Source organism: Patiria miniata, unplaced genomic scaffold (genome assembly GCF_015706575.1).
Source record: "Patiria miniata isolate m_02_andy unplaced genomic scaffold, ASM1570657v1 HiC_scaffold_6, whole genome shotgun sequence".
In the NCBI taxonomy this organism is placed as follows: Eukaryota; Metazoa; Echinodermata; class Asteroidea; order Valvatida; family Asterinidae; genus Patiria; species Patiria miniata.
In genome coordinates, this window is record NW_024037073.1 from 21,361,972 (window position 1) to 21,645,790 (window position 283,819).

Below are 283,819 nucleotides of genomic sequence, written 5' to 3' on the forward strand. Positions count from 1 at the left end.
TCATTTGAATCAAAGCAAGGAATAAAACAACAAGACAAACAAATCCAGAGTTAACCTTGTAACAATCACTGAAACAATGCAATGATTTTCTAAAACCAGAGCGTGAATTTTGACACCAATATTAGTTAGACAAAATGAAACAATGTTGAAAAACTTGTACTGTCACATGCAGTTCAAATTTCCTTTCGTAACTTTGAGTGAACATACTTGTACATACTCTGAGCAGATCTATTTATATTAAAGAGGGCAAACGGTTTTGCAATTAATAAATCAGACGTACGGCAAGTTTGTTTAAATAGATTTCTCGTCGACTTGTATTTTTGAAGTCGAGTTTAAGAGTGCATGTTGGATCAATAAACTGCAGGCTTGTGATAGATATGGTAGACATTTTTGAAAAAGCAAGTCAACAATATAAACTTTGAGTACTGACCAAAAAAATGAATATATCTCCAAAGCTTTGAACATGGATTTTTATCAGTGAGAAATAACGGATAATTTGAACAAAAAATTGACATAATTTTTCAATTTTCTTTTCATTTTGTGGAGAAAAACATGTTTAGCATTCAAATGTTTTTGTTTTAGACAGTTACACACCCAGTTGAAAGGAAAGAAAGATACTTGAAGTGATACATGGTAATATTTGTAAAATACATGCAGCTTAATGAGAAATGAAAGTAACTATTCAGCACTTGATTTCAAATACATGTTATTGAGAATATTTTAGAAGGAATTTCTTAAGAAAACATGATAAATTTCTTCAGAAAACATGATAAAGTTCAAAGAAAGGACTGTTGTTTTAGAGAAATCATCTTTTGGGAAAATTTTATTAAAAATGTATTCTATTTTAATTCTGGCAAAAATTTAGATTTAGCATTAAACTTGCAGGACACTTGCCTGAGGCCCAAAAAATATAAGTCTTCGGTTTCTGGTATGGAGCTCACCCAAAAATTGGTGCGGCGACGCGACATTTAAATTTTTTTTTTTTTTTTCTTCAAATGTCGGGTGATGACTGAAAATGGTGCCCGACTAAATTTAGTGCAAAATATACATGTATGTGAGCCCAGAGAGGCAACATAAAGCTTATGCTCGATAGTAACCCCATCTAAAAACACGTTAAAATTGTGCAGCAGCAGGATTCCAGTCAAACCAGTGAGTTTGGCGGTTTTGAGACATATCTTACAATGACAAAAACTTTTCAAGTTTGCTGACGCGCATGGCTACGGTGACGCACGCGCATACCAGAAACTGGAGCCTTTTGGGGGGCCTAAAGTACTTGAGGCCAAATTCCAACACGATTTCTGGTTAGATATTCCATCCAACAGATTATCGCGTCAAAAATGTTGGGGAAATCGCGGTCACAAAAGATAACATTTTTTTCAAATCAATAAACCAGTAATTTTTGCTCAAATCTTAATAATAATGGTATTTTGAACATTGATTGAAACTCATCTTACATCGTGGGGCATTTTCGAGTCATTTGGAGGCAAGTCCTGTTTTGGCCAAATTTCATAAAAAATGTAAGGTTAACCCCCTTGCAATTTGTTATGAGTTTTGGTGAAAAAAAACCCCCAAAATTACTTGAAACTAAAAGAGCGAACTGTGAAAAAAGTTTAAAACTGCACCTTGAAGAAATACCTTACAATACAATGGCAAAATTATCTCCAGGAATTAAATCTTAGGGCATACAATCAAACCCCCCCCCCCCTTTTGATCAACCTAGCCCCACCCCTAATTAATCTTGATTTCCCACACCAAATAAGCAATGCTTAGAATCAGGAATTGAAGGCGACATGTTGACACATCTATGGCGTGCATCATTTTATGAAGCGTGGGTAGAAGCAGACGTCCCTGATATGCATGTGGTTTAGGATCCAGGTCAAGAATCGTTCCAGTCCGAGACCGTAGCTTCCATGAGGACAGGTACCGTACTTCCTCTGTGGAGGGAAGAAATACAAGAAATATTCAGTACGCACAAATTTGGCTAAACTGGAGGCCATTAGATGGAACCAGGTTCAATCAAGGACCATAGTATACAAATATTGAATGCTTGGAGTTGTGTAGTAAACCTAGCCGCCTCAGGTGATCCATGGACATTCTATTTTCCTGAGGGGAAGCAAAGGGAAAATTGAATGCTCCATGGATCATCGACGGAGGCTAGTTTTACTTCACCACGAGATAAAGCATTCAATATTTGTTTCATAACACTTCAGCCATACATTCTACTAGGTTTTTAATAGCTTAAATTACATAAATCTGAACACAGTTAAAATGAACTTCTATTTTAAATACAAAATTGGTGGGAACTCCTCCAAACCACCCCTTCACAAAACGTTTGAATCCACCTTTGTGGCGCGCTCTCTTGTAAACAATAAGCGCTACGGGCACGCCAGCATGCATTTGCACACAAAAACCGCACCATGGGCATAGTACTTTGGTTGCTAGTGGTATACTACTTTGGTTGCTACGGGTATAGTACTTTAAGTACCATGTGACTCGCTCTTGGCCAATCAAGACACAGAATCTGTGGGTGAGGTGTTATAATTAATTATAGTTTGACTAACTCTGATGGAATGCATGCTAGTTGAAGATGGTTGGACTAGTCTAGTCGACTATTCAGGACCAGCCTACCGCGGCTGGTCGCACCATGATTTATAGCTGGTTATCAATAGCAATTTGTCATAACATTGGGCAGAGGGGATCAACTACGATATCGAACAAAACGGCAGAAAAACAAAAACTGTGAATACTAAATTCCACTTTCATGGCATAGTTTTTCTTTGTTAGTTTAGGATTCTGTCACTATTGTCACCATTGTACAATAATAATGGTGATTATGTAAAGTGTCCTAAACTACGCAATCAATATTTCAATATTAGGCTTTGCCCATCACCGACAGTATAAACACTGTATACTCAGTGTGTTACCCCCTCCTCCCCCCCCCCCCCCGAAATCTGCAAGCGCATCTCAATTTAGTCACATTGGAAAATGACTCGGACTCGGACTCGACCATGACTCCTCGAACTCGAGCTTGGTGACTCATGACTTGAGTCACGTAATTTCATCAAAAGAAAAAACCTAACGCAGGGATGGGAAAGGATCATTGAGGAATAATGTTTGGATGATAAAACATGGAGGGAAGGGATGGAGGAAAATTTTTAGGGATGGGAATTAAAAGGAAAACACATTTTGGGTCTAAACAACATGTACTCACACAACTATATACACTGGGATTTATATAAAAGACAGAATGGATGATTGAAAAATAATTTTAAAAAAAATGATTAGTTTGGTGTACAACTAAGAATAAGTGACTCGTGACTCGGACTCGGACTCGAGGCTTGTGACTCGAGACTTGGTCTCGGACTCGTGGCTTGTGACTCGGGACTCGGACTCGACGTTGGTGACCCGACTTCAACACTGGTACTTGGTCACGGAGTCCACCGTACCTACCAGGTCATTCTGAGTTGACCACCCCAGGGTAGACAGGCAAAGGCACCCATGAGGTGACGACATGAAGCTTGTCCCTCAGCTCAGGATGGGCCTTCATCTGTAAGGCCAGGGTGTTGGAGTCGATGCCTGTACCGTCTGCTGTCTTATTAAGGATCATCTGGATGGACTTCAGATGGGAACCTGGGCAGGAATAAAAAAAATTGTACCAGATGGAAATTATCCTTTTTTTTTTTACATATTTTGTAAACACTGCACACTTAGTGTTGTCCGAAGGCTTAGGTGGGACTCAAACTAATGACCTCCTACACAAACAAAGTTGGGTTACGCCCTGCTACATCAGACTCCAAACCACCAGCTTGCCACAGCAAGCTCAGTGGTCGAGTGGTTAATGCGTCTGCACTAGGAAGCAGAAGATTGTGGGTTCGTGTCCAACCCGAAGTAAGCTTGTGGTTTTTTTTCTTGCAAGCCCTCAGACAACACTCAAGTGTGCAGTGTTTGTAAAATACTTCAGCAAAGGTCAACAAAAAATGTACATATATGAAAAACAATATCAATAATTATATGGATGAAATCCAAAACCAATTGTACTAAAGTTGATTCCTACTTTCTGATTCACGATTTCAAATTTCACAATTATCCACATAGAATTGAGATGAGGACCAATGCAAATGAGTCTTCACAGATGTTTGTCTTACCTGACTGGATAATTTCACAAAAGAAACTGGCCTTGTTCTCCTATCTTTTTGAGTTCTCGATGGGTAATCCCGAATCCACTCAGTGAATGGGCGTCGTTGTAGGCCCAAACAGATCCACGTAGGTCATCAAACACTTAATATCTATCACTGAAATATCATCAATACAATTATGATTAGCATTGGAACAATTACATAGTATCAGGTGCGGGGGTGGGGGGGGGGGGGAGAGGAGGGGGGGGGGATGTCAGGGGAAGAAAGGGGGTTGGGGATTACATTCCCCCCCCCCCCAAAAATTTGACAAACACACTTTCCCCTTCCCAATTGTCACATTTGTGGAAGACAGTGTTCTAGTGAAGGTTTGCAGTTTGCAGTAACACCATGTAGCAGACCCGCTGGAACCAATTTTTGACGGGGGGTGCTGAAATTTGTTTAAGACAATCGGCAAGTGCGAAGCGCGAAGCACAAAGCCATTTTGGCGTGGGGTTCAGGGCCCGCTTAAGGGCCCCGAAAGCTCTGGGGTCCTAGATTCTCTGTGGTGTTATCTCAGCCACTTTTTGACTCTATTACATCTTTTGTTTTGGGGTGGAGGGAGAAAGTTTACACCAGAATGAACCATGTATATATTTAAAACTAAAAACAAAAAACAAAACAAAGCAATAATAATCATTGTTTCCATAATGCTGTTTTTGCCGATATTTTATTAACTGACCTAATGCATCGGGCTTCAAAACTGTAGCAAGACTATAAAGTGCTGTTGAAATAAATGATTTAGACAAGGGCATCAAGCGCTTCACAAAAGTGGGGGAGGTGGACATACCTTGATCAGAACATGGAATACAAAGTAATGCGAGCACAAAGCGACAAGTCCTAACGGTGTGGGGTTCGGGGCCCTCTTAATGGTTGGTTACAATGACTGAACTCTAAGCAGAAGGTTCTGGGTTAACATCCAGACCAAGTAGTTAGCTCTTGGAGTCCTACATTATGTACGCTACTGATTATCAGCACCACTCCATGTACATGGATATCTGCAGCAATTTGCTGTTCAACAAGATTCCAATCAGCCAGCTGACTCCAGCAAGCTTGGTGGTGGAGTTGGTTAAGATGCCTGCAGTCTAAGCTGAAGGTTCGTGGTTCACATCCAGACCACATAGTAAGCTCTTGGAGTCCTACATTATGTACGCTACTGATTATCAGGACCACTCCATGTACATGGATATCTGCAGCAATTTGCTGTTCAACAAGATTCCAATCAGCCAGCTGACTCCAGCAAGCTTGGTGGTGGAGTTGGTTAAGATGCCTGCACTCTAAGCAGAAGGCTCTGGGTTCACATTCAGACCAAGTAGTTAGCCCTTGCAAATTGTCTTGCAAAGATGTTCCATCAACAAAACTGAGAATATGACAGCGTCAACTTGATTATCAGGCAAGGCAGAGACTGATTTCAAATGACAACCCCAGAAAGTGAGAAAAAAAATTATCAGATGACAACCAACATTCGCCCAGAAAAAAAAAAGCAACAGATGAACAGAAATCAAATTGTAATTTGTGAATAAAAACTTCTATTTAACTTCATTCCTTATAAGATCAAATTGAATATCAAACAGAAGGGAAGTACAGAATTGTTGTATGGGTAAATAAATCAACATCCAAGGGAAGAACACAATTCATTTTGGGGAAAAAGACAGCAAGGATTGATAGAAAAGAAAATCTCCTCTTTGTTGCTGTTGTCTACATCTACATGTATATATACCTTTGTACATGTACAAAGTAAAATTAGTGCTTAAAGATGTTTTGAGTGAATGTTACTTTCCGTCTTCAGTAACATGACCAAACTTAAACCAACTACCTGCTCCTCCGTCCAATCACATCCATACTGTCATTATCCCCAAAGCCATATTCAGGATGTATTCATCAAGTTTATTCCCACGTGACCGGTTGAACCAACTACAGGATGAGTCAAAAAGAAAGTGACCGAATTTGAAAAAAATGTTTCAAATATTTGGCTCATTACTACGTTAATAAAAAACTACGTACATCTTATTGACTATTAACTGTGAAAATTTCACTTAAATTGCATACTCTATTCCCAATTCATGTCCATTTCTATAAAATGATCACAAAACTTGGCTGTCCACCACTTATCAATTACCGTGCTGTGAACTGATAATACATGTACCCATTGAGGACAATAAAACATCCATCGTTTTCCCACCTCCATGAATGAATGAGAACTTGCAAAGGAAAAGATACAAAAATCACCTTCGATATTTTGAAGGAAAAAAAACAGAGTTGACTTGTCTCTCATATTCAAAACACAATCTGATAGTAAAAATTGTCTTGATTTCAATCATTACAATTTCATTTGTATTTGAATACTTGTGTGTAATCTGTAATTCTCACCTAGGTCATTTAGCTTCCAATATTATCGCATTCCTTGGACAGCTACACAAATGGGTTCTTTTTAGTAAAACATGCATAACTTTGGATGGCATGATCAAGGATAAGGAAAACGGTGACTCAGACCCATTCAGAGACGCCCTTTCTTATACCCGTAAATATGTATGGGTTTGGGTGTTTTCGTCTTTGTGTTTATTTCCACTGAGTCAGGTTTGACAGGATTGGGTTGGGAAATTAAACATATGTTTTTCGGGGCACCAATATAATGGGTTTATCCTTTGGTGTGAAAGATTGTTATGGACATTAGGAAAATATTGCAAGTTGATTACTATAGTAAATTGAAAAAATGTTGACCTCCACTTCCGTTCATTGGGTGAATTCAGACACGGGAGTCTGTGGCTAGACTAGTCAGTGTTTGGTACCAAGATGTTCACATGAAAAGTGAATGTGAACTGGCGAGACTTGCATGCTCTATAATTGTACATAATCTGTGTAGCACCACTAGTCTATTGTATTACATTATGAGCCCATATCTGTATGATGTTTAAATGCAAAGCAATATTCTAATATATCTTTGAGATGGACTCAACGGTACTTCAAATTTGGGAAATTGAAAAATCAATGCTGTAAAATATGAATGTCGTTGTAAAGTTCGCATCATACAAGATGTATCTTAATTTGCACAGTATCCGAGGAATTGCTGTTTTTTATATGTTCATTAAAGCTGCGATTTCCTTGTGTAATTTAAAACTCTAAACACAAATAATACAGAAATGTACTATCACCAAATCGTTGTTTGAGCTCTTACGTCTTTCTGGTACTAGTAATATTTGAAGAAAAAAAATTGCAGGGCAAACCATGTTTCTAAAAGTCACATACTTTTTATAGGACAAAAAACAAATTTGTCTGTAAAAGCAAGATCAGTGATAAAATAAATAAAAGTGTACACTAGCAACATTCAAACAAACAGTGATTTTCCTGAATTTTGTATTTAAAACCTAATTCCTGCTTGTAGAAATGTAATTGTTGAAAAATCCCTATTGAGTAAAAGAGCTTGCTGATCAATGTTGAAAGTACAAACATATACCCTCAATATTCATGCCACAAAAGTAAGCCAACATATTGGTTAGCAAAGGGGATGACATGGGTTTAAGTCTTTTGTGGCTTGTTTCTTTCTTTTCAATATTTAATTCCTGACAGACATATTAGACAATGCACAATATGTACACCTGTCTATCTTTCTGTGTGTTGCATTCTGATTGGTTGGAATTGATCAGCATTAGCTACTAATAGGCCACGCCCCTCGACAGCCGATCCAATCAAACATAAAAGCTGATCTATGTCTTTGCAGAAAGGAAACATCAGAGAAAATACTTACTTTTGTAAGCACCAAGCCGGAAACCAACAGTGTTATCTGTCAATGAAAATAATAAGACATGAAACTGAACCGTTTGCACAATTTATCCAGGGCCAAGTTTCATGAAGACCCGACAAGAAATTAGGGGAATAACTGAGAAAAAAAATCCTGAAACTTTCTGTTGCGGTGTTCATAACAGGTTCATTGTATGAAAATTGTATGTCCATTCCAGGCAATGTGCACTTTTAACTTAATAATGATGTAGTGCCTTGAACACCAATACTGGTGGATAGGTGTGCTCTATCTTAAAAAAAAAAAAAAAAAAAAACCAAGTAAAGAAACGCTTCGATGTCAAATTTGACTTTCATTTAAGAGTGTCTTGGGTTACTCTTTGATTCTCTCAGAACTAATTCAACTTCTTTGTAAAGCCATGTTGACAGGATTCAACAAGCAGCATTTTTCCCTAACACATGATGATGCCATTGCCCATGCCCCACCACTGGTCAAAACATGGGAGGGGGTAGGGATAAATCCCCCACCCCTGGTGTTCATGCCATGAGACCCAGTTTGCCAGTAAGTCCAGGGACAGTTGGTTTCAATCTGCCCCTGAATGAGAGAGTTTCTATAAGCAGGGGCTTGGGGTTCACATCCCACCAATGACAGAAATCATCAAATCCAAAGGATCTAGAACAAACATGAAAAGATTGGATATAAATAAAAATGAATGTCAGTTTAACTCACCGATGCCATCTACACTCTTGCCCATGGTAAACTCACACTTGTTGCGTATAATACTGGCTGTGAGCGGGGACACAACAATGAAAATGAAGGAACAAATGCAGCCTGACTTTTATTCAGTTCTCATGTGGTTGACTGTTTCCCACCCCTATCAGAATATACAATGACCAGGAACCAGTCTACTCAGCAGGCGGGTCTCATAGTGTGCAAATATACAACCAAAAAGGCCTTTTCAAGTTCAGACCGTTGCGTGCAGATGACTAAAATAGCAAAATAAGTGCCAGTAGGTTTTCCCTTCAAATAAAACATACATGTAGTAGTTGAAAAATTCATCAGTACAAAAAGAAACACAAAATTGTTGAGGACAGGCAGCACTGACTTTTAAAAATGAAAATTGTCTTTTTGTTGTTATCTACCGTTCAAAGGTTCGCATACATGAACAATGTGAACTTAATGATTGAAGAAGTTTTAAGTGAATTCTACTTTCCATAATCAGTAACATGAACAAATTTAAACCAACTGATACACAATTGCAGACACGTACAATGTGGAGCATAGGCCTACAATAAAAAACTGAAAATGAAACTAATTATCAGAACTCGAGTTGATGCCAGTAACGAAACTGAGTTGTCTGCTTTAGTTACAGCTACTGCTGTCACAAGATATGTCATGTGTATTACAATACCAGTATATCTGAGAAAAATGCGGGGAAAAAGGCAAAAATATGAAGAACCTTCAGTTTCAACTACACATTTCTTGGTGTGTTAGTATAAAACTGGAGTGTTCTTGAAACAGGGCAGAACACTCTTTACTGCATCTGAATAAAATGTTGGACGTGGAGATCAATGCTACACTGTACATGAACTATGGGTGATGGCTACCAAAACAGCTCCACTCCATCAAATGAATGGACAATTGAACTTGGAAAGCTTCTTGAGAACTATTACAAACGTGCAGACAGAATTGATCAAATATCATCGTTAGGTACTGAAATCATCGCACCAATCGGCCTCCTCATCAACTTTGTCTTTCTCTTCACAGTCATTCGAGTGAAGTCCATGCGTACAATCATCAACATCTACTTATTCAATCTGGCTGTGGCTGACTCGCTCTACCTAATGATTGTTTTTGTAGTTGTACTGTTTTTACCCATAGAGTACAACGTCTTTGTTCAAATAGCAATCTATAGTGCCCAAAACATACTTTGTGCCGCTTCTAATTTCTTTGTGGTTGCCATAGCAGCTGAGAGATTCTATGCGGTGCGTAATCCTCTGACATTCAAGGTAAAAGCCTCTAAATCTCGAGCAGCAAAGATATCAGCAGGACTCTGGGTGCCAACAATTATTGTTGGTGTGATTCTGATATTCTTACCAAACACTCTCTTCCATGACATTATGTTTTGGATTTCTTCCATCATCGACATTGTCTGTTTTATAGCAACTCTTGCTTTGTACATCTATGTAGTAGTGAAAGTCCGAAAGCAATCAGCCCTGTTGCCAAACCGTCCCAAGCGAGCAGGCAAGGTCCTCTGTATGGTTGTCGTCAATACTGCTGTTTTCTTCGTTCTGAACTCACTGGACACTGCAGCTGTGATCATTGTCATTGTGGCAGGGACTTATTCTACAACTGTGCCTTCCCAGGCTGTTGACATTTTAAAACTTGGAGAAAAGCTTGATATTCTAGCTCTTTGTGCAGACCTCTTTCGACTTATCAATAGCTCAATCAATTCCTTAGTCTACAGTGCCACCAATGCTGAATATCGCGCTGCTGTAGTCAAGGCTTTCTCATTCCTGAAACTGTGCTGTCACTGCTGCCCAAGACGGAATCCCAGCCGACCATCGCAGCCAGGGAAGCAGATTGAGCTTTGTGTGATACCACAGGCAGAAAATGACCAAGAGCACCGTGCTGCTAGGCCAAGCAGCAGCAAGCCACCAAGCCATGGGGATGCACAACGCACAGAGAGTCAGCAGCCACTGGACAGCTGTCAAGAACAATGTTCCAGGCAAAGCAGCAGCAAGGCATCCATGCACAGTCAGCAGCATGTTCAAGTGCATGTTGAGGTACATGCAGAACCAGCAGGGACCCCAGCGCTTGCAAGTTCTCATCAGGAGCAATGATCTAGTCTGACTGACTGCAAGCCATCCATGCAAGGGGAACAGTGTGTACATCCAGAACCAGCAGAGAGCCAGCAGTCACTTGCAAGTACTCAGGAACAATGTCCTGGGCTGACTGGCACTGAGCCATCAGCACAAGGGCAGCAGTATGCACATCCAGAACCAGAAGGGCGTCAATCGTTGGAAAGCTGTCAAGAACAATGTTCTCTGGTAACTGATGAGTGCAAGCCATCCATGTAAGGGCAGCAGTGTGTACAGTCTGCAGATAGTCAGCAGTGTTTTCCAAGTTAGTGTACAGCTATAAAGTGTTGTATGTATAATTTTCAAACTCTACATGTAGTTGGTACATAAGGTTTTTCACAGTAATATACACCATCTTGCCAGTGGGGCAATTTCACATGCGTTGCTGTGTATGCATCGTCATTGGAAAGCTTTGGCACTTCCACGTCATCGTGCGTTCATTCTAAAATGTGCCCGCATCTAGCAACGGATGTTTTTTTGGCCCTGCAAACAAGATGGTGAGTCCCACCTGAGTGATGTTTTTCCAACTTTCACTTGGGAGGTATTACTGAGTATACAGTGTATATATACGTCGGTGAAGGGCAAAACCTAATTTGATTTTGATCACCCCAACGCATAAATTCCATCTTATGATTGGCGCATATTACTGTGAAACACCTTATTGGTGACGAGAAACATTCACAGCATATTATCAAGAATTGAAACGTATTTTACTTTAATTAAGTAGGGAATTGTCAATACTTCCTGTGTCATCAGTAATGTGCAGGCCCAGAACAGATTGCCACCTACTATCAGCTACATGCACATAAAAAACTTGCATGCAAGTGGTTCAGAAATACTTGTAAATGATGGTCTAGGCAAATGGATTACAAAATTGCATACTCAAAAAATAATACTTCTGCTTCTGGTTACCCGACCGACCCTATTTTTAGGCTGCGACCCTAAAAATGTCATCGGCAATTCAAAAAAAAAATGATAATAATGATTGAATAAACAAAAATAAAAACCTGTTGTCTTTTCTGTCTTCACAAAATACCTCTCAACAACCCTTTTCTGTCAAAAACATGCTTGTATTTGTTTGTTTTCTTACTTACATTCGCTATTTTTTTCAAAAAAACCTCCGCTATTTTTACAAATTCCCTTCGCGATATAACTACTTCGCAATTCGAAGTCACGGTGACTATAATCATGTGTGTAAACCGAGCTCAATGCAGTGACGACTGGTTCCCTGCCGCGCCGTGCAGGGGCCAATTTATAAGACATGATGAAAATGCGGTAACCAGTCTGTCATGGCTATGCGATCGATAGCGCTAGCATGGCTATGCATTGCAGGCACGTGCACTGTCAACTGGTCGTATTTGACATCGTAAAAATGCCAAGAAAACACCGATGGAGAAAGAACATTTTTGAAAGTTAATTCACAGAATTGATCTAGCTTGTCTGTGTATGCATTTTCCGTGTTCAAGAGTTCATTTTGAGATCGCACTACTCGTATTTGACGTGATACAATACAGCGTGTTTCCCGAAATTTTCGACCATAAAAACGAGGTCTGTTGGCCGTGCGCCACACATGCACACAGTACATCACACACTTCAGAGTTTTGGCCAGCTTCCCGTCTTGACTAGCGTTGTGCATATGGTGCGAACAACCTGAATTTTCCATTTTTTTACGAATTATCGAATGTAAATATACACATGTATTGACAATAATTAAGGTAGGTTTTATTCACTTTCTGTTGCCATTTCGTGTATAGCTTTCGTAGTGCAATGGAAATAGTTCAGGTTAAAACTTCGCATATAATTGAATACCCCTTTCAATCTGCAAAAAAAAAAATTGGCAAAAAAAAAAAATTCCGACCGACCGACCGACCCTATTTTTGAAAGGCATGTAATCGAAAGCAGAATTATTGTTTTTTGGCCTGATGTACATATTAACTGTTACTTGAATGAGGTTTTTGTGTGCCTTTAAATGAGCAAGTTTGTTTTTAAACTTTGTCTGTGTGAAAATCTACATGAATTGGCACAAACATCTACATTTGTACATGTATAACCCTACATTTTCCACTGCAGATACTTAAGTGCGTTTGAAACAGATCTTGAGGTTTTTAGTTGATGAAGGGTTACGATGCTCCAGGCTTTAAAATATTTTTAAGAAAGTGCCAAGTTCCATATTCATGAGCAATGCAGTGATGTCATGAGCTGGAACTTCAGTGTCACTGCTGTTTAAGGACGGAAAGTTACAAAGTGTTTTGGTTGAGGTTGATGTGACTGTTTGTTCATTGTGCACGAGGCACAGGCAGTCAGTCAGATACTTTAACAACAAACGGCTACGTGTACATGTACATTTTCAATGCAATGAATTTTAGTTTCACAAGTTACACAGAAAATCACAAAGCTGTAAATGTGAAATACCTAAAGCGATATCACAGCAACAGTAGAAACAACTATTAAAGCGTACAGGCATTGTAAAAAGTGCAATGGAAAAAAAACTTTCTACATGCAGTTTACCATTACTTTCATATTGACATGAGGCTAGGATATTTCCAGGTTTTAGTGAAATTCATCCAATGGCCTTTAAATTCTGTAAACAAAATTACAAAAAGACCCTGAGAAATCTTCACCATGGAGAACATTGACATGAACTCTTAATAGAGCACAAACTGCATTATCATTATCGAGAGTTGAATGCTTAGAGAGCAAACTCACCGCAAATCCAAAATGTCTTGGGAGGTTTTGGATCTCAATCTTGAAGATCTCTGAGGTGAAGTGCTGTTGCGTCAGATAGTGATAAGGATCTGTTATTGTAGCGCCAGTCACCGACACATCACGGGTGCTGGTGGAATGGTTATCTTGTGGGTCAAGACCTGATAGACAAAAACGAACAAATTAAAAGACCAACTCCAATTAGAGAAAATAAATTTACTTTGATTTTTTTTAAGCATGAGATATTTGTAAGTTTAATTATGAGTTTTCAAGCTAGACATTACACAACAAAATCAGTTCACAATAACAAACATATCAATAAATTTCAAATTTCGAATAAGAAGCATTCCAAAGTTGAATAGTCTTAATTAATATAGATTTACAACAAATGTACACTGTTACTGAAAAAATCAATGCTTTAAAATATGAACCTCTTTGTGAAGTTAGAGATCAACCTGTACAAATATCTTAATTTGGACGGTTTCCAAAAATGACCAATTTCTACAGTACATATTTTTTGTGTGCGCGATTAAAAACTACCAAACACAAATAATGCTATGTACTATCACCATTCTGGTATTTGAGCTAGTATGGTTTTCTGATGCTTAATACATTGTTGATGCCTCATATTATTTTGATATTTTCATTTGCCTTTTTTAATGGGCTTTTTATTAATCAACAAAAGAATGAATCAAATTAGGTTTCGCCCTGCACCGACGTATAAACACTGTACACTCAGTGTGTTACCTCCTGAGTGAAAGTTAGAAAAAATCACTCGGGTGGGACTCAAACCCACGACCTCCTTCTTTCTAGTGCAGATGTCTTACCACTTGACCACCGAGCTAACGGGATCGGTTGGCTGGTTCAAATCTGATGTACACAGCAGGGGGTAGTGCATTAACTATTCATAAGATGGATAGTCTGTGAAGGGCAAAACCTAATTTGATTTACATCACCCCGACGCAAAATTCCATCTTATAAAAGAATGAATGTTTTAAGATATGAATGGCTTTGTAAACTTTGCATTCATTCGTCAGAAATCAACAAGTTTGACAGCTGAACAAAGGTGCAATTTTTTTTATAAAATTGAACCCTCGATCCCCCAAATAAGAAAAAAACAACCTGGAAAACAAGGAAACTGTTTTGCAGCAAAATGAATTCCACTGGGTTAAAGTATTAAGTTTCCAATAAGCAAGAATGGACAAAATCACATGAATGAGATTACACTTAGCTGACCTGGCAAAGGGGCAAACGTCTTCACCAAGTAAAAGAATAACAAGTCACCTTTGGATTTGTCCTCCTTATCTTCATTGGGAATAGCATCCATAGTGATGGCCACATCTGTTGGCATCTTGACAACATCACCCTCCGTAACTGTGGTTGACGTTACCTCCCCAGTTGGGACATCATCAGAAGTTGCTCCCTGCTTCTCATCCATTTTGGTGTTATTACGTTGGACCAAAAACACACTGGAAATATAAAGAAACTGCACATAAAGCAGTTGCAAACTATTGGAAGCCATGACCAGTGGGATATCTACCGGTAGGGGGAGGGGTCGAAATTTGAAATCACAACGCGCACCTAAAACTAGTATGGTAACCATATTGTGTTCATGTCTCTATGCAGCATGATGTACCATACCAGTTTTAGATGCGCGCTGGCGACAGTTCTATCTGAAAAGCCACCAAAATCATCATTTCCCCCCCATCTTTTAGTCGGTGTATTTCTGTTTCAAGCCAATCCTTTGCTCTGTGATGAGTTCTGCATTGTATTAGGTGAGTTTAATCTCAATTAGGTTTGGATAATGGGGGGAAAAAGACAATTTCAGTTGAGGCAATTTTTCATGGCCTCCGCCATTTTCTGACTGCTGGGGAAAAAAACAGTTGGGGAAGAATTCCATACATATTGCATCGACATCACTAATATTACCCCACAGTGACCTATCAGCCATCAGAAAGGGATAACGTGTTTAAAAGTCAAATTTAGCAGGAAAAATATTAAAGTTATTACTGAGAATACACTTCAAATTTATCAGACCAGTCTCATAGGGTTTGTGCACCGGGTGTCAAGTGATGTCCAGGTACGGAACTCTTTCCAATAGTTGTTCCCCCAGCTCTAGCTTGAGAAACTCTATTCCAAAAATTTGGAACTCTCAATACTGTCTATGAGAGTCCCAAAAATTAAGGTTTTGAAAACTTGCCATACAAGATGGAGATGAGAAAGTCCAGCTCCAATGCTCATCCCGAATTTGACATGTAGAGCTGGAGGCACATCTAGTTTTTGTCCAGCAGTTGGAAAATGGCGGATGCCGTGAAATTTGGCCTATACTAAACTTTACCTTTTCCCCTATTATCCAAACCCAGATGAGATTAAACTTACTTCACGCCATGCAGCAATCATTTACGAAGCAAATGGTCGACTTGAAACAGAACAATGCTTAGTACTAGCTTGAGTAACTCCAGCTCCAATGCTCATCAGGAATTCGACATATAGAGCTGCATGGAGCTAAAAGTATGTTGTAGATTCTAAGATGCCCTGAAAAACAGGGCTCTCTGTATCTGTATCACAATCTGGGTTGGGATTAATTAATAGAGGGGAAAAGGACCATTTTTGTGATACAGACCTATACAGAGAGTCCCGTTTTTAGGGCCTCTTAGAATCTAGTATCAATTTCAAACACATGAATTTCCTCTTCATGACAGAAAAGAAAAATAATATTTATAGTATTAAAATATAAAGGTCTCTTGAGGTGGCAAAACCTTGAAAGCATAAGATTCCCATGTTCCCATATATCCCTGTGTCTGCACAACACAGTTTTAGCGCTAAATGTCGAATTCCTGATGAGCATTGGAGCTGGAGTTACTCACCACACTACAGGTACCCACAATTTTGTTTTGCTCTGCCCCCAATTGTATTACCCATTTATTCTCTCCCTTTCTACAGATATGAGTGACACCATTTGCACTTTCCAACAGCTCAGAAAGGCAAAGGAAAAGGCCTTACGCTTTTCCTACCATCAGGATAACTACAGTTTTTACTCCCTCTCTCGATTTATCCCCAAAGGTTTGCAACTGTCTCACACTCCCTGCTTAGGAAACCTCCCACCACACCTTCAAAGGAGATGGAATCAAGTTATACATGGTGCCTCTATTAAACTCATCAATATTCTCTCTCAGCAGTGTCAATTTACACGTGAGGACCTCCATCAGAATATTTCCCACCTTGACTCCCAACTCAAATCCAGTTGTTCTGACTCCACGTACAGGAATTTCCATGATGAAATTGAAAGGGGTTTGTCTAACCTTGACTCTGTCCTACTCAACAGGAGAAACAAGAAGATTGGTGGCTTGCTTGCCAAGCAACAGCAACGCAGACACAGACGTTTCAGACGTCCTAGGTCCCCATCTACCACGCCTACGCCAGAACCCCCTGTCAATACTGTAGTTAATCTTTCTTCCTCATCAATATCTGACGCAGAGCACAAACTTCTCTCCAAGGGTCTCAATTTTTGTCCCGCTCCCCGCTCTGTGAACCAGGTTCAGCTCAGCCAAGATCTCACGGAATACTACCGTAGAATCCGTCTGCGTGAGTTTTTCCTGGACAGTGAACCTTGTGAGCCAGAGCCTTTTCGAGTCAAGAGTTCATGGGTACCCCCCAAGAATCGTGTGCCAGCCATAGAGACATGCGTTCAAGTTATCAATTCCCAAGTCACTAACCCGGACAACTTCCCCCACAGGACTCATGATAATCTCCCCAGAGAGGAGCGCCTGGCTCTCAACTCCTTGCGCTCTCGCACCGACATCATCATCAAGCCAGCAGATAAAGGTTCAGCTGTGGTCATCATGGATCGTCAGCAGTACATTGATGAGGCCCACCGCCAGTTGGATAATCGCACTAACTATACCCGCCTTGACTCTGACCCCACAGGTACTTTCTGTCAAGATATACAACAGGTACTTGACGATATGCGATCACGTGACCAGTTGTCCAAGAAAGCTCACAAATTTCTTTCTCCCTGTGATTGTAGGACTGCCAGATTTTACCTTCTACCCAAGATTCACAAGGCTGGCAACCCCGGTAGACCCATCATCTCCGGTAATGGCTCACCCACGGAACGCATCTCCCTGTTCATTGACAGTTTTCTCAAACCCCTTGTCCCACAGATTTCGTCATACATTCACGACACCCCAGACTTCCTACGCAAGCTTGAAGGAATCAAGGACCAGATTCCCAGCACAGCCATCATTGGGACTTTCGACGTCTCATCTCTGTACACCAACATCCCACATGAGGAGGGTGTTCGTGCTTGCTCCTTGGCTCTGGCCAAGGCAGGACACACGACTCCTCCCATCAGTGATGTTGGCACCCTCATGAGACTTATACTAACGAAGAACAATTTTTCCTTCCTTGGTGAACACTATCTACAGGTACACGGCACTGCAATGGGCACTCGCATGGCTCCGTCGATGGCTTGCCTCTTCATGGGTGACCTCGAAGAACGCATTCTTGCCTCGGCCCCATGTCGCCCTTGGATCTGGTGGAGATATATTGATGATGTTTTTTTCATCTGGACCAGTGATAAGGACAGTCTCTTGACCTTCACTAACCACATCAATTCCTTCCACAGAACCATCAAATTCACATCGGAGTTCTCGGCTCACCAAATCCACTTTCTGGATGTCACCGTCCGCAAGCAAGGCAACTCACTAACCACTGACCTGTATTCCAAACCCACAGACACCCACCAGTACCTCCACTCCTCCAGCTGTCACCCCAGACACTGCAAAACCGGCATAGCGTTTAGCCAGGCACTCAGACTCAGAAGAATTTGTTCTAATGATTCCGATTTCTCCCGCCATACACAGATACTGAGGAACAACTTGGTGGCCAGGGGTCACAGCTCTCGCCAAGTTCATCGTGCCATTGCCAGAGCTAAAGCTATCCCCAGAAATCTAGCTCTCACGGGAAAGGCCCCTGATGCCATGGCCAAACCCATGATTCCCTTGGTTACCACGTTTCACCCCAATCTCCCTCCCCTTCGCAAAATCACTAATGACAATCATCATATCCTCCATACTTCAGATCGCCTTGCCCGCGCCATCCCCAACGGCCCCACATTGGCTTACAGGCGTCCTCGAAATCTACGGGACTTGATTGTTCGAGCTGAAGTCCCATCCTTAGATGCATCCCCTCCCACCCAGCATGGTACTTTCAAGTGCAGTTCCAGATGTGTTGTCTGCCAGATTCATATCCAGGAGTCTGACTCCTTTTCTGGCCACTCTTCTGTCACTACCCACAGAACCATTGGTAACATCACTTGTAACACCTCTAATGTCATATATCTCATTTCTTGCAGGGTCTGTGGAGTGCAGTATGTAGGTGAGACTAAGAATACGCTCAAGAAGCGTTTCTATGCCCACCGGTCAACGGTCAACACCAAGAAACTAGACACCCCTGTTGGTCATCACTTCAACCTGCCTAACCACTCCATTTCTGATATGATTTTGCAGGGCATTGAATCTCTTGGCCATCGCAAGGACTCAGTTCGCCTCAGCAGAGAGAAAGTGTGGATGAATCGTCTTCGAACTATTCAACCACATGGTCTCAACATTCAACTTGGAAATGATTAATCCTTTTTTTCCTCCATTGTCTTCTGTTACAGATAATCCATCTGGTCTTCCTTGTTTGTGTTTACCCATCTTCCCCCATCTTTCATCCCTTTCCACCTCCATACTGTCCCCCCCCCCCCCCCCCCCGCATCATCCCTTCACTCTCACACTCTTTTGTCCGTTCCCACTCCCTGTGACCTTTGATCCTTCCCCTTTCTGGTCCCTCCCCTGTTCACACCAGACCCCTTGTGGTTTGCCATCTCCCTTTGTTTCTTTGTTCTCTCATCCACCCTCCCCTGCATCTTTCTACACCTTTCCCACTTAATCCTCCTTTTGTGTTTCTTCTTTCAGCCCTGCATGTTTGTGTGCACCCCCATGTTAATGTATGTACCTCTGTCATTTCTGTTTTAGCCTCTGAAGAAGAACTTGCTAAGTTCGCAACGTCAGGCCACATTAATTTAAGATTTAGTTTTATTAAACTAAAATATGAAAAAAAAACCAGATTTCAATGGCTTTTCCGAGGCCATTTTTTACAGCCTTTGCCATATTTTGGTTGCTGGACAAAAACCAGATGTGTGCCTCAAGCTTTAGTCCGAGTAACTTGGACCCAACTTATCGCCCTTTTAACATTCGGACATGGTCTGGTGACCTACTTGCCAGACCATGTCTGAATGTTGAAAAAGCGATAAGTTACTTGGACTACCACCAGCTCATATAATGTTGAATTCCCGATGAGCATTGGAGCTGGGGTTGGAAAGATTCCCGTATCTGACCATCGCTTTTCACCCTGAGCTCAAACCGTATGAGACTGGTCTGAAAATGTCTGTGTTTTCTCAATTTCAAATACAGGCCTACTTCAACATTTCCCTGCAAAATCTGACTGTTTAGGACACAGGCCTATTATCACTTTCTGATGGCTGATAGGTCACTGAAGGGAACAAATAGGGCAATCATGTAGTGTAGGGCCCCTGTTTTGTTTTTATCAAATTAGAATCAAGAATCAAGAATGTTTTTTATTTCTAAAAAATGACATTGTCAACTTAAACAGACTTCTCTCAATGTTTTGACACATTTTTGGCAATTTTTGAACAGTTTTCTTGGGGTAGAAATTACGATTGTCCTACGCGGTTTACAGGCCAGTTGGTGTCGTGCAGCGCGACTTGTGTGCTCATGGTACACATGGTCCATCGCGCGGTGATCGCCATCTTTATTTTCGTGTTGCGCTTTGTCGTTGTCGTCGTCATTTTACCCCCAAATTTTCTTCATATATTAAAAACACTGCCCTTTATCTATGACATGGGGAATCCTTACATTTAGGACCCATTCCTATATTTGAAAGACTCATCAAAACAGCCGACTAAATGACACTAAAAAGTGACATTCTGATATTTCTTGACACATCTGAACAGGTGGTTATGACACCTTCTTTATTATCAAAACTTTAATTTTGTGGAAAGAGGGCAGGGCTTTGATTTATGAGGGAAATTAAGGGGTAGAACTAAAAGACGACGACAACCAGAAAACAGACTCAAAAACCAAGATGGCAAATGTGAAAGCTAGATGCAATGTAAAAGCTCACTGCTGATTGGCTGATAAAAAAAAATATATTTTACTTATTTTTTTTTAACAGCCAATCAGCATTGGGCTTTCATTGTTTTGGGCTTTCACTCGTGTTGTGAGAAATACAATGGGCACATCTCACGTTTTACTCCTAGAACTATGAGGCTCCACGTAGGCTCCACGAGGTTCCACGTAGATGAAGAACCCCGCAAAATTGTTTGCAGCACAAAACACTAATTAAGTACAAAAACGTCCATCAAAATGCAGACATTTCCCACAGAACCACTGCACAGTTTGCCCCTAAACTCCGTACTACACCTCATGACATACGTAATATACGCAGAACAAACATCGCTGGATTTTGTCGGTTTTTGGCTAAAATGATGAAAAATATGCCCTTTCCGCACTGAGCCAACCTGACACTTTAAACGTGCTCGCATATGATCCAGCGATGATTTTTCGGATCACTCGGAGCCAGGCGCGGTTCTAGAACCAATATTTTTGGAAGGCTAGCACGGTGGATCCAGAATTTTTTCAGGGAGGCGTGCTGAAATGTTGACCGGTATTTTTTTCCAGACACTTAGGCCTCCGAAAATCAATAGGGGGGGGGGGGGGGGGGGGAGGGCCTCATGCCATATTTTCAACGGGGAGCACCAATAAAATCCTAAAATCATTCACACTGTCACGCCCCAACTATCGCATCGGTCCCAACTATAGTTGGGCCTGTCCCAACTGTAGTTCCACAGTTGGGCTGGCCCAACTATAGTTGGGACGGTCCCAACTGTAAGTTCCACTGTTGGGCTGGCCCATCTATAGTTGGGCCACTCCGATCTTTTTATTTTGCGGTGTCCCAACTATAGTTTACATTGATGTACAACTGTAAAACGTTCCCTACAGCTCTGATACACGTCTGACTTTACTGGGGACCACTGAAATTAGCTATTGATGGGGCGAATCTATAGTTGGGCCACTCCAATCTTTTTATTTTGCGGTCCCAACTATAGTGTACATTGTTGTACGATTATAAAACATTCCCTACAACTCTAATACACATCTGACTTTACTTGGGACCAATGAAATTATCTATGGGTGGGGACCATCTGTAGTTGGGCCACCGCAATATTTTTATTTGGCGGTCCCAACTATAGTTTACATTGATTTACGACGACTATAAAACATTCCCTACAGCTCTGTTACATACTGTCCGACTTCACTTGGGACCTTTGACATTAGCTATGGGTGGGGCCCATCTATAGATGGCCGGCCATGGCAATCTTTGAATTTTGCAAAATGTTGCTGGACAATCAACCCAGCAGCTGGACAACTCATCCAACTAGGCAGTATACCACGTGACCGGTCAGCCTTGGCCTTGCGGCATGCATGCACGACGAATACACGGTGCCAGCGCCGCGGAACATTTAATCCAACAAGATCTATCAAGCATGAAGCATCCGGCGCAACTCCAGTCCTAACTATAGTTGGGCCGACCCAACTGCCGCACTATAGTTGGGACAGTCCCAACTATAGTTGGGACCGATGCGATAGTTGGGGCGTGACAGCACTAATGCATCCTTGTCACTGCTGTTTCTTCTTTAGGGGGAGACCGTTCACATGTTCATCACAATCCTTCTTTTTGCTAATGCAATTTTTTTTTTACGAAATTAATTTGGGGGGGGGGGGGGGGGGCTAGACAAAATTTTGGCTGGGCTCCAGCCCCCCCTTTTTTTTCCAGCATCTCAAACTCTTCACCAACATCCATTAGATACAATGATACAACGCTATTGTCAATAGCGTTGTAAACGCAGTGCCAGTGCGTCTACGGGAGTGCGGCCATGACGGCTACTTCTGCACGACGTTTCACTAAATAAAATAATGCAGATTCACCAATAGCTATTAAAAACAACCAAATTAATGTTACCTTTAATTAAAACAAACTTGTAGTACTGATACTGACGTAATAAGAAAGTTTTCAGCCACTCGGAAGAATACGGCGTAGCGCCAGATTTTCAAGAGTCGCGTGTTTATGTTGTAATGTTGTTGAATGCTGCCCTCATGTGTCCCTCACATGCAAGCTGTTTCGAAACCTCGGCCTTCGGCGCAGGTTCGCAGCTTCATCATTGAACTGGCATCCTTCTTTTTTTAACGCGATGCCCGCGTCTCCCGTAACGGAAGCCCAATAATACCTATTTGTCTCTTCTTATTTGACACCCCACGCTTTCTGAGTAGCTGTGTGGAAATTACATGATTCTTCTTCTTCAAATTGGTTTAATAGAACAAGCCGCACTGGGAATTAATCGAATTTTGGAAAAAGCTTTAAACCCACATTTTTTCTTTTTTTTCTGGAGGGCGCTGTTTACGCTGAACACTAGTTTTTCCCCTGGCCTTGATATTTTCCCCCAGAATTTATTTATGTGATTATTCAAGGCAAAGGAGTTGTTGAATATGGATATTCATGTGGTAGGTACCCAAGATATTCTGAAAAATTATTTACATTTTTAAGTTGGACACCTCGTCGTATGACTTTTTTAAACAAAAAGCAAAATGTGAAATCGCCCAGTTTCCGGACACTTCACGATATTGAATGCCTGCTATGCTGCTCGCTATCCCTATGGCTAGTTATAGTCGGACTCCCTCCGTATAGTATTATCGCGGCATGGGAAATTTCGCTTTTTGTGTTGCCTAAACTCCTTGAAGTGGCGATTTCTATCCAGTTCACCAGGCATTAAGGACTTTCTGCCGAGTTGTATACAAAGGACGATTAAAAAATGTTGTATCTTTCGGGACTTTTAGCGATTTTTAATAAATATTCACGTTTTCCAAAACCTGCAAATTTCCCTCACCGTGTCTGCTAAAAGGTACCGTCTATATTTTAACATAAATCTTTATTGGTGCTCTGTCCATGAAATTGAAAGTTCCATTGTCTGGTTCCCCTTCTACAGCTGCAAACACAAAATGAAGTCGAAAGGAGATATTTCCACCGCGAAATCATAAAAACTTTTAAGGGATCAAAATAAGGACAGCGCGTAAGAAAAAATAAAACGGCACACCGTGTAAAGTGAATGGCGCCCCCAATCGCCAATCATTAGACTTGTCTCAGTGATTTTTGTTTTCCTTTCGGGGAAAGGCAGGGTTTTAAGAAATCATCCTGCAGGGTAGCCCGACTGCGTCTGGCCGTACAGTACTATCGCAAGCTCTGTAGTACTACAGAGCTTGCGATAGTACTGTACGGCCAGACGCAGTCGGGCTACCTGCAGGGATATAGTCTTTAATCAACTTGAACGTTACAGGGAAAATATCATACTTTATTCAGGGGATGTTTTGGTAAAACATTAACTATGAAAAAAAAAGTTGAGATCTTTATAAAAACCACTTCCCGCATACCGCGATAATAGGGAGTCCACCTACGTTCGCACACTCCGTGCATGTCTATTTTCACAGGCATCGTACACGGAATAAACCACACCGCTGTCGGATTTTTTTATATCAATTTGAAAAGGAAGAGTTAAATACTACACAAAAGACAGGACAATTCGGGAAGGTTAGTGGGCAATCTTTATTCCGAAAGAGAAACATGATAAGTACCGCGATAATACGGCGTTCCATCCTACTAGTACTAGTAGGACTTTTTCGGAAAGATTCCCATATCTGGCCATCAATAATGTTTTCCTTCATCGACCTATCAGCCATCAGAAAGTATGTCAAATTTAGCAGGGAATTTATTGGGGTATTTACTGAGAAAACACTTAGAAATTTTCAGACCAGTCTCATTGTAGTTTGTACACAGATGACAAGTGATGGCCAGATGTGGGAATCTTTCCAAAAAGAATATGCTTAGGGTCCTGCTTTTTGAAAAAAAAAGGAAGCGGGAGACCCTTCTTTTTTTTTTGTCCTCCCCAATGGTCGCCCGACCGGGCTATTTTTCAAGATGGCTGCCATTTCTTTTTTTAAATGTCCGCAATTGGACTCAGCAAATTACATACCAGCTTTATTTTGAAATGTGTTTATAGCTCCATGATGCAACAGATACAATGTAAGATGCCAAACTAATGTCACTATTGAAACTTAAAAAAAAATTGGTTTAAAAAAAAAAAAATATAAGGAGGCAGCCTCCAAAAAGGAAGCAGGCGGGGACGCTAGACATGTTTTTGTTTTTTTATTTGGCCTAATTTGTTTCCCCCTCTCCACTTTGAAAACTTCTGTGAAGATTTAATTGGTGTTGCCGTTTCATACATTTACATTTTTTTTTTTTACATCATACATGTAAACTTGACGGTTGTCTCATTTTTTTTTGCAACTGTAGGCGCATCCATCAGTGCAAATGAAAGGCGCTGAGGCAGACTGGACGCCCATACAATGCACAGACGGGGAGTGTAGCCACTCCTTGATGAAGGCTCCGCATCTGCACTGTCCATTCTGCTCCCAGGACAGTCTCTTCACTGATGAGATTCTCCTCAAGGCGCACTACAGGGTCAAGCACGTGGATAAAGGCATCAACTTTGGGGGTGAGTTTGCATTTGGGAACAAGACCAAGCTCTCGCATACTTGTGACTGGATCCCAAGAAATAAGTTTTAGGTTAAGGACAATGTTTTCACTTTCTCTTCATGAGTCATGCTACAAGATGACTTGTGGTTCGTGTTCGTGAAAAGCTTTGTGAGTTGAATTAAGATAAGTTGAAGGTAGTGGACAGCAGGACAAGGTAGTGGCATTTGTGGAAGTTTTATGAAATTGACAGATACCTGGGCTGGTTATTCTTAGCAGATATCAGTGTTTGATAGACTCAATTGTCATAGGCCATGCCCAAGTGCCAGCTGTGTCTGGGTAAAACTTTGCATGCCTTCCTGAACAAGAGTCCTAACTCAGGTCAATAGCTTACTTGTGCCTGTTACAGCAAGAGAACCATGTAAAAAGATCCATAGTTCATGTTTTGTCAAAGTGCATATGGCTGTCAGCTGTTGTCATGATTGTCAAACCAATCCTCTACTATATCCCTCCCCAGGTCTTAAAATATTGCGGTGTTGTAGATCCTGCATCGTCCACGGCATCATTCACGGCCTACGTCCCCTGCTGGGATGGCGAGTGCGAAGATCTACTTTGCGCCCATGAAGAAGCAACGACCAACGAAGACAGGTATAAAGCAGCCAATGATCTTTTCGGTAGGCTCTATGAGAAATGAAGGCAGAGATGGACAGAGACTGTGGAATCGATGGATTTGACCCATTCCAGCTGTCGGGCATGGCAAACCATCAACAAGCTCACAGGTAGGTCCACAACCCCAACACAATGTCCAATTGCTTCAAATTCCATCGCGTATCAGCTGTTGAGCAACGGTTGCTTCCCCAACGCGAACAAGAACTTTACTAGAATCACGTCGGCGAGAGTCAAGGAGCTGCACCATGCGCAGGGGTGTGATCCCAACCTTTCTGGCGACTTCACGGCACACAAACTCCAGTTGGCCATCCAACAGCTAGAGACCGGCAAGGCTCCAAGCTGTTTGCCACGCATGCCCACAGGCTGCTCACGACATCGGCAGACGTCTCTAAGGCCGCCTGGGTAAAAACCAGCTGGAGAGTCCGGTGGACCTCAGCAGAACCATCATAAATGACCCTAAGGATGTGTGCGGTCAAGACCTCCCACGAAAGCAGTGGACGACCCTCAACCATCTGAGGACTGGAGTCGGACGCTATGGTACATCCATGAAAAGCTGGGGATTGGCAGACAGCACTTCCTGCGACTGCAGAGAACCAATCCAGACAGTAGACCACATCATCACCGCCTGCCCAAAACACCGGCCGCCTGATCAACCTGGAGGATGACACACTGGCCTGGCTCACCTCGACAGAGCTGCAAGTCTAAGGACATACATGTACAACAGAAGAAGAAGTCCTAAATTACCAACGCAATCTTCAGGTGCGTCTTGCACGACATCACGCAGTACGTGCGAATGCGCGCGCCAATCTCCATAAAAGGAGTTGTGTACATCTTACTCGCGAGCTAGACACTCCATTATTTAGGTATAGAGGGGTGTTTAAAAAACATGAAGTGAACTTGTTGAACAAAATCGGGGGTTTTTGACCAAAAAGTTTTGATTTCTTTTACCCAAAAAGTATTTATGAATGGGAATAAATATGTGCTTGGTCGGTATTAATCACTCTGTTTAAAAACTGGTTGGAGTATGGGTGCTGATAATTACCCTCACCTTCGGCTCGGATTAAAACCGACCAAGCACACATTTATTCCTTTTAAACTGCATCAACAGTAATAAGCTGATCAATGTTTGCACATGTGGTTAAACTACCATGGTTCACTCAGAAAATGTTGTAAATTCCTGATGCTTGAATTCCTAAACTCATTGGACTTATTTATAGCTTTAACCATAACAGAACTCAACCCATCAAACCCCAACGGCATGTTTTGTTGGAATCTGTCAGGATGGGTACAGTACCCCTAAACTGACAGTCTTTTACATTGGGTTGGCACACCTCCAGAACCAAAGTCAGAAATATGTGTGTGCGCAGTTTCCCTTATGGTGTTGGAATTTGCCAGGATGGGTATGGTTCCTAGTAAATCATGCTAGGGATTTAGGGTCAAAAGACTCTCTGAAATAAATTTCGCAATCAAACATTTGACTCAAGTATCCATTCTTTTGAGAATGATTAGACACACCTTTTCGGCTAAAAATGTTTGAAAATGCACTTATTTTTAGCCTTCACAGTTTCAGTGCTGCTTCAAGACAACTGAGTATGCCGTTGCTGTAATGTAATGGTCCCCTTGAATCTGCATGGAAAAAAACAACCATGAAATAAATTTAATCAGTTGAAATTTATGTACCTTGTGAGCAGGTATGGTAGTTCTACAAGGATTTCGGTGGATTATATCAAATTTTGATACAAGGAAGAACTCTTCCCCCAACCCCTCCCCCCACTTTGTTTTCAATTGATATATCATGAATCCATACAGAAGAAGGGAATGGGTAGACAACAGTATGTTTAAAACAGTTGTCTTCACTCCTGCACTTCTTTGGTCAATAATATAAATAAAACAACAACCAAAAATTCAGCAATTTTTTGTTTAGGGGGTTGGGGTGGGTGAGGGCCAATATTGATTTTACAAATTGAAATTACGAGGTGCAAAGGGTGCACCACTGGTGTTGATTAAGTTGATTGAATTTTGGAAGATTCGAGAAGGTTCTAAGCAAAAAAAATATAATAAGTCGGGGTGGCAATAAATTTTGAAAGTGGACTTTAACAGTCAATTTATCATTGCAATTTGTCCTTCACCTTGCCCACCTAATGTTAGGAGTAAGGTTTGAAAAAGTGAGTGATTGCTTGCACCCAGTTACAAGGAATGACGTGTTCTTGACACGCAGTGCATCTCTTGGGACTTCCTTGCCTGTATGCTGTTTTTACCGCTACAGATTATCTGTCCCATTGAAGCGCAACATACATGTCAACATTTCCACTCCATAAACTCCTGTCTTTCCCCTCTGTGTAGCCCTCACCCGGAGTGGCCTGAGGGACTTTCTATAATACAGGAATTAGTATCCACGATAATTGCTCAACCTTTCCCTCGACCATTCTGTCCTCTCGTAAACAGTTGTTCTTATTGAGATACCAGACGAGGGAAGCAAAGGGGATTTGGAGGACGAGACTTGCTACACAACTTGTCGCTGCTGCTGCAGAAGAAGGAACGTCTGGAGAAGACTCTTGAGGAGGAGCGGACCACGTGGGCCCAGACAGAGCACAGGATGAAAGGCAATATAGAAAGGCTTCGTACAAAGGTGAGTGGGCATTCCATCTGGTCTTGGTCTAAGAATGAGTTTGGATCTTGTTCCCTGAATGCAACAGGTATCAAAGGCGTCAATCGCTTCTCAAAAGTGGGAGGGGGGACAAACCTTGATCAGAACTAATGCAGGCACACTAATGCGACTGCATTCTTTCAGTGGTCAGATTTCTGTCAGGATGCCAGCTGTGGGCGATCATGGTGTGCACTGTTGTTGTCATTGTTCTACATTTTCTACACGTTCTACGTTGTTCTATGCGCTGATGCTGCATATCATATATGCAGACAAACCGTTCCACACATTTTGTACACAAGCTCAGATGTGTCGTTTATCCTTGTGTAGAAGATCCGTGGTTGCACTCATACTCTAGTTGCACTAAATAACTGGGCAACAACACATGTGCCTTCTTAAGCATTCATGCTCCAACTGCACACATCATAAAGTAAGTGTATAAATGTAGGACTTTGGTGTGCGCTGTCATGGTTGTGATTGGTTACACATCATGGGGCAGAGCCTAATGGATTGATCTATTAAAATTCCATCTGTAAACAAATAATTTCTCTGCCCATCCTTCTTGCCCTCCAGGTTGAGTATTTGTCCAACACAAACACATCACTCAAGCAGCAGCTGTCCATGATGCACACGTCCAGTTTGAAACGTCTGACCAAGGACAGCGAAAACCAGTTCATTTTGCAAGAGTTACTGCAACACATGTCTGAGGAGCACACCCAGCTGCTGCACCACAATCTAGCACAGCTGCGGCTGTACGCTCAGGCCTGCGCATTATCCAAATCAGCCCCCGAGGAATCTGCAGCTGAATCTACAGTCTTGGTACCAGACCTGGCTGACCAATCACAGGACATCTCACACATGGCCATGATGTCGTCCTCGGAGGGCACCCTTGGGAACATGAAGCAGACAGTCGTCATGATGATAACGTCTGAGGAGGATTCGGAGCCGCTCGGCAACATCGTGGATAACCCCAGAGATACTGTGGGACATGACTCCTTGACTTTGGATAAGGACGTTCACTTGTCACCAAATGACATTCTGTACCAACTGACAAGCGAGGGACTGTCACCAAGACATGCCACCTCTGAGTCGGGTCACGTTTATCAATCAGGTAGAACTCATCCACATCACAACACAGGCTGTGATGTCACACAACAGGATTTTCACAAGAACAAAAGTTGAAAATTGGAGACAACATGTCAAATGAGGGACCACTATTAAAACGTGGGAGAACTAACAGCCTGAAAGCCACTTAACTAAATAAAACCGGACATATTTTGTAAACAGTGTACACTCAGTGTTGTCCGAGGGCTTAGTTGGGGGGGGGGACTTGAACTAATGAGTTGAGTCTTCATGGAGTTTGTCTTACCTGAATGAAAAATTTTACCAAAGAAACTGGCCTTGGTCTCTCCTATCTTTTCGAGTTCTCGATCGGTAATCCCGAATCCGCTCAGTGAATGGGCGTCGTCGTAGGCCCAAACAGATCCATGTAGGTCCTCAAACACTTTATATCTATTACTGAAACATAAACGATGCAATTATGATTAACATTGAAACATTCGGTCGTATGTATAAAAACTAGCATTTGCTCTTTTTTTTAACTACGTATTTTTCAGCATAACTTTTATTTGCATGAATAAAAATGAGAGCAAATGCTTTCACTATTTGCTTCAAGCTAAAAGTATTTGCTTTTTTACTTTTTGGCTTTTGCTAGACTAGAAGTGTGGACTGGTTTGAAAGTTGAAAAAAATATAAAGTTTCAATTGACCTCAAATTAATAAAATTTTAAAATCTAAAACTCTAACTGTGGGACATGAACCAGCAACCTTCAGCAGTTCAGATTTAGGGTCATCAGTCCGTATTACTTGATTAAGCACAACTTCACACTATTTTGTGGTTACAAAATTAACTGTAAAGTTTCAATTGACCTAAAAAGTAATAAAATTTTGAAATTCCCAGCATGGGAATGAACCTGCAACCTTAAGATTTAGAGTCGGCAGTCTGTACCACTCGACCAAGCATCAATTCATCCTTTTTTAGTGGTTACGGAATTAACTATAAAGTTTCAGTTTTCCCAAAAAGAAATAAAATTTTAAAATCTACAATTCCAACCCTGGATTTGAACCCGCAACCTTGAGATTTAAAGTCAGCAGTCCATATCATTGGACTAAGCATAATTTCATGCTTTTGACTGGTTACGAAATTGACTATAAAGTTTCAATTTACCCAAAAAGAAATAAATTTTAAAATGTAAAATTCCCGCCCTGGATTTGAACCTGCAACCTCCAGATTTAGAGTCGGCAGTCCATACCATTGGACTAAGCATGATTTCATGCTTTTGACTGGTTACGAAATTGACTATAAAGTTTCAATTTACCCAAAAAGAAATAAAATTTTAAAATGTAAAATTCCCGCCCTGGATTTGAACCTGCAACCTTCAAATTTAGAGTCAGCAGTCTGAACCACTGCATTAAGCATAATTTCACACTTTTTAGTGGTTACAAAATTTACTATCAAGTTTCAATTTACCCAAAAAGAAATAAAATTTTAAAATGTAAAATTCCCACCCTGAATTTGAACCCGCAACCTCCAGATTTAGAGTCAGCAGTCCGTACCACTGCACTAAGCATCATTTCACACTTTTTAGTGGTTAAGAAATTTACTATCAGGTTTCAATTAACCCAAAAAGAATAAAATTTTAAAATGTTAAATTCCCACCCTGAATTTGAACCCGCAACCTCCAGATTTAGAGTCAGCAGTGCGTAGCATGGGACTAAGCATAATTTCACACTTTTTAGTGGTTAAGAAATTTACTATCAAGTTTCAATTTACCCAAAAAGAAATAAAATGTTAAAATGTAAAATTCCCACCCTGAATTTGAACCCTCAACCTCCAGATTTAGAGTCAGCAGTCCGTACCACTGCACTAAGCATAATTTCACACTTTTGAGTGGTTACGAAATTGACTATAAAGTTTCAATTGACCCAAAAAGAAATAAGATTTTAATATCTAAAATTCCCACCGTGGATTTGAACCTGCAACCTTCAGATTTAGAGTCAGCAGTCTGAACCACTGCACTAAGCATAATTTCATGATTTTCAAGGGTTACGAAATTAACTACAAAGTTTCAATTGACCCAAAAAGAAATAAAATTTTAAAATGTTAAATTCCCACCCTGAATTTGAACCCGCAACCTCCAGATTTAGAGTCAGCAGTGCGTAGCATGGGACTAAGCATAATTTCATGATTTTCAAGGGTTACGAAATTAACTATAAAGTTTCAATTTACCCCCCAAAAAATAAAATTTTAAAATTGAAAATTCCCACCCTGGATTTGAACCTGCAACCTACAGATTTAGAGTTGGCAGTCCATACCATTGGACTAAGCATAATTTCACACTTTGAGTGGTTACGAAATTGACTATAAAGTTTTAATTTACCCAAAAAGAAATAAAATTTTAAAATGTAAAATTACAACCCTGGATTTGAACCTGCAACCCTCAAATTTAGAGTAAGCAGTCTGAACCACTGCACTAAGCATAATTTCACACTTCTTAGTGGTTAAGAAATTTACTATCAAGTTTCAATTTACCCCAAAAGAATTAAAATTTTAAAATGTAAAATTCCCACCCTGAATTTGAACCCGCAACCTCCAGATTTAGAGTCGGCAGTCCATACCATTGGACTAAGCATAATTTCATGCTTTTGAGTGGTTAAGAAATTTACTATCAGGTTTCAATTAACCCAAAAAGAATAAAATTTTAAAATTTAAAATTCCCACCCTGGATTTGAACCCGCAACCTCCAGATTTAGAGTCAGCAGTCCATACCATTGGACTAAGCATGATTTCATGCTTTTGAGAGGTTACGAAATTGACTATAAAGTTTCAATTTACCCAAAAAGAAATAAAATTTTAAAATGTAATATTCCCACCCTGGATTTGAACCCGCAACCCCCAGATTTAGAGTCAGCAGTCCGTACCATGGGACTAAGCATAATTTCACACTTTTTAGTGGTTAAGAAATTTACTATAAAGTTTCAATTTACCCAAAAAGAAATAAAATGTTTAAAATGTAAAATTCCCACCCTGAATTTGAACACTCAACCTCCAGATTTAGAGCCAGCAGTCCGTACCACTGCACTAAGCATAATTTCATGATTTTCAAGGGTTACGAAATTAACTATAAAGTTTCAATTTACCCCCCAAAAAATAAAATTTTTAAATTGAAAATTCCCACCCTGGATTTGAACCTGCAACCTCCAGATTTAGAGTTGGCAGTCCATACCATTGGACTAAGCATAATTTCACACTTTGAGTGGTTAAAAAATTGACTATAAAGTTTCAATTTACCCAAAAAGAAATAAAATTTTAAAATGTAAAATTACAACCCTGGATTTGAACCTGCAAGCTTCAAATTTAGAGTAAGCAGTCTGAACCACTGCACTAAGCATAATTTCACACTTTTTAGTGGTTAAGAAATTTACTATCAAGTTTCAATTTACCCCAAAAGAAATAAAATTTTAAAATGTAAAATTCCCACCCTGAATTTGAACCCGCAACCTCCAGATTTAGAGTCAGCAGTCCATACCATTGGACTAAGCATAATTTCATGCTTTTGAGTGGTTACGAAATTGACTATAAAGTTTCAATTGACCCCCCAAAAAATAAAATTTTAAAATTTAAAATTCCCACCCTGGATTTGAACCCGCAACCTCCAGATTTAGAGTCAGCAGTCCATACCATTGGACTAAGCATGATTTCATGCTTTTGAGAGGTTACGAAATTGACTATAAAGTTTCAATTTACCCAAAAAGAAATAAAATTTTAAAATGTAATATTCCCACCCTGGATTTAAACCCGCATCCCCCAGATTTAGAGTCAGCAGTCCATACCACTGCACTAAGCATAATTTCATGATTTTCAAGGGTTACGAAATTAACTATAAAGTTTCAATTTACCCCCCCCCCAAAAAATAAAATTTTAAAATTGAAAATTCCCACCCTGGATTTGAACCCGCAACCTCCAGATTTAGAGTCGGCAGTCAATACCATTGGACTAAGCATAATTTCACACTTTTGAGTGGTTACGAAATTGACTATAAAGTTTCAATTGACCCAAAAAGAAATAAGATTTTAATATCTAAAATTCCCACCCTGGATTTGAACCCGCAACCTCCAGATTTAGAGTCAGCAGTGTGTAGCATGGGACTAAGCATAATTTCACAATTTTTAGAGGTTACGAAATTAACTATAAAGTTTCAATTTACCCAAAAAGAAATAAAATTTTAAAATGTAAAATTCCCACCCTGAATTTGAACCCGCAACCTCCAGATTTAGAGTCAGCAGTGCGTAGCATGGGACTAAGCATAATTTCACACTTTTTAGTGGTTACGAAATTAACTATCAAGTTTCAATTTACCCAAAAAGAAATCAAATTTTAAAATGTAAAATTCCCACCCTGAATTTGAACCCGCAACCTCCAGATTTAGAGTCAGCAGTGTGTAGCATGGGACTAAGCATAATTTCACAATTTTTAGAGGTTACGAAATTAACTATAAAGTTTCAATTTACCCAAAAAGAAATAAAATTTTAAAATGTAAAATTCCCACCCTGGACTTGAACCCGCAACCTCCAGATTTAGAGTCAGCAGTCCATACCATTGGACTAAGCATAATTTCACACTTTTGAGTGGTTACGAGATTGATTATAAAGTTTCAATTGACCCAAAAAGAAATAAGATTTTAATATCTAAAATTCCCACCCTGGATTTGAACCTGCAACCTTCAGATTTAGAGTCAGCAGTCTGAACCACTGCACTAAGCATAATTTCACACTTTTGGTGGTTACGAAATTAACTATAAAGTTTCAATTTACCCAAAAAGAAATAAAATTATAAAATGTAAAATTCCCATCTTGGATTTGAAACCACAACCCCCAGATTTAGAATAGGCAGTCCGTACCATTGGACTTAGCATAATTTCATGATTTTCAAGGGTTACGAAATTAACTATAAAGTTTCAATTTACCCAAAAAGAAATAAAATTTTAAAATGTAACATTCCCACGCCGGATTTGAACTTGCAACCTTCAGATTAAGAGACAGCAGTCTGAACCACTGCACTAAGCATAATTTCACACTTTTGGTGGTTACGAAATTAACTATGAAGTTTCAATTTACCCAAAAAGAATAAAATTTTTAAATGTAAAATTCCCACCCTGCATTTGAACCCGCAACCTTCAGATTGAAAGTCAGCAGTCCATTCCATTGGACTAAGCATAATTTCACACTTTTTAGTGGTTACAAAATTAACAATAAAGTTTCAATTTACCCCAAAAGAAATAAAATTTTAAATTTTTAAAATTCCCACCCTGGATTTGAACCTGCAACCTTCAGATTTAGAGTCAGCAGTCTGAACCACTGCACTAAGCATAATTTCACACTTTTGGTGGTTACGAAATTAACTATAAAGTTTCAATTTACCCAAAAAGAAATAAAATTATAAAATGTAAAATTCCCATCTTGGATTTGAAACCACAACCCCCAGATTTAGAATAGGCAGTCCGTACCATTGGACTTAGCATAATTTCATGATTTTCAAGGGTTACGAAATTAACTATAAAGTTTCAATTTACCCAAAAAGAAATAAAATTTTAAAATGTAACATTCCCACGCCGGATTTGAACTTGCAACCTTCAGATTTAGAGTCAGCAGTCTGAACCACTGCACTAAGCATAATTTCACACTTTTGGTGGTTACGAAATTAACTATGAAGTTTCAATTTACCCAAAAAGAATAAAATTTTAAAATGTAAAATTCCCACCCTGCATTTGAACCCGCAACCTTCAGATTGAGAGTCAGCAGTCCATTCCATTGGACTAAGCATAATTTCACACTTTTTAGTGGTTACAAAATTAACTATAAAGTTTCAATTTACCCCAAAAGAAATTAAATTTTAAATTTTTAAAATTCCCACCCTGGATTTGAACCTGCAACCTTCAGATTTAGAGTCAGCAGTCTGAACCACTGCACTAAGCATAATTTCACACTTTTGGTGGTTACGAAATTAACTATAAAGTTTCAATTTACCCAAAAAGAAATAAAATTATAAAATGTAAAATTCCCATCTTGGATTTGAAACCACAACCCCCAGATTTAGAATAGGCAGTCCGTACCATTGGACTTAGCATAATTTCATGATTTTCAAGGGTTACGAAATTAACTATAAAGTTTCAATTTGCCCAAAAAGAAATAAAATTTTAAAATGTAACATTCCCACGCCGGATTTGAACTTGCAACCTTCAGATTTAGAGTCAGCAGTCTGAACCACTGCACTAAGCATAATTTCACACTTTTGGTGGTTACGAAATTAACTATGAAGTTTCAATTTACCCAAAAAGAATAAAATTTTAAAATGTAAAATTCCCACCCTGCATTTGAACCCGCAACCTTCAGATTGAGAGTCAGCAGTCCATTCCATTGGACTAAGCATAATTTCACACTTTTTAGTGGTTACAAAATTAACTATAAAGTTTCAATTTACCCCAAAAGAAATTAAATTTTAAATTTTTAAAATTCCCACCCTGGATTTGAACCTGCAACCTTCAGATTTAGGGTCAGCAGTCTGAACCACTGCACTAAGCATGATTTCATGCTTTTTGTGGTGACGAAATTATTGATAAAATTTCAATTGACCCAAAAAGAAATAAAATGTTAAAATATAAAATTCCCACCCTGGATTTGAACCAGCAACCTCCAGATTTAGAGTCGGCAGTCCATACCATTGGACTAAGCATAATTTCACACTTTAGAGTGGTTACGAAATTGACTATAAAGTTTCAATTGACCCAAAAAGAAATAAGATTTTAATATCTAAAATTTCCACCCTGGATTTGAACTTGCAACCTTCAGATTAAGAGTCAGCAGTCTGAACCACTGCACTAAGCATAATTTCACACTTTTGGTGGTTACGAAATTAACTATGAAGTGTCAATTTACCCAAAAAGAATAAAATTTTAAAATGTAAAATTCCCACCCTGCATTTGAACCCGCAACCTTCAGATTTAGAGTCAGTAGTCCGTACCATTGGACTAAGCATAATTTCACACTTTTTAGTGGTTACGAAATTAACTATAAAGTTTCAATTTACCCAAAAAGAAATGAAATTTTAAAATGTAAAATTCCCACCCTGGATTAGAACCCAATACCTTCAGATTTAGAGCCAGCAGTGCGTACCATTGGACTAAGCATAATTTCACACTTTGTAGTGGTTACGAAATTAACTATAAAGTTTCAATTTACCCAAAAAGAAATACAATTTTAAAATCTAAAATTCCCACCCTGGATTTGAAACCGCAACCTGCAGATTTAGAGTCAGCAGTCCATACCATTGCACTAAGCATAATTTCACACTTTTTAGTGATTACAAACTTAACTATAAAGTTTCAATTTACCCAAAAAGAAATAAAATTTTAAAATCTAAAATTCCCTCCCCCCCCCCGACTTGAACCCACAACCTTCAGATTTAGAGTCAGCAGTCTGAACCACTGCACTGAGCATAATTTCATGCTTTTAAGTGGTTATGAAATTAACTATAAAGTTTCAATTTACCCCAAAAGAAATAAAATTTTAAAATGTAAAATTCCCACTCTGGATTTGAACCCGCAACCCCCAGATTTAGAGTCGGCAGTCCGTACCATTGGACTAAGCACAATTTCACACTTTTTAGTGGTTACGAAATTTACTATCAAGTTTTACTTTACCCAAAAAGAAATAAAATGTTACTATCTAAAATTTCCACCCTGGATTTGAACCCACAACCTTCAGATTTAGAGTCCGCAGTCCGTACCATTGGACTAAGCATAATTTCACACTTTTAGTGGTTACAAAATTAACTATAAAGTTTTAATTTACCCAAAAAGAAATAAAATTTAAAATCTAAAATCCCCCCCGCAGCATCGAACATGCAACCTTCAGATTTAAAGTCACCAGTCCGTACCTAGGACAAAGTACAATTTTACACTATTTAGTGATCTGATTTGTGTTGTTACAGTTAATGATTTTTCCATTAAAAATTGGAGCATTCATGTTTGCTTTTACAAATAATTTACAAACTTTTCAGATTATTTTTATCTAATTAATTTCGTATGTTTAATGTATGTAATTTCTCTTGGCACAATTTACTTAGCTGTTCAAGAAACTGCGCAAGGTGGGAATTTGTACTTAATTTTAAACCAGGGTTTTTGGGTGTAACGTCTGGTGTGGCAAACTCCGCAATGAGACAGACATCCTCAGCCGGCCCAACTTAAGTCCACCATTGACCAGTCGGATTGTCAGACAGGTCACAAATGCCCGAGAAAATGTAGGGATGCCATTTGTAAATTTGGCTGCACGCAGGTTTGGCATTACCCTTGCTCGATGCTAAACAGAGTGTGGCTTTGTACATTGCCGCATTTTGGGGTCCTGGCCATACCCTATGTAATGCGTCATTTATGCCGCTCCCTCTCAACCATGTCAACGAGTACCGCCGGTACGTGGTGCATGCACTGGTGACTCATGTAGTGAATAAGAAGAGTTCCAACGTTGGTGACACCTACCGTGTCATAAGGGCCCCGCCTCCTTGTTGAACCTCCGAAAATCAGGAAAACATTATACTGTAACGGACAGTCTATGCAGTACTTTTAATGTCATTGCTTTCTAGCACTAGTGCTCTGGCGGAGGGGCTCCGGCGGCGCGCACCTGACCTGGTTTTGAGTCTGGCTAGTGTGCGCTCCGGAAATAGACTCTATAAATAGGTTGCTTAAGTGGGTTTCTTTTGTTGGGGGACATGGGGAAAGGTTTGGCAAGATGCCGGGTCATTGCAAGTTGTTACAATTGTATACATTTGTTCAGACTGTGTGTATTTCTATGCTGGGAATCAGCAGTTGTGGTACTGGTAGCAGTGTGGCAGGTTGACCACAGAGTTGTTGTTGTTGTTGGGGGCAGATCCAGACTGCAATTTGCCAGGGGGGGGGGGGGGCTAGAAATGTAATGAAGGGTGCAGGACCTGCGAGTGCCGAGCGTGAAGCCCTTACGGCATGGGGTCCGGGGCCCGCTTGAAAAAAATTGGATTTAAGATGCTCTGTGGTGCAATCTGAGGCGATTCCTGGCCACTTTTCACCTTTTAGAAAACATTTTAAACATCGAAAATTCCATTTAAATTTGTTATTTTTTGTGCCTATAAGGTTAGTTATGTTCTCAAAGTTGAGAACCATGCTCCATCTCCGTATTTTTTCACAAATGTTAGTTTGGAAAGGGATTTTAGGCCACTGGTAGTCCGACCCTCAGCCATTTGCTGCTGAAGGTACAAAAAAGGTGGGGCACCGCTGAGGTGAAATTATAGCATAGAAGAAATTTCAATATTTCATTACAGTGGATGCATATTTGGGGGGTGTGACAAACTGGCATAAAACGTATGAGAAAAAATATTTGAACAGAATCTGAAGTGGCCATTGTTTCATTTTGTTGAGTAACCGAGCTCGGAGCGAGAAAACGGTTTGACCTTCATACGCATCGTACGCAGCAGTTGTCCGCGTGCAGTCTCATGGACGTATGACGTGCGAAAAAAATACACGAAATGAGACTCCACTACAGTTTATTTTACCTTGATTTTATCCGCGTATCGTGCGGCCATCATGCGCATAAAGTCTTAGGAGGTGCATGAAAATTGCCATGCCTTTTGAACAATTGTTCTTCCTAAAACTCAAAACGCGTGGCCCGTTGGATCACCGTCCATTTTTCACCGATACTAACCATTTTAAAATACTTGCGGGGGGGGGGGGGGGGGGGGGGGGGGGGTGCGCCCCCTGCACCCCCCGCTAGATCCGCCGATGGGGGGTTTCGGAACTACAAAAATGAGATGTTTTCATGAATTAAAAGCCTAACAATTTTAGGGTACAAATTTATTTAACCCTGAAACTCGATAAAAAAACCCACCAAAATGGCCAATTCGTCACTTTGTATTGTAGTGCGCATAGAACAGACGTTTATTTTCCTGTGTTACGAAGTACAGCAGGAAAAATATGTCTGTATGTTACTCACGTGATCATGATAAAGCATAGGGTTAATTTGAATAGAATGTCATTGAGGACGTTATCGAGTAAAGGGCGTGTGTGGCCATAGTGTGGCCATTCTAGCCTGTGTTCACCACGTCGCTAGGTCAGTAATTTTCATAACGACTACAATACATCGTATATTTAATTTAAAAGAAGAGGAGACACTCGGAGTATGTCAGTATTCAAGTTAATGTATAAGGGATCGGCCACAAGGTTTTCCAGAGTTTTTACCTCATAGAGTTTTACCTCTGGTTTTTTACCCTAGGCAATTGACAAGTAATAGAATGAAATCATAGATCTATACGAAGTCAGTATTAATTAAAATTTTAATTTACAGCAAACATAATTGAAAGCAGAGGCGGTTCTGGGGGGGGGGGGGCAAAAATTTGGCTAGACCCCCCCCCCAAAAAAATGTCCATCAAAAAAAAATAATGCACAATGATGGCTTGCCCAAATAATTTTATGTTTAATTTTGGGATCTTTAGGCCCAGACTAGATATCTTCCTAAAGTGTATCATAGATCTTTTGCCAATAATATCTTGCCAACTTCCCAACACAGAAGTGTGATAACTTTGCTTGAAAAAGCTGGGGATCAGCTTAATCCTCAGAAAGAAAGACTGATTTCGTTACTTAACGTAGATTACAAGATTGTCTCTAAAGCTATTTGCCTTTGCCTGGGCTAAGTTATTCCTTTTCGTCCAGACCTGCAGGATCAAAGGCAGAAGTATTCAAGACAATGCCAGACTTCTGAGAGATTTGATAGGTTCCAAGGGTCTGAATTCCTTGATCATTTCATATCAATTTGTAAGCGCTCCTTTTCAAGCGCCCACACAGTCCCTGATTTTCCGCTATGGGAATTGCCATCAAAAACTGTGCCTCGATGTCTCTTTTTATACACCATTGAAAAATGGAACAACAGTTTGACTTCTTAAAAGAATACAAGACAGACAATATTATTCTACATCATACTTATATAAAATATTGAATTTATATTAACAAGAAAGCCCGTACTTTTCAGGATTTACATTGTTGCTTTAGCAGAATTTAACACAATTATGTCTAAATCGAGGTTTTCAGTAAACCCGAACCGCTTCAACTCGGCGTAAATATAAACAGCGCCACCGTATGGCCTTCTTAAAAAAAGAGTTGTTAGGGAAGGTTCTGGTCCAACTAATTATCTAAAATGTATTCTGATTGGACCTCGTTAAGACCCGTACTTTTAGGATTGAAGAAGATGATCGCCAATCAAAACCCCGCTTACATACGTCGTGGGCATTGCGTTGTGTGTGTGCGTGCTTGCTATTCGATAATCAGGTCCAAAGATATAGCGCACAAAGTACGTTCACTTCCACACACACACGCGCGTATGCGCATTTGTATTACATTTTGTTAAAATTGTGACACACGCAAAATTGAGTTGAATCAAATAAGATAAATAGGAGCGCGGTTTCGATCATAAACAAACTGATATGCCTTATTCATAAAAAACTTGTGATAGGGTTAACTAGAATTTTTATTTTAAAGCTTTGGAACCTGTTTCGGCCCTGTTTTTATTCATTATATTAAGGGTTTTAATTAATGGTTTTATGTCCGATGCCTTTCAATTTTCATAGGTGCTAAGCAGGGGTGTCCATTATCCCCACTTTTGTTGAGAATTGAGATTTGAAGTTGTTGCTGATATTTTAAACTGATAGTTACAGTAGTGTCTTTTTATACTGTGGGAAAAGCAAATAAAAGTACCCACACATATTGCGTTCTACTTTAAGTTGCGTTTTATCAGATATTAAAACCAGTGATTTATTTCATTACAATTCTTCTTTTTGAATTGTTTGAATTACGAGTTCATAACTTAGAAATATACCAAGTTTAGTTAGCGATATTGTTTTCCACCTTCCTAGTGATTCGGAGTACTGCATAAGTTGACGTACATGTATAAAGTTTGACCAACTGATAATCTTTTTATGACTTAATAATAATTGTAAATAATGCAAGTGGAAGAAGTAGACTTGCAAATTAAATGGTACATAATAGCATGTACATAGAACTGAACTTGTCCAATATTTGGTGTTTGTATTCTGATCGTCTTAATCTTTCCAAGCTCCACTGATGTGCTACTCTTTTAGTGGCATTCATGCAGAGACAAAACAGATCAACCTAAAATCATCATATCATGCCCAGCTGTATGGACAGGCAATTATGACAAGCTCACTGCACCCCATCTGCAAGTAATCCAGGGTATCTACGTGACATGGTATCATCACCCTGTTCCTCATTAGTGTTTGTCAGCAAAATACATTGTAAACTTCACCAAGACCTCATATGGGCTGCAATTATGATTGATATAGTGTCCCTGCTTAAGAGGGCTACACACATAGTTATCATGTTGCTATACAAGAAAGTATTCATTTCAAAGAATTAGGCCTATATTTTCAGGTTCAGCAAAAAACAAATACTGGCAATGTAGAGCAAAAATAAGCATTCTACACACAATACAAAATTGGTGAAAACTTATCAAAATAACACATCATTGTTGGCATAATGGTGCAGTGTCCCCTTTTGTTTCCTGTGGGGATACATGTGTTGGCCCTGTCACGATTAATTCCATGATAAGAATTATCATTGCCTGTATTACAGTTGTATAACAGGCAAAATGTGTCTAATCGGTTGAGGAATGAATTCTGGGAGGCGGTGTTACGTAAGGATAGGAAGGGTGTGTCAAATTTGCATACGCAAGAACGTGCATAGAACGTACATAGAACGCACAAGGCGTGGTGGGATCATTCTAGCTTGCGATTTCAGTTCAGTTGAGGACAAACTGAGAATGGATCAGCTTTAAAAATAGCTTTGTGTAAACATTCGAAATGTTTTGTTTTGCTGGCAACCACAAGGTTTTCCCAGAGTTTTTGCTCATGGAGTTTTATCTTTGGTTTTTAATCCAGTGGGTTTCTTCGGGAGTTTGTTGCGGTGTTTAAACAATTAAATTACATTGAATATCTGTATAGTTATTGTTTGTACTTAATCAATTAAAGAACCAGCTCCAACTGGTTGACTGCCCCTCGGCAAGCCATACCCTAAATGGTGATATATGTTGTATATTAATTTGGTGTTGTGTTCATAGGAAAGGATGTATCATTAGAGTAGACTGGCAAGAGCAGTCTTATCTGCTCAAAAAACAGGAGATATATGATTATAGCCATCATCAAAGCAAGTTTTACCCTGTCCAGATTTTGTATCAGAGGCTTTGTTGAAGTTAAGGACAGCAAAGAAAATACAAGAGGCAATGTGAAAGATATCATAAAGGGTTCAACTGCACTTCCTCGGAATCAGAATATGAACCAGCCAAGAATATATCTAGAAGGGTGTCTGCTAATAGCTCAATGTAATTAGCTTTCACGATGGTCAAGTAGACAAGATTTCTTTGGCCAAGAGTACACTTACAGTTTACCATGGAATCGTTCATATATTTAAGACTATTTCAGTACCTGTTAGTACCTATTACGCGAACGACCTTAACTATTGCAAGGGACAATATTCAACGGATAAGAAAGGAAAGGTAAAGGATTGAATGATGAAGACCTGTTTTATGATTTGGATAGTTTTTCATTGTGGGTATATGTACATGTATATGTACACCAGTGCTTTTTCTAAGAGCTTGGTAGGAAAACAAATCACAAGCTTGCTCAGCTGGGAGTGAACCCATGACCTCCTGTTTACATTCAAATATAATTAGCTCAAATAATTAGGAAATTTGGTTTGTCCCAAGAATGTTAATATTTACAGTCACTTGACACAAAAGTTCATCCAGGAAAACAGCATCAGCTGACTAATTTTGTATCAAAGAAAATGACAGAATTTTATGCATTCCTTCCTGGTCATATTTTTAAATAAAAGTTAATTCTATCAGCACTTGTACTACATTGTGTATTTTGTAATCAATGAAAAATTAATCAATAAAACCATGGAGTGCACAGGTGGTTTCAGGCGCTACAGTGATTAGGCATGGCAGTTTTGGACACTACAGTGATTAGGCATGGCAGTTTTGGACACTACAGTGACTTAGGCGTGACAGTTTTGGACACTACAGTGCCTATTTAAGGGTTGGGTAATAAATTTTTTAAGTAATGAAGGCTAATCCCTCTTATGGATGTACATGTCAAGTTACATGTACATCCATAAGAAGGATTAGCCTTCATTACTTAAAGAATTTTTATTGTAAACCCCATTCACACTTTATCAATAAAATGCTAGACTGTAGAAAACTAACATTAACTTTAAAAGCCCTTGAACTCATTACTGTAACGAGTGAGGTACACAGTCAGAAAAAATATGGCTTTACTTTGCCTTCAAATAAAGTACCGGTACATGTATAGCTTTAATAAGCAACAGATGAAAAGCATGAGTTTAATGAAGAGTAAAAACAGTCATATCATGTAACAAGAGGCTCCAAAACCGAAGTGTAGGGTCATCGACGCCTTCACCGACAGCTGGAGATACCCCCAGTGCCACCCTGATGTTGGGTTATTCCGAGGATTGGGCGCCTATTCCTTATTTCTACATACCACACAAAATGTTGCAGAAAATGGCATCATATTCATGGAAAGCACATTCACAGGCAACACAAACCACATTGGCATGATGAACTTTCATGTTCAATTCCATGAGCCATGACTTTATGTGCCTGTACTTATATAAAAAAAATCACTATGACTTTATGTCTTTCTGTGTGCTTCCTAGATGGTTTGTAGCCCACACATTTTAGTGGCCTTGGTTTTATGGCTGGCTATACAACAAACCAGCACCTCTGCTTGCATTTGCCACTAAAACTAAAAGGAATGCTTAGCCCAAAATTAGAAAAAAAGATTGGTTGTAATCAAACATGAATCTCAGGTACATGTAAGTTGGCAGGCACAAGTGAATGAAATTAATTAATACACAAATTAGTGTACATGTATGAATGTAATCATAGCATTGCTTTTTGTGGCGGGGGGGGGGGGGGTGTCTGAAGCATCTTAAAAGTTCTTAAAAAGACTGTTGTTTTATGAGACCATCAAATGCTTCCAGGGGCCTCCCCCACCACCATCGAGCTAAATATACTGTACTTTTTATGCCCTTTTTATGCATCAAATTAGTTTCTACAAAGGCATTTGGTCTGAACACCTACATGTATTTAAGCCAATATTTCACTGGATTTTGCCCTCCACTGCCGTAATCAGTGAAGGGCAAATTCTGGCAAAACCCAACATTTAACCCTCCTTTGCAAACATACATTCTGTTTAAAGTTGTCCTTTCAGTCTAATTCTCACAAGTGACTGGTTTCAATCCAGCCTCCCAGCCCACATAAAGCAGGGTTAACTGGCTATGACTGTTTATATAACTTGATACAGCTATGCTTTGACTGTAGATGATTGATAAGACAGCTCTGCCTACTTCCTGCCTGCTGTTGCCTGATGACTGAGTTTGACTAGTCACATGCTAGCTTGCTTGAAATATGATCTGACTGTTGGTGACTAGCTTGTGTAAAAAGCATGGCAGAGGAAGAGGATTATTTTTTTACTGTCTGTGACTGTTGAAACAGCAGGAGGGTTAAAATTGAGAAATCATGTCATTGTGAAAAACCTTACATATACACCAACCTGACGCAATTTCCATCAAAAGTCACCACTACATAAAGTATCAATTAAAAAGAATTCATCAATGAAAAGTAACCACATAAGTATACAATTGCTAAAATTATAACAGCTTTTAAATGCTGATTCATAAAGCATAAAAACAGCAATACATTTGAATGTTGCTGGATCAAATATTAAACTGTCACTTTTAAGAATCTAAGTTTTTTGTTTTAATAAAACAACCGATGAATTATGCATATATCATGTGATACTTCAGTCTCAAATGACAGTATGGATTACGCCTTCACCGACAGCCAGATACTGTTACCCTACTGTCACCCTGATGTTGGGTTATTCCAAGGATCAGGCACCTCCTCTTTTAAACTCTGTGCTAATTACAAGCATCTCGCCTTTATGCCAAGTGTCACTGCATTGTTTAAGGGTCTCGATCCAGCCGAGTCTCTGTAATGCTGAAGAGTTCATCTGAAAATATCACCATCAGAGCTGAATCCTTGATCATCTATGCCAAGTCCTGCTGCAAAGTTTCAGCCTCGGCCGATTTCTGAAGAGTGACCCAGACCCACAGCTCAAATGAACCTAGGACATGCACAAAGCTGCTGTATCAGATGTCCCGCTGCAATACTTGAGGATAATGAGCCAAAACACTGCCTTCACCGACAGCCAGATACTGATACCCCACTGTCACCCTGATGTTGGGTTATTCCAAGGATCAGGCACCTCCTCTTTTAAACTCTGTGCTAATTACAAGCATCTCGCCTTTATGCCAAAAGCCACTGCATTGTTTAAGGGTCTCGATCTAGCTGAGTCTCTGTAATGCCGAAGAGCTCATCAGAAAGTATCACTATCACAGCTGAATCCTTGATCATCTATGCCAAGTCCTGCTGCAAAGTTTCAGGTTCAGCGGATTTCTGCAGAGTGACCCACAGCTCAAACTAACCCAGGACATACACAAAGCTGCTGTATTAGATGTCCCGCTGCAATACTTGAGGATAATGAGCCGAGTCACTGCCATGCAAACGAGCTCAGAAAACATCAGAACAAAATCATCGACATGCAGGTATTCCATGTTCTGCTGCAAAGTTTCCAGTTTTAAGCAGAGTCTCTGCAACATCTCTACAGCTCAAGAAAACATGTCCACGTACAGTTTTTATTGAGCTACTTCAATGGCAGAATCTCTGATGTACAAGCACAGCTCCGATTTATATCATCTCTGGCTTTGAAGTACATGTATCCTAGGATACAGACATCTTTAAACGGCCAACTAGATGCTTATCTGTTACACCGTTAGTGGAGGTTCGGCAGGATTACCGATGTGACAACTCGGGGAAAAACAACCATCTCACTAGGCGTATGTACAGTTAGGCCTACCCAATTAGCTGTAAGCAAGGGGCAGCTTGTACTACTTGCAATCATTTCAGGCCTAGTTGAGTCTGCAGGTGTTTATGCCAAGTTTCTTGCATATCATCCAGCATGTCCAGTAAGGCTTATCCTGGATTTCTAATACTGCAGGTGTTCTGCTGCATAATACGGGTAAAAGTCGACCAGGATCTGATGAGCTATCACTGTCATTTCCCTGCTAACTTAAACTGTACGTGAAGAGCTCTGCCGTGTTTCTTTAGAGACAAATATTCCACCGTGCATCAATGCCTCGTGTTGATCAGTGATGGCGTAAAGTTCACCTATGATTGTTTCCACTGCATGTACTGTAAACTTGTCACCCTGAGATCGAGACCCTTTTTATTATCAGGTACTAGCGACTGAGTCAGTTGGACCTGGGGATTGGCACGGGAAGGGTCCAAACCTTCTGAAGAAGCAATTGCAATGACACAGCTGCATTCACTGCTTATTAAATTACTCTTTAGAATCCTTGCCGGTCATACATGTTCACATTTGCATTTATTTATAAATCTGATAAATTTGGCTTTAACCAAGGGTAAAGTTTTTACTTTACATCGAAATAAATGCACCGTAATATCATGTCTTGGCACCAAGATGCAGGAAGTAGTGGCTTACTTTTGGCACAAAAGCCATCTTGCCAATAAATAAATAAATGTACAGCATTGCACATCAATAATGTGTAATAATTGTATCTTGCACACACCAAGGAGGTCACCCTCTTTAATAAGACTTGCGTGCCAATGCTATCTCACTTTTATTTTCAGTGTACATGTACCCTGCATTGATCACGGTATAACGTGTACAAGCAGTGAATGGGCAGATGGCCTCTGGTACAAAATTGGATCAATATTGTAAGACTCCAGTGGTGTGGGGCGTGGTGTTTTACCAAGACCAAGTGCTCCATGGTACCTTCAGCTTTGTGTTTGAGTGCCATGCATCTTGAGCAATAAATGCCCCACATGAGTAAATACACAGTATGGCATTGACATGCTGAGCTATATAACTGGTCAACATACAGTTTGAACAATTTCCCTATTTTTAGACATATTTGTAAAAGCAGACTACTGTATGTTAGCATACTTTTCATTGAAGAGTTTTGTCATTACATTGTACTTTTTGTCCTGTAAAACTGACACCAGGAATTCTGGTGCAATCCACTTCTAACATTCTAACTGCAACATACCCAAGGGCTGTTACAATTACAAGACCATACTCTTACACCAAGCCACTACAATTGCAAACATGTGGGCTCTCTTTCCATTCATCATTAGAAAAATTACACTTTGTCAGTATGTGACTTTTGATGGAATTTGCATCAGGATAATTTATATTTTACAAATAATGAATGTTTCACGTTCCTGCAATGGTAAGAATAATTCCATTCGGTGACAGATGAAATGTTCCATTCCACTCAGATTCGCCTCGTGGAATGGAACATTTCATCTGTCACCTCATGAAATTATTCTTACCATTGCACTCACAAACATTCATTATTTGTATACTATAATTACTGGCTCTGTATAATCAGTGCTTTTCAACAGAAATTAAAACCAAAAGCAAAAGCTATCTTGAAAGGCCAATAGTATCATTTGCAATTACAGAAATGTAAATAAAATGGTTGACTTTTCAGCTCAAGTGTCATGTATCTTTTAAAGATCATGAACACAATTTGTGCTTTTATTTAACAGGTTATTTCAAAAGGCAAATTTTTGAGTACTTGCAAATGATCTTGTCAAGCCATGTTACTTCCAACCTACATGTAAGCCAATGAGGCCTTTACTTTTAATAGATATGCCAGGCCTGTACAGAGGATTTTCAAATGAGTGTCATGTATCGTTTCTATCAGGGAGTGTCCATATAAAGTAGCAAAGACTATTCATAAGATAGAATTTGCATCAATATTAGGTTTTGTCCTTCATCGACGTACAAACACTGTATACTCAGTGTGTTCAACCTGAGTGAAAGTCAGCAAAAGCACTCGGGTGGGAATCGAACCCACAACCTTCTGCTTTGTTGAGCAGACGTCTTACCACTCGACCACCAAGCACGTGTGATTGTTTAAGTTTCACTCGGGGGTAACACACCGAGTAGACAGTGGTTATATGTCGATGAAGGGCAAAACCTAATTATTGAAAATTGTAAAGACTTACATTGTGCAAGCAAAATGTATGCAAGCCATAAATCACACAACAAAAATATAATTTAGCTGTTCAAATGACACTTTTCAAAGGTACTTGTATTAACACCCATCCCTGGTGCAGGCCTGCATATTTTATTTTAACTTTATAGTCACTGTAGCGCCCAAACCAACCCTGCCTGTTTCTCACTGTAGCACCAAAACTGCCCTAGCACTCTTAGGGTACGTTCGAGTACAATGTACATGTAGCTCACCCGGATCGACGTCTCAGGTTAGCCCCTTGCCGCTCAATTCGCTCCAACGTCTCGAGTCAGCCACCACAGAAACTGCTCAAGGAGCAAACTCAGTGGTGGAAACAGGTCACATGCATGCACGTGTTGTTCATTTCAAGAAACGAACAAATTTGGCAGCTGGACAGTGAAAATCTCGAGTGGACCCAAAAATCAACTTATTTCAAGTAAAAGGGTCATTATTTATTTAGTTAATTTTAACTGTAGGGGCTATAATTCCAACCCAACATTTTACTTTTGCAACTCTCTAAAAAGCACTAAATCTCAAACTTAACACCCAGTCTGAAATGGGCATTTTGTACGGACATCACGTGAGGATCGTGATGGCCCACGGTTGAATGTTTGATTAGTCCGGCTGTCATAGCTAACGTCTCCCTTTACAGAGTCGATCCCAGTGAGCTACTTAAAGGCACCCTATGATTAATTTTTTCAGTGAATAAATACACTGTAATAAAATACAGACCAAGATGCTAATGGGGTAATTATATTGAATGACAGATATAAAAATCATCAGTTAAAAAAATATTGCTCAGCTAATCGGAAGAACATAAATTGCAATTGGTCTCAAATTAAAGCTTATGGTCAAATGAATTACACACTACCAAAGCTTATATCATCATAGTTCCTTGATTGTTTTTTTAAGCACAGTTTTTTGTAACTGATGCATTGTTTGATGCACACCCTGTGTAACAGCTATTTAAAGTGCTTTTGGGCAGCCAGGGGAGAGTAGGATTCTCAAAGGGAAGAAAATGGCGTATATCGCATTTTGGAAATACACTCTTCATATGTTCATACACCACACAACAAACATTTCATATTACAGCTTTAGCTAGAAAAATATTCTCACTAATAGGAAATTAGATCTTCATCATTCAATCCTAACTATGAGGTGTTTTACGTGAAAAATAGGGAGGGGGACTTCCACAAATTCTTTTATCAAGTGGCACTAACTTTTCTTTCTATTTGTTTTTAAGTTGTGCACCATGTTACACAATTGTTAAAAACCTGATAAAAAACTCTTTTCTTTTTACATTCTTGCAATGGTTGACATGTACATAGAACTCTCTGAGAAGTTGCAGTTGTATAAAAGAGAAGAGATATAAGCCACAGAAAAATCACTATCTGATAATGCTTGTCCAGTAACTTTACAGAAAACATTGTTGCTGACCAAGATTTGGTCAGTGACGGATGACATAGTTTGGTTTAATTAGCATTTTAAAGAGATTTTACACTTCAGATCAAACGTTTGTTTGAAAGTGATATTTATGGGAGTATGCACTCTGTATGCCTAACAGCAACAGTGCCACCTTCCCTTGAATATGGCCACATTTGGTCATTTTGTCAGGCAACACAACCTACATAATGACACACTAGCAGGGCAAATTCATCAAGGCAACAGAAAGGGACACAGGGGAAAAAAAAGTGGCCTGAGTGAATCAAAGAGGACCAAGCTCTCGGTAAAAAATTGATTCAAACAGGAAAGAGGTACAAGCATATAAGGGCAGCCAGCTTCCAGACTGGACAAAGTGCTGGGTGGAAAGGTACATAGTTTACGATGGAAAAAATATCATGTTTTTACTGTTTACATGCCAACTTAGTTGGCAGGAAAATGAACGAACATAGATATTGACTAGATGCATATTGTGATTTGCAATGTTTCAAAGTCACGACAAGTAATCCACAGGACCAAGACAATTAATCCACAGGAAAAAAACAACTTTACATGAGGGCATTCAAAAGTAGAGGCCAACAAGCATTGTGTTATTCAGATAAGTTTTCACCATGGGAATTACACATTTTCTTTTGAGATATTTTCTTTTAAGAATGATTAAAAAGTATGGCACAGTCTTACCTAGCAACTGCAATTGGGACAAGCTCGTGTTTCCATGACTCCTGGTCTCCATTCTGTGCATCATCAGTGACAGGAGATGCTAATGAGACGAGAGAAGCTGGTGCTATCCTTGAGGGCTGGATGACTCCTGACTCCTTGGCTATGGAGATGCTCCTCACAGAGTACAGCCAATCATTACTGCTCCTCCAGTGAAGGTAAACGAAGCAGGTCTATTGTCCCTGGGCCCAGCACAGGAGTAAGATGCCATGGGTATAGAAGACCCGTAGGCTTGCTAAAGTGGGGACACATTGCTATGGGTGCCGAGTCCTTGAGTATAGGTGACCCATCGGACTGTCCAGTGAGGATGGGCCAAAACAGGGATCTTTATTCATCGAGTCTCGCATTGCACCTCACCACATTCGCAGCAGATTCTCTCAAGGTCTGCACTTCAGGTCCTGCTTGTCCTTGTGGGATTGTAAAACACTGTGAATACTGATTAGTGTGCCCTTATAAAATAGCATAGCAAACCACCAAACAACTGGCCAGTGGTAAAGTGGTCTTTCAACTGACATTCAATGTGGCACTATGCAGAAGTTTCATTGGAGTCAACATTGATTTGAATTTGTTGACTCTCAAGCAATTTGATCGTCAGAGAAAGCAAATCCCAACTTAAGTGTCCTACATGTATATATTAAGACCTGTTCTGTATACCAATACTCTAATATAGTAAAATGCCATTTTTAATATATTTTCAAAGAGTATGGTGGCATATTGATCTCATTTAATCAATGTTCGCAGTAGCGTTAATCCTTCATCATTGCCTTCAGTATTATTCCCATGCAATATTCACATGCAACTAAACTTACAAAGTTAAGCTGATGAGTATAACGTATTGACTCAGACATATTCAAGTTGACTATGAAAGGACAATAAATATTACCATATTATGCTATGAATTATCAATAACATATATGCGTACGAGTAATAACTTGAGTACTATATTGTTCAAACATTTCCCGAGTTTTCTAATTTAAAAGAATAATTTCACATTTTACTGGTATTTTCAATGGTTTTTGATAGTCGGTAATTGAAGAAAGTAAAATATTTATGGTTAGAAAGTTGGCACATGATCCATATGTGAGAAGAATTAGATTAACATTTTTATTTGTCAAGGTAGGTCTATATCGTGTTTAAATGAAATAATCAGAGAACAGTTTCCAAATTATATTTCGATGAAACACTGAGGCACACAGAGTATGGTGGCATTAATGTTAAATCTATTTTTGCAGTAACATTACCCCCCCCCCTTCATTGCCAAAGGAATTATTCCAACGAAATAGTCACATCCTTTTTTTTTTATTTGCAAAGTTAAGCTGGTGAGTATACAGTATACATGTAGATTCCGACATATTAGAGTTGACAACTATAAAGCATGTGAAGTGCTGCTATGAAGCGCGTCACCTTTTCAGTTTGGTAGCGTACGATCATTGAGGGCGTACTTGTGGGAAAAAGAGGCGTTGCGCATTAGTCTGTTGCTAGCCAGGGAACAGAGTGCTGCATAGACTCAAATCGGGGTAATAGCACACCAGGCCCGTCATTTTTAATCCTTGTTCTGTTCTTTCAGTATATTTTACTTTTTTAAGAATGTGGTGATTTTGTGATGTGAACATGTTTTTTTTTTCTTGTTTTGTTTTGTCTCATAGTGCAATATTGTGGCACATGTAACTTCTGTGCATAATTCTTATAATTTACTATTTCACTGTATTGATGTCCTTTATATTATTATATTGTTATTGTTACGTGTGTGTCACTATTTATAGCTATAGCTTCCTACGGTTGTGAGTCCAAGGGCAGACTAGCGTAGAGTGGATACCTTTGAGATCTGGGCATACAGACGCGTTCTCCGAGTGTCGTGGATGGAGAGGAGGACCAACCGCTGGGTATTGGATAGCACAGGGAGTGAGTTGATGCTGAGACAACAGATGGCTGTGCGGAAGATGCATTTCTTTGGCCACGTCATGCGCCGCGAAGGAATCGACAAAGAAATAATCCAGGGATTGGTCTATGGGAAGAGACGTCCTCCAACAACATCATGGAACCAACGACATAAAGCAGTGGACCAGACAGGGACTTGCAGCAGCATCAAGATCAGCAGTGGATCAAGATTGTTGGCGTAGACTAGTAATGGCCACTGAGCGCAAATTACGCCATCGGACTGAAGAGAGAGGGAGGTACTTGACCGTGATTCATTCATGTGGTATCCCCCATTCAACATGTGGTATCCCCCCTTCGGCCACTACGTTCACTGTTTAACCAAGAAGAATCGTGATTTCATATGGGACGAGTAGTGTGACAGCTCTTTCAACACCCTCAAGACAGGATTGCAGGAGGTCACTATCCTGGGTTACTCTCAACTGGAGGGCCAATACATACTCGATCTGATGCCAGCAGGGATGGGATCAGTCAGTTCTCTCGCAAATTTAGGAAGGGAAAGAAAGAGTTATCACCTATGCAAGTCTGGCATTGTCCGAACCAGGTGCCTACCTATGTTGCCCAATACCTACATGTTCCACAACCCTAACCCTGGAAGCATCTGCATCTGAGACCTTTACTTTTAAAAGATATGCCAGGCCTGTACAGAGGATTTTCAAATGAGTGTCATGTATCGTGTTCATATCAAGTAGCAAAGACTATTCATAAGATAGAATTTGCATCAATATTAGGTTTTGTCCTTCATCGACGTACAAACACTGTATACTCAGTGTGTTCAACCTGAGTGAAAGTCAGCAAAAGCACTCGGGTGGGAATCGAACCCACAACCTTCTGCTTTGTTGAGCAGACGTCTTACCACTCGACCACCAAGCACGTGAGGTTGTTTAACTTTTACTCGGGTGTAACACACCGAGTAGACAGTGGTTATATGTCGGTGAAGGGCAAAACCTAATTATTGCAAATTGTAAAGACTTAAATTGTGGAAGCAAAGTGTCTGCAAGATATAAATCACACAACAAAAATATGATTTAGCTAAATAACACTTTTCAACAGTACATGTATTAGTACCCGTCTCTGGTGCAGGCCTGCAATGGTGATTCATTCATGTGGTATCCCCCATTCAACTACTATAGTGGCATGGTGGCAACGTTGGAAACATTTCCATGCACTTTTCAGCTCATAAAAGGACTGGTCACAACAAACCGCCGACTTTGAGTGCTACATTTGGACTTCCGACCCGGTGCATCATTCACAAACAGGTGAACAGCTAGCCAGCTGATACTACAGCTGCGTAATAACACTAACTTTCAGTTTTTACCAACAAGAGTGTCCTTACCCTTCCAATCACCATGGCCTGTTCACATCGAGCAACAAAACAATGGTGTTTGGACAAGAATGAAACTGTCAACTCCTTCGACATCTGGAAACACAACCTACAATACATATCATTTCAAATATTTCAAGCTTCCTTGTAAAGTTCACATGGAACTCCACCAAGTAAATAAAACCCAATCCCGAGCTTATTTGGCCAAAAACAAAAACAATGAACACGTTATATTCAACCTATCATAAGCTATCCATCTCCACATCAGAGAAAACAGCCCTGAGTAAAGATTTAAACTTTGTTCCCACTCCGGCCAAACCACTACCAAAGACGAATGAGAATTGCATACCTCATGCAAAACAAACCCTTCAAACATACAAAGACCATTCAAACCTTTGTGAGGAACTTTTCAAAGTCTTCTTCCTACTGGAAGAACGAGATACACTCACTACAAGCACGGCCACTACGTTCACTGTTTAACCAAGAAGAATCGTGATTTCATATGGGACGAGTAGTGTGACAGCTCTTTCAACACCCTCAAGACAGGATTGCAGGAGGTCACTATCCTGGGTTACTCTCAACTGGAGGGCCAATACATACTCGATCTGATGCCAGCAGGGATGGGATCAGTCAGTTCTCTCGCAAATTTAGGAAGGGAAAGAAAGAGTTATCACCTATGCAAGTCTGGCATTGTCCGAACCAGGTGCCTACCTATGTTGCCCAATACCTACATGTTCCACAACCCTGACCCTGGAAGCATCTGCATGTAACCCTAAGCATCTAAACCTAAGCATCTAACCCTAAGCATCTAACCCTGAGCATCTAACCCTAAGCATCTAACCCTAACCTAAACCTAAGCATCTAACCCTAAGCATCTAACCCTAACCTAAACCCTAACCATCTAACCCTAACCATCTAAACCTAACCCTAACCCTAAGCCTAACCCTGAGTATTTTGGGGGACATATATAGGTATTGGGGAACAGGTATTGGGGAACATCGGGTAGACCCCGTCCAAACCCAAACCTAATTACTGTGTAACAAGGCGTAAATTGCTAGCTGTTGTCCAGCTTCCTCAAGCATCGAACGCAACACCTCTAGGGCCGAGTCACCAGTAGAAGAAGCCATGCAGGCGGGATCTCTACATGCAGAGCCAATCAAAACATGAAGAGCCAATCAAAACAAGCGAGGCCCAACTAAAGAACGACACCATAACCTGGGTTCTGAAGGAGAAAAACGCAGCAGTCGACCATATCAGAGTGCTGTATCAATAAATGGTCCAGCATCAAAAACTTACTGGTCCAACTGGGACCAGTTCGGGTGAGCTGGTGCCAGACATCGATCTTGAGGAGACATTGAGCTGGACTGCTACCAAGATGACAGAAACGTTCATCGTCACCAAGTTTCAGTCCGGCATAGCAACCAAGATCAGAAAAGGATGTGGATGTTTGACATCATCTTCAATGCCAAGCTTAAGAAGAAATGAACCATTAGGTCCCAAAATTTAGTTTTGTTCCTTTGAGCGACCAGAATGATTCAAGGTGTAACCATCAATGCTTGGAATGTTAAGGTGTGGCTGAATCACATTCCGTTCTTTATATTGTTTCCATTGAGATTTCTCTCCCAGTGTGCATTGATGCGTATTCTGATATAAAAGCGTCACGAAAGCCAAGCCTTTTCATTCAGGCTTAAGCTTCAACGCTGAGTATCTTTGCTAGACCAATGTGCATTACCACTTAATGTTCACGTGAAGTTACATGTGGAAAGATTCTGAGGCCATGTCTACCCAAGAAAACATACCACAAGCGTTAAACGTGAATGCTGAAGTTTTGTTTCAAAAACTTCAAACCTACTTCGATGAGAAGTTTGACAATATATCTAGTTCAAGTTCCAAAAGAGATGAATCCTCGCTGAAAGAACTGAGAAATAAATTGGACGCGCAAGAGTTATCCAGGCCGGGCAACACAGCGCAGTTTGTTTTTTGTGGGGACATCGCAATTGTCTTCGACAACATCAAGCTCGCTTTACTAAAAAAAAAAAAAGCAGACGTACAAAAAGCAATTGACGCAATTCAAAAAGGAGAGGAGCTAATAGCTGCAAGAAAACGACAAATAAAGGGTAGAGACGTCCAATAATTTAAAAGTGTTATTAAAGTGCTCTCAAAATATTCTAAAATCATTCTTAACTTGTTTGGAAAAGGTTCTTAAATGGTTCTTAAATTGTTATGAAAATGTTCTTTAGAGTATTCTCTTAATTAAAACATTAAACTGTAAAACATCTCCAGTACCACAGTTAACAATAGGTAACTTTTCATGTTGGCAAAATTATAATTTTTTATTAATGTAATTTGTGAGTTATTTTGTTAAAGTTTTCAGGTCGGGCCATTGTAATGTAAAATACATCGTTTGGAGTGTTGCTATGAAGCACGTCACGTGATCAGTAGCATAGTGAGCTTTCATTGAGGGCGTACTTGCATGAAGAGGCGCAGCACATCAGTCTGTTGCTAGCCAAGGCATGGAGCACACGACCAGTTTACCCGATGGTAAGTCTACACTACACTAACCTACGAGTCATACGCTGCACTGTGTACAGCTGGAGGTCCAGACTGCACCGCCATATCAGTGTGACGAGCCGACATGCTTATTGGTTGGGCCTGTGAGTACGCATACATCCATTATTTAATGTGTGGCTTGGATGCGCTACATAGTGAGCACTGTATTGACTCAAACTGGGGTAGAAGCACATACTGTGGAGGCATGCAATCGAAGCACGAATCAATTTCCTACCCAGGCTGCTAAGGATTGCATCCATCGTGTTATTAGCATTACGTTACTAATAAATGTGTTGAATCTAGTAACTGCTGTCACTATCTTTTTATTGTATTGTTCACTGACTCATTCAGTTTTCTTGCCTATAGATGGGGATATGTTTTCTCTAAATGGTGAGGATTACTGGTCACCAACTTACAAATACTAGTTTCCTAATTCGTGTAACTGGAGGAACATAGGGAGCAAATTGCTAGTTCAGGAATATTTGTCAAGCAAAATAATCAATTGAAATAAATCATGTTACAGCCTAATATTGTACTGAATCATTTCTAAAAAGTCAAACAAGCCCTTTTGAAATACTGTGTGCCTCAGTGTTTTATCAAAAGATATTTGGAAACTTTTTTCTAAATAATGATTATTCAAATGCTCATGTACGTTTACTGTTTCAGGCATGCAACTGGGACTTTAGGGAAAAAAACAAAACAAGGAAACTCCAAAAGTAACCACACAAGACTTTGTATGGTATTTTCAATTTGTAATAGCATTCACAAAAACTTAAAAACAAGGAAATCAGCAGATCCGAGGAAAACTTGTATGCCTGGGTGTTGACTTCTGTTCAATTTTTTTTTCTTGATTTTTAGTACCAAAATAAAATGGAAGACAAAGTTAAGTAATAAACTGCTGACAATTATTTAAATTCGGCCATTACTGTTAAGTATACTTCAACATTTATCTTTTGTTTGATCAGTCACAGACAGTCAAAATTTCACTTCTTTTCCCCTGCCATGCCTTTTTACTCGGGCTTGTCACCAACAGTCAGATCTTGTTTATAGGCACTGTGACAGTCCATTCCATCAACAGACAAAAGCAGGAGATTGAAAGGTGTTCAAGTCACAGTTGGCTTATCAATATATGACAGTCAAAACATAGCTGTATCAAGTTACATAAACAGTCACAGCCAGTCAATCCTGCTTTATGAAGACAGGGAGCACTAAACTGTTAAAAACAGTCACTTAATCTCATTTGACTGCTGGGCTGGACTTGCTGAAATTGCCCCCCCCCCCCCCCATAGAGGGAGGGTTCACTGAGCATTTGTTTATAAAATATCATGTCATTTTAAAATGTATTTGTTTTTGAAATCAGAAATTATGATTTGTTTTTGACATTTATGCCCTCGCACTTACTACGTGGACAAGCACGAAGTTTCGACTTGTGTACGCCTACTTGAGGCAACACTTACACTCAATTAATAAGCTAGTGAAAACAGCATCAACCTTCTTACATGTAGTTGGGTTTGCCTTCTCTGACCCCAAATTCTTTAGAAAATAAAGAAAAGTCAAATGACACCAACAAAATGCATATCAAAAGTAATTAACAATAAAAAGTAACACAAATTTGAAGTTAAAAGAAAATTGAAAATGTTGAATGTTGAATGTATTTAATAGTAGAATTAATTTTTTTATCAAGTATCAAAGATTTAACAAGTGTTGCCATGCCGAGTCACAAAGTCAAGGTTTAGGATAAGGGGGGGGGGGGGGGTTCAAAGACTTGTTTTTTCTTTTTGTTCCAAACAATTTCTATTTCAAGAGCTCTGGTGAACATGTTTTTCAAAGGAAGTGACAAAATTAAGTGGTTACTCACCATATGCATGCATGTGCATTACTTGTGTAGCCGTTCATATAAAAGACAACTGGTGCTAATGGTTTGGCTTTGCATTATTTACCTAATGTGGGTGATGACCTGCTTGCAACAGCAATACTAGCATCCAGTACAATTAATTTAAATAAAACAACGTAAAGGGCTGTGGCTTTCAGTGTGAACTTTTACCCAATTTTCTTTATGACTAAACAAATTAGCAAGGGATTACTTTGAATTAATCTTGACCTAAAAAAACCTAATGAACTAGACCTTCAATGCAGCCATTGACTTGAAGTTGAAGGCAACTAACTGAGGTAAGAACTAGAATTGTGTGTCTAGAATGGGAGTGTACATGCCTGGCAAGGAGGGTTGATGCATGGCAGCTTTGTTTGGAACAACATTTTGCACGTAGGACAGTATCGGTAAAGAAGGGATGTAATTATGGCAAGTGATGGCAATAGGCCTAGAGACATTAGACAACATGGCAAGAATTATCACTTTAGGCAAGAATTAATTGGCACTTTAGGCGAGAATTGGCACTTGAGGCAAGAGTTAGCACTTTAGGCAAGAGATGGCACTTTAGGCAAGAGATGGCACTTTAGGCAAGAGATGGCACTTGAGGCTAGAGATGGCACTTTAGGCAAGAGATGGCACTTTAGACAAGGATTGGCACTTTTGGTAAGAATTAATTGGCACATTAGGCAAGAATTAATTGGCACTTTAGGCAAAAATTAATTGGCACTTTTGGCAAGAAATAGTTGGCACTTTTGGCAAGAAATAGTTGGCACTTAAGGTAAGAATTAATTGGCACTTTAGGCAAATATTGGCACTTTAGGCAAGAAAGTGGCAGGCAAGACAGGACAATTAACATAAGGCAAGAAAGGGCAATTTTTGTTCACTATAGAATGTCAAGTGAGTACATGTACATGAATGTTACTTACAGAGCTGAGTTTTGAGGACAGACACCCACAGACAAGCTAAAAGGGGAACTATTGGTGGAGTGAGTATTGGAGGCCTGTGGAATATTGAGATGCTAGCACAGCAAAGGACTCCAGATATCACTGATGATGGAACTGATGTCCTGCAGAAAAAATCCTGTGCCAGACATCCAAGGCCTTTCAGACTCGGCAAGGATTGTGGTACTCAATACTTATGATGAGGTGCTACCGATCGGTAAAATGCTGAATTATCAAAAATTTCCTGCAATCTCCCCAAAGAACCATGCGCCTTGTGTTCATGGAGTCCAGCACTAAGATCCTCACCGATGTACCCAATGCAGACCTTTCTGTATTCACAGGTGTTACATCAGGTTAGGTCTCAGAGTCTTACTCATCCTTGTAGGCTATTGCAGATCATGTTAGGCATGGAAAACCTAGATGCCAGTGTCATTCAGGAAGGACTAAATGCAATAAGAGCTGCCTATGAAGGGAAGTGTAATGGACCAGATGAACCTGATGGGTAGACCTTGAGTATACGAAACACTTCAGTCAGTGAAAGACTTCAGATCAAGTGTCTCAACTTGATGTACCCCAAATCGGTTGTGTTGGATTGTTGCCTTGACATAGCAAAGTTGTCGCAGGAGAGGATCGTGGTCAACGATGAAGGATTGCCAGACAAGGGTGCCAATGACTGATGAATAGATCCCAGGGCACTGGACAGATTGATTGTGGAGATGCCTATCAATGTGTGGCTCTCTGATAGACAAAAGGGCTGAGAATACTGCCAGACTGCCTGGAGGCCTCAATATCCAGGAAGAAGATTCGATCCAAGGTGAGCCAGATGCTGCTGTGTGTGAACCAGCTGAAGTGTCTCAGGAACTGCTGGAGGTACTGTGCTGTGTGATAAAATGATGAAAGTGTCATCCACAAACTGAAGATAACTGTTGCTCTCAAATCCACGAAAGCTGTACAGAACTATATGATGATATTGGCCAGAACTGGAGATGGGGTTAATCCTGTGGAAGTTCCAGCTGACTGCTTGAAGAATTGACCTGTCCACTGGATGAAGGACGGCAGGATGTAGATGGGTAGGAGATCACAAACCTAATCCAGAGAGAGGGTTTCACACTCACACAGCTTGTCTTCATGAAGGTTTCCTGACCGAGACCTTGAGACATGCCTCACCCATGGGATTGGTGATGAATACCTGGAGTCTCCACTGAAGCTGCACATGGCTTTGTTGGGATCACAAGTAAAGGTGTTCGCCGCAGCAGCAGCAGCAGCAGCAGCAGCAGCAGCAGCAGCGCAGCGCAGCGCAGTGCAGCAGCAGCAGCATGATGATGATGGTGATGGTGGTGGTGAGGGTGAGGGGGGTGGTGGCGGCCGCCAGTGGGGGTGATGGGGATGGTGAGGGTGATGATCCCAATGACACCATGAGCGCAACCTCACAGTGTTCCCAACGACACCATGGTCAACCCCGATGAAGGCTACCAGATATTCACTGCCATCCCCACAGGCTACTCATGCCTCGGTGCCAAGGGGGACTCCGACTTGACTACGCCCTGCAGAAATATGAAGCCCCACACTCCAAACCAGGTTCATGATCTGCGACCCACCTACATCCTGCTGTCTTTCTTCCAATGAACAGCCAGTTGTCCAAGCAGCCTTCTGGAACTTCCACAGGATCAACTCTATCCCCAGTTTTAGTCAATGCCTTCATATAGGAGTACTGCCTTCGTAGATCTGAGACCAAGAGTTTGTCTTCAGTACATGGATGAGACTCTCATCACTTCATCATACAGCATGGGACCTCCAGCAGTTCCTGAAAGACTTCAACTGGATTTACAGCAGCATCTGGCGCAGTGAGGATCAGGCGCCTTGAATCTCATCCCCGGATGCTAAGGTCTGAAAACAGTCTGACAACACCCTCGACCCCCGAGTCTATTAGAGATGACCGACAGACACTGACTGGCAACATCGACAACCAATCCTTCCTGCACCCGGAAATCCAAACACCGGTCAAAGAGCAACCTTGTCCAGGAAGCCTGCATCGGCAACCACAATCCTGGCCGGCAACAACTTTACCATATCAAGACAGCACTACAACACAACAGATTCAAGGCTCATCCAGTCAAGACGCAAGATCCAAAGTCTTTCACTTACCAAAGGGTCCCCTACACCCAAGGTCGAACCCACTAGGCTCACCCCGCCTATTACACAGCCCAACACAGGCAGTTCTCATCACATCCAGTACTTCCTAAATGACAAAGGTATCCGGGCTTTCCACACCCACAAGATCCACAATATCCCACAGGACAAGCAAGCCTCCAAGACCGAACCTGATGCATCCCCTGCGAATGCAGAAGGTGTACACTGGGTACACCGGCAAGAGAACTCAACGCCAGACAGCACAAACACAGAGCACATGGCAGATGGGGAGAATTACAGGAAATCAGTGAACACCCAGCACTCACCAAAAGGGATCACCATCATCATGAGTATCAAGCAGCTACATCCATGCTCTGTCCGTCTAGCAATGAAGGTCAGCAAACAGACGATAGCTCTGCAAAACTTCAGCATCACCATCAGAGACATCTGTTACCCTCTACATGTACGTAGTAGCTCAAACATCCACAGACCTCCAATTGCCTTCCTCCTCCAATTTCTTAGACCTCCTCCTCCAATGTCTTCTAAGGATGTGACGTTTCATTTTGTAAATGTTTAGCAAACATTTAAAGAACCATCTCAATGTTGAGCCCTTTCACAAAGACCGAGGACTGCCCATTGTGCAGAACAACAAGATCGACACAACAAACAATAAATGAGTAACATAATAAAAAGAGGGCTGTCATTGAAAACAATAAAAAGATGAGCACATAGCCTGAAAGTAATCTAGTACTGTAGTTCTCCTTAGCTTTTAGCAAATTCAATAGGTTTGGATTATTTTAATAGGTTCCTGTTTTTAAAATTTGAGTTTTGTTAAAACTTTTGGCAAAATACGATTTAGAATTTTGTTTATTATTTTAAATGTTTAAATGTGTAAATGTCACATCCATAATTTCCTCACACCACCAATACATAGTTCCCCTTTTGCCTGTGGATTTCAGTTTAATGTTTACACTCAGCCTGCATCAGATTTTATATATTAATTGAATTTGTTAAAAGCACAAGTAAATTAATGTGCACAGTTTAACTAGCTTAATTAAATTTATGATATACATCTTTTGTCAAAGTGGATTTTTGTTAATTTCCACCTACTGCTTCTAATTGTTTCAGCTTCTTTTCAAAAAATTCAATGTACCCACTGACACCCTATAGTGAACATAGTTAAACAGTACAACTGCCAATGCATCAACCTTACGCTAGAATCATTTGTGGGTTTATCTCCATCCTAAATGCTGGATATAGTTTAACATGAATTTCTTCCTGCATGTACACTCCCAGCAAGTTCTTATTAAAAAGGGGCCTATGGGTCATTCTTCAGTATGAAGTGTCTACTTTCATGTCCCGACACTTTAAGGCACTATAATTCGAAAAAAATATAGAATGAAAATTCAATTTTTGAGCAGTGAAATTAACTTAAACACGACTCCTATTATGTGCAGTGTTAAAAACTCTTTAACATAATGGACAAGATGCTCATTCTTTACAATACTCCCTCAAAACCCCCTGAAAATGCATGTCCCAGTGTATTTCTCAATATGTACCTACTGCCATAATTTGTAAAGTAAACAACTTGCAAAGGTAATTATACCTCCAAAAGCCAAGTAATATAATAATTGTCATTTCCGTCACAAAAGGTGTGACGGATATGACTTTTGCATTTTTTTCACAATCAATATTTCTTTGGGCCCTATTGAAATAAAAGGAACCCAGCATTATTTTCTGTAGAAAACTACTTCACATCACCACTCCAATACAATAGAGACTAAAATAACAGAGAGAGAAATGTTGCAAGGATGAATGAAGTCCCTGAAAGCCATCAGCCCTGTTTTGGGTACCTAATAATTATCAATTGTCAGATTGATCTTCGATCAGGCCAATTAAATATGTTGAACACTTTCAAGTGCTTCAACATGGGGGGAAAATGCATATTTTATGACGTACGTGAGTAACCACTACCAGCTTGTCACTTCCTTAACATGCTCAACATCCAACATGTTTAAATTGGATTATGTGAAAATTTTAGATCTGCGGTTTATGCAAAAGATTGGTGCGATTGCAAACCCCGCGCTTTGTGAATGCACATCGCCATGATCGCAACCTTGGTATACGATTCTTTCCATGCTAAATACTCACGACCGGACCATGAACGTCTTGCAGTTTTTCAGGTTTTAAGAAAATCGAGTTGACGACGGACACACTGAACCTCACAAGTTGAAATGCAACACATACCTCGAACAACGAATCTGGAGAAAGTTGCATGACCCAACATGGCAACGACATCATAGGGCAAGGGACACACCAACTTTTGCGAGACGGGCATTGTTACATTTTTGTGCAGCTGCACATGTGCAGCGCACGCAGACAACAAACCACCACGTGTGAATATTATCCATTCATTTTGCACCTGTGTCAGTGTCACCATGGAGGAAGGAATTCACCACCACCTGTGCGCGCCATCACGTGGGCCTACGTCATACCAAGCGCATACCGTGGGATTTTTCGTAAAACATTGGTTTCGTTTGAAAGGCAGCTTTCACTTCCAGTGCGATGTTATTTTGTCACTTTTTGTATATACTGGTAACGGTCCTTATTCTGCATTGAAAACATCGATTGTCAACAGTTCTAATGTTACAGTTGTTATGCTTGCATTAGACTGTTTAATTAGTTGTCGAAATGATTACGTAGCGTAGACAGTCATGACTCTGAGCCGAAGCTAGTCCGAAATTTCAGAAACGCCACTCTCTAAGATTTTCTTAGAGGGCGCTGTACCGGCGGCAGATCCAAGAATCAAGATGGCGTCCCTTGTCACAGACGTTCTACTCGCAAACACCGGTAAAACTCAGCTGTTTCCCAATAATACTAACCTTTCAGACAAAGGTTTTCTCAGTAAAGTTCCAGAGATTATTGTTGGAAAAATAAAAGCTTAGTGCATTTATTTCCTATGTAGGCCTAGTATTTGAAACGCTTTTTGGTTGGTAAATATTCTTGTTGCATCGGTTGCTAGCCCAGGCATGCCAGGCATGCCAGGTGGACTCCCTTTCCTCCCCACGTAACGGAGGGAGTCCAGGGTATAAAGAGCTCAAAACCGGGCGAAAAAATGTATGACCAGTATTTTCGGAGTAATTGCAGAATACCCCGCCACTCGGAAATACACCCCTAAAATCACTGGCTACGAGGTTGGAATCACTGCAAAAGAAACAATTCAAGTCCATGCCAGCTACGCGGATACTGAGACTGAGTGGGGGTCCATTAATTGAGAACGAAGCAACACAAAATGAATGGGAGTTGCTGAAAAAAATTCGAAGTCCAAACCAACCACCCTGTTGGCGGCTACGAGGCTACGGAGTGGGAGTCCCCTTGAATATGCTTGAGAACGAAGCAACACAAAAGGAATGGGAGTTGCTGAAAAAATTCTAAGTCCAAACCAACCACCCTGTTGGCGGCTACGCGGTCACGAAGTGGGAGTGCAATGGAGCATATGACGCATAGTACATACAAGTAGCGCTGAGAATGTTTATTGAGGTCAATCAGCCGTGACCTCGTAGCCGGCTACGAGGTGGATAGATCGAGTGGCGGGGTATTCTGCAATTGTGCCGTATTTTCAATATTTTTACCTTGTTGGAGAAGCAAATTTTTACATCATAGTATTCTATGTAGCCTTATCTATTGGGCCGCTAGTCCGAGTAACTTGGACCCAACTTATCGCCTTTTTTAACATTTGGACATGGTCTGGCGATAGTTGATAGTGGGGTCCAAGCTAATACCGCGACCTGGACAACACCGTCCCAAAAACCAACATTTTCCAACAAAAAACATCAGATTTCACCTTCAAAACGGCCTCCAAATTACTAGATATGCCACCTGAGGTACAAGTAGACATTGATAATTAAGATGGTTGTACTGAAGTTTACTTACGATCCGGAAAAAAAGTGAAATTTTCCGTTCATGTCGGAGAGCTCCCCTCGAGATCTTGAACACGTTAAATTCCCGATCGTGTTTAATGTTTGAACGACGCGATTTCTTCTACATGCCCAGCGTACATTCGATGGTCCCCGTATCCCGAGTGCGATTCCGTTACCGACACGCACGATGCATCGATTATGATAATGAGTCACGTTTGTAAACATATACATGTGCATTTCGAACTGTAAAAGGGAATCGGGAACCAGCTTGAACTGGTATCTGCCATAAAAGCTGTGCTAGTTCCCGACTCCCTATTATTGTTTGAAATGCACATGTGTTTACAAACGTAAACCGCGACCTGGACAACACCGTCTCAAAAACCAACATTTTCCAACAAAAAACATCAGATTTCACCCTCAAAACGGCCTCCAAATTACTAGATATGCCACCTGAGGTATAAGTAGACATCGATGATTAAGATGGTTGTACTGAAGTTTACTTACGATCCGGAAGAAAAGTGAAATTTCCCGTTCAATTTTGAGAGCTCCCCTCGCGATCTTGAACACGTTAAATTTCCCACTCGTGTTAATGTTTGAACGACGCGATTTCTTCTTCATGCAAAGCGTACATTTGATGGACCCCGTATCCCGAGTGCGATTCCGTTACCAAGCGCGCGCGATGCATCGATTATGATAATGAGTAGACTGGATCTCGTTTGTAAACACATGTGCATTTCAAACGATAATAGGGAGTCGGGAACTAGCGCAGCTTTTATGGCGGATACCAGTTCAAGCTGGTTCCCGATTCCCTTTTACATTTCAAAATGCACTTGTGTTTACAAACGTGACTTGGTTTTTGGGACAGTGACAGGATGATGTTGTCCAGCTCGCACTATTAGTTTGGACCTTACTATCGCCAGACCATGTCGGAATGTTAAAAAAGGTGATAAGTTTGGTCCAAGTTACTTGGACTACCCATAAACATGATAAATGTGACACTACAGTAAATACTGGACAAGGCCATGAAGGCCTACCTCCGTATTAACCGTCACAAGTCCACAAGCTTTTTGATGGGATTTTTATATCCTGGAGTTTAAAACTTGCTACAGGCAAAACTTCATTCGAAAATTGGTCCTGCCATTTGGGTTTTGGTGTTTTTTACTCACCCAATATTTTGTAATTCTTTGCCCAGATCTGTTGGAAAAGGAAGACCTGGGGACGCGCATCGGCAAATTATCAACTCACATTGATGAGATCAAGGGTGAAATCTACCATGCCGTACACGAGAAGTATGCCAACTACAGACCCACCAGGGACTCCACCCAGGAGCTACACAACAAGGTGCAGACACTGTCCACTGAGATGCAGACTCTCAGCAATAAGATCAAGGTATGTCATAGTCTTAAGGCCCCAGTCACACATTCACGGTTGGACCTACGAATATCCACGGTTTACCAAGAATCAATTGATCACAATGAACCCTCAAGACTCGTAGAGAAATTGACTTTCTAAGAATGCACTAGGGTTTCAGGACAGATAGCCACAACTGTCGGAGGTTTCTCTACGAATACACCACAGTTTCTTGAACGGATTGTTTATGAATATTGACAGTATTACCAAGGATAATGATGTTAATGCCACAGTTGTCTGCGATTGGGCCACGGATGACCAAGGTTCTCCTGCAAATAAAGCATAGTCATATTCGTAGTACAACCTTAGCAGAATTCTAGCATATCTGGGCATAACCGTAGGACATTTGTAGTGAATTCGTAGAGATTCCACCACGAATGAGCTACAAATCTCCAAGAGTATGCACGAATAGCTACAAATAACACTACGAATTAGTACAGTTGTTCTATGGATGTCCCCGGGTTTCACTGCGCATTGATTTTCATGACGATTCTCCACGGACGTTTGGAACAGTTTAAAAGTTCCGTAGCCCCTCCATGAATACCAAAGGAAGATGAGGGATAACCACGCAGATATTTAGGATGAATACAGTACTCCCACGGTTATCACAATTCTAAACTGTGGATAGCTGTAGCTGCAAACAGTGAATGTATGACTGAGGCTTAAGGGCTAGACATTGTTATGGTTTGATATGCAATAACCTGCTGCAGTGATAAACCCACACCCACTGACTAACCAATATCACCCACGAACCCGTCGGAACAACGTATAGGCCAATTCGTACTGGTTGTGTAATGTGCACGTACCTTTGGCCTAATATATGCAGCGCGCATTAAAAAAAAATTCATAGTAGTTCCCAAGAAAACTTTCAAATGTCTTCAAGTAACGTAAAAGATGCAGCAAGATGTTTGTGCAACTTCACTGGTCAGCACTTTTGTTGTGTGTAGTTTGTGTGGGACTGAAAATGAACAGTAATTGCCTGCGGAAGTAGCGCATGCGCACTTCCCCCATTTTTTTGGGGGGGGGGGGGAGAGGGAGAGATTTTAGGAGTTGGCCTAGACGTTCCAATGGTGGGGGATATTGGTTGGTTTTGATAGCGACCTCTTGCGACCTCTTGCGACGGCGGGTTATCATTGCAGCAGGTAATTGAGTCCGACCATAACATCGTCTAGCTCCTAGACTAGGTATGTGAGGCTGTGTCTGATGAGACAGGCATTGTTGTCTGTGGCAATGGCTTTTGACTTAATGCACCATTGGTAAAAACCTAGCCTATTCTATGGCCACGCACTGGAGTAAATTCCTTGCTAAGGGCCATACAAATGTGAGCACAAAAATTGGTAAAATGATGGTATTTTTTCATGGAAATATTTCGACCTGATACTTGGCGTGGGGGTTCTTTTACCCAAGAATCCCTTTTTTCGCTAAAACTAGGACTTTTTAATGGTTCCTTCGTGTGAAATTCGTCTCTTTATTTGCTGACAGAAGTTGAAGGAATGCACAAAATTTGAGTGCTAAATTAAGAAAACATTTTTACCAAAAGAAACCATTGGAAAGTCCTCAGTTTGGTTAAAAAAAAAAGCAGGACGCTTCACAGACTTTGTGTGTGTGTACAAAAAGCAAAAGGGATTAACGTGTTTAGACGTCACCCGAAGGCAAGTTGTGGCAATTTTGACATCTTAATCTATCAGCCCTGCCTGTGTATAAAACAGCCAGTGGGTGTTATCACGTCATCCGACACGAGCTGGTTAAGATGTTACTTTTTATTGTCAAAAGAAGTCAATTTGGTATCTTTTTTTTTTTTTTTGCATTCAGGGAGACATCAGTTCCCAGCTCAACAGCTCCACGAGTGATCTTCATGACCTCACCAGACAGTTGGAGAAGACTAATGCTATCATTGATGTGCTACAGTCACTATGCAAGGTAATGATCAACCCTGTATGACAAGACAGGTGATTGTGTTCTTGGGCAAGACACTTTACCGCAGTTGTCTCTCTCCAGGTGTACGAATGGTTACCTGTGAGGGTTGAGACCATATGTGATGCGATAAAATGAGTCGTTTGTCGGGAACTTTCATTTGGAGATTCAGGCCAAAATAGGGCAACTTCATCACATCACTTCATCACCTCTCTTGGTGTTCCGACTTCCATAAGTTTTGAACTAAATGTGGTACCAGCATGCGGTTTTCACAGCAGTAATGCTGAGATTGTGCTCTTTTCAAATCTGTAAAAAAAATCATTTATTTTGCTCTATATTTAGTGAGGCACCATTTGCAGACAGTGTTGTAATTTTGTAATTGTGCATCTGGAAGCCAGACTGAGGGAGCAAAGGCCGTGTATCTGAGACCTGTAAACGCTTTTTAATTAGCGCAATGTGTAAGGGACCAGACTAATGACCAGCCTGGCAGCTCATGATGTCAATGTCGCTGTATGGTCTGACGTTACCGTTTTCTCTGATTTTTGTCTTGACTGTCCAAATTTCCCAAAGAATGTTCGTGTCGGTTGAGATCGTGAGTGGTTGCAGAGTTCTGAAGCCTTGTGGCCTTACATAGGTCACCTCAAGCTCCACTCTGAAAGACATTTTTGAGAGTTTAAGGGGGATCGCAGCATCATCTGCATCATCAGCCGACATTTTAAGAAAAAACAAGTTGGGAGGGGAAAAAAAGCGTCGCTGCACGACGGGCAAGCTCCATACCAGAAACCGGAGCCTTTCTGTGGGCCTTAGGTTGCAGAAGTCATTTGGAAATGACCAAAACACTCTTGACTCTAAGGCCCGTTCTGGACTCGGTTCTACTTCTGCGTCGAACTTAATTAAACCGATTGCAGCACTAGCTCGTCTACAACACGGCAGCTACTCTAAATGCCAAACCTAATAGTTGAACCTGAATGAACCTGGAGTAACTGGTCAGGTTAAAGCACTTCAAAGAACATTCAAACTGTTTGCGCCAATTTCACCCAATATGAGCGGACAGGAGAGAGGGTATTGTGAGCGTGTGCATTCCTAAAATGTTTGCCCCAACTTACAGGTCAATGGAGGTCTGCTTGGCAATGGCTCGGCGTTTACAACAGTACCGTGCAGCTGCCACACAGAACGATAACATCGCAGCAGCCCTTTTGAGCCAATAGGATAGTGATGTGCCGAAGTCAATTTGCCGAACCAAATGGTTCTAAACGCCGTGTTATAGCCGGCCCGAATTTAAGAAGTCAAGTATACAGTGTTTAAAAAACGTCGGTGAAGGGCAAAAACCTAATTTGATTTATATCACCCCGACGCAAAATTCCATCTTATAATAGTTTACGCGGTACCCACTGCTATGTACATCAAATTCGAACCGGCCACCCGATCCCGTTAGCTCGGTGGTCGAGTGGTAAGACATCTGCACTAGAAAGCAGGAGGTCGTGGGTTCGAGTCCCACCCGAGTGATTTTTTCCAACTTTCACTCGGGAGGTAACACACTGAGTATACAGTGTTTAAAAACGTCAGTGAAGGGCAAAAACCTAATTTGATCAAATTACTTGAGTTCAGCACGGCAATAGCACTGTGTCCAGAACGGGCCTTACTTGACCTAAACCACAACACAATCACCGTTATAAGCACCACCTTTTTATCTTGCGATTCCATGGTGTAGACTCAATTTAGAGGATGAAATTACTGTCAGACGTAAAAAATCATTATTAACAAATCAGTTTGTTCATCTTAATTTCATTCACCCTCCTCATTTCAAGAAACCACGCTTTCCTGACAATTAATGATTTGTCCGTCCGTTTTGTTTGACAGGTTAACAGTTTACTGACAGACTTTCAGAGCTTCGTCCAGAACAGTGAGTTCCTGCAAGCAGCCAATGCCATCAATGAATTGGTAAAAGACAAATGAAAGTAACTTTCCAATCAATTTAAAATGAGACTTGGTGTACATTTTCCAAATTCAGTTTGTTTGAAAAGGAATGCAAAGTACTTTTCTGTAAGAAGTTTGCTTTTAAAATGACAAATTTCAGGTTGTGATTGTAAACTTTGAATCCATTGTAATCAAATTGTACTTGGCATATGTATTTTGATTCTTTGTTTCCTGTAGAAATCTGATTTGGATGTTCTCATTGAAGACGGATACTGTGAGCTGAAAATTGTCAAGGCTCTAAGGGTAAGGAGCTTATCCGTTGTCTGTTTACTTGTAGCAGGCCAGTGAGGATGCAGAAAGTGAATTGACCTATCTTGTTAGAATGGCATTAGAGTTGTGTCCATTCAGCTTCATTAATTGACGCGGAACTCGCATAAACTGAGACAAACAAAACGTAGCGTACACAAATTCCATAGGGTTGTCTAAAGGGGCGTGGCTAACTCGCAAACGGCGATAGGTCAGTTGGGGTGACGTTGTTAAATTTTGCCAGCCAGAAAGAGACATTGCTGATTTGAGGTTTTTTTTCACCATTTTAGTCTGAGCTGCGAGTGAACCAAGAGACGCTGTTGCATCATCTAGGAGAGGCCTGGTCTGCCATGACTGTCTGGACCATACCCCATGCCAAAGAACCCGTCACCCTGACCAACGTCAGCCAAGTCCAACTCAAACTAGGTAGGTTGACAAAACAGTGGGACGCTATGGCATGTGGTCTGGCCTATCATTTGCAAATTCTGTAGGTTGTGGGTTCGAGTCCAGCCAGGGACTGTGGTGTGTGTGTCGTGTGTATGACATTTTGACACTCACTGCTTTTACACTTTTCTTTACCAGTTCACAGTGAAAATGCTGCAGTGACTGTCAATGCCATGAACCAGGTTGGAATTCTGAAGAGCAAAATGCAAGTTTTCGGTGAGTTTTTTAAATGTTTGTCTTCTCTTTGTAACTGTTTTTGAAAACTGTCCTTTTGATAAACCAAAAGTACATAATAATAATAATAATAATAAAGGACATTTATATTGCGCAAAACCTATATGGATATACTCTTCTGCGCATTACAAAAAACAAACAGAAATGCAGAAAAATACAAAATACTAGAAATACTTAATTGTGAAATAAATGTGTTTTTAACCTGGACTTAAATACATTAAGTGAAGAAGATTGTCTGATACAAGGAGGGAGATTGTTCCATAGTGTAGGAGCAGCGTTCACAAATGCCCGATCACCGAGGGTAGCCTTTGATGTTCTTGAAGGGTAAGCCAACAATGTGTGGTCTTGTGAACTCCTGAGACAATAGGTTGTTCTAGAGAGTGATTTCATGGTTATGAGCTCCTGAATGTACATTGGTGCTATACCATTAATGGCTTTATAAGTTGTTAAGAGAATTTTAAATGCTATTCTTTGTCGAATGGGTAACCAATGTAAATCATGTAACAATGGACTGCATCGAGAATATCTGGAGGAATTACAGATTAATCTAGCACAAGCATTCTGAACCCTTTGCAATTTGTTAATCTGAGTGTCAGGCAAACCAAAGAATAAGCTGTTACAATAATCTAACCTTGATGGAACACATGTATATCGTCACATTTGAAACAGACCTTGCTCATTGTCATCCACAAAATGTCAGTCGCATATCAGAGATGCCACTTTTCCGGTTTTAACCGGAATTCCGGTTTTTAAAAAAAATCTCACAAAATTCCGGTTTTTCCGGCCGTCAAATTAACCAGAAAAAGAGAAGAAAAACTGTGGAAATGCATTGATTTTTACCTCGATTTAGTACATTTAGGCGCACGCATGGCACAACGTTGTTCGTTTAAGTAGTCTTAAAAACCGTCTTTGTGTATGTTGTTGCCGAGCCTGCATGCGATACAAGCAGCCAACGTACTTGCACGCAGTATACAACGGCACCTCGCGCGTGCTTCACCGCGTGCGGGCGTGTTGTGTGCTAAGCACACGTAGCATTCAGCCTGGAAATCAAGTCTATCATTTCAGCTATCGGTGGTTTCCGATCACAGTGATATATGTGAATACAAAAAATGCGGGTACCAACCATGTTTTCGTTGAGCGCATCGCATATGCAAGGATCATGTACACCGACAGCAGTGTTGTGGAATCGTGCATGTTTCGTGTCGAATATTACGTTGGAAATTCGGGTAGGCAGAATAAATATTAGGAATATGGAAAAAGTCAAAGTGATTGAACGAACCGACAGCTTAAAGGCCATAGAAGCAAAATTAAAAAATAAACAGAACTTGGCTTGGCTACAAGATAAAGATGACAACGGGGACATTGTGTTGGACACGGAGTGGCTTAGTTCACACACACAAAAGTTCCGGGTTTTTTTCAAGCAGACCCAGTTCCGTTTTTTTCAAGCAGACCCTGTGGCATCTCTGCATATTGACTGTTATTTTTTAACAAAAAGACTGTCGAATTTTCCATTTTCAGGAAAGAAGCTGATGGAGTACATTCTGAAGCCAGTTGTGTCGCTGTCAAATGTTGCACCAGCAATTAACGCAGCTAAAAAGGTACTGTCATTCTCAATTAAATCTTAACTTGCAGTTGAATTTTGGTTTTTTTCACAAGAACTAGAAGAAATGAATATTATACAAATTGTACAAGTTTATAAGTTAATAAATATACAACTTTTTTTTTTGCAGGGTAAAAACAGTTTATCAGCCACTGTTGGGTGTGGTTTTCTCAGTCGGGTTTTGCCAACAGCTACAGTTGAGAACATTGTGCTAAAAGTATACAATGCTGCTTCATAGCATAGATTTGCTAATGTTTCTTATTATTTCACAAAAATCCTTTTCATCAGTTATAAGCTATTTACTGTGCTGACTGCTAATGATCTTCCTATAATGGACACATCCTCTGTTAGCAGAAAAAAAATGTGTTAAGCACTAATTTCTTGCTGGGAAATTCAGTAGGGAACCGGTCTAAGCCAAATTATAGGACATTTTGGCTGGTAACCTAATAATGTGTATTTATAAAGTGCACATATCCATCAGTATCCAGTTTGTTAGTAAAAACGTCATAGATGCGTGCACACCACTGACAACTAGTGCCCATTGGATAAACACTTGAGGTGCGTTAGCTTCCGGTTCCATTTGTTCTATGCTACACCGTGTGAAGAATGCATGGTTAAAGTGAGATGACGTCACACTAACAAACCGGATTGGTGCTCAAGGCACTACATCATTATTACCCTGCTCATTGGACCAATGAAGCATTCCAAAGACCATCTCAGCTCCCTGGGGAGTATACAGCTTGATGGTTGCCATTTCGGCGCACAGAAGCTAAAATCAATCACAATAACCATCTCTGCCCTGACAGGTACCCATTTACTCCTTGGAGTGCAGCAATAAGTGCCAAGGGCACACATGCACCATAACATTGCATAACCATGGGCTGGAATTGAACCCGCAACCTGCAGTATTACCCACAGACCACAAATTCAATGCTCCAGACCACAAGGCCATGGCCCTCCTAATCAAAACTGTTTTTGTGCGTTTAGTGAATGAATGTGCTAACATCTTCTTTGCAGTCACAGTCAACCACCGTTGGATTCAAGGTGCTACCCAAGAGCTCTGAGGAGCCGTCCAATCCCGTAGCTGTATACAAGAGCACACTGGCAATACTGAAAGCACTGAGCAGGCCGTTACCTAGCCTCAAGACAGAGGGTAAACACGGAGATGAGAACACAACGCTGATGGCTATGCTAGGTAGAGACCATTTCATTGTTTTGTTAAGATTTTTCCCCCCTTTTTGTCTTTCTTTTCCCCATTTTGTCCATATGTTTTGCACATGTTTTCATTCTACAAGTCACTTATAAAGTTGATTCTACTAATCAACTTTATAATAAGGTCTTTCACGGTAATATGCACCACGCCATCTTGTTCATGGGGCAAAAAGAACGCGCGTTGCTAGACGCGGACCATTTTGGAATGACCGCATGATGACTTGGAAGCTCCAAATTTTTCCATCGACGATGCGTACACAGCAGTGCGTGTAAAATTGCCCCGTCAGTAAGATGGCGCATATTACCGTGAAACACCTTATTACAATATTCATTAACCATCATCTGAAGATGTGTGCCAGACACCTTCGTTATCATGCCTTCATCAAGGGTTGTATGGATTCATTGTTAGCATGGCTTATTCTGATCTTTTAGGCAGTTTTAAGTGTCATTTTTGTAAGTAGATGTTTTAAGTGCCAATTTAAGTGTCAGTTTTATGGCTGCTTTTGGAAAATGCAGCGGGTGAAATTATGATGTGACATCGACAGTACACCATATTGTGTCCAAACAGAAACATTTTCAGACAAGTTTTTGTTAACCCTAACCTTCCCAAATCCTTCAAAATCCTCTTTGAAAAATGGAGGATTTTGCAGAATTGAGGATATATGGCAAAAATGTGTGGCTCATTTTGGAGGATGCACTGTGTCAAGGTCTTAGGCCGGACGTTGTGTTGTTTATGCTCAGCCGTGCATAAATTTAGGCCTAGATTTACACCAGAAATCCTCCCTACTGCTCCAGGATGTCGCTGGCTCTGCCTCAACAATTTGACCGTGATTATTGGAGGATTTGGTAGGATTGAGGCAGTGGTCACCCCTCCAAGGACCACATTCAAGAAATAATAGAGGATTTTGCAGGATTGAGGTTGCATCGTAGCAAAAATGCCTAGGGAGTGAATTAATTGTGCTGTTTTCATTTTGTTCGTCTGACACGTAAATTAGGTTTGTAACCAAATGTTTCTTTGATCTTTACAGGAGAACATGTCTGGCCAGAGCTGTCCAAGTGTATCATCACACATTGTCTGGTGCACTCGATACCCACAAGCAGCTCAAAGGTAGCCACACAGCATTACTTTCTTCAAGACAATTGTTTCAAGATTTATGATTAAAAAAAAAATCAACATCGTCATCGTATCGTTATCTCTGAATTAAAGGGATACTGCATCTTGGAACAGCCCAATTGGGCTGAAAAACACACTTTGAACGAAATGATGTTCATCGGAAAGAACATTTTAAAGTAGGATATAAACATCCACACAACTATCTTTTAAAAACTGGGCGTGTTTGTGTTATTCTTGTGTTATGCATGCGAAAACGACTTTCGGGGTCCAATTTTGCGACCCCCAAAAGTCGAGCTGTTTGGGTGCTAGTTGTGATTTCATCCGTAAACTGTTCGCCTTTTGCGGACGTGTAAGAAACCACATTTTGGGCATTGGTGATTGGTCACCGCTGTTCGTGAGCATAGTGCTGTACTGACACACACTGAAAACGACAGGAAAAGTGTATTCGTACTCCGTCGTGTCTGATGTAAACAACCAATTTCTTTTTGTCTATTCTCAGGAACAGTAAGACATTAGGTTGGTTTCCTTTCAACCAGATGTTTGAAATACAGTCAACTCCGGCTAAACCGACATCGTATAAACCGTCATATTGCTTAAATCGGCCGTCTTAGGACAGTCCCGATTGTCTCCAATGTATTTCCATTGTCATTTTCATTTCTAAGTCGGCCTTTGTAAGCCGCCATTTTGCCTATGTCGGCGTGTTACTTTCAGTCCCATTTCCTCAAAACCACAAAAATTCTTCTGTATAAGTCGGCATCGTGCTCTGCGGTTTGCAAGAAGTGTCGAGTGAAAAGTCCCACACACTGCTAACTGACATCTGTTTATCAATGGCACGGCCCGTGATTGATGCATCGGCCAGCACGTGCACACTAATCGCACGTGTACACTGTTTCATGCACAGTCTGTACATTGTGTGCATCGTTCGCTTACACGTGCGCGATTAAAAAGGGGTTTTCCTGATAGCACATCAATACCAGTACCCCCTCTCGACTGCACGCATGCGCTCTGTTCATTGTGGGGGGTCCCCTTATTGTACCAGCACGTACGTGCACAATGTACACTACATGTACATGGACGTACAGTATGCAAGCGATCCGTATATCGTACCACTGTTAACGCTAGCCGACCGCGCCGTCCTTGCTTCGTACGTACGTACATGTACATGCATGACTTTCTGTGATCAATACCACAGCCTGTTTGTGATGATAAGCATTGAGGATATATTTGCTGGAATCAACCATGGATGTAGAAATAAACCAGGGTAAATCAAAGCCTTTGAATTTTAGCCATGAATCTTGTTTGCATGATCCAGATACAGATGCGCATAGGCCATTAATTCCATCTATTTTTTTCACTCCGTGATTCAATTTGTGTATTTGTGTAAGTCGGCAAAATGACGACTTGCAGCAGAAGCCGACATTCGCATAAGTCGTCACAAATTCTCTGGTCCCGAGAGTGCCGTCTTAGCCGGAGTTTACTGTAGGATCAGTAAACAATCCAAAACCTGCAATTTTCGGGGATTTCAGGACCTAGTGCCCCTTTAAAGTTTATTTTATTGGAATATTATTTGAAAATCTTACATGGAAAATTTCGGAAAAAAAAAAATTGTTCTAGAAATTAAAACACTGAAAATCAAACCGGGAGGTTTTCAGTGATGGAATTGTGCCAATTTGGTTGAAACAATAAAATTCACTTGTGGTTTTGTGGTGTATATGAATACAAAAAGAAATCTGCATATTTAATGCTGTGTAGTGAATATTCATGTTTGAAAATGTATTTACAGAAATAGTGTATGATAAAATTTGTTAATTTGTTTATTTTATCATATTCACCATTTTAGCTCAATGAATACAAAGCTGTCATCACGGCTACCGAGGGATTTGAAGCTTCTCTACGGAAAACAGGTCAGTCAGCAGTTACACAGCAAACCAAAACAAATAATCATACAGAATATATTGCACAAGCTATGACAATATTGCACGAGTCGAAGACGAGTGCAATATTGTCATAGCGAGTGCAATATATTCTTGTATCCCCCCCCCCAAAAAAAAAGCCATCCAATATTATTATTATTTATATCAGGCTGACTTGATTCGCAAGAAATACAATTCAAGACACTGTCTTCATTTCTCCTTTTTCGTCAAACTATTTGAAGCTGCCATTGTAATTGTTGACAACAGTGCGCATATATCTGGCCTGCTGCGCGCTGCATGCTTGCTGCGTGGGCGTCTTTGTTCAACGGTACCGCGCACTACGCTCTGTTGAGTGGTTGACAACTGTGAGTTTCCAGCGAAAATGCCTGGATGAGGGCGCACCGGAGAATTTCCAAGTTATTGCTGTCATCTTGGTTCGTTTCACAAAAGCATACAATACGCTGATTTATTTTTTACCTCTGGAAGCCTCATATAAATAATGAAATAAAAATACTGCCTTGAAGCTCAATATTTGAAATAGCAGAGAATTTCTCTTATTCAGGGTTTATTGCAGAAACTGCTTCTCCACTGCTGACCTACGCCAGAGATGTCAATGTCCACTTTGCTAACAAAAAGGTGATTTTTTTTTTTTATATATTAGTTACTTCTCAATATGTTGTTTGAACATTTCTTGAATGGCAACATTTGGTTTGTGTGGTCCCTCCTGAAACTTCGTTTCAGACCCTCCAGCACGAAAACAGTTGGAAATCACTCGGCTGTATTTTGAGATACAGCCTATATAATACATAGAATATTGTTAAAAATATGGGAACTAAAAAAATGTATAACTCCATCCGATTTTGTTGGATTCCTGTATTCTATACATCATTGGAAAGCTCATTCAATGGCCTTTCCAATGAGCACAACATCCTGGTTTCCAAAAATTGGCTGTACTGACTCTGGTTTTGTGCTGGAGACTTTTTGTGACTGGGTTTGTGATTGACCTGTGATTGGGCTTGTGATTGACCTGTGACCGGGCTTGTGACTGGACATGTGATTTACTTGTGACTGGACTTGTGACTGGACTTGTGACTGGACATGTGATTTACTTGTGACTGGACTTGTGACTGGACTTGTGACTGGACTTGTGACTGGACTTGTGACTGGACTTGTGACTGGACTTGTGATGGACTTGTGACTGGACTTGTGACTGGACTTGTGATGGACTTGTGATTTACTTGTGACTGGACTTGTGATTTACTTGTGACTGGACTTGTGATTAGCTTGTGATGTACTCGCCTACACCCCTGACATTTTTTATGTTCGGTTTATTTCGGTTTATTGTATTTTTTGTTCATTTCATGTACCACACTTTTAATTTGGCCTCAGGGCCACGATTGGTGTGAAAATAAATAAATCTAAATCTAAATCTAAATCTAATCAAATTTTGTTTTTGGGAAGTGTCAAGAGCTGATAGTTGAAGCCCGCAAGCTGATGAAGAGAGAGCTGCACAATACAAAGAGAGTCGGTACAATGAAGGTTGACAACAAGGACCTCAAAGATCAAAAACAAGATGCCAAGGTTAGAATTTGTTTGAAATTGTGTGCTTTGAGACTAAAGTGGATTCAATTTTGTCGTTGTAATCTTTCTTCAAGAAGTTCTTGCAGTTTGAAAACGTTTACCCTACCCCTCCTCAATCATCCAAAATCCTCGAGGCGGTTTGGAGGATTTTGGAGGACTGAGGCTGAATGGCAAAAATAGTGTGGGTTGATTTTGCAGAAAGCATTTTGTCAAGTTCATAGGCTGCACCCTGCATTGTTATGTTCATATGCTTGATTTCATCCGCACTGCTTCTGAACGTCATCAGCACTGCCTCAACCCATAACAGTGATTGGTGGAGGATTTTGAAGGATTGAGGCAATGGTCACCCCTCCACTGCAGAAATTCAGGTCATAACCAATGATTTTGGAGGATCAAGGCTGAATGTAATTTTCACATGGTGGCAATGGGAGGATTTTGCAGGATTAAGGATGGTTCCTAGCCAAAAGGGCCTAGGGGGTTAGGGTTAATTGAAATGTGTGTTATCGTATTGAAAATATATATAATATGAAACCATTAAATATGTAATTTCATTAGGACACTTGCAGTGTAAACTGAATAACTTAAGTGCAAAGTAACAACAAAATATTGAGAAAAACTTTAGGTATTCGACAGTGCACTCTGAGAACACCCTTTGATTAAAGTTGACACTGCATGAATGGAGCATACTTTCAAGATGATGTTTTGGACAAAAGATAAATTTGAAATTCTTCTCTTCCTTTTCTTCCTTCAGGACAAGTGCCACGTGAGCGAGGGTATCTTTGCACTGCCTGAGTGTGCAGTCAGTGACAGCATAGAGTGTCTTGTTAATCTAGCCTACCAGACATTACAAGAAGCTGCTAGTAACACACCACAGTGGTGAGTTGGAAAATGTGTCCATTTGGCTTTACGTGTTCTAGAAGGCTTAAATAATAAATAAATGTGGGGAGCTAATCATCCTTACTCGTAGAAGAAGCTGAATTGGTTGGAAGCAGCTACAACGTGGTCGAGCCAAAGGCATGTTATTTACAAGCACCTCAAGCTGCTGGTTTTAGTGGTATGAAACGGCTGAGAAAATGTTTGTTACCCACTGGATGGGATGCCGGATCACAGGTTACTCCCCAGCTAATGCCCGTACCCATTTGTACTCCTGGGCGGAGAGAGGCAAGTGGGGATGAAGTGGCTTACCCAAGGTCAAAACATGGGGCCAGCAGGTGGATTCGAACCCATGACCTTCTGATCATGAGTCACGAACCCTAACCACTTGGCCGCACTTGTCCCAAATCATGTGAAAAAGCAAACGTGCCTTTTGTCCAGGCAAATTGAAATGTGTTGAACATTTTGTAGGTCAGTGTACGCAATATATTCAACATTAACCCACGTAGTGTAAAGCATTTTTGCTAATGTCTTATTGTTATGTTTGCAGTGCCATCCAGCTGTTCTACACAGTGTGAAACATGTTTGAGATATTTTGCGATGTCGTACCCACATACCACAGAGATAGTCTGGTGAGTCAACTTCTAGACATTTTCAAACAGTCATTTGGTACTTCTGAATTTCACTGTCGTCTGCTTGTTGAGCCAAAAAAAAAGATAAAAATGCACAGAAAGCAAATGTTCCCATGTACCTTTAACTGGCATGCAACTGGGAATTTTGAAAAAACGAGGAAATTCTAAACCACACATGACTTTGTACAGTGTTTTTCAATTTGTAATGGCATTCATGAGAAGTAAAAAACGAGGAAATCAGTGGATCCAAGGAAAAATTGCATGCCTGCTTTAACCAGTTTGCGCCAGAAGCCGTGTATACACGCAAAAGTTTTGGGTACTCCGAACCGATGACAGATAAACACGCAGGGAGAGAGGCCAGAAATATCTGTCAGCGGCCCACTCGCAGCGAACGAGGCCGGAAATATGAGTGTGCTGCCCGAGGGTGATGGCTTCAACCCGCCTGGCTTGAGGTTGAGTGAAAATATATCCCGCGCCTCGTTCCGTTCTTGTCAAAATAATCCCAGCATTAACTGGTTAAAGCAAGGATAAAAACAACAAAACAAGGTAATGTTGATATTGTCTTAAAATTTCTTCACAGAAATCTTGACTTTAAAAAAAAAAATTTGTTATTTTTCTTGTGAAACAGCAGAAGCTACCCCAGGTGTACGCTCCTCACCACAACAACTGCATGTACATCGCCCATCACCTGCTGACGCTGGGCCATCAGTATCGTCAATCCTTACCCCCGCCCCTCTGTGACGGCACGTCCACGTTTGTCGACCTCATCCCTGTCTTCAGGAAGCTGGCATCCGAATGTTTCTTGGCTCAAATGGTAAAAAAACAGCAGCCTATATTTTCTCGTGTGTACCGAGTCAACACAGCCTCGATGTGTCGGGTTTCTACCGTACCTCCCGATATTTCAGTGGGACTAAACTTCAGCACTGAGTTGATTTTATTGGTCTAGAACTTTTATCCCGTTGTTAACCCTAGCCCTGTCAGATGCAACACAGTGCATCAGGCGCAAACATCTGTGGGACCTTGCTGCACTGAGCCACCAACACCAGTGCATAAACGGCCAATTCTGAAACATTGAGAGTTAGTCCCATTGAACAATGCCACAGTTGTATCCTGCTGCAGTTGGTGACCACGGTCTCTGAGTCAGTTTAGCATTGAGATTGCCAACCTGATGGATCTTGCTACACTGAGCAGGGTGGTAGACAAGTGTTGCATGTTGCTGCGTTTAGCAGGGTTTCTAGCCACAATACCCTGGAAGGTTAGGGTTAAGGCCAGTGTATCCTTCTTGGCTACGCCAATCCTAAGTTTTGACATGACAACAGGTATTCATCCCACAGATTACAAAAGTTGCAACACATTTCAACTGCAGCAAATTTCGCTTCAATGCGATGTCCAATGTGCATTGCACTCACATTCAAGTGAAATATTAACCCTCCTTATCCTGCATTTGCATTACTGCTTCTTTGTTGCAGAGAATTCAGCGAGATCAATTAGTGGAGAGTCTGTCTGGTGCTGAGGGCTTTGACCAAGTAGCGACTGACGACAACTTCTTGGCATGTGAGAGGGCCATTAAACAAGTAGGTTCAGCAACAATCCAGAATTTTAGGCCAAGTGAAAAAAACCACCAGTTTCTTGCCACGGCCCGCTTCCTTTTTCCTGCTTGCTTCCTTTGTTGTGTTTTGTTATTCATACATTTACAAAATAATTTACAAATGAATTGTCAATGTATTTGTTTCTAATGAAATTGTACCTTTGTAGAAGGGGTCACAGCTCCTTCAGACACAATTTTGTATCAGCAAAAGAGTCAAGAAAATGGATCAATCATTTCACCATCTTGGAAAATCCACCATCTTTGGAGGGGGGGGGGGGAGGAAGTGCCCGCCTCCTTAATTTTTTTCAAAAGGCTCGGACGATAAACTATTTTTGGTTTTTTTTACTCGGCCTTATCTAGGACTTGGATTTCCACATAAGAATATTCAAATATTAAATTTTGTTGATAAAATGAAGTCAAAGTAAAGTTTCACCTCTGCCTTTTTGGTTAGGAATCTTTCTGAAATCCTTTAAAGAAATCCTCCATCTTGCATTTCTGAAAATTACAGCAAAAGCAAATGTTGTATATTAAGCCTTTAACAGGCACGATTTTGTCTGAAATCAGACCTTTTGAATCTGAGAGAAAGACATTACCGGTCTCTCAAGGAATGCATCTTTCAGACCATATATTCATTTTTAAGACCTTTTCTTTTTGAATTGGCAATCTCATCCCTGTCTTTATCCCAATGCAGGTTGTCCATCAGTTGGGTCACCTCCAGCGAGTCTGGACCGACATCCTCCCCAGTAACATCTACACCAAGGCCATGTCTACACTCATCATCACGGTACTCATGCACATCCTGGAGAAAGTCTCGTCACTAGAGGTGCGAAGATCCTTAACATTTATTTGACTGTTTCATGCATGTATGGTGCAAGAACACACAACTTATTGAATTCTGTACAAACTTCTAGCGTCTTGGCATGGGCGTCAAGCACTGCCGGCAGTGCATTAGATTGCCCCTTCCAGTGGTCACCCCGAATCCTCCTTTTGTAACTGTGGAGCTGGCACTTGTGCAAGGAGTCTATGGGCTGCCGAAATTCCTAATTCAACATGTTTTAGTGACTATTTTTAAGCTGTGGCATGTCACTTGGTGGTCGGTCAGTTGGTCTGTCTGTCTGTCTGTCTGTCTGTCTGTCTGTCTGTCTGTCCCATAGACATATACATGTAATAAAACCTAGACACGACATTTTAGAGAAAATTGGTTAGAGAATTTTTTTCTCAACTTCTCAGGACATCTCAGCTGATGATGCGCAGCAGTTACATTCATTACTCTCGGGACTGCAAGACAGAATTCCACACTTGATCAAACCAGGAGAAGTTGAGGTATTTTCTCTCCGACTCATATGTTTTTGCCAAATTTGTTGATCCCACCAAAAACTGACGTATCTGGTATATCGGATGCACCTCATATGTGAGTCGTTCTGGCCAAAAGAGACAGAACTGGGCAGAGGTTGGAATGAGGGTTTGCTGGTATTAGGAATGACAATAAAATTCTCCTAACAATGCTGTTTGTTGCACTTCAATCGGACATTCAGTTGACAAGTTATGGCTGTTTAAAGTTTGCATTTATTGACATGTCAAAAAATTAAAATACTGAGAAAAAAGGCCTTTAAAGTTTTGAGTTTTGCATTCGTGAAAATGAAAAATGCCAATTATTTTTTCCGTTTTTAGTCTGTGATATTTGTACTATTTCTTTAAAACTTATGTAGTAGGCATATCAAAAATAATCAATATCAATAAAGCTAAAAATGGGGCAAAAATCACCCCCCCCTTTTTTTTTCCTCATTTTTTTCCACTTTGGCCTGTGCCCAGTTCCCACTCATTTTTGCCAGAATGCCTCACCAATATTTCATGTACATTTTGTATAATCATCCAAAGAAGTGTCAGATCATTTCATGGCACACAATTATACATTAGTTTTTTAACTGAATACTGTTAAATGAAAACTACAGAAGCATTCTCCAGAGGGGTGTTACATATTCTCATAAGGAGGAATACGCGAGTAAAATACAGGGATGTAGTTCAGTCCAGTCCATCACAAGACCAGTCGTAAGGAAATCGCAAGTCCAGTCACAAGAAACAATAGATGAACAATAACAAGGGAATACCTCTGTCAAAGCTCATTTGAATAACTTGTGAGTTGAATTTGGACCGGAGGACTTGTGATGGACATGTGATGGACTTGCAGGGACTTGTGATAGACTCGACTACATGCCTGGTAATATACTCTCCATAGCATTAAGAAAGATGTGTGTGTCAGTGCCATCTGTGTTGTGCATGATTGATACAAACACCATTGTACATTACTTGAATGCTTCGTTATTTTTTCCAGACAATTAAAAATGTATTCTTTACTGTAAAGATGTTTGACTTTTGGTATTTTGATTGATGCGTAGGAACCAGTTTTGGTACAGAGTACCGTTGATCAGTGGACGTCATTCAGCGAGTTGCTGTTTATGTTAGACGCCAGCATGCAAGATATTGTTGACAGGTGGGCGGAGGGCAAGGTGAGATACGACACAAATAGGATTCAAAATTTTAAAGGGAAAATACAACATTTGCAAACATCAAAAAATAAAACTACCAAATCATTTTGAAATACCTTGCTGGACTGCTAGTGAATGACGGTGTAAAGCATCCTGTAAAATCATGGCACCTGGTATACTGTCATTTTCAAGAAAAGTGGTATTTTTGTATCAATTTCCAACGCTGGTCGGCCGACCAGCGTTGGAAAAAACTGGCTTTTTTTCAAATACTGGCCCCAATTGACTATCGCACTTGTTTGCAATCGATTACACACCTATGAACAGGTACAAGCCAGCTAGACTGGTTCCCTGACCTTACAATTCCCCAATGTATGTAAACTGCTCTGTTTCTTCTTATATGGAGTCAGGGAACCAGACTACAGGAAAATGATTGTTTTTCTTAGTTTTTATAGCATTTTCGAACCCAAAACCTCAAAAAAGTCAGTGTAACTATATTTGCTATATATTTCCAACCCCCAATTCCATCCATTTCTGAAAATTAAAGCAAAAGCAAATGATGTATATTCCCTTTAAGCAGTAAAATTCTGTCAGGTTGAACAAAGAAATTTGACTGAAGCAGGATTTGAACCTGGGACCTCCGGATTGCTGTTCCGTTGCTCTACCAACTGAGCTTTCCAGATCTACAGGGTGAGTCAAAAAAAGTGGAACCCAAACCCCCAAAAATATATTTCATATTTAAAAAAATATATATAACACCAAAAATAATAATGACCGGGAAAGCGAATTTCATAAGCTACTTGTAGATGAAAAGAATTACTGAAATTGCTCAATTTGTTCAAAGAATATCACCATTTAAACGCAATTTTCATAAAACCTGTCTCAAAAGAAAAAGAAAATGACACAGAATTCTGGTTTCAACAACTGTCAACAACATCTTTATTAACAAGCCTGGTTAGGCAAACAATATGATTTATAAAATCCACTTTTTTTAAAAGACGGGCCTTTAAAAGGAATTGGTTGAATATCTTTAATTTTTAAACTGAGGTTTTATCGCTGTTGATGTTTGAAGACAATTGTGACGATGATTCTTGAAATCGCATTTTTGGATGAGACAGGTTTTATGGTCATTGTGATTAAATGGTGATATTTTGTTTATACTTTGAACGGATTGAGCAATTTCAGTAATTAGTTCATCTAAAAGTAGCTAGTGAAATTGGCTTTCCAGTCATTATTATTTTTGGTGCTACATATGTTTTTAAATATGAAATATAATTTTGGGGGTTTGGGTTCAGCTTTTTTTGACTCACCCTGTATGTTGGCAGCTCCCCATTTGTAATGAAAAAAGCTGTATCCTGTCCGAGTGATCCCCGTTTGGTATGTCTAGGTTTGCAGCATTGCTAACGTTGCTAGCATCGTGACTTCGGGTGTGATCCCTGGCTACATGGCATATGTGGGTTTACGGCTTCTGACTAGCACCCCTTGAACAAAGACATTGACAAACCACCAACATTGGGCTGGATAGCTCAGTTGGTAGAGCACCGGAACGGCAATCTGGAGGTCGCAAGTTCAAGCACTGCTCCAGTCAGTTTCTTTGCTCAACTTTAAAATTAAAAACATTGTTTATGTTGGGAACTCCTCTTCTTGTCTAGTTGTTCTTTAAACATTTGAGACTGTGATTCTCTCCGTCATTCCAGGGACCACTCGCTATGGTGTTCAGCGCCAGCGACGTGAAGAGCCTGATACGGGCCATCTTCCAGAACACCGACAGACGAGCCACAGCGCTCGCCAAAATCAGATAGGATCAGCCGGGAAAGTAAGCTGAGTTCAAGGCATATAGGATCATTTGCCATCATTTCATGAACTGGACCAAATTTAAGGGCTAATAATTTATAGCTGACATCATTCCACTGAGCTGTTCAATGTATTGTGTCTCCATTTGTGCTGAAAAATCACGAAAAAAAACCTGTTCTTTTTCAACCCTCAAAGTGCAGTTTGTAGAATCTGTCGTGCATAGAATCCATAGGTCACAGGGTGTGCCAGAGTGCCATCTCTGTCGTGGGAAAGTAATGCACAGATATGCCTAGCATACCCGAGCATATGCATGAAGTCAAAAGCCAACTCACAGCTGTTTAACAGATGTAGTATTTTAGATAACTGTCTGTTCTCAGCGATGGTTGGGGCCGTATGATAGGCAGAGTGTGATATGGACCATGGTATATGAGATATTATCTTCAAATAAACTTGAATCCTCGATCCTGATTGGTGAATCCATGGCAACAAGCCGTGCTACATATAACCATGTAGCACGGCCACGGTCCATACTCCACTCCGCATATTGCACTATTCTAAGATGCGCACGCCATTCCATACGAACATAAACAGCGGCATGTGTGTTTCATCTTACTGTGCCTCAAATTTGCTTAAAGGTAAATTTGTTATCACGCTCACGCTCGTGGAACACGAAAAATGCAGTACGTCTGTGTCCCACATAACACTCAGCCGAATGTGGGACACAGACACACTGCATTATTCCGTGTTCCACTCGCACTCGCGGGATAACTAATAATACCACATTGTTGTCATGGATCAACCAATCAGGATCAATGATTTAAGTTTGATTATAGATAAATTTTCTTATTTGCGTTTCTACTTTTGATTTTACATAACACAGCGGACGTTTATCACAGCCGAATCATCCTGCGTAAACTTATGCCTATCCACACCCTACAGTTGTATGTACAGCATATTAAAGGGACATTACAGCCTGGAATACGCCAAATTGGGCTACTAAACAATATCAAATGGAAAGAGCATTTAAAGTAGATTATAAACATCCACACAAACATCCTTTAAGAACTGTGTATTTTGTGTTTTACTTGCGAGAGCCATGCAAGAACAAATTTCAGAAAGCACAAGATATTATAAAATACAAATTTGAAGGCAAATGAATGCCTAATTTCTACAAACTCATTGTATCAATGGCTTACAGGAGCTTCAATGGGATTCCTTCTTTTTTGGGGGGTGAAATCTACAAGCAGAATGTCTCTCAAAAGATTTGGCAGGCCTTTTCTTTAGGGACCTTGCATCACAACTAAAAACAGGTTAGCACATTTCAAATTGTTTTTATTCTAGACAAGCTCGCAACAACAAATTCCTCATCACTTGCATTAACACCGTGATGCCAGGCACGGCACAGTTACTACAACATAGCACCTGCCTCAGATTGTCTGCTCACCAGAACAACCTGATGACAGCAGCGCCTGTAACTGGTATCCGGCAAGCTGGTGTCCTATCACTCCATTGATTGTCAGTTGTTACTCAACCCACCGCCCACGCACCATCGGTTCATGTCGTGACTGTGACGTCGCCTGCCGTTCAGCCATTGGTCGATGGAAATCAGTTGACTGAGTTTGATATGAGCCGCAGGATGTATGACCAAGTAAGCATTTGGTTTAACCCAAAGCTGTACCGCCCTAAACCGCTTTGCCTGTTACTCCCTGTACTACCCCAAACTGCCCTGCCTGTTACTCCCATGTACTGCCCCAAACTGCCCTGCCTGTTACTCCCATGTACTGCCCCAAACCACCCTGCCTGTTACTCCCTGTACTGCCCCAAACCACCCTGCCTGTTACTCTCTGTACTGCCCCAAACCACCCTGCCTGTTACTCCCTGTACTTCCCCAAACTACCCTGCCTGTTACTCTCTGTACTGCCCCAAACTACCCTGCCTGTTACTCTCTGTACTGCCCCAAACCACCCTGCCTGTTACTCTCTGTACTGCCCCAAACTGCCCTGCCTGTTACTCCCTGTACTTCCCCAAACCACCCTGCCTGTTACTCCCTGTACTACCCCAAACTGCCCTGCCTGTTACTCCCATGTACTGCCCCAAACCACCCTGCCTGTTACTCTCTGTACTGCTCCAAACTGCCCTGCCTTTTAAGCCCGGTTCATACTTCATGCGAAAGCGAATGCAAATCTTTGACGTCATGGCAAGTATTCGTGCTGCAAATTCGCAAAAGTTTAACACATTTCAACTTAGGCAAATTTCGCAGCAAATGTTTCATGATGTCAAATTTGCTTTGCATGAACCGGTATGAACCGGGCTTTACTCCCTGTACTGCCCCAAACTACCCTGCCTGTTGCTCTCTGTACTACCCCAAAACACCCTGCCTGTTACTCCCTGTACTGCCCCAAACTGCCCTGCCTGTTACTCTCTGTACTGCCGCAAACCACCCTGCCTGTTACTCTCTGTACTGCCCCAAACCACCCTGCCTGTTGCTCTTGGTACTACCCCAAATCACCCTGCCTGTTACTCCCTGTACAGCCTCGAACCAGCCTGCCTGTTAATTGCTGTACTGCCCCAAACCACCCTGCCTGTTACTCTCTTTACTGCCCCAAACCACCCTGCCTGTTACTCCCTGTACTGCCCCAAACCAGTCTGCCTGTTAATTGCTGTACTGCCCCAAACCACCCTGCCTGTTAATCCCTGTACTGCCCCAAACCACCTTGCATGTTACTCTCTGTACTACCCCAAACCGCCCTGCCTGTTACTCCCTGTACTGCCCCAAACCAGCCTGCCTGTTACCCCATGTACTACCCCAAATCACCCTGCCTGTTACTCCCTGTACTGCCCCAAACCACCCTGCCTGTTACTCTCTGTACTACCCCAAACCGCCCTGCCTGTTACTCCCTGTACTGCCCCAAACCAGCCTGCCTGTTACCCCATGTACTACCCCAAATCACCCTGCCTGTTACTCCCTGTACTGCCCCAAACCACCCTGCCTGTTGCTCTTGGTACTACCCCAAATCACCCTGCCTGTTACTCCCTGTACAGCCTCGAACCAGCCTGCCTGTTAATTGCTGTACTGCCCCAAACCACCCTGCCTGTTAATCCCTGTACCGGTACCACCCCGGACCAACCTGCCTGTTACTCCCTTGAAACAGCCCTGCCTGTTACTTCCTTGAAACAGCCCTGCCTGTTCTTCCCAAACTGCCCTGTGCGCCTCAAAATTGTTCTCAAGCCATTTGAAAAAACCTGTTTTATTTAACTTTTATAAATTTGTTTTTTATTTCTGTCTAGGTTCCACCATCCCTCCTTCAGTCTTCACTGACTGCAGGTGTCGTCAATTCTTCAGGAGCTATGAAGCCTCCTACGGACATCCAGAAATGCATCTTGCTTCAGCGTCTACGCCTGCAGCTGGAGTTCCTACAGGCTCAGCGACTACAACAAGCGTGCCTCCGCCTAAATGTAAGATGAGGCAGAAACACAGAAAGGGGAGGGCAGGGCATGGATCTAGAGGAGCGGTGATTATCATGAAGAAGCTATGTCACATGCAGGATGCTGAGAAAAGTAAAAAGCACAAGAACAACTCAACGCCAGTCGAGACAAACGCAGCCCAACATTCAAAGTCGACGGGGCTATGAATCATGTGCTGCAATATCCAACCTGGCAATTGTAAACAACAACAACAGTAATAACAAATGTGACGGTGACTCTCAAGTTTGTTTGACCCAGCCCCATGCTCTAAACTCGTTACAGAAACGAAAATCTTCCAAACGACAACGAAAAAGCAGCAGTGGAATTGATGCGTTGCGTGGAATAACAGTCAGTGATTCCGAGCCAGTAGTGGACAACATCGGCCATTGTTTTTGAAGTCGGCAAAGAGTCTGTACCCCTTGACTTGTCCTGCACTCTTATGCCCACCTACAACACGGGGAACATGATTGCCACCAATGCCGCTTTCGAACTGATGACTGGGTTGTGGCAACGGAAACCAGGCGTTGAACATTTTAACATGATAAACCAATTCCAACGTCAAGGATTTGAATTTAGTCAGATCCCAGAGGTAAGGTCCCCAGAGCCCACCTATCTGTTGTACAGTTGCTGTGACGATGAGGCATGGTACCAGTCCTGGCAGTCTGATGAGGTGGATATGCTGCCCAATCAGAGCTCAGCATCTACTGCTGCTGGCCAATCAAACTCCAGCATGAGCTCGCCAATGCAACCGTGGTCATTCTTTGCAAGGCTTGTGCACAGCGAGCAACAGAAGTCCCTATATTAAAATAATATTCACTTTGCAACCCAACGTGCAGTAAATGAGTACCTGTAGTTATAGAAATAAGTGCAAGAGTTCTATTTTTCAAACATAATTTCATTGTTCTAAATTGCCAGATAGTTTCGTTTATTTTGCCCAAGGTAAGCTTCAAAATGACAGTGTATTCCTGAAATCCCTGTACGTTATGTACATTGTATGTACACAACAGCTGATGTGAATTGATGTGATTGTTTACCTTTTATATTCAAATGAAAAGAATCAGATTTGATCTTAGAATGAACATGAGTGTATACTGTTTTACATCTGTGTATGTTGTGTAAAACGTTTCAATACACATGTATCAGAATATATGTATCAGCTGGAATAAATACCCAGAGTACTTAGGCAAACGAATATGAACACTGTTGTGATTCCTGTATTTATCAGGTGTACATACTTGTCGTTTAGAGAAAAGTCAGCGTTTTTTGGGTTTTTTTTTTTTTTGAACATTTAAATATTACTGTAGGCCTAAAGCTGGCTCCTTGATTTTTTTTTCGATTTTGGCAAAAACAAAAACGAAATTGCTTTAAACTTGCAGGGAAGAAGATGCTTAGAGGACCTTTAAACACATTCTAATTGAATTTCTGGACCCATGTGCTTCTCAACCAAACATTGCATCGAAAATTTGGGGGAAAGCGGTTCAAAATGACATTTTTTCTCAATAGATCAGTCAATTTGTCCAAATCTTCAAATTATTTTATTGTTTGACAACCAATGACCCTATTACTTTATTACATTAAATGTTACTTACGATATCGTCTCCACAACGAGTTTGTTGGTTTTATTCAATGTAAGTTGACTCGATTTCGCCTTGCAATTTATTTTTCGCGTTTAACACGCTACATTGTTTCGGTTATGATAATTGTATTGATAAAACGATTCCTCTTGTATTATCTGTCTAGTTTAATTAATAGTCAAAATTTCAATTCAGTGCAGCAGATACTTCTTGAGTTATATTCTGGAAACGAGTGTGTTGTTTTCGTGTTATGAAAATTGACACTAAATTGCCATTTTTTCCGCTGAACACGCTACATTGTTTCGGTTATAATAATTGTATTAATTATTAATTGATTCCCCTCCTAATTCAAAAGATTTGCGTTATCTATCCAGTTTAATCAATGTACGAAATTTCAATTCAATATAAGAGATGTTTCTCGAGTTATTTTCTGGAAACCGAGTGTGTTGCTTTCGTGTCATGAAAGTTGAGTAAACTTCGCCTTGTATTTTTCACGCTTAACTCGCTAAATTGTTCGGGCTATATTATTTTGATTTTTTTGACGATTCTTCTCCAATTTAAAACAGTTTGTGTTACATACGATGACCTATCTCTCAAATTTTTTTACTTCAACACATGACATATTTCTTGAGAAATCGTCTCCACAATGAGTGTGTCGTTTTTGTTCCATGAAAATTGACGTGAATTCGGCTTGTATTGATCGCGCTTAACACGCAACATTGTTTTGGTTATAATCATTTTATTAATTATTGATTCCCCTCCAAATTCAACAGATTTGTGTAATCTATCTAGTTTAATCAATATACGAGATTTGAATTCAATGCAACAGACACTTCTAAAGTTATTCTCTGGAAACCGAGTGTGTTGCTTTCGTGTCATGAAAGTTGAGTAAAATTCACCTTGTATTTTTCACGCTTAACATGCTTAATTTGCTGGTTATATTATTGTTATATTATTTTTAATGTTTGACGATTCTTCTCAAATTTCGAACAGTTTGTGTTACCTATGATGAAAAATCACTCAATAAAATTTTACTTCAATACATATTTCTAGAGATATCTCCACGAGTGTGTCGTTTTTGTTCCATGAAAGTTGACTTGAATTCGGCTTGTATTGATCGCGCTTAAAACACTACAATAATTTCGTTAGTTGATTAATCCTCTTCAAATAAATAGATTTTTTGTTATCTGTCACGTTTAATCAATATACGAGATTTTAATTCAGTGCAGCAAATATTTCTTGAGTTATATTCTGGAAACCGAGTGTGTTATTTTCAAGTCATAAAAGTTGACTCAAAATTGCTTAGTATTTTTCAGGATTATCACGCTAAATTGTTTTTGGTTATATTATTTTTATTGTTTAACTATTCTCCATTTTCGAACACTTTTTGTTACCTACGACGACCAATCACTCAATAAAACTTACTTCAATACATTAATATTGCTTATCGTCTCCACAATGAGTGTGGTGTTTTTGTTCCATGAAAGTTGGACTTTCAAGTCATTTTTGATAAAATTGACTTTCGTGCCATTTTTGATAAGACTGCAAGGCTAATCCCTTAGCGTATTTAATTTTTAATGAAAATTACGTTCGTGCAATCGTTTTTTATAATAATGCAAGGCTAACTAGAGGTACATACGCCCCTATGTACGCACCGCTAGAGGCGACCATCAATAGTCGCCCCTAGAGGTAGGTACCGCTAGAGGCGACAATCAATAGTCGCCCCTAGAGGTAGCTACCGCTAGAGGCGACCATCAATAGTCGCCCCTATAGGTACCCCCCAAAATTACCTCTTTTTTCTCCAAAAGTTAACTATTTTTGCCAAAATCTTCAAAATTATGTGTGTTAGAGTATTGATTGATAGCATCCAGATGAATATCTGCCTTGTTTTGAGAAAATGTCAATTTTTGGCAAATTTTGACTAAAAGGTAAGGCTAACCACTTGCATTTTTTTCTATTTTGGCCAAAAAATGAAATTGCATGAAAGTTGATAGAAAGATGCCTCAAGGGCCATAGAACGCATTCCAAATCGATTGCAGGACAGCTGTGCTATTAAAGGGGAAATTCAGACGAAAACCTAAGGTAAAATCGCGCAAAAATTAACTTGTTTTTTTGCAAAAAATTGATGATTTTTGCCCAAATCTTCACAATTCTGCGTGTTAGAGTATTGTTTGATGTTCTTCTTTCATCCAGATGAATTTCTGCCTTGTTTTGAGAAAAGTCAATTTTTGGGCGATTTTGACTAAAAATGTAAGGCTAACCCCTTGCATTTTTTTCAATTTTGGCCAAAAAATGAAATTGCATGAAAGTTGCTAAAAAGATGCCTTAAGGGCCCTAGAACGCATTCCAAATCGATTGCTGGACAGATGTGCATTGAAGGGGAAATTCCTTCGAAAAATTTAAGATAAAATCGCCCAAGAATTGAATTATTTATCCAAAAATTGATGATTTTTGCCCAAATCTTCCAAATTCTGCGTGTTAGAGTATTAATTGATGTTCTTCTTTCATCCAGATGCATTTCTGCCTTGTTTTGAGAAAAGCAAATTTTTGGGCGATTTTGACTAAAAATGTAAGGCTAACCCCTTGCAATTTTTTCAATTTTGACCAAAAAATGAAATTGCTAGAAAGTTACTAGAAAGATGCCTTAAGGGCCCTAGAACGCATTCCAAATCGATTGCAGGACAGCTGTGCTATTAAAGGGGAAATTCTGACGAAAAATTAAGATAAAATCGCCCAAGAATTGAATTTTTTATCCAAAAATGGATGATTTTTGCCCAAATCTACAAAATTCTGCTTGTTAGAGTATTGATTGATGTTCTTCTTTCATCCAGATGAATGTCTGCCTTGTTTTGAGAAAAGTCAATTTTGGGACGATTTTGAATAAAAATGTAAGGCTAACCCCTTGCATTTTTTTCTATTTTGGCCAAAAAATGAAATTGCATGAAAGTTGATAGAAAGATGCCTCAAGGGCCATAGAACGCATTCCAAATCGATTGCAGGACAGCTGTGCTATTAAAGGGGAAATTCAGACGAAAACCTAAGGTAAAATCGCTCAAAAATTAACTTGTTTTTTTTGCAAAAAATTGATGATTTTTGCCCAAATCTTCACAATTCTGCGTGTTAGAGTATTGTTTGATGTTCTTCTTTCATCCAGATGAATTTCTGCCTTGTTTTGAGAAAAGTCAATTTTTGGGCGATTTTGACTAAAAATGTAAGGCTAACCCCTTGCATTTTTTTCAATTTTGGCCAAAAAATGAAATTGCATGAAAGTTGTTAAAAAGATGCCTTAAGGGCCCTAGAACGCATTCCAAATCGATTGCTGGACAGATGTGCATTGAAGGGGAAATTCCTTCGAAAAATTTAAGATAAAATCGCCCAAGAATTGAATTTTTTATCCAAAAATTGATGATTTTTGCCCAAATCTTCCAAATTCTGCGTGTTAGAGTATTAATTGATGTTCTTCTTTCATCCAGATGAATTTCTGCCTTGTTTTGAGAAAAGTCAATTTTTGGGCGATTTTGACTAAAAATGTAAGGCTAACCCCTTGCATTTTTTCAATTTTGGCCAAAAAATGAAATTGCATGAAAGTTGCTAAAAAGATGCCTTAAGGGCCCAAGAATTGAATTTTTTATCCAAAAATGGATGATTTTTGCCCAAATCTACAAAATTCTGCTTGTTAGAGTATTGATTGATGTTCTTCTTTCATCCAGATGAATTTCTGCCTTGTTTTGAGAAAAGTCAATTTTTGGGCGATTTTGACTAAAAATGTAAGGCTAACCCCTTGCATTTTTTTCAATTTTGAAATTGCATGAAAGTTGCTAAAAAGATGCCTTAAGGGCCCTAGAACGCATTCCAAATCGATTGCTGGACAGATGTGCATTTAAGGGGAAATTCCTTCGAAAAATTTAAGATAAAATCGCCCAAGAATTGAATTTTTTATCCAAAAATTGATGATTTTTGCCCAAATCTTCCAAATTCTGCGTGTTAGAGTATTAATTGATGTTCTTCTTTCATCCAGATGCATTTCTGCCTTGTTTTGAGAAAAGTCAATTTTTGGGCGATTTTGACTAAAAATGTAAGGTTAACCCCCTTGCATTTTTTTTCAATTTTGGCCAAAAAATTAAATTGCTTGAAAGTTGCTAGAAAGATGCCTTAAGGGCCCTGGAACGCATTCCAAATCGATTGCTGGACAGATGTGCTATTAAAGGGGAAATTCGGACGAAAAATAAAGGTAAAATCGCTAAAATCATCAGTTGGTCGCCCCAATTGGTACCGATGCCTTCATACAACCATTAGGCGCGACATCAGTTGGTTTCCCCTGTACAAACAAAGGAAAAGGGAAGAGGAACAAAAGAAAATCCTCGATTGACACCATAAAGAAACGTGCTTGGGTGTGTGTGTGTGTGTGTGTGAGCATGGAGCAAGGGGGGGGGGGGGGGCAAATGATATGTTATTCCCCACTTTAAAAAGTAGGGGTGGGGGCATGTCCCCCGTCCCCCACCGATTGACGCCCACGCACTCGTTGTGTGAATGATAAGAAAAGTCTGTTGTATGAATTGAAGCTTCATTGGTTGTGATATTATAACACAAGTCTGTTGAATATGTGTCAAATAATAAAAGAAAAAAAAGATGTCGTGTGCCAGCGCGAAAAAGAGTCAACTTTCGTGGAAAAAAACAACACGGTCGTTTTACTCGAGTAATACTCGAGTACGGGAACGAGCATTACAACACTGATATTATCTAATTGGGTAGTTTTCGTTTAAAAAAAATGCTATCACATCTTAGAGAGCGAACTCTTTTACTTATAAATTGTGTTTAAATAATAACACTTTGCTTTACAGGGACAGATGGGCCCAACTCATCAAGTCATCATGAAACTAAATGTGAATGAACAAATGAATGAATGAAATAATCAAATTGCAAAATAATTTATCAATTTTGAAATTTATATTCCGCACTTGGAACCATTATACCAAGTGCTCAATTTTTAAATCAAGATATTTCTAAAAGACGTTCACAAGAAGCAAACACCACAAGAATCACTTCAATTTATTTGATAGATATCAAATTTATTTGACATAGCTTACGCAAAAATTGTGAAATCCTTACAGAAACACTGTTTAGAGCTTTAATGAAAAATAGAATGACTGCAGTCGATTTATCCACTGTACTGTACTACTTTCTCACGGACTGCAATATTTAAAAAATAAAATAAAATAAAAACAACATGTTACACAATTGAAACTGAGAAGTGATTTGGGTTTTTTCAATATTGATCATGATTGGCGGGTAAAACGAAAGTTTAAAAACTGTTTTAATTTAATGAACCTCTTTCGTGGTAAAGGCAAATTCTCGATTTGCCAACATCTGCAGCTGAGTCATTGTATACATTTGGGGTCCACTTTTTTTCTGTTCCCTGTTACATCTGACATCTATGATTGATAAATACGGATGCTCTCCGGAATGCAGTCGTCCTCCAAGAGTGATTATCAATAGCACACAATTACCCTACAAAATAAAAAAATAGTTTGAAGTCATTCTTAATGATACTTGAATGGCAAATTACAAAGTACCAAGGTAACAGGGACAGGAACAAAAATGTCATGCTTTTGGACCTGAATTTTGTAGAGTTACCCTGCTGGACATTTTCCGACATGCCAAACTTCGTCAAATACTAATTATTGAGTTCAACGAGTGGAAATCTCCAGACATAGAAAATAAACAACTTCATTTTCTTACATTACGAACTAAACAGCATTACCAAGTTCACTCATTATTTTTGGTGAACCAATGCAAGAAACAAATTAAAAAAAAATATCAAATAAATACAAGACACATCTCAAAACATTACCAACAAGGAAAGAGACCTTACTGTCTTAAACAAAACGTCAGCGTTTTAAAAAGTTTACGATTTGTCCGATTTTTCAACAGCCGAGATATCATCAACCAAACTTCAGGATTGGAATTTAAAGTTGTGTACTGCAGAACCATCTAAATAACAACAGTAATGTGTATATTTCCAACACTACAGCTATCTAAGCAGTCAGTTACTGTACATTTTTTTTCCTTTTTATAATACAAGTCGTTAGCTGTAGGCACAAAATGAAATCATATTTAATGTATACACTAAAACCTTCTGTTGTGAAGATGTCACTAAATCATACACAACCTGCTCAATAGTAAATTGAGCCCAAACTCACAAATAACCTCCATTAAATATTACATTTACAGTAATTTTTCTGTGTTTTTTTTTTAGCAGGGACAAAATTTCATGTTAGCGTGTCACTCTTAAATTATGATACTCGAATGCACCCAATAGACCCTTTGCATGTGATGTCAGATCCAAGGGCACATCTTTGTTCCTTTGTGATACACATGAAGACGCAGTGTACTTTCTTCTGTTACTGAATTTATATTTCAAAATCTGTCTTTAGTAACGGCACACAGTACAAAGGGTCTGTGACCAAGCAGGCATCTCTGCACAAATGCTTTAGCAAATGCACAAGCCTCTCTGGCTGGTAATTTCAGCTACGCCATCACAGCAGACAAACTTACTGCAAGTGACTGTTTTCAAGTTACGGAATCCCCTTTCTTAACTTCACATATCCATGCTTTGACTGGAGGTGATTGATATGCCAGCTGTACCTACCAGTTACCTCTTTTGTCTGTTGATGGGATTTGACTAGTCAGATTGTTTTAACACGAAAGTGATCTGACTGGTTTTTTTTAACTAAACTGTATACAAATGCATGGCAGAGGAAGTGGACTATAAAACGTAAGACAGTCTGAGACTGATCAAGCAAAGGGTTAATTGCATGTACATTAGTATTACAAAAACATTGCTTGAGCAAAGATGAAGTATTAAATATACACGTACAGCATTAATTTGCAAAGCCTCGGTACACTGACAATCAAGATTTAACAATACTGTAATCTGGCGTAGGGGAAGGTTGGGGGTGGGGGTGTTTGGGGTTGGGGAAGGGGGTGGTTGGTGGTCGGGGGAATCCGCAAAAACTGACACAATGCCAAAATGCAACAGCAACTGTGAACTAACATGATTTCGCATAGATTTGAACACTAATGGCCAAATCTGGGACCAAACTACATCGTTAATCATTCATAATATGGATTACAGCGAACTCTTTCCAAAGTTGGTTCAGGAGTGGTGGATTCCACCCAAAGAATCTACATGGGTACAACCTGTGAATTTTTAGGACTGACTGGGCAAAGGGTGCAACCCAAGTCTTGCCCATGAGAGGTGTGAGTCCCCATCCATACTGGGTGCGGGGTGGCGGAGTTGAACAGGAGCCTGCTATAGGTACAAGATTTGGGTACTGACTGGGCTAAGAGTGCAACCTGCATCTCGTCATAAGTGGAATGGCATCCCCACCCATACAAGCCACCAGTGGCCTGCTCTAGGTACAAAATGGGTTTTTGGGTACTGACTGGGCTAAGGGTGCAACCTACATCTAGTCATAAGTGGATTGGGATCCCCACCCATGCTAGGCAACAGGGGCCTGCTCTAGGTACAAAATGGGTTTTTGGGTACCGACTGGGCTAAGGATGCAACCTACATCTGGTCATGAGTGGAGTGGCATCCCCACTCACACTAGGCACAAGGTGCCTGCTCTAGGTACAAAATGGGTTTTTGGGCACCAACTGGGCTAAGGGTGCAACCTAAGTCTCGTCGAAGAGTGGAGTAGCGTCCCCACCCACGCTATGCGCCGGGGTGGTGGAGATGGACATGGGGCTGGGCTCTGGGTACGGGGAGGGTTTGGGGCTGCGATGGGAGTAGCTCTTGGGGCTAGGCTGGGGGTAATTCCTGGGACTGGGATGGTAAGAGGAACGGGATGAGGGGTTGGCGGGGCTGGCCTGGGGGTTCTTGCCCTTGGTCTGGTCCTGTCGTCTGGAGGCCCACTGGGCGGCCTGGCTGGCCCAGTCAACAGACGCGGCGTTGGATCTACAATGAAGGGAATTTAGATACAAGAAACAAAATATTTAAGTTTCTGTAAGGTGGTCAGATTTTATTTCGTAACCTATTCCACCTCACCTGCCATTCAAATCAGAAAATTTTCTCACAAATTTAGGATACAGAATCCCTGAAACGTTACATCTCTCAGATCCTTCAAAGTTTTTAGGTAAAGATAAAGCCGGGCTAAAGAGTATTGATCCTTCAAAATGTTCAGGTTTTGACGTAAAGCCCAGCCACTTTAATTTCATGTAGCGATTGATGCAACACAGAAGTATAAATACAAAAAAAGTTTCAGTTGTATTTTGCAGAGTGCAAATTTTGGAGGATTCAGCAAGGTAGACAGCAAAGAAGCCTGGGGTGTGTGAGGGGTGACTGTTTGGTCTGAGAACCAACATTTTCAGGGTGAAGTTAAGTGTTAGGATATGCCCCTTACCAGCAAAACTTGTAGGTAATGTAAGCTACAGACTTTCTGAGAAACCAAGTTTGAGAATTCATGCAATCGACTGTGTGTTTCAAAACGTACAGAATGCACTGAAATAAGCACCAACCATGAGCTATGTAAACATAAATGTCCAACTTACTACTCATTTTGAAAGAGCAGGCTACATTCTGATTCTTAGCTTTAAATTTGAAACTTAGTCTTCATTTAACCAGTTGAGGTTGGGTTAATTTTGACAAGAACGGACTGAGGCGTGGGATAAATATTCACTTGACCACAATGCCAGGCAGGTCGAAGCCATCACCCGTGGGCTGCAGAGTCATATTTCAGGCCTTGATCGGTGGCTGTGGCTCGCTGATGGATATTTTTCGGCCTCTGTTGTTCAATCTGACTTTTGAAAAACTTATGCATGTAATACATGGCCTCCAGCGCGAACTGGTTAAACCTATTATCCCTAGACCAATATTGAGGGGGGATGAGAAAATTTCTGTTTTTCCAAAAAAAGACCAATACTTGCCTTGGTCCACCAGTTCGTTGTAGCTGCTGCTTCAGTGCGTTGACCACCTGCTGAGCCGTGGCCGAGGCTGAGGCCGATGAGCTGCTGCCCCAACTCTGCTTGGGGGTGGGCTGGTACTGAGGGGTCCGCATCTGGTTGATCTGAGGGGTGGTGGAGCCCGCTGGGGCGTGCTGAGGGGTGCGCATGGGGTTCTGCTGCGGGGTGCGCATGGGGTTGGTGTTGGTCTGTGGGGTGCGCAGGGGGTTGATCTGCGGGGTGCGCATGGGGTTGATCTGCGGGGTGCGAATGGGACCCTGTGAGGGGGTCTGTGGGGGAGAAAAATTAACAAATATAATTTGAATTGAAATAGAATTTTTTCCTGCATCAAATTTTCATGTTGCATCCAGGCTGATTAAAAAAAAGTCAAGTTTAAATTTGGTCACCCAAGATTTGCAAACAATTTTAAACTGAAAAAAAGAGGATTTTGGGCACCTTTTGAAAAATGTTTTCCATTTTTCTTGGTTTAAATCCTGTTGGTTTCGGCAACGCAAGTGGCTTTATTTTTTAAAGAAAACATTGCTAAATTGTACAAGGAAACAAAACCCATCAAAAATCAAAATAATCACTTCGACCCACTTATTTTAATGTTTTAGAAAAACCATCTCCTAACCCTAAAATTAGTTCCGAACACCCCACCCCCCCCAAAACAGAGACAAAACAAAATAGTCCACAAAATTCATGCATGCCTACCTGCATTGCCTGGTATGAGGGTGTCATCAGGGGCGTGGCTAGTGGGTTGTTCTGGGGCGTGGCATAGGATGGAATGTTGGAGTATGTCCCAGAGTAGGCTCCGTAGCGGGCGGCGGCATTGATTTGGGGCGTGGCACCGGGTGTCTGGCGGGGCGTGGCTATGCTCATGCTGGGCGTGGCATAGAGTTGGCTGTAGCCGGCGCCCGATTTCTGGATCATGGGCGTGCCTGTAGGTTGATTGACAGGAGGTGGGAGGCGGGACTTAAGATTTATGTGAAATGACAGTGAGCACACACATTCTGCATTAACCCGAGGCATGCTATCCAGTGAGGATACATCAAGCAAGATTCAAGACATTTGCATAATAACCCTCCTAATTTTCTGCACTTCACATTTTCTGGATCATGGGCGTGCCTGTAGGTTGATAGACAGGAGGCGGGAGGCGGGACTTAAGATTTATGTGAAATGACAGTGAGCACACACATTCTGCATCAACCCTAAGCATGATATCCAGTGAGAATACATCAAGCAAGATTCAAGACGTTTGCACATTAACCCTCCTTGTTTGCTGCACTTCATTACTCTTCAAGATTTGCAAAACCACTTTTGCCCATAGAGTTAACACCCAGACTTCAAATTCCTTTGACTTTATCTTCTGCAGAATATGGATAACACTTCAAAACCCTGCACAATTTGTTGTGTGGTTAAGCTCAGGGCAAGTAAGCAGATTCAGTCACGGTTCACTGCTCTCCACAGTGCTGTGTTTTGGTGTGCAGTGACAATCTGGGGCCAATTTCACGGGGCTGCTCAGCACAAAAATGTGCTTAGCACAAAAAAGTCTGGCTTATAAAAGCAGGTTACCAGCCAAAACTCCATGTGAAGTATATTGCCAGTGATTAGTATTCAGCTATTGTTTGCTTAGCATGAAAATCATATGGAGTTTTGGCTGGTAACCTACTTTTATAAGCCAGACTTTTTTGTGCTAAGCAAATTTTTGTGCTTAGCAGCGCCGTGAAATTGGGCCCTGTATGACACAGTTTAACACTTCATATCCCTTCACCTGAAACTGACCTGCATGCTTTACATATTTCTCTATAAATTGACTTGCCACTAGGAGGGTTAGACTCACCCATGTAGCTGTAGACTGCCGGTGTTCTCTCTGGAGCAGCCACCATGGGAGTGCGATGGATGCTGGCTGGGGTCACACCTACAACAGCAAAATATATCAGTGGGAGTCAAATAAAATGAAACGATCGAGCTGCAGTCTTTGTTTTATTCCTACAGAGTTTACACAACTGTAACTCTATCAGGAATCCCTTAAAAAAATAAACACGGAAAGACTTTTTCCCCAAGGATTTTTTGGGAACCATTTCTGGAGTTTTCTTGTGACCACATTAAACTGATTCCAGAAACGCTGCAAACGATGGAAAAGTCATTCTTCAAGCCATCGAAAAAAATATTTGAATTCTGCATAAACTTTCTGAACTTTCAAAATATTGATAAAAAACCCTAGAATCTAGAACTGCTTTATACAACTTATTACTGCTCATTCAATCTCAGAAGCTGCAGCATTAAAGAAAATACAAATATTGCTGTGTGGACAAGACAAGAAATTTTAAATTCTCTTTAGTTTCCCTTGTTGTGTCAAACACAAGAAGCCCCTAGCTCCTTAGGCATGTTTGCCAACCTTAAGCCTAACCCCCTAGGCCCTTTTAGCTAGGAACCATCCTCAACCCTGCAAAATCCTCCAGTTGCCACCATGTAAAAACTACATTCAGCCTCAATCCTCCAAAATCATCCGTTATTTCTTGAATTTGTTCAGTTGAGGGGTGACAATTGCCTCAAACCTTCAAAATCCTCCAACAAACACTGTTCATGGGTTGAGGCAGTGCCAATGACATTCAGAAGCAGTGCAGATGATATCGAGCGTAATGCAGGGCTCAATTATGCATGGCTGAACATAAACAATGCAGGGTACAGCCTACGAACTTGACATAATGCATCCTTCAATGGATCGATCAACCCTTTTTGCCATTCAGCCTCAATCCTGCAAACCACCTCGAGGATTTTGGAGGATTTTGGAGGGTTAAAACCTCCAAATTTCCTTAGTGGATTTTGAAGAACTTGGTATAAGGAACAAGGTCCAAGAAAATAATATGAGAGTGTTTTGTACTGACCAGGTATAGGGTCCCTGAAGTGTTCCTTGAACCATCGATGTAGGGCGTTGATTGATTGGTGGATCTGCCCCCGGTAGCGATAGCCTTCCGGTGTGATGGTCACGTACTCATGCCTGACCTTGCTACGTGGCTGATAGGACAATAAGAACTTGCCGGGATACTCCTGGGAAAGTAAAATATAAAAAAGGCCAACAGAATATGTCATTTTCGTTTCGGTTTGCGGTAACACCATGTGGTAATAACTACTGTCGCTCAGTGGAAGTTTAGTTCTGATAAGAACTTGTCCTGCTTACTATCAACTTACTATCAACTTATGTAGTTTTGAGTTCTGATAAGAACAGTTCTGCTTAGTTCTTAAAGAACTTGTCTTTGGTCTCATTGAAGATGTCACTAAGAGCATGTGAAAGAGTAACTTGTAATAAAAGGAAATCTACAGTAGAATGTATGAAAATAGTGGGATAAAAGTATTAAGTGCAAAAAGTAGTTTTAAAAAATGCCATGTACAAATTATGTACAAAAAGTCATTTGAAAAATATGTTTATATGTATGGGAAGGAGATTAAACAGGATAAGTGGTTTAGAACTTTTAATGAAGTACAAAAATTGCAAAATCATACGCAAAAATGGCATGAAAATGTTACCTTTAAAAAAAGTTTAATCATGACATGTACAAAAGAAAAAGAACGAACGTAAAACAAGCCAAAAATGACGGCAAAACATGGTGTGCAAAAAAGCATAGAACAGGAGGTTTAATTTTTCATGTTGCTGTTTTTTTTTGAGAGACATCTTTTCTTTTACCGACGGGGCTTACCTTTGAGAAGCTCATGAAGTAGGGGATGCGTGAGGGCTGCTTGCGTTTCTCTGCACTAATCACCTTCTCCATGGCGTCGCGTTTGCCGCCCTCGGTGTCCCGGTAGTACTTATGCTGCATGGTGTCCCTCACGTAGGCCGCCATGGGCTGGACGTGGCGGGCGATGATTTCGTCCAAGTCTTCAAACTCCTTTAGAAATTAACAAGATTAAAGATGCACATGAAGTTCTTGCAGGAACTATGGGCTGTGTGCACAAGTACCCCATCAACGCACGCTGTGTGTCCCGTCCACGGAGCTCTCAACAGAGGTAAAAACGCGCCCTCTTTTGTTGGCGCACGGAGCCCATAGGGCCAAGGAAGAACTCAATGGGTATGCAAAACTTATTTGAGAGTATGACTAGCGCAGAGTGCGCAACGCAATTTTCAGCTTAATGCACAGAGACCCAAAGCAACTTTGTGTAAGAGGAAATGCAACTGAGTAATGGCAACATAACCCTTTAACCCTTACCCTACTTGACCCTCCAATGCATGCCAATATGTGCCTCAAGAAAATCTCCTATGTTTTTTGCATGGCCCTCCAATATCTGCCATGTCATTTCAAGGGTAACTGGACAGGCATTCCAATACATGCCACAGAGAACAATGAGAGTCCTCTGATAACAAAGTGAGTGCCCCCAGCTGGTCAGTATCAGGCACCCTCCAGGGCCTCCAACTCCTGCCAATTGGAGCCTTCACTGCTACATAGAAGTATCCTCCAATAAACTGCAGCTGGAGGGCATTGGCATAACCAACTGACATGCAGTAAACTACCCTCAGAGAGTAAGGGTTAAAGTGCATAAATATTTGCATTATTGCCGATATAGGCGCAGGCTTGTATATAATTTCCACGACATTGTCTATCATACAAGAAAAAGTCCACATTATGAACCAACAACATTCCTTGGTGTTAAACAACATTCCTTGGTGTTAGATTTTCACATACAAAACCTCCGATTTTACTTTCCGTCAATTTCTCAAAGATGTAAAACACCAAAACAGGACTTGAAATATGCCACATACTGGAATTTCTTTGCTACGAACAAGTCAGAGTTGTACTAGTCAAATCTACCACAAATCCCATCTCAAGCTAGGTCACACATAACAGGGGATGAACAATGACAAAAAATGCCCTGATCACAGTTCGTTTCGATAGCTTGTCTAGTGATGTGCAACAAGATAACTAATAATGAATTTGTGACGACTTGTGAGGACTCAACTTAAGCTCTGGAATGAGCAGACAACTACCTCAACAAATACTCTACTCGTCAAAGTTCACAAGGGACACAAAAAGGAAAAGGGAAAAAAAAAGAGAAGATATTTGGGGAATCTGTGTTTTTTGGGAATGAGTTTTCATGACCTTACCTCGCTTCCTATCCAGAGTGACGTGCCAAGACTGAAGGCGTTCTCCTTGCCTTCTTCTCTGACGTCAATGTGGGCATAGATTCCCTCATCCACCTTCCATGTGGTTGTCAGGTGATCTGAACCCTACACAAGGTATTAAAAGAAGGCAATCTAAAATGATTACCAGATTTTACAGCTATTCCAAAATGAGCCAACCAAATTATGGTATAACACATTATGAAAAAAAAACAACATCTATATGGCAAAATAGTTTTAAAACTTTTGATCCGGCTGTGCTCCGCGGTAAGACATGGCATACAATTTTGATTTAATTCATAGTCTGCAATATATTTTTTTTTTTTTTTTTCAAACAACCTTGTAGCTATGTTGAAAGGGTTACGGCTCCTTCGGACACAATTTTGTATCAGCAAAAAAGTCAAGAAAATGGAAGAACCAATCCACCATCTTGGAAAATCCACAATCTTTGGAAAAAAAGAAAATAAAAAGTGCCCACCTCCTTCATTTTTTTTCCAAAAGCACAGACGAGAAATCCTATTTTTTGTTTTACTTGGTCTTGTAATAGTCATTACAACTCAGTATGTCCTGTAAAGTCCCATCATTTAGAGCGTACCTTGCTGCTGGGTCTGATCACCACTTCTCCCAGATCCATGTTGACCAGAAGCTTCTCTGCGTCCTTGAAGGTGATGTTGTGGAAGGAGGGGTGGACAATAACTCGCTTCGTGTATGCTTCAAGAAAATAGAAAAAGTTTTTTTTGAATTGACGGACACAATCCTGTCAACTTCTTTCACCAATATGATTCTTTTCTCACACAAATTGCTTAACACTTGAGATATGTCATCATAGGTTCAGCTTTTTGTAAACCAAGGTGCCTGATATGTGTGTATCTTTCTCATTTGTTTCATTTTACTCAAATTTTCACAAAAAAAGCCTGCTAGAGGTTTAAAGATTCCCGCTTAGTGAACATCAAGCGAAAAAGGTTTCTGAATTGGATTTGAGATAGCATGACAGCTACTGTTTTAATCTGAGAAGGTTAATATTTAGACCACTTCTTGTTTTAACCTTGGTAGCACAAAGTGAAGATGGAATGCTTCTGTACATTTGCAGGACTCGCAATTTAAGAATGTTCTTATAAAGAAAAACAAAAAAGAATACTGCAAAGACCTTAGATGATTTAAGCACCATACAGAAAACGCACTTGGGCAAATCTTGAATTCTTACTGAACACATGACTTTGCGAATGCTCATAGCCCAGTCTAACTAAAAATTGGCTACCTGTTAAAATGTCCAAGCTCACAGTTTTACTGTGGAAGGGCGAGAATTTGCTCACCAAGTTTTGCTCCGCTACCCAACAAAATATGGCACAAATTATGCTGCTTTTGAGTGAAATCACTGCATTACAGTGTGTTTATTCCCTGATCCATAAAACAATACCATGTTGTGGCAGTTTAGGGCAGTACAGGGAGTAACAGGCAGGCAGGCAAATTGGGGCAGTACAGGGACTAACTGGTTGACAAATTTATAATAATAAAAAAATGAACTAAAAAGAAAAAGCTACAAATATCCGTCCAAAAACTTACCTTGAGCTACCTTCTTCTTGCTCTCTTCATCCTTGCGTTGGTCCTTCTCATACAGAGTGTGATCAAAGAACGTGTCCCGCGGCGGGGCAAATTCTCCGCTCTTATCTTGGAGGTCCGAGCTACGGCTGGTCAGGTCCACGCGGAAGTGCTCGATCTCGATCTTGGTGATGCGACAGTGTAATGTCATGCCAACCTATTTGGGAAAGGACATGTTTCAGAAAAATAGTTTATGAGATAATGTTATGTCTTGCTAACCTTTCAGTGAAAAGAAACTACGAAAGGACAAGTTGCTGATGTGACAGGGTGTTACCACTTTAACCTTTTGTCCTGAAGGAAATATTTGAAGGCAATGAAAAAGCATACACAAATTTCCTAAGATGCAGGTACTTTATTGAAATAACAACAGAAAGCTGCTTTTCTGAATACTGTTAAACGAAAGATTTGGCAATTTAACAAATATCCCCTTTGGCAATTACTGAGCATTGGTGGCATAAAATCACTAAAGAATTACCAAACTATCTTTTGTGTTCGCTATAGTGAAGATCTACTGTGCCATAATAAAGCTAGGAGATAAAAGTATCATCAACTAATCATCTTGGTGGGGATTTGAACTTCAGACCATCCAATCACAAGTCATGAACAGTAACAACTAGAACTTGCTCTTCACCTCGACACTCTCCTCGGTGCTATTGACAGGCTTGACACTGATCACCTTAGTAGGACTTGAACCCTGATCTGAGTGAGGATATGAACCCTAGACCATCCGATCACAAGTCATGAATGGCAACTACCAAGCCTTGCTCCTTACCTTGACCCTCTCCTCTGGGCTATTGACTTGCTTGTCGCTGATCATCTTGGTAGGGATGAATCCAGCGATGCCGTTATCTAGGCGGGTTCGGACACCCACGGATCGCCCAGGGCAGTCACCACCGTCAAAATGGCTCCACACCTTTAAGGAAGAAAAAGTTGTGCATTTGAGATTGATTATCTTCTTGTTAATTGTCACATTAGTTTGTTTGAAATTGCTCTCTAGACAATTCTCTTACAGGGCTACTACATAAGCAAGCATGGCAAAAACTAAGAAACTGACTGGAGTGGAACCTAGAACCTTTGGATCACCGTACCAGTGTTCTACCTATTGAGATATCAAGCCCCATGTTGGAAGTTTCTGAATAAGTTAAGGTAAAAAGGGGTGTAAGTCAGAAGTCACACACAATGACATTAGTTGGTTTTCCTCTGTGGTTTATTTACTGACATTGATTAGAAGCTCTGTCCTGTCTGAGGGATCCCAAATGTCATTACCCATGTTTGCAGCATTTGCTAATGTTGCTAGCATTGTGACTTGGAGCTGGTCCATGCCCACATTATGGGTTTATAGGTGTTGGAATGTACTTCCCTGAGCAGAGTATTGCATTCTTGAAATTTTCTTACTCAAAGGGTGCTCATGTTTATAAATAAAGTAACTCACATGAATGCAAGCAACCTGAAATGTGAGGCGTTCGGGCAGAATCAGACAGAACTGAGCCGAGGTTGAAATGAGAGTTTGTGGGTATTAGATAAGAGAATACATTTTTTAACAATAGTATTTGTTCTACTTCAATTGGACATTCAGCTAACAAATTATGGCTGTTTAAAGTTCAAACTTATCGACATGTCAAAAGCGTAAAATAATCGACATGTAAAATACTGACATGTAAAATACAGAGGAAAAGGCATTTGTAGTCGAGAAAATGAAAGATGCCAATTCTTTTCCCTTAAAAACACTTTTATTCAATGATTTTATACTAGTTCTTTAAAAGATGTAAAGTAGACATCAAAGTTTACAAATATCAATAAATCTAAAAATCAGAAGGGAAAAATTCACCCCATTCATTTAAAAATTTTTTTTTTTTTCCACTACAGCCTGTGCCCAGCTCTTTTTTTTGCTAGAATGCCTCACACATTTGGGTTTTGTGTTTTCTTTTGTCATATTCCTCTTCTTTTTGAATCTCCTTTGTGGAATATAGTCAAACAAATACTGATTTGTGGGGAGTCGTTGTTCCCTTTGTGTGAGTACCCCACAAGTACCCTTTTACAAGAACACCCGACGTGATGCAGTTAGTTGTATCCAATTCATTAGTGTGATGTCATCTCAATTCAACCATGCGTACTTCACACGGTGTAGCATAGCATGAATGGAACCGGAAGTTAATGCAACTCCAGCGTTTATCCAATGGCCGCTAGTAATCAGTAGTGCGCGGGCGTGTATGACGTTTTTACTTAAAAACCGGATAAGGAAAAGTGTTTGGGACTTTACCTCACTGAGTTCAGGGAAGTTGTCTTGCTGGCAGAATGGGCACTGCCACAGCCCTGTCTCATCATTCCTGACTGGGTTAGCTTGGTCTAGCTGGTCCTTCTGAGGCCGTCGCCGGGCGATACCGGTCACTGTGCACAAGACCATCTTACCTGAAACACGAAAACAAAAATCATAAAATCATAGAAAATATCGATTTACAGCTGTACCTGCTGTCAGTAGGCCACGGAATAGCTGCTTGAAGACAATCATCTATGATATTCGTGCAGATTCTGGGATAATTTGTGCAAAACAAGACTGTGTCTTGACCTCCAGATTCTGACCATTCAGCGGGCGCCTCCTATCGGCTCTTGCGTAACGTTCGTAGTGCAGTGTGGCTGCACACGTGAATGTCTCATCCTCAGACTAGCTGTCAGGGGTTCAGGCTAGTCTGAACACAGAATCAAAATTATTATTGCAGCCATTTAATAAGGGAATAAGAGTGTGAGGATCAGGTCTTCACTGTGTGATAATGACCACGTTTGGGGAGACCGCTATTAATGGAATGAGATGAAGTTGACGGTGCCATACGTAATATGTGTTGAATCATTTCTTTCTTTCTTTTTTAATTTTCAAAAATCACCCTCCAATTTTAATCAAAAATGGAAGGAAAAAGTAACTTAAGTTTTCCGCACACTATTTGAAGGAAATTTGAGGATAATATCAAAAAGCAATATAAATTAATAACTCAGATCATCTTTAGTGAAAGGCTGCATGTCCATTCATTTGTTGAAATTCTTCTTCAGTGGTTTCAGGTATTTAACAAAAAATCACCATTGGAAAAACTGCTAACGTGACAGTAGCAAAGTGACCCCCTCTATTGTGTTTCTTGTCATATGTTTTGCACAGTATCCGTGCCAATGGACAATGCCTTTGACCATCCACAAGATTTCTGATATTTTAAAAATTTTTTCCAGTAAGAAAGCAGTTTTAATACCTCTGTAGAAGGTGTCTGGTGTCTCTTTAGTCAGCATACTGAAGGTTTCTTCAGCGGAGGCTGGGTGGTAAGGTGTGCGCAGATCCTTGTAGCGATTGTTCAGCTCAGCTCGGATATCATACAGGGTGATACTCTTATTGCCATAACCCTGGAAATAAATAAATTCACAAAATTTGAAACTTCAACTTCAGATAGTTTGCATAATCGAAGAGCAAATTTCTGCACTTCTGAAATTTTTTCCAGCATTGACTCAGATCAGTTCTTGGAAGTAAAGCCATACTAGAAGCTAAATTTCAAATGCTGAAGCAAAGTGTTGAAAAAAAAATTCTGTACAAGGTGACTTTCCTAAAAATGTATTTTGACAAGAATGTTTTTGACAGGGTATGGCTCTGCGCACCAACAGAGAGGGCGCTTGGTGTTTTTAACACTTTCGAGAGTGCTGTGGACAGGTCCAAACGAGTGTGCAAGTACTGGTGCGCGGTTATATATCGCGAAGTACGCAGGACTTGTTTCATTCTGAATGTGCACAAAGCCACATCATCTCTGCATGAGCATCAAGCGCCGTCAGCAAAGGTTTACAATGTCACTCCCAAGCGGTTTCCCTTTACTCTCCCTTTCTTACCGTTGAGGGGGTACTTGTGCACGGAGCCCATAGGCATGTCTGGCTGACAGACAGAAAACTTTCACGTAGAAAACAAGGATTTTTGAATTCTCGTTTTTTTTTCACTCTACCTGTCTTTCCAGCTCCTCGGCGAACGCATCCAGATCCAGATCCTTCAGCTTGTCTGGATTATCCAGGATCTCTTCCAGCGCTTCGGCCGGGTTGGCATCGTCAGCCGATTCGTCGTACTCCAAGGCATCCACGGCCATCTTACGAGCCCACTCGTAGGTCTCGTTGTGGATACGGGTGCTGTCCAGGACCTCAATGTATGAGTCCGAGCTGTTGGTGTGATGAAACAGAATCGGAATGCTAGCTTGATGATTCAAAACTCTTAACAAAATCTTTGAAATGCAGTGAACCTGTGGCGGTGTACATTTAGGAACACATTCGGTTAGAGATTATGGTCTTTTATTGGGGTCATTTCTGTTTGAGAAACTAGGTTTTGCCCTGCACCGACGTATAAACACTTACCTCCCAAGTGAAAATTGGAAAAAATCACTCGGGTGGGACTCGAACCCACGACCTCCTGCTTTCTAGTGCAGACATCTCACCACTCGACCACCGAGCTAACGGGATCGGTTGGCTGGTTCGAATCATAGTTTGAATACAATGCTTACCAAGTAGACAACCTCACCTACCAATGAGTTTCAAACCAGAAATTGCGAAAGCACAAGAAACATTTGGCTCGGGGGTGGGGGGGGGGGGGGGGAACGTTAGGTGAGGCAGGTTAAAACTTCCGTCTCACCTGTCTCCGAGAGAGGCTGTGTCAATCCGGATGAATCCTGCACAGTTGATGAAGACCTTAGGGCCCAGCTTGCAGACTGTCACCAGCTGATTGCGATTCTCTAGACGCTGGTTCTGCTGCTTCAAAGTCTGAGGATAACAAAAAATTACAACAGAATACTTCATATGCACTTGCTTCAAGCTCTTATATCAACTTAAGAATCTTGACTTTGGGTGTGATCACTGACCGTATGGAATTAACAAATTTCCATTCCGGTTCTTAACTGTGTATCATTTCACCCTTAACCATGCCCACTACACATGGAGTAGCACTGGAACCATTAGAACCAGAATAAGTACAAAGTGGCCTTTTTAGTCAATTGGCACTACAGGTGCATGTACATTGTACGTGTATGATGCAGTCACTTACAAACTGGATAACATCACCTTGAAAAATCAGTGTTAGATATGTCCCCGGAGGTTGCAAATTTGATCGGTTGCAGATTTAATCAGTTGCAGATTTGATCGCCAATCCTGTCAGATTTATTAGGGCCTATTTAGGAAGAGGCACCCTTTTCCGTGAGAGGCACACTTATATGAAAGCAATAGTAAACATGTTCACACTTTGAGAAGTAGTATGTTAATTCATGCAATTTATTGAGAGGTTTACAGGGCCACATCACAGTTAGTTCTAAACATCATTGCATATTAATCGGCCAGAATGAACATTCATCAAACAGTCTAATTTTTTCTTGGCAGAATCTTGTTATTTTATAAAGTTTATATGGGTTGTTAAAGAAACCCGTAGGCCTATAAGTCAACGATTTTCCTTTATGGATAATTCAAAATTTATCAAGTTGAAATGTGTAAACTTGTCTAAGCTTTCAATTTCAACTCAGAAACACAGACACTGAACTTTGGTCTGGGATGTCAAATAAACAGATACGATCTCCGCTAAAAGTAACAAAAAACAAAAAGACCTGTCTTACCCTTAAGATGGAGTGTCCTTTACGTGGTCCCAGACCACAGATGAACTGCACCAAGCTTTGAGAGTGTGCATGAGCCATGGCCCTGTTGATATCCACGCCCACCTCGTTGACCCTGTAGATGAACTCTTGATGCAAGGCTTCCTGTAACTCCTCCCTGCTCACTGAGTCCTGGGACAGGGAAAGTGAGGATATTGGTGTGTGCATGATAGCAAAAAAGAAAGCATCCCTTGAGATTTGATTTTTACATTTTAAGGGGAGTCAATTTGGCGTGACGGTACTATCCTCTCCTTCCACCGCTGTGACCCGGGTTCGAATCCCGCCTGGGCCAACATGTGGATTGGGTTTTTAGTCCCTGCCTGATTCCGTGGGTTATCCCTAGAATATTTTTGCACTTGTTTTTCTTTTACGAGTAAAGCTTTTCATTAACACTGAAGGTACAGAGAACATGTATTTTGATAAGGGGCCAACAGAGTACTGGAGCAGTTACAAACGTGTGGTTTAAAACCGGTTAGGGGCCTGGCCGCCAATAATGGCCCGAGCTGAAGGCTAGGGCTCTTATCAGCTATCACTTCTGTGTGGCTCACAATATGGAGGAGTTTTATTCTACCTTTTTAAGTTGTGTCCGGGACGTTTCTATAATGCATGCAGCACACTATATATGGAGATCGTATTAGTAGTTATCAAGCTGGTAGAGCGCACGGTGCGTACTACACGCATGTGGCACAGAGCGCAGGTGCTTGCGACCGGTTTTAAACATCACTGTTTAAACACTGACTGGTGTTTTACTGGCAGTTTAAAACCACCCACGTGCAGGATCTCGACCAATAGGAATGGGTAAACTGTCTCAGGTATTTATGAAAGTACGGTAAAGTGTACCAAGAGTTTCATGCAAGTGGAAACTATTTTTTTTTATTTGGACCACAGGAGTCGTTACCTGCATGGGATGGAATTTGAGACACATGAGATCCTCGTCTGAGTTGCAGAGTCTGGCCAGTTCCACCATGGGATCCTGCAGCCTGCGGGCTACCGAGATGGCCTGACGTAACAGCTGGGGGTACTTCCTGAACTCACTCTGAGGAAGGAATGACAAAATGACATGAGAAATCAGCACGGTTTAATCAAAGGTACCAAGAGTAGATATACAGCATTCACAGAGCTAAAACTTCATCAAATTAGTTTAAGCACCCGCCTTTAGATTTTGAGCATTTTTGCTGCTTCAAATGAAACAAATGCGCAAATGATCTACTCTACCTTTTCTAAAATAAATTGTTACTAAACCATGACTTCGCCACTTTGCCCTGAGAGTTTAAACCTTAATAAACAAATGAAACTTCTCTTTACTTCAGCCATGTTGGTGGCAGAGTACACCTGCGCCACGTTGGAGTCCACTAGCTGGACGCTGATTGGTGCAATCTGCTGCTCTGCTTCTAGGTCTGATACGCACTGCTGGACGTCCTTGATCACACCCAGGGTCACCCTAAATAATAAATCAATTGCACCAAAATAAGTGAAAATATCACATATTGCTGGAATATCTAGCAGATCGGAAATTGATTCTGATGAAGTGGCCCTATTTGGCTGTTTCGGCACTTTTGCCGAAACAGCCTTTGTTTTCGTTAAGATTTTTATTTTTTTCTTCTTTTTTTTTTCTTCTTCTTTTTCAGCCATTCCCCATAGCATTTGTACACGTTTTTACAGTGGAAGGCACTTTGGGCACTAAAATCAATCCGATTGACTTTATACTCGGCACACACATAGACCAGCATCTGAAGTTGTGTGCCGAAGATTGACGTCATGGTCACGTCATCGACTAATTTATTATAGAATTTTGAATATTTAATTTTTCCCATAGACTTTGTACACAGAAATAAAAAAAAAATTTGTCGATTTTCAAAGGGCATTTTTGACTCTTTGCCAGTAATTCATTTGCACCAATATTTGTCCAAGCAAAGACCCTAATTCAAACAACATTGTGTAATGATGACGTCATGATGACGTCATCCGGTGTGTTTTTATAGGCAATTAACCCTTACCCTACTTGACCCTCCAACGCATGCCAATTGTGCCTCAAGAAAATCTCCTATGTTTTTTGCATGGCCCTCCAATATCTGCCATGTCATTTCAAGGGTAACTGGACAGGCACTCCAATACATGCCACAGAGAACAATGAGAGTCCTCTGATAACAAAGTGAGTGCCCCCAGCTGGTCAGTATCAGGCACCCTCCAGGGCCTCCAACTCCTGCCAATTGGAGCCTTCACTGCTAAGACTTGTTATCTGCCAAATAACTGCAGCTGGAGGGCATTGGCATAACCAACTGACATGCAGTAAACTACCCTCAGAGAGTAAGGGTTAAATTGTGACACCTTCAATATTTAAAAATGCATAAGAAATCAACCGTACGCGTCCGCAGCATTCTGTTACCGGCAAGTGGTAGAGTAGGTTGATGTCTTTATTTAATTTAGTGTGCGTGAAATCACGTGACTCTTGCTTCCGGTCGAAAAAGGCCAAAACCGGAAGTGGCTATTTATTTGAAAATGGTAATAGATATGAACTTGCTTTCAACGGTGTTAGTCTCTTGGCTAAAAGTATTCTTCAAATCATCTACCAATGACGTCATGCAATCTTCGAGCGCCCTCTAGCGACAGGTTGACAATTTGCAAAAATGTATTTTGAATAGATGTCTGTAGCGAAGTTTGTTGGAATCGCCTAAATATTGGTGTATATGATGACCTTGACCCACTTAAGACGTGTGCGAAGTTTTAGGCGAATGACGTCATCAGACCGGAATTTATAATAAAAAGACCCTTTTTCATTTGAAAATTCCTGAAAAATTAACCATGGCAGTTTTTATGTTAGTTTTTACTTTAATTGTCGATTTAAGGGTAGGTCTAAAACATTTCAAAGCTTCGAGGCAATAAGCGAACTCGGACATGCCCTGCGCACGCTTAAAACTTCAGGTTGACAATACCTCTGCTCTAAAACATGCACAGAACGTCTATTTGTACATACACGTACGTTACGCACATACATGTACATCGTATGTTAGTCAGCCTGCAGAGCACGTGTTGCCGGGGTCAAATCCTGGCCACATCAGAGTGACCGTTTTAGCCGATTTTCGGCTAACTTTGACAGATTTTATGTTCATGCATGCGCATAGTCAGGGACGTATAATAAAAAATCATAATGCCGAAACTGCCCTACGTTTGTCCACAAACATATGTCTAGTTTGTATTTTGGCCTGTATCTCCAAATAAATGTTTCTGACACACGACTCATTTAGCTTGATCGCATCACATATGTATATCTGAGACTATGGCGAACCTCATTTCTGTATCTATGCTTACTTGTTTCTGAGGCTATGGCTCACCTCTTTTCTAGGACTACGGCTTACCTTGATTCTGAGGCTACGGCTACCACGTGCGGCTTCTTGCTGGACAGGAACTCTTTGAGCGCCTCCATGTCAGCCTGCTTCAGCTCCCGGTCCCGCTGGTAGTAGCTGTTGGTCCGGCGCAGTAAGTGGGGCAGTCTTAAGAAGTCTACCACTTCCCCATCCCCGTCAATCAGGACACAGAATGCAGCATTGTCCCTAGCAAAAGCATATGGTGACGACTTTAATGAACTGATTGTTCAATATCTACTTAGTCCCAAAATCCTCCAAAATCCATAAATTTCTACTTTAAGTTTTTCTCATCATGGATATTTCAGGTTGTGCAAAAGTTAGGGTTTATACATGAACACTGTACGCTTTGGTGACCATTTTTCTCCAGTGTTGTAGTACTCGTACTCAGTACTTGTACTCGAGTACAACTCCAGTACTTTTTAAGAAAACTCGTGCTCGCACTCGAATATCAAAATACTTGGACTCAAATTCACGGGCCTTGTACTCAAGAAGCAAAGTACTTGGACTCGACCATTCGATATCGTACTCCATCATCAAAGTACTCATACTCGTTTAAAAGGACACATGGGATAATCAAGTAATTCATGTTTTGAATGAAAAATTCCTCCTCACTATGCAGTGTGGCAGAATTGGCTTTCAAGAAGTCTTGCTCAAAAGTAGTCCATAACATCCATGTTGCTGTATTGGTGGTTTCAGTTTCCACCCAATACATAAGATTTTGATAGTTTTCACTGGAGTATTCCAGGGCTCGTACTCGAAGGTGTAAGTACTTATACATGTTCTCGAAGGTCCGAGCACTCCGATTTGCCTTTACAAAACTTGTACCTGTACGTCAAAGTACTTGGACTCCGGTACCTGTACTCTTTTTTAAGGGTCAAATTACTCTGATGCGAGTGGTACTCGATAGCTTGGTACTCGGCAGTACTTTGTCAAAAAAAAAAGCAATTGGCAACAACAATGTTTTTCTCATTCTACAATGCTACATGCCAAAGCATGTCTGAAATTAGTCAATCTCTGTGACTATTTTTGAAGATTCTTTAAGCTCTAAACGATCTGAATGAACAGATTATTTCTAGTCTAAAATTTTACGTGTTGATAAACAACAACAGATTGGAAATGCTGGCGAGTCGTGCTTGCTACGAGCATTACAGTTTGACAATTTCTGGATATGATGGGCACGAAAGGTTTAAGTAGTCAAATATGTCATATACAAGCAAGCATGTTTTCTGTGATATAAAAACTGGCCAGATTTTCTGCCAAATTTTAAAGCAACAGGTCTTACATTTCACTGGTGAATGCCAGCCCCATGACGCGTAGCCCCACGTGACCCTGACCATCCAGATAATCATCCTCATCTTCCTCCAGCTGCTGGTCAGCTTGGAATGGCATCACCTTCAGCCAATCAAACATCTTCCGACAACACATCTAGTACGTTACAAGCAACAAGACAAAATCATGTATCTGAGCATGAATATAGAACTCATTGCAAAGAGTCAATTATGTGTTCTGCACCCAATTTCACGAAGTGCTGCTTTGTGTCGCAACTGGACCTGCAACACGCAACACGCCCCGATTGGCACTGCTGAATGATCCATTTCACAAACCGTACAATGCGTTGAATGCGTCGTAAGCTCCTTGACAACGTTTCAAAATGTGTCACAAGTTACGACGTGTCTTTTGGTTATTGCAAAATAAGAAGCGTCTTTTCATAGCCAGTTTTATGACATAAAATTTTAAAAAGGAGACTTTATACCGAAACAATGTGTGTGAAGTTGTGAATGGAATATGCCTTTGAAATAAATATGAATTAGCCTGGAATATTGCAGTTGAAAATTCGATGTGGATAACAGTCCACCATGAGCTTGTTTTCCTTTAAAACTGCATCATACATCCGCCATTTTGTTTTACATTTTAAAAACTTTTTGAGAAGAGATCCGACGACTCTTTGCTGAATATCAGACGACTATTTAATGTGCGTAGAATGAAAATACATACAACAGTCATCGTGTTGTGCTATAAATACACCTACAACGCATTGTACTTATGATGTGTTTTGTGAAATGAACCACCAGCTTCACCAGCCCACAAGTCATAGCCATAAGGCTCTAAATTTGACCTTCAATGGACCTTGATGCCCTAGCCTCCTTCATCAGCTCACAAGCCATAGCCATAAGGCATTTGATTTGACCTTCCACTGACCTTGATGATGCCCTCCTTAGCCTCCTGCACCAGCCTGCTCTTGAGCTCTTTAGCCATCTCAGGGTATAGGATCTTGTAGAGCGCTGTCTCGATGGCGGCGCTGCGCTCCTTGTTCCATTCCTGAACGGTGTGGCTGAACTCGTCTCGGTAGTACAGCTGCTTGATATCCTCAAAGTAGGATTGGCTCTGGTAGCTGCTGTCACTACAAAGATAAAGTCTCATGAATATTTATGAGCCCATGCTCTGATTTCATTGGTCAAATACTTCGGTAATGATAACAAGCTGTATCCCTCTTCTCTGTGCTCTGAAATAACTAGGGGCCTATGCAAGGCCTGCTTGCCAGGGATCAGGACTGGCTGCATTATAGCAGGAAAACAAAATCCAAAATCCAGTCTGGACCAAGACTTCTATCAATTCAAAGGGCGATAAGGGTACCTGCTTTTGTCCAGGTCGATATCCATGGTGATCTTGAGGAGTTTCTCGTCCTCCGCTTGCAGGAGTTTCAAGTATTTATCGCCGAACAGATCCTTGACGGGTTTGTTCTTCAGGTATTTACATCCGTAAGATGGGTGGGTCTCATCAATTTCCTTCAAAGAAAAATGGCAAAACAAATGCAAAAAGAATCGACAGTAGGGAGTACATTTGTAGTTCTGGTTTTAAAGACTTGTTAATACTTGGTGCAAATGTGAACCTAAATTTGGCAAGATTTTATGATGCAAACTTTAAGTAGACCATATTTGTACTCCAGCCTATTTTGCCGCGATTGTGTTGTGATGTCAAAGTTGGCTTTACATTCACATTGGCATGTTTGATCATGAAAAAAAAACAATGTAAAATATGGTGCAGTCAAAATTTTCAGAATTAAGTTACTTAATACTACAAAACAAAATCACTAACTTTAATTTCATGCGCCCTCTTATGATTATGTTCTTGTGAATGCAACAAATTGTCTTTTTTTCCAGTGGATTTGTTATCTCAAGAAGAGTTTTGTGCACATGCGCAGCTGTATGTAACTTCTGATTTGGCTGATTAAGGCTACTTTTAAATTTAATTTTTCTGAGAAAAAAACAACTGAGAATATTTTGGATGAAGTAATTACAAGATTGAGATGTCCAATTTAGACCCCCCAAAACATTAAGGCATGGGGTAATTTAAGTCCAATACCTTCATTCCCTTCTTGGTTGGGCGGATACTGATCTTGGCTCTCTCGTAATAGGTCTGCCGGACACACTGGCGCACCAGGGGATCATGGGCTAGTTGCAAGGCCACCATGTAGCATGCCGCCTTCATCACAGACTCCTCTGACTGGAACTTGCTGAAAATGACAAGAACGGAGAACGTTTTTTGGGAGTCAGGTCAGTGCAGCCGTACTTCCCTCACCGTCTGTCTTCAAAACCTGCCCGGGGCCATGTGTGGCTTGGATTTTCAGGGTTTTCCCTCCCACCTCTAAAACTGGACATTTCTCCTTCTAGATCACAACAGGCTTCCTGGCTACAATGCCTATGCACTTCTGAGTAATAATAATAATAATACCGAAGTCTTATATAGCGCACGTATCTACCAACAATTAGGTACTCAAGGCGCTGAAAATTATGTCTATTATTAGAGACAGGTAAATGAAGTACATGAGAGATATGAGAACCATTATGTAGCACCTTTATAATGGTTTACAAGTAATCCTTGGTTTCATTACAAGAAAGAATTCAAATTAAACAAAGTTTTGTATCACAGTTTTGGACTTTTGTAGACACATGTTGCACATTAATCATGACTGTGACTGGTCAAAATACCCCATTGTTTTGACTTGGCTCTCCCCAGAACCAAATTGTTTGCTCAGTCATGCGAAAATCACTAAAGCGTGGAAAGTGGACCACAAGTTGAAAACCAGATTTTCACTGCCAAGGAGTGATTAAAATCAATGTTGTTGTGTGTAAAGTTTGTTCCTTGAACTTTACTCTATGATGTGAAAATCATGGCCATATTTGAAAACATAAGAAAGTTATTCCTGTTTGTTGATCTGGTCCCAGTTATCAAACTGCAAGCCATTTCACCGCATGACCAAATGGCACTACATACCTCAAATTGTGCATGGATACTTCTGAAGCACTTTTCTCCAACTTGTTTTTTTTTAGCGTTGGTAACACTATGAATAAACTTCACCATTAGAATGGTCCGAAAACACTCTTCAGTTGGTATATGGGTGGCAATACATACCGTACCAATATGCCAGATTGCTGAAAAGCAGTGAACAAATCGGTGCTAAGAGAATTCTGTGTGCGGTTTCCTGGTCGACTAAAGTGGGGTAGTTTCTAGTCGACAAAAGTCGCCCATGGTTAAAAAAACATGTTGGCAGCAACACAGCACGATCTGCTGTTCCTGCTTTAGCAAATTAAGGATATCTTTCTTGGGATTGACCGGTTCGCCTACCTGCCGATGAAGTCCTTAGCCGTTTCAGCTGGCTCCACTGGGTGCTGCTCTGGGTCGTAGCGCTGGTAGTTATCCCGTAGGTTCTCACCAAACTGCTCCGGGGTCAGACCAAACTTCTTGGCCAGGGCATCTGGAGAGAATAAACGCAATTTATTTTCTGTGAGCAACACTTCGTTCCCAGAATACCAGGAACAAGTGACTTCCTGCATTGCCGAAGTTCCTGATTTGGTCTTGTTGACCAAGTAGTTTTAAAAAGGACAAAATTAGGCTTTCCGTGATCAGTTCTTATGCTGTCTTGGCATCTTAGGAGCCCATTTACAATACATTGGCCAGTCATCACACTGAGGCAAGGGACACCACTCCCTTTCAGCCTTCAAGTTTTGACACAAGACCACTGAGCACCCCAAAAGCATTGCAATGGTGCACTGAACATGCAACAAGTATAAAGCATACATGCACACAAAGGAAGCATAGTAAACGGCAATGCAACCTTCAGGACTGCCATAGCCAAATATTAGGCATCATCACGTTTGGGCTGTACAGGAATCCATGACTTTTCCCAGAGTTGTAATGACTCGAGTCAATGACTCGACTCAAGTCCGACTCGAGTGAAATTTTTTGGTGACTCGACTCGACTCGAGTCCCTAAGGGCAAATGACTTCACTCGACTCGAGTCAGTGCGAGCAAATGACTTGACTCGACTCGAGTCCCTCATCAGAATGACTCGACTCGACTCGAGGAAGGCTAATAAGACTCGAGTCCCAAAAAACAAAAGCAAAACTTTGCGTACAACATTTGCAATGATTTACGCCGGTGCCAGGTTTTGTACACGTCACGTAAGAATGTTCGCGAATAATGTACATACATGCGGTGTTTGATCAGTGTCCCCATTAGTTGAATAACGATCAGCTGGCACCCCCTTTTTATTTTCATTAGGAGTCAAATGTGGTGTCACTCACCACATGTAGTACATTGTAGCCTGAATGTAACATTAAAAAAGCCAAAAATGACTTTCTCTGCGTATTTATTGTATAGTCGACTCGACTACACTCTGTGACTCGACTCGACTCGACCTTATCCACCTAATGACTCGACTCGCATCGAGTCACTTCTTTAAAATGACTTGACTCGACCCGAGTCACAAAAATCAGTGACTCGTTACAACTCTGACTTCCCCCCCCCCCTGGAATATCAACTATCCATGACTCCTTGTAAAATAACAAAATTCCAGGACTTTTCCACGACTTCCATGATAGCTTGAAATTCCAGAATTGCTTACCGAGTCCAGCCTCTTGACAGATGGCATACATAGACTTCCTGGTAGCCTGCTTGATCTGATGACTGGTCCCATCCTCTGTCTGCTCATTGCCATCCTCGTCGACTTCTACCTCAACCTCTTCCTCAGTGTCTACCTCCTCCTCGGTCTCAACCTCCTCCTCCTCAGAATCAGATTCCTCATCCTAGTGTGATACAATCAAAAGTGGCATCCCATAAAAGATATGCTCTTTAAAAATTACCTTTTTTTCTCGTAGTGAATTTGAACTAGGAGAGTTTTATTTTAATGCAAACAAAAAAAACTTTTTTTTCCTATTTCGGACATCTGCACGTATTATTGTGATGAACTTGACTAAAAGAAACAACTGAGGCATCACTTGCCTTTTTGGCATCCTCTTCGGTCCAATCTTTGTCATCATCACTGTCATCATCCTCGTTCTCCTTGGGTTTCTTCATCTTTGGTCTCCGGACCATGACCTTGACCATCTTCTTGGCCGGCCGTCGGACCAGCTTGGTCCTCCCGGTCTTCTTCTTGGACTTCTTGAGGGCGTTGTGCATCTTGGGGATGTCCCGGCCGTAGTACAGCAGGAAGTGCATGTAGACGTCCTTCAGCTTGTCCATGGAGTCTACGTCGTTCAGTCTGGGAAAAGACCAGGAAGTTTTGCATAAAAATGACGAACACTTCACGTCAACAAAATCAAAACAGCCCGATAACTATAAAAAGTAGTGATTCACAATGGGCTTTGTACACTAGTAGCCCCTCAACAGTAAGAAAGGGAGAGTTAGGGGAGACCACTGGGAGAGACATCCGAACACATTGGTGACGACGCCTGATGCTCAGGCGAAGACATCAGGCGAAGACATCATGGCTTTGGGCACAATCAAAATAAAATTAGTTGTGTGCACTTCGCGCTACAGGTTAATGAACCAGTACACGCACGCGATGTGTCCCGTCCACAGGGCTCTGGAAAGTGGTAAAAAAGCGACCTCTCTTGTTGGCGAACAGAGCCCATAGAGTATGTGCCCAAGGGACTGCCTTGAAGAGGCCAATTTTTTACTGGACTTCCTTCATATATTGCAGTTACTCATCAGTCCGTCACTGTTTTCATGTAGTAACACACAAACACAAACGCACTGGAAAAATCTTGTAAATAAAACTGGCAATCGGCAGGAAAGATTTCAGCTGTTTGTGCTCTGTGTATGTGGGATGAGCAATTTGTCATTTGCGTGCAATTGGATTTAGGGCCGCATTTCCAAATCCGCAACTCTGACATACCTGTCCAGGTCCGTCTCTGTCAGTGGTCTGACTGAGTCCGGTAGTAGTTCCTCTGTGCTCATCTGATCAAACTGATAGGCCTGCATCTTCTCAAACAGCTTCTTCAGGTTAGCCTTGCGATTCTTCAGCTGACACCACTATAAAAGAAACAAATTCAAAGTGGTGTCTAGCTCTTTCAGTTTTGAGCGTGTGACAGAGTCCAGGGAAACCCGACTGGTTTCAGAGGTTAAAGATATTGAAAAACCTACTTTTTGCACAAGTTGAACTTATACTTTAAGGAAAGCATTGATAATTACAGTCAAATCTCGTTAGTACAAACTCTGTTAATACAAAATTCTGGTTATAACAAACATAAAGCCTTAGTCCCGAATGTGCATTTATGTGCACAATGAATGGGACTGATGTTCCTCTTAATACAAAATTCTGATATAACAAACAATTTGGCTAGGTCCGAACGAGTTTGCATTAACGAGACTCGACTGTATACAGATTGCACAAGCTAGTACTCTAATTTGAAACTGAGGTTAGTATGACAACAAAGGTTAGTCAAAAACTATTTTTCCCCCTATATATTTGTGTCATTGGCAAGGATTTTTAGAACCGGTCACAACTTTTTTGGTTGTAAATCCAAATGTCAAGCATTTGATTTTTTATAGTTCGGGGAAAAAATCTAAAATTTTTCTTTTCTAAACATACTAGAAATCAGTTTGGTTTGGGTTATAAAATAAAAAACTGATTGCGCTTGCAATCTCACCTTCTCATCCCAATGGTACACTCTGTAAAGATCATTGAAGTTCAGCTCAGGTTCCACGTACTCCTTTCTGTAGAAGGCGATGAATGGCACCTGTGGTAAAATGCAAGAACAGAAGTATTATAGCGAGCTGCACATGGGAAACCAATCCCTTCAAGATTAAACAAATTTGTTTTAATTCTTTCTAGTACAAGAAACCAAAGATTCAATAGTGCTAAAGTAACTTGTGACTCAGAAGCCTGAAGAGTCCTAGAAAAGGAGAAGACAATGACAAAACCTTTAGTTTTAGGGCGGGATGAAAACACAAAAGGATACTCAAGGGAAAAGCCACGGAATCGGGTAGGGACTGAAAACCCAATCCACATGTGGACCAGGGAAGGAATTGAACCCTGATCACAGCGGTGCAAGGTGAGGAATGTACCATTGCACCAACCCGACTCCTCTCACAAAAACGGTTTTCTAGAATTTTGTTGGAACAATGACATTGGAACAATGACAATGACTCCAAATTTACTATTATAAAACTTATTTTCATGAATTCATAATTTCCTGAATTTTGAAGCAAAAATTTCGATATAGTTTTTGTTTTAGGATTACCTCGAAGTGCTGATTGCGCATGAAATGCAGAGCCTCTCTGATTCGGTTCTTGGTGCGAGGCGGCTTCCTCTCATAGCCAGAACCATAGCCACTGTCCTGCTCAGAGTATTCCTACAATGAAAGAAACGAAACACAAGTCCCACATGAGATAAGCTGTGTCTATTCTGACAAGATTAGACTCCATTGTTCTTAAATAAAGCAGGTTTTAAGGTAAAATAATAATGTGTATTTTATAAAGTGCACGTATCCACCAGTATTGGTGCTCAAGGCGCTACATCATTATTACCCTGCTCATTGGGCCAATGAAACAGTCCAAAGACAATCTCAGCTCCCTGGGGAGTATACAGCTTGATGCTGCCATTTCGGCGCAAAGCAGCTAAAATCAACCACAATAACCATCTCTTCCCTCACAGGTACCCAATTTACTCCTGGGTGGGGAGAAGCAATGAGTGACAAAGTGCCTTGCCCAAGGGCACACACACCACAACCCCAGGCTGGACTCGAAACCCACAACCTGCAGAATTACCTGCAGACCACGAATTCAATGCTCCAGACCACGAGGCCACAGCACTCCAAAATAGAACCTCAAAACTGTTCTGTTGACCCCTCAACCACGCTGGATTTCAACAACCGGTAACCACAGTGCTACCAAATTCACTTAAATTCCAAAACACTCACACAGAGCAGGGCATATGAACTCAACCATATTAAAGCTAAAACTATAATTTCATTAGAAATAAAAGTTTCAAAATCTATGTTCGAGGGTCTCCATTCTGAATGTTTTTGCAAGAACGTTTTGAATAAATGACTGCTTTAATAGACAACTTACTAATTGACAATCTACATGTACCTTGTACAAAACAAGAATAAAAACTGCAGCAGGCTAGTAAACTGAAGTTGCATTGTGGACAAGTGGACAATTTAAACTGTGATTTCTCAAGAAAACATAGCAGCAAAAGTAGCAAGTACAATAGGCAAGTACAACGTCATGTGGGTTTTGTGAAATGTACGGTGAACTTAACCAGGTTGATAGTTAAAGGAAACAACCCTACCTGATTGGAGACTGGTGGCGTCAGGAAGGCCTGTCTGTAGATCCAATCAGCTTCCTCATCAAGTTCAGCGTCGTCTGCTTTGGTGACTGGTACCCGGCGAAGCTGGGAATAAAAGGGGCATAGTTCACTTTAAACTGCATGCACTCATGCAAAGTAAGTTTTTGGAGAAGTGTTAAGTGTAAATTGAAGTTGAACCAATTATTTTCAGTGACTATATTTATGATTAAAATTATTGAATAAGAAAGTTTTTTGAATTGGTAAACTCGAAACGTTACTGTTCTTATAATATATATTGCGGTGTAAATATCCATTAAGACCCCTCCAAAAAGTTTTAAAAGAGATGATTGAATTAGATGATTAGCAATTAGATTGAACTGTATATCTCCATCAATATTCCATTAAATTCGACGAATATCTCTTAGGTTTATGTATGGTCTACCTGTAGTCTCTCTGGTATGTCAGTTGCCCGGATTTCATTGTCGATGTCGGTAAAGTGACCCCTCTCCAAGTCACTTGGCTCAAACACCTGTAAAAAAAAAAAGATGAGAAACAAGGAGATTAGTATGTTTGGCATTGGGTAAACACCAGACAGGGAACCAGCAGACTAGTAAGTAGAAGGTTGTGGGTTCGAGTCCAACCCAAGTAGTTTGTGAATGCTTTCTCACAATCACTCAGCACAACACTGAGTATGCAGTGTTTTTAAAATTATGTCATTGAAGGGCAAAGCCCAATATTAAATTTACATCACCCCGGCGTAAATCCTATCTTATGAATAGTTTGGTAGCTGTACCCGCTGCTGTATCAGATTCAAATCAGCCAGTCAAACCCGGCAGTCGAGTGGTAAGCAGGTCGTGGGTTCGAGTCCCACCCGAGTGATTTTTTCTCACAATCACATTCGGGACAACACCGAGTATACAGTGTTTTTTCAAAATACGTCGGAGGGCAAAACCCAATATTGAATTAAATCATCCCCACGCGAATTCCATCTTATAAATACTCTCTCAAGGTATTAAAAAGCTGCAGTAGTTTATATAAACAAAACCCCTGATAGCTGAGTTGTGGAGTTCCTGTCAGTTATAAACAAGAATTTGGTCTTTTTAAAATGGTATTTCTAGCAATGTGCGCTCAGTGCTTTCAGGCAGCCTAAAAAAACCCAAAAGCTTCCACTCACACAGCACGAACCCAGGGCCTGCTGCATGCTAAAGCAGAAGTCATGACCCACTAAATCAATGGACTACTGAACTTCCAGAAGTTGGCTAGGCTAGCCAATTGAATTCTGGCTTGTCAACATTTCTTAGGGATGTGTTTTTTGCAAATATCTGGTAACCTCAACCAAATTGCAAAACCGGACACGAAATGACAGTGGGTGATTCAATGCGGATGATAAAATCAGCCTATAAACTTACATCATAGATGCTCTTCTTGGAGGTTCGTTTCTTGCCAGTTTTCCGGACTCTTCTTGGTCCTTCGTCACCCAGGTCAACATCCTCTTCTTCATCCTCATACTACAAAGAAAAGGTTGGATTACATTTCAAATCTGATGAACCATCTCCGGGTGGAAATCAAGGAAAGCTAGATTTCTTGACCAATGACAAGTGGAAATATCAGATAAAACCAATCATCCTGCAGCCCAATGCTAAAACAGTAATATAGTCCAAGTCAAAGGTCGAGGCAAATGTACAAATTTTGACAAGGGTTGACTTCAGTTGCCAGATTTCTATCATTGGTGCTCGTCAGGATCTTCAAAAAAAAAAAAATTCTAATAAAAACCATTAAAATGTGAGTTTTTAAAACTCAATATCTGATGGTTTGAAATTCCATCATGCCTAAAGCTAATTAGTGTGATGTCAGCAAATACCTCACTTTGGCACTTTTAAACCCTGTCGTAAAAAAATTGTAAGCATATTTTTCTCGATATCTGTTTTTGTAACACATTTATTTCTGAAAGAATATTTGCAGGGGGAGTTTACATAAGACGATTTGTCTTGACACAAGAACACTTGTTTTCCAAATATTATAAATTATAATAAAAAGTTCTTTTTTGGAAGATAGACGTACCTCTGAATCTTCCTCCAACGCTTCCTCGTAATCCTCACCATACTGATTGAACTCTTCAAAGTCAAAGTCCAGACCAAAGATGTCTTGGGCTTCTTGTAAGGCTCTGGCCAAAAAAAGAAAGATATGAATGATAACAAGTCAACTGAAGAAATCTTAATGTTGGGACATACTCAGTTTTCCAATTATTAATCTTTCTGCAGAGCTAACCCTGTCTTGTTTGGGGCGGGGGGGGGGGGGGGGTGTGGGGGTGGAGGTGGAAGTCTACTTACGAGTCGGTGTATCTGTGACTTTTGTGACCTTTCTTCTTCCTTCTGGCAATGGGTTGGCCTTCATCATCCACGATAAAATCATCTGGATCTGGTAGTTTAAATGGAAAAAAATGGCAAATCTTGCAGTATGTGTAATTCTAAAATTCAAAATGATTTGACGTAAATTAAAAACTGACATCGTTAGAAGTCCAATGTGGTACATTGATATATTCATAAGAGACTGAATATTCCAACACACTAATATATACAGGTTGAAATATCAAGCACATCTTCAAAACACTGACATTGATTTCACCCATAAAACACAATACTTGATATTTTCTGCAGTATTCTGACTGCACACACTGGTAGACAATGAAAATATACTGGCTACTGTCATCCCAATGACCTTTGAATATTATGTTGATGAAAACAGTGGCAGTTCCCATTTATTTTCTCTGTGCCAGAACAGCCTTTGCAACTCTTATTCATTCAGTACTGGAAAAGACTACATACAACTGAATAGCTCATTAATTTTATAGTGCATATCACAGCATTCAGTGGTGAAATTTGGGGAAAATAAAAAAATATGTACATTTGCAGGGGCGGGTGACAGGTTAAATTGTCAAGCTTTCACCCAGTCTGTGGCGATGGACGTGTGTACACGTCAGTGGTTCCCATTGGTTTTGTACACCCTGTGTGTTGAACTTGAACTTGCCCGGCGCACATGGGCATGTCATCATAGCAAATTTGACTCCGTGGCTGGGCCTCGGAGTGTTGCCAAATACGAAGTTGTGATGAGAAGTATCATACAAATATTGTACAAATGACTCTAAAGAGTCAATATTTGTGTTTGACTTGATTTTAAAATTTGATCGATATATTTTGTCGTTCTGAAAAAAATTGTTTTTTGGCCAAACATAATCCCGACATCAAGTGGTAAAGGGTCACTGAGAGGTCCCCAGGGCAACGAAGGGTCTGTGGTATACGTTGGTATTGGCCAAAAATCACACCTTAAAGGGACAATACAACATTTGCAAGATACAACATTTGCAAGATACAACATTTGCAAACATCAAAAAACGAAATGATCAAATTATCACGAAATACCTCACTGGATTGTTAGGGAATGACAGTCTAAAGCATCCTGTAAAGTTGTGGCTCCTGGTGTGCTCACATTTTCACGAAAAATGGTATTTTTCCAACCCTGGTCAGTCGACCAACATTGGAAAAAACTGACTTTTTCAAAAATTGCTCCTTAATTTTCATATTTAGTTATCCCGCACTTTCTTTGAAATTGATTACACACCTGTGAAGGGGTACAAGCCTGCTAGACTGATTCGCTGACCTTACAATTCCCCAAAGTCTATAAACTGCACCGTTTCATCTGAAGTGGGGTCAGGGAGCCAGACTACGAGAATGTGATTGGTTTTCTTGGTTTTTCCAGCATCTACCAGCCCAAAACGTGAAACAAGTCAGTTTTACAATATTTGTGACCCGCTCTGCAAAAATGAGTCACATGTCTCCCAAGCCACGTTTGAGCTAAAGGTATTTGAAAGAATGTTGCACAGTGTTTAAGCAATTAGAACCCTCAACATTTTAAATTCTACACAATGTCCATTTTCATCAAACCAAACTGTTGAGGATTCCAATTGCTTAAACACTGTGCAACATTCTTTCAAAGACCTTTAGCTCAAAAGTGGCTTTGGAGACATGTGACTCATTTTTGCAGAGCGGGTCACATTTGCTATAACATACCATTCTTCCAAATCCATTTATTTCTGAAAATTGCAGCAAAAGCAAATGTTGTACATTCCCTTTATAACACCCATTTCTTTTGTTCTATATAAACTTCAATAGATTAAAAAAACACCTTTATGGTAAAACCTCAGGAATTCCTGATTTCAAAAGGTATTCCTTAACAATCCTGAAATCAGGAAAAATCCTGTAATGTATGTGTGGCACTGTGCTCGTTAAGGGAATTTCTTGTCCATAAATTTTTCTTTAGGAAATACCAGAACACAGTAACATATTCTTACCTGACTCTTCTTCATCTGACTCAATCTCAGCATACTGGTCATGTTCAGGAGCTGGTTCACGGATCTCTCCTTCTTCCGGCTGTAAATGTGCGACAAAAGCATAGAAAGATGATAATTTTTAAAAAGTCCTGCCAGATGTTTGTGATCAAATGTAGTGCTCACTGAATGTGTCGTAAAAGGAATGCCACAATGTTCTCATTATTATGGCATTTTTTTCAATGAGAAATTAAATCAAATTTGAAACACTCTGTGTTCCAGGCAACTGAGAAATCTTGGTGACTCACTGGTTCGTCATCTTCTCCTTCGATGTCGTCTTGGAAGATCTCCTTGGCGATGGCGTCTCGTTGGGTGGCCTCCGCCTGCGGCCCAGAGATCCCTTCCTCATCCTCGCTGTCCTCCTCATCCGAGATCTGCCTCAAACGACGGAACTTTTTCTGCAAGAGAAGATGACATTCTGTCAAACTGATCACCACAATATCCTCTATGGAAGGGACATTTTCCACACTCAAACTAATCCGGAATTCAGAACTCTAGACAGAATGACTCAAAAGCCGAATCCAAAATTACTTGGCTTTATGGCTTGCATTTACACGCGGGACTATGGAAGCGTCTGAAGCCACTTGCCACATAGGTGGGTGTGTTAAAGCTAGCCGTAGCAAAGACGTGGCCAAAATTGGGTTGTTTCTAAGTTCAAAGGTCACAGTACTTACCCTGTCCACCTTGAATCCTGTGTTCTCTTCAATCAGCTCATAATCATCATCTTCAAGTCTGTCATCAATTTCTGAGGAGGAACAACAACCCAAAGTTGAATGTCTGATCAAATTCAGGAAACTTCCTTTTCATTGATTCCATTTGAAGAATGAAAAAGTTGAATGAAACACAATGTGAACTTTCTACCAATTTACTGAAAGTGTTACGTTTAGGAGTTTGATTATCACAGCCTATAAGATGCGTTCCCAGCGCTATTTTTGAGTTTCACTTAAAGCTATAGTCCATCATTTGCAGCTATCCGAAAAGTAACTGGCGTAATTATTGTTGAAAAGCATACTTAGTTGAAAGATAGTAAGGGGACTAAACTCCCTGTGAAATTATTCTCTCTGGCAAGCTGTCATTTTGAAGTAATCAACGAAAGAAGGCCTTTCCAACGGTGCGTCTTAAGACGCACCGTAGGAAAATTTAAATTAGTAGTTCGTTTTGTTATTCGGCGAAGCACGCGCAAGCATTGGCACGACGCACACGCACCCCCGGTTGCTATAATTCGTCGGATCAGTGCACGACATCGCGTAGCTGCAATCGGCTCAGCGAGAACGTGTCTCGGACGCTGAATTCAGGCGCAATTCAAAACATGATTCAGCAACTTTTGATTTGAAATTAAGATCCTAGAATGCTGTTTTTCTCGGAATATACAGCTGAAGCTGAGCTGAAACTTCATCAGGTTAGTTGTTTAGTACCTTTCTTTAGATTTTGAGCACTTTTGTTGCTTCAAACGAACAAAATGCACAAATTACAAATGATGGACTATATCTTTAACCAAAAACAGGTGTTTTTTTTCAACTGTTGCTTTCTTAGTATAGTAAAAAAAAGTTATTCACTTCAAAATTCTTGGCTGCCAGACAATAATTCTGCTCTTGCAGAGCGACGCATTTGTGCGCAAAATGCTGTCTGCAACACCGAAAATTGGAATAATTGTTTTTGTTTGTTTAAACAAAACACACCCATTACAAGAAAAAAACATCCATTTTTGAAGAGCATGGGTATCCACCTTCAAACCTGTTTCTACGTTTGTCTGTATGGACATAAAGTTACATCAATACACAATGTGTAAGTAGGAAACACAGTAATCATAAACACAATTTGATGTGTGAATTTCTGACCTCTGCGTTTGCGTTTCTTCTTCTTGCCGATCTCTCCCTCCGAGTCTGACCCACGCTGGTCCTCCTCTTCATCCTCGTCATTGATCAGGTCGTCCAGATTCTCATTCTCACCTTTTGTTTTCACGGAAACGGGACAAATTTGGTACAATTATCATTTGCTAAAAGGCAGTATTAATTTTTCTCCGGCAGTTTCTTGTAACACTTAAAGATAGACTTTGTGCACTAGTAACCCCTCAACAGTTGGAAGGGACCACTCAGAGGGACATTCACACGTACTGCTGATGAAACCCGACGCTCACGCAAAGAAGCCACAGGTTTGTGCATATTTTGAACAATTTTGGCCAAAACAAAAATAGTTCTGCTTCCGGTTACCCTACCTACCCTATTTTGACAGCCTCTACCCTAATTTTGGGGGGGGGGTAAAATGAGGAAAAAACCTTAAAACCATCAATTACTGCCAATTACCCTTGGCTACACGCAGACACCTCCATAGGATCATAAACAAAAAATATAATTACCCCCCTCCCCCTCCCCCTAAAAAAAAAAAACTATTTCCCTACCCACCTACCCTATTTTCAAATGCCATGTAATCGGAAGCAGATCTATTTTTTGTTTTGCCTTAGAATTGTGCGTATGTATTTGTTCTACATAATCCCCGAGGACAGACACACAAAGGAAGAACAACAGATCCTTTCAGTCCTCGGGAGTCGGGTCTTTTCTTCAAAACAATCCTCTGTGGTAGGTTTGTGAGCTTAGTCTATGGGAGTGTGTTACATTACAGGGACTAAGGAAAACACGAAGCATTGTCCTTGGGAGTATAGTAAAACAAGAGTGTGTATTGTGGCATATGCGTGCACAAGCATACACACGTGCAGTGTTCCTCTCCAAGTGGTGTTTCAAAAGTCGTCAAAAAGAGCACTCTACTGTTCATGAACAGAGTCCATGCTTATATCAAGAGGATTTCACAACTTTGAATTAGGCTTAATCCTGAAAAGAACAGCGTAATTTGACACCACTAAATTGGTTGCGATCCACTGCCCCACTAGAACTGAAAAACAGAAGGTTAATTTCACGGAAGTAGTGCGAATACTGGTTCCTCAGTACCCAACACCTTGAAACCAGTGATTTTCACTATTTCCCCTTCAATTATTTAACTAGCCCTTTTAAGGGGTCGTACTATTAAGCGTCAACAAGCGTCGACAAAACATCAAAAGTTGTTAAAGGACTTTTTGGCTTAAATGTTATGTTCATAATATTCAATGGGCTTCTAAGATCATTTTCATAATGCTTAAAAGTGCATTTTGAGCTTGTTCACACTTTGATGATGCTGATTGTGTCTGTTGATGCTTGTTGACACTTTTGTTGACGCTAAATAGCACGACCACTTTTAAGATATAGAGGACACAATGGGAAGACGTATTTTAAGTGGGTAACTTTTTGGTATTTACCAAGTACTGCCTTCCTATTCTGTCCACCATAATATGTCTCAAAAAGGCTCAAGTTGGATTTGCATGATAATGTCACCCCCAATCATATACCATCTCCCAACTATAGTTGGGACTATCCCAACTATATTTCGGTTCATTGATATAGTTTGGGCGAAACATTATTTTGCTCCTTCGTTCCATCTTTGATGTGCTCACCTTCGCCTTCCTCTTCATCCTCCTCATCACTGCTCAGCTTGATGTCTTCATCGTCGGACACCTCTGCTTCGCTGTCAAAGAAGTCTGCCATGGCTGGTACTCGTATAGGGATGTCAAGTAATTCTCAGCTTTGCCCTTGAAAAGTAAGATTTAAATTAAAGCACAGAATTCAGTAGGGCCTACAATCCCTTACACACATAATTATGTACTTAAATTAAAAAAATGTTGTGGTCATGTAGCTGGAGTTACCCAGCCCTGAGTTTTATCATTGGGTTGTCTATAAGGGCTGGAGCGAATTTTTCTCGTAACTTGTAGTATTTGCAAAAAATTTTGGAAAATGTTCAATTTTGTCCCCGTTACACACTAATTGCAACTGCAACTCACCCCAAACTTGCCTGGAATAACCATTACACATGTCCTTGAAGTAAAAAACGATCCACGATGAAGATTCAGCCTACAATTGCAGTGAAAACAGGAGGAATAACCGCTAACTTGACAACCTTGCTGGATTGGCCAGGACCGCAATTGGTTTGTGCACAAAAAAAATTGTGTACAATGAATGGCGGTCGATTAACAGGCTAGGCACAGAGAGCGATCGCTGTCAACTACTCGTTTTTGCCGGCTGCGCTGGCTGTTGGCACATGACGTCACGCGGAAGCGTAACACCCGATGACTGTTTTATGCACTATTGGTTGCGGTTCCAGTACCAAAGCTGTGATGCGAGTGGTAAACCTTATATTAGTGCATGAAACAGTCATCGGGTGTTACGCTTCCGCGTGACGTCATGTGCCAACAGCCAGCGCAGCCGGCAAAAACGAGTAGTTGACAGCGATCGCTCTCTGTGCCTAGCCTGTTAATCGACCGCCATTCATTGTACACAATTTTTTTTGTGCACAAACCAATTGCGGTCCTGGCCAATCCAGCAAGGTTGTCAAGTTAGCGGTTATTCCTCCTGTTTTCACTGCAATTGTAGGCTGAATCTTCATCGTGGATCGTTTTTTACTTCAAGGACATGTGTAATGGTTATTCCAGGCAAGTTTGGGGTGAGTTGCAGTTGCAATTAGTGTGTAACGGGGACAAAATTGAACATTTTCCAAAATTTTTTGCAAATACTACAAGTTACGAGAAAAATTCGCTCCAGCCCTTATAGACAACCCAAAGCAATGATAAAACTCAGGGCTGGGTAACTCCAGCTAGTGGTCATGGTGGTTGAATGGATGAGATCAACCAACGCTACATTTGTAATTGTATCTCACTATCTGGACAATGACACTATGGTAACGTAACCACAGACAATGACAGAAGAATGTTCTAAAATACATTGAAGATAAATAACTAAACTAGGCCTCTAAGTAAGTTCAATCGAGTCACAATTCTTTGTCAATTTGGAACTTTTTAAAGGTGGAAACTGAAATTCTGAACAGTCATGACAGTGCTGAATGAAAGCTTAAATTTGAACAAATTTAAGATTATCTTTAATGGAAGCACAACCTAGAATTTGTGGATGTACATTATGTAATCAATTTGGGGTATTTCTTTTGTTATCCATGCCAAACTACGAAATTTGAATTGTTCCTGCCAAATGCAAATCCTCGCATCCAACACATTGTCAATGCATGGCCAATGCAATACGACCTCACTCATTCATGGCAAAACAACCACCCTGATTGCAATTCAAGTTTTTCGGTTTGTTTTAAGATGGATTACGACTCAGACTCGTACCCAGTGGAACTTGATAATCCCCTCTCACATCAGCTGATGCACGTGAGCAAGAATTCAGTTCCAAAACGGGAATTTCCGAGCTGATTTAGACGTGACGGAAGCCCTTTATTCTTGAAAAATGGCGTCACTTGCTATTCGATGGTACTCTGCGTTCGCGTTGACGTATGTACGTGGACACGGGGAAAAGAAATTCACACCGGGTACCAGGCAAAAATGTGATGACAAGTAGTCAATAGAGGGCGCAATAACTTCTTGTCGTCTGCACTGCACATGCTACATGTCTGCGATCCGCTGCAAGAAAGCTGCTGTTTTTCATTGTGGTTTCAGTTTTTCGAAATGGCTTTAAGTCTAGAGGTTCGTTTATATTAACACTATAATAAAACAATTCATTTTATATGCATATTTCTTTCACTTCTTAATATTTCTTATTTTCAGTTAACACTGATTTAGGACATGCAGTATTTTTGCCTTGACCAGTTACAGTATTACAAAGTTTGCTTTTTTTTGGTCACTACAGTGAACTTATAAAAGTTATAGTATTATTATTAGCATGAATTTGGGGTTTTGAAGGGAGCTCAGTACTCATACTAGTTGCTGTATGTATACAAACTCTGTGGATTGACTTGAAATGTTTAATTTATACTAGGCCCTACCTATTTTATTTTTAATTAGGCACAATTATTACTTTAATAAAACAAATTTACCGAGGATTATTTCCATTTATACAAAATTTGTAGGAAGAGATCCGTCGGCAGCGCCAGCAGATGCACATGACAGTATATGCCCAGTGCATTTCCCCTAACGGCAAGTACCTTGTGGCTGGCAACAACTACGGAACCATCGCAGTCTTCAGGTATGCAGCATTGTCACTCATCACAAATCGAGCCTTTGCATTATTGATTAAATCATTAATCAAGTCCTGGGTCGTGCACTTTTGAGCTTTTGATTTTGAATTGACCCAATGATTTAAAAAAGTGTGTATTGATTATGCTAAATAAAAAAACAAAACATGTTTAGCGTCCTTGCCCGCTTCCTTTTTGGAGGCCCTCTCCTTTTTTTTAATCTTTTTTTTTTAGAAATCCCCAAAATGATAAATTTTTAACAGTGACATCATTTTGGCCTCTTTGTCTGTTGCATCTTGCCATAAAGCTGGTATGCCATTTCCTGAGTCCAAGTGGCGACCATTTAAAAAAACCACTGGCAGCCATCTTGAAAAATAGCCGGGTCGGGCGGCCAAAAACAAAAGGGCCTCCTCCTTCCTTTTTTTCAAAAAGGCCTTATTTGGCCTAAATCCCGACCAGTCAGACTGTAACTATTTATCAGACTTGTAATTCACCTGTGTTTGACTCAATACAACTCTGAAATAAGAACTTAAAGTTATGTGTTGAGCTCCTTCATTCAAAGTTTTCTTGAATTTTTTGTGTGCAGTATCACAGCCTCATTGAGTGCAGAGGCGAACAAGGAAACCTGGAAACCGCTTGTCTCCTTCAAAGGTGGGTCCAGAGGGAAATATATGTATATTGACTGGCAGTGAGGGCACTAATGCTCCTCTGTGGCCCTCATTGGACTGTAAGTGACCACAATAGGCCTCGTGTCCTGATGCAAAATGGAAAAATCCACAACAATGGAAAATGCAGGAATTGACGCCATCCGTGCTTGTTTTTGCAGAAGGTGCTTTGCAAGAAATAATGAAACAATTCTACAAGAGTGCTATTAATTACTGTATGCAATAGTCAGTCAAAGAATTGTTCTGTCTTCTTTTTTTTTTCACAGCATATGATGGAGCCATTTATGCATTGGTATCAACTGAAAAATTCTTGATAAGGTATGTGAACATGCCAGCTGTCAAAGTAAATTGTGTGTCATACACTGAGCCACAACAGTCGCTGTGGTCCAATGGTTACGGTGTTCGACTCGTGTGCCGTGGTACACGGGTTCGAATCCTGACCGTGAAAACGTGGTGCTTGTGCTCTTGAGCAAGGCACTTTACCATTATTGCTTCGTCCTTCGGATGGGACGTAAAGCCGTAGGTCCCGTGTGTTGTGTAATGCACTTTAAAGAACCCAGTAACACTTGTCGCTATTAAAGAGAAGGGGTTCGCCCCGGTGTTTCTGGCAGTGGCCGCAGCACCTTGTAAACCCTGGTGCTACATAATGGGTCTCATATCTCTCATGTACTTCATTCATCTAACAATAGACATACTTCCCAGTGCCTTGAGTACCTCAGTACTCCATTGCGCTAATGCCTGAATAGGTTTCTGCAACGTAGCCATACGGATACAGATATAGAGACAGAACAAATTTGCTCTGTTTATCACTTTACTGCTCAAAACTTTTTGGGCAGTGCAGAGAGATGTGCAGGTCTGGTGATGACTCAGTGGGAGTTCAAAAAAATTTATCTACAAAATCTGTTCACAGTGCCTTTAAATCTGAATCTAAAATTGGGATGTATTTTAAAAAAGTGTTTGTTTGTGTCATTTTTTTTGGCACTTAATTAGGGTACAAAACAGACGTTGTGAACTTGTGACCTAGAAGTTTAGCTGATTATAGGGATGTAAGAGTTTGAATGGGATTTTGTAACCCTTATGTTCAGATCTTTGACTGCTGGGCTGTCGCTGCCAACAGATCTTACAGGACTTGAAGATAACACCCTTGCCAGATACGTGTTCTCCTAGTGAGTGTTGGCATGGGGTTGAGCAGCCCAATTGTTAACCTGCATACCAGAGTTGTAATCGAGTACTGTTTACTACTAAATATTGAGCTGTTTGTTGTGAACAAAACGAGAGAAACATTGCCACCAGTACACAGCAAATGAAGTGACCACAATAGGTCTGATGTCCTGATGCAAAATGGAAAACTCCACAGCAATGAAAAATGCAGGAATTCATCCCATCCATTCTTGTTTTTGCAGAAAGTGCTTTGCAAGCAATAATGAAATGATTCTACAAGAGTGCTCAGTTCTCATCAGACAGTCTACCAGAGTTGTAGTCGAGTACTTTGTTTACTACCAAATATTGAGCTGTTTGTTGCGAACAAAACGAGAAACATTGCCAGTACACAGCAGTCATTGTTAGAGAAAAGCCCTTTTAAAATTTTAAAAAAAAATACTTTTTATTTAAACTTTTCGGACAGAAGTACTCTAAAGTACTGGAAAGTACTTTCCAGATGCTTTTGTCTTAAAATGGTAGCTCATATGAGATTCCGATTGTCTAAAGTCTTAAATTTCTTCTGGTTAGTATTTACTGTCCAATTTCAGTATTATGCAGATATGTACTCGTACTAGTACTCGACTTCAACTCTGCTGTATGCCATTGGGCACATGTTTCAAGGTTGGCTACCAGGCGTGCTGACGCTGTCTTGTATGATGGCCACAGGCACTCTGCTCTCACAAACATCCCTTGAATTCCTCCAGGTCTGCTTTATCACATGAAATATATTAGCAGTAAATGCTATTCATATGTTGTTTACTTTCAGTGCGGGTTGTGGCGACATCAAAGGCTGGGCTTGGACAGACGTTTTTCAGAAGGTGAGGCAAAAACATCACATCTGTTTAACAGCTGAGCAACCATCATAATATGACTAAAAAGTGTCTTTGCTTTTAATACACGTGAAGCCTCAATGTTGTTTGTACGTAGCAGTCCCATGTAAAGAGGAAAATGCAGGGCACTGCTCGAGTAGCTTCTCTTTGTTTTACTCGGATATTGGTTCAGTTTTGTGTATATTTTTGTTCTTCAGAATCCTAAGGTTTCCTGGTCCTTGTCACTGCCAGCTTCCAGTAACTTTGGCGCATTTGAGACCAATGCGCTAGCCTACAGTACTAAGGTAATTTCATTTAAAAATCAATCAAGTACATGTATACAAAGCACAATTTTAAAAAGATGGCATGTCAGAAGGGCATTTGAAGGGGAGTTATGGTTAGAAGGTGATTTTACAATGGTAGTGGGGATTCTACTATTTACTCACTTGGCATTATTAATTGAAGATTGAGGTTCCTCACAGAAAAAAAAAATTGCTATCACCCAAAATATAAAACATAAATGACTTTTAGGCTTGCAATCAACATTGATTGTAAATTATTTTTTTCCAGGAATGGTGTCGAATCATTTGACAATTCTGTGATAAGTCAAGACGCTCAGAACTAAATTTGTTAAAATGTCCTTGTTTTAAGGGTGGGCTCTCTCTTTTGCTATCTCTCCGAAATACAGGACAATGTTTTATACTCTGGTGGTGGTGATTGCAAGGTCTACGCCTGGGATCTGGAAAGTGGCACCAAAAAGGTAACTGTACTCTACTTATTATTTGTAATTCATTTGTTTATACAGTCAACTCTCCTTAATACAAACACTGTTAATACAAATTCTGGTTATAACAAACATAAAGCCTTGATCCCGACTGTGCATTTATGTGCACAATGATATGGGCTGGCACTCCTCTTAATACAAGCTTCTGATATAACAAACATTTTGGCTAGGTCCGGCTGAGTTTGTATTAATAAAGTCAACTGTAGTTTTATTGCCTCAGAATTGCAAAAACAGAGGTTAAGAGGGCAAAATATAATTACTCTTGAGAACTTTATAATAATTAATTATGTAAAACGAACACCTCTTAGAATGAATTTGTGTAATTGCTTTGGATGGCATAGGATTCCATGCTATTTTACAGCTTCAATACGTCTGAAATCGTTGTGATAAAATGATTTGTTTTTGCAGGAGACTTTGAGTGGCCACACTGACTATGTCCACTGTGTCTCACTGTACAACCAATCACAGCAATTGGCTTCATCAGCGGAAGATGGGTCCGTAAGGATATGGGGTGAGTCAAAAGTCTCATGTTTTGAGATTTGCAAGAAGTTCAGACAAAGAATTTAATGATTATTCATTACTTTAACAATTGTCTTGCATTTATCATTTCTCACATTTTGTAGACGCAAGAACTTCAGGGGAAGCAGTACACATCATTGAACCACACAAACATGAGGTAATTAAGGTGTTTTTCATGCTTAGGGGGAAATGAGAAGAAAAAAATGGGAAAATTTGATTTTTAGGTGACTGAAAGAAAATTAGGGAAGCAAAAGTTATGTTTTAATCAGGTGAAATTACAGGTCAATATACTAGTTATGTCGCAACAGTGACAAAGGAATATTGTTGTCACAGCTCATTTGAATAGCATTATGGCTTGACTTGAGACTTGGTGACTTGTGATAGACTTGCGATGACTTGTGATGACTTGTGATGACTTGTGTTTGACTTGTGATGACTTGTGATGACTTGTGATGACTTGTGATGACTTGTGACTGACTTGTGATTGACTTGTGACTGACTTGAGATTGACTTGTGACTGACTTGTGACTGACTTGTGACTGAATTGTGATTGACTTGTGACTCACTTGTGACTTACTTGTGACTGACTTGATTTCAACTCTAATCTCAAGCTCTATAAAACTACCTTGGTAGGTTATCATAAGGTTTCTGATCTGATGAGTTTGTTTCCATTTGTTTCAGGAGTGTGCGAGACCTCAGCACGGCAAGTGGGTTGGGTGTGTATCGGTGGATGCTGGTGAGGAATGGCTGGTAAGGATGTACATGAAACTCAGGATTATTGTATTGGAACTTTGGAAGTAACTTTATGCAAAAGTTCTCACCCTTCAACTTTGTAGTTACAAAAGGGCAGAGAATTATTTCTTAACTAAAAACCTATCTGAAATTTTCGGTCCTTTTGTCGATGGAACACACCTTATGCGTTGCAGGTTAGGCAACAAGTATAAAAATAAAAATAAAGTTTGTCATGAGCCAATGTGGCCCATCAGGCCCGCGTTTATCTCCGGTTTCAATAGCATGAAACAACTGAGAATATTTCTACTCCCCCTGGATGGGATGCTAGTCCATCGCAGGTTACTCCCCAGCTAATGCCGGTACCCATTTATACTCCTGGGTGGAGAGAGGCAAGTGGGGGTGAAGTGGCTTGCCCAAGTACACAACAAATGACCAGCAGCTGGGTTCGAACCCCTGACCCTCTGATCGGGAGTCACGAACAGTAACCACTAGGCCACACTCCCCACAACAGGCATACTCGTGCCAAAAATTCCACGTGAAACATTAGTGGGTAATGTTGGGCTCACACTGCAAATGAGATGTAACATTGTTTGATGCTATGATTTAGTGGTGAGAGATCCTAGTCTTGTGGCTGAGTAGTTTAGAAAAGAGGGTTCGAATCCAGTTCGAATCAGACCCAATTGTTATGGGACCACAACGGCTTCGGTCCACAAGCGAGTATTACACATGTCATCGTTTTTCTGAAAAATAATTTCAAAACCAATTGCAACCATTCCGCAGGTCTGCGGCGGAGGCCCCTCGTTGTCCCTCTGGCATCTGAGGTCATTGACCCCCACTGTGACCTTTGACGCCCCAAACTGCTGCCCTCAAGTGGTGACCTTTCATGAAGATTCGGTAAGAAAACACCCCATCCAATGTGCAGTCACTGCACCTTTTATTGTGGTTGTCCAAATTTTCACGTATCTTGGTTTGTGTGTAGACTTTGACCCGTCTAAGCTTTTAAAAGTTACCCTTACATCTGTCTACTCTTGAAGCTTCTGGGTCTTAGAATTACATTGTTCCTGGCTAATTTTTGAAAAGTATTCTTCAAAATTTATTGCGAGCAGTATTTTCTAAAGCAGCTTCTTGATGCGGTTTCAGTATTCCTATAAGAGCGGGGAAAGAAACAGAAATCTCACAATCCAAACTTTACGCAAATTTCACAGAAATCTTCACTTCTCAGAATTTTTTTTTTTAATCACACGAGATAACATCAGCATCAAGGCTCAATTCCAACTTAGGACTTTTCTCTACTTGGTCTCTCGCGTCTCTCCCTGCAGATTATATCGGGAGGCAGCACGCCATTCGTATACCACTGGAATATCAACGGCGATCCCAAGACCAAGGTTCCCTGCACGGCGACGCGTGTGTTCAGTCTGGCCGTCAACACAGAGAGCGAGAGCAACAAGGTAGGACACTCAAATCCTGTGCACACGAAGACCCCCTGAAAAAACAAAAAACATGTAAAGTAAAAGAATATTTCTCTGGCGTCATCTGTTACAATACATACGTGTGAACAGTATTAAAATCACTCAAGCATCCCTTTTGAATTTAATCCTAGGTGTGTCTATTTTTCAACAGTTCATGTGATCAGATTGTTCATGCCATGGAAAGTAATCATATAATTGGTTATGTATGGGAATATTTATCTACATGCCACAAATGTATACGAAAACGGTCATTCAACTCTAGTAAAGTTTTGACACTTTCACACAAAACTAACACCCTAAAAACTATAAGAATCAATCAGTTTGACAATAATCATATCAACCAACCTCTTCTACATCCCTTACATTATCTACTTAATACTTAATTAGAATTCAACTTACCCCTAAAATGAGGGAAAAGTGGGCGACTTTTAGCCAAGAGTTGGATTGGTCTGAGCTTCTTTCACGGCCCGCTCGCAAGAGGACAAACCATGTGAGCGGTAGCGCTCTTACCATAATGCAATGACTACAACCCCTCGTCGCGCATAAAATGTACTCAGAAGGAGTGTTAACTTTGATTACTGACAATGATGATGACATACTGTTACCAAATAATCATCCTCAAGATAGAAATATCAAAGACATAAATGTCGATGAAATCACTCAAGCATCCCTTTTGAATTTAATCCTAGGTATGTATATTGTTCAACAGTTCATGTGAACAGATTGTTCATGCCATGGAAAGTAAACATATAATTGGTTATGTATGGGAATATTTATCTACATGCCACAAAAAAAAATATAAATTTCATGGAATTCATTGTAATTTAATTCAGATTTGAGACATGTCTTGCCCGTGCTATGCATTGCACTTGAAACCATTGCACTCAGAGTCACAGTGTGCCAACCAATAAACGTATTCTAGACCCAAAACCAAACCTGAAATGAAACCGAAGTCTAACTTCTTGTTAACTGATTACGGAGGATATTTGGTAGAAACGTCAAGCAGATGCTGTCCATTGACCTATCACTGATTGCGAGTAAGCCACGCCCCTTAGACAACCCTATGGAGTTTTTGTGCACTCATTTTTGTTTGTCTCAGATTTTGCGCATTCCGCTGCCATATCATGTAATTGGACATTTCACATGCTGCGTTAACGCAATTCTACCCGATAGGTTAATTGGGTACCACACAGCACATTTTAAGTCTTTAGACATTTACAATAGAATGGTGCCTTGTGTTCCTTCTTCAATTTTGTAATTTTTTAGAAAGTGTTCAAATATCAGTGACTCGAATTGACTCGAGCACACATTTGACTTGCTGCGACTCGATTCGAACACACACTGTGACTCAACTCGACCTTCTTGACCTAATGACTCAACTCAACTCACAAAATTCAGTGACTCATTACAGCTCTGACTGGAATGCATTGAGCAGTATAATTCCAAATGGAAATCACATGTCAAATTAGGTTTTGCCCTTCACCGACATTTAAACACTGTATACTCAGTGTGTTACCTCCCGAGTGATTTTTTCCAACTTTCACTCGGGAGGTAACACACTGAGTATACAGTGTTTAAACGTCGGTGAAGGGCAAAATCTAATTTGATATATATCACCCCGATGCAAAATTCCATCTTAAAATAGTTTATGCGGTACCCGCTGCTAGTACATCAGATTCGAACCAGCCAACCGATCCTGTTAGCTCGGTGGTCGAATGGTAAGATATCTGCACTAGAAAGCAGGAGGTTGTGGGTTCGAGTCCCACCCGAGTGATTTTTTCCAACTTTCACTCTGGAGGTAACACACTGAGTATACAGTGTTTAAACGTTGGTGAAGGGCAAAACCTAATTTGATATCACCTCGATGCAAAATTCCATCTTAAAATGGAAATCACATGTATTTCCATTTATCTTAAGACTTACCATTTATAGTCAGTTTGAGTGCAGTTTAAAAGAACTCTCGTCTGCAGATGAAATTTACAAATAACTCAGTCGCGCGTAAATTAAAATGTGTTTTTCAAGCAATGTTCCAATTGTAGCATGCATTTCCAAAAATAAACAGACTGAAAAATCACCGTAAGTGACATACACAAAATAATGTCAAAAAGTGACAAATGTGTTTCAAAATGGATACACACGTATTTATTAGTACTATATTTATTGCATAAAAACTGGTTAGAATATACACAGGACATTAGGCCCCAAAAAAGTCTCCGGTTTCTGGTATGCGTGCTTGCACCGTAGCCATGCGCGTCGGCAAAATGAAAGTTTTTTCAATGTAACATGATGTCTCAAACCGCCAAACTCACTGGTTTGACTGGAATCCTACTGCTGCACAATTTTAACGTGTTTTTAGATGGGGTTACGATCGAGTATAAGCTTAATGTGGCCTCTCTGGGCTCCCATATATTTTGCACAAAATTTAGTCGGGCACCATTTGCAGTCATCAGCCGACATTTGAAGGAAAAAAGGAAAAGAAAAAAAAAAAAAAAATCCGCGTCGCTGCACCACTTTTGTGGCAAGCTCCATACCAGAAACCGGAGACTTTTTTTTTTGGCCTTACAATACTGATGGTAATACTGTTAGAAGGTTGCATCTGCCCCCGTGGTGAAAATGCAAACACCACCTAAAAATAATTAATAAAAAAAGAAGAATTTAACTGAACACAATCAAAAAATATAAGAGTATAATGTTAAACTAATTTTCGTATTTCCTTGCAGGTATTATGCGTGTCAGGAAATAGCAGCCTCATCGATGTCTATACTAACTTTGGGTACAGGGCCTTTTCGCTGGATTTCTGCTGACAAAACGGCTCACGGATACTGTTTGCTGCAAAAAAATCCCAACAGATTTATGCGTTTCCACTGACCAAGGCTGTTGATGGGCTCAGGTTTTTCCCTTCATTTATTTTTGTACACTTCAAAAGTAACTCCATAAACCCAAAAAATTGTTAGCCAATAAATGAATCATCAAAATTTTCTAGTGGGGTTTAGTAGTTTCAACTTGGTTAAAATAACAAAGTTAGCTTAACTATTACCTTAAACTGGTTAACTGTTCTGGATAAACCAGAAAGAGTCCTGGTAAGTTATTGCAACTAATTCAAGTTAAGAAGCCGGTTTATTGTGAACAGCTGGTGATATTTCACCTCCAGGGCATTGATTTCACAATACATGTAAATGTTCTATTCAAATTTAATTGTCTGCTGTCTGTTTTCTCACAATCACTGTTCGCATTATTTTCTTCACATTATAAAAGTGTGGAGTCATGAATAGGATTTTTCCAGAAGACAAAATGTTATGTACAATCGTATAAGGAAAAACTTTTACTTTAAAAAAAAATTGAGCATTAAACCAGTTAAAATACTTTCGAAATAAAATAATGTGTCAACAAAATGCTTTATTAACTTTAACCCTAACTCCCTAGGCCTTTTTGCTAGGATGTAGCCTCAATCCTGCAAAATCCTCCAATTGGCCTCATGGAAAAATAGCATATAGCCTCAATCCTGCAAATTCCTCCGCTATTTCTTGAATATGGTCCATGGAGGGGTGACCACTGCCTGAATCCTGCAAAATCCTCCGGCTATGACAGTCAATAGGCTGAGGCAGTGACATCCTGGAGCAGTGCGGAGGATGTCAAGTATAATCAAGGGCTAAATTTATGCACGGCTGAGCATAAACAACACAAGGTCCGGCCCAAGACCTTGACACAGTGCGTACTCCGAAATCAGCAACGCACTTTTGCCATGTAACCTCAATCCTGCAAATTCCTCCAATTTGCAAAAAGGATTTTGGAGGATTCAGGGCGGTTAGGGTTAATGTCAGCAATTTTTTTCACCTTTTTTGGTTGGGGGGGGGGGGGGGTTGTCAGGGTGGGGGTGAGATTGTTTCTGCATACAATAGGGGACGCTGAACTATAGAAGACAATAGGGTTCCCAAACCTGTACCAAACATATGGGAGGTTGTCCTAAAAAGTTAGTGGTACAAACGAAAGAGACAATAGGGTGTCCCCGATTGAAGGTAAATATACACTTTTGTGTGTTGGGGTGGATTGGGGTGGGAATTGGGGGAGGGGGTTCAAATCACATGTAATCAAAACAGTTTTGTTTATTGTGATAAACATGATTTTGTCATCACGCCACATATCTAGCAATAAAATAGAGAAAAAGTCTCACCCTCCTGAGGACGGACAGAGCACACTGGCCAAAATGTCGAGTTCTACACTCAACCAAGCGGTTCTTTTCAGAACCACACTTCTTCCAAGAAGAGATTTCTTTCCATATGAGTGTTGCCATGCAAAGCTTCAAGTCATATATATATCTAGTAATGTTTATGCTGAATTGAATCTATCGCCACCTCAAATGGTTCACCAGTTAAAAAAGTTTTAAACATAATGAAGTGCTATTTTGTAGTTTGTTTTCCAAGAACAAGCATTTCCAGGTTTTTATTACTCCCGACAAAGCATTATTGAGACGGTGGCAAGAACCAACAGTGTCGCTGCTTGCCAGCCATGACTTGAAGCTGCATTAGATAAACTATCGTCAGAATCTGCAGGGCAAAAAAAAAAGAAAGAGTGGCATCAACTCCCAACATGGCAGTGCATGTGTAAACCCCAAACGTTTGGGTAAAATAAAATTAACGTAAAGAAAGAATAGTCTTTACCTTCCTGGCCAGAAGACACACCTCGTCTGTGACTGTCAACTGCCACAGGCTCTTCCAAAACAAGCTCTTGCGGGTCAGCTACAAAACAAGACAAAACGAGAAGAGGATTGCATTAATCTGTCAAGTTGACATCTTAGGAATAGTTGTCATACAAAAAAAAAAATGCATCATTCTATGACTTGGAGCCCAGGCATTTAATTGCAGTTGACTCTCACTATAACACAATTCTGGTTACAAAGAAAATACAACCCTGGACGAAAAATACCAGAGAACAAAAGAGAACAATATTGTCCATGATTCCCAGCATACGTCCGTGATTGTGGTCGTGTACAAAACATATAAGAGTCTTCCAGTAAAAACATATGGGAGTCTTCCTAAAAAGTTAGAGTACAAACAAAAGAGGGACAATAGGACGTCCACGATTAACGGTGTGAACAGGCTTGTCTGTGTACCTGTTCATCTTTTCAAACCGTGGACGAAAAATACCAGAGAACAAGAGAACAATATCGTCCACAATTCTCAGCATACGTCCACGATTGGGGTCGTGTACAAAACCTACGGGAGTCTTCCTTAAAAAGTTAAGAGTACAAACAAAAGAGGGACAATAGGACGTCCACCATCGACGGTGAACACACGTTTGTGAGTGTATGTATGTGCACAGTCAATGGAACCTGCACTTCTCATCATGCACAGAGGGTCTGCTTGAGTTTACACATTGCTTCATCTGACCGGATCCAGTGGATGACTTCTCACTGACAAATAAAATTTGAGGCATTTTGGCAACATGAGACGGACTAGGCAGAGGTCGAAATGAGGGTTTGCTGGTATTATGAAAGATAAATTCCCCCTACAATACTATTTGTTTTTACTTCAATTGGATATTCCGTTGACAAGTTATAGCTGTTTAAAGTAGGCATTTGTAGTCTGAAAAGGAAAGATATCACTAGTTATTCCTTATAAAAACCTTTTATACCACATTATTCTATTCCTTTCATTAGAGATGACAAACAGCAATAAATCGGAAAATTGAAAAAAAAAATCACCCCCATTCGGTTTATTTTTTTACAAACTGTGCCCGGTTCCGCCTCATTTTGCCAGAACGTGATGCCACCAATCAGCAAAAGTAGGATCTTGATGCGGACTGCTATCCGATGGATGGATGGTTTCATCCGAGATATTATCCACGATACTATGCCAAGCCTGAAGTTAAAATTGAATTCTATGCACCTAGATTACAGTTCAGACCGCTAAACCCTCCGGGGCACACACAGATGACTCCTGACTCCATCTCGACGCAAGTCCCTCCATTTAGGCATGGGTTGATGCTTCCAGAACAGGAGGAAACGTCAAGACTCAAAACAGCTGAGGGGAAAAGAAAGTGAAATGAATAAGAAGACTTGAAGGTTTGCATCCATGCAGCAGCAATAAGTCCAGGTTGGAAGTGACCAAATGTGACAATCAATTTCTTAGTGATCTGTGAGAACTCAACATTTCTACAAGTACTCTCTCTTGTCGGCAAACTCACTGTAGCGCCTGAAACCGTCTTGCCTATATTAGTCCCTGTTGCTTCCGAAACTGTTGGGGCCCGCTTAAGGGCCCCAGAAAATTTTGGATTCTAGATGCTCTGTGGTGCAATCTGAGGCGATTCCTGGCTCCTTTCCGCTGAATTAGTTGAGCAAAAGTTCAACTAAGATTTTAAGGATTTAAAAAAAAAACATCTTACTTTTACATTTTTTAAGTTACTGTGTGCTTGAAAGTCGAAAACCATGTATTTACGTCTTCCTATTTTCTTGCATTTTATTTTGGAAAAGGAATTGTATTCGTTTTGTAAACTGTTGCAACGATGCATGGTGGCATTTGCTCCGAGGACTTATGCGAGGGCGGACTCACGCCTGTCTTACGGCGTGGGTTCCCTTCTTTTTGGACTCCAATTTGACGGGGGGCACATGCCCCCGCGGCCCTACCCTGGATCCGCGCCTGACAACGCCAGGATTGAATCAAGCCCACAACCTGCAGAATTACCCACAAGATCATGAGTTCAATGCACTAGCCCACGTGGACCATGTAAACTCCACTTTGATCTAAGTCCTCATTAGTTTTACAGTCCCCTGTCAAACTTATACTGTGTACATTTATTTTTAAGGATTGGCAATACTGTTTACATTTATTTTTAAGGATTGGCATGACACACTTTTAGGAGCGAAAAAAAAACATGCTTGGTTTTACTACTTACCGTTGCCACAGGTAGGGCCAGAAAACAGTGAGCTGCAGTTGCAGACGGCTTGTGAGTTGACCACTGTGCACAGTGCTCCATTCTGGCAGGGGTCGATGCTCTCATGACATGGGTCCACTGTACACAGAAAAAAGGTTATCAATCACATATTTTGGTACAGTGTTTGCAGTAAAGAATTTTATAACCATTGTTAAAGGGGTACACAACATTTGCTTTTGCTGTAATTTTCAGAAATGGATGGAATTGGGGGGTTAGTATTTTGTAGCAAACATTTGTTACACTGACTTGTTTGTAGTTTTTTGTTTGAAGATGCTGGAACAACCAAGAAAAACAATCATATTCCTGTAGTGCGGTTCCCAATTTATAGACGTCGGTGATTTGTAAGGTCAGGGAAGCAGTCTAGCGGGCTTGATATCGGTTGCAAACAAAATGCAGACTAACTAAATATAGTAAATTGGTGGCAATATTTGAAAAAAGGCAGTTTTTTTTCCAATGTAAATTGATACAAAAACACCACTTTTCTTGAAAATGACAGTACACCAGGTGCCATGATTTTACAGGATGCTTTTGGTATTTCATAATGATTTGATAGTTAAAAAAAAAGATATTTTCAGTTTTATTCACTGAGCTCCTCCAAAATACAAAAAAAAGCATCTAATTTGTAAGGCCAAGAAAAAAAGTCTCCGGTTCCTGGTATACGTGCGCATCGCCGTAGCCATGCGCGTCGGCAAAATGAAGAAGTTTTTTTTCAATGAAAGATGATGTCTCAAAACCGCCAAACTCACTGGTTTGACTGGAATCCTGCTGCTGCACAATTTTAACATGTTTTTAGATGGGGTTATGATCGAGAATAAGCTTTATGTGGCCTCTCTGGTCTCCCATAATATTTGCACTAAGTTTAGTCGGGCACCATTTGCAGCAATATTTGCAGTCATTTTTTGAAGCAAAGAAAAAACAGGTAAAAAAAAAAAAAAAAAGCTGCGTCCCCGCACCACTTTTTGGGCAAGCTCCATACCAGAAACCGGAGCCTTTTTTTTTTTGGCCTAATGTCCGTGACGCTGGAATTTGCCAAAACAAATCGACTTGCATGCTAGTGTGGCTGGATCAGTCTGTATGGTTCTGGAGAGGTCACAGCCACAATTTACAACCAATTAGGAATCCCGGCTAATCTTAGTTGCCCGTTTTACTTCGCCCCGTGACAAATCACCTACTTCTATTCTCGCAGTGTACGCCCTCATAATCATCGGTGCACATGCAGACTGCCGTCCCGTCAACGTCGGTACAACTTGCTCCGTTCAGACATGGGTTGACGCTGGCATGACACGAAGGTGCTGTAAGCAAATTACAAAGAATTATACAAAAGTAGAATTTTGAATGAAAAAAAAGTAGAATTTCACAAAATTGCTTGTGGTAAAATAACTGTGGTTCTTAAGTTAATTTTTTGTTTACCTATTTCGCAGTAAGTTCCAGTGAAGCCGTTCACACACGCACAGACTGCTTGGATGTTTGGAAAGCAGTTACCACCGTTCAGACACGGATTGACGCCCTCAGCACAAGGGTTTACTGAAAAAAAAGGAAACAAAGACACATTCATTGGTATACTTGATCCAGTACGTGTTGTAGTACTCGTACTCGGTACTCTTACACAACTCAAGTACTTTTTTAAGAGTACTCATACTCGTACTCGAACTTGAATGTCAAAGTACTCGTACTCGAAATGGTGGTACTTGTACTCGATCGTCAAAGTACTCAGACCCAGTCATTTCAGTTTGAAATGGTTGATTAGCTTGCAGAGGAATCAAAGTGCACGTCCGGACAAACACATCAACAGTCTATAGCCATGAGTGGGTCTGTATATTGGTCTGACTGCAGGCATGGCCAATTACGTACAATGAACCATTTGCTGTATGGTCGTATTCAGAAATACTCATACTTGGACCACAAGTACTCATACTCGGCAACCTATAGGTACTTGGCAGAACTTGGTACCCAACTAATACAATGTTAAATTTGGGGGCCAAATTGTTATACTCCCGGATGGGTCTTAATGTATATGCAAGGGCGGATCCAGAACACAATTTTTTGGGGGGGGGGCCAAAAAATAAATTTGTGTCTCCCAAAAAGTGGGTAAAAAAATTACGGCGTGGGGTTCGGGGCCCGCTTAAGGGCCCCGACCTTTTTTTGGATTCTCGATGCTCTGTGGTGCGATCTGAGGCAATTTCTGACCACTTTAGCCAATGTTTTTTGAGGAAAAGATGGTGGTGTACTCATTGCCTGCCTTTATTGCGACGTCACATAAAAAACAACAATTGGTTTCGTTTTTTTGGGGGGGGGGGGGGCCATGGCCCCCTTTGGCCCCCCCCCTGGATCCGCCCTTGTGCATATGTACATATGGACAGCCCCAAATGGGGACCAAGTGAGGGAATGTGCTAAAGAAAATAAATGTTTTAAGTAAGCACTTATATTTTGGTTTACCCCGTGAGCAGTTGATGCCAATAAACCCCTCAGCACATTGACAAACGATCCGGGAGTCCATCACTAGACATGTTGCTCCATTCATGCACGGATCCCTGCTTTCATCACACGCTGACACTAAATAAGTGAAATAAAACACATCATACAGTCAGGAGAAAACTGTCAATATCTTGGAAATTGTAATTCCGAAAAAAATACATGTTAAACATGTACTCTCTGCATTATTTACGAGTTTCATGCTGAAATAAAAAAAAAAAAAAATTCATAATAATGTGTCTTTATCAAGTGCACATATCCGCCAGTTAGTTTAATAGACTGGTTCCTGATCCATCCACTGCATATTTTGAACATATTTCGTTGCGTTTGAATGTATTCACGCACCGACAAGTGTACAAAGTAGTCAAAAACGTGAAAAAATGGATCAACTCCAAATGCGATTACCTTGGGATGGCCTTTTTGCAGGATATTGAAGTTTTTGTCACTTCGTGAAAACACCGTCGATATATATCGGACAGAGTGAAGATCCACTTACCATCTTGACAGTTTGCACCGTGAAAACCAAAAGCACACTGACAGACAGCTGTTGAGTTGATCTCCGTGCATGTAGCTCCATTCAGACATGGGTTGATGCTAGCATGACAAAGCGATACTGCAAATACAAAAACACAATTACAGAAAAGCTAGGGCTATAAAACGTGAATAGAGGCTTTGCATTCCATTTGAATGGAGATGAACATAACCAAGAATATCCTGGGAATAGGACTTAGATGGTTTTTGAGACACTAACAAGTTTTTGAGACACTAATGGAGTTGAATCAAATTCAACTTGAGCACAATTATTTAAGTAGAAGCATGCTTTGCAAATTTATTAAGTGAAGTGCTGGTACACATTTTCTTAACGGAACTATATTGTTAGGTCATTGTTTTTCAAGCAAAACATTTTGAAGTCAACCGGTGTTTCTGTATATAGGTTATTTCATAGTTTGTGCAATCCTTCAATTTACACTTTACAAACAAGGGCTGTACATCGGAACCGGGTACCCGAGTACCCGACCGTTAATATCAGGAACCGGTTCCAGATGATGGGATCGAGTACCCATAACCAACTTTGCAAATATTACTTAGTGACTTCTCTGTCAATCAAAAAGAACTGTTTCGAATTGTCAGTGGGAAAATTTCAAAATGAAAAACAGGTTCCTGTTCTACCCGTAAATGCACATCCCGATTACAAACTCTTTGCAATTATAAAATTCTCATTAAAAAAAAATATTAATTGATACGATTTTTTTCTTGTGCCGTTGAATATTGTCAAATAACCAAAGAACTAAAATTGGCTTACCATTCTCGCAGTTGGCACCAACGAAACCGTCAGCGCAATGGCATACTGCTGCTGAATCCACCACTGTACACGTAGCTCCATTGAGGCATGGGTCCACACTAGGGTGACATGGTGGTGCTGTAAGCAAATCACATTCAACAGAAAATTCCAATTCACATGCATCCCTGTGAGAATTGTTTTCGTTTGCTGAAAGAACACTCACCTTTTTTAGTCCTCCGTGGACAGAAATTTAAACTGTCTTTGTGTTCAAAGTTCCATAACCTCAAAAGCACGTGAGTGATTTGAATGATTCTTGTGCTGAAAGAAAGCTTAATAACTGGGCTTTCATGTCCTGGATTTTGTTAGTGCTACAGGCAATATTGATCCTGCCATTTGTGTTTGTTTTTTGTTTTTTTTTTACTCACCCCGTAGCTGCTTAATGAATTTAGTCTTAAAAAGTCACCGTTTACGTGACATTTTTGACAACCACAATAGCACATCATTTGTTGGTACTTTGACAAACACACCTTACACGAGCTGGTTACCAGCAAAATTCTGATTTGTAATGTCCGTGACGCTGGAATTTGCCAAAACAAATCGACTTGCGTGCTAGTGTGGTTGGATCAGTCTGTATGGTTCTGGAGAGGTCAAGTAACAGCCACAATTTACAACCAATTAGGAATCCCGGCTAATCTTAGTTGCCCGTTTTACTTTTCCCTGTGACAAATCACCTACTTCTATTCTCGCAGTGTACGCCCTCATAATCATCGGTGCACATGCAGACTGCCGTCCCGTCAACGTCGACACAACTTGCCCCGTTCAGACATGGGTTGATGCTGGCATGACACGAAGGTGCTGTAAGCAAATTACAAAGAATTATACAAAAGTAGAATTTTGAATGAATAAAAAGTAGAATTTCACAAAATTGCTTGTGGTAAAATAACTGGGGTTCTTAATTTAATTTTTTGTTTACCTATTTCGCAGTAAGTTCCAGTGAAGCCGTTCACACACGCACAGACTGCTTGGATGTTTGGAAAGCAGTTACCACCGTTCAGACACGGATTGACGCCCTCAGCACAAGGGTTTACTGAAAAAAAAGGAAACAAAGACACATTCATTGGTATACTTGATCCAGTGTTGTAGTACTCGTACTCGGTACTCGTACACAACTTGAGTACTTTTTTTAAGAGTACTCATACTCGAACTTGTACATCAAAGTACTCGTACTCAAAATAGCAGTACTCGAAAAAATGGTATAGTTTGACTTTACCACAACCTTATTTTATTGATACTTTCAGTTTGAAATGGTTGATTAGCTTGCGAAGAAATCAAAGTGCACGTCCGGACAAACACATCAACAGTCTATAGCCATGAGTGGGTCTGTATATTGGTCTGACTGCTGGCATGGCCAATTACGTACAATGAACCATTTGCTCGTATGGTCATATTTGGAAATAGAAGTACTCATACTCATACTCGGAATACAAGTACTCGTACTTGCACTTGTACTCGGCAACCTAGGTACTTGGCAGAACTCGGTACTCGGAAAAAAAAGTACTCGACTACAACACTGACTTAATTCTTCTGTCCCCCAACTAATACAATGTTAAATTTGGGGGCTAAATTGTTATACTCCGGGTAGGGTCTGTACATATGGACAGCCCCAAAGGGGGACCGAGTGGGGGGAGGGAATGTGCTAAAGAAAGTAAATGTTTTAAGTAAGCACTTATATTTTGGTTTACCCCGTGCGCAGTTGATGCCAATAAACCCCTCAGCACATTGACAAACGATCCGGGAGTCCATCACTAGACATGTTGCTCCATTCATGCACGGATCCCTGCTTTCATCACACGTTGACACTAAATAAGAGAAATAAAACACATCATACAATCAGGAGAAAACTCTCATTATCTCGGAAATTGTAATTCCAAAAATAAATACATGTAACTTAAACATGTACTCTCTGCATTATTTACGAGTTTCATGCGGAAATAAAAAAAAAAAAGATTTCATAATAATGTGTCTTTATCAAGTGCACATATCCGCCAGTTTCAGTTTAATAGACTGGTTCCTGATCCATCCACTGCATATTTAGAACATATACTTTGTTGAGTTTGAATGTATTCACGCACCGATGATGCCCGACACGTGAGCCAAGACATGGTGGCTATAGCATTTGCACATTCAGGAAGTCGTGCGTACTTCGAGCGTGAGTACGCACAACGCTGTGTGTCCTGTCCAAGGAGCTCTTAAAAAAGATAAAACCGCGCCCTCTTTTGTTGGCACACAGAGCTTATACAGTTCAAGCTGCCATTCTGGTGTAACAATTGTAACAATTTCTCACAACGTTCTATTTTTTTCACGAAGTGACGAAGAGTGTGTACAAAGTAATGGGACAAACACTAGAGGCCTCTGCGTATTGCTGTTTTCGCGAAGTGAAGACTATCTTTCTTAATGAATTACTTGTTTAATTAAGAAAGACTTTGAATAAAAAGCTTTGAATTAGCAAAAAGCAAAGCATCCATTACCTGACAATGCAAAATATTCCCAAATCCATAAGTACAAAGTAGTCAAAAACGTGAAAAAATGGATCAACTCCAAATGCGATTGCCTTGGGATGGCCTTTTTGCAGGATATTGAAGTTTTTGTCACTTCGTGAGAACACCGTCGATACATATCGGACAGGGTGAAGATCCACTTACCATCTTGACAGTTTGCACCGTGAAAACCAAAAGCACACTGACAGACAGCTGTTGAGTTGATCTCTGTGCACGTAGCTCCATTCAGACATGGGTTGACGCTAGCATGACAAGGCGTTACTGCAAAATAAAAAAACACAATTACAGAAAAGCTAGGGCTATAAAACGTGAATAGAGGCTTTGCATTCCATTTGAATGGAGATGAACATAACCAAGAATATCCTGGGAATAGGACTTAGATGGTTTTTGAGACACTAACAAGTTTTTGAGACACTAAATGGAGTTGAATCAAATTCAACTTGAGCACAATTATTAAGTAGAAGCATGCTTTGCAAATTTAAGTGAAGTGCTGGTATACATTTTCTTAATGGAACTATATTGTTAGGTCATCGTTTTTCAAGCGAAACGTTTTGAAGAGAACCGGTGTTTCTGTATATTTTTTGGTTGGTTATTTCATAGTTTGTGCAATCCTTCAATTTACACTTTACAAACTAGGGCTGTACATCGCAACCAGGTACCCGACCGTTAATGTCAGGAACCGGTTCCAGATTATTGAATCGAGTACCGGCATAACCAACTTTGCAAATATTCTCAGTCAATGAAAAAGAACTGTTTCGAATGTCAGTGGGAAAATTTCAAAATAAAAAACAGGATTCACGGAAAACCAAAACCAATTTCACGTGTTATGATGCTTGCGAAAGTTGCAGTTTTCACCACATAGCTAAAGAGCTCACTGTATACACCCTATCTAGCTGTATTGACGCACCGATGTGGTAGTATTATCGTGCGGACCTGTAAGAACAATCTGAACAGCAACCTCCCAGATTTGAATTTCTGGCCTGGGTTTCTTTAACAGGTATCCATGTTTTTTTCAATAGGGTACCCGGTTCCTGTACTACCTGTAAATGCACATCCCTATTACAAACTCTTTGCAATAATACAATTCTCATTTAAAAAAAAATAATATTAATCAATAGGATTTTTTTCTTGTGTCGTTGGATATTGTCAAATAACCAAAGAAATAAAATTGGCTTACCATTCTCGCAGTTGGCACCAACGAAACCGTCAGCGCAATGGCATACTGCTGCTGAATCCACCACGGTACACGTAGCTCCATTGAGGCATGGGTCCACACTAGGGTGACATGGTGGTGCTGCAAGCAAATCACATTCAACAGAAAATTCCAATTCACATGCATCCGTGTGAGAATTGTTTTCATTTGCTAAGGCGAAAAAAAAAAAGTCTCTGGTTTCTGGTATGGAGCTTGCCCAAAAAAGTGGTGCGGCGACGCGGCTTTTTTTTTTTTTTTACCTGTTTTTTTTGCTTCAAATGTTGGCTGATGACTGCAAATGGTGTCCGACTAAACCTGGTGCAAATATATGGGAGTCCGGAGAGGCCACATAAAGCTTATTCTCGATCATAACCCCATCTAAAAACACGTTAAAATTGTGCAGCAGCAGGATTCCAGTCAAACCAGTGAGTTTGGCGGTTTTGAGACATCATCTTTTATTGAAAAAAAAACTTTTTCATTTTGCCGCATGGCTACGGCAACGCGCGCACATACCAGAAACCGGAGACTTTTTTTTTTTGGCCTAAAAGAACACTTACCTTTTTTGTCATCCGTGGACAGAAATTTAAAACTGTGTTTGTGGTCAAAGTTCCATAACTTCAAAAGGACATGAGTGATTTGAATGATTCTTGTGCTAAAAGAAGGCTTAATGACTGGGCTTTCATGTCCTAGATTTTGTAAGTGCTACAGGCAAAACTTTATCAAATATTGGTCCTGCCATTTGTGTTTCGTTTTTTTTTTACTCACCTCGTAGCTACTTAATGAATTTAGTCTTAAAAAGTCACCGTTTACGTGACATTTTTGACAACCACAGTAGCACATCATTCATTGGTACTTTGAACGCACTCCTTACACGAGCCGGTTACCAGCAAAATTCCGTATTCGTCACTATGTCAAATTATGGATTTGTTATTATGACTGATTCGCAACAGGAGGGGCTCCGAACCTCAAAATCCAGAAAAATGGTAAAATCTCAAAATCGCCAAAACGGTTGATTCGCCGGTTTGTCAGCTCTGCGATGATATGATGGGCACACGCTCTGAAATTTCAACTGAAATCTGAAATGGAACCATGTTCATATGATATGCACATGCTCTTAAACTTTTTATCACAATTTTGTTGTTTACCGATTTCACAATGAACTCCCATGAAGCCGTCCACACACACACATGCTGCTTGGATGTTGGGGAGACAGTTTCCACTGTTCAGACACGGATTGACGCCTTCAGCACAAGGATTAACTGAGTAAGAGAAACAAAAACATGGATTCATTTAGTTTAATAGTTTTCGCTTCTTATCATTTGGCGTGTTAATACGGTGGCTGCCATCTTGAATTTTTCGCCAAGCTGCACTCCACATGCACTAGGGCGTTCGTAATCGACAACCCGAGAACACTGTTTGCGGGTCAATCGAGAACAGGGTTTCCAATACACCCCCTGTAACTGGGAGACTTGAGCCGTGTCTGAGTCAGTTGGCTACGACTTGCGATAACTTATGCGCACAAGCGCCCGTCTGTAGCCACTTTTAAGCCCCAGTCATACGTTCACGGTTTGGAGCTACTGATGTCCACGGTTTAAAATTTGCGATGGGAGTAGCATATTCATCTTCAGTACATCCATGGTTTAATATCTGTCATCTTCCAAGTTTGAAACTGCTTATAACTTTCGTGGTGAACCGTCATGAAAATTAATCCGTAGTGCAACCATTGGACATCTGTAGGACAACCGTACTTATTCGTAGTGTTATTCGTGGCTATTCGTGCATATTGTAGCGCAATAGCAGTTTGGTGGTAGCCAGGGGCTATCGTAGCTATAAAATAGATAATGACCTAGACGTCAGCCAGGGCTGATGCGCGTAATGCGCCGCGGCGCCAGTCTATTTGCCGCGTGGGTATGAAAGCGCGAGCGCGCGCTCAGTGCGGCAATTCCTCAGTTCCTCAGTTCCTGAGCAGTTCCAGTCCCGTACCAGAGTGAGACACGGGTGACCAGTAGTGCATCGCAGTTGCTGAGCATGTTTATTCAGTCCCTCGCCCGTGCAGATTAGTGGTAGTAGGCAGCTGTGTCCGTAAGTGAGGCTCTTACTGGGATAAGTTTAGCGGGGGCTTGTTCGGTCAGTTGAAGAGGGGAGGAATTCCGTCCACGGGAATAAGTAGCGAGGCCGTAGTGGTGAGTGGACGTTAACTTAGTGGGGAAGATTTATACCTGTACAGGGAACTTGCACCTGTTTAGGAAACCCGCACCTGTTTAGGGGAGGCACCTGGGAAGGTGACCAACACCTGTTAAGGTCTAGAGACGATTTGCAGTCTGTCTGAGTAGATTATAATAAAGGAATGTCAACCTAAAGAGAAGAGTCCCGTGTTTGATTTAGAGGTGCCCCGTTTCCCTTCCCCTGCCTGGCGCGAGAGCTGCTGGCGTAAGACCCGCCCGCGAATAAAGTTGTTCCCCTGCTGCGCCTGGCGGTAGACTGCCCCAAAACGGGCCTGCTCCCTTAGCCTTCTCAGAATTGACCGCTCGCTGACGTCGGCCGAGGACGACTCGGGGTTGCTGTCGGCACGACCGCCACAATATTCTTGGAGATTCGTAGCTCATTCGTTGTAGAAATCTCTACGAATTTGCTACCAATGTCCTAAGGATATGCCCGGATGTACTAAGGTTGTACTACGAATATCCACACTTTATTCCTAGGAGAACCTTGGTCATCCATGACCCAACTGCAGACACCCGTGGCGTTAACGTCATTATTCTCAGTAATACCATCTATATTCTTCACTGATCCGTCTATATTCTGTAGTGTATTCGTAGAGAAACTGTATGACAGTCCTGGCTATCCGTCTTGAAACCGACGGTTCATCGTGATCGATTAATTCTTGGTAAATTGTGGATATTCGTAGCGCCAACCGTGAATGTGTGACTGGGGCTTTAATGCTAGACACAGCCAAAAGGAATCTGGAGAAAGTCTTGACATGACCTACAGCACAAACAACAAATGACCCTGCCAGGGACAACCAACCTCTTTCGCAGTAAGCCCCGATGTATTCCTCTGGGCACAGACAGGCAGCAACTTTGGAGTTGTGCTGGAGACACGTCGCTCCGTTCCGACATGGGTTGATGCTTTCATGACAGGGGGCCACTGTGCAGAATTACAAACACACAAATACCAAAATGAGTCAATCACTCACATACACACATGCAGTTGTACTTGATCCCAGAAATACATGTGAAAATATTTTGTTTTGTTTAGTGTAATTAAATTATTACCCGGTATACAAGAAATAAAGTCCGGGTTCAGTCCAAAATCACAACTGCTGCTAAGCACAGAATTGTGTTAAGCAATACATTTGCCAAGTAATCCTTTTTTTGCCAAGAAAAGGGCCCAATTTTACAGATCTGCTTACCATGAACGATATCAATCTTAACTAACAAGAAGGAAATTTGCTGGCAAGAAACTTCTGGGCTAATGGTTAGCGCATTGCAGAGGTTAATGGTGAGCTGGCTGGTGTGCATTAGTGAATATGCAATATAAGAAAGATTATGGGCTAATTACAGACATCTTTGCTTGCACTGTTAGCACACAATGGTGATCATAAATGCAGAGTTCAAACATGTCCCTTGCAGTGGCAAAAAATGAGGGAACATGTATAGGGCTTGCTCAATGACGGCCATCTTGGTAGGAGAACTGCAACTGCATGTTTTACGCAATCAAGCATGCATTGTGCAGTGTTAAAAATGTTCCAAACACGCATGCTTGTTGCCCAAAATGTGTTCGAAATACTACGCAGCCGAAGCGCGTCATGCAAGTTGATGCTCAAAATGCTGATGCACGTTGATGGTCTGTAGGAAATGACGTCATTTGAACGAGACCTATTCTTACCATTTTCACATTCTTGTCTGGTTGAACTGTTGACGCATGCACATATCGCCGTGACGCCATCCACAGAGAAGCAGTTACTGCCGTTTGTGCATGGATTGACCCCATCAGCACAAGGATGAACTGTGGAGTAAATAATCAAAATACAATAAGATTTGAAGATTTATAATACAATAGTTAAAACATATTTGTAGATTGCATTACATTTTACAGCTTGTACTTGTAAATTTCCCAAAATAAATCTTTCACTGTTTAAACACTAACCTGTTTCACAGTTATCTCCAACGAAGCCTTCCGCACAGATGCACACTGCTGCTGAATCCCGCTCAACACACAGCGCTCCGTTGACACAGGGGTTGACACTCTCATGGCATGGGGGAACTGTGAAGGAACCAAAAAAGCCAGAAACGTGACAAAATTCCAGCAATGTTAACAACAAAATAAGGGAAAATTATATAAGAGAAAGCCTTTTTTTAAGAAAATACTGACATAAAGACAATAATACGCCGACAATGTCAGGGCAATATAGATTTAACGGTGTCTCGTGACATTGTTGAATTTTCCAAAATTTATATTCATTCGTATATCTGCGTGTTAACAGATAAATACATTCAAAAACTGAGCTACATTGTTAGGATTTTTCTGTACGTTAGTTGTCCGCCATCATTTCAGGGTTTTGTCTCAGTAAATAAAAGATTTTGTTGCAATAATGCTTATCATAATGGTAATAGTGCTTGTGTTCTTGGGCAAGACTCTTTACTACAATTGCCCAGGAGTATGAATGGATAACAATTGTAAAGCACTTTGAAACCTTAGAAAAAGTGATATATAAGGACAACATCAATACAAATATTATCAAACACAAATAGAAGCCTATGACAGGTTTGGAGTATAAGTTGAGTTAAGTGGCCAGACCATTTCCCCTGTGTAAAAAAACTGAATATAAAAATCCCTGAATTTAGAAATCTAAAGTCTAGAAGAACTTTTAAATGATCTTACCCATTTCACAATGTTCACCAGTGTAACCGTCGACACATGAGCACACTGCAGTGATATCGTCCATGGAGAAACAGCTGGCCCCATTCAAGCAAGGATTAACTTCTGCCAAACAAGGGTGAACTGAAAGAAAATTGTATAAGCACGAATCAAATTATTAAATTCTACTGTGAGGAACACTTTTGATCAAATTTTTAGGATAAGCTTGACCAATGAAGTACATTTTGATGAAGATTTCAAACAAGTAAAGCCCCAGTCACACATTCACGGTTTGAAGCTACGGATATCCACGGTTTGAAATTGGTGTTAAACCGTGGAAGTGCCGTATTCATGGTTATCTGTCATCTTTCTTGGGTATTCCTGGAGGGGCTACGGAAGTTTTAAACTGTTCCAAACTTCCGTGGTGAATGGTCGTGAAATCAACCTGTAGTGCAACCGTGGGACATCCGTAGGACAACTGTACTAATTCATAGTGTTATTCGTACATATGCTTCGAGATTCGTAGCTCAGAATCTCTACGAATTTGCTATGAATGTCCAACGGATATGCCCGGATATGCTAAGGTTGTACTACGAATATGTATGTTTTATTTGTAGGAGAACCTTGGTCATCTCTGGCCCAATCGCAGACAACTGTGGCATTCACGTCATTATTCTTATACCATCGATGTACTTCAACAATCCATCCATATTCTTAACAAACTGTGGTTTTTTGTAGAAAAACTGTATTGGACAGTCTTGGCTATTCGTCCTGAAACCGTAGTGCATTCTTAGAAAGTTGATTACTATCAGATAAAACTCTGACAGTTTTGCATAAATTACACAAACTGTCAGGAAATTTTCTTGGCTCTAAAAGAAGGGGAAATTGGGTGGGGAGGAGAGATGAGGTTAAGCCGTTCTATATTTGCACAGAATGCCCGACTTTTCTAAAATAATGCAACATTCTTAAAAGTAATATCCAATATTTGCTTTTGCTATAATTTTCATAAATGGATGGATTTGGGGGTTAATTCATCCAAGAGATACTTGCAAACTACTTTCATTTTAGCATATAGCCTCCACTTTCATCATTTTGCTAGTGATTTTTTTAATACAAAGCTTGAATTTGAAAACATACATGGGGTCTAAAAAAAACCCACGAAAACCAACCTCTGTCGCAGATATCTCCGACGTATCCATCTGCACAGATACATCTGGGTGTGGGGACATCTGGTACACAGGTAGCACCATTAGCGCAGATATTGACGAAAACACTGCATGGGGCAACTGAAAGCAAAAGTACAACCATTCAGGGATATAGTCAAGTCCTTCACACGTCCAGTCACAAGTCCAGTCACAAGTGAATTACAAGTCCAGTCACAAATAAATCACAAGTCATAAGTGAATCACAAGTGAATCACAAGTCCAATCACAAGTAAATCACAAGTCATATAGAATCACAAGTCAATCACAAGTCCAGTCACAAGTAAATCACAAGTCCAGTCACAAATAAATCACAAGTCCAATCACAAGTAAATCACAAGTCCAATCACAAGTAAATCACAAGTCCGAATCACAAGTCAATCACAAGTCCAATCACAAGTAAATCACAAGTCATAAGTGAATCACAAGTCAATCACAAGTCCAGTCACAAGTAAATCCCAAGTCAATCATACGTCATAAGTAAATCACAAGTCCATCACAAGTCCAGTCACAAATAAATCACAAGTCCAGTCACACATTACTCACAAGTCCATTCACAAAATCACAAGTCCAATCACAAGTAAATCGCAAGTCATAAGTGAATCACAAGTCCATCACAAGTCACTCACACATAAGTAAATAACAAGTCCATCACAAGTCCAGTCACAAGTCCAGTCACAAATAAATCACAAGTCCAGTCACAAGTAAATCACAAGTCCAGTCACAAGTCAATCACAAGTCCAGTCACAAGTCCAGTCACAAGTAACCGTGGATGAACAATAACAAAGTTTACTGAGGAAAAATCTTAAATCGTTTGTCAAAGCTCATTTGAGTAGCTTGTGAGTTGAATTGGGACTGGAGGACTTGTGATGGGCTTGCTGAAACTTTAGATGGATCACATCACTGAAACCATATCAAATTTATCTCTCTGTCTTTCCTGTATGAAGGGTTGACTTATAGACCAGGGCCCAATTTCATGGCTCAGCTTCACCATTAGCGAAAAACGCCTGCTAACTGTAGCAGAAAATTCTGTGCTTACGGTTAGCAAATTTTATGGGTTAGCGAGGAATTTTGGCTTCTGCGCATACATACATCCAGTAACTAAGGATCCTGTGCTTAAAAGTTCAGCACAAAATTTGCTTGTGTTGTTAGCACCTAATGAGGATCGTAGGCATATAATTCTTTGGTTATGAGCTATGAAGCTGAGCCCTGCTCATATCATGCAATTCTTATTAGTATTATCAAGAGTGTACTGAGGAAAAATCTTAAATCGTTGTCAAAATCATAAATTGTGGTAATGGAGCAAAGTGCATGGAAGTTTGGACATTAACCCATCTTCTGTATTAAAGTTTCATCCAAATCCAAATAAATAGTTTTTTAGCATTTGATGAATTCTGGACTCTAGAAAATTAAAAAGACTTTTATCATCCAAACAATTATTTAATATTGAGCTTGCCATACACTGATTTTTACATGCACTGTGCAAAGTGCTATCCATGAGTACTGAGAGTAAATTTTCACACAGCTTGCAGAGGTGGGACTCGAACCCACGACCACCTGCTTTCTAGTGCAGACGTCTTACCACTCGACCATCAAGCTTGCCAGGGTCAGCAGGCTGGTTCGAATCCAATATAGCAGCAGATAATGTAATCAACAAATATTGAGGTAAGTTATGTTGAAATATAGGAGTGAACCAACAAAAATTGGTATGTCCAATAAATACAGAATTGCTATTTACCATATTCACAATGCGTTCCGATGAAGGCATCCATGCACGCACACTTTGCCGTCAGATCGTCAATGGAGAAGCAAGTGCCACCATTCACACATGGATTGACCCCGGCTGCACAGGGATGAGCTGTCGGCAAGAAAATGATAGCAAAATGCTGTACAGTACAGTAATCATGGAGAGTTGACTTGAGCGAGACTTGAACCTGCAACCGGCAACTTGCTGTACTTGTGCCCTACAAACAGAAGATACTAATATATAATAATACCGGAGTCTTATATAGCGCCCGTATCTACCACCAATACGGGCGATTCCCAATAGTGCGCCTCCAAGAGTTTGCAACGCGTTGGCCAATCACAATGCGCGAAATCAGTCGACCTTTTCCAAACGCGCATTGGGTCGACAGATTTTGCGCATTGTGATTGGCCAACGCGTTGCAAACTCTTGGAGGCGCACTATTGGGAATCGCCCGTATTAGGTACTCAAAGCGCTGGTAATTATGTCTATTTTTATAGATGGGATGAGCCATTGTTAATTGTGGCAGTATTTCAAAAACCTTTTTTTCTTCTCGCACTGGTCAGGTCCAAACCATCACAGGATGCTTGATCCTATTATTTACTCACAATCAAGTAGGATATTTATAATATTTTGGCAGTTTCGTTTTTGAATGTTTACAATTGGTGTCCACACCTTTCAAGCAAGTTAATTACAATATTGCTAGTCCAAATACATACGTCTTTGGCAGTGATTTCCGACGAAGCCTTCAGCGCAGAAGCAGACTGCTGATGAGTTCTCTTCTACGCAGGTCGCTCCATTCCTACATGGGTTGATGCTATGATAGCACGGAGTGGCTGCAAGAAAAGACACCGAATATTGTAATTTTTTAAGTGCTAAATCAATTGCTTTAAAAACGCTGCATTAAAACTATGCGAAATGAAAGTTGCACCAATGGGCTCCGTGCGCCAAAAAAGAGGGCATGTTTTTACCTCTTTTGACAGCTCCGTGGATGGGACCTACAGCGTGCGCGTACTGCATTGTACTTGTTTGCGCGCGAAGTACGCACAACTTCCTGAATACGCAAAAGTTATAGCCATCACGTCTTTGCATGAGCGTCAGGCGCGTGAATACATTCGAATTCAACTTGCGATGGTCTCCGAGACTAATCCCTGCCTCCAATAACTTTGGATACATTCGAAAGACGCAGTGGATGGATCTGGAACCTGAGTCTAGGTCTCCCCCAACTGTCCTTCTCTGGCCGTTGATGGGGTACTGGTCCAAGGAGCCTATATAAGTTAGTCCTTCCTTGACTTGTTTTTCTACTTCTATCAATTAGCCTAACTGCATTTTTCTACTTCTGTTGCCTAACTGGGCTGTTAACTAGAAGAATGCCAAACCAGTATTGTGATTTAATCAATCACAAGTTAAAGGTAATACAACCTTGTTACTTTTGATGTAATTGTCAGAAATGGGTGAATTTGGTGGTTAGGCAAAAAAAAAAAGTCTCCTGTTTCTGGTATGGAGCTTGCCCAAAAAGTGGTGCGGCGACGCGGCTTTTTTTTTTTTTTACCTGATTTTTTGGCTTCAAATGTCGGCTGATGACTGCAAATGGTGCCCGACTAAACTTAGTGCAAATATATGGGAGTCCAGAGAGGCCACATAAAGCTTATTCTCGACCATAACCCAATCTAAAAACACGTTAAAATTGTGCAGCAGCAGGATTCCAGTCAAACCAGTGAGTTTGGCAGTTTTGAGACATCATCTTTCATTGAAAAAAAACTTTTTCATTTTGCCGACACGCATGGCTACGGCGACACGCGCGCATACCAGAAACTGGAGCCTTTTTTTTTTGGCCTTAGTATGTTAAAGTAAATATTGTTGCACTGACCTGATTAAAGTTTTTAGGCAAATATAGTTCACATTCATGGCTTCTTTAAAAATTGATTCTATAAACAAAGCAGGAACAAGGTTTCAACAATCCCTTGAGTTGTCTCTTTTACCTCTTTCACAGCGCATTCCCATCAGGCCATCCGGGCAAGCGCATTTGGCCGTCACATCGTCAGTGGAGTAGCATTCACCGTCATTCATGCAAGGGTTAGCACCAGCAGCACATGGATGAACTGTCAAAAAACAGTAAAACAACAAAAAATTCAAAACTTTATAAAAGAGAGATGTAACTTAAAGGGAATATACATCATTTGCTTTTGCTGTAATTTTCAGAAATGGATGGAATTGGGGGGTTGGAAATATATAGCAAATATAGTTACACCGACTTTTTTGAGGATTTGGGTTCGAAAATGCTATAAAAAACAAGAAAAACGATCATTTTCCTGTAGTCTGGCTCCCTGACTCCATATAAGAAGAAACAGAGCAGTTTACATACATTGGGGAATTGTAAGGTCAGGGAACCAGTCTAGCTGGCTCGTACCCGTTCATAGGTTTGTAATCGATTGCAAACAAGTGCGATGGTCAATTGGGGCCAGTATTTGAAAAAAAAGCCAGTTGTTTCCAACGCTGATCGGCCGATCAGCGCTGGAAATTGATACAAAAATACCACTTTTCTTGAAAATGACAGTATACCAGGTGCCATGATTTTACAGGATGCTTTACACTGTCATTCATTAACAGTCCAGCAAGGTATTTCAAAATGATTTGGTAGTTTTATTTTTTGATGTTTGCAAATGTTGTATTTTTCCTTTAAGTGAAGTTTAGAAGTGATCAAACCATCACCAGCAGCTGAAGTTTATGGTATTTGGGACAGATGAAACAATAGATAACAATAGTAGAAAATCAAAAATCAAAAAAATCAAAGCCTTTGCAGGAACCCTCCCAGTAGAGTCAACAATAAGCATTACTTCTTTTCCAAAAGTTTTGTTTTCAAATTTTATAATTTTTTTAGATGGCCAGAAACCTAATATTTGATTGTTGACTCCCCCAAACAATTTAAATACAAAAAAAGGTGAGCACACAGATAATAAAGTATTACTTAACAACCAACACAATAACTCTTTTGTTAAGCAGTTTTTTTTAAGCCAAAACAGAAGTCATTTAAAACTAACTTTGGATCACAACATATGGTATGATAATTATGGTAATAAGTACATTACCTCTCTCACAGTTATTGCCAGCAAAACCCTCTGTGCAGACGCAGAACACTTCTACATTATCTTCAATGCAGGTAGCACCGTTCAGACATGGGTTGACGCTGTCATGGCAGGGGGGAACTGTGGATAAAATCAAACAAACAGTCATAAATTACATTTCTGCTGAACTTTATTTCCCGATAATTTTTCGCCTAGTATCATTGTTGGGTGATTGTTTTCATGCTGAACTTTTGTAAGTAGACTGATGTCGTGCTGTGGGAGAGTAATGTTTCAGCACTGTTTTTGCAAATAGTAGATGAAGTATTCATACAAAATCTGAAAATATCCAAAGCAGTGCACAGAAAAATCTCTTGTTTTTTTGCTGACTGTGCCAAGAAAAATGCACTCATTCATGGACAGAAGTGTGGAATACTAATGATTATAACGAGAAAACTCTTTGTCTGACTGAACTAAAACTCGGGTGTGTGGTGAAGCATAAATGTCACTGATATGTCCATACTGAATTTCATTAAAAAAATGTCATTTCATTTCTGTAATTTTTTAGGATTAAACTAGTGCTGTTTTTGAAGTTAATAACTTGCATTGTTTTTACCTGTTTCACAATTGAGCCCGGTGAAGTCGTTGATGCACATGCATTTTGCAGTGAGTTGATCAGTGGAGATGCAGATGCCATTGTTCAAACACGGATCGACCCCAGCAGCACATGGGTGAACTAAAGAAACAAAAAAAAATAATAAAGGAGAGAACAAGTACCATTATGTTAATATATTCATCAAAATGTTAATCTAAGTGGCGGGCCACTGCATCCGCCACCCGTAGCTAGCAGCCCACGACACCATCCTGTGGGAGCCGGCTCAGGGAACTGCCAGGGGGGGGGGTGCAGGCGAGTCACATACATTGACACGCTGCAGCGGGATGTTGGTCCCAATGACACGGGGAAGCTGAAGACCCGAATGCTGGATAGGGAAGAGTAGAGGGTGGCGACCAAGTCCTGAGACGGTGTAGGATAGGCTGCACCCGTGCATTGCATCATCACATCGCATCATGATCATTTCCAACACTATTTCGGCATCTTAGGAGCCTATTTACAATTCGGTGAACAAAATCAGAAGCCGTTTTTGAGGTGGGAATATATACGTGCACATGCCGCAAGCTTTCTTGTAAACAAGAGGCCCGCAAGAGGCACCTCAGAAAATGGCTGTCACTGAATAAGTCTATATACACTGGCCAGTCATCATAATGGAGCCAAGGGACGCTACTCCCATCACAATGATGCATTGAATATGCAATAAAAAGAAAGCCTACATGCAGGAAATATACGTTAACCTGGAATGCAAACTGGGAGACTGTCATAGTCTAATATTGCGCAACATCACACGTGGGTTGTGCAGGATTCCATGACTTTTTCATGACATTGTACTTGGAATAGCAACTTTCTAAAACTCCTTAGGAATAAGCTTTAAGTTCCAGGATTTTTCCACGACGGTGGGAATGCTGAAATCTCTTTTTGTCCCCATTGTGGGGTAGTAAATATGCACCTCTGTAAATAGCACAATCAAAATTGAACCAAAATGAATTTGATACCTCTCTCACAGTTAACTCCTGTGAAGCCTTCAGCACAGATGCAAACTGCTGCTGAATCCTGTTCTACGCACATGGCTCCATTCAGACATGGGTTGATACTGACATGGCATGGCGATGCTGTTAAGATTTACAGGAAAACAGAATTTTTAGTATCAATTTCAGATGTTTAAAGGATACAAAACACGGGTATCTATTAAGTTGGGTGTTGCTTTTTTGTAAATTTGTGTCTTTTACATAAGACATGATCTTTCAAAAAACTTTATTTGAAACAAATATCCGAAATGGTTTGTGCATTTATAACTTGTGATGACGCTTTGTGGGTTAGGCATTAGCGTTATAATTGAAGGCACTCATATGTTTACATGTATATTGCACGGTTAATGCATTGAAAACAAAAACAAACTTTTGGCAAAGAAAAAAAATACTACGTCCACATAATAATACACAATTATTTCTCTTTAATATTTGATTTGTTAGAAATGGAATATGCAAATAAAAAAGCGTGCTAAATGAAAATAATCCAATACTACAATTTTGTAACCATGTCAAGTCCTCTTTAGAAGATAAAAAGAAAAACATTGAGGATATGAAACTAACCTATTTCACAAAACTGTCCAGAAATACCCTTCAAACATGAGCATCTGGCTGTGGCACCATCTTTGGAGAAGCATTTCCCACCGTTCAAGCAAGAGTCCGCTGTAGGAGCGCATGGGTGAACTTCAAAAAAAGAGAGAAAAACAATTGCTTATTATAACACTTTGTTGTTGCATATAGATATTTGAAATACAGACATTGGCAAAGAGATTTCATTGTGGTATACATACCATCACCAGTGTCGAAAGTACATTAATAAGTTTCGACCAGTGTCTGGATTCTGATTGACTCAGGTGCTAGATAATCACTGGACACAATCCAAATGAATATTCACATTTAGGAGAGTTTATCAGATATACGGAAAAGTTGCCGGACTACTTAAGAAAGGTTTTGACTAGTCTGCCGCTGTTTTTACTTGCATTTGGCGAGCGGACTACGGCTGAGGTTGAACCCTGCAAGCATACATTCTGACAAGTATGAAAATGAGTTCTCAATCCTTGGTTTGCAGTCGCGAGTACATTTTTACAAGTATTGGTTTGAAATAAAAACAGCCCGAGTCGAGTATCATGTTCCATACCTCTTTCGCAGTAATCTCCAATGAAGCCTTCAGCACAGATACAGACTGCTGCTGAATCCTCTTCTGCACATGTTGCACCATTCATGCATGGGTTGATGCTGTCATGACATGGGGGAACTGCAATGGAAATGCAAGGAAAAGAACCAACATATTACAATCTCTTGCAAATATTAAGGATTATACAAAGTAAATTCAGAACTATAGCTGTTTCACTGACGAACGGATAATAAAGTATAATGTTCAGTCGTGTAGTCAAAGTCCCCACAGAGTCCCCACAGGTCCACCACAAGTCCATCACAAGTCAATCACAAGTCCATCCCAAGTCCATCCCAAGTCCATCACAAGTCCATCACAAGTCCATCACAAGTCCATCACAAGTCCATCACAAGTCCATCACAAGTCCATCACAGGTCCACCACAAGTCCATCACAAGTCCATCACAAGTCCATCACAAGTCCATCACAAGTCCATCACAAGTCCATCACAAGCCCATCACAAGTCCATCACAAGTCCATCCCAAGTCCATCCCAAGTCCATCACAAGTCCATCACAAGTCCATCACAAGTCTACTACAAGTCCATCACAAGTCCATTACAAGTCAATCACAAGTCCATCCCAAGTCCATCACAAGTCCATCACAAGTCCATCGCAAGTCCATCACAAGTCCATCACAAGTCCACCACAAGTCCACCACAAGTCCACCACAAGTCCATCACAAGTCCACCAAGGGTCCACCACAGGTCCACCACAGGTCCATCACAAGTCCACCACAAGTCCACTACAAGTCCACCAAGGGTCCACCACAAGTCCATCCCAAGTCCATCCCAAATCCACCACAGGTCCATCCCAAGTCCATCCCAAGTCCATCCCAAGTCCATCCCAAGTCCAGCACAAGTCCATCCCAAGTCCATCCCAAGTCCACCACAAGTCCACCACAAGTCCATCCCAAGTCCATCCCAAGTCCACCACAAGTCCACCACAAGTCCATCACAAGTCCACCACAAGTCCACCACAAGTTTATCACAAGCCCATCCCAAGTCCACCACAAGTCCATCACAAGTCTATCACAAGTCCACCACAAGTCCATCCCAAGTCCATCACAACTAAATCACAAGTCCATCACAAGTAAATCACAAGTAAATCACAAGTAAATCACAGGGTCCACCACAAGTCCATCACAAGTCCACCACAAGTCCATCCCAAGTCCATCCCAAGTCCATCCCAAGTCCATCCCAAGTCCATCACAGGTCCACCACAAGTTTATCACAAGTCCATCCGAAGTCCACCACAAGTCCATCACAAGTCTATCACAAGTCCAGTCACAAGTCCATCACAAGTAAATCACGACAAGTCCACCACAAGTAAATCACAAGTCCACCACAAGTCCATCACAAGTCCATCACAACTAAGTCACAAGTCCATCACAAGTAAATCATAAGTAAATCACAGGGTCCACCACAAGTCCATCACAAGTCCACCACAAGTCCATCACAAGTCCATCACAAGTCAATCACAAGTCCACCACAAGTCAATCACAATCTATTCATACGCATTTCTCATTGTTTATACACCGTAACTTGTGACCTCACTTGTGATGAACTTTTGATTTGACTTGTGATGGACTTAAGTGCCACCGTCTGCTTGGAGTCCTGGTTTGGGGGATAAATATAAACCTGTCCCAATCTCAAGAAATCACAAGTAATTTTCATTTGCTCGTGAATATATCTGAGTGTTATGTATGTTAAGAAACATTATAATTTTTTTACTGTTGACCCCCTTGAAACAGACAATTTCAAACACACACACACACAAAATCTGAAAACTTTTATAGAAAATCTGGGTGGCCTGGCTTCCTGCATCTAAAGCCGAATTAATCCATACATCACATCTAAAGGTAGAAAACGAACACTTTATGTGTGCATTGATTATTGTTTACCTTTTTTACACGTTGTGGCACTGGTGCTGTTCGTACACACACACTTTGAAGTGACATCTTGCAGCAGCAAGAATTGACAGGGTTGAGCTGAAAATACAACAGTAAATTCTTTTAGTGAAATACTGTGAAATACTTCTCCTAAAGGTCGATCAGTTCAAACTCAGCGCGAAAGCCAACACGAACGTGAATTTGCGACGTCGCAAAAAGTTTTAATGCTGCAAGGTAGCAAAGATTGAACACGTTAACACTGGCACTGGCTTAAAATTTGTTTTGTATTTGCATGAAGTATTAATCGTCCTTTACACTTAAACAAATAAAAAAGCGTTAAGTTGTTCTAACAGATATTTTTTTGGGCCTAATTATACTAATGATAAGCTTGTTTAAGCCCCGCCCCTCTACAAACCTTCTTGGCAGTCACTCCCACTGGAGTCTTGGGCACACACGCAGACAGCCGTTGAATTCATCTCTATGCAGAGGGACTTATTTACACATGGGTTGATGCTCTCATGGCAAGGTGGTACTGAAAGAACACACAAATTATTATTATTTTATCATTACAATATGTATTATGATTTTTTTCTGCATGGTAGTGAAACCAAGGATTCCTTAATTAAAAAGTGCCTTAGGCACTGTAGCTCGCAAGCCTGACAAAACCTGTCGAGAGGAGACAATGAGAAGAAGTTTTAGAGGTGATAGGAAAACCCCAGAAGAATATTCTGGGGAAAACCCACAGAATCAGGTTGGGACTGAAAACCCAATCCACATGTGGACCAGGGCAGGAATCGAACCTGAACCATAGAGGTGGAAGGCGAGGAAAGAACCACTGCACCGACCTGACTCCTCAAGATTTGAAGGCTTAAATGGAGGTTTTCTTTTCTTTTTCTTATCTTTTTTATGACCTAAAACCCATTAAAAAACTCCATCTTAGTTTGGTTGCGTTATCCACTGTTATTTCAGATTTGAACCAGCCAGCTGACCCCGGCAAGCAAGCTTGATGGTTGAGTGGTGAGACAGCTGCACTAGCAAGCCGGAGGTTGTGGGTTCAAGTCCAATCCAAGTAAGATTGTGAACTTGTTTCTCACATGCTCTTGGAAAGCAGCGAGTATAAAGTGAAAAAGAATACCTTGGAGAAGGGAAACACATCCAATATCATTTTTTTTCTCACATATTAAGATTTAATCCATGGTCTAAGTTACAGTACACTGTGTACTGTCATCTAAAGTCTACACATTTTAAAACTTGTATACAAGTCTTGGAATTAGAAATTGTGCCATATTTTCGGACAGTGTTGTAGTCTAGTCCATCACAAGTCCCTGCAAGTCCATCACAAGTCCTTCAGTCTCAAGTCAAGTCACTAGCTATTCAAATGAACTGTTGCAAAAGCATTCCTTTGTCATTGTTCATCCTGTTACTTGTGAGTGGACTTGTGAAAGGACTTGTGACTGGACTTGTGACTGGACATGTGATGTACTTGTGACTGGACTTGTGACTGGACATGTGATGTACTTGTGACTGGACTTGTGACTGGACATGTGATGTACTTGTGACTGGACTTGTGACTGGACATGTGATGTACTTGTGACTGGACTTGTAACTGGAATTGTGACTGGACTTATGAAAGGACTTACGGAAGGACTGGTGAAAGGACTTGTGACTGGACTTGTGACTGGACTTGGGAATGGACTTGTCAAAGGACTTGTCAAAGGACTTACGGAAGGACTGGTGAAAGGACTTGTGACTGGACTTGTGAAAGGACTTACGGAAGGACTTGTGAAAGGACTTACGGAAGGACTGGTGAAAGGACTTACGGAAGGACTGGTGAAAGGACTTGTGACTGGACTTGTGAAAGGACTTGTGACTGGACTTGTAAAAGGACTTATGGAAGGACTGGTCAAAGGACTTGTGACGGACTGGACTACAACAATGTTTTCAGATAGTTGTGATCTTGGACACTTGTTTTTTCTCCAAGATTATTTAATTTCTGACCATATGTGGTGGGGTATTAAAGCAAAAACCTTTCCAATATCAACAAATTTACTACCTAACTCTTTTCCCCAGGAGATATTTTGGTCGAGTGCAGACTACCAGCGGTCCTTACCTATTTCACAAATTGTTCCCGAGATCCCGCTGGGGCATGCACACTTGGCTGTGATTTCATCAGGCGAGTAGCAGGACCCACCGTTCAGGCAGGGATTGAGCTCAGCTGAACAAGGATCAACTGTTGAGGAAAGAACACAATGAGCAAACCAATCATTTCCATCTCTTCTCTTGGATCCAGAGAATATAGTAGCCACTGTCACTTTGGATTATGAAAAGTAGGGTGCAGTCCGACAAAAACTGTGTAATTTAAGAAATAATTCCACAAGAAAACATACTAAAAATGTTTCACAAACAAAAGTCTGGAAATATTTCAAGAAGTTTGAAATTTCTTGACAGCTGCGTCAAATATTTGCAAAGCTACAAATGGTCAAATTTTCATATGAAACGTGGTTGCAATAAGCCATTTGTGAGTTAAATTTGAATATAATCGGGAATGCTGACTTAATCCAATGCTTTGCACGTTTTAACTTTGCATTCTCCAGACCAAAGAGGCTGTTACTATATGACATGATTCGGGGCAAGCCGTATGCTAGCAACCCACAGCTCCAGCATGGTCTGGTGTCTTTGTGCCATTCTCACCCATTGTGAACAATGTATTGGTGCTGAGCGTCTCTTGCCCCGAATCATGTGATTAGCAACAGTGTCTTTGGTCTGGGGAATTCAAAGTTAAAATGTGCCAAGCATTCTGAGCAAGTCAGTGTACCAGATGTTTTTCAAATGTAAATCCCAAAGGGTGTACGTCACTCGCAAATGGCTTATTTATTGACCCTACCCCAATTGTTGTCAGATGACACATCTCTTTATTTTCCTTACAATTTTGTTTATTAATGCTAAAGTTCTGTATAAGAGAACAAAATGTATAAAGCACATTGTTGTTTTTTTTAAGAAAAAAACCCCGAAAGTACTTACCTGTATCACAGTAATCTCCAACGAAGCCTTCAGCACAGATGCAGACTGTGGCTGAATCCTCTTCCAAGCACGTCGCTCCGTTCAGACATGGGTTGATGGAGGGGTAGCATGGTGGTACTATTGGCAAGAATAGTCACCAATTGTTACTGAGAATTACTAACATGTCATATTTGTTCCTCATTAAATAAACCGGTGATGCCTGTACCACTCCCAAACTGTCATGCCTGTTACTACTACGGACATGTGACCCCCCAATGGTAACATAGACAAAGTTAAATAGAAGGGACCATTTGAACGGTTTGTGCACATAATAAGAATTAAAGGGAATATACAACATTTGCTTTTGCTGCAATTTTCACAACTAAATGGACTTGGAGGATTAGTATGTTATAGAAAATATTGTTAAACTGACTTGTTTCACGTTTTGGGACTGGAGATGCTGGAAAATCTAAGAAAACCAACCATGTTCTTGTAGTCTGGATGAGACGTTGCAATTTATAGAGTTAGAGTAATTGTAAGGTCAGAGAATCAGTCTAACAGACTTGTACCACTTCACAGATGTGGTATCAATTGCAAAGAAAATGTGAAATAACTAAATATGAAAACTTAGGAGCACTTTTTGAAGAAAAAAAAAGCCAGTGTTCTCCAATGATGGTCGGCCGACCAGTGTTGGAAAAATACAAGTTTTTCTTGAAAATGTCAGCACACCAGGAGCCAAGATTTTACAGGATGCTTTATACTGTCATTCACTAACAATCAAGTAGGATATTTTGTTATAATTTGATAATTTCGTTTTTTGATGTTGGCAAATGTTGTATCTTCCCTTTAAATAATTTATACATTTATACTGCGCAAATTGCGCACGATCAACTGCGCATCCCAATTATTATCCCTGTTCATCAGGAATGAGACCCTGCAGCAGCTCAAGATCCGCGCAATATGGTCTCTACCTCCACAGGGAACCCATTTATACTCCTGGGTGGAGAGAGGCAATTGCAGTAAAGTGTCTTGCCCAAGAGCACAAGCACAATTCAAGCACATGTTCTCTGTCAGGATTCGAACCCCTGTACCATGGCCCACAAGTCGAAAACTGTATCCACTGGACTACAGCACCCCTGACAATCCTGAATCCTCCAATTTTGAGATAATTTTTCACTTGTTAATGGTAACTCTTGTGATAGTCAAAAATTAATGTAATTTAGAAATGACTTACCAATTTGGCAGTAATCTCCCGTTAAGCCGTAAGCACAAACACATTTTGTTGTGATACCGTCGGGCGAGAAACATTCAGCAAAGTTCCTACATGGATTCACTGACGCAGTACAGGGGTGAACTATACAAAGAAGAAACACAACATTGAAATATAAATTCTTCTTAATCCTTGTTTTCACCAATTATTTATCTCTAGAATGGAAATCTACCAGTTTTGTTCTCATTAAGAGAAAAAAAATACAAAATAAAAACAAAGTCTCTTCTGGCAGTACCGAAGCCATAGTTTGAAATCAAGTATGAAGTAAGTCTGTTCCAAGCCAACTTGGGTCACCAGGCCGACTTTCATCTCCAGTTTCCTTGGCATGAAACGACCAAGGATACTTCTATTTCCCCTGGATGGGATGCTAGTCCATTGCAGATTACTCCCCAGCTAATGCCGGTACGCGATTTATACTCCTGGGCCGAGAGAGGCAAGTGGGGTGAAGTATGGCTTGCCCAAGGAAACAACATGTAGCCAGCAGCAGAATTCGAAGATCTGATCCTTCTGATCGTTTGATCCTCTGATCATGAGTCGCAAACCCTAACCACAAGGCCACACTTTGTTTAAGCTGGTATTAAAAGTACATACCTCTTTCGCAGTTATCTCCTACGAAGCCTTCCGCACAGATGCAGACGGCTGCCAAATCTTCTTCCAAGCACATCGCTCCGTTTAGACATGGGTTGACGGTGTCATGGCATGGGGGTGCTGGTTTAAAAAATAGATTATTAAGAAAATAAAACGATCAGTGGTGTATCCAGCATGTTGTAATACTAACTGCTACAGTTCAACCCCCCCCCCCCAACCCAAAACCAAGAAATGCTGCTGGAAATAATCATAAACAACAATCAAATATGACCTGTCACCACAAAATGAGCTTTAAGTCAGAAATTGCCGTTATGCAATACAGTGGAGAAAAGCCAAAATTTGAAGGGGTGGTCAATATTTGTTTTCAGGTGAACCATAATCTGCAATTCCTTAGCTACCTTTCTCAAATTGTTTTGTCCTGTCAAGCATCTTTCCAACCTATTTCATCCCTGTTTTTAAGAGTTGACTGTGCATTCACTGTAACACAACTGCAAGATTACTAAATGCCATTTTCTCAAGAATCGGTTTAACCACTTGAAGTAAGTTGGGGAGCTATATTTCCGTAACTGAGCTCAGTACCCTTTAATGATATATATATATCTCAGTTCTTAAAAAGTCTTAGTTTAATGATTACATTTTTAAAGAAATTTAATTTAAAAAAAGTCTATTTTAAAACTATGAAAGGAAAAATAACTTAGAATAGTTACCAATTTCACAACGCAGGCCAGTAAATCCGTCCATGCACACACACTTTGCTGTGACATTGTTGGTGGAAAAGCAATTTCCGCCATTCAAACACTGGTTCTCCTCCAACTCACAGGGGTGGACTGGGGAAAAAAATCCAATAAGTAAAGTTGCTAAAATTGTCGGCATTTGGCATATTTGGTTTGCACATGCTGTATTGGTTCTGGACTGTGGAAGGGAATTTTTTAAGTCGTTTAATCGTCTAAAAGGGCTAATACAATTGATTTACAGGCTTCGTATTTCCATTTGTAAGGGTGTTTCAGGGATGTTGGGTGGTTTTACGATAATGCAAATTTACATTTTTTTACAATCACATTTCTTGACCAAATGGCTGGGTCACCTTAGTCAGAAGCATCTGTGTAACATCAAAACTACTGTTTTGTCCAACTGTTGTGGTTGATTTTTCATTTAGTACATAAAGGCAGTCAATATGCAAACATTATGTACAAATCTTTCCAGTGAGCTACATTATTAGTTATCTTGCGAGTGCGAGTGGAACACGGAATTATGTAGTGCGTCTGTGTCCCACATACCACGAGGCCGAAGGCCGAGTGGTATGTGGGACACAGACGCCACGAGGCCGAAGGCCGAGTGGTATGTGGGACACAGACGCACTACATTTTCCGTGTTCCACGAGCGCGAGCGCGATAACGAATTTATCTTCAAGCAAACTCGACGCACAGTAAAGTTGGAACACGCATGCTGTGTAACCTACGCGCAACTTTTGAATTCCCAGTGAATTGTGCAGCACTATAGTCGCGTCACGTAGGCTTAGAATAGCGCAATACGCGGAGTGCATTATGGACCGTGGCCGTGCGGTATGGTTATATGTAGCACGGCTTGTTGCCATGGATCGACCAATCAGGATCGAGGATTCAAGTTTGCTTGAAGATAATGTGGTTTCATGTTATAGTGCAAATATTTAAGGGGGGTGTGCCAGAAGCGACATAATAGAAAACAGTGCTTTAAGTTGTCATGAAACAGCATGGATAATGTGTGAAAAATTTTCTTAAAAATATAATTGTTATTACAGTTCAAGGGAATGGACATTTGCCCAAAGTGGTTAACAGTGAAAACAATCATTCCATATGGATTCTGCAAACACACAGACCTGTATTGCAGTTATGTCCGATGAAGCCTTCCGCACAGATGCAGACTGCTGCTGACTCCTCCTCTACGCACATGGCTCCGTTGGTACAGGGGTTGATGGTGTCATGGCAAGGTGGTACTTTAAGCAAAACAAACCCCAAAATGTGTTTCATGACTGGAATCAAAATAGCCTGACAAGGATGTACGCCGCCTGAAAATCTTTCTTGCAGTAATTTTTGTTCATCCAATTTTAGGAATTCATTGTAAGTGTCTTTTAGTTTGTTCTGAAAACAGCACTCTATTGGTTATCTCCTACATGCAGAGATGGAAATCATGGTAAAGTAGTCTGCTTGAGGCCCCAAGCACCATATTTCCCTCATATGGGGCAACTTTTGAATTGTTTCAAAATTTGGGATACTTTACAGTATTCAAATGGAAAACTGCCTGTAAAAATGGAAGAATCATATTGTTCCAAAATGAGAAGTTTGCCTTCAGAAATATTGGGCTCATCATGCAAAATTGAAAAAAAAGTCCTGTTATGTAAAAACTGTTTTTAAAGAAAATTCATTTCAAAACTCCTGGTTTAGGCTCACGCCCTAAAGTCACAGAGCAAATTGAGACTCAGAATGTGTGGAATTGAGAAGCCGAGATTTCACCTTCTTGGCAGAGTGTTCCCGTATAGCCATTCACACACGTACATCGAGCCTCCAAACCGTCGTCAGCGACAAAACATGACCCACCATTCATGCACGCTATGAATCCCAGTGCACATGGATGAACTGAAAAAAAAGGAAGAATGCATGAATTTGTTTAGACTTGAGAAATGTCAACTAATGGGCCACTGTGTTGATAGACTTGGAGTTATCCTTACATAAATATACAAAATAATTCACAGTTATAGGCTGGGCCCAATTTCATAGAGCTGCTTTAGCAGAAAATTTGCTTAAGCACGAAAAAACATTGCTTAGTAAAATTAGGTTACCGGCCAAAACTCCATGTGATGTACATTGCTTGTGACTGGTATTTAGCTGTTGTTTACTTAGAGTTTTGGAGTTTTGGCCGGAACCTGATTTTATTAAGGAAGACGTTTTTGTGCTTAAGCAAATTTTGTGCTTAAGCAGCTCTATGAAATTGGCCCCAGGTAACGTTCATGCTCGGCACGAAGTGAATGCAAATTTGAGACGTCAGGGCCAGTTTTCGCGCTGCGAATTTGCAAAAGTTGATTGCATTTCAACTCAAGTGAATTTTGCATCGAATGCTTTGTGACGTCAAATTCGCAAGTACGAACCGGCCTTTACACCACAAATAAAAAAGGGTTAATAGTAACGGCCAAAAAATTATCCAGGTAGGTAGGTAGGTAGGAAAATAATTTATGTTTGTCTAAAGTTCCTTGTACTTATGTTGCTTACTTTAGGTACCTTCAACAGTAATCTGTTTAATTAACCTGTTTAATTGTTCAATGAACCAATAACACACAAAATTGCACATGGGAGAATTTTTCATTTTCAAAATGTAGTTTATTTTCAATTTAACAAGTTAATTGACCTACAAAAACCCAGGTAGGTCTGATTAACGTAAACAGCCATATCTTCTTTTGGCCTCGATTGACAAAACATTCGATGAATGAAAAGTGTCACATTTATGTATTTCTCCAAAAATTTACAACTGATACTTAATGTCACATGGTGTGCTGTCTTCTCGGTTCAACTGCAAGTATACACGTAAGCATACACTGACTTGAAAATCAATCGGTGCACTTAGGCCTAATGTTCACCCAAAATAAATTCTCAGGAATTCATCAGGTTTTTATACTTTGGTAAAAAAGATGAATAGGAACTGTAAGAGACTGAAGTGAAGTTATTGACGAAACAGAAATAAGGATTGGGAATTGCTTTTTGGTTTATCAGAATTTGATTTTGAGGCTATTTCAAAATTGTACATGAACAGAAGAGAACAGAATGTAAAGAACGTCCATGGACATACCTCTTTCGCAGTAATCTCCAATGAAGCCTTCAGCACAGATGCAGATTGCTGCTGAATCCTCTTCCAAGCATGTTGCTCCATTCATGCATGGGTTGATGCTGGCATGACAAAGTGGGGCTAAGTTTGAATTGAAAAAAAATACATCTATAACCTGTTACAAAGTGGCAGTTATTGCTTTATTGTGCAAATGAGTGGACAGGGCCTTTTTGTTTTAAAATGAAGATCAAGCTCCTGACAACATTAAGGGTGATCATGTTTGAGCAGAAACGGACCGTTCCGGATTATGCCATGAATCCCTGTCCTCCTTTGGTCTGCGTATACTTCTAATGGGTTGCAGGCCAGTATAAAATATGACCCAAATTGCCTACATCAACCAAATCATGATGTGTACGCTGTCAATTTGTAAGGTTTGCATAGCCACCATTTCAGTCAAGTTCCCTGTATCCAATAACAGTACTGATTGATAATGTTTTTTTTGTGCAAAAAGGATTTTTCCTTCCAGCCTCGCTTTGGTTACATTGTTTTGAATTGGAAACTAATCCAAATGGTCGCAACGTGATCATGGTCTATAGGCTCCCAGCTCTGAGTTTTTTTTTTTTAAACTTATATTTCAGAGAAATTTGGGATGAAATTGGACATGAACGTTAGAATTTGCAAATGGGTGCAGTCGTTGAGGGATCATTTTTCATAATGACGATGGGCCTTCAGAACTACATTTTAAAATTGATTATCTTGGGAGAGAAGTATAATAAAAAAAAAAATTGTCATCCTCAAAAACTTGAACAAGAAGTTAAAGATGGTACGTCAAGCTTCACCATGATGTGTATCCTGAGGACCTTTGATAGTGGTGACGACTAGCTGATCTTGAGTTTTGGAAGCAAGATCATTTAGAATTGGCATAGACAGCAATTTCTTTACTCTTAAATCTTAAATTACCCAATTCACAGTGCGCTCCAGTGAAACCCATCACGCAGGAACACAGCACTGTCACGTCGTCGGTGGAGTAACAATTGCCGTCATTCAAGCAGGGATTCATTACCTCAGCACAGGGATGAGCTGTGGTCCAAATAACAAATGAAATAAATCATGAAAACATGCACAACTACTTGTGAATTTTACAAGGTTTTATATTCCGTCACAAATTTTGAAAAAGCTTGCTTTTAACCAGTTTCCATCGGATGATGTGTATACGCGCAAAAGTTTTGCGGTATTCGGAACGGATGACTGATAAACACGCAACGAACAAGGCCAGAAATATCTGTCAGCGACCCACTTACAACGAGTGAGGCCGGAAATACCAGGGTGTGCTACCCCCAAATGACGGCCTGAACCTGTCTGGCATCAAGGCTTGTGAAAAAAATCCCGCGCCTGGGTCCCGCGCCTGTTAACTAGAGGAAAGGTTTGAGTTGTTTAACAGATAAAACGTGACAAAAAGCATGACTTGAGAACTTTACAAAACCTTTTCCCATCACAATTTTTTTTCAGGAAAAAATGCTTATTAAAGTAAACAAGTACAGGAAACATTTGAGATTTTTTTTCATGTTTCCAGATTGTCTGGCCATGTTGTTTTGTATTTGAATAACCTTGCTAAGCTTTTAGGAAGAAAAGTGGAGAAACTCGGGCATTAAAGGGAATGTACATCATTGGATTTTGCTGTAATTTTCAGAAATGAACTATTTGAGGGGTTAGTATGATAGATCAAATATTGTTACACTGACATGTTTGAAGTTTTGTGTTCGAAAATGATGGTAAAACCAAGAGAAACAAAAATGCTCAAGTAGTCTGGTTCCATGACTCCACTAAAGATAAAACGGATCAATTTATAGATGCCGGAAAGGTAAGGGAACCAGTCTAGCTGGCCTGCACCCGTTCATGAACATGTTACCAATAGCACACAAAATTGGGACTGAAGAAAATGGTAAATTTGGAGCAATAGTTGAAAAATGGTTTTTCCAACGGTTGGAAATGTACACAAAAATACAATTTTCTTGAAAACGACTTCACACCAGGTGCCATAATTTTACAGGATGCTTTAGACTGTCACTTACCAACAACCTAGTATAGTATTTCATAAAAACGTGGTAGTTTTATTTTTCGATGTTTACAAATGTTGTTTATTCCCTTTAATTCTAACCATGTTTGTAACATAATTTTAAGCAAAAATATGGCTTTATTTCCTACATTGCCAGGGAAGGTTTGTCTGTACCCAGTCAGCATTCTCAACGGAAAAATAGCTGGTGCGGGGAAATATCAGGAAAATATTATGATCACAAGTTCTAAGATGTTATTTTATAAATGGGCACTTGTTTCAGACCATTATAGATGGCACTCTTTCACTGCTAATTTTTAGCAGGGTGGCATACATTTTAGCAGCGAACTGCCATACGCCCAATGATTTGCATTTTCAAAAAGGGCAAAAGTCTTATGCCCAGAGCCCAGATTGAGCTCCTTTGACCCTTAAGCCCTAACTCCTTTTTGTCTTTTATTAATCCGCCAAAATCCATCACTGACCCTGCTTAATAGGACCAAAATCCGCTGAAATCCACCACAAGACCTGCACCACCACTATGGGTGGATTTTGATGGACCTGGTACTCATGGCTTGCCTACCAAAAATTCCCAAATTGGGGGAATGGATTTTGATGGAGTTGGGAAAGTTAAGGTTAATTAAGTCACTGTACTGCCCCAAAGTACCAGCCTGCCTATTACTCAATGTAGTGCCTGAAACCACCAGAGCATATGTTTTTTATAGATCCATCACAACAAACACAATTAATGTACATGTCCAAATGGGTTAACCCTTTACAGACCTCTTTGGCAGTTGTCCCCCACGAAGCCTCTAGGGCATAGGCATACGGCTGTTGAATCCACCAGGATACAAGTTGCACCATTTGCACAAGTGTTGTTGCTGTCTGGGCACTGGGCAACTGAATACAAGACAAAGAATCGAAGCATAATTGTAAATAATTTGTTAATTTTTAAGTAATTTTTCAAAAGCTTTTTTAAGTACAATGTAAGAGTGATGCAATAAAACATACAATTTCAGGGCAACTCTATAACAGACTTCTGCACTATATACATTTATCGGGAGGTCTATCTGAAAATGCACCCAAAAAAAATGTATCCATTTTATTATTTTTTGCAGGATAATACTTGAATGGCAAATTACAAAGTGCTGAGCCAACAGGGATGTACAGCACCCTACATTTATAGTCTAAGGACCCATTTATCAAACTCCTTTTGCAACACTTTCAACGTATCTGAGTCCAAAAATATCCGAGAGTACAGAACCCTACCGGACATTTTTGTGTAAGTTTCAAGGGCACAAAGTCCCATGTAAAGTAATGGTGACTGACTTTTCCTTTTCTAAATCCTGCAACAGCTTCCAAACTTCCCGATAGATTTCAATGGATCCATATAGGAGTGTGAGGGTTGGTAAAATGTCTTACCATTCTCACAGAAAGCACCAACAAAACCATCAGCACACTCGCAGACTGCTTCTGTGTTCGACACGGAACACGTCGCTCCATTCAAGCATGGATTGGCTCCTGCTTTACAAGGGTTTTCTGAAAAAATGCAAAAAGAAAGAGAAAATGACTTCAATTTTGACAGAAACAGCTAGTACTCCAACAGAAAACTCATTCATTTTTCTTGCAAGAAGCTTTGATAAAGTTGTACAAAAGTAAGCAACGATATGAACTCATTAACTTAAAAAAAAAAACACGTTGTAATTGTCTAAAGGCTTCACCAAACACTACCAATGATTGTTCTAAGGCTGATAGATAATCAAGGTCTTTATGAAATAATAAACTGTCACTGGATCTCTTCAAACCATCCAATGTGCGTATTCTTTGTACTTTAACTTTCACGGTGCTTCAAGTGCCATGAATAGGTTTTGACTTCCCAAAGCCTACAATTAACACCTTCAAATTCCTTTAGCTTGCTTTGGAGGATCTTGATGAGGCAGATATCCAATTTAAGATGATCTTAGCATCAAATGCACTCATTATCCAAGTCCTACACGTGGACCCAATTAAGGCTAAAAGCAGGTATGGCCTTGTGGGTAAGGGTTTAGGACTCACGATCAGAGAGTCATGAGTTCAAATCTAGCTGCATGTTGTGTCCTTGGGCAAGACCCTTCACCCCTACTTTCTTCTCTACAACCAGGAGTGTACCAGCTGAGGAGTAACCTGCAATGGACTGCCATCCCATCCAGGAGGAATGGAAAAACTCTCCCAAATTGTTTCATGCTAAGAAAACTAGAGACACTATTTGACACCAGCCTGATGACTCGTTTTGGCCTGGGAAAGACTGGACTTACTCTTGGGCCCAAACCATCTCCAAAATAACCGCATAATGCCTACCTGTTTCACAGTGAATTCCAATGAAGTCTGCCGTGCAAGTGCACACTGCAACGAGGTCGACCATGGAAGGCGAACACAGGGCACCGTTTAAGCAAGGGTTGATTCTGTCTGAACAGGGGTTAACTATCAAAAATGAAGAGAAAAAATACATTAAAAAAAATTAAAAAGACTAGGCAAACCTAATAAAGCTGGGCCCCAACAAATTTGGTCTAAGCGTTCTAGGTAGTAACAATTTTTTTGGCCATAAGTGAGGCTTAACCACTTCGCGCTGGGGTTATCTTTGCCAAAAATTTCAATTTTCTCAAAATGCACAGTTTTCAGCCAACTTCTGATATACAGCCAAACGCCACAAATACTGATTCGCAAGAGACATTTCAACAGTATTTGTACGATATATTTCTTGTAGAAACCTCACATACTCCGGAGTGTGCACTGCAGCGTACATTGTAGAAATTAGGCCGTGCACAACGGCCATCAAGATCCACACACAGTCTGCTTCCACAAACTTCACGGACTTTGTGTGTGTACAAAAGGCACGAGGGATATGCGTGTTTAGACATCACCTGGAGGTGAGTCGAGGCAATCTTGACAGCTTAACTTGTCAGCGGTGCCTGTGTATGAAAACAGCCAGTGCATGTTATCACGTCCTCCGACGCAAGCTGGTTAATTCCCAAGTGACAGACATGAGTCAGTCAGTCAGTCAGTAGGGGAGTCGGTCGGGGGGGGGGGGGGGAGTCAGTCAGTCAGATAGGTGTCCCTCTGGGACCTGCCAAAAGTTCCTATAAAATCTTAAAAACAGCAGAGCAATGTGCCAAAAGATCATGAAACTGAAAGATGTTTTGTCATATTGCAAAACTGCGAAACAAATGTTTCTTTTTTCTCTCTAAAAATATCAGGAAAAAAAAAAGTACTTAAAAATCTATTTTTTAAATGTGTGGAATATGGAGTGGTGAATTTAAATAAAAAACCTTGGCAAAACCACCCGACATCATGTTCTTGCTGTATTTCTTATTGTGAAGCTTGGGGAAGTTCTGGTCAACTTTACCACACATTGAATGTTATATACATGACATACAGATCCTTGTCATTTGATTGGTGGAACTCAGATCAGGTGACATTCGTTATTGCTCCCATTCTCACGCAAGGGCTCAAAAAGTCCCATTCGCCCATGGGGAATGGAAAATACTATTCAACAGTTATTATCATTCTTCCATGACGCAGTATTTGTGTGCAAATGCATGCTGGTGTGCGCATTCAGCGTTGCACGTAGCGCGTATTGTTCCAAAGAGCCAGCCCTACAGAGTTGGCTTCAAACATTTTCGTGAAGGGGTGGTTTTATAGCTCCATGGTTTGGAAGAGAGAAATGCATTTCTCACCAATTTTATGTTGAAATAAAAATTCTAATATCAAATAACAAGGATCTATGTCAGTTCAATTATAAAACAAATATTGAGTGGCTTTAAATTGTGAAATGGGAGGAATAGTATCGCTCGGTAAAATCTGGACTTTTCCATTTCACGAGGCGAAAGAAAAGTCCAGATTTTACCTTGCGGTAAATATTCCTCCCATTTCACTCTGAGCCACTCAATATTTGTGTAATATTTACCATAACTGCAATCATTTCCGACGTAGTCCCCAACGCATCCACACATTGGCGCGACGCCGTCGAGTGAGAAACAAAAGCCTCCATTCATGCAGGGATTGCTGCCATCATCACAGGGATGGTCTGAAAAATTGGACGTCAGAAAACTCTCTGTTAAAGCTAATTACATGTAAAGGGTTCATGAAATGAATTTTACACTGGAGCATATTTGCAGTCGAGTCGAGTACGAGTACTTTTTTCCGAGTACCGAATACTGCCGAGTTCTTAGGCTGCCGAGTACGAGTACGAGTACTTGTACTCCCGAGTACGAGTACCTGTGCTTCCGAGTACGAGTACTTGTACTTCTGAGTACGAGTACGAGTACTTGCATTTCCGAATACGGCCATACGGCAAATGGTTCATTGTGCGTAATTGGCCCAGGCCCAGTCAGACCGATATGCAGACCCACTCACGGCTATAGCACAGTTATTGTGTTTGTCCGGCCGGCACAGAGGGAAATCAGGAAATCTCGATTTATCCACAATCCAATCAACCATTTCAAATTGAAAGTATCGATAAAATAATGCCATTGTAAGTGAAGCTATTATATACCATTTTTCCTGAGTACTGCTGTTCAAGTACGAGTACTTTGCTGCCCGAGTACGAGTACGGTCATTTTGAGTACGAGTGCTTTGACATTCGAGTACGAGTACTCCAAAAAAAGTACTCGAGTAGTACTCGAGTACGAGTACCGAGTACGAGTACTACAACACTGCATATTTGTAGCAAATATCCATTCCTCTGGAATGTACTAATAAAAACGAGGAGACGTCCCTTTATGGTAAATTATTTTTGTGAAGTGCACTTTTTTAAACATATTTAAAATGTTCCATGCTTTTCTTGACAAGTGAGGGCGCTATTGCTTTGATGTCACTTTAGGAACACCTCTTCAGATTAGGGTTTTTCTCTTCAAAACAATTGTTCTGCTGATTGAAAACATTTGTGCACAGTTTTTTCATTGTCTTACTGTCATGTACTGAAGCAACAAAGGAACATTGGAAAGCAGAAAAATAACCACAGCAAACCCCTACAATTCTGGTGATTTTTTTATGCTGAAGAAGTTTCTGCCTTGCATGACATCACAGTTTTGCTCATGAATATAAACATTTCCTTTAGCATAAGAACCAAAAAGTCACCAAAACAACCTTAAAATGGCAATATGAAGATTAAAAATAATGTTAAATGGAAGACAAATTAAGGTACATTTCAAGGATTACATTTACAACTCGAAAGTACTCTGAAAGCACAAACCTCCGGCCGCCAAGGCTAAACAATTCCCTGGCATAGGCCCTATTGTCGGAATACGCCCAAAAGAAATACTCGCATAAATCAATGGTGAAGAGTCCTTAAAAAAAATCATGCATATAGACCCAGATCAGGATCACCTCCAAGATATAACCGATTTGTAAGTTTGTACCAAGGACCACCACTAAAAAAAATCATGGAAATCTGTCCATAACGTTATCCCGTTAATATGTGAACAGACAACCAAGGCCTGCCTAGTACAGTCCCGGGCTCAATTGATTAAGAATTAGGCCTATGGCCATTCACTGGAAATCTTTTCTTGCATTTGGTTTACGTAATGGGCTGGATTTAGCCCTTTACTGGGTAATCCTTTCTAGCATTAACACTACGTTTCTGGATTAATATTAATAAAGCAAATTGAATTGGGAAAAATCCAAACAAACAAACAAACAAACAATTTAAAATTGACTCTCTTCACTTCACCAGTCAACATGCATTGTAGAACGTATATATATACCAGTTGACAAGTCACAAATCAGGCCACGGTACAGCATAGAGAAATGGTACAGCCTGAGATAAATAAGAGTAGAAAGAAGAGCCCTTTTCGTGACGTAACCAATTATAATTATTATGTGAGCATGCAATGTTTAATTTTATGCGATCAAAAAAAATCGGTGCTATCAATCAAGTATGACGATCATCATGCCAGCTGCAGCACCCATGCCATGGGCAAAAATGCCGATCATGTCATAGGCCTACCTCTCATTACCGTTTGTATTGGCTCCATTTTTCGCATGAAACTTCGCTGGCTCATGCACCCCCACCACATGATTTGAAATTCCCCGCGGGTCTGCACGTCACGTTTATTGATAAATGCTTTCAATTTCATATTCATTAATATCATCAAAGATTCCGCACCGTACGCGCACGTACGTGGCGCAGGCCTATCCCCATATCTAAACACTTGGTGGCGCTATTGTGATTTTAGAAGTGGGCGGAGCTGATGCACGTGACCCTACTTTTTAAAACGGGACTTTTCTGGAAGACCGGAAGCCTTTGGCACAATCTTCACAAGTAACACCAATACAGAGGGTGTGGGGGTGTCACCCCCCCCCCCCCCATTACTCAGTTTTGTCGGCAAAATCATGGTGCTGTCAGACTGAAGAATATGCAGTAGGAAGGGGAAAGAAAGTGGGAAGAAAAAGTGGACACCGTTGAACAAAACCCTGCGAAGCTAAAATCTTCATAGACGGCGGTTGACAGCTACAGCTGTGCAAAACACAAGCACGTGCTTGCAGTCGCAGGCAGTTACGAATCGTGAGCTGATTCTCCGAATCAGTAACGACTCAAAATCATGGATCCGAATTAGCTATAAAGAGGGCAAATCTCGAAATACAGTCAAGCTACAGTTTCGATGTGATGTTTGTGATGTAATATATCAACTTTGATGACCCACCCCATCTCCGTAAACACGAGCACATTTTATTCAAAAGTCAGGGGAAAGGGGCCAGGAAATGCCTCAGATTTCAAGTTGCACCACAAAGCATCTAGAATGAAACTTTTCAGCCGGGCCCTAAAGCGGGCACCGGACCCCACGCCTTCAGGGCTTCACGGTCCGTGCTCGCATACCCCCCCCCCCCCCAGTCTGGGAGCAGGGGACGGGCCAGGGTCCTTATTCACAAAGCACCCGTAAATGCTTGCGGGCGCGCAACTTCCCCGCAACCCTCACTTAAGCACTTGCGGGTTATTCACGAAGCCCCCTTAAATCTGCGTGTGCCCGTAAACCACCCGTAAATTTGCGGGACCTCCAGACGTCCCGCAAGCACACCACAACTTGCGTGGATCATCTCGATTGTCACAATGGCGGCCCTCTTGGCATGTATTTTGGATCTACGAACTGATTTGACGTGCCGGTTCATCTTCCGTGACCGGTTGAACCAACTATAGGATGAGTTAAAAAGAAAGTGACCGAATTTGAAAAATGTGTTCAAAATATTTGGCGCGTTCCATTTTCATGGGCGTCAATCGGTGGGGGACAAGTCCTCCCCCCACTTTTTTTTTTTTAAGTGGCGGATATCATATCGTTTGCCCCCCCCCCCCCCCACTTTTTCTATCCCCGAATAAAAATTGTAGCCTACATAATGATTCTATAGTAGCTGATTCAATGACTCCAAACTAAAAAAATGATGTTTAAAAGATGATCTTTTGCTCACAAAAGTGGTTTGAGTGAACAGAAATTGCCTCGGATCGCACCACAGATTAAGCATCTAGAATCCAAAAAAATTTCGGGGCCGTAATAGGTATGTCCTCCACTTTTGGGAAGCGACTGCCGCCCTTTGTTTTTTCATGGGACGAAGTACATCTTATGGGATTTTAAGTGTGAACATTTCACCTAAATTGCACAGTCTAATCCGAAGTTATGCCTATTTCAATAAAACGATCACAAACTTGTTTACCACTCATCACGTGATGCAAACTGAACACCCATTGAGTACAATGAAACGTGGACTTTCCCACCGCCACTGAATGAACAAGAGCATGGGAAAGGATACAAACTTCACCATCAATATTTTAAAAAAAAATAGAGCTAACTTGTTTATTATATATTGAAAGCACACATTCTGACAGTGGTTTCTGTCTTGAGTTCAATTATTAAAGGGAACCTGCAAAAGGATTTGTATGACTTAAATAGATTTAAAACAGCTTTCTTGCCATGTTACTATGACTTTCAATCTTCTTTTGTAGTAGTAAAAGGGAGAAATTTCAACATTTCAATTTTTATGCTATTGAAACTTTCCATATTCATGACCCAAAGCGTGATGTCATTCAAAGCAGAACAGAAGTGTCTCTACAGCTTTGAGTACAAATATATATCACGCTTGTTTCTATTTTCTTGCAGTAAGTTCCACTTTTTACTTGTTTATCATGTTAAACAGCTTGTTTGGACACTAGCAGTCGCCACTAGTTTTTTTCGAAGCTTTTTTGTGGGTAACTTTGAAGGAGTTATGTTTGTACTGTTCATATGCACTTTTGACAAGGAGTTCCTTGTGCGACAAAAGCAAAATAGCGCCCATTACATGCGATTGTTTTGATGAAAGGATTTGCTAACAATTGAAAAACTACCACTCTCTTGTCACTTCCAACGAAAACAAGTATTACGATCTTGTATGTATTGTTGCGACACATAATAATGTGTAAGAGAACAAGATGGGCTGAATTTCCACTGCATGTTTCCTTTAAAGTCTTGTTGGCATTTTAAAGTTTGTCTGTAATATGATTCTCACTATTAACCCAATAGCTTCCAATGACATTCAAGGACAGCTATAAAAATGGGCTACGTTTGTAACACGTGCATAACTTCTAAAAGCATTGGTAAATTTTAGTGATTCATTATTTTCATTAAATGAGTGGAAGAACATGCTCTTAAAGACATGCTTGATTGGTGTTGATTGTTTGCTAAGAAAACAAAGACAAGTTAATCTGAATCTGCCTGTAATTTTTACAACTAGCAAGAACTCTAAAATGGGATAAAATGTCTTGGCATGTTTTTTTAATGTTCAACCAATTAGTTGCGGGTGCCCGCAGCATGCGGGTCCACTAAGGGAACTCTAAGGGTGCTTCGTGAATACCACTTAACGCAAGTCTTACGTGCCCTTAACATCCACTTACGGGTCCCCGCAACGCAAACATTTACGGGTGCTTTGTGAATAAGGACCCTGAACAGTAAGGTATGTGCACAAGTACGTACTGAGCGTTACACGCAGTTTTGCGACGAGCAAATGCCCAAAACTGTTCAATATGATAGGGCACAATTTTGACGATTTACTTTTGGTTAAACTTATCCCACTAAAAAATTAAATCCATTCAAAGCAATCAAAATAAATAACCATTCATAATATTTGTAGAGGAAATTAGAAATGCAGTTAAAGGGATCTTTTTGGGCAGAAATGATCAATTATACCCTCAATTTGCGTGACGGTCTGTCGGCAAATTTCACCGGCGATGGAACCCCCTCCATTCCAAATGCCACGGTCTAGCGAAGCCCATGCCTCAATGTCTTTGGCGTGGCATTCCAAATGCACATTTTTTTAACAGCACTAGGATAGGTAGGGCGAACTCTGTGTGGACGGAAAAATACCCGCCCCAATTGGCCTGTATTCTATTCATTACTTTGTCACTAGAACATTGTTGTGTTTCGTTTAGGGACACCTTTTCTGTTCCTACTCTATATAGGCATCATAAATTAATGGTCATGATGAAAACAAATTATTACGTGCCAGGCTTTTGTATATAAGAAGCTCTTTCATGAGAAATGTTTCAGCATATTCTCTAAGTTACCCGGGATATTTCTATAACACATGGCTATAGAAACAACACTTTCAACGGTGGGGACGATCAAGGTATAATGTCCGCCGTGGGGTACATCACTCATGTACCACGGGGTGTGCCTGACACGTACCGCGTGTTTGTGGCACATCACGTGTTCGGTTCTCGACCAATAAAACAGCATCATCTATTACTGAGGTATAACAAATGCATTTGTACACCATTCAGCAATCAAGAGTCAAGAACCATTGAGTTTCATAAGCCAATGTAAAACATTCCTAGATGTTGGCGGCGCTCAACTAGGCGGACGCAAATTCGCGTGACCTCGGGTCCATGCGATGTCAAAACAAGGCTTGAGCGTATAGCTTTCACGATGAAAGTGCGTTCACCTCGCAATGTTTTCACCTTGCTAGCCGAAAGTGCATGACGCGCAAGTTGCGTCCTCCTGTAGATCGTCAGTTTTCATCGGTTGCCATGTGTAATATACCAATCAGCACTCTAGACTCAAGAACTATTGAGTTTCCAAAGCATATAGGTACGATCTTCGCTCGTATCCCCGCCCTGCAGACAGGGCGCTGCATGGGACACGATGATGAGCTTCACAGAATCTTGTTAAGGAAGTGGGGGTGGCATTCTGGGTAATTTATGACCTATGTATAAAACAATCTGGCTGCAGCTGTTTAAGACCGCAGTTACCCAATGCGCGCAAATGCTATCCGAAAACTTTCTCATAGAAATCCACACATTACATACCAGATGTGATTTCTTTTTCATTGCGGACCATTTGGACAAATTTTGAGCGTCGCATATAATAGGGCCTTTGCAATTTGACCCTTCGTGTATTCGAAATGGAGGATGGGCAAGTGACGGGAATTCAAAATTTACAAAACAGATAAGTTTTACAGATTTTCCTACATTAGGCCTATCACGCTTTCCAACGAAAAAATCATTTATGAATAGGAAAAAAAAAGAGAGTTGTGACTCAGTCTTAACGGCCGTTTAAAACCTTGGGTCGTGATGACTTGCAGGTCACAGGTCACAGGTCAAGCAAAATTTATCCGATCGGAGGGTAAATTCATCAGCCTGTCCCAGCGTCCTGCAGGGGGGGGGGGGGTACCAATGTAAAAAAAAGTCCCGGATGTCCGCGCCCACCTATACAATTTAAGAATGACGGGCACCGAAAAACATACCAAAACTGTCACCCAAGTAAATAGCGTTCTGAGTTTATAACTAATTTTGTATTCAGACGCCACAACATTTGCCTCCTTGCGGAAATGGAACCCTGTGCTTATCTTTAAAAAATAACACTACCTTGTGCGTGACACCCGTACATCAGTAAACCCAGCAGCACAACCACAAGGGGATTCGTCATGTCCATTTATCAGGTTTAGGTCAATCCTCTCCAGACGGATTTCTGATTATCAGATCAAAATATCTTCTGAGATCTATCAACACTACGCCTCAGGCCCTGTCAATACTGGCGTGTTGGCAGTAAAACTGGCATCGGCATTCGAAATACTGTGCGTGCGGTGCGGCCCGCGCCCGGCAGTGAAGGCGGTACTGTTGCCGAGTAGAACCTGGCTTCTTTCCAGAGCTTCACTTTTCAGTAAACTCTCTGGCTGAATTTTGTTCAGCGATCAGTGAGCATCCCTTTTTATTCTGGTCAGTGTAAGGCTTTGAACAATAATAAGAAAGGACCCAGCGGCCGTACGAGACCCATTATGCAGAAGCGTAATTGTAATCCCGAGTGAGGCTCCTTCATCTTAAAGCCATTTGTCTCACGGGCCATGCAGTTTCTCAATGGAATTGAGTTCAGCTACAAGAAAGGGAGATTAATCTTTTGTCCCGAGTCAGAAGTGGTGTCAGTTCGCGCTGGGAATTCAGGAGGAGGGATTGGGTGGGACGGTGGACTGAAAAACGGGTCAATCATCTACAGCACTCGGGGTGTGTATTACTTGGGGTAGGGGACTTGGGGGAGGCGGCGTCAATTCAGGAGGGACACTCAATTGGTTTTTTGATGGGGATTTTTTTTTTTCACTCGCCAAAATCCGTGTGCGGCTCTTAATAGTGACAGATCAACCCACCTTGGAAATTCCTTGTTTTTGAGTAAAATCCATATATCTATTTCATGAAAACCTTGTGGAGACCTATTCATCTATAGAAATTGCCCTGTGGAGACCTTTACAATGTTTTGTTCCCTATTGTGTGCGTGTCTCCACAAGGATACAAATTTGAGCACATGTAGCCTTAACATTTTGTGTACGTTTGTAAAAGGGAACAGATAACTGAATGGAATAGAAGAAGGGGTCGGCCTATTTTGCTCAACCACAAAAAGAAAGTCCCCCCTTCCAATCCTTTTTGTCTAACTCAAAAACTACTGAGCACCTCTCGCTCAATAACAACTACTCAGTAAAGAAATTCCTTAGCAATCCAGCCATACTCTCTATCTGGCCCATAACAGTGCTGATGCGTACGAATGAATGCAATTTATGACAAATGATACCGAAAACAGTTGCACTTTTGTATACGTGCAACTTTTTCCGGTACCATTCGTCATAAATTGCGTAATTTTGTACACATCATCACTGTTTTGGTCCAAACAACGAGTATGGCTGGATTGCTAAGGAATTTCTGTTCTAATCAGTCGTAGTTTGAGCAAGATGTGCCCAGTAGTTTTTGAGTGAGACAAAAAAGTATTGGGGGGGGGATTTCTCTTTTTGGTTGAGTGCATGTATACCCCACCAAAAAAAATCCCCGACCGACCCTCCTGATGTTTTTCATGTGAGGGCAGCACCACCTTTTTTTGGGGGGGGGGGGGCTAATTATTGTCTAGTAACTGCCCCACGATGCAGCGCACCTGCACATTTCCGGTTTAGAGGCTATCCGCAAAAAAAATCCCATGGGTGCCAGCATATGCGACTGGCACGATGAACTGACAGACACACAATGGAGGAAGGAATATACATGCAAGCTATAAATCAAAATTGCACACATTCAATAATCGACCTTAATCAACAGTGAGATTGGACTTCACCTTTTCCATCTTTTGAAAACAGTTTATTTCACACCGATTAATATGCTCAAATCTAATTCCAGAAAATAAAAACGTGCTTCTAAGCTGTCATGTAATCTCCTGAGGAGCTCGACACGCGACGGTGCTGTGCTGACAACCAACTATAAACGAATGTTTGATACTGAGCATCGAACTGAGGTTCCCGTGCTTAAAGCCGTTATATGTATTCAACAAAGGAGAACTTTTCTAATGCTTGCCACAAAAGTGAACGCTGAGGCCCGAGGCTAAATTCGTCCAATTCGAGAAAGTATAGCAAACTCTTGTTTATTATCGGAATGTTTGAGTGTCAACCTCAACAAAAAAGGGGCCTTTTTCTTCCATTAACGATCTCACGCAAGGGTTTATGTTAATTGTTAAATAAAGCATGACCTCACCCACTGAACATAATAGGCCAGAGCAACAAAACGCTTTGGTGAAAAGATGTTATGGTGCACGTTTCTTTCCTCGTACATTGGAGCACTCAACACCCCCCCCCCCTTCATGAAACGTACGTGAGAGCCTGATGATGATGACATCTAGGCTTGCTTGAAATTGAGGCTCCATGCACGTACTGGTAAACCCATCGGCGTAGCCAGGGTTCTCATCCGGGTGGGGGGGGGGGGGGCTTGTGGGGGGGGGGGGGGGGGGCTTGAGGTTACAATGGAGGGGCGACCAAACGTTTCATCTGTGCTGAAAGGTAGACATGTTTTTTTAACGGACACCCGACCTCCGTGGGGCCGGGGGGGGGGGGGGGGGGGGGGTTGCTGGACACCATCTTCCCATGGGGGCGCTGTTCAAAACCTATCATGGTTAATGTTAGACAATAACTACCGCTATTTGCGCTATTTGCTTTCCACGGACGTTAAAATAAACAGCCACTAGCGAAAAAAAAAAGGATTTTGGTGAAAAATCTACACACAATTGCGGAAATGGGACTTTATGTTCTTCCAGCTAATTATGGAAACTCATACGGCTGTGATTTTCTCCGGATGCCAAATTTCCACTAGGGGAGGGAGAGACTTTTATGGGGGGGGGGGGGTGCATCCCCACGCCCCCATACCGCTGGGCAAACTTGCCTGCCTTAATGAATTCTAACGAAATATCTTATAGCCACCTACACAGTGACGATGCCAAAGAATTTATTTTGGCAAAGCAGCTAGGTTGTTTTTAACTGTTATAAGTCGGCGATTTCTTGCTAGGATTTAATAAAGAGCTTTCTATTGCTCCTATACATACTTATTGACCGATTTCAACCAAACTTTGTCACAAGTATCAGTAGTGGAGTAGCCCAGCCTCAATTGTCACGTGACCAAACTGGGATCAAAGGTCATTACGGGGTCATCATTGCTCTCCCCCCCCCCAGATTTTCCCAGGCCGAAGTGCCCAGGCCTCTCGCGGTTAGAAATGTGCCCCCCTTTATATGAAAACAAAACTGCCCCTCACACGCCAACGTATGAAAGCATATGCTCGTGCTATAAATTAAATTGTCTCCTCTCTTGTTATGCAAAACCGCCCCTCAAAAACCACAAGTACCCCTCTCGCACTAACAGTATTGCGCACTTTCTCGAGATGGAAAACTACCCATCGAAAGCACAAATATCCCTCTCGGCCTCTTGAGATGGGAAATTGGCCATCGAAAGCAATAGTGCACCTCTCGCGATAACTTTTCGAGATGGAAAACTGCCCCTCGAATTTGAAGTGTCCCGCTCGCAACATTAAAATTGTGCCCCCTCTCAAGATGAGCTCTTCACGCGAATATATTATAATAGTGCTCTTCACGCGAATAAAATGGTCACTGAATTGGCCATCATAAGCAACAGTGCCCCTCTCGCGATAAAAAAAATGGTCTCTCTACATACCTAGGTAAAAGAAACACAAAGAGCAAGATGGACAACGTATTCATAATCTGTTCCTTGCCATATAGGTTTATAGCGAAATGAACGGGCCATATTCTTTTCCTCCACTTTCACACCGACGGAAGGTGTTCCTTTTTCTGAGGAAGTGCCCCTTTTTGGTGTTCCCCCAGTTTGAAAAGCGTTCCACCGCCCCTGCCAAGATTCTCGTGCTTCAAGCAAGAAAAGGGAGCCTGAGGCCCTACAGACTCCTTTTTGAAATTGGTCAATTTGAAGGATCTGATGTTTTCGTAAATACTCAGGCCATCACACTCTTTATTGTTTATTATCGGCATCTTCGATCAACCTAACAAAAAGAGGGCCACTAGACACTGAAAAAAACCGGGCCACTGTCTTCCCGTTGATGTTCTCACGCAAGGACTCATTCAATTGTTATAAATTACGAATGACTTCACGTGTGGTCTGCACGTGTGGTCTAGCGGTGGAGCACATGATTCATTGTGGTGGGTTCAAGCCCCGCCATTGCCATGCGTGTTGTGCCCTTCGGTAAGGCGTTTTACCTCAATTGCTCCTCTCAACCCAGGTGTTAAGTGGGTACCGGCATTATTTAATGCTGGGAAGGTAACAGACTCGCTGTAGAGGAGGTGTGGCGATTCCCCCACAGCAGCGAATGAGTCTGGCCCAATCGCTAACGAAAGAGAGACGGGCACTCCGTTCCTGTTAGCACAGGTACAGGTTCGCCCCCTTTACCTTAAAAAAATTCATTGAAAAAAAACAAATAAAACAGTTTTCATTATTTGTTTTCTGAATGTTGCACTTTTTTGGCACACTCTGTATATCCGTGTAAGATAGTACTAACATTGCAAAGGCCCCCTTCAATGTCGAAAGTATTGTGCTAGCTATACTGTTTATCAAGTAATCTGTCAGGATGCAGTTGTAGTCAGTGGCCTTACGCATAAAAATGACCTCCCATACGCAATTTCGGGTACACTCTTTGAAACTCTGAGGATCACTGACAGATAGCTCAAGAAGTTCAAAACCACTTGACGCCGCATTTTTTTCTGACCCTTTTACGGGCGGGGCCAGGACTTTACAAAGTGAGTGCATCGTGCGCAAAAAAAATAAAAATTGATCAGATAATTTCACGTTTCTTTTTAGCAATATTGGACAGCTCACCAAAGAGCTACATTACGAGAAAAACAATCCCGAATATTGCCTCTTCGGGGGTGGGGCTAAAAAGAAAAGTGTAAATATCTGAATCATTTTTTTTTGCACACGAAGCACCCCCTATTTTTTAAAGTCATGGCCTCGCCCCAAAAAGGGTAAGAAAAATAGCATCAAGTGGTTTTGAACTCCTTAAGGTATCCACAAGTGATCCTGTGAGTTTCAAAGAATGTACCTAAAAATGCATATGGGTACCGTAAGCCACTGACTATTGCATTCTACAATATTGTAACGGACCTTTGCTGTCCTCCGAGCGGTTAATCATTTACAGGTATTTGTAGTCATATCCCCTTGGAATCAGCACTGGTCTGTCATTGGGTAGCGTGGCGACGGTGCTGATTCCAATCTCTCTTTTTAATAATGCAGCCTAGCCATTATCACTTACACTACATGGATTTGAATTCAACAGCAAGAGAGAGACACGGACGTCTATATCGTTTTAGTTCCAAACCAGTTCTCTTCGTTTATTTAATCAACACTTACTTCATATCTCACCTACAATCAAAGATGCTAACAATTAGTTGTCCTAAACCCCGCCCCTTTAATTGTGATTGGATTGTTCTATCCCTGATTGGCTGCCAGTTTCGTGGAGCGTGGTCACTGCACGGTCGAGTCACGAGAGGGCGCACTCATTTTCCACCTGTGGAAAATGGGCGTGACTCGCACAAAAATACATGCGCGGTAGGAGCTCTCCACGGTGCTTAATGCCAAGACTATTTATAAACAATGATTTCATAAACAAGGGACGACTGCAGGTCGTCACAATCGTGCACAGTGATTTCTCCATTGAAGGTGGCCTCCTCATCTTAGTGTATACGGTGGTCATGTGCCAAGATTTGTCCACAGGGACCCACGGGAACTATAGACAAATCAAAATAGTGTTTGTTCAATCAATCATTCCTGCCCAAATTATAACGACCTTGTGTGCAAATAAAACCAAAAACCTTTTAGTCCATCAACGGGAATGACAGATGTCAGTTTTGGTTTCAGCTTTGATGAAATAATTACCAAATTGACAATGCCAGTGAAGACACACCCTAACTGATGAATTATGCTTACATGTCACAGCATTGACAATTGAAAAAAAAACAACGGATGCCTGATTGTTTTTAATTATACCATGATGGGACATAATACGTGACGTAAATACGCTTGGTGTGCATATAAAGCTTCAACATTGACGGGCGAGTTACCAATTCGTCGCGAAGCACCATGGCGAACACACTGGGTTCTCTTCGAGTTCTGTGTGTCGTGTTGTTCATGTCACCGGCGTGGTTTGATGAAGCTTTGGCTACAGAAAGGCCGTTAGGTAAGTTTAGCGTATGTTACTTATGTACGATAATATTGAATAATGTTCAACATAAAAGGAACTTTCTCTTAAAAAGAATGCCCTCAATTCTTTCCTTCAAAACGTTGTTAATTTGTCTTTTAAAATAGAGCCCGAAATCGAGAGCAACAGGACTGGTGAACATGCGCAGACTGATGAAGGGTTAGCTCCTAAGAATCCAGGTGAGTTGAAAATGTGTTACTTTTGAATTATGTAAATATAAAAAAACTTCCTTTTTTTAACATTTCGCCCTGAGTTTCTTTGTAATTGGTTTATTATTCTTGAAATTGTGTATTTTTTGGTTATCTCACAGTCAATTTTTATGTACAGGGTGAGTAAAAAAACGCGGAACCCAAACACCAAAATGTATATTTCCCATTTAAAAGAACAAAGTAGCAACCAAGCATCATAACGACAGGACAGCCAATTTCATAAGCTACTTTTAGATGTAAAAATTACTGAAATTGCTCAATCTGTTCAAAGAATATCACCATTTCAACACAATGACCTTAAATCTCTTTCGTCCAAAAAGTCCAAGAAAAGTTGTCACAGTTGTCTTCAAACATCACCAGCGATAAAACATCAGTTTAAAAGTTAAAAATATTCACCAAAGTCCTTTTAAAGGCCCGTCTTTAAAAAAAAGTGGATTTTATAAGTCGTATTGCTAACAAAGATATTGTGTACTACGGTACTGTTGTTGACAGTTTTTTGAAACAATTATTCTGTGTCATTTTCTTTGTTGTTCCAAAACGGTCAGAATACACAAAAAAACTGCTTTTTTGGTTGACAAAACAGGTTTTAAGGTCATTGCGTTTAAACTGTGGTATACTTTGAACGGATTGAGCAATTTTAGTATTTTTCATCTCAAAGTAGCTTTTGAAATTCTACTTCCAGTCATTATTACGTTTTGTGCTACATATCATTTTTTTTTTCTAATAAATATATTTCGCTTTTTTTAATCACCCTGTAGGATATATGTATTTTGTTGGGTACGAGGCTGGCTACACATGTTATAGCTCCATAGGCCTAATTATACTAGGTTAATTACTGGATTCTTAACGATATTCGGACGGAGCAGGCAACGCTTTTTTTCTCAAATTGACGAGTGGATTAAATAAACATCAAGAAAAACGACCCCATGTATTAATGGACGCAGCCAACAGGAAGCCCATTAGCACAGTTTCGATACAAACAGCGAAGTGGTTGCACGCACTGACTAATCAAATTTTAATTAACCGTTCTACCTCCTGGTACGGCCTGTTACGTAGATTTAAGTAATGGCTTGGCTTTACGAAAATAGTTGCCGATCGAGGAAGATGCCTGCATGCCGTTATTTTGTTTGCCGAATTAAAACAAATGGGTATAATGGAACTGACGCTCCCCAAAATTGGCCTTGTTTTTTTTCCGTTTGAAAGGAAAATTGGGTCACTACAGGAGGGCTTCATGTAAATATCGCGGTAGAATGTCATGAACGCAGCTTAATATTGTTCAGTTACAGTCATGATATACAAATGGACGCGGAACGCACACAATTTAGGTGCCAAGCAAAACTTAACGAAGAAAATTCCATAGGGTTGTCTAAGGGGCGTGGCTAACTCGCAACCGGCGCGGCGATAGGTCAATTGCTATTAGTATACGCGATCTAAACCCAGTTCCGAATTGTGCAAGGCATTCCTTTCAATGTGTATATCACATCCTTCGTAGCATTGTATTTTATTATAGATTGCATAAATCGGTTTATATGATGTACAGAAAATAAATACACTCAATTGACCGATACAGTTACTGCATGGGTCTTTATGAAAGATCTTTTTAAAAATTAATGAAGGGAATTTTTAATGACACAGTGACCATGAAATGAACAAAATGGCTTTCATTGAAATAATGGTACATTTCATTGGATAGGAGTCTGGGATAACATATACCAAATAAGTGCTAATAAATTCGAAACGCGAGTTTCGATTAACTTGGAATTTTTTTCAGGTGCGATGATAAGCATACAGGGTATAAAGGGTGGTGCAAAAAGAAGGAAAAGAAGGAAAGTCAACTTTTGACAGGAACTAACTTAACTTTAGTTGAACTGGTTTTTTTTATAATGTAGTGAAGTATAGCTCTTCAACCATACATAAAAATCGCAAGAATAGCCTTATTATGCTTCGTCGCCAAAACCACTGTAGTCCACGTGTAAGTCTGTGCAAATCGGATGTTTGGTAGTTCAATTTGTTTTTTTTAAAACCTACAATTTTTAATTCCAGCAAACATTTCCATTGGACATTAGTCACGCGGATGGAATAAAGTGTTATTTCCATGATTTTTTTGTCAGTATTTGAAAGAAAAATCTTTCAGCTTTAATCTGATAATTTTTAATCCAAAATATAAACATCGACCGATCCCTTTTTTATTGGCAAATGTTTTATGTTTGCATTTTGTTTGGACTAAAGCAAAGATAGATATTCAAGTGACAACAAACGCAAGTTCGTTAAACCTTGGACATTTTATTGGAAGCGGGCTTTAATAACCCGATGAAACTGTTCCCCTGTGTTTACCTTTCTCCTTTTTGTACGCAGGCGCAGTCGACGTGACTTTGGGTGAAATTGTCATAGCCATCACACAAGAGGCATCGTGTTGTGGTCGGTGCAACAAAACAGGAACGCTCTACGAACGCAACGGCAGCGCCCCCTGCTACTGCGATGAGCACTGCTTGGTATACACGGACTGCTGTCTGGACTTCGAGTTGTACTGCACTGATCTAGAATCGCGATTGGTCCAACCTGGGGATGGTGGGCTTTGGCAGGCATTTCAGAACTGCTCAGATGGACAGGGGACGAGTCCGACAACAACGATCTGGAGCTTTGCGACTGATAATGGTTTATATAGTGGAGAGTGCTCGGTCTGGCAGGCGATTCAAGATTACTCGGATAGTGCAGCACGGGAGTACGCCTGTAAGTTGGAAGCCCTGTGGGTTCCTGTCATTCTGGCGCGACGCGCAAACAGGCTCCTGGTGCGCGTGGCTGGTGGATACGATTTTGATTATGTCTTGGTTGGGAGCTGCGGGAACAACAGTGCCAAGCAAGAAATGGTCGGTCTGTGTGGAGGAATGGGGTCGGGGTCCTTTGAGACATTGGATGATGTTAAAGGGGTGGTTCCAGTGACGGCCCCGGACGGGTTGCACTACCGTAACGCTTACTGCGCCCAATGCAATGGCTTCTCTGAGGCGGACTTGCAGTTCTGGCAGGTGAAGTTAAACTGCCCGGCCGATGTTGCGGTCACTGGTCTCACAGACAGCTCTATCGGCAGTTGCAGTGTTGGCCGTGTCTCTCCTCCAAACCCGTTCATGTGGAACGCTCCCCAACCGCGAATGGTCTCATTCAAATATGGATGTTTTTGCAGTCTGGGTGCTTGGCCTGCGGTGTGCGGAGTGTACCAACTGAAATCGGGCCAGTGCTGCAGAGGTCAGCACTGCCAACATCAGTGTCGTTGTTTCATCTTGGGAGTAATGTATGTCGATGCAGAAGCCCCCTTCGGTGGTCAGTTTCTTCCAATCAGTGCGCTCTTTGATTTCTCCTCCCATCGGGACTTGCGTTTCTCCCTGGGTGACCAGCCTCAGGAATTGGTCTGCAACCAAGGTACCTACTTTGACGTTGCTCTGAGGTCATGCCGCAGATTCTTTTGTCCTTCCGGTCAGCGACTTGGCGCCCACGGTGAATGCGTGGCAGCAATCACCGATCCCTGTTTATTATCCGATCTGGGAGACCCGCCAGTATGTTTGTTGGACCTTGAGTTTCAGACTAAAACTAGAGAAGTTGATCTAGTGCAATCGCGTTTGATCGAAAGCTTGATGAATGCTACAGCAAACGTTACCCTTACCCCACTGCGCCCCATTGATTGCCCAGATCTTCGTCAGTCACCATATTGTAAGTTCCTTGTCATTGTTGAATCACAGTTTACCTTTGCTGAAACAGCAACCCGCTTCCTTTCTACTTGGAGACACCTCATCGCTCAGTGGCAGTCAGATTCCTACGTCACATTTCAAAAACTGACGCTGATGAATTTCGGCGAACGTAAGTTCTTAATTGACAAATGTGCTCGTCTAGGACAGACACCAGTTCGCTATTCGTTTGGCTCCGACTTCAAGAAATTTGAAATCAACGGCACTTCATTTGTCAACATCAGAGTAGATAACGGGTCGGTGACATGTCCATCCGAGAGAACCTTTAAAGAGGTTGTTTTCACATCGCCAGGTGACGTTGAGGAGTTTGTGCATCTCTGCGAAATGAAGTTGAACTGTTCCCTGGTGGTTCTCAACTCTAGCGATTTCAGTTGGCTGGACAACACGACGGTGGAACTCTCGTCCGGAGGCAATCTGTCGAGTGAAGAAGTTATCAAGATCAGCGACGAAGAAGTCGTAGTGTGTCGTCAGCCTGATGAATGCCCCAACTGTCGCGAATCCTTTTCCGGCATTTTCTCCGTGGTCGGCCTTATAGTCTCGCAGGTTTTCCTGCTCTTAACTCTTCTCAGTTTCTGCGTTTTCCCCGAGCTCTGCACTCTGCCCGGCAAGAACTTGTTCTGCTTCATCGCGGCCCTGTTCCTGACCCAGATGGTATTTCTACTCGGACCCGGGTCACCCCTTGGTAAATTCACAACCGCCAACAACGACACCTGCCTGGCTTTTGCAGTCACGATTCACTACCTGCTGCTGGCGACCTTCTTCTGGAGCAACGTGGTGTCTCTTCACCTGGCTCGGACTTTCGGCTTCAGGCTTCGGATGAGGAGCGAGCGCTTCGGTCGGGCTTTCCTTTGGTACTCCCTGTACGGCTGGGGTGCTCCCGCCTTGATTTCTGCTACCAGCTGCATTCTTCATCACCTCCTTGTAGTTGATGGGAAAAGGGTGATCATATACGGCATCGACTCTTCCATCTGCACCCCTTATATGGATGGTATGTTGTACCTTGTGTCTGTGCCCATTTCTGTCCTCATGTGCTCCAATGCGGTTTTCTTCGTACAGACTGTGGTTGGCATCAGGCGGACAAGAAAATCTACCAGCATGGTTCAGAAGGAGAAGAGAAAACTCGAACGCCTGCAATCTGAGGCCATTCTCTGCATCAAGGTACGTTGTTTCTCCATGCATCTGCCGCCACTACTCCATTATGAAGCTACTGCTACTTTTCAGTATAACGCAAACTCTGTTTTCGAGTTTGTAAATGTTATTTTGAAAATCATTGTAGGTGTTTTTACTCGGCACATAATGCTCCTATATATATATGTATTATGACTAAAAATATAGAGTCCCCTACAGACACGTACTTTGCAAATACCCCTAGAAGTCAATGGCTACTAAATTAAAGACAAACGTACGTATAGTGAACTTACACCCCATCGGTCAAACGTTGCCAACTCTCATGCAACGACCGTTTTCAAATTCAATACTGCGGCTGTCCATTTTGTTGGTGATTGTTTGTAAATGCTATTTGATTTTTCCTCGACTGCTTTTCAATCGTCTGTCAGTTGTGATTCTGATTTTCTGTGACTTTGTCTGACGAGCGGTGTCTGGAGCTGTGCGCGCGTTCCGATGTGTTTTCGTGAATGCTGTCAGAGATAATACTCTTTGCGCGGCCGCGAGGCGATCATGAAGCAAATTCTGTTTTCAAATACCGCAATGTTATCTTTTTTGTCCTACAGATTTTCGTTGCGACTGGCATGACCTGGTTTCTGATCGCCCTGCTGGGGTATTTCAGTGTTGAAGGCTTCTCCTACTTCTTCACCGTGTTGATCTCCTCACAGGGGCCGCTCCTTTTCTTGTCTTTCGCCTTCACCGAGAGAATCCGCGACATGTGGCGGGCGAAGTTCTGCGACCGCGTCAGGTGCACAGGCGTGTACAGCACCAAGGAGACGGCCGTCTCCAGCGTCTCTCGCGCCGTTGGCGCTGGGCTAGCCAGGCACGCCGGGAACAAGATGCACGACTCCTCGGACGATTCGCTGATTAGGATCGATGGCAAGGCCATGCTTCTCGAAGACAAGACTACGGATAACCTTTACGAGCATGTATTTAGTGACAACGAGGTCCTCGAAAACCAGTTCTAGAGTGATAGAGGCGATTGCGTGGACTGCATTTCAGACATTAAAGCGACTTAAAAATTGGAAATTATGAATACAAATCTTATCCATTTAATAGTTTAATTGTTTACCATAATTAAACTTAGACGGATCACAGTTTCTATTTATATCCGAATTTCTGTACTATAGCGCTAAGATGTTAATTTTGAAAGTAAAATGTGCTGCTTAACAGTCAGGGCGACAAAATGTTGCATTCGTTCTTAATGGCTGTTTTATGGGATTCGCATGGAGACTGTAGAGGGCGCTGTCACCAAACTTATAGAAAGAACCCAGCACATGGTTTGGGATATGCAACGAATTCTTAATAATGTGTTAGCGTTTTGCGCCTGAGCTAAACGCACCGTAGGTGCAGTTGTCAAAGTAAACCTTTGTATTCACACTCCATAGGGAGTAGTTAAGGCGCCTGTCACACTGTCACGATGTAGCCTCCCGATCATGATAAGACAGTACCGAGACGCAAGACTCGAAGACATCGTGAAACTCATAACGACATCTGAACTTTATCGGAACGACTTCTTGAGCGTCGTTTCGGCATCCTACAGGTCGTGCATGGTCGGCAGTGGAGCCACGATTAGTTTCAACAGTTTAAAAATATCGTGATGGTCGGCCAAAAAACCCCCCAAAACGGATCAGAGTCTGTTCTCCGTCTGCACTACTACTAATAATAATGGCTTCTTGTATAGCGCTCATGTCTGTCACGAAGTGACGCTCCTCGCGGCTTGACGGGGTTGGTCTTTGGTCTTGGATGTGTGACAGGGGCTTTACGTGCTATTTACCCAGAGTGTAGCATGTATACGGAATTGGCTATTTCTTTAACTTATCGTTTATGTAAATAGTCAATGTTTGTCTTAATTCTGTGGTCTTCAATTTCTAATATTCTTTCTAAGGTCAACCAGTCACCATTTGAAGAAAACTCTCAAAAGGGGAATTTTCACCATCCGTTCTGTTTGGGCACGGATTCGGAAACGTGACAATGATTTTGGTCCTACTTTATAGGCCATATATTGCAAACGCCCAAAAATACCACCAAATTATCATGAATTTCCTTCCTTGACTGTAAATGAATAATAGTCTTAAGCATCCTGTGAAACTGTGGCATGCATCTGGTGTACGTGCCGTCATTTTCAAGAAAAGTGGAATGTTTGTATTAATTAAAATAGCTGATTTGTTTTTCTCGAATACTGCCCAAAATTTAGTAACTCCACATTTGTGAACGGGTTTAAGCCAGCTAATCTGCAGTCACTGGCCTGACAAGTCCGATACGGCTATAAATCGCTCCGTTTCGTCTGAAGTAGGGTCAGGGAACCAGACTGCAAGAACAGCATCTTTTCCTTGGTTCATCCTTTGAGAAAGGATGGTTTATCCAGCTTAGCCTCTATGAACACAAAACTGTGTTTTATATTTGTTATACTTTGGTAGGCCTACTAGCCCCAGATTACAGCAAAATAAAATGCTATATATTACTTTAAAGTTTAGCATCGCAGGGCCGCACAAGAATTCCCCTGACTCCACAATCATAATGGTAGTATAACCCTGCAACATAATGTCACATGTTGCAGTCAAACGTCTACGAGGCTCAGTGAAGCGAGGGGTTAAGGGGAAGCTAACAAAGCGGCTTTGAAACGGAAACGAACATATTTGAAAAGGCGACTGAAAAAGAAATCGTAAACTGAAAGGTGTACTTACATACTAAATATAGTCTCTTTATTTTCTGATTTTATTTTCTGATAAAAAGGAAAACAAAATGTACAATAGCGTGTAAAAATTGAAATAAGGCTTTACGAAGCCTAACTTCAATAAAAGAATTATGTATATATGTATGACTGTAGTATAGGTGTACTTCCCGTTCGTGGATTACCCTCTCTTCTTTCATCAGTTTGAATAAAAATTGACCGAGAATATCTAGTACAAATATCTCGATAGCTGTCTTTTCTTACTTTATATTTGTACAGATTGTAACGAAAAGTGTAAGATTTCCTCTTTTAAACTGAATAAACGAATAGGAAGTCTCGATTACTGTTTAAAACTTTAAACATTTACAGTAAAAACAATTTATATATACACACTACAAGAAGTAACCTGTAGACGGAATTCGTCCTTAAAAAATTAATAGGCCTGATACCTAATGACGTGATGGTTTTGTATGTGCGCTTTCCTATGGAAGCGAAGTCGGGACGCCAGTCGAAGTAGGGACGGTCTACCACAAAGGAAAGCGCACATGTAAACAACGCGTGACGTCATTAGGTCTCAGGCCTATTGAAACATAATATTGAAAACTAAATACCCACTGATACATGAACAATGCATTAACATCAACAAAAGCCACATTCCCAATTAAAATTGTAAGCAAAAGTGACGACGTATTTTGTAAACCTGTAAACGATTTGTGAAAAAAAATTAACCGTGACAAAATGAACTACACAAGAACTGAAGTATATATATATTTAAACAAAAGTATTCTGCCTTGAATACTAATTTTTTTTAAAAACTCACAATGGGCTTTCATGAAACTATACTGCACAAAAAAATAAGGTTCTTATAATTATTCCTCCCAACGTGCCCATTTCTCATCTAGAATTGATTATTTACAACATTCAATAGTAGATCTCAACTTAGTTGGTATTTGGAATCAAATCCTGCCGTTTGTGATCTTCCGAGTTCCCAAGTCACACCTTGAACACATTATTTCAATTTATGCATTTTATTCTTGAAAATGACACATTTTAATTCAGCACTGTACAGAGTGTGCAAACAAAGTGTAACACTAAAAAAACAAATAATTAATCCCGTTTAATGTTTTTTTTCGATGAAATTTTATATTAAATTAAAGCCTGACTATTTCACAATCCACTCCTTTACCCCATTCCATTTGGGTCCCTCGATCCAGAAATACAATCAATTTAGTGAAGGGTGTAAATTTTACTTGGACCATACACTCTCACCTGTGAAGTCACCAACTTCATTGCCTATTCAATGCTTGACCGATATTCAGCATGTCCAATCGAGAGTGGCCCAAGGACAAATTACACCATTTCACTTAACTGATTGTATTTCTGAATCGAGTGATCCAAGTGATATGAGGTAAAAAGAAGTGGATTGAGAAATAGTCAGGCTTTAATGTAATATATAATTTCATTGAAGACAAAATATTAAATAGTTTTAACTATTTGTTTTCTGAATGGTGCACTTTTTGGGGCACTCTATATAATGACTGCTAGTTATCTCCCAACGATTATTGCTGGCTATTTCTTTGAGAACGGTTGTTGTAGAACTACAATGTATTTGTCATGAAAAGTCATGACAAAATTCTACCATGTTGTCCTTGTTCTCTGCCGAGCATTGCAATAGGCTGGTCCCCGTAACGCAGTCTATATATGTCCACCGATTACAACCGCGCACTCGATGCTAGTCCAACCATGGTTTATCCCATGTACCTTTTCAAATCACCATTTCTGATGCCTAATAAAAACTTCCATCTTCTTGCAGTGGCTAGTCTGACGAGGCATGTGAATGTCGATTTGATGCCGGCAAATTATTGTTGTCACACCCCCTCCCCCTGTTAAAATTGGTCAGGCGACGCCTCTGCGTGTACAAATATTTCTGGACCCGCTTTGAGAACCAAACTTTACTTTCCTGATGCAACACTTGAGGGTGCTCTTCAGCCGAGACAGGACGCGGGAATGAGATGAGTTGAAAGACTCGAACATACTTCAAAGGAAAAAAAACACTTAATGTTAGCCTTGAGGGAAGACAACGCTACAGACTTAGCCTTACTGTGACGAGGGTAAGCAGACCGATAAGCGTCATTGCGCATGCGCTCCTGTTGTATATCGATGATGCACTAGAAAACGATTGCCTGGTACCTGAAGAAGAAAAAACAAGGAAAACTCATTACAAGCAAGTTTTGGGGTAATTTCAACATAATAATGGGTAATAACAAATGTTCTTTGATCTACTCGCTTTTGACAGAGATCGGAACGGTTTTTTTTGCTTGATAGTGAGGATGACAAATTTGAATTGTGTATTGATACCCTTTTACTGAACATTCTCATTTTAGTGTTGGATCTACTAGATTAATAACACAGTCATTTTACAGGAGAAAAAAAAAGAGAAATTTGTTTTCAGGCTCAGACCCATATCCTTGGAGACAGTCCCAGTAATTTGGTTGGTCTCGAACAAACTTCCCATCGATGTTAGAATCTCCACTACACTTAACATATTTAAAACTAAAATAAAATGTACCTGTACAACTGCTTATTGTACAAGATTTATCTGTATTACCTTATGGAGCTTTTTTTTTCATTATAGATGTAATATTATTGTATTTAGTACACTATTTAGGCTCAAAATAATTTTAAGTTTTTTTTTTCTCGTGATTTAGTGTTTTGCTTGTCCGAATGTTTTGTCTGTTGCTGTCCGTGCGCAGACGGTTTTGTCTCGTATGGCATCCCCAGCTCAAGCAACCGCTTACCGGGACATGCCTCCAACTTTACCTTTTGTTTCAAGTAACTTCATAATATCCACTTGTTATACACCGTGTTAATCTATATTTACGTGTATTTTATGAAATGTAAAATAAATGTGAATGAATTAAATTGAACATTCTCCAAAGTATAGACTCTCAGAAATTGAAGCATTGAGGACAAAACCGATTTCCATAAAGCCCCGACATTTGATTTTACTTAATTCCAATGTGTGTTTCTTAGAATATCCTTCAGGGATTTCCTCCCACCTCTAACACTGAACATTTCTTCATTCTCTTCTCTTTTTCTCCGTCGTGTCCTTATTCTTTTGAAATACATTGCTTTGTCCACTTTTGATCAAGCCTTCGTTTCATGGCCTGAAAGAAGTTAGTACCAATATAATTTCAATACCAAGACCGAATGAAATACTCACTTATTTCACAGCGAGACCCGTAATAGGTTCCTTTGCACCGACACACGAGCACGTTGTCCAACACTAGGCAGGTCCCGTCGTTTTGACAGGAATCGACTTGACAGCTCACCTTCCCTGTTGTTTCAAAACCGAAGGAGTTCATCATTTTCTAGAGTTCCGATTACACATGTTGTTATGCTAAAGTATACTCTTAAAAGTTTCGTGTCAGATTTCATCCTGACACTTTTCCGGGTCAAAATGACACTGTTTCGAGTCACTTGACTCAAAAAAGTGTCAGTTTGACATGAAGTAGTGTCAGTTTGACCAAAGAGGTGTCATGTACAGTAGCGGTTAAATCTGATATTGACTCTTGCCGTTTAAGCACAACTTAGTTGGCCCCATCAAGCCTGAATATGAAATAAAGTTCCGTAACTCATTTCAAGAAGAAATTTGAAACATTCTCTTGTAAGGTCCTCTTACTTAAAGTACAAATCCACAGACGGACAAGACTTACAATTGAAGCTTTTAATAGGCTCCCATACAAAGTTTGTTACTCTTTGATAAATTATTTAACCGAAAAATTATCAGACAAACTCTTCTGACACTATGTTGAAATCTTTTTTCGTTATTCAAACGTTTTGAAAATCAACCAAGTTGTAGTCAAATACAAAACGAGGACCAATATTCCGGTCATAACAAGACCTTCTTCACAGACAAATGACAGTGGTACGAGAAACAACTTGTTGGGGACACATAACATATACATTTATTATCTTCCAATGAGGCAGGACGGCACATTCTATGACTCAATACGTTGAGGGACATTTCATTCACCGTTCAGGCATCAGACCTCTTTACCTTCCTAAATCCTGCAAAATACTCCAAAACTATTTGGTGGATTTTGACGGATCCAGGAGTGTTAGGCTCTAACCAGGTTTGTTGCACCTGTGCATACTCACTGGTTTGACACTGCGTTCCCGTCCAGCCATCTGCACATTGGCAGAAGTCGTGGTCGTCAGCTGTCACACAGACACCTTCATTTTGACATGGTATCCTTACACATGTCTCTGAAATTAAGAAATAGTCCATTGGTAATCCGTATTAATTCTTTTTTTTTCTTTCTTTTTTTACTTAAGTGATGTTATGAAATGTGCACAAAATAAAATTCACTCTTGCTGTCTCACTGATTGTGACTGTGAGGACAATTTCTCAATAACTGTGACTAAATTGAGAGCACAGCCGAAATCAGGCCACCACGTTCTTCACACAGCAACATGAACAAACATACTTTCTCATTGGTTGAAAACGGCTCTATTTATTTGCATATGCAAATATCTCACTGACATATACCTTGATTACCAAATATAGTCATGGAATCCGGCTACGTAAGGCTGGAACAATGATAGGGGTGAGCCAGTTAGTTGTGTCCAAGAATTTGAAGCGTGCCAAATTGCTAGTCTGTATGTGTACATGTTTATAAAACTAAGGCTAATGAATACTTTACATATACTTGCTTGAGTTTAAAAGCATTTTATCATATACTGATGACAACATGAATTATGTGGAAGAACGAAAACTTCTGTCCACCGTTTTAAAATACAATTCACTTATGTATAGGGTACCTCTTGTAATATTCCTGGATTGAATCAGCACCCTAGGGATGGAAAGGGTTGTATTTATTTTTCGAACAAGAATAATTATTGAATTTCCCCCGTTAGAACACAGCTGAATTACTGTGCGTTTAAAGAGAATCTACATATCTTCTGTTTCTGGAAATACTGTAATTTCTCATTCATGGACATTATCAATTAGGCGTACAGTGGAATCTCCCGTTTGTGTGGAGAAAAACAGTAAAATTTAATGCGAATAAGTACAAACCAAGTGACAAACTATCTAATGGAACATCTATAAAGACATTTTGCGACATCTAATCAAACAAATTTCTCTCGTCAACTGCTCGTTCTCAAAGAGCTGTGAGCCTCATTACTCACCCAGCTCACAGTCGAGACCGGTGTATCCATCTGGGCACGTGCACACGTAGCCGTCCATTTCTTTGCCCGAATAACAACTGCCATTGTTGATACAGGGATTGCTCTCACAATTGTTTGGGACAGCTGTGGGGAGATATCAGAAATAACAAGGAAACATAAAGGCATGACATTCTTATTTATGATCTCAGTTTATCAGGAGAGCAAAAGCAAACTGCTTGGTATTGTCAAATAATTCTACAGGCGAAGTGACTTTCTCGAAAAGAGAAAACACAGGGATGTAGTCGTGTCCATCACATGTCCATCATAAGTCCAACACAAGTACATCACATGTCCATCACATGTCCATCACAAGTCCAGCCACAAATGTATCGCAAGTCTAGTAACAAGTAAATCACAAGTCCATTCACACAAGTCCAGTCACAAGTAACAGTGGATGAACAATCACAAAGGAATGCCTTTTGTCAAAGCTAATTTGAATAGCTTGTGAGCTGAATTGGGACTGGAGGACTTGTGATGAACTCGACTTCATCCCTGACTGTAAAACACAGATGTTCACTTGACATTTCGGGTTTAGTAAGCTCCGACTGTCACTCTAGAGCTGCCTAAACTTTAGAACATCGAGAAGGAGCATAACTTGAAGTAAATGCAGGTTTTTTTTAATATTGCTGTCAGATTTTACTTTATTTTGACTAGGGGAGCCTGGGGACTATTTTGCCTGCCGATTGGAAGAGAGTAAAACTTTCCTGTCAAAGTGATGACAGAACAAACTTGGATGGCAGTCACTTCACAATGGTGTTGGACTATCCGTGAAATTGTTATTGATTGCAAGTTTACATTGAGTTCCGCACAACACTTGAACCAAAGAACGGTGCCTCGCTGATCTAAATTGACTGAGCCGAACGGTTTACGAAATTTCATGCTACGACCATGACGACAGTGCCACGATTTAGCACGGCATTGTTCAGGGCACTTAAAACAGGCCTCATTTGTGTGAAATAATCATTTTGCTGTCTTACGGATGTCACAGTTGATTCCGTAGAAGTTTGCTGAGCACGTGCATATGTGAATGCCGGTAATCAGGTCGCCCTGGCAACGTCCACCGTTCAAACATGGATTGGGATCGCAGGGGTCGTCTGCAACAAAGAAAAAGGTTAAAGGCCAAGCCTTATGTAAAATAGAGAAAATTCATTTCCAGAAAAGGTCATTGGCCTTTATGTTTACATGTATATCGATACAATGGGTCGTATATAAAAAACTTAATGCATGGAAGTTTTAATAAGCAAACAACAAAAGCATAATACTTGGAAGTAAAAGCATTAAAGAAAAAGCGAATGCTTGAATCCATATGAATGAAATTGTGTAATTGAGATATTAAATTTTTAATGATTTTTAATCCGGCACCAATTTCTCTCATGTCACCTGCATAATTTTTGTTTTACTCATGGAGGCCTCGGAGGGGATGATAGAGACTATTGGCAAAGAGGCTCGCGGGGCAGCAATCAGGGGGGAAAATATCACGATATCTAGGCCTACCGTACAAGCCCAAAGGTAAGTAGGGACAGTACAGACAACTTACAAAAAGCTGATAAAACTAACTTAACCCTAACTCCCTAGGGGGTATGCAAAATCTTATTGAAATTGGATGATTCGGGACAGCTAGGGCTCTTAGACAAGCTAACTGAGTGGTAGAGGAAGTAGGAGACATGGAGGCAAATACATGTAGAAGGAATTAGAAAATGAAAATAAGGAAAGCATCAAGAGAAAGGTAAATGCAAGAAGGCGCCATGCTCACCTGGTAGAATCTCACAGTGTTCTCCGGAGTGACCTAGCGGACACAGACAGGCCACCAGGGGGAGCCCTCCTCCCGTATCCATACACGTGGCTCCATTCTGACATGGGTTGACAGATTCATGACACGGGGGTACTGTCAAAATAAAAATGGTTCATAAAATGTATTCGACTTCGTGAAATTCGAGGAAATTGCTTCATCAGAGTGTGGTGAACATGGCAATAAGTAAACGTGTTTCTGTTTTTTTTTTTTACGGATAAGCACTAAAAATAGCTGTGTCCACTTGTACCAAATGGAGCCAAAAAGGATAACAAAGTGCAGTTGTGATAACAATATACAGTGTGTGCAAAAGTCTAACGATTTGAGGGTAAGCTTCAGTATAGCCACTGTAGATGATGGCTATGATTTTACATTACATAGAAAAACTTTAGACTTATAATCTTGTTTTCTCTGAGTCTGACAGGTATCCGTAAGAAACAAAGGTGGCTATTCTTAGGATTCTAACTACGTATTTGATCAAGGAGCTTTGCTGGTATCCAAGCGTTTGAAAGAAAATCAGACTTATACTCCGAGTCTAGTCCAAGTCCTTTTAGAAATGCTGACACATTTTATGGGTCGGTAAGGCTATGGTTCTGTGGGCTGGGCTAGGGTCCAGCTGGGCTGAGCTTGGCTGGGTAGGCCTATGGCTCTGTTGGGTTGGGTTGAATTGGGTGGCGTTTGGCTCTTTCGGATTGAGCTGGGCTAGGCCCTGCAGGGCTGGCTAGACTGGGCTGATTTTGCTTTTGGTGGGTTGCAGTTTTCTCTTTTCATCCCTTATCTTTCGAACGATTCTCGATTCTCGTTATTTTGTACCTTGGTCGCAGTATTCGCCTATGAAGTCCTCTGCGCAGACGCACATCACTGAGGTTGTATCCATCTCTATTAAGCAGGTTGCACCATTTAGGCACGGGTCGATAGTTGCATGGCATGGAGAAACTGTGTGTGGGGGGGGGGGGGGGGGAATGGATGAAGAAGTCATTTTTCCACTCCGGGAATTTAGTTTGAAATATAGGAAATTGAGACCCCCAGCAAACTAGATGCATAGAACAAAACATGTCACTGATTTTTTCATAACATTACATTACTCAGGTAGGCAAACTTGTCACTAGATAATACCTTAAACATTTCTCTTACTTGATGTGACCCGGTGCAGAAATACTCCATGTGATTTTCTTTTATCAAAACATTTTTGGTACACTAATCTTACGTTTTAAGCGTACTATTGCTTTCGAATAAATGGTTATGTATAAATTCCTTCTCATCTTCCTTGTTGACAGTATTTTGTATTTGGACTTCTTGTTTTATCTTATTATTTTTTCAAATTGGGTGAACATTTGAATGAGTAAGTATAAATGAACCCACCTATGTCGCAGTATTGGCCTATAAAGTCCCCTTCACAGACGCACATCGCTGTGGTTGTATCCATCTCTAAGCAGGTCGCACCATTTAGACACGGGTTGATAGTTGCATGGCATGGAGGAACTGTTGGGTAGGGGAATGGATAAAGAAGTCATTTTTTTCCACTCCGGAAATTAAGTTTGAAATATAGGAAATTGAGACCCCCAGCAAACTAGATGTATAGAACAAAACATGTCACTGATTCTTCATAACATTACATTACTCAGGTAGGCAAAGTTGTCACTAAATAATACCTTAAACATTTCTCTTTACTTGATGTGACCTGGTGCAGAAATACTCCATGTGATTTTCTTTTATCAAAACATGTTTGGTACACAAATCTTACGTTTTAAGCGTACTATTGCTTTTGAATAAATGGTTATGTATAAATTCCTTCTCATCCTCCTTGTTGACAGTATTTTGTATTTGGACTTCTTGTTTTATTTTAGTTGTTTTTCAAATTGGGTGAACATTTGAATGAGTAAGTATCAATGAACCCACCTATTTCGCAGTGTTCGCCCTGATATCCGCTCGTACAGATGCACATTGCCGTGGTGGTGTCCGTTTCTACGCAGATACCACTGTTCTGACACGGATTGACGCTCTCGTGACAAGGAGGAACTGTTGGAAAAAGTGGATTGTTTGTGTTGAGTCATCACAAGTCAATCACAAGTCATCAATATACCTTATTCCACGAGATTGCCATTTTTTTTTATCGTGTTCCCTGGATGTTTTTGATAAATTGTAAACTGTTGAATGGGATGGTGCCAGACGATTTTGTGTTTCAAGCCTCGCTTTTAAAGTATCTCCTCCATTTGCATGGAGGAGATACTCTCCTGAAGACGGTCAGAGCATACTGACCGGAACGTCGAGTTTATACCTCTGGTTCTTTTCAGAACCACTCTCTTAGTTGAGATATTACTCGCACATGGTGTTTCCGCAAACCTTTCATTATTTATTCGGTTTAAATTGTTTTTAATGTTCATTAAAACGTTAGCATATGCTTAATCACAAATGTTTATATTGTTCATCAGAGCAGACTGGTATTCATTTATAATTGAATTTATTTCATTTCCTTTATTTCTATTTGCAAGTTCAAAAAATGAAGATGTTACCTCGCTTGCAATTTTAATATGAGCGATTCGTCAAGTCAAGTGACTACAATGTAGATGTTCAAATGAACTGTACCAAAGGCATTGCTCTGTCATTGACCATCGTCTGTTATTTTTTACCTTACCTTTGATTTGACTTGTGATTGATTTACGATTTGTATATTGGTTTGGCTTTTGATTCAGTGACTGGACTTATGCGACTTGTAACTGACCTACGATGGACGATATAGGCCTACTATAATTCTACATATTCGAGCATTTCACGATTCCAATGTTTATCCAAAAGATGTTTGAAAGAAGGGGATTAAAATTCATAGCAATGGGAACCAATACAAAATCAAGACCAGTTAGCATCCTGTTTTTAACACTTCACGATAACAGTTAATTCTCGATCTGAATGTCAGGCAATTGGGCAGGAGCTGGGATATACATTACAAAAAAATACTCAACTTGTTATCTTCTCATTCATCTGTTAGGCGCATGCTGAGACTGAAATTATTTGGAAAATGAGCAATTCAAATAGGAATGGGCTGATATTCGATGCAAGTACACACAAACGTAGATTCGTTGAAGCCCTTCCCACATTTTAGTCATCATCATGGATTTTGTTTTTAAGAAAAAATCCCGAAAAACGTCAATCGGCACCAAAACCTGGAAATGACATTGGACCAAGTTTAAATGTTCGATTTCGGCTTCCAACCAGGCCACAATCTGTATTGCTTGTTGATGTCAGTGTGGCTTTTGTTTCCTTTATTTCCTCACCTGGCGGGTCTATTTGGCAGTACTGCCCTGAGTAGCCATTGATGCACACACAGATAGCTGTGACGTCATTCATGGCAACGCAATCGCCGCCATGTTGACACGGGTTGATGGAGTCATCACACGGATGAACTAGATGAAAGGAATGCATTCAAAATACACATGTAGTAAAACAAGGTTGAGACAATGAGAGACAATATTTTGTGCAAAATGTCTCTCATACAGAATTAGCAACAGCCAACACCTTGACGAAAACCAACTGAAAAAGCTTATGGAAATTCAGAGCAGTTTAGGCCTATGCGTATTTTTTTCTTTTGAACTGCATTAAAAGTGCATTGATTGACTCTTTGTTTGATTAATGTGTGTAGTTATTAATTTAACTTGCTAAACTATGTGTTTGCTCAACTATCAATGTGAGTTTTGCCACAAAACGAACTAATACACCAATTCAGATTTCTTCTTAATTAACATGCAAGCACAGATGCTAGAGACAGTTTGACATAATTTCCCAGTTAATTTGCAGTAAAATTTGCCTGTACAGTAAGTGTTGCCAGAATCCAAAAACCACTACATACGAGCCTGTAGTCAGAAAATTGCTGCATTTCAGCAATAAGTGATAGGTTTGTGGCCAAGCATATCTCTTCTGTGACGAAGTGTGTATCTGAAAGAACGCGGTGAAGTGCGGTTCTTTCAGAACGACACATTTTTTTTTCACAGAAGACTTCTTTTCTGGCACGCTGCACCTCCAAACCTATCACTTATGGCACTTTTCCACCATGAAAAGTTTAAAATCAGCAATTGCAAAAAAAGCACAGACAGAATAGAACGCATGCAGAGAAAAATCAAAAGCTAGGCAAGGGGAAAAACCTCAAAATCCTCTTCGTAGAGTGAAACAGCACTCACAAAGTTTTGCCAAAGCGCTAAAGCTTCACAAGCGGTGCTACACCACTATAACCCAAACTACAAAACCAATAAAATTACGTGACATGCGTGCGTATTTGGCACTACGTGCTCAGTTGCTACAGAAGTTAGTCAATTTTAACACCACTTCTAAAACACCTAGAATACAGGCCAGTTGGCAGCTAGACCTTTAAAAATGGGCAATGCAGTAGCAGATAAGTGCTGTTATTCATCATTATTCCTTTGCAACCAAACTATTTTGTGCCAGCACCAAGACATATTGCAACATGCACCAGCAAACTTTGATTCCATCTGACCTGGCGGTTCAATTTGACAGAACACACCGCTATAACGGTTGAAGCATTCGCAGCGTGCCAGAGTGTCGTTCACGCTGACACACAGGCCGCCGTTCTGACACGGGTCGATCCCATCCTTACAGGGATAGTCTGATGTATAGAGGGTCATTAAAGAGGAAACAACTGAATCATTATAATGCTTTGGTTTTGGAAAATGTGATATGTCATGTCAATGAATCAACAAGAAAGAAAGGACCAACTCCAACGTTGAACAAGAAAGCAAAAAATTACACTTTTAATGATTTTTGTAAACCTATTATTACGCATAAAAAGTATTCAAGCAATCAAATTTTCACTTAGGATGGTTTATTATAGCAATTTGCCAATATCTAAATAAAAAGTCCACCTCACGGCCCAGTCACAAGTCACAGCGGATGAACAATAACCGTAGGAATGCCTTTGTCAAACCTTATTTGAGTAGCTTGTGATTTGAATAAGCCAGTTCGGTATTCCAACTGCGCATGTGCACATCAAGATTCGCCGATTTTTCTTTCGGGAAAAACATTTCATCGTATGCCTGCAAAAGCATAGCGTGGTACCAGCAAAATTGAAGAGATCGTCGTGTTCTGAAGTATAACATTTTTGCAAAAAACCTTTGGACAGCGAAGTGGTTTTAGGTGTCTTGTGTCAAAACTTTTGTGCAAACGAAAGTTCCATCTCTTTTCGATTGCACGAAAAATTGTGCAGAATGCAGATTTGGTTACCACGTCCCCCATAGCCTTGTGTGCATTTATCTGCCGCGGTTATCCCCCCCAAAAATCGTCGAATCTTGTTGTGACTATTTTGAAATACCGAACTCGCTTATTGGGACTGGAGGACTTGTGATGGACTTGCAGGGACTTGTGATGGACTGGACTACATCCCTGTTTGGGATTTTAATTTCTATGACGTATGGCAGGAGGAAAGACATTGTAGCCCTTCCAGGAACTGTCGCAAGGGTGGCAACGAAACTGTGTCACTATGAATATTCAATATGTAAATAAAGCTATGACGACACGGTCTTTTTCCGAAAATAAATGTCCGTTGCCACAGCTTCAGATCTAAACTTTTTTTTCAAATTTGAACAATGATAGGCCTACATTTATTATAAAAGTAGTTTATTTTAAATTATCTTCACGTTACATAACAGTCAAGCGAATATTTTTCTCAGTTGTAGTCGCTTTTAAGATATACACAGAATGGAGTTTTAGTTAAATTTAAATGTACCTGTCTGACACCGATCACCAACAAATCCCTCCGCGCATTGGCACACGGCTGCTGAGTTCATCTCGAGGCACGTGGCTCCGTTCAGACATGGATTGACGCTAAAGTGGCAAGGGCCCACTGTGGTATCAAAACACAACATTAACCATATAAAACGTTCAGTTGATAAATTATGTCTGAATCTAAAGCAAAATGTAGAATTTGTAGGAAACTGCTCTCAGAGTTGCAATTTAATCAATTACATTTCAACCCCAAGTCAATCGAGAGTCAAACCACGTTAGGTTATAAGCATAGGCCCAACTAGGAATTAGCAATAACCAAGTTGAGGTTTGCTTAATTCTGTCACAGCTAATTTGACGTTTTTGTCACTTGACGGCGGACTGCATATTTGTGATTAACTTATGATGTATAACAACCAACTTATGCTGACTAACGATGGCTTCATTATAACAAAAATGGCATAACGCTTCTGAAACGAACCTTGCTCGCAGTAATCTCCGATGAAGTTTTCTGCGCAGATGCAGACTGCTGCTGAGTTCTGCTCGACACACGTAGCTCCATTCAAACATGGGTCGATATTGGCGTGACACGGAGGAACTAAAAATAAAGATGAAAGGAAATGGAGCTGAAGTCGGATATACATGTAATTATGTATCAACTTATATGTATGAATGTAATGTTCGGTGTGATAAGTGATGTTCCTATCTGAATATATGTACATACATGTAGATTACTGTATTTGTAACCTCGATTTCGTCATGAAATGTTTTTGCAGTGACAAAACCGCCCGGAGATCCAAACATTTATAAGCATGTTATTAATTTTGGTCCACATTTCACTGGATTTAGTCCATTCATATTTCATGAAATATGTAGGCCTAGTGCAGAAAAGAACGGTTTGCTTAAACTTTAAGAATGAAATTAGTCAAAGAGTATATTCTGTGCTTATTAAAAAGTCTGTTTAAGATTCATAGTCACGTCACTAGTATAGTGAAGTTACTTGGACATTTAAATTCAACTCATGAAATCAAGGTCCTTTTCAAAGTTTGTTACCTAATTCACAGCGTGTTCCTGTGTAGCCGTTGACGCATGCGCAAATTGCCGTCATGCCGTCACTGGATGAGCACAGGCCGCCATTCTGGCACGGGTTCAGACCCACGTCACAAGGATTAGCTAAAAGAAAACAAAAATCCAACATTTTCTACGTTTACTCTCCTCGCTAATTATGTGTAAAGCCAACACTGCGATGTTGACCCCGTCCTTTGCATTCATCCCAAAACTAACCGAACGATTATCAAAACGTGCACTTGGATTAAAGATCGTACCGGTACGAAAATCCGTGTGAAATTATTTCGTCTGGCTTGCTGTCATTAAATCAAGAAAATGTAGGTGATTTCAAACAACCAGTCAATTAACTGATTTTCGGAAATAAAGAGTGCTTGACCGAGTTTTGTGATCAAAAGGTTGTGCATGGTTTTCACTGTTTACTCGAGATGTGTGATATCCACTGAGCTGAAATTTCAACAGTTTAGGTTAAGGACATTCTTCTTTGAATGCTCAGTGTTGTTCTTATTAGAAACGAGCAAAATGCATGAACAGCAAACGGCCCCCTATGCCTTGAAGTATTCATATTTGATTGGAATTGCCAAGTTGTGAACAGTATTTACGGGTTATGAATGTACTATATTATGTACCGTGCAAGCTTGGTGGATTTGAACTGGAAACAACCTGGTATTAACAAAAGGTGTGCCACCTCTAAAAACACATTTCTAATCAATAAACAGACAATGAAAGCAAGCCGTACTTTTTGAAAACTAACTGAAGAACAATCAACATGTGACGGTGGTTGCCAATATCTTGCCATTTCAACGGGCCGACAGGCAATTTCCATGCTTGCGTGTTGTTAGTGTGTTTGTCACCATAAACCAGTGCAACAGATTTCCCTTACCCAGTAATCAATCATAATGATATATCAAACAGATGTTTTATTCTGTTCAAAGGATTTCTGAGTGGTTTTTTTTTTATTGTTGTTCACAATCCCTTTTTTTTTCAAATACGTAACCCATTGGGTAAAAAGACTACAGGGCGATTAAAAAAAACGCATCCCAAAATGGCAGGATCAACTTTTGAATGAAGTTTTGCCTGTAGGCCTAGCACTTTTTTAAATCTAGGATATGAATGCCCAATCATTAAACTTATTTTTAGTACAAGAATAATTCAGATAACTCATATTTTTCCAGTTTTTGAACACAAACACCGTTTTAAAGTACATTCCACGGACCACAAAAAGGTAAGTGTTCTTTCAGCAAAACGAGAACAATTCACATGCATCTCAATGAGAATTGCTTTCGTTTTGCTGAAAGAACACGTACCTTTTTTGTGATATGTGGAATGAACTATAAAACGGTGTTTGTGTCCAAAATACCGTAACTTGAAAAGTACATAAATGTTTTAAATGATTTCTGTACTAAAAGAAAGCTCATTGATTGGGCTTTCTTATCCTAGATTTTGAAAGTGCTACGGGCAAAACTTCATTCAAAAATTGGTCCTGCCATTTGGGATTTTTTACTCACCCTGTAGTTCGTTGCTGTTTGGAATATTGGCAGATCGTGTTTAGTGAGTTAAGCTATCAAATTAAACGTGTGTTCAAGTATTTGTCATGCGTGCACTACATTTCTAGTCGTATTTTTCTCTCGAAGTGCGTTTTGGTGCCACCGTGTCGGACTCAGTTTCTGACCTGGCTCGAAAAGAGTCGTGTCGAAAGAAGACTACAGACACAACAGTGCACTGTATCATGCAACGTCGGGGTAGATTTGAAATATTTGCACAACCCAAACCCCTAATACATCCAGTGCATAACCTCCAAAACTGCATTTGCATCAAAGAAAACCAGGTGGCTCTGATGCATAATAAACCATAATTTGTTGGTCACTGACGATATCCAAGTTCATTTGGTTGTAACTGACAGCATAGGACTGGTTGTAGTTGCTTTGACCAAACCCATGTAAAAATTGAAGAATTATGGTGCAATGCTAAATTCGAGATACATGCATCTATCAACTACATATTGAATCATTTCTATTGAATCATTTGTCGTGCGTGTGGTACAATTCTTGGTGGTGTGTTTCTCGTCGTAGTGCGTTTTTTTGGTGCCACCGTATCGGACTCAGTTTCTGACCTGGCTCGATTTCACAAAACACCCCCGAGTATCCCTCGGCACACACGCAAATGGTCGTCCGGTTGGTCGTGGTGAAACACGTGGAGCCATTACCACACGGGTTCGACTCCTCGTCACATAAACCCACCGCCATAGACGCTGTTGCCAATTAACCAAAACGAAATCTTCTGGTTTTTTTAAATACTACTATATCTACAACCTATAACGAAGTTGTCCTTTCTCAAACAATGGCTAAATTGTAATAACCAATATCAGTATACATATGCAACTGTAACCTACGTGTAACCTAACTATGTGAAATTTGCAATATACCGTTGTAACGAGTGACACCTTGGTACTCGATACTGGAGATCAATAAGTTATCCATTTTGTGTTTTCTTTAAATGTACGAAGTCTTACATTCGAAGTATGTCCGAGATATTAAACTGACTCAACAACGGGAGCATAACCACAGGTGGGATGTGAGGGAGAGTAAACAGGACTAAAAGAAATGTAATCAAGCCCCCTCCCCCAAAAATAATTTCACTGAGATGCTCACAAAAAGTAACAATTTTTTAGTGACGAATGCCTTTGAAAACCTGTCAAAGATCGGCCTTGGGAAAACGGCTCATTTAAAACTTGAGGTTGGGTGTTTTGTGGGAACACACTTCTTTCGCAATGGGTTGGCATTAAGAATAAGAGGGTAAGGGTTATTGGCAAGTTTACCGAACTCATTGAGGTGGATCTCACACAGTGTAGTATGAAAACCGGGAGGGCAGGGGTAACTGCTCAATAAAAAATATGCACACTCACGTGGTGGAATTTCACATGTGGAGCCGGTATAGCCACCAACACATGCGCAGCTGTATGTCACTCCGCTATATGTGCACCCACCACCATTCATGCAAGGTTGAGGGACACACGGGTCATCTGAAAAGAATTGGAAAAAAGTTTGAAAATAAAGGTTTAAACAATTCGATTAGCTCTCAAGAAATCAGACAAGACATATCGTGTCGTACATATCGTATCCGTACAGTAGCTATGAGATAGGTGGGTTGTCATGAGTGTATCTGCATTCAATAGTGGACCTTGAACAATAGAGGACAATAGGGTCTACGACTTTTTAAGGTCCACTGTCCAATCGTGTAGGTCCAATCGTGTACAAAACTTCCCCCAAACAAGGGATAACCAGTAGAAGAACAATAACAGGTCCGTGGTGGATTGTGTTTTAAAATAAGTGTGTGTTCTACAGTCTGAGGACAGCAAGACAAAGAGAGAACAACAGATTAATTGTTGTCCTCGAACGGAGACACATTGTTGAGAACGGTCCTCACACGTACGTTGTGTGCTTATGGGAGAGTGTTTATTCCAGGAACAACAGAAACACCTTGACTTGCCCTCTGACGAATGGTAAAGTACGACTGTGTGTTTTTATGGGAACTACCTTATGGGGGTAATCACACAAAGGGAACAATGGTACCCAACAAGTCGGCCTTTGTCTAACGGTACCCCATAAGGGCAATTTTAAAGAAGAGGGATAAAGGGAGAACAAATACAAGTATCCCATAAACCCCATCCGTTGAGTGGGTGACTCCCTCAAAATACCTGTTTGTTATACTGAACATCATAGAAGTCTTCGAATGGACTCCAAAGTATTGTGTACATTAAACCGAAACTATCAATTCGTGAGTCTACCTCGGTCGCAGTATTCACCGACGAAGCCTGATGCGCAGATGCAGAGTGCCATTGAATTCTGTTCCATACATGTAGCTCCGTTCCTACACGGGTTGATGCTGACATGACACGGGGGAACTGCAAAAGTATGTCATAATGTAAAAACAAATTCTCAGTAAAAAAAAAAAATCACTCCAGACACTTAAGGTATCCTCGCATACTGAAATTAAGTTATGTATTATAAACACAAGGTTCCAAGTTGAGCAGGTATCTACATATTGAAATATTAGCTTGATTGGGTTTTCCTGTACACGGTACTTTTCTGTACACGTACTTTGGTTCAACATATTTATAGTTTATTGTCCTTACCTTTCAGAACATTTAAAAAAAAAATCATCAAAATCAACATGCTGAGAACATACGAGTTAATAATTCACATTGGCGTCTTTTTAGTAACTATTATGGATTGTTGAAGACGTTTAAACTTAAGTTATCAAACTTCCAGAGTGAACTTTTGTTACCTGTTTCACAGCGTGTTCCTGTGAAGCCATTGACGCATGCGCAAATTGCCGTCATTCCGTCACTGGATGAGCACAGACCGCCATTCAGGCATGGGTTAAGACCCACGTCACAAGGATTAGCTGAAAGAAACCAAACAATTTCCAACGTTACCTCAGCTTCTTTCACGAAGTGTATGTCCCCATATTCCTTTAACTTGGAACACCAAACCGTGTTGCCAAACTTACCTTTGTGTTTCTGTGAATTGCAATTAAATTTCTTGCAGATGATGAAGCCATAAATCATTAGATTTGATATTGTGCAGGTTAGTGCTGAAGAAAAGAGTCGTGTCGAAAGAAGACTACAGACACAACAGTGCACTGTATCATGCAACGTCGGGGTAGATTTGAAATATTTGCACAACCAAAACCTCTAATACATCCAGTGCATAACCTCCAAAACTGCATTTGCATCAAAGAAAACCAGGTGGCTCTGATGCATAATAAACCATATAACGCACTTTTCAATTTGTTGGTCACTGACGATATCCAAGTTCATTTGGTTGTAACTGACAGCATAGGACTGGTTGTATTTGCTTTGACCAAACCCATGTAAAAATTGAAGAATTATGGTGCAATGCTAAATTCGAGATGCATGCATTCGAAACCACGTGCGTTAGGTTATCTATCAACTACATATTAAATCATTTCTATTGAATCATTTGTCGTGCGTGCGGTACAATTCTTGGTGGTGTGTTTCGTCTCGTAGTGCGTTTTTTGGTGCCATCGTATCGGACTCAGTTTCTGACCTGGCTCGAATTCACAAAACACCCCCGAGTATCCCTCGGCACACACGCATATTGTCGTCCGGTTGGTCGTGGTGAAACACGTAGAGCCACTGTGACATGGGTTTGACTCTTCTTCGCAGAAGCTCACCGACAAATGAGCTCTCGCTGATTCAAGAAAATGAGATTTATTTTTGCAATTCGTTTGACATTATGCAAAAGATATATCTGTCGAAATATTTCTCAAACCACGACCTTCGATTCAAGATGGCTATATAGGATCTATATGGCAAATAAGCCTCCGGCATATATCACCCAATTCGAACACGGCCTTAGATTAGGAGGTCCCAAATACCAATTAAGGTTTATTGGAATTATTACAAGCGGAACATAACGTCAAGGCAAATAAAAAAAAATTGGTACCGGAGTGGTTGGAATATGGCTGATATTAAGCCACGATGACATATAAAATACGATGAAATAAAAACACGTTGTTATCTTATGATGATGGGAAGGGAAATGCCCAACCATCAAATTTTTAAACTTACGGGGTGGGATGTCACATCGGGAGCCGGTGTAACCACCAAAGCACGAACACCTGTACGTCACCCCGGTATCTGTGCACACGCCACCGTTACGGCACGGCATAGGAACACAAGGGTCGTCTGAAAAGAGAAAAAAAGTCGAGATAGTAATTTATAAGAGAATCATTAGAAATACCCAGGACGACTAAAAACATAGATATGTATTGCATTGCATAGCTGGTTGATGGTTCAGAGATTGTGGTTTCAGACGACAAACCCTCCTTCTACTACAACCCCCTTAAAAGTTGCTGTATTCAATGACCCTTCCTTGAGAATTTCATGATCGGTTTTGAAACCTAGGTACTATACTCAGAAGATGTCGCCTCTAATTAAACAAAAGTCACACGCGCGAGCTGCCTATTGTGAGGTACCAGTTTAATTGTAGAAAAGTAATTTACTGCATTATGGCTTGTCATCTTTCCATTCCCGTACCAAGCAAAATTTATACCAAAAACACACTGGAAATAATAAAAACTTTTTATTTTTATTTATTTATTTATTTATTTATTATTATTTTTTTTTTTTTGGGGGGGGGGGGGTTCAATGTGGATTGTAGGTTATGTATGTATGGTTTGGAGACACCACCAAAGACATAAAGCGTAGACTTGAGCTAAGTACAGAAAGTATTTGCTAAAAAATAACCCATTGACTAATAGGAGCACGCTATCACTATTCACTAATACAGAGGCCCCTTCAAATGGCAAACGCGTTGTTCCAGCGTTTATACATATAATTCAGCTATGTATTCATATATTCCTGTGATTAGTGGGCCAATTGTGCAATGGTAAATGTCTCCCCTCGTTTACCTCTCTCGCAGTTGGTACCCACGAATCCAAAAGCGCACACGCATGCGTAGTCGGCGTCGTTGGCGATGTTGTAGCAGACTCCACTGTTCAGACATGGGAGGGCGTCGCAAGGTTTCAAATCTAAGGAAATGAAGGGGTGTTTATTAAAATAAAGTAGGAATAAAATCCCAGTGAAAGTCAGCGGAGCTAACTTCGAAAAGCAAGAAGTCAAATCCTTATCATATAGGACTATTCACGAGACTATTGAGGACATACATGTACATGTACATGGTATTAGTTTTAATTACACATCGCCCAATTAATCAAGCATGGTCGGCCAAGTTGGTGTCTGAAGTGCGCTTGCGAACTGGTGAAAGTAAACAAAACCTATGGAACAATGGTAACCAAATCTGTGCAATGCAATTCTTCTACAGTCAGCTGTGGTCGCAAGATATAGGAATGTTGTAACTTACAACCGAACAAAAACCTTTCTTCAAATTTGGTGGCAGAGTTGAATAATCATTGTATTAATCACTAGTTTAATCACAGGCAAGGTCACACAGTCTACCTTTTCTTGCCTTCTTTATTGCCTTCCTTTGTTTGTATTGAAATATATATCTCCAAACTGTTTTCCTTTCTAAATACTGATATTATGATGTATAATTTTCTCTTATGTTGCTCTTTGTTTCTGTTACTATGAGGTCATATGAACAAAAGTGAGAGGGTTTGAATAATGACAGAGGAATGCCTTTGTCTGAAGGACCAGTGATTACTGGACTTGTGAGGACTTTAACAATGTTTTTTTGTTATTTTGCAAGCATACGGCGGACTGTTTACCCCAAAGCAAAATCGGTAAAACCAACGTGCGCACGCGTGGTTGGATCAGAACTGGCTTATCATTGGTCACTGCTTTGATGATATTACAATCCACGCCCACCCAACTCACCTGCTTCGCAGTTGACCCCAGTGTAGTTGGCAGGACAGACGCAGAAGTAACCGTTATCGTCCACGCGGTTGAAGCACGCCCCTCCGTTCTGGCACGGATCGGCGTCGCATGGTTTCAACTCTGATTGACGTGGGAATAGAAAAAAAGGAACGATAGAGATGAAGTTGTGATGAATATTTCTCCAAAAACTCTTCTTAAAGAATAAAAAAATTACAATAAATTAAAAGATTTTACAAGGTTTTTAATAGAATGTTTCTTTTCTAGTGTGTACTTTGGTATATACATGTACATGTATAACAAAACGATTAAAAAATTGTCCATTACAACTTCTGATGTACATGGCGAGTAAAAAAAGGAAACCCAAATGGCATGGCCATTGTTGTATCAAAGCAGTTCTGGATGTAGCACTTTCAAAATCTAGAAAGCCCAATTAGTAAGCTTTCTCGTATTGCAAGAATCATTCAAATCATTTATGCACTTTTCAAGTTACAGAATTTTGAACACAAACACTGTTTTAAAGTTCTGTCCTAGGAGCACAAAAAAGGTAAGTGTTCTTTCAGCAAAACAAAAACAATTCACAAATAGGGATGTAGGCCTACGTGTATGTTTCTAAAGAAATTGAGCTCATCGTGCTCAAACACAATTGGGGTTCGGGATCCTAAATGCTCTCTGAGGTATTAATTTCTGACCACTTTGACCAATTGTTTTGAAGTAAAAAATGGTGGTGTACGCAGTGACTGCCTTTATAGCGACGTCACTAAAAAAAATCGGGTTGGTTTTTTTTATGGGGGGATGGCCCCGTTGCCCCCCCCCCCCGATCTGCCCTTGCTCTCCGATGATGTAAGCTCTTTAAAAAAATACAATTTAAGGCAAAGAGCCTAGGGCCTCTGAAGGTGCGGTATTTTGGCACGATACAGGCAGGCTGGACCTGTCACGTCACCGACCAAAAGTCAGTATATACTAAGAAATTTGGACTGGATGAAATACGGACTGATTGGTTGTACTGCGCATGCTTTGATGAACAGAATTTGGACAGTGACATGTCACGTTTTAGAGTCCAACTTTCACGTGACACCAAAAAAAAAGTCTTACTTATTTGGCAGTTCTTGCCAGTGTGGAGGTTATCACATGCGCAGAAGTAGTCGGTGACGGCAGATTGGCAGACTCCACTATTCAAGCAGGGACTAGACGTGCAGGGGTCAATGAACACTAATGTTGGTCAGAGATGAAGAAAGAAGGAGAGACAAATTACCAAAAAAGTTCCTTGAAAATGAAATGATAGGGATGTTTACGTTTCTACAAGGGACTGTGACTCCGTGTTAATTGTTAAAATACCTGGTATCAATTCTGTTGAGCTTTATGCTGGTCAAAAAGTCCCCACTATAGAGAAGTAATGTTTGCATGCGAATCAACCTTGAAGCTGATTTGAGCCAGTACCTTTCGTTTACTTTGCAAACATTCTGCGCTCAGCGAAGTATGTGTTTAGCAACTATATGCAAACTGTCAAGTGTACTTTGAGTTACTCGTCCTCGTACATGGTGCACGCTCGGGTGAAATATCTAACTACTCTCTTGTTCTTTTCCCCATCTCGGGGGTTTATTATCCAAACCTGCATTGTTGTGCGATTAGTATTTCTCAATACTTAATTGAATCATTTGAAGCCCAAATTGAATCATTTGAAGCCCAAACAATGGCTTTTTTGGCATGTAAATTCTTTTCTTAAAAAAGTCTTTCATGAAAAAGTCTTTCATACCTGTTTGGCATTGAGTTCCTGAGTAGCCAACTGGGCATGCGCATGAGAAAGTAGTTCCGGACTCGCTGCAAACGCCGCCATTTTGACAAGGCTGAGGGAAACACGGATTGTCTGAAAAGTAAAGCGGTTAAATACGATGTCTTAAAAGTTTGTGGCGTACTCTTTCCTCCCATTTAAAGTCAAACGCTGACGATTCTCCTAATACTGCAATTTGATTGGTCGAAAGTTACACTAAAACAAGACTACGCAAGCCTAAGGCTAGTCCCTGTTCAATTTGGTTTAAGAGGTCTAGCTTTTCAAGCCAAGCATGCAGTCATTCTTAGCCATCCAATTAGTCATCCAAGTCAAACTTTACGTCACAAGTTACAGTCAGTTAATAGTCAGGTACAAAGATGACACTAGGCTGGTCCCTCTGGGAACAGCAACCTTTAGCCTTTATTGACTGATCAACATTTGCATAAACATAGTTGAGACATGCATATACATAACTTTCACACGTAGGAAACGAAAAAGCACTCAGAGAGCGCAAACCTCCGCCAAGTCCGAACAATTCCCCGCCATATTGTCAGCACACCCAATGGAAATACTTGCATATCCACCGGACTTCCATAGTTTATTGCACATTCCCCACTCCCCCATAGTATCAAATGGTCGAGTCCATTGACCTGTTGGTTTCAATGGTGTGTGTGTTTTTTGCTCATAGGCTGCACGCTGCGTTTGTACCCACACATTGTGTCCCAATTACATGGTCTCTACACATAGCACATTCGCAAATACAAAATGGTGTAGAACCCTTAAAAAGAATTCCTGGATCCACACCCAGATCCGGATCACTTCCAAAATCTAATCGATTTGTCCTTGCACCAAGGACCACCCCTTAAAATGTTTTCTTGAACATCCGTCCATAACTTTTTGAGTTATCCTGTTCAGACAAACCAGCAAACAAACAAACCAACGCCGATAAAAACATAATCTGAGGGGCGGAGGTAATAATGTGTAATGCACGGCAACATACAAACTTAAGCCAAAACACAGGCCCAATAAGGTCTCTGTGAACTACTCACCCCTCTCGCACTGAGCGCCAGAATAGGCGTCGGAGCAGAGACAGATCGACTGGGTTGGGTCGTTTGCTTGCGTCAGGCAATTGCCGCCGTTCTGGCAGGGGTTGGGAGCGCAAACATCATCTGTTATAGAAACAGGATATTGCATTGTACAAATAAAATCAGTGCAATTTCTGTGAATCTTGGTCATTTTGTTCATCAGTTTCTCCGCTTGTGGAAGTTTATTAAAGTACACGAACGTAATAATTTTACGATCAACCTTATCCGCTCCGTTCACAAGTACCCCCTCACCGGCAAACAAAGTACAGTTGGGGGTGACCGACCGACGCCATCTTGCCTGACTGCAATTTGGCCGCAACGCGCGACCGTACCACTGCATGTACATAGTACAAATCCCCTGGTGTACGTGCGTCACACACAAGGAACGGTGCGCGTCAACCTGCAGTTAAATGTCCCGCCCATGGGACGTCGTTGCTAGGTAAAAGGGCGCCCTCTTTGTTAGCGCACGGAGCTCATACAGCTAGGGTTACCCCAAAAATGCAACCCTAAAACATTTGCCTTAAAAAAAAAGATCGGTGGATTTTTATGTTTTGGGTATCAGATTCAAGCTGAGAGCTTTTTTCCCCTTCAAATACTGAACAAATCATAAAATAAGCACTTTTGGTTGGTGAGAAAATGCCAATTATGTAAAGTAGACGTTGTTCATTCTGTACACAAGTACTTCAAACAGTGAAACATTTCACTGTAAGCTTAGCTTGTCTGCAATTACACTTCATTTGTGCAATTTCTTTAGTATTTTGACATATTTGTGAGCTGAAAGGGTTTAAAATAGGGGGGGGGGGAAATGAGATGCCTGTTCAGGTGGAAAATAAAAGGTATTTCCATCAATCCATTTGTACTCATATTATGTGCCATGTTGTTTGTAAGGATAAGGACATGCACAAATAGGTACAGTGAAATCCCTCAATGTGGTAATGTTTTGTGTGCAGAATGAAAGATGACTACTTTTACAATGGCAAATGTTTTAGGGTTGCATTTTTGGGAGTCACCTTGTTCAGTGTCTGCAATTTAGAGTGTTTTGTACACATCATCCACAAAGCTACAGTGTTGCAGCAAAGGTTCTGGTGATGAATCACATAATGACAAGTCCATCACAAATCATCTAGTCAAAAACCAACTCTCAGGCAATTAAAATGAGCTTTGTTATTGTTAATCCCCTATGAAAAGTGACTGGAGTTTTCAATTGTCCTGTGACCGAACTAGTGAAGCGCTTATGATCTATCACGTGTATCTGTAAAGCAAGGTCGACTAGTTAGTACTTTGTTCGATGGGAGGGTTTCATGCCCAAAGTACTCCCTCTTATGGCCTATCACTGGGAATGTGAAACAGTGTGGAGAATTCTTACTTTGCAGCGGCACACCACAGTCCAGTCCGGTGAATCCTTCCGCGCAAGAGCATCGGTATGTCGTCTCCAGATTGTAACAGATTCCCATGTTATTGCACGGGCTGCCGTAGCAATAATTCACTGAAATCATTAAAGACAAGTGGATAAGGATTATGAATTAAATAGACCCTTTCTGAGACCTAAGTCAGCGTGCGAACGAAGAGGGCCACGTTAAACCCTAAGGAGGCAGGCCAGTATAACAGGCAAAGTGTTTTCTTTATGAGGAATTGTAAACAATGAAGAGTCTGAGTTCTGAATTGGAGCCGACTTTTTAGTTTTTACTTCCGACAACCGAGCTCTCATTCCATGTGCGTTTGGAACATCCTGGAGAGTTGTTCTATAGTATTTTTTCTCGATTTTTGGAAGTAAAGACAATTATTTATTCTGGGCAGTGGCAATTTATTTGCTGGTCTGCACTCATAATAAGGAGATTTGAGACGGCATCGCGAGGAAATTGATCGACATTTTTCTTCCATTTACAACGCGTTCATCTTTAAGTTCAATTAAACTTGTCACACATAATATGAAACCACGCCCACTCATCCTTGGTTGGCTTACCTTCGCCACAGAATTCCCCAGTCCACGCCCCCGAGCAGCTACAATAGAACTGGTTCCCGTTCAGTTGTCTGCATTCTGCGTTGTTGAGGCAAGCTCCGCCCATATTTCCACATTCTTCTATACAAGACAAAAGGAATGATTCTACAAATGACTGTAAAACAAAGTTGACGCTGCTGGTCTCCAAGCACTTTCCCGAGGAGGCCGCCAACCGCAAATAGTTTGAAATTGCGTTCACGCACAAAATGCTGGAAACAAACCCAGTTTGACAGGGCAGCTATTTTTTTTTTACCTTGGCATTTGTATTTCTAGCACAGAATAACGATTCATGTATCGAATTACGGTTACAGCTGCAAACATCAGACTCGCGTTGTATTAGATTGCAAACACTGAAAGACAATTTACGCTGGGCGTTCCACGACATTACAGCACTTTAGAGTGTGTTTGGACTGATGTCTCCAAATAGAAACGTGTGACAGGAAACAAGACTAGTAGGCCAATTCGATGGGAAAAATACTACAATCCGAAAATCCTTCAAGGTTGTGTTAAATTTACGTGATCTTCCAACCATTATAATTCATGGGAAACGCTTTTACGATCTCATCACGGCACATTCCAGTCGAGAGTGGTTATTAAAGTTAAATAATTCCAAAGCAATGACTCACTGGTCGATAGAGGACACTGTCCCTCTTCCATTCTTGATTGATGGCACAAGGCGTGGTCTATGTGTTATAAGTACATGCTTCAGTTTCTTTCCGTATACCGTGCCAAGTTAACCTTAGCTTGCTTAATTATCGAGTTCGACTAATGTTGATTGACAAGATGAGCGCTCACAGTTAGGAAGGTTCTCTGAATATCTAATTTACATGTAAACCTAATTTGAACTAACTGAGAAATTTTGCTTTTTTTTGTAGAGTCCACTATACATAGAGAGTTTGAAGTAATTAGGGCTGTTTCTCCAATAGTGACCTATCAACAGGAGACAAATAAATGCCATCCTAATGACATTTTGAGGTTTTTTTTTATACAAACTAACCCCGAGACATTTCGGTGATTTTTTTTCTGGAAAGCTTGATGATAATATATATTAGACCCTCAATCAGGAAACTCGAGGAAGGGCTGTTTAGTCTTTGTTTTGAAACAAATGGTGTTCGGTCACCCTTTAAGAAGGAACCACATTGGCAGTGTCTAAGTTGTTACTTTGATACTAACCACAATTTTTGGATTACTCTTTTTACGCCCGCACCATTTTTAACATCTCAACTGTTAAAAACAATCTCACACAGAAAACAAATGCGATTAATCATTGCGTCATTCTGCAACCACGCACGTACACAGATGCACCATAATCCGACATGTCTAGTGATAAATCGACGAGCAATTAAGAAGCTTTGCTCAGTCACGAAGAAAATGATATTTTCTACTTATATCAAGGAAGATCGGTTATGCAATTTAAGGAGGAAGTAAATACGACACAATCTTTCCTTATACGTTGGACATACTTCAGAGATATAGGAATATCTTGTAAGCATGGGCGTCGCCAAGATTTTTTTCCGGGGGGGGGGGGCGAAGCAATTTTTTCCCAAAAAATTCCTTAACTTTTTCATTATATTCTCAATTTATCATTTTTCCGAACGTGAGCAGGGGAGCATTTGCCCTAACCCCCCCCCCAGTCAAATTAACAGCAATATGGCTTCGCATCTCTTTTTCCTATTTTCCCCTCTTTTTCCCCCCTGGCGACGCCCATGCTTGTAAGAGAACGTTCGGACATGGTGCACAATACATCTTAAAGATGTACTACCCGTACTAATAATGTTGAGTTTTACCCGAACATTTCAAAAAAATTCAATCGCTATTTTTTTCACTCAGTACCAAAGTTATTTACTTTTGAATGACATATTTCAAAAGGGACAGAATTCCACGCGTGGATATCACAAAATTTCCCCTGCAATGACCTATCAGCCATCAGAAAGCGATAACGTGTCCTAAAAAATCATACTTAGCAGGGAAAATATTGAAGCATTTAAGAGAACACTTCGAATTTTCAGACCAGTCTAATAGGGTTTGTGCACAGGGTGTCAAGTGATGTCCGGCTACATGTATGGAATTCTTTTCCTAAAAGAGAGGGAAATAGGTCCCTGTTTAATTATGGAATAATTACTTCACAAATTTTCGAATTATTTGCGTCCCTTAAACAATCAGTTCTCGCGGGGTAGACTGGTTATCGACTTCTATTAGCATCGATTATACACAGTGCACCAAAAAAGTGCAACATTCAGAAAACAAATTCATGTAAATTAAAACTGTAATGTTTTTTCTTCTTCAATGAAAACATATATTACATTCAAGCCTGACTATTTCTCAATCCACTCCTTTTTCTCCCATCCCTAGATCCAGAAATACAATCAATCATTTTACTTGGGCCACTTTCACCTGGACATGCTGAATCTGGGTTAAGCATTGACTAGGCATTGAAGTTGGTGACATCAAATTTCCATGGATTTTGTCATTGCTGGAAATACGTAAACGTACCAGCCAAGGCCAAAATTGGTTGCAGTGTCAGATGTTAACAAAATGAGTTTTAAATTTTCTCCGTAAATGTACAACATTATGCGAATATCCTTGACCAAGGCCTTTTAAATACATGTATGTTAAGTAACTTAAACAATCAGAGCACTACATTTTGCTATCTGCGATCAAAACGCGCAGGCTTTTATGCGCATCAATCTTTACTTCGTTACCCAACCTTAAAAGGCATGGAGTCGAAACATCTGTAAACAACTGTCAATTCTTATTCATAAATTTTTGTTAATATGACACAACTGTTTTAGGGAATCCTGTTTTAGAACTAGGTCAGAAAAGTATATCGTCTAAAAATAAGCTGAAAGTGAACAGGATGGACTGACTCTGGTGCTAAAGCCAAATTTAGTCGGGTCTCCCAACCACCCCCGCCCTCCCTCCTCTCAAAAAAGGAAAACATATTTTATTATTTAAAATCCCAAATATTCCAAAACCTAGTTTAACTACACTTTTTTATTCAAAACCTCCCAAAGTCTCCCCAAAACTGAAAATCTCACGACGAGGATTTAGTCTGTAATACTTCGTTACTTTGGAGCCAGGTACATTAAAGTTTTTCTATTTTTGTTACCCCGAAGGGTCTTTTTTAACATTACTGTTTGCGACATGCAATTATATCCCTCTGAACTACACGGATGAGGTTGCCTCTTAGACCCCATTCTAAGTTGCCCTGTTAAAGTTATCAAAGTATAAAATAGGGACTACGCACCCTGACGCCACATTTATGATAATCACAGGAAAAAAAACATGCTGATAAATATTTTGGATGTTTCCGCCATCCCTCGAAGGAGGCAGACATAATTATATGGCACGCCCGAATTCCACATATAATGATGGATCGTGACTCACAAGTTGATAAGTAAACCACATCATACCTTGGGCGTTACTGCAACGGAATAAAAGACAGCACATCGCGGCGAAGACCACCACGAAAACCCCGCTCACATTGGGTCTCCGGAGTCCCATCATCATCCCTGCAGTTAGCTATAGTCCCTCCAAAAACAGTGTTGATTATACTCCTTTTTTCCAAAAGAACTCCTGTTACTATACTATCCAGGAAGCAAAGTTGGTAAAAGTCCAAAAGCTCCTCAAAGAAAAATCCGATTCATTTGTGACTGTAACATTTCATAACCAACTCCAAATCTTAGATTACGCATTACGCGACCTTATTCATAAACGCCTGTAGAACCAGCGCAACCCGGAACAGGGTGGTGTTTATACGCAAAGAGAACGACACCGTTTTTATGCATTCATGCTCATTCATGCATTGAAGATGACGTAACTCACAAAAGAACATTTCAAAGTAGGCCTTGGTAGGGTAGGATAAAGCCTTTGGAATGCTAATGCAAACTGGATAATGTCTCTACATGCGGTACACAGGCTAAGGACACGTTTCGTCCCATCACCAAGTGACCATTGTAAACCACGATCTATTGTGAAGGAACCATATTGTTTAATACACTCTCTCTTATGTAGGGCTGTTTTTGAAATGCCGGTCTCGTTCGGGCTTCGTCAGTCTCAGTCTTGGACTTCATATAGGCCTAAGGCTCCGCTAGCATTTTCAAACCTGTTAGTCAGGAAACCAAAAAACTGTCTCTCATATTATGAGATTTGATGTTGTTGTAGCAAAGAGACGGGCCTCAGTCATGTGGAATTGATTATGAAATCGTGAAGCTAAAAACCTGCAGGCGAAGCTGCAGACCACATCGAGTTTTCGGAGATTGCTAGCGAGCCTCGGTAAACTGCCACCAAAGAATCGCTACACCGATTGCCTTGAACCACATTATGAGTGCAACAATAAAGTATTAGGAAACAAACAGGCTTATATGTTTTCTGTTGGATAACATCCTTGATATCGTTCAATCCATTCAATCGGATTATTATGGGTAGGCCCACAAGGCCTTTTCTGCAGGATTTCATTCTGGTGAAGCGAAATATGTCAGGCGTTGTGTCAAAAGCAGACAGTTGTGGGACACCGTTCGAAAACGTTTAAATACTGATCTTTCTTTAAAAAAAAAAACCTTCCTTAGCAAAATAAACCAGTTTTAATGTTCGTAATGTCACTTAAGTGAAAATAGAGAGATGACCCGATAATAAAAGTTTTGAGGTATTCATTACCAAATAATACCTTTACAAATCGTCACAAATAAAAAAAATCACTTTTAGGGGTACAATTATGATCTGAAAATCTTACATTATTAATGGAATTTGCATAACACTGGAAGTAGGAAATTTAGCCCGCATGTCTTTGATCAGATCTCCAACTCGAGTTCCGTTTGGGAATTTCTGGTTTTGACAGAAAGTAAGCCGTGGGCAGCCGTGTTAGTCAGCCAGGAAAAAGAACAAATGTTTGCTGAGTTTTGCATAAGTCAGTGGTTAACTGGATTCACCACTGACTCGTCACCACCAAGGACTTTTAAAGGAATGGAATAAATTACCACCGGAAATACGTGAGTGCCAAGCATCGGAATCTTCATAAAGCTGTTCCTTTCTCTATGGAATCTTCAAGTCAAAACGTTCAAACTCTAAACATTGATGACGTCATCAGCAGCCCACTTTATGTAAATATACTGCTCAGTCACCTCGTACCTGCATATTATATCCCTGCTGATGAGATTATGCAGTATTCCACCAGAACCAGAACCAGAACCAGAACCAAACCAGAACCAAATGAGAACCAGAACCAGAACCAGAACCAGAACCACCTTTGTCTTGACTGTATATAAACCTTGTACTTGTAGCTACGAAAGCTTATGCAAACTTTTATTCTTGTTTTTCATTTTAAGTGCTACCTTTAATACTTTCCCATGGGGTATTGGCATGCAGAATGCGTCATATTTTGAACGCCTGCGTGAATATGGTCTTGGACCTCACGAATAATAATCAGCGCACCACGCACACCTATAAAACCATCGTCGATGATTACGCGAGCAGTGAAAGATGTATCGTCCCTAATCTTACAGACATTTTATTTTTCTTTCCCGACATCCTTTCAACTTGTGTGTTTTATTTGAAGGAAAAAAAGCTTTTTTTCTATTGCCCAAAATAGAAAAAAACAAATTTTTCTGAAACGGACCATTACTTTGTGTTGCTTTTGCGCACAAAAGGTCCACCAACTAGTAGACTGGCTACCTGTCCTTACACATGATCGATTCTGATAAAGGCGGTAACCAGTAGACCCTGTACAAGAACTGATATATTGTCGGGCCGCATATCATTCGAATTAATTTGTGCGTTCGATGTCCCATTTAAAAATGAGCAACTTGTTAGACTGCTAGATAAATAACAATAAAATAAAAAAATTCGGGTCGTGAAATCCGAATATAGCACGGATAGTACATCTTTATAAAGAAGAGGATGCTAACCCTGGGATTTTATATACAACCCCTCTACTTCAATAAATTAAATCATCCAAACCAATTTGGTTTTCACCAATAAAATATCCATCTCAAAAATAATTACAAACCCTTCAACCTATTTCTTTTTCATGATAATTAACAGAACGAAACTTTACGTATTTGCACACAAATATATAGATATATATATTTTTTATTTCACACACACTGAATGACGTCAATTTAATTATAATATTATTTGGTTACGCTTTCCCCTCTATACTACAATATACTGACCAGCTACAAACTATATTGCCACTACACTTTGTACGAAAGAACAATTTAATTGTATCTCTGTTACATTTATCCTACATAATACAGGGTTAGTCAGAATGATCTGGACCCAGGTTCACCATTGTTTTGGTGGCAAATAGAGTATATTGAGAGAAAAACTGAGTGCTTCATATGAATGGTTATTACCTTGTCTTCCACAGGAATTTTGTCTGCACACGGAATTGGTTTTGCCTTTTTTTTTCTTTTTTTTAAATGTGGCAACTTAATTTCAAGTGAGTCAATCACCATGACTAGGTTTGTATTTATTACACTGCTTCACATCGGTACGCGATTTTCAATAAATTTGTTGAACCATGGAACCGTGGTCAGAATGTTTTTAGCGTGTGTTCTTTGCTAGCGCTTTCATTCAAAATGGTACAATGGATATAAATAAAACTTTCGCCAAATATGTCCAAAATACCAGCCTATAACATATCTCATTTGCACTTGTTTTAATAATTGCTTTATACTATTTTTTTTATAAAACTATTTGGGTCCAGGTCATTCTGACTCACCCTGTATACCTGCTATCAACAGAATCTACTGGCACGATATCAGCCACCATTCCGGATACAATAGATATCCACTTTTCTTATGACGACGGTAAAGCCAGTATTACATTTTGAGAAATAACTGTTACATTGTTAGCCTCGAACTCATAACAAAGAAACAATTGTTTTCCTCTTTCTGACTGTATTTTCCCGAAGTGACGCCCACTGTAAGTTAAAAAGCTACGCTTGTTATTTATTAACGAACAGAAGAGAGAGGTGAATTAAACTGGAAGGTGGTATGCAACGTTTGCAAACATAACAAACTACAAACAATGTATGAAATATCTTACTTGACTGTAAGTAAATAACAGTCTCAAGCATCCTGTGAAATCATGGCACCTGGTGTGCTGTCATTTTCGACGACCATCGTTGGAAAAAAAACTGACTTTTTTCAAATATTGCCCCCAATTTACCAAATTTATTTAGTCTACATTTTGTTTGCAATCTGACGTGACACACCCCGACGTCTATAAATTGCTCCATTTTGTAAAGTAGAGTCAGAGTACCAGACTACTAGAACATCATTTTTTTCTTGGTTTTCCCAGCATCTATGAACACAAAACTTCAAACAGGTCAGTGTAACAATATTTGCTATAAAATACTAACCCCCAAATCGATCAATTTCTGAAAATTACAGCAAAAGCAAATGTTGCATATTACCTTTATATAAACCCTGCCAAACAGAAAACATTTTGCACAGGTTCAATATCTAAGCCCACATTTGTTTGGTATTGTTTCACATTTATCTAAACTGAGATACAGGAAAAAACACTGTCATGCCAGAGAGTTTTAAGGGGATTGTTAATAAACACCTACTTGTTAAGTATAATCCTTAAATTAAAGCAATAACCACGATTGTTTTTATAATACACAACGTTACTTATTATTTAACGTTCGTAAACAGTTTTTTTTTTGTGATTCTAATATTAAATACACAGTAAATCTGTTAAACTCCTTTACCCTGTGTAAGATACTTTTATCTTAAAGAAACGAATTTAAAAAGGAAATTGGTTTAACGATAAAATAAAAGCTGCACCTTATAGGTGTGAATAAAACCTTGTTTATAATTTGAAAAGTGAAATAAAAGTTCCGTTAATAAAAACCATAATTGTCATCAAAACACCACTTGATGTGAAGCAATATGTTAATAATGTTATGAAACACCCTCTGGCGGTTTTGTTTGCCAAAACAGTGAAGAACATTTTACTCTTTTTATTTTTTTTACAAAGTAAATTGAAACATTTCGGCCCAACTGACACCTTCAAGAAAACAAATCAAATCAAGGAGGAAGCTTTCATTTTTGTCAAGGTGATGTTTTTAAAACTACATGTGTCATCTTGCTGACAAATGAAATCACAGTGACATTTCTACGGGGCTGCAAGATGCCATGTGAAATTGTTTCCACCAAACCTCGTCCCCAGGATATCGAGCAGTACGCGCCCACCACCACCTGCTCTCTCTCTCACCCTAGTATTGGATCATTTGCATGTCCACAATTTTTGGAAACGTATGCAATTCAGGAATAGTCTGATGCCTGCCTGTGCTTTACGTTAGCGCTTGTGTATGTGGTTTCTGGGGGTAACAACAGCATAAATTCGTCGCGACGTGAGTAAACACTTTTTTTTCAAAGTTTCTGCCTAACTTGTTGCAACATTTTCCAGCCAATATGCAGTATTGAATTTCATATTAATATGTGCAAATTGGAAAGGAAAGAATTTTTTTGGGGAAGGTGTGGAAGTAATAATTAGAATGAACGTGAAAACACGTAATGCTCGTTGGAAATAACACCACAAAGTATCGAGTCAGGATACAGGAAGAAAGTTTCCTATCCAGGGCTTACTATTGGAAACGAGGTTGAAAATAAATTAAGCCTTATGGGGACGAGGTTGGTATCCACCCTAATGTCGGTTAAGCAGTATTATCTAACACCTTCAAAGAACAATGAATTGTAAATCTTATATTATCAGTGCTATATACAATACTATAGACCGGCATAAGTGACTTGAGATGCAAATATTGCCCCCAGGAAACTCAAAATGGCCGCCGCCACCACCACGGCTACTGTGCTATCAAACGCCTGCACGATACTCCCCATGCAGGACGACAGCATGAGCTGGGCCACGAACACCATGCCTTGGACCAGGGCGATGTCGGTACCAAGACCCCTGACCGTGTGTTTGCTAGCTTTGCCACCTGAGGTACCAGACTCACAACGGCTGGAGGGGGATTCGAACTGCGGACAAAAAAATGAGAGAATTGAGAGGAGTGGTTTGTGTGACAGTGTTCAATAATCGAACCGATGGTATCGCCAAAAAAGTTCAGGATGTAAATCAGGCATAAAGTTTCTCGTGAACCTAGGCTAACTACAACTCTAGGCGTATCTGGAAATGGTCATAGTTGGAGCACAAACTTTCTAAGCATAAAGTTTTAGTTACCAATATGACATAAGTTAACAATAATTGTTGACTGCTGTGGTGTGGGATATGCCGTTTTTAACACCCGAGAGAAGCATATCACCCTAGGCGAGAAATAAATTAAAGGGATATTATGTCCTGGGAATGTACCCAATTTGGCTACAAAATGAGTTCTAAAATGATGTTAATTGGAAAGAGCATTTAAAAGTAGGATATACTAATCCACACAAACATCCTTTAAAACTAGGCTTTTTGCTTTATTCTTGCGATGGCGCGCGAGAACGAATTTCGGGGGTCACAATTTTGACTCCAAAAAGTCGAGCTGTTTGGGTGCTAGTCGTGATTCCAGTCGCACACGACTATTTACTGTACGCTGACTAAATACATAAAACAGTCACCGAGTTGTGCTATAAATACACCTACGACGCGTCGCACTTTCGACGTGTTTTGTGAAATGGATCGCAGGACGCGTCGCATCGCTGCGATGCATCGTAAGTTACGAAGAGTTTGATGAAATAGCAACTATTTTCTCTGCTTAGTAAAGTCCAGTGCTTAACATCTCCGTCAATATAGACCTTTCTACGCTTGGTTGGCAAACTGCACATTTTGCCAACCTCGGGTTGCAAAACTATGAAAAGTCCAACATTGCAAAAATGAAGAAGAGTTATTATAGATAACCAAAATATTATTTGATTGTTGGAAATACACCATTGTACAACATAATTCCTAAACATGCCTTATTACTATGTATTGAGGGCGTTATGAGGAATTTTTTTTGGAAAAATATGTTGCCAACCACGGCTTCAATTTATGCGCTTGCGGCAGCCCATACAAAAATTTACAAACAAGAGAAAGGTCTACACTCACCACTTTGCTTGAGTGGTAGTGAGCAAGTATGACGAACGGCAAGGTGAAGAGCGTGGAGTACTGGATGCCGGCACAGGCGGAGAAGAGGAAAGCGGCCCATACAGTCCTGACGTTGGCCAGGATGACCATACTGATGGAATAGATGAGATGGTTACCAATGTAGACCGGTCTGGCACCTGCAGGGAAGTACACAGGGTGTATCAAAAGTGGTTATGAAACAAAAACTGGATTAGTAGGCTCAAATTATTAACTTGAATCCTATCAGTGGGGCTGCATGTGAAAGAATGCATTCTTCTCAGTGGCGCACCCAGTTTTTTTGGGGGTATTTTTTTTGTCCCACGATTTGACCTTGATGATATGTATGTGGCCTATTTTCGAGTAGTGTAATAGGGGCGTAAGTGGCGCCACCAACGTCAAAATAGTCCGCCCCCCATTAAAAACCCATTTTTTTGTGAGCCCCCCCCCCCCTAGCCAAATCCTGGGTGTGCCATTTCTTCTTTCAGATGCAATCACACTGACAGGTTCATGTAAACCATGGTTTACCATGGTTGGGCAGATAAGGGATATGGGAAATTGTCCCTTGATGATACAAGCATGGCATTTGGCACACAGTCAGATATCTTAAGAAAGATATTTGGCCATAGGGCCATCGCAGATTTGTCCTTTGCAAAAAATATAGGTAGAATAACAAGCAATTTCAAACTTGTGAACATGGCTGCCATTGCCTGCTCCCTCAAGGCACATTTTACATCTGCCGTACTAACAGTTTTCCATTCATTATTTTATTTGCACCTCCGCAAATGAATTAGCACATATTGATTTCATAGCAGATTAAAGGTCAAAACCATCTTTTTGCCAAATTGGGCTAATTTTGAGCAGTGAGATGCACTGCTCTTTGGACAGCAGTGAGATGCACAGCACTGCTGTCCAAACAACTATATCCACGCGTCACGATGGGGTGAATGCTCAAAGGGGAGGAACGTACATTCCACGAGGCCTCGAGGATGCGCATTGTATTGCTAGCTCGTGCCACCAATAAAGGTCAACCAAAAGTGGACAAGAAATAGAAAATGAGCTGCTCGAGTTAATCTTCGAGCCTGGGAACCTTTTGGGGCATTGCCAACTGGCGGTAGGAGTCAGCATTTTCCATTTTTTTCTTAATGCATTTAAGTCTGAATTTCGTCTGAGAAAAACCACGTTTGTTAAATGAAAACTAAACTCGGATAGTCGCATGGAGGGTCATCTTGTGACGTCATTGCGTAGTTTCTTATTGCATAAAGCTCCATTTTTATTTTAACAACTACTAAGTGTTTACTAAGCCCAGATGTTCCGAAACAGCGACCAATAAAAGTCTACCCCAAATAATAATACCGGGCGTCTATCCCTCTGATTCCGTACTCGAAAAGCTTGAGTACGAGATAAATTGCCCTTCACACGTCGCCATTCCAGGCCGTCTGCGAGGCGATACTGACGGGTGTCACTAAATTAATGTTAGCGGACGTACGGATTTATAATGATTTAAGAAGCTTTCTGATAATTTACGAGGCTTTATTTATTTATTATCCCGTACAGCTTGGCTCAGTTGCATAAACCGCGTATTGTTTTAATTGTAAGATCCCCTTTACCATAGAAAACTTTTTTTTATTTTTTTTTTAACAATGTCAAGCACGGGACAGATCCAGCCCTCAGAATAATCTGTACCGTGTACACCTTATTGATATTTAATATGCATTAAAAAAATGTCAGCCCAAGCAAGCGAAATATATATCGTAGTTTATACTTCACAGCACTGTCGTGGTGAAATAAAATACGTTCATTAAACAACTGAAAATTTTCGGCTGCCCACTTAAAAAAATGACATTTTGCGAGAAAGAATCGTTCCACGTTGTGTTAGATTGGTGTCAACATTTAATCACGACGTCGGACGCAAACATTAATTGGTACGATAAAAATAATGCTCTTTGGTGATATCGGGAAATTGTATTGGGTTGATTCTACTCTGGTTCTGTCAGGTTAATAAAGCACATAAATCGGCATAATCACGGTGGCAGTTGATGTAAGCTACATTAACAGTTTTGACTTTTGAAGGCCTTTGCCGCGGTGTTGAAATCAGTTTAAGCTGTCAATACTTTTGTATACAATTCATGCCCACTCTGTTATTAACATGAACAACTGGCATTGAAATTGGAGTTTCTCTTTAATTAGGAGATTCTGGCACTGAAACTCACTAAAAAAAGGTTGTGTCTCGTTATTACAACTCTGAGTACTTTACAAGCGTAAATCTTGCATCGTGGCCATGATTGGAATTGATTCGTCCATTGAATTGACAACAGTGCAGTCCTCCCCTTGCGCGCGGACCGGAGGTGTGATTTTCGAGGCAGGTGTCTTTTTCTTGCTGGCCAGACATCGCATTGATTGTGTTGCCGGAGGGGAGGGATGCGTTGGAGATTGTTAATTACGAATCTTGAAGAGGACTCCCCGAATTGACAGTGTAAAGCAAGGTTGTCTCATTAAATTCAAACCACTTTTGTTGGCATTATTATTTTACGACAGCCCGCCCCCCAAAGGGAAGAATTCCATACATAGACATCACTCATTATCCCTGCAGTGACCTATCAGCCATCAGAAAGCGATAACATGTCCTAAAAAGTCAAATTCAGAAGAGGAAATATTGAGGCATTTACTGAGAAAACACTTAGAATTTTGTCAGACCAGTTTCATAGAGTTTGTGCACAGGATGTCAAGTGATGTCCAGGTATGGAACTCTTTCCACCCCCCCCAACCCCCAACCCCCCAAAAAAAAGAAAAAAGAAAAAAAAAAGGCTGCTGTTTCCATATGAATCTCGACTTAAAATTAATTTAGTTCACTGATAATTGAAGTACGTTTTTAGTTGACAGTTTTTTTTTATTAAACAGCAATTCTAATCAGGAATAAAACATGAAGGTAACACTCCAAAGTGTACTTTCCATTTAGTTTATGTAAAACAAAAATATCACATGCCCAAAAGACACCACTGTGCATGAATGTTATTGGCACAATATGTATATACCTGCAACATTCGTGTCCAGTGACATTGGCCTATTTCAATCTTCCTACATACCACAAAATGGACAAATGTCCTGACTGATTTTTAATGTCAAGGGCGGCTTAGAGGAGATGATGTATGAATTCAATTCTTACCTATTTTATTGATGAGCCTGTCTACGTTGTACGAGCACACGGAGCAAGTCAGGGAGTACATGGCCATGGCGAAGGATCCAATCCGCACTCCGTCGGCGTACCTGAGGCTGGCCACGGAGCCCGGCGGGGCCGTGGGGTCGCCCCCGTACACGGCCTGGCCCACAAAGTCTGTGAAGTACAATGAGTAGCAGAGCAGAGACATCCAGCCAAGAAGATGGGTGAGGCAGAGGATGCGGAGCGACCAGGGCATGAAGACGATAGACAGGAGGTAGGTGGACATGGTGATGGTCGGCGGTTCCTCGTCCCAGTCATCAGCCGTAGAGCTCTGGTCTGATTCCGCATCATCTCCGTCCTCGGTAGGATGTTTCTTTTCCTCAGCTCCTGTCTCAACGAGGACCTTGTATTTGCCCGTTTGGATTGAACCGTTTGCGAGGCTAAGGTCCTGGTTTGGGTCAAGGTTGGCATCGACATCCTTGTTGTCGACAAACGTGGTGATTATTTCCGGATTGGGAACATTGGATCCGTAGCTCTTCATCTTCTGCTTCAAGGTTCCCATCTCCATCTTTTCAGTCAATGCCCTGGGATGTCTGCCATCCTGCATCTTCTCGTAGCCTCCCTCCAGACTGCGTCTCTTCTCCATGACTTGGCGTCTTTTCTCCTGAGGATAGAGCTCGTATAGAGTCCTCTCTTTCTCGGCTGTGACGGTCAGAATCACGGCCACCACGAAGATGAAGAGAACAATCCCGAAGACGACACGAACCTGAAGACTGACTGGGTCGTCGTCGGTGGCTGGTCCCCATGGTATGCCGCCGATAGCGTAGCCGATGGCCCCTCCCAGACCGGCCATGAAGCTGAAGGTAGCCAGGCCCTTAGCGTGGTCTGCTGGATCGGTCACATCGATAAGATAAGCCCGGGCTGGCGACTGGGCAGCATCGCAGTTGAAATCCAACATCATGACACCGAGAATTGTAAATGCCATACCGCAGGCCCTGATCGGCGACGGTAGATCCGGAGTGCTCCGGTAGACAGCAGTTACATCTGATGAAGGCTGTGTAGGTATAGGGCTAAAGTACCCCTCATCGGTCACATCTTCAATGTCCCTACTCTCAGATGAATCATTATACACTGGCTTGGATGAAAGTAATTCTTCCAGTGCCTGTATTATAGCATCACGAAGAGGTATGTCAGTTTCCGTGGAAGTCGGCCAAGTAGTTGTCGCATTTTCCCACCGTGGTAAAGTATCCACACCCCTCGTATCCATTGTGCGATAGGCGGAGATTCCACACACCTGTCCCGCCGGCCAGCCGTACGGAACAAGAATGAGTCCTAACACAACCCCAATGGACAGTAGAATGATGAACGGCCGGCGCCGTCCGAGACGGGACTTACAGCGGTCACTAGCAGAGCCCAACAGTGGCATCAGGAACAGGCCCAGGATTGGACTCAGACACCAGATCAGTGTCATGAAGCGCGTCGGGATGCCGATGCGTAGCAGCACGGGGCTTACGAAGGCCGTCTCGGCCGCGTAGCAGAACTCGATGCCGCAGACTGCACCGCTCAGGCGAGCCAGGCGCAGGCGAGATTTGAGCCGTGCAGCCGCGGCCTGTCGCTCTTCCTCAGGGATGATGGGCTCCATGTCGTCCAGGACTCTACGCGGCATGCAGTCCTGGATCAGGGACTTGGTCGAGGTCCAAAACCGCGAGCAGGCCGAGTTTATCCTTCCTGAAACCATCTTGCCGTTTGAACACAAATCCAACCACTCGAGTTGAAACTACAAATCAGGCAAAAGCTACAATCGTACAGCCTAAATCATGGACTCAAGTGGCAAATATTTCACATTCATCTGCGGCAGGGCACCAGAATTTAATTATTTCAAGCCATGAAAGTATCGTGTCAGCTCGTGCGTCTCATTCCATCGTACATCATCGGCACAATACTAGTGAAGGTTGTTCTCGCTGTGGTTACTTAAGCCAGTCTCAGAGCATTGCGGCCTCTAAACGCGCGATATGAAAAATTCTAATAACATTAACAGTCTGTTGTTGGTGATAACAATTTGTCCGACGTGATAAGCTACGAGGAGTGAGCTCCATCTACGTCACACAGGCCGATGGAATCTCGTCATCATTCTGGGGCGAGGAATCACCACCTGCTTCCATTTCCGTTCATCAATGAAGCTTTCGATTGTAGTCTACCCAGTCCAGTCTGGAATCTCTAATCCTCGCCTATGGAAAATGAACGGACATTTTTTTTTGTCATTGTCTGCCTCTGCACATGCTCACACTGCATATGTCTTTCACTACTTCTTTCATAACAAAATCCGGTCAAAGAATTTAGTATGAAAGAGAATCACAGTCGCTGCACATAACTTTCTTCCTTCCTGAAGCAGAGAGAAAGAGAGAGAGAGAGGATAGAACATTTTGAAACAACAATACAAACAGATGTTTTCTGCGAGTCCTTCCCGGGAAAAATCGTTACTGGTTTGACTAGATTTTTATTCGAGGGGATAGCATGCGGATGGCGATCGTAATTAAAGTTTACAAAAGCGCTGGGAGGTATGTTGCGTGATGTTTTGAACGATGTCAATTATGAACAGCGATATTTTTTTAAACTATTTTTGTTAGTCTTACAATTCTGACCAAAAACCGAAAAGTGAAAGCGAAAAGAATTTATCTGAAAAACATATTTTGAGAAGATGCACTGCTAAAGGTGATGGTGCTGTATCATAGTTGTCATTTAACATATTTTACCAAAGAATAAACACTGTTAAGAAGAATTAGAATAATAAAATAAGAAGAGGAATTTTGAAGGCTGTTGTATGATTTTATAGTCACAATTGTTATGAAATCACTGAGCATGTTTTCTGTGACTTTCACGATTCGCTCATGTATAATTAAAACGAATTATTTTTGGAAATGAGTAACACTATAATAGATGCACAGACTGACCGAGAATCTGATTTGGATAAAATGAAACCCTTCAAACTAAACCGGAGAAAAGAATTAAAAGGTTGTTAAAGTAATCTTAAGTTTAACAACATAATTCGGTCACATTAACATTCTTTTGGTATAATTGTACTTGTCAGTCCACATACAATCCACACAAATCTTCAGTCAAATCTAGATGAAAAAAAGTGCGAGTCAAGAAAAACGCTTTTTAAGTCAGAAGGAGCCTAGGTATTTTTGTGACGACCCAACTAAAGAGATGACCCCAACTAAAGAATTGGTCCGCACTAAATAGATGACCCCAACTACAGAAATGGCCCCAACTATAGTTGGAAATGCCCCGACTATAATTATGGCTTGGAACTCCAACCTTTTAATAAATAGGACTGTCCCCGGACTATAGTTGGGCCGACCCTATATTTGGGGCATATAGCGTTATTAATCGCCTGTTTTAGACCAACCGCTTTTATACGAATATTTGTGTTTCCTTTAAAAATCGCTATTACACTGTTAAGATTACCTGTGGCACGCATTGTGATTGGTTCATCGTGTCGATACATGAGCAGCAGGTGCTGATGACAACTCATACTAGAACATTACTAATGTCCCATGATTAGATATCACAGCTTGGAATGAGCACTCCCTGCCAACAATGGCTACGATTAATAGCATGTCAGAACGCCTACACACAATTGAATGAGATTAATAATCGGAGTTTCCCGGCTTCACACCTTCTAGGCTTTCGCAGGGTGCGAAAAACAAAATCGATGTGCCTCGTTTTTGCGAGGGGGATTTCTGTCACTTTGTAGCCTTCGAAGGTCACCGATGTTTAATAAGTGAGAAGGTAAACTGGACTTAAAATTGGATTTCAAGTCCCAAATGTGAGTTACTTGCAGCATCGGTAATTTCTAGTCAACATTTCGGGGCACGGGGACCAGCAGCAGCAGCTTTGGGAGTTCCAAAACATGGGGGGGGGGGGGGGACTGGACATTAGCTGACTAAAGAGGTCGATGTTCACGATACAATGTACATATTGACATTCTTGCCTATCATCTGAAATATAATAAATTTGGTGAAATTTCCGTGAAAAAGTGTCCCGCACAAGCAATATCTTGCAGCTATAACACCATTTGGGAAAAGTAGAGTGCACATTTAGGTACGTTGGCTTAAAATCTATACGCAATGGGATAAATTATTGTTTGGGAATCGCCATTGGCATGGTTATAGTTGGGCTTGGAATAAAAGGGAGACATACGATAGTGCTGATCAGGAGTTTTCCCCAGATTCTACAGTTCCTTCTATGGTGAGGACATCAAAGTGTTTCGCCTAATAACTAAGCATGTAACATAACAATTCATAAAACACAACTTACCTCATCATTGTCAAGTTCAATGTTCATTCAATCCACCGAACAGCACGAAACATCACTGCCGTCCTTGCTCAAATAAAAGGTGTGCGTGTGTTGAACTTTATACCTAGCTGTACAACGTGACGGTCTTGTCAACATGATCCTCACACAACTACTATCATGACATCTCTACCAACACTTGACCGCACCTCGGCAACACGAATAATACACGGGATCAACCATGACCGTGACGAGTAAGTGAACAACTTCAAGTAGACTACCCTCCAAAAAAACCCAGTTGAACTACAAATTGTGATTAACTGTGGAATTATCATTTAATAGTTTGCACCAGACTGATAATCTGAAGGCGAAAAAAGAGGGGAACAGGCAAAACAAGTTTACTTTCTCTCGAATCACTCGACTTATGTCAACTCTCAAGTTTGGGCGTTTCTAGGAGAATCATTTGTTCGTGGATCAATCACAATAATTAGAACACATTTATCATTTAATTAACAAGTTAATAAGTAAGTTATTAAATATAGATTAATCAGAGCAAACACTGTACCACTGTACAACGCTGGACAGGGTGTACACCCGCATGCTGCGGGCCCTCTACGTGTCCTGGCAGGATCACGTGCGAACGTCGACCTGTGTACGCCGGCCTGCCAATGGTGTCTGCCAAAGTCCGTGAGAGAAGAATGGGACTGGCGGGTCACCGCGTCCGACACAAGACTAGACTACGTGGAAGATCTTAGGACGGTCATGATAGACAGAGACGAGTGGATACGTCGGATCTGGGTAGCCCGGGTGGGTGTAGGCTAAGGCCGACACGCCCTGGCATCGCATCGCATCGCAACGCAACACACACGGAGGCTCCATTCAACGGCAAAAGCAATGTGCTAGCTCTTGTTGAAAGCAACTGTTCACATACCGATTATCGGTCTGAACAGTGGTATCCTGCTCGATTTTTTTTCTGCAGCATACCTCGTTTTTAACCAAGCACATCCTGCACTCTGACATGAATGTTTATCGCACTGTGTGGAAGGCACTTAGGTGTTCAGAGTCTTGTTTTCCCTTAAATAGAAAAAATTATCCAAACGATAAATTTGGAGAACTGCAACTGCAAATAGAATGAAACATTTTGAAGGCCAATTTGGCGTTCTATACACGGTCGCTACGGACGGTGTGCTGAAAGGGGTGGAACACACATCCAACGGGCATTAATTTTATTTTGTAGGCATTGTCAACATGCGATACGAGTCGGCAGATTACATTTCAGTTACATTACATTTTTTTGATGCATTAAGTCTTAACTCCTCTTGAGAATAACTACAGTTGTTCAATGAAAAAACATCAAGGGTCACCTTGTGACGTCATGGCGTGTTGTCAACTAATTATGCTTTTGCATAAAAGCTCCATTTTAATTTTAACAGCTACTATCATTACTATGCAAAGATGCTCCCAAACAACGACCAATAGAAGTGTACTCCATACAATAAAGACGTCTATTGCTCAGATTGCGTACGGGAAAAGCTGGAGTACGAGAAAAATTGCCCTTTCACACTTCGCCATTCACGGCCGTCTGCGAGGCGACACTGACGGGTGTCACTGATGTGAGCGGACGTACGGATTTATAATGATTTACGAAGCTTTCTGATGATTTATGAGGCTTTATTATATTTTCTTTTTAAATACTGTACAGCTTGGCTCAATTGCATACACCGAGTATTGTATAAAACGTAAAATCTCCTTTACCATTGAAAAGCTGTTTTTACAAAGTCAAGAACGGTGCAGATTTAGCCCTCGTATCTGCACCGTTTAATGACAGACTTTTTTATTGATATGTTATATGCATTTCATAAATGTGCATTTGCATTTCAAAAATTGCGTTTCGAAATGTCAGCCCAATCAAGCGAAATACATGTGGTTATTGTCATTCATACTTCAAAGTACTGTCGTGGTCACAGTATGTTCATTAACCAACTTCAAATTTTCCGGCAGCACGCTTCAAAAACTGACATTTTGCGAGAACAATGATCCGAATTGAAGAAGATTGGTGTCAAAATAAGCGTAAGACGTCGGCAGAAAATATCAATTGGTACAAAAAGAATGCGTCGTGGGAATATCTGGGAAAAAATATTGGGTTGATTCAGCCCTGGCTCTTTCAGGTAATTAAAACAAATGCAGAAATCGGCATAATCACGGTGGTAGTTGCCATGGCTACATGTATAGTTTTGATTTTGAAGGCCCTCGCAGTGGTTTAGATAATGACATTCAATCCGAGTTGTCATTATTTTTGCTACAGTTAAGCAGACTAACACGAATCGATAATTTGACACTAAAATTGGAGCCTCTCTTATAGATAAGATTCTGGCACTGAAACTCACTAATACAAGGTTGGGTCTCGACAACACCAAGTCCTTTACAACTGTTAAGCTTGCCGTCAACGGCCAGATACAGACAAAATATAACCATCGTGGCCATGATTGGAATTGATTCGTCCATTGAATTGACAACAGTGCAGTCCTCCCCTTGCGGGCGGACCGGAGGTGTGATTTTCGAGGCAGGTGTCTTTTTCTTGCTCGCCAGACATCGCATTGATTGTGCTGCCGGAGGGGAGGGATGCGTTGGAAATTGTTAGTCACTGTTCTTGGAGATGGCTCCCAAATGGTATAAGGCAAGGTTTCGTCATTAAATTTAAACCTGTTTTGTGTTGGCATTATTGTTTCAAGACAGCGAGAAACATAAAGACTGGTGTTTTCTAATCTCAACTTTCAATTAATTTAGTTCACTAATATATGATATGAGGTACTTTTTTGTTTGACTGTTTTTTTTCTATTAAATGGCACATGGAATTAGGAATATAAAAATAAACGTAATGCCTTATCTTTTTTCTTTTTTTTAATTCTACGCAAGTTTCAGCGAAAATTATTTTACAACATAAATTAAATTGGCACTGTTCGTGTGAAGCATATTTTTTTAAAAACCCTATTTGACGTAATTATTTCAAACGCTATTCGTAGTTCAGAGTCTGGTTCAGAGGTATTTTTGCTTTGATTCTCCGGATGATAATGACCATCCGCCATTGGTAATGGAAACTGGTGCACGTTTTGAAGGACGATATTGAGGTCAAAGGATTTACCTTTAGGCATTTCTGCTGCGACCTTTCCTGGATCATCCAAAATATCCTAAATCAGGTCCTCCACATCAGACTGCACAATTGTTGCAACATCACGTCCGGAGATTGACCTCTAGTTACACGTTATTAAGGTCCAAGGCCTCCACATCATAAACGTCTACAAACCGCCCACCAGTCCCTGCATTGTACATTTGTGACTTCAACTGCCAACACCAAGACTGGGGCTACAACTACACCACAGCCAATGGAGAAGAACTCTGCAATTCGGCCTCACAGTCTGATCTAACCCTTCTCTTTGAACGCCGAAAAACTGCATCCTTCTCTCTAGCCGCCGGAACTCCTCTGGTGGAAGCAACAACAACCCCTCACCATTGAGGCAATAGTCCAAGAGCTAGGGGTCATTTATTTTTTGGAAATGACCAAGTTGTTTGGTGGGAATTTTCTGGAAAGGTTACACCTTGGGGAATTCGAAATGAATAGTCTTATGGTTCCCTGGTGGTGGACCTGGATACCAGGAGCAGATAAGTGACGTCACATAAGCAGTGATTAGGACATGCAACAGCCGTCGGGTCTGTCTAATGGACAGTGTACGCTAAACGTATTACTGATCCGGCGGCTGTTGAATGTCGTACTCAACGATGCGCAGCACTGAGAAGAATACGGGTATGTTTACGTTTTATTTCCTTTTTAATGAGTTCATATCAATAGACGGGCATTTAGAGGAGATGTCTGCGTACTATGGACAGCATATTCGAACATTTGATCACGCTAATGTAGGTGCATGTTTGTTGCCTAGCAACCTCATCCTCCTTAGCAACAAACCTTTAGAGCCTGAAAAACTTACTTAAAGCTACAATACTAATCTACAATTGAAATAACCACATATGTGTGGTATTTTTGGAAGGTTACATTTTGGGATATTCAAATTGGCTAGTCTTAGAAATGTCGATCAGCAGGAGATTAAAAATGCGAACCTTATCTATAATTCAGTTTGAATTTCGGTAAATGTAATTCCATTTAATTGGCGTCTAATTCCATTTATTTCGTTCATTGTCCCGAGCCCAATTGTTGGCATACTGTTGATAGCTAAAGGCCTATTCTGAACATTGTGTTGGTAGTGTTTCGGGGTAGTCAAAAAGGTCTGTATCCTTTTCATGCTGGCTGAATATCAGTGAAACTTTTACTGTCTGTGGTCAGTACCCAGACCAAATGTTGGCTGAAGAGAAATCCTTTCCCGCTTTTGGGAGATAAAACCTTATCCAAATATACTTTTGTTTACTCACTCTGTTCAGCGGCGAATGGATGTGGACTAAAGCCTCCGGCTGATCCCGTAGTAGTAGTTTTAGCGTTTTTATGGCGAGGGGAATCGAACCCAGCCTAATATGCTCGCCATCACCTAAAATACAATGCATTCTGCAGCGATTGAGGCCGCTAGAATTTTAATACATTAATGCCTAACCCTCAGGTTGACCGCCGGCTCATCGCGTGCCTAATTGTAGGCAAGCTTTATATAAATACTTATGTCAATCACTCAATTGTAACACTTCGGAAAATAGGCGTGAAGAACAAAGCGCGCTTGTGAAAAAATCATTCCAGTCAAGGACACCTTTTGACTGTTATAATGGCAACGGGGCGTGGTTTGGAGGCCAAAGGTCGGAGTTGGAAGCGAAAGTGGCCCAAATCACCGTATAGAACTTTGTACATTCAGCAGCCACCTTGGAGGCGTGTTTGTTTCAATCTAGTAACAATTGCGAGGTCTACCCATGCATATTGCTGTGTAATAAAACACTTCAATGATGGCTGCAAGCAAAATAGTCATACCAATCACGTCAAGACACAGCCTTAATTCAGTTCTTCCCTTTTAATACGAGTATTTATTTTTTTAAACTTTACAAGAATCATATAGCTTCTATCTTTTTATTGTGCAAAAATGTGGTATTATACTAAATCTGTACATAGTGAATTTTTACAATGTGAAATTTAAACCAAGACTTGAAGGGATAAGTAACGATGAGGTAAACAATCTTGGAAAGAGGAAAATCTTACTTTTAAGGCTTTTATTTTCGATGGTTCCCAGCGCTCAGGGACGCTGAATCTGGCCCTATTTGTATATACATGTAGGCCTACGAGGTCAACTACAGTATCATGATTTCACAACCTTCAATCAATGAAAAGGTTCGGCATAACAACGTATTTACGTTTTGGCTATTTTTCATACTCTCAACAAAATAAAGATTCCATCATAATAAATGTGTTCCGATATGGAACGCCTTTTGTGAACGCTTGTTCGGCCCAAACGTTTAAGAACACGTAGAGAAAATTAGGTTGCAAGCCATGCATTATCCCCAAAGAACGTTCAAAGAACGTTCCAAACGAAACCGTTGCATGCAGAACGCTCAATGTTTTGAGAAGCAAACACATGTAAGTTGCAGTACATCGAGTGTCCGTTTCGTTTATCGCACTTTCATGTAGGTCTGCATCATCGCGTAGCCGTGCCCGTGTAGATAATACCAGACAGCCCCTACAGCATTCTCAGAGTTGTAACCTCCGTTGAAGTACTTCCCGTTAAGATTGGAATGGTGGCAGCTGTTAAACCACCAGGCGCCGTGGTAAGTGGAGGCGCAGTTGCTGCCCGAGTTGTCCCCGTCGTAGTCGTAAGTAGAAAAGACGTTGTTGTTGTGATAAGACAGGGAATCGCCTGCATTGCCACTGTAGCTCCAGAAGAAACCACGATATCTATTGGAAAAGTAGATAATACTGAACATGTACACCTATTCCATTGTCCTATTCAAGTTCATCACACGTCTGATGTCACAAGTAAATCAAAAGTCCTTTCCAAGTCCTGTCCGAAGTAAACAGTGGACGAACAATTGAAAAGTACTGGGTTTTTTGGTCACAGTTCATTTGAATTAACTCAGCAACAAAGAATAGGTGTAGATTTCAAGAGACAGGCTTTTGAAAAGAGGAGAGAAGTAAATATGGACATGCAAGACAATTTACACAATGTACAATCCGAGTTTGAATACCCAGCGCGTGAGGAATTTTCAGAACTTGCACGGTCGGAGGGCCAAAGTTCCCAATACTGGAATTGATTAATCTCGTGATGGCCGCGCCCTTTACTACGGCTTTACTACGCTTGCCAGGGATTGGGACTGGCTGCACTTTGGGGGACTCAATACTAAATCCAGTCCTGGGCCAAGTCCACACTTTGCTAGTTTATGATTTGGCGTTTCTTGCAAACACTCTGTCGTGACGACGTATGCACCACATAGAATCCTATCGTGCGCATGTTATAAGAACCCATGTAGGCTAATGTAATTTGTTTGAAAATGCATGTCTTTGTAAAAACACCCTTGTGACCCATTAAACCTAATTTTAAATTTTCTGTTTTCCATGTTAAAGGACATTTTGGTGCCTTTTTGGTCTTTATGCTAATGAAAATGTGCATATTCATGAGAAAAAAATGTGACGTCCTTTCAGGCAGAAACCTCAATGTTACAGCTATCTCCGAAACAAAATGTGCCGGAATTGTGGATACTTTGCTTTCGTAAATTGTCTTTGCTTTGGTGATTTGTTGCTGTCTCAGTACATGACGTACAGTAGGCCAAAGAACAAAGTTTTCTCACAAATGTTTTAATGAGCACATTTTGGTTTAACCATTTGAACAGAAACCCCCAAACTGAACACTGTCTTCCTGAAATGACATCACAGCAACAGCGTCATCATTTTTCAGAAAAAGCATTGACAATTATTTTAAATGTTTAAAGAAGGGCACTTTTCTAAAAGATTAACCCCAAAGGGATGTCGAAAACTTTTCATACCTTTCAGAGGAGTAGAAAATTGCACGAACAATATTTCTAAGTAAGATTCATGCCATGACCCCTTTAAGAATACCTGTCATTGGAAGCGTGGATGTAGAAGGCGTACTGTGCATAGTAGGCCCCGTTGCCCCAATCCACCAGGTCCACGCGCAGGGTTCGGGTGGTGTAGGCCAGACGATACAACTTCTCCAATCCTAACCAAAACTCGCCGCTGAGGGAGCCAAACCCATTGACGTAGTCGCTCCACGAGCGGTAGAAATCCTAATAAGAGGAAAGCTTTTATTAAGATTTGGTTTATCAAACTTGCTTTGTCAGGTTATTACAAACATAAGACTAGGCCAGTCTAGTAAAGTGGTCCCAGGTTAATTTTGTCTGAGGGGTCGAGCATGGAGCTACACAAAGGATCGAGGAGTTCTATTAAGATTCTGGACCTAGGTGAGTCTTGAGAAAGTCTACAGTATTCATGATCGTGAGGTTGTGGGTTCGAGCCCCGCCGTGGCCATGCGTGTTGTGTCCTTTACCTAAATAACTCCTCTCAACCCAGGTGTTAAATTGGTACCGGCATTATTAAATGCTGGGAAGGTAACAGACTTCGTCCCCTTTACAGGTTCGGCCCCTTTACCTTTACCTTTTAATTCGTGAGTGACAGTCACTAAATCAAGTACAAAGAGGACTGCAGGATGGCCCTCTTGGACCAGCACATACAGACAGCCTCTTCGTTTCATCGAATAGTTGTATTGTTCATAGAATCACTTTCATCCCGTGTACGCCGGGCATAAGCATTTGTGCAAACATCTCCCTTTCAGAGGCAAACTGTACTAGTACAGTCAACATTTTATTGATTGCGATCGACAAACGGAATTGCGCAGGAGCCAGTGAAATGTTTCCTAATTTATACTGCATCAGTAGGTGAATGCAACATGTACGGAGAGGTACCGACGAATGAACACAAGCAACTCTTAATTCTTTGATGTAGCAAAATATCTAGAGGACTGGCAGCCTAGCTTTGTTAACTGAATATGCCCCTCTGCAGTATGTGTGCAAGTTCAGATCATCACATGAAAGTCAATACGACAAAGGAATGCCTGTCAAAGTTTGTTTAAATTGCTTGTTGATCGACTTGAAAATGGAGGTCTTTGTATTGAAAATTTAACAAAATCATTTCTGAAATGTACCAAAATGGTGAAATACAGTCCCTTTTCTCTACGGGTGTTCTGTTCTTTCAAGAGACAGGGGCTCAGAGCACAGAGTTCGGGTTAACTTTAGGGCTAGTTCTGTTTCAAGGTGCAGGGTTGGGGCTCTGCTTAAGTTCAGGATTGAGGCTATACATTTAAGTGTGCAAACATCTCCCTTTCAGAGGCAAACTGTACTAGTACAGTCAACATTTTATTGATTGCGATCGACAAACGGAATTGCGCAGGAGCCAGTGAAATGTTTCCTAATTTATACTGCATCAGTAGGTGAATGCAACATGTACGGAGAGGTACCGACGAATGAACACAAGCAACTCTTAATTCTTTGATGTAGCAAAATATCTAGAGGACTGGCAGCCTAGCTTTGTTAACTGAATATGCCCCTCTGCAGTATGTGTGCAAGTTCAGATCATCACATGAAAGTCAATACGACAAAGGAATGCCTGTCAAAGTTTGTTTAAATTGCTTGTTGATCGACTTGAAAATGGAGGTCTTTGTATTGAAAATTTAACAAAATCATTTCTGAAATGTACCAAAATGGTGAAATACAGTCCCTTTTCTCTACGGGTGTTCTGTTCTTTCAAGAGACAGGGGCTCAGAGCACAGAGTTCGGGTTAACTTTAGGGCTAGTTCTGTTTCAAGGTGCAGGGTTGGGGCTCTGCTTAAGTTCAGGATTGAGGCTATACATTTAAGTCCCGGCTATACATATAGGTACGGGGTTTGGAATGTTTTTCGGGCTTGGGCTTAATTCAGGTAAAAGGTTGGGTTATATTTAGGTCTCAGGCTACATATACGTACAGAATTGGAACTTTTAATCAGGCTCGGACTGCAATTTGGGTACAGCATTGGGGTTATAGGGTCGAGTTAAATACTCATTGTTTGGGCTACATTTAGGACTCGCGCTGGGTTTTTAACTCTGCGTTGGCTATGCTAGGTACAGGGGTTACATTGAAAGATTGGGCTATACATGAATTTAGTTACACAATTGGGGGTACGGGTTTGGGCTATTAGTTGGATCACTTGCTTGGGGCCACATTTAGGGTTGGGCTGGAACTACATTTAGAGTTCTGACTACCTTTAGGTTCAGGGTTGGGGTTACGCGTAGGTCCGGGTTTCATTGAGGTACGTCACAGGCTAAATAGACTATTTAGATCTCCGGCTACATTTAGGTACCGCGGGCTACATTTAGGGATCGCACAGCCATGTGAGAGACGTACCACTGAGCCGTCCCAACGGCGCTGAAACACGGCCCAGCCTCCGCCGTCCGTGGTCATGTCACAGTAGACATCGAAGGCAGCGCCGCTGTCCGGTTTGACCTGGAGCACACCACTGGTGGTATGGCCGGCTGAATAGTAGGCGGAGCAGGACGAAGCCACCCCATCGTACGATGTGGCTGCCGAAAGACATTTAAGAATAAGTGATATTTGTTACGTGTTCTGTCAAACTCAGATACTTTGGGGCAACTAGGCTATTGTCAAAAGTAGATTTTACTATGGCTAATAACGAAATAACGATTTTAAAAAATGTAGTAAACATCAACAACAACAGCAGCAACAATAGCAACAGCAGCAACAACAGCAACATACCAACATAGCAACAACAGCAACAACAACATAGCAACAACAGCACCACCACCAACAGCAGCAACAACAGCAACAACAACAACAGCAGCAACAACAGCAGCAACAACAACAGCAACAGCAACAACAACAGCAACATAGAAACAACAGCAAGAACAGCAGCAGCAGCAGCAGCAGCAGCAGCAGCAACAGCAACAACAGCAACAACAGCAACAACAGCAACTACAACAACAACTACAACAACAACAACAACAACAACGATGAAACATTTATTTTTTTGACCTACAGAGGGTGCACTGCTCTCCAGCGAACCCGTCAGCGCAGTCGCATCGGAACCAGGGCGGATGGCAGAACTCGGTGCAGGATCCCGAGTTGAAGCACACGTCGGTATCGGAACAAGTGAAGGTTGCACTATCCTGGAAAATCAGAATATTATCAAATCAATCAGTAGTTACCCTTGCTTTAAATTATTTTTCGAAGAGGAATTATGTCATATTATATTGATCTACACTCCCAGTCAATGAGACATATACAACTCTTAAAAACTTAAAGTGTCTCTTTTTGCATCAGAAAAGTGTCATTTTTGACCCAGAAAAGGACTGAGCAAATGTGGATTCACATTCCGAGTCAGTCTGACCCAGGGTTTTCCGAGTGTAGTTCATTAAATTCTTTAATATCTTTAATACAACTTTTTCAATGCATCTTTGATATGCACCTTGTCATTTCATTTGTGCAGGTGCTCCACGACATTCAATACATAGCACAGCAATGATGTCAGCACAGGTAAAGGCTTCAGTCTTGTGAATATTTCCAGCATAACAATCAATAATTTTTAGTGCGGTCCATTGTCTTATTTCTGCGCTTTTCTGTTGACAGCCAGTTCTTAATTTATAGGCTCAACAGTTTGCCCAAAAAATCAAGTAATTGGAAAATGACTGCCTAAAAAGGTGAACTCACAGTAGCAGCGAACTCGGGTGTCACGAACTACCATGGACATTGACAACTTGTTTCAATTTCTGTTTTTTTTTATCTTAGAAAAATGTCGCATCACTTTCATACCATACAGATCTTTTCGGAAAAAAAAGTTGTGTGGAAGTGCAATTTCATGGCTTCTGTTAAAAGTGATTATACCTGCCAGTGACCGCTGGAGGGTGGGTCGTAATAATCGAAATCCTTGTCTTCCACCAGGTCGCTCGGATCGCTGGACCTAGTCGCTCCGTTCACCTGACAGATACCCAGCGCCTCGGCGAAGTTCATGGACAGGCAGCTGGTGCCCTGTCGCAGGCAAAAGCTCAGGCACTCGGCCCGGGAACGCACACCGGTGATGTTGCGAACCAGGTGGCCGGCCAGTCGATGGCCGCGGTCGGCCGCATCACTGGTCATGTAGGACCAGTCTGATGTACAGGATGACTGGATGCTCGGTCGAATCAACCCCACGAAACACACGCCAAAGACCACAAACGATATAGCACACCACCGTGCCATATTTTATACCTTGGGCAATTCAGGCTTTAACTCCAATTCAGGCTTTAACTGGGTAAAGTTTAGATTACTGAGAAAACGAGGCGCAGATGTGAGAATCTTAAAACACCAATGCAGTTTTTTTTTGGCTGTTTAAACTACTGCCCTAACCTTGAAAATGTTGAGGGAGTTGCGCTGTTCATAAATCGATACCTTGTTCTTTTGTGTGGAGTTTCTTCAGTATCGATTGCGCTCTAATCGACGACTGCGGTAAACAAGGATGGACGCAAAATAAGAAAAGAAAGATCGAACACAGCAGTGAGGATGGGAGTTTGCAAAGTACAGTACATATCGATTAAGGACTTTTGTGAGATTTAGATGGCACAGCTTCAAATGCTAGTATCCGTGTCACAGTTTATCCAAAAGTGAGTTCCACTTTCATTTGAAAGTTGCGAGTAGCTGCATTTAAAACTATAGACTATTAAGCCCATGTAAGCCTATTTAAGCCGGTCCCATATTAAGGCACCATATCCTAGTGTCCGTTAGATTGCATAATCGTCAGTTTTTAACAGCACTCGTTAAAATTTTGAGGTATCTGAGAATCATCTGAAGTATCCTAGCACAAGTATTACGGAATAAAAAAGACAGAAATACACAAGGTTTGATTTGCAATATTAGTTGCAGTATACAATAACTCCATCATTACAAAGTAAGCGCTATCATTACAAAACCTTTCCCTGGCAGAATCAGTCAGTCGGTCGGTCGGTGAGTCGGTGGGTTAGTAGGTTGGTCGGTCGTTCTGTCAGTCTGTTGGTCAGTCGGTTGGTTGGTCGGTCCGTCCGTCAGGTATAATTAAAGAGACCGCTTAAATGGCCTCTCTGGGACCAGCACAATTCAAACTCTTGAGACTTTATAGAATGCAATTGCAAACGCATCTTTATTATAACCAAAGAGAAACACCCATTTCCTCTGTCATGTTAATATTCATTATATTATCTGTGTATGTTCTGTAGCACTTAAAATTGATTAATCTCAGACTCTTTTGAAGTATAGCAAAGGATTCTGGAATGATAAAGACACTTTTATACAACGTTTGACTTGCAGTATTCATTGCAGTACAGCAACGGAGGGTTCATCATTACAATTAAAGTGCCCTTCCTCTCAACATGTCCTTTTTTCTTTGAAAGTGTTAATGCATTAAAATGCACCAGTGATTATGTTGTTTAAAATGTTTTAAAATGTATTTCCAATCTTTGTAATGACAGCTAAACGATATTTTGTTTTGTCGGGACTTTTCATTTTTTTTATGCCAATACGTTTTTCCATAATCATGAGTAAAGCTCAATGACATCATCTCAAGAAGTAGCTTCAGTGTTAAAGCACTTTAATAGTTAAAAGATGCAAAAATGTGGGAAGCGTTGCCGTGGACGATTATTCTTTGTTTTAGCACCGATTCGTTGAAAGGAAGTCAGTTAAAAATGAAAACACTCAGCACGGATCACTTTAAATGTTGAAAATGTGCACTAAAGAAACTGTAAACCAAGATGGGGTTCCATTAATGTTCAAGTCAATTAAGGGAGTGCAGTTTACCAGAGAACAAAAGGGAAATCAGGACGAGAATAAGAGACGGGACAGCACAACCTCAAACCTCAGACATAAAAACCGAAAGGCCACTCAAAATCGAATAAAAATAATCAATACCAGCATATATCTCACCTATAGTCCATTATCCTTTCTCTATTGTAGAGTATTAATTAATTAATTTATTCATTTTAACACACTTTGTGCAACTTTCCGAGAAACATATGAAGATCGTGAGCAGGTTACCGCGTAGTCGACTTTATCTCGATATGTCAGCGAAGTCGAGCTCGGAGAATAGCGCCACCAATCGTGTCTCAAAATATTTTGATCAATTTCACGGCTGATTTCCCCAAAATGTTTGGTCGGTAGTGACACATCTCCAAATTACATATTTTATCTTTCTACACTCCCGACATTCGTTTCCTGATCCTCTCCTGGTGTGGAAGCATCGTATATAAACTTATAAAGAACAAAAGTCTCGTAGACTTCCACTACTCTCTATGTTCGCACAACCTCTCGCTCTTCAAACAAAAATGGGGTCATTCTAACACTCTGTCTACACTGTCTACATTTCTTAATGACCAAGTTGTTTGGCTTATTGGATTGCTTTTCTTGCACTATGTTGTTTAAACGGATCCAATGATATTTGTAGTCAATATTTCTCTATACTTCTCTCCCCATTGTTGCTATCGTTTATCGTCTCAGGAAACATGATGTCACCACTATTTCAAGTCGGGGATGGCGAAGGCTCTCAAACACCGTGTTTTTGTTTTCTTTAATTTTGATGTTCTCTTGACTTGCCAGCAAATTCTTTAATATTAATTTATTGTTATCTCTCTTTTGAACCATCATGTCCTTAATCTTTTAAATGTTTATTCTGTGTATATATAGTTTAAGCCACTTGAACCTTGTTTTTGTTTTGAAATGAATGTGTTTTTCTGACTTCTTTTGAAATAAAGGTTCAATTGAAAAGTGAAAAAGTGTTTGTTTGTTTGTTTGTTTGTTTGTTTGTTGGGGTGTTGGGGTGTTTGTTGGGGTTGTTGGGGTGTTGGGGTGTTTGTTTGTTTGTTTGTTTGTTTGTGTTTTGTCTGTTGGGGTGTTGGGGTGTTTGTTTGTTTGTTTGTTTGTTGGGGTGTTTGTTTGTTTGTTTGAACAGAAAACAAATTAGCCTAAATTGTTTGCAGAATATGTGCAGAGTCATCTACACAAATTCTCAGTCATGCATTCTGGTAATCTATGAGGTTATTCAACCAAGCTTTGCAATGCTGGAATAACTACGCCATGCCTTGCGTAGTTATTCCACGTCAGCAATCGTGGAAGTCTATCGACGTATTATACTCATCGCCATATAAGGCCGTGCAATTCACTCAACCGTTCTCTCTTCATACAAACAGCGGCCATTCATCTACCTTTGGGTGGGATCACAGGTAAGGTTTTGTATAATTCACTGGAAATTGAAACACCCATAGTGTATTATTATTTTTTTCTTCCCGTCAACAGCCATGCGGTGAACTCCAAATGAGGTGCTGCAAAATTGTCCTATACGACTGTTACATGACATATAGTCACAATTTTACTATGACATGGCAAAATATTATTGCAAACAAAAATGTCGTAGCCCAAAGACAGTTCCTATAAATTCCAGGGAGATTTTTTTTAATGTTGTTTGTACTTTCTCTAAGTGGTTTGGTCCCCAATTAAAATAAATGTTTAGTGACCTCCCAGTGTTTTATTTTCCACAATGGTGTTCTTGCAGTTGTCTCGATTTTGCCAAGGTTTTGTGACTGTAATTAGTATGGTCGCTGTTGTATCATATACACTTCGGCTGTTGCCTGTTGCTGACAATTGAGGCGTTCTGCGGGCCATATTAATACAGAAATAGGCACTGAGAGGTCGAAATGAGGGTTTGTAGGTATGAGGAAATATATACAAGTCTCCGTACAATACTGTTTGTTGCATTTCAATCGGACTTTTCGTTGAAGCTATGATTGTATTAACTGTCAAATGTTATGGGTGTTTAATTTAATGTCAAAAAATGTAAAATACTGAGAAAATGGCATTTAAAGTTCCGAGTTTTGTATTAGTAAGAATGAAAGATGCCAATTTTCCCCCTCAAAACAACTTTTATTAAAATATATATAGTAGAGATATTAAAGACTCCAAATATCAGTAAATCTGAAAAACTGGAAAGAAATTTCCCCCATCTTGTTTGTTGCATTTTTCGCCACTGTGGCCCATGCCCATTCCCGTCTCATTTTGCCAGAACGCCTCATTGTATGCAGCTAAACTGTTAACAAATTGTGCTGAACTTGCAATGTCACACATGACGAACTATGGGAAATGTTTGTCGAGGAAAAACAAGACTTCCTTGCCAATATATGAACTGATTCTTTTAAAGAAAACAATCAACAATGTACAGATATCTGTGATCTTTGATAAAAAAAAAGGCTAAGAAAATTTCCACCGTTAAAAGACATTTCTGTGCGACGTAGAAACATGTCGTTTTCATCGATTTTTTGTTTTTACTTAGGAAAGTCTATTCAGTAACGATGTCTCATAGCAACTGGCGCCAAAACCACAGCATGCAATGCTAGCAGTGTATTGTGTTTCTTTGCACGTAGGCCTACGCACGCGCGTATACTGAGCGGCACTTTCCATGACGTGATCGTCCCAATTTAGAAACTACACAAAAAAGATTTGATTTATTTCTTTTTCCACTTGATGGGGCGATATCTGCCAAAAAATGAATGCCACTGTGATGCAAATTGTTTCTGGTAAAGGTAGAAGGAAAAAAAGTAGAAGGAAAAAGTTGAATGGAGTCTTTGGGCCGTGCACTGCTTTTGTGCCGTCAAGTTCGAACAATACACGCGGAGCTTGGTACTGGGTTGCCCTGGTACGGTACCGGTATGTGTTGGTGATAAACTGGGCGTCCTCGGCACCGTAAACGGTTGAAGGCATTTCAATGCAGTCAAAAGAATTATTGCGAGCACTTTTTTTTACCAAACAAAAGACGTCTGTTGCTTTAGCTTCGGGACAGGTTAACCATGAACTTCTATTGATGTGACTGTGATTTTGTTTTTTAAGTCGATATATCGATATCAAGCGATTTCACTATAAGTACTCCCATATCAGGTTTGTCGAGTCATTCGTGAATCAACTGAGAGGTAATAAGAGATTAACCAATAAAGCAATTCATTTGAATATCTGCTTATAATTCCAATTAATATTTGGCGACTTGTGATTGACTGGAAATCGATTCCTTTGCCGACCCACCTCTTCATCAATTCGATGATGGGCAAAACTCTTGCACCTAAATTAATCTCCAGCTGTCAACTAATCGCTTCATGGTGCCTCTCTGATCATTATGGAGTAAACATTTGTACTACAAAACCTCCGGTAATGCCATTCAACAATAGTTGAATCTCATGAAGTACACGTGCGCTATGAGTGTAGAAATGTGAACGAATTATACTGATATCCGACAATTGATATTGGGCTTTTCTCATCATCACCTAACAACTCACTGACGTAAACAGGACCAATAAAAATCCCACCCTGTTTTGGACCGAAATACATGTATTATATTAAGGAAATCATTTTGAAGCAAGCATCAGGTCTGACAGTACTTATTTTTTTAACAGGGGTACGGGATTTTGTGTCAAGGTTTTCTTCTTTGCGAGGACGCATCTTTTGCCAACTTTTTTGCTGGTGTTGGCTCGGGCCCGAAGTTGATGATGTTGCTTGGGACTTTTGCAGCGGGGACGTTGGCGTTGCTGGCCGGTCTGGCAGTCGACATCAGCACAGCTTCTCCTCACGATCACGGACATGGCGATGACTACAGTTATGGTGAGTAGGCCTATATTGGACTGACTATATACCGAAATAAACCTATGGTTATTAATTTGACACTATGTGTGCAGATGGTGGCAGATGGTTAATTGTGGAAATTAGCCCGCTTTATTTTAACTCCAGATTTTTTCAGTGCACAAGGAACCTTTTCATCGACAACTGTGTGTTCGAGATTAGCTGTGCTCCAAATACAATCTCACTGTGTTCAACATCGGTGCCATTATTTATCGACAATATATACACAAACTGGCACTCGATTTTCCTTGGAATAACCTTATATTATAAAAATTTTGTCGCGTTTTAAAGCCCCACTGGTGACCACACTTTTCCACGTGTATATCCAGAATATTTCCAAAAGAATATTGTTTTTTGGGGTTTATCAAGACAGAACAGTATACATGAACGGGTATCCCTTTTGAATGTGTAATACATTGATGTATTTCAAACACCTTTCATGTTTTCATGTGTTCTTACCATTTGGGAAATACTGGTCAGTGTTGTAGGACTCGAGTCAAGGACTCGGAATCGAGTCAGACTCGAGTCACATTTTTCGTGACTCGGACTCGGCTCGAGTCACATTGGAAAATGACTCGGACCCGGACTCGGACTCGATCATGAAGACTCGGACTCGAGCTTGGTGACTCGTGACTCGAGTCACGTATTTTCATCAAAAGAAAAAAACATAACGTCACGTATTTTGTGCGACGAAAGTAGCATTCTTTTGTACTCCATAGACAAAACACGGCGCCGCGGAAAATCGTACTCAGGGGCCGCGCACGCACGTTTAGCGCCTGCACGACGAACTCCAGGGCCCGGTGTCATGCCAAAAAGTGTCCGGTACCAAAGAGTGTCTGTTTACCTTTATTAAAACAACTCTCGCAGCCCTAATGCTGAATTAAAATGGCAGTACATGAAAAAAAAAACATTAAAAAGTGATTAAAATTTAATCTTAAAAGAACTTTACAAGAGAAAAAAATCTAAAAAAAATATTTTAAAATTCAAAACTTGTATTTGAAATTTCAATAAATAATAATGCAAAATAAAAAAAATAGAATTCAGATTAGGATATACACAGTGTCACAGACTACAAAACAATCGAATAAGTGGAACAAAGTGGGACGTCAGGGAAAGGGGTAGGGACGGGAAAGGATCATTGAGGAATAATGTTTGGATGATAAAACAAGGAGGGAAGGGATGGAGGAAGTTTTTTTAGGGATGGGAATTAAGAGGAAAACACATTTTGGGTCTTAACAACATGTACACACACAAGGTAAACTATATTCACTGGGATATACTTAAAAGACGGAATGGATGATTGAAAAATAATTTTAAAAAAAGATTAGTTTGATGAACAACTAAGAACAAGTGACTCGTGACTCGGACTCGGACTCGAGGCTTGTGACTCGAGACTCGGACTCGGACTCAAGGCTTGTGACTCGAGACTCGGACTCGAGGTTTGTGACTCCAGACGCGGACTCGGACTCGAGGCTTGTGGCTCGAGACTCGGACTCGGACTCGAGGCTTGTGACTCGGGACTCGGACTCGGACTCGACGTTGGTGACTCGATTACAACACTGATACTGGTGTTCTGCGGCCAGTGCGGGCATTTCAATTCAGACCGCGTATTTTGACGGTCACGTGCAAAAGGAAAGTGGCACCTGACTTATTGTATAATTGTTTCTTTTAAATGTGCACATCTTGAATGATGAATTGACACGGTTCAAAAGCAATGGTCATTTCATTAGGCCAATTTAAAAAGAACCAGGTTCTCGTCCAGGCTTTTAAAAAAGGGACGAGGCGATCCTTCTTTCAAGATGGCGGATTTTCCAAGATGGATTCTTCCATCTTATGGACTCTCTTGCTGAAACTTTTATGTGCAAAGGAGCCGTCACCCTTTCTATCAGATATTAACTCGCATACATAGCCACAATTGTGTTGGAAACACATGAAAAAAACAAAACCCCAAATATATTTCAATATGTGATTAAAGAAAGAGGGGGAGGGGAAGAGGTGGGCTGGAAAAAAGAAAGCATGCTGGGGATCGGGACGAGAAACTGATTAATTTGTTTACTCGGCCTTCAACGGGGATTTTTGCTTGCCTCGGTGATAATGGTACAATGCGGAAGTGAATGAAATATTCACCTTATGTAAAAGTTGGGGTTTTTCCAGTTTAGGTGAATAGTTTGTGTGTGTATATTCCTTAAACTATAATTGTGATCGTTCGATGACGTTAATTCTTATTGAGTTAAAATTGTATTCGGAGGGTACCATGGGCGTCGCCAGGATTTTTCTAGATAGAGGGAGGCAAAACATATTTTTCCCCAATAATTTCTCAACATATTCTCGATTTATCAGTTTTAGAGGGGGGCAGGGAAATTGTTCCACCCCCAACCCATTAAATCTACACCACTATGACTTCGCGCATCTTTTTCTTTTCTTTTTTCTCTTTTTTTTTCGTTCCTTTTTTTTGCGAGGGGGCCAGCGCCCCCTTGCCCCCCCCCTCGCGACACCCATGGAGGGTACATTAGAAACTAAGTAGATCAACAGATCAAGTACTGAAAAGAGGGACCGGCTATCCTCAGGATACGAGTGAACTAGAATGAGATAATAGTAGTTTTTCAGTTTCAAAGTTACAAAGGCATGTTTGTGATTTCCGGGTTAGTTTTACCGTGTGTTTGTGTGAGTTTTCTTGTGCTAAAGTGAGGTTCTGCAAAATTTTAGAGATGTGGATTTTAGTTTTAGTTTAGTAAAGCTGTGCATAACCCGTCGAAAAAAAATCTTTTCCTCCTCAGGAATTTTCAATTTGTATATATCTTGTAATTTTAACGTTAACCCAATATTTTCGTTGCAATTTTGGGCGTCTGCAACCCTCTAAAAGAGGGCTTTCGCTTTGTTCCTGTAACGCGAAATGCACCCGCCTTGCAATAACCGGATTATTGTCGGGCCGCAGATAATGTCAGTTTTGTAAAGTAATGATTCAACAACTAAAAATGAGTGAAATTGTTTTGTTTCGATGTATAATTCAATCGTGATTAACTTTTACATTAACAGGAAAACAGCAATTGGAAAATAATACATATCAATCTTTCGGGTGAAATTCCGAAATACAACATAGGCCTACCCTGTGGTATAAGGATTAACTTGAACCTTCGCACGTGTGTGCGTAAGATCGTTTCGATAAAATATCCTATTATAAGGAGAGTCACGTTGGTGTGGTGTTTACTCTCTACTTTCCTCTCCTGCCAACCAAGATCGCCCAGCAGGGCTGTCTTCGTAGAGCTGTCATTGTATGGAGGAATTTTGTTCAGGCTGTGAACTGGGGTCAAGACTTGTGCGCATCAAGGCAAGTGAGCTGCCCGCAGTGCTAGCTATGCAGGTCCAGGTTTCAACAAGATTTTGGGAGTTACCACTCTGAAAAAAAATGCCTTGGTTAATTTTATTCTAGCAAGGGTGAAAACTGCAACTACCCACAATTGGGTTGTCCTTTACCTAATACTGTTTGGGTTACAATTTATGTTATATTCAACCAAAACCTGTGGTCATACCACACTAAAATTAAATTTTGTCTTGTATGACCACAACATTTTGGTTGAATTTAACCCAGGCAATTTTTCAGTGCGGGGCCCTTGGAAAGGGCGGTGGGCATGACCGAATTCGAGTATGTTGCCTCCATTTCTTAACTGGCCTTTTTTTTCACCATTGAGGTCTTCTTTCTTGTCTTCGTTATTAGCCTTTAGTCAAGTCCCACGCGCCTATCATCCGGACACGTAACACACCCCGGATGCTGGCACGTAAAAAGACTAGCATGAGCGGCGAAGCCGCGAGGGCCTTTACTATCTCGTGGAACTAATCACTTATTCATTTATTCACGTAATATAAATCAAGCAATATAAACCAATCATCTAACGGTGGTTTGCGGTTACCAGCAACAGTACGCGCGCCATGGTGCGCGTGCTGTCTGGCGCCAGACGACGGCTGATTTACGTTAGTAATTCTGCATTTTCATTTTCAAGACAATGCTTGCGCGTGTGCTCTTTGTCTGACATACGGAGGTACATTTTGCTTTATTGTCCTGTGTTTTTTTTTACCCTCAGAATGTGCCAACCCTGAAGTGTGCCAGAACGGCGGGACTTGCTTGTTTCAAGTCTTCGACATCACCTTCTGCGCATGTCCAGAAACACACGCAGGAATACACTGTGGTGAGCGAACTGACTTATGACCGACAGATAATTCCTTCTCGCATACGACACCAATGCGATGTGCGATGTAACAAACGCGTTGGGTAGTTGAAAAAGCCGATTATTGAACCGGTGTGGAGTTTGATTAGCCTATAGGTACAATGTAACTGAGCTGCATGTTCAGCGGATTCAGTTTAAAGGTTCTGTTCGGTTTGGTTTATTTGTGTTCGGTTTGGGATGGGTTGTCGGCCTAGTGGCTCGATACGGTTTGGTATGATGCCGCTAATTGGTTTCACCAGATATTCATTACTCGATTGAAATTGCCTCTTGACAACAGAAAATGACAACCACTGTCACAGCGATCCTTGCCAGAATGGGGGTATTTGCGACTATGACTATACTACTAATGGTTATTACTGCGTGTGCAGGGAAGGATGGACCGGCCAAAACTGCCAAACGGGTAAGTTACATAAACTCAACTTAAACTCGGGACAAACTCGGGATAACTTAGGGTTTTTTCTCTCTATGACCTGTTCCGAGGCTTAAAGAAAACCCAATCAGGGATCTCATCTACAACAAAAGTGAAGGTAATGCCTTTCCCCATATGTTTTAGGGCAAGTATGGCAGGGCTTTATCGGAATTTCGAGATACATGCAGGCCCTATATATACACAGCCAAAATATGCACCTTTATACCAGTCACAACTGTTTGTATATTACGGTAAAGATACGGCTTTAGTATAAGCACAAAATCAACAGTACAGTGACAAAACCCACAGATGATATTATAAAATACCGCGCACTAAGTTGCTGTAAATAGATGTGTACATTCTCAATGCTCTTTGCCAAAGTTACTCAGTTAATTATTCTTTTCATTACAAAACGTCGTTGCTCAATTTCTTGCCCGCGTCGGGCAAAATGTCACTGTCTGCACTTAATGTACAATTTGACTGGAATAAGTCTACGGGTGAGGTAATTTCACATATTTGTTCTCAAATGCTGACCTCTGATGTTTATCTTTTTAACATAGCGTCTGGGACAACCAGCTGTGCAGATATCGATTGTGAACATGGCGGGACGTGCTATCACCACGCCGGGTTCTTTTTCTGTCTTTGTCGGACACGATACTACGGATATCTTTGTGGTAAGACTCCAAAGCATAGCCTAGATGCCTAGATGCAAACCTTTACAAATGAAAAATTAATAAAAGAACTAGATGTCAGTTATTTTTATACAAATTAATGAGACACAACTTATAATGTTGACTTCAAGGGTAGACTGTATTAAAGGACTCGTTATATTTACTTGTTAGTTGACACGGGTCTAATCCTGGTGGGTTATTGAAGCTAATGTGATGATATACCTTTGGCTTTATGTAGAGGCTATCGATGACCACACATGTAATGCAGTAACTGCACCCTGCGCCAACGGAGGGACTTGTGTAGACGATTCAAATGGAAGAGGTTACTGCTACTGCACTGATGAATGGGCTGGAGATAACTGCACGGAACGTGAGTCTAACTCTATCCAAATCTCTGTTCCTGCCATCGCAAGCCTCAGGTGCAGCAGAAACAGCAACAGTGTCACTTGAAGCAGCAGCAAACTGCACAATAGACAAAAGTGGCTTAAGAAACTTGTAGGCCTATCGTCAATCAGCTCAGCAGTAGTAACCACAGCCGCATGGCAGCAATGGTTTAAGCAGGAATAAAATATAGCCAGCAGCCTCGACAACCGCATCTATTATAAGCGATAAACAGCAGCAGGAACATGACCAGATAATACATTCGGCTTCTGCAGATGTTACATTAACAGCCCTAAACGAAATATATAATGGGTTACCTCAGTAGAAATGAAATCATAAACTAGAAGCGCTTGCAACGAAAGGCATGGATCAGTTATGCTTCGGTAAAACAAGCATTAAAAAAGAGAACAAAATGAATGTATTGCCTTTGCATGGATTGCATGTTGTATCTTGCACTTGTTTGCTGTTAGCTGTTAACAGTTATAAGCTGATTTGTAATTGATATATTGCTTACGCTCTAAAACAAAAAAGGTCCTGAGTCAGATTGACCCGGAATGTGAATATGAATCTAAATTTGCTCAGTCCCTCTCTGGGTCAAAAATGATCCATTGTGGGGTCAAAATGACATTGTTGGGTCATTCTGACCAGAAAAGTGTCCTTTTTTACAGGAAAAGGACTGATCAAATTTGGAATCAGACTCCGCGTCAGTCTGAGCTAAGGGTTTTAGAGTGTAGTATCCATTTTGTCGATAGGCCACTGTCTTGTGTGCACTTGGTATTGGTCCAGTAAATTCATTGACGGTATTGAATTACTTAATGGCATTTTTTCCCCAAATCTTTTCAGCGTTCCCCGTGGCATCTCTATGCGACCATTTCTGCGAGAATGCTGGATCCTGCTACATCACCGAGGGACGCGAGCCGGCCTGCCGCTGTGCCCCGGGGTGGATCGGTGAACACTGCTCCGATCCCTTCTCGTCATCTCCAGGTAATTTTTTAAAGATAACTTAAGATAACTTTATCAGGTTTTGATTTCAGGAAAGAACGACGTGACTTCGTGGCTCAGTGGTAAGGCTGGTGTTCTTCTTGTGTGCACTTGGTATTGGTCCAGTAAAATTCATTGACGGTATTGAATTACTTAATGACATTTTTTTCAAAACTTTTCAGCGTTCCCCGTGGCATCTCTATGCAACATAAGAAATGTCGTAGTTCAATCCTACGAATTTTCTTTTCTTTATCGTGTTTCATTAAGTCTTACTTTTCAATTAAAAAACCCCTCAATCCTCAATATTTTCTTTTTATTTTATGGCCATTGAAGATTTCGTTCAAAGGGGAGTTCAGAACTTGTCCGTTCACATAATGCATGCGCATTACGGTCAGCCGACAAGCCTAGCAGTCATCCCATAACAAACTTCTTGCATAATTGAAATTTTGGCCAGCTGGAATTTTTTTTCATGACCTAAATATTTTTTCCTATGATAACATATGTCTACGAATTTATTTGCCGTTTCCTCAGATACGCCTGATATTTGCGGCACCGCATGGGATCCATGCGGCCACAACGGGCGATGTACTCCTGATACCGTCTCTGAGCTTGGTTTCGTCTGTGTGTGCAGTACTGGCTGGGAGGGCGATTTATGCCAAGATCCTATTGGTGTAGTCCCACACCCCCCAGGTATCATATGAATCCTGAACTGTTCTCTCACCATTTTTATCTTGAATTTGCCGTGGTAAAGCAAGAACAAGAAATAAACTGGCATTCTATAAATTTGGGGTCGACTAATCCCCCCCCCGTATCTGTTACATCTGACATCTATGATTTTATAATTCTGATGCACTCGAATAGCAAACTCCCTGCCCAAACAAATACGAAATGTTTGAAGTCATTTTTCATGAGATGGCAAATTACAAAGTGCCAAGGTAACAGTAGTACGGCAGATAGGATGCACAAAGAGCACTGTCATCCCTTGCATCGAGTGCGATAAAAGCTAATGTTGATTGAGTACATTTCGCTGGTTCACAAGGATTGTTCAATGTGTTTGCGCTGGGAAATAATCACCAGCTCCCTTGCCTAAAAAGCACCCTTTTTAAGACGGTTGTCGCCCCGGAAATAGTTTCTCGTTGAAATGGGAAACACAAGATTGTGCCTTGACAATTTTGGCTTTTCCACCAGTCAAATTTGTGCATGAAGATCATCATATATATGATTGCATGTACCTCTTTGGCACGCATAGAAGTTTTCCATTAAGAAAATCAGTTTGGCGAGGCCAATACTGCATGCCCAATTGAAACTATCACAGATTCAGGTTGCTCTCTCCCTTTCTCCATATTTCTCTGTAGATTTCCCTGCACCATGTGATGCCCATCCCAATCCATGCAGTTTTAACGGCCGCTGCGTTCCTGATGCAGACTTTGGTGGTTTCTCCTGTCGGTGCGACCCAGGCTGGCAGGGCGAATTTTGCCAGGACCGTTCTCCAGGTAGGCTGTTTATGGGTTAAAATGGCATCCTGATGTCCATCTCTAATTATTTAGAGTCAACCGAAAGTCAATCACACGTCCAACTGATACAATGGATCGCTTGCACTGCGGGTGCAGTACACTTGTGCATTCATTGTTAAGGAATTAACATAAAACACACCTCAATATGACAGCTGAATGCTATCGATCTGTACAGGGTGAGTCAAAAAAAATAAAACCCAAATGTCGGGACTATTGTTGTAGCACTTTCAACATATAGGATATGAAAGCCCAATTCATATTACAGCGTTCTTGTAGTACAAGAATCATTCAAATCACTCATGTACTTTTCAAGTTACGGAATTCTAAACACAACCACCGTTTTAAAGTTCTGTCCACGGATCACAAAAAAAGGTGTGCGTTCTTTCAGCAAAACGAAAACAATTCACACACATCCTGATCCCTCTGTGATTTGTTTTCGTTTTGCTGAAAGAACACTTAATAGGCCTACCTTATTGTGATCCGTGCACAGAACTTTAAAACGGTGGTTGTGTTTAAAATTCCGTAACTTGAAAGTTACATGTGATATGAATGATTCTTGTACTAAAAGAAAGCTTATGAATTGGGCTTTCATATCCTAGATTCTGAAGGTGCTACATGCAGAATTGCGCTAAAACAATGGTCCTGACATTTTTTTCACTCACCCTGTATATGAGATGATTAAGTAACTGGATGTGAATACCGACAAAGAAATGCCTTTGTCAACGGTCACTTGTTAACAGTCAAAGACTTGTGATTGACTTGTAATGAATGGATTACATTAACAAAGTTTGGAACACCGATTATGGCATTTATGCTATTCGCACGCCCAATGCTCTATGTTTTACGATATGGTGTTGGGTACAAATCAACGAAGAACAACGCCACCAAAAGAACAACTAAACACCTGCTATGTATGGCCAAGTAGCTCAATATTGATATTCCACTGCATGCAGGCATTGAAACAAAACAAAATGGTGCCGCTCGGTCGAAATAATCGTTTGACACTTGTACAACAGGCGCGGTCTCAACCACCACCACACGGGCGGTGACTATTTGTGACACCAGGCGGAACCTTTGTGGCGATCACGGGCGGTGTGTGCCTAATGATCACGGTGGATATAGCTGCAGGTGCGACAGCGGCTGGATGGGAGTCTACTGCCGCGATCCTTACCAAAGTAGGTTTTGTATTTATCATCTGTTCCGGAAACCTCGCTTTCAACAATTTTTAAAGTTATCATTTTAGCTTTCTAGTAAGAAGACGACTGGAGTTTGAAGGGAAAGAAATGGTTTGGAGTAATGATGATGTAGTTAACTATATGAAACTTCCAAGAGTTATGATAAACTTTTTTCTTGCTGTTTCAGATCCTCCACCTGCAGACAACGAGGCCCAATCGTCCGGCCTTCCAATTGGTAAGTCTGTTTCTATAGCAACAATCGCATTCCCATAAGATGACTGGGTTATTCTTGAAGCCAGAACAGGCTACTTATCCAACTAGAAAGCACTCAGAGCGCGCAAACCTTCGCCAAGGCTAAACAATAATCTCCCCGCCATATGGTCAGTACACCCAAAAGAAATACTTGCATTAATGGTGGAGAATCCTTTAAAACAAAATCCTGAATCCAGACCCAGATCCAGATCACTTCCAAAATCTAATCGATTTGTACTTGTACCAAGGACCAGACCTACAATCTGTCCATAACTTTTTAAGTTATCTTGTTAACCGACACACCAACCAACCAACCAACCAACCAACCAACCAACCAACCAACCAACCAACCAACCAACCAACCAACCAACCAACCAACCAACCAACCAACCAACCAACCAACCAACCAACCAACCAACCAACCAACCAACCACCAACCAACCAACCAACCAACCAACCAACCAACCAACCAACCAACCAACCAACCAACCAACCAACCAACCAACCAACCAACAAACAAACAAACAAACCAACCAACACCCCAACTAACGAAATCCGATGCGTTGCAGGTATCTCAGAGGGCAATACAAACCTATTGCCCTCTAATTTCGCCTTATAACGCATACGGTCTGTTCACTATAGTACACAGTAGTCATGTCAGGTGTTCCAGTTAATCCGAAAATTTGGGACTCTCAATACTGTGAAGGCCTATGAGAGTCCCAAAACTTAAGGTATTGAAAACATGCAATACAAGAACATAGACTGGCACCTAAAACAACCAGTCCAACACTGCTTTAGTACTAAATCAATCAACTGTGCCGAAACAAACATGTGGTATGAACCGGGAAGTAGTCTCTATAATTACTACACATTTCTCCATGGTCAGCCACCAGACTAGTGACACTGAATGAAGAGGTCAGTCTTTTCAAATAGTTGCACCCCATGGTTGGACATGTATATACGTCTAGTCTTTAGCCTCATTTTGAAATCACTTGGCTTGCCTCTCATGTGCAAAATATTGAAGAAATTGAATTGAGTCTGCAAACTTGGTTGGTGAAATACGGAGGACTTTTTCTTTGCCCAATGGAATTTTTGGAGAAAATTCGCTGGCTAAAGAGTAAAGTTGACCTGATCTAGTTTGACCCCCTAAATTGGTAAAAAGGCATGCAGAGTGACTGGATGTATAGATTTTCTCCTCCAATCTATAGAATGCAACACGAACAGCATATTATACCCGTGCTTTAGTTTGGGAAATGTTTGATGACTCAAGTCATTTTTTAAAGTAAAGGTGGCACTCTATATTTTATCCTTTGACTCCACCACTACACAGGCGGAATCGTGGGTGCATCAGTGGGTAGTCTGGTTCTCTTCTTCGTGATTTTCGGCGCTGTTTTCATCCTGAATATTGCGAAAGCCGGGTAAGAACTCATCGAGTACTTAGGATTCATCTAGTACTTTAAGACTCATTTAGAACCTTTAGACTCATCTAGTACTTTAAGACTCATCCAGTATTTTAAGACTCATCTAGCACTTTAAGACTCATCTAGCACTTTAAGACTCATCTAGCACTTCAAGACTCATCTAGTACCTTAAGACTCATCTAGTACTTCAAGATTAATTTAGTACTCATCTAGTACCTTAAGACTTATCTAGCACTCTAAATCCGGTACTCTTTCGTCAGAGTAACGATTTACGATTGTGATTTGAAATGTCCTGCAGTTTTGAAAAGTGGTGCGTTGCCAATAAAAACCCCTCTTTCAAAGATTTACAGTACTATCTTGTCAATTTTTAAAAAATTCAATCGTAATTTGTCTACATGAAAAAAAGCGATTGATCGTATATTCTCCTCCTTTGTTTCTGCAGCAAAATGCGTCGGTCCAGGCCTCCTCCGCCTGCACCAGCTCCGATACCCTCGGTCATCTACGATCCCGGAGTTCATGCTGATTTCCACGGCTCTGTCCATGGCGTGGCTGAACCGTGGGCCAAAGACGTGCACGGTTCGGACCGGTATCAGCAGACCAGAATTCCGCGTCGGTACACTCCCACCCCGATCCGAGACCACCATTCCCGGCCGTCCAACTTAGTGCGGAACCCCGGTGCGGGGACCTACGACTACGCTTACGCACCGGGCCCACCATCTTATAAGGTGCGGATGGCATCATCTCCACCGCGCGCTCCGCCTCTCATGCCCATGCCGGGAGTCGAGCGGGGCCATGAGTACGAGTACGCGATTGACAACGCGGCCTACGAACCATCTCCGAGGAATCCGTCAGCGTACGCAGCGAGCCCGAAGTCGACCATGCCGGCTGTCGTGGGTCCCCCACCGGCCTACACCCCGTCCCGTGCCCCGTCCAAGGCGAGGTCCGAGCACACCTATCAGTCCATATCCGAGTACGCTCACCCACCAAGCAGCCCGAGGTCCGAGGCCGGGCCAGCCCCATCGGTGAAATCCGTCGGCTCGCATCATTCGTCAAAGAAGTAGGAGCTCTTTCTTCTGAATCTCCAGGCGATCTTTCGTGAGCGTTGGCGTCGATTATTTTTTTGCTGATAGGGGAGCACAATTTTTCGAAGTGTTGGTTTGTTTAATTTCTGAAATAAAACCATCAGTTATAAGCTGTATATATAAAATGATTTATGTAGGCCTATGCTGCATGTGCAAAAAGGTTGTAAATAGCACATCTTTATAAAAGTCTTCCTTCAATTTCACTAAAGGGGGAGGCAAAATAAAGTGACCGAATTAGAAACAAAAAAAGTAAAAAATGTGGCTCGCTCCATTTCATAAACAAAGCATATGGATAAAGTACATGTTACTGACTAGTAGCTGTGAAAATTTCACGTTATTTGCCTACTCTATTCCCAAGTTATGTCTTTTGAATAAGAAGATCACAAAATGCAGAGCTCTGTCCACTACTGATCATTTACCGTTGTACAAACTGATGAACACTATTAAATACAATGAAACATGGACGTTTTCCCACTTCCATGAATGGATGAAAACTTGCAAAGGAAAATAGACAAAAAAATTGCCATCAATATTTCAGGAAAAAAGAGTTGTCTTGTTCCTTACATTCAAAACACAAAATCAGACACTAAAACAAAAACATGTTTCAGTCTTGACTCAAATGATTAAAATCTCATTCGTATTTGAATGCTTGTGGGTAATCTGTAATTCTCCACCAGTTCAATAGCTTCCAATGGCATCTTCTGTTAGTAAAAACATGCATAACTTCGGATAGCATGGATTAATTTCGGTCATTCTTTTTTTTTCTTCAGATGAGTGGAAGAACATGCTCTGTTAAGACATACTTTATTAGTGTATCCAATTTGATTGCTTTTTGAGAAAAATAAGTCATTAATCTAGGTCATTTTCTTTGTTTAGTCATCCTGTATAGGTGTAATATCTTATTATGTTCAATCCTTAACCGGGGAGAAATCGTTTAAACAGAAACAATGCAAAGAAGTTTAATTTTGGATTGTAGATGCTCTGTGGTGCGATCAGAGGCAATATCTGACCACTTCACAATTTGTTTTAGCAAAAGATCATCATTGAGACATCATTTTTTGAGTTTGGAGTTATTGAATCAGCTACTCTGATCTATAGAATCAAATGAAGGCTACAGTTTTCATTCGGGGACGAAAAAGTGGGGGGGGGGACAACGATATAATATCCCACCCACTTTTTAAAAATGGGGGCGGGCGGGGGGGGGGGGGTCCCCAACGATCGACGCCCATATCGGGTTTTCGAATATTTAAGTTTCTCTTTTGATTTCAACCAATGGTGTATTTAGTTTGACATATATTGTGGCACATCGTTTGAAAAAGTATCCTTTTGGAATTTGGATTATCAGAGGCTATATGGAATCTTATAGTAACGTTTGTACAGTATTATAAATAATATCGTTGAAATTTTGTTAAATGTTGTTTTAATGTTGAAATGTTTTATACTGTATTATAAATATATTACACAGATTATCATTTCAAATTCAAACAAAAAAATGGCCAGGATAAAAACAATACATTGTATTAGTGCGGCCTCTTTTTTTGCAGATTGTACATCGATCGCTGGTTCGTGGTACTATATTTACTTATCAATTGAAGATTTGTAAATTGTTATCTGGAAGTGGCTGGTCTGCTTTTTTTAAGAGCACATAATAAATTCATTATATTGGCTATTCGCAGTGGGTGATTTGAACTTTAAATGTGACGGAGTATTTTGTATTTTGATACCTTAATAAAGCACATTAATATGCAGTTTAATTGCGTGGACTATTGTCATGTAAAATACGAATGCATTTATACGGATCATAGAGCGAAATGATAACAAATGTAGCTGCGGGTAAAGATACGTAAGAATGTGTGCAACAGATACATTATAGAAAAGGGTTTATAGATATATATATATATTTTAATAACTTCTCGAAAAATACAATCTTCCCCTGAAACAATTTTTTTAATGTTGTTTGTGCGTGCGGGTTAGCGGCGTAGCTAGGGGAGGGAGGTATAAAAAAAATCCGCCCCCTCCCACTGGCAATGTGTCAACCGCATGTGTTATCTTGATTAGCGGGTTGAACATAAAAAAAGTGCCCTTTTCCCCACGTTTTTGACGAAAGCCCTGTTTTTCGCGAGTGGCTGTTGATTTTAACGTCCCTTGAAAACCGAATAGCGCTAGCTATTGTCTGACACTTACCATGATATCGGTCTTGAACAGCATCCCCATAGAAAGATGGTGTCCACCCCTCGCCCCCCCCCCCCTAACCCCACACACCCCACACCCCACACCCCACCCCCACTTAGATTTTACGGAGGTGGTGTGTCCGGTAAAATAAGCCTGTCCGCCTTTAGGCCAAAAAAAAATAAGTCTCCGGTTTCTGGTATGGAGCTTGTCCAAAAAGTGGTGCGGCGACGCGGCTTTTTTTTTTTTTTTTACCCGACTTTTTTGCTTCAAATGTCGGCTGATAACTGCAAATGGTGCCCGACTAAACTTAGTGCAAATATATGGGAGTCCAGAGAGGCCACATAAAGTATATTCTCGATCATAACCCCATCTAAAAACATGTTGAAATTGCGCAGCAGCAGAATTCCAGTCAAACCAGTGAGTTTGGCGGTTTTGAGACATCATCTTTCATTGAAAAAAACACTTTTTCATTCTGCCGACGCGCGTGGCTACGGCGGCGCGCGCGCATACCAGAAACCGGAGACTTTTTTTTTTTGGCCTTACCTTTCAGCACGGATGAAATTGGGCGACACTCCAGTGTAACATCTAGCCCTCATACACTCCCAGATTCCTAGTGTCAGTCGGGTAAAGAATAATTTTCACCTTTTGGGGGGGGGGGGGGAACCAGTTCAAATAGAGACATCAAAGAACTTTTTAATTTTTTAATGAAAATAAAAAAAATTGTTCCGATCAGAAGGCACTGAAAAGGATGTGGAATCATGGGCGTTGCGAGGGGGGGGGCACTTGCCCCCCCCCCGAAAAGCAAAAAAAAGAAGAAGAAGAAGAAAAAAAAGAGAAAAAAAAGAAAAGAAAGAGAGGCGCGAAGTCATAGTGGTGTAAATTTAATGAGTTGGGGGGGGGGGGCCAAATGTCCTTGCCCCCATCTTAAACTGAGAAATCGATAATACGTTGAGAAATACAGGAATTGTTTGGGAAAAATATGTTTTGCCCCCCTCTAGAAAAAATGCTGGCGACGCCCATGTGTGGAATAACATCGGGGGAGATGGCGGCATGACATGGGAGAAAAGAGCACATCGGAAAGACTATGGTTAAAGACTGATAAAAAGGTCCATCCCATGCACGGAATTCAAAATGGCTAAACAAAATAATCTGTATGGAAATACTGACGAGGCTGCCAGTGCTAACCGAGGCTGCCAGAGCTAAGCCAATGTAATAAATGCTGGACTTTTTTTATGTCACCCTCGGTTTCGACACTAATAATGACAAATCCGTCCAGACAGACATGGACAATGATGTGACACCTTACACAGACTTGAGTAATTCTGCAAGCTAAAGTCAACACTAGAGAGCGCCTTGACGTACATGTCATTGACATGTGTTAGTTGTTGACACCAGTCAGCTTCATGCTTCAGTGGTATCATCGATTTT

At 40.7% G+C, this 283,819-nt stretch overlaps 9 protein-coding genes, 1 long non-coding RNA gene and 2 pseudogenes across 17 annotated transcripts; 6 read left to right on the forward strand and 6 right to left on the reverse strand.

Moving 5' to 3' along the window:
• Positions 1-7,915: 7,915 nt before the first annotated feature.
• LOC119743135 lies at positions 7,916-13,505 on the reverse strand. The gene is made up of 3 exons (XR_005272976.1): positions 13,476-13,505; positions 8,638-8,694; positions 7,916-7,953 (listed from the first exon to the last, which is right to left on the reverse strand). It is a non-coding gene; the product is annotated as an uncharacterized LOC119743135 (long non-coding RNA).
• Positions 10,011-11,033, forward strand: LOC119743133 (annotated as a pseudogene).
• A 9,485-nt stretch (positions 13,506-22,990) lies between the features above and the next one.
• LOC119743134 lies at positions 22,991-25,938 on the forward strand. The gene is made up of 3 exons (XM_038219498.1): positions 22,991-23,098; positions 24,942-25,143; positions 25,639-25,938. The coding sequence occupies exons 1-3, from the start codon at positions 23,084-23,086 to the stop codon at positions 25,743-25,745; spliced, it is 324 nt and encodes a 107-aa protein (XP_038075426.1). The 5' UTR covers positions 22,991-23,083; the 3' UTR covers positions 25,746-25,938.
• A 38,488-nt stretch (positions 25,939-64,426) lies between these two features.
• Positions 64,427-91,396, forward strand: LOC119742936 (annotated as a pseudogene).
• A 5,237-nt stretch (positions 91,397-96,633) lies between these two features.
• Positions 96,634-135,585, reverse strand: LOC119743404 (transcription elongation factor SPT6-like). 2 transcript variants are annotated; one of them, XM_038219799.1, is made up of 39 exons: positions 135,417-135,585; positions 133,695-133,829; positions 132,052-132,162; positions 130,888-130,958; positions 130,462-130,611; positions 130,178-130,256; positions 128,160-128,247; positions 127,891-127,993; positions 127,239-127,337; positions 126,272-126,358; positions 125,833-125,934; positions 124,781-124,891; positions 124,187-124,276; positions 123,433-123,569; positions 122,538-122,796; positions 122,161-122,341; positions 120,882-121,011; positions 119,619-119,769; positions 118,890-119,041; positions 118,455-118,656; positions 117,538-117,680; positions 116,247-116,441; positions 114,196-114,331; positions 113,789-113,926; positions 112,855-113,022; positions 111,888-112,015; positions 111,214-111,421; positions 110,482-110,629; positions 109,509-109,657; positions 108,021-108,161; positions 107,213-107,405; positions 106,245-106,360; positions 105,635-105,757; positions 104,235-104,423; positions 103,425-103,587; positions 102,377-102,454; positions 101,248-101,474; positions 100,519-100,823; positions 96,634-99,550 (listed from the first exon to the last, which is right to left on the reverse strand). In XM_038219799.1, exons 2-39 carry the CDS (start codon positions 133,783-133,785, stop codon positions 99,268-99,270), a joined length of 5,625 nt encoding a protein of 1,874 aa, XP_038075727.1. In that variant the 5' UTR covers positions 133,786-133,829; positions 135,417-135,585; the 3' UTR covers positions 96,634-99,267. The 2 variants fall into 2 exon arrangements, with proteins under 2 accessions (XP_038075727.1, XP_038075728.1); XM_038219800.1 differs by lacking the exons at positions 96,634-99,550; positions 100,519-100,823; positions 101,248-101,474 and adding an exon at positions 101,621-101,661.
• Positions 135,586-135,619: 34 nt separating this feature from the next.
• LOC119743405 (THO complex subunit 6 homolog) lies at positions 135,620-145,812 on the forward strand. Its single transcript, XM_038219801.1, has 13 exons — positions 135,620-135,770; positions 136,154-136,269; positions 136,845-136,909; positions 137,190-137,241; positions 138,890-138,941; positions 139,151-139,237; positions 139,621-139,692; positions 140,125-140,227; positions 140,340-140,392; positions 140,917-140,985; positions 141,748-141,861; positions 142,287-142,415; positions 145,157-145,812. Exons 1-13 carry the CDS (start codon positions 135,687-135,689, stop codon positions 145,238-145,240), a joined length of 1,080 nt encoding a protein of 359 aa, XP_038075729.1. The 5' UTR covers positions 135,620-135,686; the 3' UTR covers positions 145,241-145,812.
• Positions 145,813-146,271: 459 nt separating this feature from the next.
• On the reverse strand, positions 146,272-194,441 carry LOC119742566 (neurogenic locus notch homolog protein 1-like). Its single transcript, XM_038218648.1, has 44 exons — positions 194,003-194,441; positions 187,085-187,204; positions 185,479-185,601; positions 184,564-184,680; positions 183,925-184,041; positions 182,052-182,171; positions 181,116-181,232; positions 179,789-179,911; positions 179,155-179,271; positions 178,007-178,126; positions 177,303-177,419; positions 176,676-176,795; positions 175,463-175,579; positions 174,552-174,671; positions 172,857-172,973; positions 172,454-172,540; positions 170,518-170,634; positions 169,944-170,063; positions 169,347-169,463; positions 168,355-168,474; positions 167,766-167,882; positions 166,659-166,778; positions 165,396-165,512; positions 164,671-164,790; positions 162,900-163,016; positions 161,755-161,874; positions 161,020-161,136; positions 160,759-160,878; positions 159,898-160,017; positions 158,016-158,129; positions 156,856-156,972; positions 155,823-155,939; positions 154,863-154,979; positions 154,094-154,207; positions 153,856-153,975; positions 153,142-153,258; positions 152,335-152,451; positions 151,803-151,919; positions 150,777-150,890; positions 150,539-150,658; positions 149,328-149,444; positions 148,322-148,456; positions 147,095-147,172; positions 146,272-146,980 (listed from the first exon to the last, which is right to left on the reverse strand). Exons 1-44 carry the CDS (start codon positions 194,067-194,069, stop codon positions 146,880-146,882), a joined length of 5,076 nt encoding a protein of 1,691 aa, XP_038074576.1. The 5' UTR covers positions 194,070-194,441; the 3' UTR covers positions 146,272-146,879.
• A 5,590-nt stretch (positions 194,442-200,031) lies between these two features.
• Positions 200,032-207,977, forward strand: LOC119742573. The gene is made up of 4 exons (XM_038218664.1): positions 200,032-200,129; positions 200,258-200,329; positions 202,715-205,254; positions 205,827-207,977. The coding sequence occupies exons 1-4, from the start codon at positions 200,033-200,035 to the stop codon at positions 206,226-206,228; spliced, it is 3,111 nt and encodes a 1,036-aa protein (XP_038074592.1). The 5' UTR covers position 200,032; the 3' UTR covers positions 206,229-207,977.
• Positions 207,944-237,726, reverse strand: LOC119742572 (neurogenic locus notch homolog protein 1-like). Of its 5 annotated transcripts, XM_038218659.1 has the most exons (27): positions 237,376-237,725; positions 233,927-234,043; positions 233,330-233,449; positions 231,928-232,047; positions 230,864-230,974; positions 230,203-230,319; positions 229,111-229,230; positions 228,186-228,305; positions 227,344-227,460; positions 226,035-226,154; positions 225,535-225,651; positions 224,653-224,769; positions 223,861-223,998; positions 221,736-221,855; positions 221,164-221,280; positions 220,687-220,803; positions 219,442-219,570; positions 218,228-218,356; positions 216,855-216,974; positions 216,318-216,437; positions 215,769-215,891; positions 214,920-215,051; positions 214,144-214,260; positions 213,128-213,250; positions 212,096-212,203; positions 211,158-211,271; positions 207,944-210,124 (listed from the first exon to the last, which is right to left on the reverse strand). In XM_038218659.1, the coding sequence occupies exons 1-27, from the start codon at positions 237,470-237,472 to the stop codon at positions 210,018-210,020; spliced, it is 3,207 nt and encodes a 1,068-aa protein (XP_038074587.1). In that variant the 5' UTR covers positions 237,473-237,725; the 3' UTR covers positions 207,944-210,017. The 5 variants fall into 5 exon arrangements, with proteins under 5 accessions (XP_038074587.1, XP_038074588.1, XP_038074589.1 ...); XM_038218660.1 differs by lacking the exon at positions 231,928-232,047 and having other exon boundaries at positions 237,376-237,726; XM_038218661.1 differs by lacking the exon at positions 215,769-215,891 and having other exon boundaries at positions 237,376-237,726.
• A 2,289-nt stretch (positions 237,727-240,015) lies between these two features.
• LOC119743383 (membrane-associated transporter protein-like) lies at positions 240,016-252,341 on the reverse strand. Of its 2 annotated transcripts, none has more exons than XM_038219772.1 (4): positions 252,037-252,341; positions 247,182-249,403; positions 244,001-244,176; positions 240,016-242,952 (listed from the first exon to the last, which is right to left on the reverse strand). In XM_038219772.1, the coding sequence occupies exons 2-4, from the start codon at positions 248,911-248,913 to the stop codon at positions 242,701-242,703; spliced, it is 2,160 nt and encodes a 719-aa protein (XP_038075700.1). In that variant the 5' UTR covers positions 248,914-249,403; positions 252,037-252,341; the 3' UTR covers positions 240,016-242,700. The 2 variants fall into 2 exon arrangements, with proteins under 2 accessions (XP_038075700.1, XP_038075699.1); XM_038219771.1 differs by having other exon boundaries at positions 247,182-249,558.
• Positions 252,342-256,452: 4,111 nt separating this feature from the next.
• On the reverse strand, positions 256,453-262,955 carry LOC119743551 (microfibril-associated glycoprotein 4-like). The gene is made up of 5 exons (XM_038219974.1): positions 262,336-262,955; positions 261,491-261,620; positions 260,842-261,017; positions 258,505-258,692; positions 256,453-257,346 (listed from the first exon to the last, which is right to left on the reverse strand). The coding sequence occupies exons 1-5, from the start codon at positions 262,687-262,689 to the stop codon at positions 257,064-257,066; spliced, it is 1,131 nt and encodes a 376-aa protein (XP_038075902.1). The 5' UTR covers positions 262,690-262,955; the 3' UTR covers positions 256,453-257,063.
• A 4,862-nt stretch (positions 262,956-267,817) lies between these two features.
• On the forward strand, positions 267,818-280,515 carry LOC119742445 (fibropellin-1-like). Of its 2 annotated transcripts, XM_038218368.1 has the most exons (12): positions 267,818-268,092; positions 272,190-272,294; positions 272,611-272,733; positions 273,303-273,416; positions 273,652-273,783; positions 274,638-274,778; positions 275,307-275,465; positions 276,131-276,268; positions 277,306-277,464; positions 277,652-277,699; positions 279,047-279,134; positions 279,580-280,515. In XM_038218368.1, exons 1-12 carry the CDS (start codon positions 267,978-267,980, stop codon positions 280,196-280,198), a joined length of 1,941 nt encoding a protein of 646 aa, XP_038074296.1. In that variant the 5' UTR covers positions 267,818-267,977; the 3' UTR covers positions 280,199-280,515. The 2 variants fall into 2 exon arrangements, with proteins under 2 accessions (XP_038074296.1, XP_038074297.1); XM_038218369.1 differs by lacking the exon at positions 277,306-277,464.
• Positions 280,516-283,819: the final 3,304 nt, after the last annotated feature.

Bases quoted from the DNA above. Each gene is read 5' to 3' on its own strand.
- LOC119742445 (XM_038218368.1), top strand. From the start codon at position 267,978: ATGATGTTGCTTGGGACTTTTGCAGCGGGGACGTTGGCGTTGCTGGCC. The intron at 274,779-275,306 runs GTAATTTTTTAA...CCGTTTCCTCAG, and splicing joins TCCCTTCTCGTCATCTCCAG to ATACGCCTGATATTTGCGGC. The intron at 277,465-277,651 runs GTAGGTTTTGTA...TTGCTGTTTCAG, and splicing joins CTGCCGCGATCCTTACCAAA to ATCCTCCACCTGCAGACAAC.
- LOC119742566 (XM_038218648.1), bottom strand. From the start codon at position 194,069: ATGGACATGACGAATCCCCTTGTGGTTGTGCTGCTGGGTTTACTGATG. The intron at 170,635-172,453 runs GTAAACAATAAT...TTTCCATTGCAG, and splicing joins TGCCACAACGTGTAAAAAAG to TTCCCCCATGTCATGACAGC. The intron at 146,981-147,094 runs GTAAAGACTATT...TTTGCCCTGCAG, and splicing joins TGTGTCTTCTGGCCAGGAAG to ATTCTGACGATAGTTTATCT.
- LOC119742573 (XM_038218664.1), top strand. From the start codon at position 200,033: ATGGCGAACACACTGGGTTCTCTTCGAGTTCTGTGTGTCGTGTTGTTC. The intron at 200,330-202,714 runs GTGAGTTGAAAA...TTTTGTACGCAG, and splicing joins GTTAGCTCCTAAGAATCCAG to GCGCAGTCGACGTGACTTTG. The intron at 205,255-205,826 runs GTACGTTGTTTC...TTTGTCCTACAG, and splicing joins AGGCCATTCTCTGCATCAAG to ATTTTCGTTGCGACTGGCAT.
- LOC119743134 (XM_038219498.1), top strand. The intron at 25,144-25,638 runs GTGAGTTTGCAT...ATCCCTCCCCAG, and splicing joins TAAAGGCATCAACTTTGGGG to GTCTTAAAATATTGCGGTGT.
- LOC119743404 (XM_038219799.1), bottom strand. From the start codon at position 133,785: ATGGCAGACTTCTTTGACAGCGAAGCAGAGGTGTCCGACGATGAAGAC. The intron at 121,012-122,160 runs GTAAGCAATTCT...TATTCTCTCCAG, and splicing joins CTGTCAAGAGGCTGGACTCG to ATGCCCTGGCCAAGAAGTTT. The intron at 116,442-117,537 runs GTAAGACCTGTT...TGCTTTTGCTAG, and splicing joins CTGGCATTCACCAGTGAAAT to GGACAATGCTGCATTCTGTG.
- LOC119742572 (XM_038218659.1), bottom strand. From the start codon at position 237,472: ATGATGATGGGACTCCGGAGACCCAATGTGAGCGGGGTTTTCGTGGTG. The intron at 224,770-225,534 runs GTAGACTCACGA...AATTCTTTTCAG, and splicing joins CGGTGAATACTGCGACCGAG to ATGACCCGTGTGTCCCTCAA. The intron at 221,281-221,735 runs GTAACAAACTTT...CTTTATTTTTAG, and splicing joins AGGAACACGCTGTGAATTAG to TTCCTCCGTGTCACGCCAAT.
- LOC119743405 (XM_038219801.1), top strand. From the start codon at position 135,687: ATGCTACATGTCTGCGATCCGCTGCAAGAAAGCTGCTGTTTTTCATTG. The intron at 136,270-136,844 runs GTATGCAGCATT...TTTTGTGTGCAG, and splicing joins GGAACCATCGCAGTCTTCAG to TATCACAGCCTCATTGAGTG. The intron at 140,393-140,916 runs GTAATTAAGGTG...CATTTGTTTCAG, and splicing joins TTGAACCACACAAACATGAG to GAGTGTGCGAGACCTCAGCA.
- LOC119743551 (XM_038219974.1), bottom strand. From the start codon at position 262,689: ATGGCACGGTGGTGTGCTATATCGTTTGTGGTCTTTGGCGTGTGTTTC. The intron at 258,693-260,841 runs GTACGTCTCTCA...TCCTCTTATTAG, and splicing joins GCCGTTGGGACGGCTCAGTG to GATTTCTACCGCTCGTGGAG. The intron at 257,347-258,504 runs GTATTCTTAAAG...CTTTTCCAATAG, and splicing joins ATCCACGCTTCCAATGACAG to ATATCGTGGTTTCTTCTGGA.
- LOC119743383 (XM_038219772.1), bottom strand. From the start codon at position 248,913: ATGGTTTCAGGAAGGATAAACTCGGCCTGCTCGCGGTTTTGGACCTCG. The intron at 244,177-247,181 runs GTAAGAATTGAA...ACTTCCCTGCAG, and splicing joins CAGGCTCATCAATAAAATAG to GTGCCAGACCGGTCTACATT. The intron at 242,953-244,000 runs GTGAGTGTAGAC...TTTTGTCCGCAG, and splicing joins ACTACCACTCAAGCAAAGTG to TTCGAATCCCCCTCCAGCCG.